At 38.6% G+C, this 216157-nt stretch overlaps 5 protein-coding genes across 5 annotated transcripts; 2 read left to right on the plus strand and 3 right to left on the minus strand.

Moving 5' to 3' along the window:
• Positions 1-6784: 6784 nt before the first annotated feature.
• On the minus strand, positions 6785-18944 carry rab38b (RAB38b, member of RAS oncogene family). The gene is made up of 3 exons (XM_041802163.1): positions 18568-18944; positions 15742-16019; positions 6785-11816 (listed from the first exon to the last, which is right to left on the minus strand). Exons 1-3 carry the CDS (start codon positions 18794-18796, stop codon positions 11667-11669), a joined length of 657 nt encoding a protein of 218 aa, XP_041658097.1. The 5' UTR covers positions 18797-18944; the 3' UTR covers positions 6785-11666.
• Positions 18945-24334: 5390 nt separating this feature from the next.
• grm5a (glutamate receptor, metabotropic 5a) lies at positions 24335-62456 on the minus strand. The gene is made up of 18 exons (XM_041802158.1): positions 62329-62456; positions 61123-61422; positions 60910-61043; positions 57639-57900; positions 54494-54608; positions 48909-49158; positions 38522-38757; positions 36919-37040; positions 36708-36832; positions 36459-36627; positions 34968-35094; positions 33377-33494; positions 32628-32814; positions 30739-30897; positions 30519-30644; positions 30208-30390; positions 29893-30062; positions 24335-27415 (listed from the first exon to the last, which is right to left on the minus strand). The coding sequence occupies exons 2-18, from the start codon at positions 61336-61338 to the stop codon at positions 26587-26589; spliced, it is 3528 nt and encodes a 1175-aa protein (XP_041658092.1). The 5' UTR covers positions 61339-61422; positions 62329-62456; the 3' UTR covers positions 24335-26586.
• Positions 62457-64788: 2332 nt separating this feature from the next.
• Positions 64789-75124, plus strand: LOC121518828 (tyrosinase-like). The gene is made up of 5 exons (XM_041801468.1): positions 64789-65613; positions 66340-66556; positions 72959-73106; positions 73195-73376; positions 73674-75124. The coding sequence occupies exons 1-5, from the start codon at positions 64789-64791 to the stop codon at positions 74003-74005; spliced, it is 1704 nt and encodes a 567-aa protein (XP_041657402.1). The 3' UTR covers positions 74006-75124.
• chordc1b (cysteine and histidine-rich domain (CHORD) containing 1b) lies at positions 74834-83241 on the minus strand. The gene is made up of 11 exons (XM_041801469.1): positions 83065-83241; positions 79735-79784; positions 79600-79656; positions 79277-79437; positions 78571-78671; positions 78204-78262; positions 77402-77472; positions 77052-77157; positions 76780-76899; positions 76622-76684; positions 74834-76429 (listed from the first exon to the last, which is right to left on the minus strand). The coding sequence occupies exons 1-11, from the start codon at positions 83126-83128 to the stop codon at positions 76259-76261; spliced, it is 1023 nt and encodes a 340-aa protein (XP_041657403.1). The 5' UTR covers positions 83129-83241; the 3' UTR covers positions 74834-76258.
• Positions 83242-83245: 4 nt separating this feature from the next.
• Positions 83246-202800, plus strand: LOC121518519 (protocadherin Fat 3). The gene is made up of 55 exons (XM_041800868.1): positions 83246-83439; positions 83692-83743; positions 84875-87739; positions 87839-87973; positions 88455-88656; positions 100399-100517; positions 104911-105109; positions 121595-121656; positions 122737-123051; positions 127015-127225; positions 128647-128718; positions 130962-131098; positions 131686-131961; positions 135046-135256; positions 135425-135639; positions 135748-135906; positions 136075-136196; positions 136331-136513; positions 136633-136747; positions 137544-137825; positions 139530-139880; positions 140488-140661; positions 143599-144129; positions 146237-146601; positions 146869-147022; positions 147566-147673; positions 147785-147968; positions 148754-148974; positions 149572-150024; positions 151042-151176; positions 152655-153054; positions 153891-154087; positions 159163-159316; positions 159431-159664; positions 159907-160085; positions 162854-163067; positions 163155-163369; positions 163455-163592; positions 163795-163938; positions 164016-164213; positions 167940-168217; positions 168304-168866; positions 171116-171247; positions 171412-171569; positions 171686-171932; positions 171981-172217; positions 174606-174759; positions 176179-176335; positions 178565-178969; positions 183778-184033; positions 194766-194864; positions 195465-195524; positions 195785-195823; positions 199187-199252; positions 202073-202800. The coding sequence occupies exons 1-55, from the start codon at positions 83246-83248 to the stop codon at positions 202798-202800; spliced, it is 14454 nt and encodes a 4817-aa protein (XP_041656802.1).
• The last annotated feature ends 13357 nt before the right edge of the window (positions 202801-216157 follow it).

Genomic DNA, 216157 nt, shown 5'->3' on the forward strand with positions numbered 1-216157 from the left:
CACGTTTGTAATTTTGTTGTTGTTTTGGTGTTGTTGTTTATTATTGTTGTTATAAGTGACCAACCATGCAGCATTTAGGAACCGAATAAACTTGACCCACCTGGTGATGGTGACCTACCTGCTGCAGAATGGTGTAGCTGAAGGCTTCGGAAACCTCTCTGGAGTGAAGGTGGACTTGCCATTCAAGGAAACCTCCTGAGGGTGAAGGTGGACCCGCAGGTCAAGGTACCCTCTCTAGGATGAAAGTGGGACAACAGACCAAGGAACTTCTATAGGGAAGAGCGGACCAACAAGCCAAAGAACGCTCTGAAGGGTGGAAGTAGACCCACAAGTCAAGGAAACCTCTGAAGAGAAGTAGTGGACCAACAGGCCAAGAAACCCTCTGAAGGGTTGAAGTGGACCCACAGGTCAGATGAACCATCCACTTAGACAGCAGCACAAGGCTGGCCAGTGGGGGCCCTCCGATCGTGGATCAAATTAACAATCAGGTTGTGGAATTTAATGCACAGGAAAATACGATTAAACCTTAGCATTAGCAGAGTAAACAAAGGCCCATTTGTAGCATGGATGCTTGTTTTGTATTAGCATTAGCAGTGAAATGAAAAAGGCCCATTTCCAGCTTGAATGCATGTTTTGTATTAGTATTAGCGGTGAAATAAAAAAAGGGCCCATTTCCAGCAGGAATTCTCATTTTGTATTAGCATTAGTGGTGAAATAAAAAAAGGCCCGTTTCCAGCATGAATGCTCATTTTGTATTACCATTAGCAGTGAAATAAAAAAGAGACATTGCCAGCATGAATGCTCATTTTGTATTATCATTAGCAGTGAAATAAAAAAAGAGCCATTGTCAGCATGAATGCTCATTTTGTATTAGCATTAGCAGTGAAATAAAAAAGAGCCATTGCCAGCATGAATGCTTGTTTTGCATTAGCATTAGCAGTGAAATAAAAAAGAGCCATTGCCAGCATGAATGCTTGTTTTGTATTAACATTAGCAGAGTAAAATAAAAGGCCCATCTGCAAATAGAATAAAACTGACAAATTCAACACTGGGGTTTAAAATCACCAACCTCCAATACCTGGTCACTGGATATCTTAGTGTTCAGTGTTGATGGTCAGGGCAGGTGTGGGCAGGGTTCGCTGATAGGAAAACAGTCCCAGGATGATTGCTTGTTTTGTATTAACATTAGCAGTGTAAAATAAAAGGGCAAATTTTCAGCATGAAGGCTTGTTTTGTATTAGCATTAGCAGAGTGAAATAAAAAGGGCCCATGTCCAGCATGAATGCTTGTTTTGTATTAGCATTAGCAGAGTGAAATAAAAAAGCCTGTTTCCATCATATATACTCGTTTTGTATTAGCATTAGCAGAGTGAAATAAAAAGGGCCCATTGCCAGCATGAACGCTTGTTTTGCTATTACCATTAGCAGAGCAAAATAAAAAGGCCCTTTTCCATCATGAAAGCTTGTTTTGTATTACCATTAGCAGAGTGAAATAAAAAGGCCAATGTCCAGCACGAATGCTTGTTTTGTTTTACCATCAACAAGAAGAAAAAAGGGAAAGCTCCAGCTGGGGTCAGGGATGGTTGCCTTGGTTTTACAGATGGAAGTGTGTGAACTTCTGGTTTTAAACGGTGAAGGTTTTTCCAAATTTGCGTTGCAGAAATGACATTTTTGAACATTTATCCCATCTTAGTGTAAAATATAGAACTTTACGGTATACAGTTTTTTGTTTTAGCATTTTTTTTCATTGCAAAATCATTTTTTCATGTTTAAGAAGTGTTTAATCATTTGATTTAGCAGTATTTATTTGTTTTAGCAGTGTTTTACAATTTGTTTTGTTCCTTTTTGCATTCTGTTTTATTGTTTTAATGTACTTTTTAATGTAAAGTATGAACACACTGTTAGAAAGTTTCACTTGTTTTTTTAACATTGCTGTAATGAACACATCTGTTAAATTCATTTACATGGTGTTTCTTTTTTTTAATAGAACAGTTTGTTGATGTATTAAAGCCATTTTTTTTAACCTTTTCAGTGATATGACTGCTCCAGCGTGTTTCATAGCCAATAAATAAATGGGACTTACTTGAAGTAGGGTAAGGACACTGATGAAGACAGGTGGCACATACCTTTGAATCTTGGTGTAGCAGCAGATACCTTCCAAGTGATAAAGTCTCCGTCCATGGTCAAGATGTTGGTGTTGAGAATAACTTTGAAGACTAATGCTTTGACTTTGATGACTGGAGGTCCTGAGAAAAGAATAGAGGTGTCAACAAACCACTAAAATTAATTTTAAAGTTTGGAATAAATACAACACAAAACTAGGCACAATCATGTATTTTGATTTGATCTTGTTATTTCCAGCTCAGCTCCTACAGTAAGTGTAAAATACACTATTTACAAACAAGAGTTACATTCAAACTGATAAGGGCAAATAAATAAATAAATAAATAAATGCACAATTGAAACCTGTTCAAAATGCCATTTTTGACCTCACATCCATTAAAGCATAATGCATGCATTTTATTAGAGCTGGGTATCAATCTGGGCCTTTGCCTTGTAGTTGATCATTTCTACTATTATCCACTAGATGGCGTCATATTGACCATATTTGGCATATTTGGGGAGAAAAACATGCTAAACAGGAAAAAAAATGCATAAAAATCAATGTTGCTGCCACTAATTGACATATCTCAGGCTGTAATTATTGAACACAAAAAGCACTAAATGTTAGAAATTGAAAATAATTCATTTTTCTGTTTTGTTTTTTCATTAAAAAACATGATGGCATCATGACAAATAAATGTCAAAGGTTTTAAATCTATAAAAAAAACTAATGATATTTGATATCAATAATTAGGTTAGTTGTAGGTGAAAAAAAATGCTAGATGAAAGTAGAATAAAATATTGTGTTTTTTCATAGCTACCATATGAAAAGCACTTTTTTTGCACTTTGCAGCTTGAGATGGAGTATGTAAAATTGCAAAATATCAATAAATAATGCATAGAAATCAGTGTTGCTGCAAATCATTGACATATCCAAGTCTGTAACAAATTCAATACACAAAAAATACTTTGCACGTTGTATATTGAAAATTATTTGTTTAAAAAAAAAAAGTTTTCCTCTTTACACCCCCACATGGGTGGCCTTGCATAGAAAAATGACATATGGATTTTGATATTCAGTGATTCATTGCATCAAAAACACATACAAGTGAAGGATTTTATAGACATAAACAATTAGTTGAGCTTATGTTTATCTTTTTATCTCCATTTTCCTTTCAAGTTCCTGTGCATTGTATGGCAATGACCCTCATTTGAAAAAGTATTTTGAAAAGGGTTAAATACATTTGTTTCTTGCAAAAAAAAAAATCTACATTTTTAATCAAATATGATTAAAATTAAACTATATTAAATTGTATGCTCTTGAGTTCTTATGATGTTTAGTATTAGCAAAATTTATCATGGATTCCCTTTTGTTGTTGTTGTTGCTGTTATATGCTGGTGCTTTGTTTTGTTTGTGCCAAGTCAAAGAAATAATGTTTAAAAATGCTATACAAATAAGTTATAAAACAGCTTCTGTAAGTTCACTGTGCCACCACATGTCACGGCTGTTCCTTCGACTAAAATTTAAAAGCTTTGAATCTTTCAAAATAAAGTCCTACATCTATGAGGCTCTAGTCATCACTAAACAACTAAGGACATTTCTATTCAAAGAATTTAAACTGACAGATAAAGGATACAAAAGCTCTGAAGTCTCTTCTGACTGTTGCCTCTGAAATATCAGCCATAAAAGAAAATTACAGCAACACCAAAACCAATTGGAAAATAAAACACTCTTACCTGTAGAGTAGCATGACCCAGACTGACTGAGCAAGTCGGAGCAGCCGTTTTTTATATCCTGTTGCTCCTCCCACCGGAAGTTGTTAATCATAATTTTTTTGTAAAAAACGGATTTTCTCATAATTTAAACGTTATTTAAACTTTTAAACCCCCAACAATTTTACAGCATAATTTACTACATTTTGTCTTTTATTCTAAGTCGACAACAAAGTCATACTTGCCGAGAAAATGCATGAAACATACAAAGGAGTATTTTTTTTCAAACCCGGAAGCTATCATTTCGCGCCTTCCCGCCTATTTACAATGCGGAAATGCCTTACCTCGGGTTTCCCAGATTCACCTGCAGACGGGACATGGCGGGGTGAAAATGCAGCGTACCTGAACGTTGAGATAAACCTGTGTTAAAGTACGAAAATAGAGCATCGAGTTGAGCGACTTTGTTCTTGCGTTCTAAAACGGAGACGAAGGGAAGGATAGCGGCGAATTTTACCGGATGTTTATTAAACAAGTTTGGCGCGTGTCTGTGCGGAGGTGTGGACGTTTCCCTCGCAGCCCGCTGGACGCCACACAGGTGTGCAACAAAGATAGTTTGAGTTTGATAAATAAAATAGTAATTGTGAAGCCGCTTTGACTTCCTTATCTTCACTTCTCTAAGAATGCATTCAGAGTCAGTTAAAGGTAAGTTCTTATTAATCCCAGAGGAATGGAAGGCACCTGGCCTAAATTTCAAGTTTTATTTGCAAAGGGTCTGAATACTTCTGTCATTGTGATGTTTTAGTTTTGATTTTTCATTAATTTAAAAACAAAAACTAAAATCCTGTGTTCACTTTGTCTGTGTGTAGATTAATGAGACTATTTTTTTACTGCAGCACCAGGCAGCAATGTAACAAAATTTGAAAAGTGTAGGGGTTCTGTATACTTTCTGAATGCACTGTATTTTCAGTCACATTCACCTGATAATCCCACATGAACGTACGGATGTAGAACATAAAAAATGAGGCCAGCATTACTTGTTAAAAGTAAAAACCTGCCTATGTGGCAAGCCAATTTTGCTTAAGTTAGATTCAGTAACCCGTTTGCTTGGATTTGAGATTTTGCAGGGAAATCTGATTTAAAGGTACACTAGATACAGTCATGGTCAAAAGTATTGGCACCCCTGGAATTTTTTCAGAAATTACACCATTTCTCCCAGAAATTGTTGCCGTTAAAAAAATGTTTTTGGTATACACGTTTATTTTCTTTATGTGCATTGGAACGAACAACACAAAAAAGCAAAAGAAAAGAAGCCAAAATTGACATAATCTTACACAAAACTTAAAAAAATGGGCCGGACAAAATTGTTGGCAACCTCAACTTAGTATCTGGTTGCAGACCCTTGGGAAAAAATAACAGAAACCAATTGCTTCCTATAACCACCAACAAGCTTCTTACACCTCTCAACTGGAATTTAGGACCACTCTTCTTTTGCAAACTGCTCCAGGTCTCTTAGATTTGAAGAGTGCCTTCTTACAACAGCAATTCTGAGATCTCTCATAGGTGTTCAATGGGATTTAGATCTGGACTCATTGCTGGCCACTTCAGAACTCTCCAGCTTTGTCTACAACCATTTCTTGGTGCTTTTTGATGTTTCAGGTCATTGTCCTGCTGAACACCCATGACCTCTGACGCAGACCCAGCTTTCTGACACTAGGCCCTACATTGTGGCCCAAAATCTTTGGATAGTCTCCAGATTTCATGATTCCTTGCACACAGTCAAGGCACCCAGTGCCAGAGGCAGCAAAACAACCCCAAAACATCCTTGAACCTCCACCACGTTTGACTGTAGGTACTGTGTTCTTTTCTTTGTAGGCCTCATTCCGTTTTCCGTAAACAATAGAATGACGTGCTTTTCCATAAAGCTCTACCTTAGTCTCATCTGTCCACAAAATGTTCTCCCAGAAGGATTGAGGTTTACTCAGGTACATTTTTGCAAACTCCACTCTGGTTATTTTGTGTGTCTTTGTCAGCAGTGGGGTTCTCCTCGGTCTCCTGCCATAGCGCTTCATCTCATTCAGATTATGACGTATGGTCCGAGCTGATACTTTTGCACCCTGATTCTGCAGGACAGCCTGAATTTGTGTGGAAGTTGACTGAGGATGTTAATCCACCATTCCAGCTATCCTACATTTAATTTTTTTGTCAATTTTTCTCTTCTCTCCGCATCCAGGGAGATTAGCCACAGTTCCATGGGTTACAAACTTCTTGATTTTATTACGCACAGTGGACAAAGGAATTTCAAGATCTCTGAAGATGGTCTTGTAACCTTGAGATTGTTCATATTTTTCCACAATTTTGCTTCCTAAGTCCTCAGACAATCTCGGCTCTTTTTTCTCTCCTCCATGCTTGGTGTGACACACACAGGCACACAACACAAAGGTTGAGTCAACTATTATACATTCTAACTGGCTTCAGGTGTGATTTCTATATTGCCAGCACCTGTTACTGCCACAGGTGAGTTTAAATGAGCATCACATGCTTGAGATAAAATGATTTATCCACAGTTTTAAAAGGGTGCCAGTAATTTTGTCTGACCCATTTTTTGAGTTTTGTGTAAAATTATGTAAATGTTGGCATTTTCCTTCAGTCTTTTTTTTTGTGTTGTTCCAATTCACACGAATGAAATAAACAGGTGTATACCCAAAACATTTGTAATTGCAGGAATTTCTGGGAGAAATGGTGTTATTTTCTGGAAAAATTCCAAGGGTGCCAATACTTTTGTCCATGACCGTAGATGTGTTTTCGCACTAAAATGACTCATATATATATATATACTGTATATTTAGTTGAATTCTTAATTACTCTAAATATTTCCGACACTTGTGAAGGAAAATAAGGTGATGTAGTTTTGATATTTTTAAGTTTTTATTTGATATACTGAATGTAAAGTTTATAATGCTTTTAACCGGCTGTAATCTAATAACATGTATCAATAGTGCTGCACATGGGCCCCTGTCACATAAAAAAAAAACAATTACAGAAACATATGAAACAGTTAGAGACATTTCCATGCACTTACGGCTATCAGTGGAAATCAGAACGGACATAATGCGATGATATTTGACCTAGCTTTGGCACATTTTTAAGTAAATATCCGCTTATACCAGGACATAAAACCATATCTGCCCTTAAGTTTCAGAGACTAAAAGAGGACTCCCTGAGAACAAGGGTTAAGATGGCTTTCCTATAAAGACTTACAGATGCACCAAAAAAAGGAAAAAACAGAGTCACATCAATGCAACCAGAGTCAATTTGTTGTGAATTTAACTGCTTATGTGGGTGTGCTGTGGGGCCTGTTCAGGTTTGTGAAATGTGCAGTTTGGCTGAATCAGAGAAGCAGAGGAAGAGGGAGGTAGGTGACATTTAAAAGGAAGACATCCACGCTGAGCGAAGATGAACACTCAGATAAAAGAAGAAACAGTTACATGTAATGAAGGTAAAAGAGTAAAGGTGCAAAGAGGGCATGGAGAATTAAAAACTCGAGCATACATGTTTGTTTGATCACTGTGTGTACATTTATCTCTGTATGGCTGTCAGTAAAGCAAGAAATAGCTTCTCACATGTTTGAGGCTACCCATAAAAAAAGACTTGATCCAGTTACCATGGAAACCGAGGGTTCGACTCTGGCAGGCAAACTCACAAGAAAGTCCGGTTTACATCCAGACAATCAGCGCTCCTTTCCTTCAGATACAGAAAAAAATAACACCCACTCTCCTCCATTACCAAACAAACCACCAAACGTGTGACAAACCTTTCATCACCAAAAACCGGACTTCTCCAGCAGCTGCCCACAGGCTGAGGACGAGTTTTAACCACGCACACTCCAGGCTGTTTGTGTGTCTATACGTGTTAGTTTCATTTCCTTTGCAGCTGCTAGCCCTGCAACAAGTCGTTGCTATTAATAGTGATGCATTGTTACTTAATTTTCCTGCTTTAATAAGGCTAACACTGCTGTGAGGAATACTTCAGCAGACTGACATAACAAACTAACCAGCATTACATAAAAGTGTTTCATAAACATTCACTGTAAATAAATTAATCATAGAAATAAGTAATGCATGTGCAAATTCACATAATGGCACTGAAGCCATCTGTACAGGGTCCACTCAAAGTCATCAACACTGCTTTCATTTGCTCCTGAAAGAGAGCAGCCACAGCAACACTATCAGATGTACGGAAGCCCAAAAAGGACATGCATCCCTACATTTGATTTATTCTGTTTTTGAGAGATTTCATTTGTCTCATAATCACAGGATAACAAGGCTGGTTTCCCATTCATTAAGATCAGAAAAAAGTAAGGCTGGATAAATATCAGACAGTTTTTTTCAAATCTTAACCAATTAACTCAGACACAAGATCTCACAGAAACTTTTTATCAAACGTGACTTCAGAAAATCAAAAAGATCATCATGAAGAAGATCATCCTTAGCTGGCTGTCTTGGTTGACTTTGCAGCAATAAAAAAAAAAAAAATGAAAAGAAATATGGATGAATCCAGGCTGAGATGATGCTTTCCCTGTATTTACGTTGGTGAGCTGCGAAAGTACTTATCTGATTATTCTACCCAGCCTGGCACCCTCAAGGGATATGGAGAGGTATTCCTACAATTTCCAATTCCCAATCAGGTAGACTCTGACTCAATCATATTACGCCACACACATAAAGATAATTTTGACAAATAATTGTGACAAGCCTTTACCCCCCCCCCCCCAAAAAAAAAGTGTGGGCAAATTTGACCCAAAATTGGGCCTGAAATCATCCCAATGTGACACATCATGAGAAAAACAGCATGCTATCTTAAGAAAATGAGACAAATAAGTGGCATTCTTGAGCCAGTGACCAAAATGTACTCACTTTCAGAGGGAAAACGAGTTAAAATGAAAAAATTTACAAATATTTGTACACTTTGGGCTTCTGTACTTCTGTGCCAGAAATAGCAAAGAACAGAATTAACAGTTGAATCAGACTTTTTATTTTAAGTCTGGTATGGTCAGGCCAGACAAACTATTTCAACACTAGAACCGCTGGGGATCTCTACATATCCTGAACAGCCGGCAGGTCAAACTGACCCGTTATTAAAGCGCACTGATCAAGAGCATTTATTTAAATGCAGACAATGAACAGCTTGTTGACCACAAAAAGCGCCCTAGATCACTGACGGATGATGATGTCTCGCAAATAAAATTGTCTTAGGACTGATTGCTCAGTCCTAACACTTCCCAACATCAGATTTTTTTTTCATTTAAAGCACTGAGCATTTCTTTTGCCATTTCACATAATTAATCTCTTTTTTTAGCTTGTGGTATCCATGCTGAAGTTTGATCCATAACTTCTGATTAGGTAGTGCAGCAACAGAGAGTATTCCCATTGCAGCATCTATTGCTGATCTGGTGTGAAATTAAACAGGGAAAATCAATGGTTTCTTATGGGGTAAATTTAACCGGCTTGGTGGTTCTAGGTATAACTGACCATTTATCAAATTTAGATTATGCATACATTTTTATGACATGCGACAGAAAGAACTTTAAGGAAAAGTCAACGACTGACAGACTTTAAAATTTTATCAATATAAAGCCTTCGGTAAATGTGACCCCATGGCCGTTCTAGTGTTAAAAGGACCAAGTAAGCTTACAGTGATAAAAGGAACACCCCCAAAATGATGCTTTGATACATTAAAGCTCCTGTGAGGAGTTTTTAGATGGTTATGAAACAGACAAAATTCAATGATGATACCTCTTTATGACCTACAAAAGAATACATAGCCATAAATAACAAGACTGATCATTTCAACATAGTAATTTCAAAGCTTGTAATCACCTCCATGTGGTAGGTGTCAGAGAAAGAGGCACAACACTGAGTCGGGATGCACAATTGCGTCTGTATTAGCCAACATTTGGGGCTTTTCCATTACAAGGCTCGACTTGGTTTGACCCGACACGGCAGCCCATCACTGCAGGGGATTTGCTTTTTCACCATAACTGTGCTACCCGTTTTAGGGCGCATCTAGAGCTGATGACGTGGTGTTTTGAGCCCATCTTCATCTCATCCACAGTCTGATCTCTACAATGTCAGGTCTGATTGACTTTACATCATTTTAAGCAAAACTCAAACTGTATGCCAACAGCGCCGCATGCCGCTCTTTTCCCATTCTCTTTCTTTCTGCAATCAATGGATGAACAATACTTATGCTTATCAAAAAAGGATGTTCCTGCATAGAAGTTAAATAACAGTCTTCTGATGATTGATTTATGGGTCTCAGGATATTACAGAAAGAACACAATCATATTTTAGGATTGGGCAAAGGGAACGGCATGCTTAACTAGCACCAGTTAACACGTTAAAGACTGTCTTTATCATGGGCTAAATGTGTCGAACATGTACAGCATTTTATTCTTAAAGTCAGGAACTTGTCTATAAGAAGGGGAAAAGGTTTAACTTTTGCTATTAGTGGGTACGGAAAAAGTTGTAATACTGGATGTGCACTTTGTCCTTCTTGATTTCACTTGTCAGTGTGAGAACTCAGGCGGTGCGCAACTATCGGACCACAGCATAAGCACATGAATCTTGAGTTTTGGTCGTTTTCATAAACATTTCAGTTATACAGCAAATGCTGACATTAGACAACCACTGTTAAGGAGTTGCAGCCCCAGCAGAGGCACGTAACACATATCTCCCAGTGGGCTGAAAGCAGAAGGGTGTAAATCAACCCCCACAAATCACACCCTGTGATGTCGCCAGGCTACGCTTGGAGTCGGGGCAGGCTCACTTTGAGCAAAACCATTATCGGCATGGCCTGGCACAGCCAAACCAGTGAATGAAAAGTAAATTAGCATGGCTGGGTCTGGCTTGGCTTAGTGGAAAAAGCCCCAATAGACCTTTTTGACAAAGCAAATAATGTGGGCATGAACTAATGCTATAAGCAGATGTTTATCTGTTATATTGTAACAGTGTAATTCAGTGCACTTAGCACTTCTAACAGCCGATTTAGTGAAAGAATGTATCATGGGGCAGAAAATGTGACCTGTCTGAATTCTGTTGTTGTGGTTAAACATAAGAGAAAAGAACAGCATGTGGGAATGCTGCACCAAAAGAAGTAAAGAAAAAAAATATCTGTATCACTATCAGCCCTGATTTTTACTATCAGTGCATCTCTACAGCAGAGACGATCTTTGTTTATGTTTTCCATGGCAAAGATTTAAATTCAGAGATACACCTGGTTGCACTTTCACTTTTTCCACAGGAGGGCGCTACAGTCAACGTGAAACAAAAAGTTCCTCACAGGAGCTTTAAGTAATGATGTCAAAAACAGTGTTAGGGCTGTCTGATGCTATACTTTGCTGCCATTGGGCCAAAACTTCCAGTCTCCAAAAATCACCATTTTCAGGGATGTAAATTAATCAGTCAATTAATTTTAACACTTTAAACATATTGTCGACACTTCTTAATGTTTAAAACTTGTAAAACTAACTGGCAGATGTAAACCAACAGCACTGAAAAAATAACTAAAATAAAGAAAAATGGAGATAGGAGGTTTTGGCCTGACACCAGCTGCTTGTTTGAAGGCTAAAAACATAAAAGCTCACAGTATTTTAAGTTACAAAAGTCTGTAAAATTGATGTTCAGCATCGAGTCCACCAGAAAATGCAGCAAACTAAAATATTCATCTCCTTTATGGAACAAAGAAGCCAAACTCCTTCCCATGTACACTTCCTTGAAAGTCCTTTTGACATGCCTGTCTGTCTTTGCCCATTGTTGTCCATCTAGGTCTATATTCTCTCCAGAGACTGATTGATTATTTGAGACAGCCAGAGCAGCTGGACTGCTTGTTGTAGTCAAAGTGTGGTGAAATAGTATCTGGTATTACACTTTTCAGGATTTCATTCTCTGTGGCCATGATGTGCTTGACTAGGAAGTTTGCAGCTTCACTGATGTTGAGATTGTCCTAAAAAGACAGAAAATTACAATTAATGATTTCAGAGTAATGTTTTTTTCCCCAATATGTAGGAAAGACTGTGAAACACTCATATGAACAACAACAACAAAAAAAGTTTAAAGTAAACCACATAGACATGGACCTTTAAGACCTTTAAGATTTTACAGGACCACTCTGTAGAGTTTAACTTTATATATTTGGCTGATTGAAGAAAGCAGTACAGATATCTCCAAAGTTATCCAAAAGAAAGCAAGATAAGTTTAAAACTCTCTGTTGTCCACTCTCTGCTAATTGCCATGTTTTATTTGCCCTAAACTCATTTCTTCCTATCAAAACAATTTCAATTTGTAGTTAGTATGAAAGGAAATATACTGATCCACCTGCTATTAATCAAACTTTAATGACCAAACTTTATTTGCATAGCACATTTGAAGCTACAAAATGTAGCACAAAGTGTTCCACATGGACAGAAAATCAATTATAGCCATTACTATTCATGTAAACTAAAGGTTTCAACATAAGACATTAATTAAGGAGGGAATAAGTAAGTTAATAAATCAGTAAATGAGAGATAGAGGTTAAGATGATCAGAAAACAAGTAAAAAAACAAGCTGAAATGTTAGATGAATGATAATTAGAAAAAGAAAGTTCAAGAGACAAAATAGATGCAATCAAAAGTGATTCAAGTGTCTTTAAATATTTTGATCTGATGTGAGCATGACACAGTTACATGTAGATTCGCATGTGAAAATTCATATCTTTGCAATAAAAATCTGTCAAAAGTGCTTCAATTTGTCACAAACTTAGACCTCCATACATGTCCCCAAATATATTAATTTATCAATACATATAAAGTTGTTTTTTTCTTTCTATTAAAGATGCTGTCTTGTAAGCCTTGTTTACGGCTCAGCTTATTGTTTCTGCATGACGCTGAGATTCAGTTATATCTAAATTAAATCAAATCAGTCTTCATTTAGATCATTTAATTGTCACTTTTGTTCTTTTTTATTGTCCAGCTTTATAAGGTATCATGGAAGGTGGGAAAATGACAGCAAAGTATGCATTTCTGAGTATGTTTACGTATGTTTTATGACCAAAAAATTGCTATTTCAAACTTTAAAATGATCAGAGTAGATCAAATTTATTGTGAATCAATGCTTATGTTGCTGAATTGGCTACTTTAAATATGAACTGTAAATAAACCAGATGGCAAACTTTGTATTTATGATGTAAATATTTTTCCAAAAACTTGTTTCTAAGTTCTCATTTAAACACTCACCTTACATATAAATATAAGTAATTGGACACTGACCTGATGAACATCATGATATGCATTTAGGCTCTGGTCAGTGAAAGGATTGAGCTTGGGTTTGTTTGGATGTTTAAAGCAAAAGGTAACCAGTAAGCTAACAGCTTCATGTGAACAGTGCAGTGTGTGCACGCTGCACCTTAATGTGTTTGCCACCACTTCATATGGGTGCTGTAAACACTGTTTTCTAATTGCTTTAAAAGAAAGACGTGTATGTCTGTTTGCACACCAGCCTCTGACACCTCTCACCGAACCTGCACCCTATGACCTCTGACCTTCAGAATGTCGAGTCTCGATGTCACCTGAACATCGGCACACTTCTGCTGCTGTGACATGTTACTGTCAACAGGTCATAAGTGAATGGGGACAACATTTCAACACCTTATCGATCCAAAAGTGCTGATAAAATAAAGAATTTGATAACAGGTTAATTCAAACTGCAATGCATCATTCAGACTCACAGACAGATTCAGATGTCCATCCCTGTAAATGTTCAACACAAAATTGTTTTTTCAAATTTCTATAATATTTTCAATGGCAGCCAAAACCTTGTGTTTCAGACCAAATATTTTTATTTTGGGGAAATATTGGATGAACTCTGTGTTGACTTTTATTCCACAGCACAGAACTAAAAAGAGCATGGCAGTTTGAAATAAATATCTTAATCAGCACTAGTTTGATAAAGCATCAAAATGTCAAGCCAATTAAAAAGAATAGTGTGACTCTATTCAATTTATCAAATAACTTATATTAAAGCAAAATTAACTTTAGGATGTTGTTTGTGAACACAAATATGAAAAAGACAAACTTTTACTTAACACCTTTCTTTCCAACAAGTTGTTCTGTCATGCTCAGAAACTTTATCTCGCTGAGCCACTTTCCATGAGCATATGAAATTCCATTTGGCTCTGTGGGGATGTGTTTCACGGACTGAAGTGACCTGAGTGGGAGAAGATCTCCACTGACTGTATCAGCCACTTTCTGCAGAGGCCTACTTTGCACATTCATTATCAGGTTGATAATTAAGGCATAACTGGAGTACATTAAGGACCTATGCACTTACTCATGTCTTGGCTGACAGTTACATAAGACGATTAAAACCACTTGTGTCTTTTAGTTAAATAAGAGACTACAGCCAGGAGGCTGTTAGCTTAACTTACCAGAAAGACTGGAAGCTAGATGAGCTCTGCTTGAAAATTGAAAGATAGTCAGTCAGGCAGTCTGTCCATCTGAGGCCAAAAAGTTGATTTAGTTTATAGTATATCTGTATTTCAATTAAAGGCCTATTTGTGAAGAAATACAATATTCTATATATCTTACAGGGGCATAGGTAGCCTCTTAGCTCAGTACAAGACTCCTGAAGACTTGTCACCCTTCATCTCTCTAGATGACGTTAGCAGGTCTGCAGGACTGAGTAAATTCTAATAAGGATTACTTTATGCCTGGTAAAGCTGTTCAACTTTAGGAAAAAAGCACTGTTCTGTAAAGTAAGGGGATTGTACTCAGTGTATGTAGGAATTTTCTGATGATAAATGCAGTGCACAGGTGCATTTAGAGCTTTAAAATGCCGACTTTTCTCTATTCTGATTCATTCCTTATGGCTACCCCCCCACTTCCTCCAACATACATTTGGGATCAGGTGATTGCAAACAACCAATTGGAATACACACTTTTTTTAACCAGCAGATGGCGGTATCAAAGTTTGCCTTCTCCTGTTCAATGCCAGTAGCTGAAACATTAGCTCTTCTCCTGGTCACTTAAAGGAAAATTACGCATTGTTTTATTTACTATTGAACTTGAAAAAGAAATTATATATTACTTATGTCAACAGAAGTCAATAAAAGAATATCCTGCATATTTATTTCCAGAGAACAGAAATAAAATAATTTTATTTCAGGAGTTCACTTTAATTTCATATCTCTGTAGAAAATAAACATTAGTTATACTAGTACTAGTACATTAGTATTATTGTGAGCTGAATGTACTGTTACAGGCTTACTATCTAGACAGTTAACTAGTGAGATAGCAAGATAGCTAGTGAGTAAGCGAGATAGCTAATGAGTCAGCCAGACAGCAAATGAGTTCGCATGATAGCTTGTGAGATAGCTAGAGAGTAAGCCAGATAGCAAGTGAGTTTTCTTGATGGCTATTGAGTAAGTGAGATATATCATGAGTTAGCAAGACAGCTAATAAATTAGCCACACAGCAAATGAGAAAATGAGTGTTAGCAAGATAGCATGTGAGTTAGCAAGATAATTAGCTTTAGATTACTAGCCAGCTATATATGCTAAGAAATAAGATAAAGAGAAAGGACATGATTAAATAATGACTAAATAATGATTGAATTCGTCATGTTTTTGCAGAGTCCATTATTTCTCCCAATTACTCCTCATTATGCTAAGCCATGCTACACTTCCCTCAGCTCCTGGAGTATAAGTATCTGGCAAATGGAAAAGTGGGATTAGTTTTCTTATGAAACTCTCAACTTTACATTACTGAAACAATTTCTTTTTCCAGAATCAGCTAACTTTTTGTTCACTACAAAGTCCCCATGACAGTCAGGAATAAATTTCACACCCTATTGTTCACACTTGAACATTGATTACAACTGTATTGTTTTCTCACCTTAGCCGAAGTCTCGAACCAGCCAACAAAGCCGTGGTCTTTGCAGAACTGATCCATTTTGGCGCTGTTGTTGGTCATCTCTCGGCCTTGGTCACATTTGTTAGCTAGCAGCACAGTGGCGATGCTCTGTCCATCAGCTAATGTTAACTTGGAGTCTAGATCTTCTTTCCACTTGACCACAGCCTCGAAGGTAGTGTGTCGTGTCACATCGAATACTATGAAGGCTCCCATGGCTTCTCTGTAGTACACTCTTGTCATGTTTCCAAAGCGTTCTTGACCTGGGTTGAACCACCAAACACACAAAAATACACACTTTAATGGAGGTCATTGTTTTTTTTTAACTGTGGTTCCCAGGCATGAGTATGATGAGAGATTCATTGTTTTCTTGCCTTTTGCAGCAAAACAACTTATGCAGCTGGTATTGCATGCCTGCTATTCCATGAAACAGCACATTCCTGAGGTCTTGATGTCACGTTGCACTTAACGAGATGGTCAATGCAACTGGTTGTTCCTGCTGATAATAGGCCTACTGAAATTAAAACCTGCACTTTGCCCGAACTGCACTGAAATAAACACTGACCCAAGCTTTAACTATGCAAAAAAAAACATATGAAAATATACCCGTATAAAATACCAGTTAGCAGGTATGCATGAAAATAAGTACATTTATGGTTGTGTATTTTTAGGGAATTGTGAATTAGGCCCTTGAGGAGTGTGCTAGAACAGCTGTTGACATGACATTTCTTGAGGGTGTGTGCTTCTGTCTCGTGTATTAGCATCAGCAAGTCCAAAACCTTACATTAATGTGTATATATCCAGCTCTTTGTACATATCACACCCACCAAAATGAAAGGTTGATAAATATTAATGCTCAAAACTTCCCCTTTTCCGACCTTACCAAGGATAAAATACAGTCATCTCCTCCTGGGTAAGAGGAAGTGGAAAGTTTGACAACACATGGATGGAGAACTTCCCCCTTTCAAATCCGAGGGACAATCATGTGCGGTTTTGTGACAGCAGTGTGAGACAGACACAAATGTCATACACGTCACCTGACAAGCTGTCCTTCAAGTAAAGTCCCAGTGCAATTAAAAACCTCTGAACAATATAGTACAGCATGTAAAATTTACTGCTGTCGTGTGGTTTCTCTCTACTTCAAGCAGGTAGGTAAGACGCAATCAGACTGTAATTTAATTTACTAGTCTAAATTAAGCTCTTAAGGGCACGTGCCTGCATGTGTGCATGCTATAATGATGTTTGTTTTTATTTAGATTACAATGACACTCCTGTGACTGGCCTTTAAATGTTGCTCACATGGTTTATATTCACATGATGTGCTACCATACCTTGAATGAATGACTTAAGGACTTCTTGTTGGTCATCCCTTATCAACATTAAGTGTGTGTGAGAGGAAGAGAGACAGACAGAGAGTGTGGGTATCAGATACTAGCTCTCCACAGTGACAGTGCATCTTTTAAGTGTGCATATTTCATAATTCTACAACAGTCATGCCTTGCTGTCAATTTCACAAAGAGGTTGTCTCCTTTGTGAAATGTATTAAGCCTGACAACCAGCCTTGCAGTACCTTATTTAAGGGACATTTGCAGGGTATATACAGAACATATGACATTAAATTAAATATTTTTAATACCTTTTTCACAAGTCTCTTCATACATTTCTTACAGTTTTCAAAAGTGACATAGTCATGTACTTTATCTGTGTTGTGCTGATTATAAGATAAAAACAGAGAAGGAAATGCCAGTAGTATTTCTTGTTGTAGCATGCAAATTAAGCTTTTGGAGCATTTTGAGACCAAACAATGAGAAAAAAAAACAACTTAGTTTGATACCATTAAATAGCTGGCAATGTAAGTTCTTATTTTGTACTCAAGCAGCCTAAAAGTAGTTACGGTAATGGTATAATAGTAGTAGTCACTTTGCTGTTGCAGCTGATAAGCTATATCTCCCTATGGTTGAATAATATCAATTTTAAAATTGTATTTCCATAAGTCTAGATTGGCTGTGAATTCTCCCAGCACACAATAAGGAAATACTGGCAAATCTAACTCCATTAATCACGTGTCTTAAGTATGAATTCATAAAAATAAAAACAGGAAAACTAGCCTGCAATTTTGTGTGAATACTGTATATTTGAATGCTCCAAAATTAAGACCTTACAGACTTGTGTGTAAAACTTTGTCAGACTTTTTGAAAGCCTTAATTATATGTAAATTGATTATCAAATATAAATATTTTTAAAACCCTGCAGAAACCCTGACTAAATAATTCCTGCTGTACATTTCGACACAAAAACATCTAATTTTAAGTGATCTAAGGTGCATTGTGCAAGTTATGAAAATGTTGACAGTTTAATATTCCTAATCTGCAATATTATATGATATAACACAATCTTTTTTATATAACTGACAAAATATATCAAAAAGTAAGGCTTTAAATTAACTAAACTAGAACAAATGCTGCAGAGAATCAAGAGAGCATGGTCTAAATTGCACAAAAATGTTCAATGCCCCAATGTTAAATGTGATTTATGCATGTTGCGGTTGTTTGGCTGCATTTTTCGTAAATAAAGCAAGAAAAAATCAATATGCCTGGGACTTGAATTGTTATGTCACAGCAGGCGTCATTAAGGTTCATTTTCACCAGTATCCACGTTAAAATTCTGATATCGTGACAGCCATACGCACCGCATTAGTAAAGATATTAAGCCCTGGGCTATGAAACCATGCAGCTGATTTACCGTGAGTTTCAGTGTGACTGACAGCACATAAAGATAACGGTACCCAGGACTTAAAAACAACTTCTTCACCTGCAATGTCCCACAGCTGAAGCCGGATAGTCTTTGAGTTCCAGTTGAGCACCTTCAGGGCGAAGTCCACCCCGATGGTAGCTCTGTAGTTGGTGGAGTAGGTCTGATGCACGTACCGCCTGATGATGGAGGTCTTCCCGACCCCCAGGTCTCCGATAACCAGCACCTTGTACAGGTGCTCCCTCCGCGAGTTCTGCATGCCGTTACAGTATGAGGAGTGGTTGGTCATTCTCCACCTTTCCACCAAACTTTCAGCAACTTTGACGCGCAGTGAGTGAGAGCTCAGGCTTCACCCCTCAGTCCTAAACTCGGTATCTCCCTCTTTGTTTAGGACCCGCCCTCCATGGTGTGGACTGCGCTGAGGAACGTGTGACCTAGCTCGCCTCGTCACCCTGAGGAGCTGAGAGCCAAAGTAGTTCCTGTTTAGAGGGCTCTGGTGTCTTTACTGCAATACACTCTCCATATTATGCAACTGTTGTTATGTGTTAACCTTTTGTGTGCTTTGAAACTTCCTGGTCAGCACTTGGCCTTTTTAGACGTGTGCTTTCAAAATGCCCAATTTAATCTCCTCACATTTTGGCTCCATTATCTGACTAAAGAGGCAGAGAGATTCCTCGCATGCAACTTGAAAATAGATCCATGACGCAGTTTAGGAAGCAATGTGAGTTTAAAATGTTAACTGTGTGAATGAATGAAAGGCATATATGAATCCTCACTAGATTCAGCAACACATAGAGTCCAACTTCTGTGACAATAAATCAAAAAAATATTCTCTGCATCACAAATACTGCTGGTTCATAGTGATGCACTGTTTGTGAATGAGCTGGTTCAAAAAGCCAGAATGATGGACCTAGATTCTGCTTGAGAACCTTTTTGGTTCAAAGGATAGGGATGATCTTTTTTCTTGATGGTGTAGCATTAATACTTTACACCAGGGGTGTCATATGGCCCATTAAGTGCAGGTTTCATCTAACTTGCAAGGTCTATTGGGAAGATGGGATTTTTCAGAAAATAATTACAGGAGATCTGCATGAATTAAAAAAAGAGCACAATTGGAGAACAAATATCAAACATTTGTAAATTTAGATTAAGCAGGGTTTTAATTTACCAACTGACTCCACTGATATGATGATGATGATGATGATAACAGCTGCCTGTCATTTCCTGGGGTTGCACATGCCTAGCATATCATATGCTCTGTTGCTCTGATTGGCCTGTAATGAATGCAGTGGAGAGAAAGTTAGACAAGTCACCCTTCAAAGCTTTTTTGAAAGGTTCTGACATTCCCAAACACGGTGCATCGGCTGTTGCCCAGACAGATGTGAAATCTATCCCATGACACAGATATGTGAAACAGCCTATCTGGCATGTACAGTTAGAGCAGCCCTTTTGGTACACTGTAAACCCTGGTAAGTTAAAAGAACTGAAAATAGTTAAAAAATAAATTAATTTCTCAGTGAAAAATATAATTTGTTAAGTAGCAGATACTTCGACATTTTAAGTTATAAAGAAGATCAGGAGAGGAGGGAAGGGCCAACCGAAGCTGAGGGTGGTGCTAACTCCCCACATGACATCATGAGAGGAAAATCTGAACGGCTTGTTTCAGCACACATTTTCTGAAAGGTGGAGGGGGGCCGTGTTCTTTCCACAGGCTGTATTTGTCTAACTGGTTGGGTAACTTTATAACCTGGCATGCCAGATGGATGTGTGAATTACTCATACACAGCATTTGGGAAAGGGCAGAGCCTTGCAAAAAAAAAAAAAAAAAAAAAAAATGGAGGGTGATTGGATGAATGTTCTGTCTGTCACATCTTTACATGCCAATCAAAGCAACAAAACACGTGACGTAGCCGCTACCGAGCTGCGCCCCTACCGAGGAGTAAACTCCATATAGAACTGCATAACGCGAACCATGGCGACTGTAGACATGTCAGTACACAACTTTAGTCATTTTTGAAAAGAAAACAACTCACTGCTGTTCTTTGTTCTTTTAACGAAGAAATGTCAAGTTCTGATAAAACTGGTGCTTTAGCAGCATCCACACTAACGTCTTCCGCCATAATTGTACCGGCCTCTTGTCGCTGCTTGCATATGTCACAACTCCGCAACACCTGAAAGTACTGTCCCATGTCGCTGATTGGTCCTGTCACTTTCTAACCAGGCCAAAACGGTTCATACGGGAGCTTTGCACGATGGATTCGCCAGTGAGAAACACATCTGCTTTGCAAGGTTAGTGACTTTACTCATGTTGCAAAAATGTCTCATGCCCAAATGTTTCATTCTGGGAATGACTGTCAAATGTAAGGGTTGATTGTCAAGTAATTTGAGTGCAATGACAAAAAAGTAGCAACAGAGTGCTGTTTACTTCAGACTAAAAATGTGTTCAATCAACTCAGAAAAATAGAGCTGAAACAGTTATTTTGGATTTTTAAGGTAACACAATTTAATTTCTTATCCTTTCACTGTTTAGTCTTACAGTGGAAGTGAAGTTTTGTTTGTGCCTGTGCCTAGCATCTGTCTGAAATGTACATGTTTAGAGAAAGGGCATGTGTTGGTATGAATGAATCAGATTAGGGAAGTATAATTTCACGGGACCTTTATGGGGGTTTCCCTCTATTACCTCCTTTGTTAAACCATCATTGAAATTTTTTTCCATTGACAAAATACCAACCATAATTACATTTGAAAAGCCAAATAAACCAATTCCCTGATTTTTTTGTTTTGAGAAGCATCACAATGATTATATTAATATGCCTGTTTTTTTTACTGATTGCTTGCAATGAATACACAGACTTTCTGCCTCTTTCCTCTGCAGCACCCGCTGATGAACAGACTGTAGTAGCTGAGATGTTGGAGAAGATATTTTCTGCTGCTTTCAACACATAAATGCAAGCCAAGTCAGAGATGGGTAAAGCTGTGATTAAACATATGTTCCTAAAACACACACGCTGAAGGCACATACATCACCAGGCTTGTATGAGTTTTATTTACATCCATCTAAACTGGTCTGTAAGAGTGAGAGAGAAAATCATGAAAACTCTCCAGGTCCAAAACGGCAACTTCCTAGTTTAGTTGACTCTTGACAATGTTCAACTACAAATCTGTAACACCATTAAGATTATAATGGTGAGTGTTTGCTGAAGGAGTTGCTTCAACTTTATGGTCATTTTGAGGCTGGAGGTTGTTATGCTGCTGTATTTCTATCCGTGTGGGGGCAGATATTACCATCATCAGCTCTCAGGATAAACAATAACTTTGTCCATTAGTGTTCATCTCTGTCCCTCAACTCATCACAGCTAGTGTGCTCAAAACAACACCCACCATCTTCTGAATATTAATTTTCCAGTTCAGTTTTCAGCATAGGAAATTATTTTACACTATTAATGTGGAATACCCTATTAATACTATTATTTGTGAATTGACACGATTTCTTATTTAGAAAAGGTTCATGAGTGACATAAGCTAAGGAAGTGTAAAAATACCCCTGCATGGGGTTGTGAACAGGAAACATGACTCCTTAAAACATGATAGATGTAAAACCTTTAAGTGTGACACAAACTAAATCATAAGACAGGAAAGTATATGATTATTACAAGTCATTTCAGTTCTTTTTTCCACTTACAGTACTAATTCCTTTACAAAAAACCCCTCTACCAATATTTGTATAGTACCATTTAAAACAAATGCAACCGAAAGACTTTTTACAAATAGAGCAGGTCTTGATTATACTCTTAAATTATTTCAAAGGCCCAACATTAAACCATTATAAGTCCAGCACTAACATTTAAGAAAGTTACACTGGCAATGAAAAAACTTTTAAACAGGCAGAAACCTCAAGCAGGACTACAGTCATGTTGAGCAGAAACTGTGCTGGGTATGTGAGGATGTTAACATCTTCTATATGGCTAAATTGGCAGAAGTGATAGTAACAATGTGTGTAGTATTAGCACTTAAAACCATGCATAACAAGGCTGACAATTGAAATACTGACACTGGCAGTTATAATGATGCTTAACAAAAGGTGATTCTAGCAGTTTAAGTTGAGCAGCTCTTAAATTCACTTTTACATTGTAATGATAATAGATGTAAGACTGATAAAGTTGCAGGTCTACAGAAGCAGGTCCTCCAAAGTGTCATGAAGTATCTAATTCTTTAATTGCAAAAAGTACTTCGTCTATTGTGATTAAAGCTCCTGCGAGAAGTTTTAAATTGGTCATGACACACACTGATATTATTACTGATCCCTCTTTATAACCTGAGGCAGCAAACAAGACCACACTGAGCTAGACTGGCTATTCCTATGTAAATAGTTGTAATGCCTGAAACAATAATGGAGACTAGGTGTCAGACAGACTGATAAACAGCAAACTGCAGAAACAGCCTTTTTTTATGACCAGTGATAGCCAGGGCCAGAGGCATTATGTTCTTGGGTTGTCCATCCATCTGGGTCATTCTTGTAAACATATCTAGAGAATGCTTTAAGGGATTTTCTTTCAACTTTGCACAAACGTCCACTCTGACCCAAGGATGAGCTGAAAAGATTTTGAAGGGCAGAGACCAAAAGTCAAAGGGTATTAGTCCCTATTTTCATCCATTACTTGGGAGCACAATATCTCCAGGATGCTTTGAGGCACTGTATTTAAACTTTGACAAGAGTGGACAAGAAATGTCACTCTGACACAAGGATTAATCAAATGGCTTTTGGAGGTCATAGGTCAAAGTCTTTAAGCCTCATTTTCATTCCCTTGCTTGTGAACAAGATTTCTAAGAACATTTTGAAGCATTTTCTTTAAACTCTGCACATATGCCCACTATGACACAAGGATGAGCCGATTTCGTTTACAGGTAAAAGGTCACTGAGAGAAAATCTTGTGCACACAATAACTCAAGAATGGTTTGATCGATTCCTGAAAAATCTAGAGTAAATCTACACTAGAGTTTGAGGAAAGAGTGATTCAACTTCTTAAGTCAAAGGTCACTGTGGCCTTACATATTGAGGTCACAGCAACCTTGTACCTAACTGAAGAGCTATACCTTCTTTATGTATGTGAGCAGATACAGGTGATTTCAGTCTGTCTCTTACTGCTCAAGACCACAGATGATTCCTTTAGTTACTAATTCAGATACTGCTTTTAAGACAACTGATTTAACAGAAGGAACAAATACATATTTAATCAGAATTTAGCCAATTACACTGACATATTTTGTAAACTTATCAGTAGTGCTAAATTTAAGGACCTCAACACTCAATTACACATTTGCTTTGTTCATGTACAGTACGTAAACGTGCTTGGTTTTTGTGCATGGCCTTGTATTGGCAGCTCACTTTTACACACGTCATATTTTGTCATGGTTTCTTCTTGTTCAAAATTTGTTATTTCATAGTGACTCAGGCCAGAGTGAGTGAGGAGGAGGTCTGCATTTGGCCCCTGTTTCCCATCCCTGCCCCGGACTAATGCAAACATGAAGACACATAAAACAGAACACCTGGGAGGCGTGTAACTACAGTCATGTACATAAGTCTTAGGCATGCAGGGTGCTAAAGTTTCATCACAGGCCTGATGTGCCACAACCTGGGGCTAGAGGTAAGTGGCGATAGCAAGAGTCAAGCTCAACACATGCCGACACACCTGTGTTGCTCGGCAGCCAAAGTCAAGCTTAATCATTTCCCTTTTGTCTGGGCCTTGTACACATCTAGTTATACCCCTGGAGACCACTGGTAGTTTTAGGGTCCTTAAAACATCTACAGGGAATCCCTACTACCTTCACAGACAGTACCCTAAGCTGTGCTCACTCACCATATCCACTCTTTACTCCACCCTAAAGGTATGAGCTTTTTTCAACAGATTATTTTCCCATGCCTCTGGTAATATTTAAGGACATCCAGAGCACAACCAGGGATTTGTCAATCCTCATTCACCCCTGATGGTGCCCTCAGGCAGCTTACATGCCACATCTATGCCAAATTTTTTAGCCCAAACACGTTTAAAGTTCTGCACAGTACTGTGCCTGGCAGTAGTTCTGTTTTTTTTTTTTTCTTTTCAAACTTATTTCATGGCAAAGAGTCTCAATGAGAGACAATTAGTGCAGGGACCGATAAAAAAAAAAACTTACACGTGTTCAGGAAAAAAACGGCAGATTAGAGACACTGTTTAGTCCAGTGGGGCTGCAAAAACACAAGCCAAACATTTCTTACATGAACTTTGAGATGTTCTCATAACAGTATAATTTTGATGAATTGCATATGATTGTAAAAATGAAGGTTTTCCATTCAGGATATAGGTAAAACTTTAATGTAGCACAAGTCTAAATACTAATTCTGGCACCCTGAAAGGCAGATGAAGACACAGACCAGGACAAATGTCTTCTGTAAATAGCCACCAAAGTGTTGGCATAAAATGTTGTATATACACCTGATACTGATTTCAGGAGGCACTAACCTGCATGCAAATATGGCAATAGTCCATGATGAATTAAAAAGCCAGTAAAAAATACAGAATAAAACACATTCCTGCCTGTGTAAATGAACAAAGAAAAAAAGACTGTAGAAAGACTGATAAACAAACAGACGCCTCCACATGTACACCATCAGCTGCATCTGCTAGCCTGTGAATCCACACAATTATTAATGTACATAAGCTGAAAGGCCAAAGTGCAGACACAAAAACAATCAAACAGGAAGAAAATATTTAGTGAATATGTCCATGCATACCAAAAATGTAGTGAAATATAAAAACTAATGCCTGAAATGTTTGAGAGAAATGGCTCCCAGTAGGATTTTTAAAGTGAGTCCAATAAAACAGAGCGCAACTTAGAGCAGGGAGATACTGGCACATACAGTACGTATGTAGGTAAAAAGCCAGGCTGGAAGCAAGCATTTTTTGCAATAAATTTAACACAAACCCCGTTTTCCTCTCTCCTTCTAAAACTAATCTTAAAAACACAAAAATACCAATCATATATCATAACATTGCTACTGTATCTATTAATCTTAATAGGCCTGACATATAAGATATTGAAAGATATTTCTTTAAAGAGTGCAAACAAATCTTGACATCATGCAAAGTGGAAACAGGAAGCGGCGCTTGTTTGGCAGGTCAAAGCTGACATTAGAGAGTTTTTTGGTTCAGACACATCCTGAGGTGGAAGATCAGTTTGGTCCACTTCAAAAGACAGCTTATTGTACATTCAATTCAGTCACATCATAAAGATTTAAAGAAGACATCCATAAGGTCTTTGTGGGTTAAACACCTGATTAAGTTGTTTCCATTAAGACAAAGTTTAAGTTCCCTTGAGATGTCCGCTATGGATAGAAGTGATTTTATTTTCTGTAAAAACATTTCAGGTAAGGGCGAGGGAGTCCTCCTCTGCTTCTGCCTCCTGCTTTGAAAAACGCAGCATGTGTACACTTTCTCTACAAAATGCTCGCCTGAAGGGAAAGAAAAGTGAACAGGCAAAGTTACTTGAAGGTTTTTCTTCCTGGACAGACGTCGATACAGAGTGAATACCATCTGCATACATCTTTTTGTCTTAAAACAAATCACAATAAAACAACAAATCATGGAAAAGACTGTAAAAAATGGCACTAAACTTTGCCAAATATTCAGATACCTTACCAAAATCCTAGGAAAACTTGTCATAAATGCTTGGTCAACTACCTTTCCTTTTGACTGATAATATTTTTTTTTAATGGCATGAACTAATCAGAATTTCTCTGGAGCTTGAAAAGTTTACACTCTCCTTAAAATATCAAAAAATGCTCAAAGGATGTTCCAGTCTCAGAGACAAAATATGAAGCAGTGGCTTTAAAGAGAATAAGTTCAACATTTTCCTTTGCAGAATTGGTCCTCTATATTGGAGGCATGTGTAGGTGTATTAGGTCAGAAAAAATGCTTAAATATTCAGATTATCCACACATAGAAAGGCATCCAAGAGTCTGGTGGAGTCTGAAGCTTTCTTGTTTTTATTAATAAATCCAAATGAAGGACAAACAAAGAGAGGAAAAAGCAGAGAGGTGATTTACAGAGAGGATGAGCTCTGGCTGTAGTGTCTCAGCAGCAGTTGGTCATATTCAGCCTCAGAGGCCGGTGACATCGAGTGGGTTGAGCTGCCGTCAGAGCTCAGTGATGAGTCTCTAAATGGTGATGGAGGCGTCAAAGCCACCAGCTCCTCCATATCCTTTGCTCTCTTGCTACTAAGGTGCTCATAAATCTTACCCGCCTGTCTGTTCTCGCAGTAATTGGAGACGGCGGCGACCTCGGCATATGTGGTGACGGTGGAGGGAGCCCCTCTGCCCCTGGATGCAAGATACTGAGGTGGGCAGTTAGTGGCGTCTGTAGGTGAAGGGAGAGCAGTGGTGGAGGTGGTGCTGACGGTGACCCCCCCTGGCAGCATCATGGTGTTCAGCTCGCTGATGTTGGCGGTGAAACGGTTAACCACGCAGCTGATTTGGTCCATGATGGTGGTGCCCTGAGGTTGCCCGCCGATCATACCTAGGCTGCCAATGTCGCCCACGCCGATGACGCTAATGTCCCCACCGTCCGCCATAGCGACGCCCTGGCCGTTGTCCCCACCTCTTCTCCTCACTGCTGCAGGCTGCTCGGACACGTACGTTTCCTCTCCATCCTCTCCTGCCTGGAAGGGGGGCTGAGACGGTTGTGGGTCTTCATACTGCTCATTGACACCTGACTCTGCAGGTGTATCTCCGCCTTTAGAGAAAGGCTTGATGATGGCTGTCTGATTCACCTCAACTGATTCTTTTTTCTTCACGTGGAACGACATCCTCTTCCAAAGGTTGGGTCTGTAGCTGCGCTCATTCTGGGTCCACTGCACTGATTTCCCATTGGAGCTGTAAAACATATAAAATAGATACAATTATTACATTGGTTGAAAACAAGCAGTAGAAAACTGCTTGATCTACTTTTGAAATACTTTCCTGTTGCAACACAGTAACTAGACTATGCTAGTAGGGTCTTAAGAACCCAATGGAAGGGACTGAATCCCCCTGAATATCTAACACCTCCAGTAAATTTGCAATGAAAATATTACTGTCATAAAACTTTATTAATCCTTAAAGAGTAGCTGATCTGGCTATATTCACCCTGTTACTGGGGATTCTCCTGGAGATATGGTTAAAGATGAAACTTCCACCGATTAGCTGAGGTAGAATCTGGTAGGATCTGTTTCCTCCTGTGGTTAACTGTAATGGCTATCTAAATTAACACTCAGGGTCTAAAAGACTGAGATTAATGCTGATGTCTCTATGGGACCTGCAACAGCAAACAAGATCGTCAAAATAACACCCATTATCCATGTAGCCGCCCAAGTATCATTTGTTTTCAGGAGTCACCTAAACTAATAAAAATAAAAAATAAATTATATCTATATATGTGTATATATATATATATATATATATATATATTTTTTTTTTTTTTTCTAACTAATTAATTTTTTCCAGATTTTTTGGGGCATTTTTGCCAACAGAAGAGAAAGGAAAAACAGGGAGAGAGAACAGGAGAAGATATGCACCAAACATGCACTGAGACCGGGAATCGACCCTGTGACCAGTGCACTGATGACTACAGCCTCTGTATAAGGGTTCCTGCTCTACCCACTGAGCTACACCTGCACCCATGACACTTAGCTCCAATTTTTAGTATAATTGCAGTTAAACTCGAGAGAGAATCTCAGTTTTCACTTTGAAAAATCTTGATTCTCCAATAATCTGATTTATTGATAAAACCGATAAATGCCCTAAAAAAAAGAAAAAACAAAGAGAAAGAAATCTGGGGTACAGATGGCCTAGCGGTTAGGTTGCACCCCATGTAAGCTGACGGCCCGGTCTCAGGTGCAGCTTCTTTCCCACATGACTCTCCCCCGCTCTTTTATCCCTGTTTTCAACTCTATCCACTGTCCTCCTCTATGAATAAAGGCATAAAAAGCCAAAAAATATAAAAAATAAGAAAACTGAAACTAAATCTAATCAGATCTTTAAATACACAATGATGTTCTATCAATGCAAACAACAGTTGTCTTTCACCATTGTTGCCTTTTGTAGAATTTAACTGGTGAGTTGGTATTGCTGCAGGGTGGACTATGTGAAAAGAAAAACATAAAATAACTTCAATAGTTTCCAGGCAGTACTTTACTTGAAGATGGTGTCTAAATTAAAGGTCATTATCATTTGCCAAGTGCTGTGCCTCAGATTGATGTTAGCTAAAGCTGAATGCAGCTGATGCCATTGAAAAGGGCAGATGAATCCACAGTCCAATATTTAACCCCAGGGAGAGCTGAAGGCATTATTTCTCATAGTCAATTGGACGTAGCAACCATGACTAGACCAGTATGGTGTGATCAAAACTACCGTTTACATTTAGGAAAATACATTTTTATTAAATACAATTCATTTTTTATTCCAAGTGGTAATACTACATGCAACTGCATGTTGTACTAAAATCTATCTATATGTAGGTACATGTTCTTGCTCACTGAGACCCCCCCCCCTTACTATGAGGTTCTTGTTCTACTTCTTATTGTCAGTGTTTCTGCCATCCCCCTCCCAGCTTCTGCTTTTTGTGTAATTTTCATCTCCCTACTTTTTTCTTTTATCTTTCCTGAAAAGAGAAATCCTTAAAGGCAGCAGGGTCTCCACTGGGAGTACTTAACCCAAATGAGATAGCCTTTTCTCAGCTCATGGAGCAGTTTTTCACAGCGACTCAAGCTGCTGCGGTGGATTCAGCTCATTTATGGTTTAAGGGGTAACAAGGAACATTCTTGGCGATATCTCAGCTGAATTGTTTTTTCCCATTTGTGAGAGCTTGTTGACAAAAAACAATGACTGTAGAGGCAGTAAGGAGATTAATTGAGATTACATATAAATGAGAAAAGTAAGTAGTTTCCATGTATTAAGACTATTTGACCTGCTATTTCCTGGTCTGACTGAAAATTCTCTTTTAGCCAGTTTGAGCTGGACTTGATCATTTTGTCCTCAAGAAAACCTTTACCAAAAGTAACATGGTGAGTGATTTTAATGCAAACTAGTATCGTACTTGTAGTGATATTTATAAACTAGAGAGACAAAAAACATCATGCAATGAGGAACTGTATGAAGTAAAAATGTAAAGTCTGCACAGGGTTTTGACTGGGGCAAAACACCCCTAGTTAGGTCTTTAGACCTTAATTTACTTTAAAACTTCCACATTTTTATTGCAAAGGGCTTCAAAATGCTCTTATATAATTTGATTCATGGCAACCAGGGAAAGGTGTTACAGATAATTAGGCATTTAATTTATTTTTAGCATCATACCCACTCAGTTCTCTATGTACCTGATATCTTCCTGTGCTGATCCACGGCGTCTAAAGAGGTTGGCCATGCTGCTGGAAGATTTGCCAGACTTGGCCGCTTTTTTGGCATCTCCTACGTGCATGCGCACCACTGTGGATGTTGTGAAAGCACTCCGGACGTTTTTCTCAGGTTTGGCAAGCATGATGTATACCTGATTAAGATAACAAGGTAGAGGAAGTAAGAAACAGCATAAAGCTGCAGGGGTCCAAAAATGAAACCAAAAAACTAAGAGAATCCTCAGGGTTAAGAGATTTGATTCACTGTAACTTTACTGGTGTAAAATGTTCATTTCTTACCTTGGGAACAAACATGCAGCAGAGAGCCACAGTGGCACTGAGGCTGACACTAAAGCACATGGTTATGATCTTGTAGTTGGAGCCAAAGTAAATAGGAACAAAGGCCAGCCAGATGATACAAGTGGTGTACATGGTGAAGGCAATATACTTGGCCTCGTTAAAGTTAGCCGGAACATTACGAGTCTGCAGTAGAAAAGTAAAGATAAAACTTTTAAGGCAGTAAAAGTTGAAGTAGAGAAAAAAACCCAGAATATATAGAAAAGTATAACAGGGCGACCTGGGTATTATTCACAACTGTCATGTTGAAGTACCTTGAAGGCATAGAAGGTGCAGCTGAGGATAAGCAGGCCATTATATCCCAGAGGTGCCACCACCCCCAGTGTGGTCAGATTGCAGATCAAGTGTACCTCTCGGATACTTGGGTAGTCATAGATCACCTAAGAGAGGGGAGACAGGCAGAGGTCACTCTATCTGTCAAAGTAAATGCAAATCAGCATCCCCCACATTTGAAAAAAACACATACGCACAAACCTGCGGTGGCTCTATGATGAGAAGTGCCACAATAATCCCAAGCTGCAGCAGTATGAGTAGGAAGGCGATGACCAATTGTGCGCAGGCGGACATAAAGCGCGGTTTCTTGGTGCAGATCTTCTTCTTGCTGCCTGCCAGGATCCGTGCAATTCGGTTGGTCTGGAATCGAAAATAGATCAAATGGTTTTGCAGGCTTCACTTGCATCGACTATGGATAATACAGCTTGCACTGATTCATAAGAATAATCCCCTTTACAGTTCCCAGATCTCAAACAGCAACCTCAGCCCACACTAGAATATCTCCCTGACAACTGGCCATCATCCAAACTCTGGAGGTAGCTTTTTCCACTCTTTTCTTCATGTCAGATGGCCTAAAAAGTCCAAAACATTGATCTGTGGTAGTAGATAAGATGTCTGATCAGGTGTGGTTAAACAAAATAAAAATTAGAAAGATAACATTGAATCACTTCTCCTATGACGGTAAAGCATTCACGCACTTAGAGACCATCCCACATCATCACAAAATATTTAAAATTCTCATCTAACATTTCTTAAAGGCTGACTCCTCTCCTCTGCAAATGCTTTTATATATGCTTTAGTGAATGCTACATGGTCCTCACGTCCATCCTTCACCTTTGCTGTAAAGTGTGTGTGATATAAAAGCAGTGAGGGCTGTTCAACAGCTACTTTCAGGGTGAATTTTGCAGATTTATTCTGCAGACTTCTGAACTTTCCATTTGAATTCATCTTGATCCCAATCATATTTAAGATAAAACTGATGATTTAAACTAAAGCAAAGGAAGTATCCACCTTATTCCAAGTCCCAATGATTCTTTGCGTGAAATATGGGCGCAACCTCCGGTCCCTTCTATCTTAATAGGACTTTGCATTGAATACGAGATGTGAAATGTGATTTTTAGAGCAATTGACATTAAAATATGTAACTTCAATTGCTTCACCTCAGTCGGGACAATATTATTATTTCTCTGCCCTCTACTAGAGTACAAAAGGGACGACATTACCTCGGATAACCTAGACAAGCATATTTAGCTAACTTTATTAACTTCATATCAGTATAGTAATAAACGATCACGTTTTGTTAAATGAGTTTGGACACCACCTTCAGATAACATTTCTAGTTTGTGGGGTTGCTGAAATCCTTATTCCACCAACTAATCCCTCTTAAAATGTGGGAATTATATTAAATAAAATTATCCATGACTGAAGTTGTCAGCTCTTCAGTTTGGTAAATGTCAAGTTTTGAATTAATGATGAATTAATATTGAAAGAATAACATCCCAAATGCATTTAAACAGTGAACAGCAAATTTAAAACACTGTTGTTAAAGACATACGTAACTTTGTCACGTTTTTAGTACCACAACCGAAGCAACAAGTAGTGAGCATTACAGAAAATATTATTTAAACATTCAACTCATTTAATTTTATTGAGTTAACAAAAATGAAGCAGTATTTATTTCATCAAATATTTATTTCAGAACAACCACTGTTGACGCTAAATCACTTTAGTAGTCCCTTGGAAGAATCGTGTTTTGGTATTATTGCTACTGTACGGGAAGTTCCAACCACATTTATAGCAGTAGACCTCCCCAGGAATAATGTAGTATCCACCTTATTTACTTACAGCTTACAAAACAATGTCAACATGTGATTTCAAAAATATATCAGTATTTACAGATTTGTGGTGAATTTCTATTGAACAACTGTCATTCGTAGTTAGCATCTATTGTTAGCTACTGTATTAAATTACATGTAATTATATACTTCCGCCTTAGCACCGGAAGTTTTGCCCATATTCAGATTTACAGTAGCGACCCCAGGAATAAGGTGGATATTTGTGATGAAAAACTATAGAGAATATTACAGTACCTTGGTGACCAAGGCAGAGTAGCTCATGGCAGGTGACAGGCCGATTCCCAAGCGCTGGAGGTAGCAGTGGATTATGTGTGGCTTGGCGATAAGGCTGAAGGTGCACAGGTAGCTCAAACATATTCCAGCCAGGATAATGTAGCAAAGCTCACGACTGGAGGACTTTACCACAGGGGTGTCCCAAAACCTGCACAGAAATCAAATTATATTGGTACGTAATAATTAACAGTAAAAGGAAAGCTTTTGAATCAGAATATACCTCACTCCTACTACAGTAAAAGAAAGGTAGAAACACCTAATATCAGTGTACGGTTTTGAAACAAAAAGTCTTATTTTTACTCTTGTGTCATTTACCCTTCTTAAAAAAAGGACTTCATCATCAAGATTCAAAATAACAGGCATAAATCAGGATCTTATCAAGACCTTAACACAGGGTCATGTATTCATGTAACATTAATGCTGTATCTATCCATCGTGACTTTAGCTGTACCGTGTTTTACTATTACATAGTAATTGTTCTTGTTGATGGTGTTCTAAATGTCCTTATTATCATCACTATTATTCTTTGTCTACAGTTGAATGTAAATGTGTTATATTAAGATGCCAAAGAACATCTGGTAAATGGACTGCTGAAAATAAACCTTTTGGCTAACTAACTGAATTTACATTTGCCTGAATTTTGATTAATGCACACTTTCAAATAAATACTTGAAATGAAATGAACTATAACAGCTGTATGGATTAATTACTTGATAAAGACAGAAGTAACAAAGAGCGTAGACAGGAGGCCCAGACAGGCAAAGACCACAGCAGCAATTGGCTCTGGATCCCCCCAAAGCACATACTGCACCGGGATTGGGTCACAACCTGGGGGGTAAAAAGAGTCACAGCAAAGTTTGAGCTTATAGTTGATCTGCTGAAAGAGCAACAGTGAAGCGCATTGTGTGTTTGCATTAAGCTTGGCGAAGCTTGACTTCAGTCTGAATTTTTGGCCCAAACATGCCTAAAAGTTCTGTCCAGTACTGAAAAAGGAGTTCATCATAACATTGTGATGAACTCATGCTTCTCCTGTGCCTACTCAAAGAATTAAATTTAGTTTTTAAAAGCTTCTGTACTTACTTTCATTCATTAAAATAATGGGGATTGCACTTTGTTTAAACTAGGCTGTCAGCATTAATGAATTTAATGCAATCTTTTATAAGTAAGATCCACAATAAGTGCATTGATTTTTTAAAAAACTGCATTAATCACAAGCTTTATTGCCCTTTTAGCATACTTGGGTTTAGCCACTACAATGTCTCCCTGAAGCCAAAGTGGTGTAAAATAAGTACAGTTACAGTGGACGTCAAAGATCATCTGCACTTTGTTATCAAAATTTTACTGTTCAATCCATAACAAATTCCTTTTGCTGTAGTTAAGCTCCTGGCATTATCTATTTTGTTCTTCTAAATAAATGCAAGTCTGTATCTAAGCAGCAAGTCATTTACTTTTAGCATAAGATGGGAAAAAATCCAAAATGAAACAAAAAAGGGTTTAAATGCAAAATGGTGGCATTTAATAATGTGACACAAAGGGGAGATGATTACAGTTAGCTGCTAAAATTTTGAGATTGATTGCAATTACAAATTTTGAATGGGGAGCAGATGGTCAAGTGGTTAGGTTTTGTCCCATGTACACAAGCGGCCCGGCCATGGTCTCATTTCTCCAATAAAGGCAAAAAGGCCCAAAATAAAATTAAAAAAAAAAAAAAAAAAAAAAAATTCACAGCCCTACTTTAATCACACGGTGCCAAAAATATCAATATATTGACAACATTAGTTTAGATGCAGGAAAAAAAGATGCATATTTTTATGATATGTAATTTCTAAAATATAAATGGTTCTGTGAGGCTAGTTTTTGTAAAGCATTGATGGAATCTGTAAGATAGAAAATTTAGTTAAGTGAGACAAACAGAGTGCCAGTATGATCAACATCGCTGTTGAATACTAATAAACATGCTTCATTTGTTTTTTTTAAGTAAAAAGTGACAGAATTATCATAGGGCACTACAAGTGTTTACAAAAAGGCAGTGAAGTTGTTTGTAAGTGTTTTTAGACAGTGCTTCATCCTGCCAAGGATCTAATATCTCTTGGTTTGTGTAAACGAAATAAGTGTTTTCTTCAGCAGCAAGAAAGTCAAAGCCAGGAGTGGTTTCCAGTTTGTGGAGTGTGCGTGTGTGTTTAAGTAACACGTCAGGGGATTTTGACTGCACAATGAGTGCATGACCCAGATCCTCTGGCTTCTCTGATTTTTCTTTTTTTTCATTAAGGAGTAAGAGGCACAAGAATAAAGAGCGTTTACCAGTGAGGTCCTCTGTGGGCCAGGAGCCGAGGACACACGCTCGACATGTGTACTCATCAAACACAAACTCGTTCTCCTTGCAGGGAGTGCAGGTCCAACAGCAGCTCACCTCTCCTTTACGGATCACCTGGAGACACACACAAAGCAGTGTGAAAGGGCAGACAGGTCTCAAAGCTCCAATGGCACTCTTCTGTAGCTAATCTTACACTCTAACTGCCCTGTAGGCCAGGGAAATGAGGATTTCTTCATCAGGGGATCAAGAAGGAAAAAAGAAAGATGTTTTGAATACATTTGATCCTTAAGCATGGATATTAAAAACATTATACAGAGATGAGAAACAGTGAAGATTAACCTCTTTAAATGAGCTGTTGTGTCTTTTTTTAAGGTAAGCCTGGGTTTTTACTGAGTGCTAGTGTTTAAGACATGAATGTCTGGAGATCTGGACGCTGTAAGGCGCCTTTGACTGTGAATAATTTCTTTTATTTAAGCTTTATTTCCAGGCTGTTTTTCCTTTATTTACATAGGACGGTGGGTAGAGATGGAAACTGGGTGGAGACAATGTTTGAGCCTCAGTCTGGACTTGAACCCAGGCAACCCACTCTGTACATAATTGGCTTATGGCATCTCCACTTGAACAGGGGTTCCCAAACTTTTCAGCCCCAAAATAACAGTGCCAGAAAACAGGGACCTCCATTGTACCTAAGGGTGGTTGAGACATAGTTTAACGTGTTCATGAATAGTCATGTGCAGACCTATGTTTAAGGATTTTTAAAAATTTACTCTGATTTCAGCCTAAATCTCACCAAATGACCATGTGTTTTTTAATATCTAATTTAATGCATATATTTTACAAAAATTTAGCAGAATGTGACAGGCCTTTCACAAAAGCATGCGGAAATGCTCTTCTCTGTTTATTGCAGATCTAGGACCAGAAAAATGGGCCTTAAAACATGTGCATTCGTTTGACATGTTGAAACAAGCTTCCTTGTTACAACAATTCTACAGTGTAAACTGTGTAGGAAGGGTTTAATATTGGAGATTTCTGGGATGATAAAGAGAAGGCAGACAGCAGTGTTTTTCCTTGATTTGGAAGGGATGCAGCAAGTTACAACAGCCCAGATGGGACATGATTAAAGCTTGAACAAAGAGCTTTACTGTGTCCCTGGTCGGGGACTCAAGGATCTGATTGGACCAATTTTTTTTAGATTGCAAACTTGTGGGCCCAAATCAAGCTGGCTGTGTGGGTCTGGCTTCACAGGTTTTTTTTCTACCAAGCTGTGAAATGTTCTCTGGTCTTTAGCAAAGCATGACTGTATGAAACCATGTCTTTTGGTTGGGGATTCTAACAAAATTAGCTGCAAATGTAACAGAACTAAATGTTGCTGAAGTTACAGTGTTGATATTGCAAAGAGGATTGCTTAAGCTCTGCAGAATGCATGTATGCATATCTAAGGGTAGGAGTACATTTAGCTTTCAGGCATTTGTGCGTACCTTTATCTGTGCCTTCTGGCATGGCTCAGAGCAGACTGATGCGATGACTTCACTTTCATTACTCCAGATTTCCTCATCGTTCATTTTTAGGCCACCCTGATCCCAGCTTCCCACATGGATGTAAGCATACTCCTCCTCACCAGTGTGTTTGAAGTTCATGATTTCATACCTGAAGCACATACAGTATCTATTATGAAACATTTATGGTCTATTTAGTTTTCGGTTCTTCTCTCCCAGCATGCTCCATACCTGCCAGGTGAGTCTCCATTCTGGTCAAAGAGGATGGCCTCACCAGACACACCAGTGAAGTTGGTTTTCATCAGGAATTCTAGCAGTGTTCGGCCATCAATGGGCCTCATGGCTTCACACAAACCCTACACCAGGGTAAGAAGCAAACATAGTCAATGCTGTCATACTTAATGAGAGCGCATATGAATGAACTAACTCTTCATTATCACACCTTATATCCTGGACAAAGGGTTAGCTGCATGGCATGCAGGCCGTAAGCCATGGAATAAATGGCATTAATGACGAAACCCATCTTAGTGTCTTGGGCGTACTGATGGCGCAGGGACTCCCTCCCTGTGGAGAACACGTAAATGATAGACAAAAGAAAGTTACTTAGGATTACAGGAAACAGATGTGCATTCATATTTGCAAGTCTTAAGAGAGCATACGTCTATACATTTAATTTTAATCAGTTAATAAGAAGTAAAGTGCAGTTGTGTTTGAGAGATCCTTACTTATGTATCTTGTGTTAGGATACAAAAACAAATTCTCAATAATTTCTAGGGTTCTTGAAAATAACTAGGGCTGAAACGATTCCATGAATTATCTGAGTGATTTAATTAAAAAAATTCCTTGAGGCTTCGCTTAAATCACTTATGTATCCATATACGCCCACACTGTAAGCTTGGACATCGTGCCGTGTGTTGCACGGTGTGCTGTGTTTCGCATGGACAGCTATTTAAGTGGCACAGTGCACTTGTGTTCACTGTTACTATAATGTAACATGCATGATCTGAGGCGTGAAAAGAGAAGATAATGCTGTGAAGTTTACAGGTACTTGTCCTGCGTTTTTACGCATCCACTGCCTGTGCGGAAGTTTACACGCTGCCTGCATGATTCGCTGGTCAGTTTTGTTTTGTAGCAGCCTGATACTACAGTCAAAAAAAAAAAACAAAAAACAAAAAACATTTGTATCCTTTCCATCCATCACTGTATCCCTCCACTGATCTGGTCTTATGTTAGAGTAGCAAGACAGAAGTCTCCGTCTAACCACTCTGCTATGAGCCCAGATCAGTGGAGGGCTCCAGTGATGTCTGTCCTCCTGGAACTTTGTCCCATCTCAGCAAAGAATCTTTGCAGGTCAGTTAGAGTGACCATCAGGTTCTTGGTCTCCTCTCTTACTAAGGCCTTCTCCTATGATTGCTCAGTTTGGCCAAGCGACCAACTCTTGGAAGAATCCTGGTCATACAAAACTTTTTCCAGTTGAGAATCCTGGAGGCCACTGTGCTCTTGGGAACCTTCAGTGCAGCATATTTTTTTCGTAGCCTTCTCGAGATCTGTGCCTTTCAACAAACCTGTCTCTGAGCTCTGGTTTTTGCTGTGATATGCACTGTCAGCTGTGAGGCCTTCTATAGAGAGGTGTGTGCATTATCAAATCATGTCTAATCAATTTAATTAACAACAGATGGACTCCAATCTAGGTGTAGAAACATCTCAGCAAAGACTGACAGAAATTGGAGGTACCTGAGCTAAATTTCAAACGTTTTTGCAAATGGTCAGATTACTTATGTTATATCATTTTTTTTCATTTTTAATTGATTTGGAATATATATATATATATATATATATAATTCTGCTTTCACTTTATCATGATGAGGTGAATTTTTTGACTGTAGAATCAGGCTGCAAAATAACAAAACTGAAATGAGTGAATGGGGTCTGAATACTATCTAAATGCACTTTAAACCTGAACTAATGGAGGAACTTCAATGTTGAAAGTACAGACACCAGAAGATCTTTAATGAGCTGTGTAAACTTGATCCCTGTGATCTTACAGGTGCAGGTGCGGTTGTACTGATTGCTCTCCTGTGGGTGTCCCCTCAGCCGGCACTGGAAGCGATGCTGCCAGAACTCTGGGAACCAGGGGTTCCTCAGGTTGGAGTCAGGCTTCAGGTTCAGGTAATAATCATCAAACCAGGTCACGTACGCTGACTTTAGCTTGATAGTGATTCCTCCTAATGCCTCCTTCTCAAAGCCGTCAGTGACGTCGTACCTGTCTGCCCAGCCGTCACTGCACACGAGAACAGACAAAGGTACAGCACATGATAAGCTAGAGTAACAATGGCTCAAAATAAGCTTCATATGTTTCTGAGCTTGTGTTCTAATTAATTTTTAATGTTTGCTGGCATATAGACTCTGTTTTATCTACAGCTGTTGATTAAATCAGCATTTCAATTAAAGTTAAAGAACATGTACAGGCAAACATCCAAATAACTCATGGCTTTCTTATTCTGACAAAGAAACCACTCAGTAATTACTAGAGTATTGGTAAACTATTGGTCTAAATTGCAATTGACACCAGGGTTTGATGTTTTACACAACTCTGCTGCCATGGAAAGATTTGTTGAATGAGACTTATTGCTTTAAATTCATAAGAAGCATTCTGTAAACATTACATAATATGATAGACGCAAATGATTCAAAAGCATAGCTTTTATAGGTCCATTTCTCTGATACCAGAGAAATGTTTATGTAGAGGTGTAGGTTTGACAAGGTGTAGGCTGAGGCTAATGCTTATTATACATAATCAATATAACATAAACAAAGCAACCCAAGTCCATAAACACACATTATGTAAATTCCATCACCGGAGGACTTCAAATCAAAACAACAAAGGATGTTGAGTGGAGCTCCACACATCTTTGTTGCTCACTTATTGTTTTGACTTAAGGACTATGATCAATAAAAACTAGGTTTATTCACTTAACAGTAAGCCACCATTTTTGCTTCATGGATGAATTTCACACAATAAGGAGAAAACGGAGTTCACTTTCACAAGCTGCACCCGGAGCTGATTAATGCCAGGCCTGTTGAAACAAGAACTCCCTTAAATAGAACCTGTCTGACAAAGTGAAGCAGACTAAAAGATCTCAAAGCAACACATCATGCTGAGATCTGAAGAAATTCAATAACAGATGTAAAAACTCCGGTAAGATTCATTATCCATAAATAGAGAAAACTTGGAACAGTGGTGACCCTTTCCAGGAGTGGCCAGCCCACCAAAATTACTCAAGAGTGCAGCGATGTGTCATCCAGGAGATCACAAAAGAACCCACAACAACATCCGAAAAATGGCATCATGGGAAGGTTCCAAGGTGAAAACCACTGCTGACCAAAAACAACACAAAGGCTCATCTCGCATTTGCCAGAAAACATCTTGATGATCCCCAAGACTTTTGGGAAAATATTCTGTAGACTGATGACACAAAAGTTTAATTTTTTTGAGTCCTGTTACATTTGGTGTCAAACAAATACAGCATTTCATCGAAAGAACACCATACCAACAGTCAAACATGGTGGTGGTAGTGTGATGAAGCTGCTTTGCTGCTTCAGGACCTGGCAACTGCTGCAACTGATGGACTCATGAATTCTGCTCTCTACCAAAAAAATCCTGACATCAAGATCAAGCGCACCTGGGTTATGCAGCAGGCCTTTTTTTTTTTTTTACAAATTTTTTTACCCAGGAGTAGGAACTCACTGAGATTAAAAATCTATTTTTTAAGAATGTCCTGGTTAAGACAGGCAGCAACACAGAGTTACAAAGTTACAGACAAACAACTAGCAGTCATACAAAAAATGTCAATTAACACATTAAAGGACAAGAAATAAGAGAAACAAAGAGTATCAAGACACATCATTCATAACATCTGCAGTCAGATGTCTCTGCCTCCAAGTCAACCAACCTCCTCTTAAAGCATCCAATGAGTCCATCTCACTGAGTTTTAGGTCTTTCTTTAAATCATTCCAGGCAAAAGAAGCAGCAAATTTAACTGCCTTTTTCCCAAGTTCCGTTCTGACCCTTGGGACAGACAGTAAGAAAAGATCCTGTGATCAGAGATTTTAAGTCCTAGAGTTCTTCTCACTGATGCAGGTCAGAAGGTAAGAAAGAAGTAGACCAAGAGTAGGCTTGTACATGAACATATGCCAGTGTTTTAGTCTACATGAAGAAAAGAAGTCCATGTATCATGTAAACTCTGAGACAAAGCATGCATGTACAACACATCACCAGAGTCCAATAATGACATCAAAGTGGCAGGAACCAGTCTCTTTTTAGACTCATAAAAAAGGCGGGATCTAATTCTGAAATAAAAACCCAGTTTCAGTTTTAGCCTTTTTGCTAGCTGCTGACTATAGGGAGTAAAAGAAAAAGATTCATCAATCAAAATACCAAGACATCTGTAACATGGAACAAGTTCGATCTGTGATTCCTGAGAAGTGCAGATCAATGGCAGGCTCAGTGACTCACATTGAGCATTTGACAAAATTATGACTTTTGTTTTGTCAGTGTTTAAAAAGAGCATCAGGATGTAAAAGTTTTGTTGCACAGTATTGGAAGAAAGTTGTAACTGGGAGAAAGTTTGGTCTGGGGTTGGGGATGAGCAGTAAGTCTGCCTCTGAATAGCTCAATAAAACCAAAATGGTTTTGAAGTGGCCTAGTCAAAGTCTGGACTTAAATCCAATTGTGTTGCTGTAGCATGACCTTAAACAAGCTGTTCATGCTTAAAACCCTACGCAGTAGCTGAATTAAAACAATTCTGCAAAGAAGAGTGGGCCAAAATTCCTCCACAGCAATGTGAAAGACTCAATGCCAGTTATCACAAACACTGTGGCACAACCAATTGCTAGGTTTAGAGGGAAATGGCTCAACATCAGCAGGTAAACTATAACTGAAAAGGTTAGGCTAGGATGTGAACTTTTTCTTCTATATATTCTTCAGAGTAACACCCCAGTGTACTTGTAAGGCCTCTAATTAAACCTGGGTCACTATTTTACTCAGTGAAACAGGTTTTTACCAAAAGAGGGCTAATAGTTTGTTTGAAATCTTTGAATAGCACAGCTTTGTGTTTAATACAAGATTAAGGCACAACAGATTAATGTATTATGTAAGTACTTTATCATGTTTGTATTAAGATGAAATGGACCTAGTTCAGGGTAGCGGGTTTTGAAAGCTGTAGGTCTGATGTAAAAAAAGTGTAATCCAGTGCTTATGAGCACACTTTAGAGCACCGATTAAAGGAGACAGGTGGTGCAGAGAGTTACAGCCTGATGAAATATTTATTACAATGACTCAGATGTGCTAACATGAAACCAAGTGGGTGATGGAAATAGTAAGTATTTGCTCACATATCCAAGTTGAAAAATTTTGACTGGACTTTTTTGTCATTAATTTTTATCCATGGTGTCAACATTTATATCCATCCACATAAAGCCTGTAAATAAGGCTGTAGAAAAACAAGAAACACATAGATCTATCTAAGTACTGTAGAGAACTACTACAGTAAAATAAAGCTGTTGTTTGGAAGTTAAATTTCCAGTAGGCTGAATCATTTGTGTTTTATATAATCCCCATTGCTGCACCAAGTCCTGAACAATGTCCATTTCTCCTACTTGTTTTCAGTCTAATCACAAACAATGTGCCAGTTTGTCTATTATTAAGTCCTCCTCTACTGTCTTTAGCCGTTGTTGCTGGGTAGGGGATCCAGCCTACCAGTGAATTTTATGCTCTTCTTTTTTATCCTGCATTTAAACTCTCCTATCAGGAATCATTAAACTCTGTATTTCCACCGTCTATAAAGCTGCATGTAAACTGAGCAGACCAGGCCACATGGTTAAACTTAGCAAAAATAAAAGCTGGAAAGAGACAAAAGGATATGGCAGGGGCCAGCCAAGAGTTTTGAGTTAAACCTTTGAATCTAGTGACATTTAACCAACTGGTTCATCTTCATTGTTGCTCCCTTTGTGGTATAAACTCTGTGTTTGGAATAGGTGAGGTTTATATGCTGTCAGCTATATTAAGACCTATCTGAAGAGCATTTTGAAGTCAACACGGGTTAGGCAGGATGCCTTTCTGTAATGATGAATAAAATGCCCTTTTCAATAAAGTCAGTCTCCTCAGCCTCCACTGATTGACTGTTTCCATGACGATGCCTTCATGATGAGGAATCAAGATCAACCGTCTCCACCTACCACCACCCCACATCCTTGTTATGGATTTTTACCAGCTGTCAACAGTAAGTACTCCTTATACAAACATGTGCTGTTCTGCTTAATACTTTCCAATGTAGGCATGTGGAAGGGCAGGGGGATCCAAAAACAGCCACACCGCCGAACATAAACAAAAACAATAAGTGCTAATTAATAATTGCTAATAAAGCAATATTTGTAGCTATAAATCATGTGTTTCTTGACAGAGTGGTCCTGACTGAACTGTGCTTTAGAACAGGGGTTCTCAAACTTTCCAGCCCATGACCCCCAAAATAAAGGTGCCAGAGACCAGGGACCCCCATTGTACCTGGGTGGTTGAACACAGCCATTAGGGAGCTGTGGTATTTTATATTTAACCTGAATAATAACCACTCTTATCTAAGAAAAAAATTATGTTTTAATTCATTTGTGTAGTAAGTAGCCTTCTTGAAATGTAAATTGTTTTGACAAAAACAGAATTAAATTATGTTAAACAAAGCTAAAAGGGGTTAATAATGGCAAAAGATGGTGGAAAAGGTGGTGAAATTAGATTTTAAAAGTACCAGAAATGGGTTAGAAGTGCCAAATATTAGATAAAAGTGGCAAAAAAAGGCAAAAATGGGTTAAAGTGGCAAAAAAAGGCATAAAAGGGGATTAAAAAGTGGCTGAAATGGTGTTAAAGTGGCAAAAATAGGTGAAAATTTGGTGAAGTGGAATGAAAAATAGATATAAACTGGCAAAAAGGGTTAGGTGAGGCAGAAATAGGCAGAAATAGGTTAACATGGCAAAAATGGGCATGTCAAATTGTGACGTGGCGTAAAAAGTGGTAAAGAGGGGTCAATATTTGCAATAATGGGTCAACAGAGCCAACAATAGTGTGGCAAAAACAGGCAGAAAAAAATGGTGAAAAGGGTTTAAAACTGACAAGAGTTTTAAGTGGCAATAATGTGTTAACATTGGCAAAATTGGTGGAAAAAGTGGTGAAAATAATTTAAAATTTGAAAAAAAAATTGGTGTAAAGTGGCAACAGTGTAATTTGAAAATATACTTTTGTTTAAGGCATCTGGAGACCCCCTCTCAGTGTCCCACGACACCCAATGGGGTCCTGATCCCAGCGTTGAGAATCCCTGCTTTAGTGCAGTGTTTCCCAATCATTTTTCCTTGGAGCTCCCTCTGCATGTACATAAGAAAAACAGAGCTCCCCAGGACCCAAGAGAGAAGAAAAGGTGTCCCACTGCTGCCAAAAAATCAACATCGATTTTAATTGTTTCACTAATAAAACCCTAAAAAGGCCCATGCATGCTTTCTTATCAAAACACCTTTGTCTTAACTACTTTATAACTGCTTTTTCATGGTTTTAGTCAAAATTTGCAAATCTAATTTTTGCAGCTTCAGAGCAGACAAAGTCTCACGCCCCCCCTTAGATCATTGAGCTGATTAATTACATCTCTGAAGGCTCATTTCTCTGAAGTCCACTGAAACACCTTTGTAATGAAGAGGTTATTGATAAACTTGACTATAACAATTTAGAAACAGATTTCTCAGTGCACACAAAGCGTCTCATTACAGAAATATGCTTTTCCTAGGAACTATTTTGTAAATGTTTTTATAATTCTAAAAACATTGATTTCTCTAAAAATGTAAAGCCAATTATATTCCTATTTTGCTTTGTTTAACATAAAGTCAATAGGATGCATCGTCTGCTGTGCACAGCTACAAAAACATACCTTATGCTTGAATAAACATTAAACAGCTGACAAACACCACCAGACTGCAGCGTCTGCAGACACATCTGTTCTGATGTTTATTCAAAAACATTGTGGGCTTTGACTCAATAAGCTATTTCATCAGTGAGCTCTTTGAGAAGGTTTTCTTCCTACATCTATTATTATCTCTCCCTCTGGACGCTCGTCTACAATCAACAACAGAAGGCTGATTACACCTCCACACATGTGCATGCATGTAAACATGCACACCTCCCTGACACAAAGAAAACGCACTCCTCTGGATGTAGCTGACAAAAATAAGTCATTTTTTTTGCAAACTTCGCTAACAGAGCTGCAGTTATACAACAGCAGTGTGGGTGGTTTTTGTGTGATGCCTGGTTCTCTGGGTGAGGTAGGAGATCATTTCATAACTCATCCTTAGAGAAGCAGCCACAGAAATTGTACACTGGCATAAAAAAGGACAGGAATGGATCTGAAAAGCTTGGAGAGCTTTGACTCTGGTTAGTTTGAATCACACTTGAACGAGAGCTTTGAAACCCACACAAAGACCTGGTAGGTCAATATGCTGTTTGCAGCGTGCTGCTGCAACACCTACAAGCCTGAAGACATGCACAAGTGTGTGTGTGCATGCTCTTTCTCTCTCATGCAATAATGATCAACTTCCAGCCAGATCTTTTCTGAGAGCACACTAGAACTCTGGAGTGGCAGGAACTTCAGGCTGGAAATATTTCAGTCTCTACAATGAAACTAAACAAGAAGTGAAGATTTAAAAAAAACAAAAAAATGAAACAGCTGCCAAAAATCAGCCGCTGTGTTTGGTGAGGTGCTTCAACAAGCAAATGGCAGTACCTGCTGGTGGGAAGCCAAATGGGAATCAGGAGGCTTTACTAGCACTAGCAACATAAGTGGGTCAGTATAAGTTTGGTGAAAAAGACTCTTCATACCAAAATTAACTAACAAATAGAAGGGTAACAAAGTAACTTTACAAAGTGTCGCTGAATGTTTGAAAATACATAGCCTATGGTAGCTATTTTTAAGGGTGAGTGAATATGTAAGCCACATGCTTACATTCTTTGAATGACAATGCTAATATGTTTGCCAGATGATGTCTGGTATTTCAAACATGTGAACCAGATATGGTCATCAAATAGGCTGGGTGCACCAGCTTTTTTTTGCATTTTTCATATAGGATGTAAATAAAGTACTGTTGGTTCAGCATGTCAATCAAAGGTTCATTGGCATAGAGCAAAAACTACTCCACAAGAAGGACCAGGGTTTTCCCCACTTTGAGGCTATTTAGTGTGACCTCACTGACCTGTATGTATTTGAGCATGCAACCACTTGCAAACTGACACAAAGTACAAAATACAGTTGAGGCTGGGACCTGAATGTATATGTAAAAAAAACAAAAAACATTGTTTTACTAGGGGTCAGTTTTATGATTATTTATACTGCTACATGCTCTCATGATGCTCCAAAAATTTCAGTGAGCATTGCTCCTTTAAGAAGGCCTGGCAAGGAAGCTAGGCTATACAGCGTAACAGATGGGTACAGTTTCTCCCAAGAATTCAGTGAGTTTTGGTGAAAAATGGACTATAAAACAATGTTGGCCCAAAAGTACACATTATCAAAAAGTCATAGAGTATTTTATTTTATATTCTTAGCCTCTGTGTTTTTGCCACCATCTTGTACTGCAAGAGCCTGTAACCAGTAGCCAAAGCCTGCATTGCAAAATAGTAATGAAAACACAGAGGCTCTCTGGGTAAAGAAATAAAATGCTTCAAAGTTTTCAACAGTGCCTACACTTGAGCAAACATTGTTTTGTGGCCCATCTTTACCAAGAACTTTATAAATTCAATTCAGAGAAACTTAGCCATCTGTTATGCTTTATAACCAAAATTCCGGTCCGGTACAACGTCAAGGCCTTCTTCAAGGAGCAATACTCACTGAAATCACAGGAGGCTAATGCCACTTCTACTGCTAGGTACTGCACAGCCCAACTTCAAAAATACTGAAATATCCCTTTAGGGCACTTGTGATCACAAAAAGGGTAAAATGAAAAGCAATATATGTTTCAAAATAAGAACTTCCTTAGGTGTCTCCATGAGGTCTCAGACAGTGAAAAGTATAGGCCAAGGTGGTTTCTGTGGTGGTGATTAGTCGAAGTCTCATCAGCAAGGGATGACAATGAGTTCAAATGACCTTGATCTTTGACCTCCAACCTCTAACAGTTTTTTCCATGAGGCAGCGTGAGCATGCATGCAAAGTCAGGAGAAAATCACTTTAAGTGTTTTTGAGATATTATGCTCACAAGAATGGCACGGAAAGCATACGTATAGACAGACACTCTACATGAAATGATAATGCCGCTGGCCTTGGCTATTGCCAGCTAGAAGGCATATAAACAACAGTCCACAGCCACATGCTGTCAAACTCAGAATCCCACTGCTAACATGTTTACTATGTTCACAGTCATAATTATGAGTGTTAGCATGCTAAAATTTGAAAATAAGCACACAAAATCAGTCACGCTACAGGAACTTTTAGTAACAAAGTAGTAACAAAAAGTGTTAAACTGGGCCTTGGTAACAGCAAACTAACAAAATATAGCTGAGGCTAGGTATTTATGCTTATGGTATTTTAGCTACATTCTTTCATACAGATTCATTTAATAAACATTTTTATTATGATCCTTATCTCAGTTAAGTGTGATGACAAGCTAACATTTGCAAATTAGCACAATACATATATAGGAGAGGCTGCGACTGGTATTTATCAGCAGATATTTGGAAAGAAATGTAGGCTTTCAGTAGATTTACAGAAAAACTACATCACACATCTTAAACATGAACCAAACATCGTGAAATATCATTATACTTGGATCAAATTACCTGCCTTAGCAGCAGAGCTCCAATCTTTCTAAGTGGTCTAATATAGCTATACTGAGTTATTTTCAGATAAACAAAAACACTGTATGCAAAGTAATCAAAACACCTTCACTTTTACAAATGATAACCACAAAACTTGAATGTAAGTGCCAAATAAAGAGGAGAACTTTCCGACTGATGTGCAGCTTTTCATCTCAAAATGTGTCAACATATGTCTCTTTCCTCTTGGTTCTTTAAATATCTATTTTTACCTGCAAAACATCCTGTTGTTTGGAAAAAAGAGAGAGTGGAAATGTTCTGAACTTCTAAGAAAAGTGAGTGAAATATCATATAAGCATGTACTTTAGAGTATCTTACTCCATGTTCATGTGGAGTAAAGATTTTATCTCTCCATCTATTTTTACACAGCCAAGCTGAGTGCCGACATTGGCCTGTAAAGAGCAGTTCAAAGCCAGCTAAGGCAACACTGGCAATCAAACAGAAAAATCTGCTGCTCCAGTCTCTCCTCTAAAAATGTAACATACAGTAAGCATGTATCCACTTCCCACGTAGTGTTCACAAACCACGGTGTACAAAGGTAAATTACTAAGTGATTAAAAACACAGCATAGCCATAAACACCAGGTATAAGCAGGACAAGATTCTTTGTAAGACATTCAGATTCCCACGCATGCTCATATATAAATGCCATAATGCATCAAGCCACAAAGATGACTAACCTCAAACAAAAAGCTAAGAAAATCATCTGAGCAAATACATTTTTGTTCTAACTATCAAAGCAAAGAGCAGCACAGCTTAATGAAAACCCTGTTGGCACTATGGTATATAGAGCCTGGTGTTTTGCAATATGTAGTTCAAGGTTATTTAATTTTTCCTGCCGTCAGATTTGAGCGACAGCCTACATATGTGGGTCTTAATGAGGAGAGGCATTTATAGAACACCAAGGACGAGAGACAGCTAGAGAGCTAAACCTTAAAATAAGACATGTTATTCTCAGACTAAGAGAGACACGGTGAAAACTGCAGCTTGTCTAACATCCTTTCCAGCAATTTTTAGATTTTTAGTATTTCGATAAAATGCCTCACGCATCTGGTGCTTATTTTCATGTTAACATTCATTTTGTGTTTTTTAAAGATAAGATGTGTTTCTCTGGCAAAGACACTCTTACAAAGAGAAATCCTGCTATTTCAAAATTATATCTGCATGAATAAACCATAAACAGCTGGCTACGCATTTGTAAGCAAAAGAGATGAGGCACTGATTGAGAATGAATGTAAAATTGGTGTAATCTAATCTGAAGATAACAAAAAGTTTGTGTAAATGCTCATTAAAATACCTTGATTTTCCTTCATGAAGTGGATGTATATGATGAGGATGAGAACAGGGATGATGATGACAGGACAACAAACACATCTTGTCTGCTGATGGTGGATATCTGTAGATACTCTGGACTGGAAATTAATGCAAAACACACAAAAACACCTGAAGCACAAGTTTGTTAGTCATTTTTTCAAATAAAAATGCAAAGAACCCATGGGTGAGAATTGCTGTCTTGAATTTCCACTAACACAATCCTTAGCTCACCTGCCAACCAGCAGAAACTCTCCCACGAGGCGCTGTCGTCTCATTGCCATCAGAATACCTCTGACTGTCATTCCCTCGCAGAAGCAGGCCACCACCCTGGCTTTGGGCAGATGAGCTCGTAACTTCTGCAGCAGCTTATCAAAGCTTTGTTCACCCGCGTTGCTGTATATCTTATCAGAGTGGGCAATACAGATCCCCTCCTTTGCTGCCATGTCTTTGAATGCCTCCATACCACTCTCCCCATAATTACCTGCAGAATGGAAAACATAAAGAGAATGGTGAGGCACACAGAACATCTGGGGTTTGTTGCAACATTTTTAAACTCAACTGTCCGGGATTCCTTAAAAGAGCAACTGACATACAAACACACTGGGGTAATGCCAGCTCACACTAGAGAGAATTAGGTAATTCTGTTCCCATTGTGAGAGTTATCAGAGGTCTGACCCCCCTGTTTTCACTAGAAATTAGGTCACCTACTTTCTGCTGCATGGTATGACACTGTTTGAGATGTCCTTTTCATTACTATGTGTGAGTTTTATTCCCACATGTGGCATGTCTACATGAGTGGTAACACAGTTGTGAATTTTTTAAACTGTAATTTTACCTCAAAGCAACTTACTGTTAAAGCTGCTGCTGATGGTTAGGTAGGCAAAAGGAGGCATTAAAATATTCAGCGCTTTTTCAACACTGAGAGTGCTGCAGTAATGAGTCCTAAAATCTGAGATTTGTTAACATTTTAGCACTTGCTGTTCCATTACCTTAAATTTTTGAATGAGCTTTTGGTTAGATGCCCGAAATAAGGTCTGTGGTAAACACAAGCTTAAATGATTTAAATGTATTGTACCATGACACAAAATAAATCTAGGAGTGTCCCACTTATGAATTTTGAAGTATTTTCACATATTACAAAAGTTCTCAAACTACCTAGACTGAAACACAGAGAACGAATCTTTATAGACCTCTGCCTTTTAAACACCCACAAAAAATTACAAATTGTTTAATGAAATGTAGACTTAGAAAAAATACATTTACACTTTAGGGCCCAAAGGTAAAAAGTATTTTACAGCATCTGGGATTTATTTAACAAGTTTCATCCAGAGATAGGCATCTATCTCATATTGGTTGAAACTGGAGACGATTTTTATTTAAGGTCAATCTGATGAAAGCTTTAAATGTGATGAATCATAAAAGTAAGAAACATACTGTACTCCCTTTGGTCTATTTTTTTCAATAAACAGTATTAATAATCCTGTTGTTTCCTTTTTTATTAAGAGCATTTTTCCATTTTTTTTTTGTTTTCATTTACTTCTAACTGCAATTAATTTTATTCAGTTCAGATCATTTAAGGTTGATGAATCGCTACCTCTTGGTGGGTGCATGTAAAACTCAAAAGTTGTCATCATTTTACCACCAATGTTCTCTTTTTGTCCTTTTTTTTTCCTTTTCATTGTTTTTTGTGTTGATGTTGTAATTTCAATCTGAACTAGAATGGCCGTCTGAGGTGGCAGACCCACGTCTAAGCAGTGGCACCGAGGAACTCACGCTCCCATTGATTACTATGGTGTTCAAAATTCGAAGTGCAAGAAAAACCGAATGGGTGCGCGGATCATCACCAAAATCTAATCGATTCTTCCCTGTCACTATCCCAATATTCCCTAAAAGTTTGGTGAAGATCCAACTTACTGTTCTCGAGTTATCTTGTACACTAGAAACAAACAAACAAACAAAAAAAACGAACAAAGATACGGAACCCTTTACATAACCCCCTGCCGATTTCATCGGCGTGGGTAATAATGTGCCACAAAGAAAGCATACTGTTAAAAAATACTCAGACTTTACAATTGTTTGTCACACAAAGAAAAGATTCTTTCAAAGACGAGGTAAGAGCCTGGAATAAAAGATGGAAGCTGTGTGGTGTTGACAAAGTCAGTCGATCGTCGTGTAATTCCTTCACACCCTAACATTAGCTTTTACTTTTGTCATTGTGTTTATGCTTCAAAAGTTATGAAAGTAGTGTTTATTTGTGAAGATCATCCTTTTTTGCACAGAGTTTATTATCAGCAGTTCACTCAGACCACTCTGTCAAGAAACACATGATTTGAGGCTATAAATATTTTTTTTCTTCACAGCTATTAATTAAAACTTATTGATGTTATTTATAATTGGCATTGTGGCTGTTCTGGCAAGCGCGATGCCAACTTCTGGGCTGTTCAACAAAAAATCGTCATCCCTTCAGCTCTCTCTGTGCAACAGCAAATATGAAACCTTTGTATCTCTACTGAGGTCAGATTAAAAAAACACAATGATATAGAAACAGAGCACAGAAAGCCTTTTGCTGTCATTGTATCAAAAATATAAAACATCAAGAGCACTACTCAAGTGTACAAAAAGACAAAAAGGCACTCTTTCATACAGTATAAAGAAGTATTCGAACAGACAACAAGAAAACCATATCTCACAAGATATATGAATAAACTAATTCAATTGAAATTTGTTTCAATCATGTAAAAAAGAAAGCAAAACAGTTACATAGAAAATAAGAATATTACAAAGAATAGAAAGCATGAAGAGATACAAGATTGGTTTGCATATGCCAAAATAGTGTGAAGAAGTACACACTTATTTATTCCTGACCTTTCTCAAGTCATTGTTAATTATCCAGATTCCAAATAAATTCAAAGATAAAGGGCCAGAAAAATGTGCTCTAGTACAAGGAAAATGCTTTGTAGCCGTCAAAAAAGGTAAAAACGATGGGTTTTAAATCTGTCATTGTTATATGCAAATGCAGAACACAGGGTATCTGCACTTGTTAAAGGCTTCAGCACATTAGAGTTCTTGGTCATTTTTCACTAAAATGGGAAATGGATTTGAGCTTCTATAACACTTTTCCAGTCATCTGACTACACATAGAGCTTTTACACCACAGGTCACACCTTCCCATTCACAGCCTTTCACTCCATTCACACACTGATGGCAGAGAATTGGCCATCAGTATTAGCTAATTCCATTCAAATGCATTTACATGCATCCAGTGAAGCTGTGGGAGCAAACTGGGGTTAAGTGTCTTGCCCAAGGACACATCAGCATGTGAGTGCAGGAGCTGGGGATTGAACCCACATTTTTCCCAGTGCAGTACAACTAACTCTGGCGACTGAGCCACAGTCACCCCAACTCAATGCTTTGTCTGATTAGAAGGTTTGCACAGAAGTATCTTTGTTTTATTAGGTAGGTTAGAAAATTAATCAATTCAATTTTATGCATACAATTAGAGACAAACAGACAGAGCAGTCATTATAACATTTCTACAGCTTACTGGAGCAGAGAAGCACTGGTCTGATCATTTCCAACATAAATATTTAAAGGCTTTTCTTGTAGTAAGAGACACATGTTTTAAAGCTACAGCTGCAACTTTGGCATGCCAAAGATCATTTGTAAATGTTTCTCTTTAACACTATTGTATTCTATGGAATTAACAGGAGTATTAACGTTAGAATTTCAATCATATCTTTATAAAGAGGGATTAAACTAAAACATATGGCTAAGTCCCTAAAATATTTAAAGAATGATAGAAATTGAAGGCATTGTTTTGGGTATTGAGGTTAATTTAGACAGCTATGGTGAAATCCTGTGTTTTGCTTCTAAGTAGATTTAGGATTCAGGGATGGAAATTTTTGCAACTGTGGTAATCCATGTGTGGTAATTACATACCTATTATCAGGTCTTTGACCTCAAAGTTGGCGATAAGTCTTAAATTGGCATTTTTAACTCTGATGGAGTCACTCAAAGCAAAACAAACAATAAACACACTGGAATCAATGTTGTAGTCAAATTCTGCTGTGAGTGTTCAGTGTTTTTTTAAAAATTGAAGTTTTACTAGGATAAACTTCTGAATCACAGCCAGGCCCGCCTACAGAAATGACTGGGCCACTAAATGTTCCCGTGAATTGCCCCTCCTTTAATCTGATTATTCATGTAAATGCTTGTGTCCACTATTTCATTAACAAATTCATGTCCAGCTACAGAGAAACAGGCATTGACACATGCACCACCTACTAGTTTACCTTGCAAAGCAGATGGGTTGGCCAGAGTCCATGACTGTCATCAGGCAAATCCATCTTGCACAACTCCAATCTACAATGACTGCGCCTTGTCTAACAACGGACAGGACCAAGCAGTGTCATTTAAAAAGAAAGACGGGGTAGCAACGAGTTAGTTGTACTGGAAGTTGAGAGCAATGGCTGCCACTGGTAAAGCATTTAGCTTGAATGTAGTTGTAGTATTGCATTATCAGAACTGAGCCATATTTCTTTATCAAAACAAGAGCAAAGAGCCACAATGAAAGCTTCTCTTGGCAGAGAAGATGATTTGCACTCCTCCCTACCAGCCTGGGCAAGTGCTTTATCCACCGATAAGCTCCACTGTTCATATACTACTACAGGGCCAGCCTGTTGAGCTGAGGTTACTACTGGAGCTGCGCATGCCTACTAACTCATTTTGTCTTGTCACTTTGAATGTGACAGACAGAACATTCATCCAATCACCTTCCAAGATTTTTTGAAGAGTCCAGCCCTTCCCTAATTCCTTTTATGGGAGGTTTCCCAGATGAATTTGAAATATATCCATGCAATGGATATACAGTAGCCTTTCTGGCAGGTAACCTGCTAGTGCTTTTACTGTGTAAAATTTCCTCATAATAAAGGTCATCAGTGGCAAGTCCATGATTTAGTTGTTATTGGCAATACCTAAAACAAAAGAGAAAATTTGTACCCTTGACAATAACAAGCAATAAAAATGCAATTTTTCAATAGCTGTCTTAGAGCTATATTGACATGATCAAAGTGTCAATACAGATATATTTCATTACTTTCATATACAGTACATATTAATAAATGTGATTCTGATAATGATAAGCTGCTATTAAAATATTACCAGTGTCTGAGCAGTGAACAGAGCTTCGTGACATTGAGATTTCAGAGCCAACAGATGTTTCCTGTGAGGCTTTGCCAAAGATGACAAACATTACAGAGAATTGCTAATCAGAGCTGATTTAAAACATTTTATATTCATGTCATCAATGTAACAGCCTTATTAGTATTGTTACAACTAAAATCTGAGATTTTAAAAAGGAGTGACTCCATTCATTTGAGTGTATTTCTGTATTTTTCTGTAAAAAGACTTCTTTTTGCAGCAGGGAGCTTTTTTACAAAAAATCCACACAGTTTGTGTTCTGGCCGAGTTTACACTAATGCAAGGCCAAATGTCAGGGTGTAACAGTATATTGTGCTTCTCTTTGCTCAGTTAGCCAGAGAACTATGACAACAGTTAATGAAATATTCAGGCTAGCCCATCTGGCACCAAAAACCATGAAATGGTCACCTTTCTTATGCTGCTCAGATATTGGCTTTAATGAGCAGTTGTACAGGTGTACCTAATAAACTGACTGGTATATTAAAGCTACTGATAAACTATATCTTATAAAGATGTAAGTGTTTTAAATGTTGCTCAAATTATGTCTGAGTAGAACAGATAGGGAGAAAGAAAAGGACATATGTAAAGGCAGACACATACATCGTACGTGGTCTTACCCTCTGTGTGTATAGCAGACACGTAGCTCCAGTTGTATCTCTTGACGATGTCCACCATTGCTCTGGCCTGTTGCATATCTGATGGCACCACCCTCATGAAATATTTATAAAGGCTCTGTGGAAATTAATTCACATGTTCACCAGTCGCCCACTTTATGTTTTTCATGTGACAGCCTGTCTGTGAGTTAGACATACATCCACGGCAGCATTAATTATGATACCCACTCCATAAAGCCAAGGTTGTTTAAAGAACAAAAAACAACACTGTTGCCTTGGCAGCTTAAGACAATTTACAGCAGTGGTTCTCAAACTGGGGTCCGGGGACCCCTGGGGGTCCGCGAGCTAAAGCAAATGAATACATTTAGGGACCACAGCGCCATACAACAACCATACTAAACCAATGACTCCCGCATAAGTCAGCTTTGGGCCAATAAAAACTCAGATGTTGATGATGATTGTGTCATATCATGTAAATCTATCAGTCATCATACATCACTCACTTTGCTCAGGACGCATTTGGTGTGCAGGTCCAGCTAGCAACAACTAAATATACAAAGCGCTTCCACTTCATCAAGTGATGCTAGGCCCAAACCAGCTAAACTGATAAAATATGGTGACAGCTCTTGAGTTTGGTTTTATTGAAAACAGTGACAGAAGACCAAAATGTGGTGTGGACCTGTACTTGCAAATGAAAACATGAAGCCCGCCAAGCTAAAGCCTTACCTGGTAACAAAGCATGCAGAGTTAAAGGACGAAACAAAATATTTTTTCCAGACGAAAGGGCAACAAAAATGGCGATTAACATCTGTTTTATCAGCGTGAGGGTTATGTGGGGGCCATTGGAAAATGTTATGCCCTGTAAGGGGTCCCTAGCACCGAAAAGTTTGAGAACCCCTGATTTACAATACACCAGGAATATGCATTAAAAGCACAATTAACATGGAGTAACATGCTCTGCCGTCATTCCTTTTTCTACTAACAGTATTCAGAATCAAATATCTTCACTCTCTCTTTCTAAAATTTCAAAAGCATATTGAACATCAAATTATCACAATAATTTAGAGCCATTATGATCCAATTTCACCCAAAGTTGCTGTTCTTAATGGTGTTTTTTAACCTTTAAATCTCCAAATTATGAAGTCATATTAAGTTTGATTTTAAAGGAAAGAGCTTTTTTGGGTTCATTTAAGAGGGCTTCTTTAAAACATACACCATGAGCACATTTTTATAGTACAGTACCCATAGTACTCCTTTTTTACCTGTACTTAAATAACGGTGTTTCAACAGTATGTTAGTTAGTTTATTTCGTTTTGGGCTTACTTGCCTTAATTAGAGAGACAAAACAGTGAAAAGAGTAAGGGTGAATAATTAGGACTTATATATTAATCATCAGTGGATTCTAATAACATTCAGATCTAGAAAAATATATTTGTCATATATTACAAGGGCAGCATAATATCATTGTCTGATTGTTCAGATTCCTTGCAGCAAACCCTTTGCTTTGGTAGCTACTTTACATTTTTTTGTGTGTACACATACAATACTCAATGATTGGTGCATGTATCTAACACTGAAGAATTTAAAGTAATAAATAAGCCTACGTATCTGTGTTTAGTCATATTGATTTTACTTAAATTTTTCCAGCTAACAGGACATCTCCTTGGAGCAAGTCTGGTCCCAGCCTAATACAAGGTTGACACCCCTGCTCTAGGCCAACTGGCACTGTTACCAAGACCCTGCTACTTATGTAAAATGTGTAGTAAAGAAAGTGATTACTTTGGACCACTCTTGGTTTATACTGTACATTATATAGAATTTAGAATTTCTTTTAACTGTGTTTTACAGGCCGAAAATGTGTTTTTGTCTATTTCACAATAGAAGAATACCAGACAAAAAAACAAAAAAACAAAAAACAATTCATCATGTTGGCTTTCATTCATTAGTGTGAGTAACCTCAGTCATGGCACCACCTACAGGTTTCCAGACTTTAGAGAGTTAGATGCTGGTTTTAGACACTGAATGATGTTAATGATGTTCTTTATTTTCTCTAGTAGTCTCCGCTGTTCTCCTTCATTTGAATTGTTGGCACCAGGATTAGCAGTCTTGTGTGTGGTGACAATTAGGGTCCATGCCATAGCTTAGGGTAGGTAGCATCAGCATCTACCTGGAGCTTGTATGTATGGAGCCTGGATCTGTTTAAGGTGGTGATGTTGTTTGTATTATGATAACCACGTAGAGAAGCTAAGATAAGAACACCCCCATGATGGTATGGTGGGTGGTGTGTGCTAGCATAGAGGGGGTGGCTCTGGGACACCAGAGCTCGTTGTTCAGCCTTCCTGAGGTGCTGTGAAATTAACTTGATGAAATGTCAGTGAAGGGAGCTTCTTTCTTGACAGCCCTGGTGAAGTGCTGGCTTTTTGCTGCCCACTGGTCTATTCTCCAATATTCAGGGCATATGGGTACAGGGACTTCTTGTCTGCAGGCTTATCTTATTGAGGGACATGGAAATAATGTGAGGGTGAACTTCCAAAAGTGCTTTCATTCTGTTATCTGAATGCCCAAAACAGATTATTAATCACTGATAATATATTGTCTGAACAACTCTTATTCTAATGAGTTTTATTTTGGTCAAATTAAGTTTAAATTAAAAAAAGATCTGCTTTTAACTTCAATGCACCAAATACTTGAAACATTCTAAAAAAATCACTAATATAATTTCTGATCCTATCAATTTGAATATAGTAGATTTATATATTCTTTTGAACTAATTATTGTAATAGTTTTAAGTTTTTTTTGCCCTATTGCATCTTTCTATCATGTGTTTATTGTTTTAAATCTATATTTTATTTTTTCTTATTGTTACCCCTGTCATTCTCTGAAAATTTTATTTGTGTTTGCTCTGTTATTATCTACACCTTAGCACCAATAAGGGTTTTCTTTCAGAATGCATCCTAAGGGTTTGAATGTAAACATAATAATGGAATTTTATTTGTAGCTGCATTATTTGAGAAAATATAACAGTTACAAATTAAGTAACTGTGTAAAGTCTGCACTGATTTGTTGTAATGATAAAAGACAGTACTATCAGGTAAAGATATGGAAGTAAAAAGCCTCAGATTGACATAATTTTTGTAAAATATGTTACCTTGTCACTGAGGTCCATGCTTGTGGCTGAGTAAGCAATCTGCGGGATGTTGAAGAGCTGCAGAAGATTCTGCACCTGTATAGCCACAGAGCTGGATCCTGGTCCAATCAGTCCCACAATGGGCTTCTTTCCCTGCATTAGCATGCTCCCTTGCTCTGCAGTGCACTTGCCCTGGTTCTCCTCCTCTTCGTTCGACACCAGTGTGTCCCGAATGAACTCGATGCTCTGCTCCAGTGCCACCGCAGAGTGCCAGCATGAGTCCCTGGTGAGGAGAGGTTAGGTTCTTGTTGTTATGTAGAAAACAGTTGGAGAATAAGTGGATGATAGCTTGGCCATTTGAAGAGCCAATTTTGAAGAACCTCTTAACTCTTTTGGAAGCAGAGAGAAGTATTAATCAAAAGTTTAACTAAAGCTAATTTGAGGTTTGAGCAGTCTGATATCTCCCAAGTGTTCCCAAGTACCCTTTTAATGTCTGCATTTAGCTACTTTTGACAGTGCTTCTTTTATGAACTTATAATTATGATAATAGTAAAAATAATTAATGGTACTCAACCTTGTTCAACCCAAGAGCCACACTGTCTTAAAACACTTTTGTGAGAGCCACAATCCAAAACCAGGGATGTAAAGGTAGATCCAGAGATCAACTGATCCACAGCTGAATGAAACAATGAATTTGTGGATTATTGTGGGGTTAAATGGGATGCAATAGGCTACATATAAATGTCTGTATAGGGTCAGAAGAAATGATGTCACTAATACTGAGCAGATTTTTTTATTTATGTAATTTCCACCTGGCCTAAAGGTTGGTTAAAATATCAGGATGTGCCAAGTTTAAGCAATTAGATGCTTTTGAAAGAGCTAATGAATTATGGTTGGCTTTGTGGGTATTTATATTTCCCATTTGGACATTTACTCTAGTTCTGTGGCTCTGCTGCAATAAAGAGATGCTTTCAATTTATTTCCATTCATTATTAAAGCTTTTAGCTTAAGGGGGAGGGGCCTTAAATTTGTCTTTGCCCTGGGCCTAAATGACTAAAACCGGCCCTGCCTCACATCTGCAGCATTCCTAGACACATTATTCTGCCCTGCCTCACTCTGTTGCTTTTGTTTTATGTTTCTGCTCTTTTTACAATATTTATTATCAGTAGTAAAATACATCGTAGTATAAAAATGTTGGAGAGCATTTGAAGCAAGTGAGTGAAGAAATTTTTTTGAATGAGGGCATAAGAAGCTTCAATTTGAACACAAGACAGCACCCCTTGAATGCACTTACTGAAGAGACTCAATCAGTGGACTTCCTCTATTCTCTTTCTCTTATGCACGTTCCTCTGCCACACGCACCCGTCAGTAAAAATATATGGCTTACAAAGAACAAAAGTTTTCATTTAAATTTAGTAATTAAAGCATGTCTTCTTTGTGTGGGAAATATATGTATTGACTTGCAATGATTCTTTACTGATGGCAGTGTTTACCTTTATAAAAGATTTTTGAAGGATTTTTTTTTCCAAGTAAGCCTTAAAGTCCCTGTAAAGTGAAATCCAAACTTCCTGTCTTAACACTAGATGTGTTGGAATAAGGCTGCTGTAAACATGTGAAAACCCCATCTACATGTGACAGAATTTTTGATTTAGACCATTAGAAAGTGTTCACCTCTTTCCTGACTTGGTTTAATTTGAGCAGGGCAAATATATGAGTCCACGACATCACCAGTCTCGATGCAGTCTTAATGAGGAATTACCCTGCCCTCCTAACGCTACAATGATATAAATTCACTGAGCAGTTCATCTTAGTAGTCTGTTGTTAGCTGATGTTACTGCCGTCATTGAAAGTTAACAGTCAGCTACATGCTATGTTTTTATTCACTGCAAGGAAAATTTCCCAAATCTATCAGCTACGGTGGCCTACAGGTCATTAAAAATATTATAACAGAGATATGTGCCAAAAAATTGTAAATTTTATCCCCAACTTCCCACTTTCTGCTCAAGTACAGAACCAGGCAGCTGTACTCTGATTAGAAGCATTTTGAAAAATGTGAGAGGATTGTATTTCTCCTGAGTGGGCGTGGCTTCAGCTCATTCAACCAACATACCCACACCATCCTAGAGCAGATTTTACTGCCTCATTTTTCATGTCTTTGTAGCTTAATGTTGTAAATTTAGAGATGTTTTTCATGACTAAAATTTGGCCTGGTGGTTCAAACACAGTGGCTTGTCACACTACAAAGCTAAAACAAAGATCTTCGAAATCACTTTACAGGGACTTTAAAAGAGCTACAACTGGTCAACAAAGCAGCTCCGGAGCTGCAGATTGGATATCAGTGAATTAATAATGTTTGGGACCCCCTTGAAAATCAGTACAGGCAAACTTAAAATGGATCACAAACCACTGACAGTGGGAAGAAATGATAGCAGCAACCAAATCTCTGGATATTTTGTACGGCATTTCTAGAGCTGTAGTAGCTTTTGTTTCAGGAAATGTTGCTTGCAAAGCTTTGTCATTGGTTTAAAATCCCAAAATGTTTAAGTCTCGAATGCTGATTAACAGCAGGTTGTTTGTGGACTTCTGCCTCTGTGTGATTTACCTCATTAACTGCACCATTAAAAAACCTGCTAGTCCTCTCTCAGGGCTTAACTTCTCCTGCCAAAGGCCCTATATGAGAGCCATTTTCAGCCTCCCCTTCTTGACTTTGGCTTCACCTTTCAATTAAGCTCTCAACATTTATCAATGACATTTTTTCAAATGCAATTATGCCTACCTTACTTATCCATTGTATTAAATGTAACAAGTATATAAACTGCCATTTTAATACTTTTTAGCAACTAGTGAAGCTGTTGCTTTCTCTAAATGCTGGTAAATGAAAGTATACTACCATTACCGGGTTCATGTATGAGGCTCTCCCTTGTCTAGCTTTTGATAAAAGCTGAATTCATTAAAATGTTCCTCTACTTGTGATGACTGTCTAACTGATGATGACCTTTAACATCTTCTGGCACAAATTCTGCTTTTTTGTGAGTCTGCTTTAAATTTGAATCCTTTCCTATCTGAAATTACTGTATAGAATTCAGAGGAACCTGTATATCCCAACATGTTTGAATATTTCACTAAAAAACTTAAACACACATGCTTCTTAATGTATCATATTTTGCTAGATCACAGGACTATCCCTCAGACTAACAGAGCAGCAAGAACTGTTGCAGGCTAACATTTAAACGCAAAAATGATAAAAGAAGTCATAGTAAAACATGAGATAGTTTGGTGCTTGGTTTCTTACCTTATCTCACAGCCCAAGGTAATATTCGGGAGGATAAGGGGGTCTGCATTGATTCGATCCAGAGTGTGCATCATGGCCTCCACTCTCTGAATCCCATACTGCTCTCGCACTGCACCACACTTTCGCTCATGAACCTTGAATACAGCATGAGTAGATTAATGCCACTCTTATGTATGAAGAAAAAAACTCAGACATGAACACACAACAGCTTACCTTATCAGCAGGTGGCTGGTGGTGGACAGAGAAAAGAGCCCCTATGATGATATCCCCAGGGATATGAGCCAATACCCTTCTCTCATTGTTTTGGGCATTGACCCCCAACTGGTCCCTCAGGCCAAGCCAGCTCAGCAACACATACACTGCCAGCAGCTTTATGTGTAACCCTTGTGGATTTCCCATCCCTGCGTTCATCTGTACACATCCTGCCATCCTCTGTCCTCTTAGATCTCAGGGACGGATGACTGTGTTTGTTTTCGGGTAGCTTGTGTAGTGTCAAGGGTGAAGGCTAAATTCCTAAAAGAAAGGGAAGAATGAGGATAAGGTTTATGTCAAGTAGAAGTGCATATACCGGAATTTCAAACTTCTAACAACAGTGAGACCTGTTTCAATAATGCAGTATCAAAAAGAAGTCCTAGGCACCGAACATCGATACATTTCTTTTTTAAAATGATAAAAATTTTTGCCAAACTTCTGTACACAGTTTTAATAGTTCAACAATATTGGCAGCTTTATGATAATAAAATATTGTCAATGTTCTTGTAACATTTAAATGGATCAAATCCTCTTATGTACACCATTCTTGTGAAACAGATGTTTGTTTTACAAGTGTCAATACTTTTCAGTGTTATTGCTCACTGAAATAACAGAGACTGTGTAGTTTCAAAACATATGGTATCAAAGATTAGGAAAAATATTGTTAACATTGACACATGTAGCAATGTGTGATGGCATTTTGATGCAAAACAATGAACATAGATGTGAAATAAAGAGCAATTAAGCAGGTAGCAATTTACAGTTGTACTACTTTTAAAAAACACTGCAAAAAATCATGAACATCTTTTGAAAAAGGAAATTTACAATGCACTTGGGGAGATTTAGAGGCATTAAGTTTATGTGAGGCACTAATTACAATGAAAGGTAGTGATGAACAGTTGGAAAGCAGGTGTTTCTTTCATATAGATACACTCAAGAATAAATTAGCTATTGTATTTCAGGTCCAGAGTTGGGATATTTGAGGGGAAAGAAAAATATGGTATGGGCATTGGGTATATATTGTATAACAATCCCTTTTACTACTGCCCATGGTACACAAAGTATGGAGGCTGGTTCTTCAATTATGCATCAACAACCTATGTGAGGCTATTTATCTCTACTTAACTGATTTCAAATATATCCAAAGTAACACAAACTTTAACCTACCTCTTACTTGTTTGCAGCCTTGCAGATGCCATCCCTTTAGACACCGTTTCCATCACAGAAGAAGAGGAGGAAGAAAAAGCGCTGCAGGTTTCTGCTCAGGCTCACTCTGACGCCTGGCTACAGCAAACTGCAAATAGCAGCAGATAATATGGCCCGTTATTGGAACATGTTTGACTTACTGACGCACGCGGAGGGGCCCCCTCCTTCCCATTCTCCACCACCTCCTCCTCTTCCTCCTCCTCATCCTCCTCCTACTCCAAACCAGTGGAAAGCATGGAGGATCACCGGTGACTAATTTGGTACAACTATAGAAGACTGCGGTAAAGGTTCCAGAGGGAAAATTAGAGAAATATTAGAACTGAGGGAGGAAAAGATATGGGCGTTAAGGAGCTAGCTTCCCAGCAAACAATTAATGGTGCGGATGTTTTTCTAGCACTCTTCCTCCATTCCTCATCTTTCACCTCTTAAAGTAGGAATGACTGTTAGTAATTATTAAGTCAAAGTTTAATAAGACACATACCAACTTTAAACAGCCCAGTTTGACACCAGTTGACCGCCTTCGCCTGGTGTATCGGGTAAACGAGCGACTGTGTTAACTGGTGGATTCGAACGGTGGTTGTCGTAGTTACTACAACGTAAGAGGAACACAGCTATGATACATAGCCGCCCTAGAGAACGCCTCTTTTTTAGATTTTCATAAAGCCATGACAACCGTTGTGTGACATTATAATAAAAAAAACTAAATAAAATTATATTTGCGAGGACAGTAACGGTTTATTCAGTTTTCAACAGTTGAAACTTCGACAACCACAGACACACTCAGCTGGAAGTCATCAGTTGACACGGTAGCTCTTTTCTTCCTCACACCGGAAGAAACACCGTTAACGTCCAACTTCAAACTGGCCACTTTGAACGCATCATGTTTTGTTTTGTTTGATTCGCTATTTTTTGGTTTTGGTGGACTGTTGACAAAGGTGAGTGACCAAGGTAAGCTAATGTGATAGGTCTTCACACTAATAGCTTAGTGGCCTACGTATTAAGCCAGGTTACTAATTGTTCAGTGTTAAATATGGATGTTTTCTGCTTGGTAAAATGTGTCACAACAACAACAATACTTCTCAGTAGATGTTTGGAAAGTCAAAGCAATTTAATGTAAATCATTGGAGATGTTTTTTTTTCTTTGGTGAACACTTAATTTGGAGCCAAATAGAAGATATAATCCATGTTTTTAGTGAAAAGTGATTTGCCTGTTGCCTTGAGAGACAAGAGGAGGCGTCTACGGTGAATTACTGGAGGGAGAAGGTCTTGGAAATAGTCGTACTGCGCCATCTACTGGTTTTTTATTTGCTATGCTACACAGAGGTTTATTTTCTTGCCTTAGGAATATCACATGCAAACAGTCCCACAATCATGAGACTTAAAGTCAGAAGTCGAAATATGATGCAGTCTCAGGTGTAGACAGTCATATGAGACAGTGATACGGACAGAGCAGGACAAAACTTATTCACAGGGGTCAAGACAAATTGATGCCCTCTGGCCTTTCTAAAAGAGCATTGTATACAAGTATGTACACATCAAACAGTTTTACCCAAGGCAATGGTTGGGCTTAGTATGGTTTCCTTATCAGTTTGTCAATTCATCCTTTGTTTTTAGTTCCGGTGTCAGCTGAAGGCTTGGTGATGGTATGTTTGTGAAATCATATGAGCCTGAGTCAAAAATGTCAGTGTCTGCTAATAGAAAAAAAAAGACAAAGTAAAGACATTTGTCTTTAGTTCAAACCTGACAAAAATTGTTTCTGTTGAATCTCTGACTTTTCTTAATTCATGAATGGAGGACAAATTCAACTGTAATAATGCTCTGTCTTTGGTCCCAGGATTTTCATGGGGGTTTTCATGCCATAATGTCAGGAAAAACTGTGTACTTAAGCCCTGTTAGTGGTTGTGTGTGTCAGTGCGAGTGTGTGTGAAGACAGATCATGAGGTATGCGCCTGTTTTAATCTGTTGATCCTTGGAGGAAAGTAGGCCACATTCCTTGCAAAAAGATCACCATAAAATCAGGAAGACTTAAAAATATGGGTAGAATATTTTTTTGAATATCAGTTGTGTTATTATTTGTTGACTGAAAATGGTAATAATCATATGAAACTGCTATTAGGCGCACATTTGGCGGCAAAGATAACCTTCAAATTCCCTTGTAATGGAATTGCTTTGATGAGCTTCATAATAATAACTTTTTTCTCTATGAAAAGAGCCTGGCTGCAGTTTCGGGTTGTGTGCACTGAGGGTGCACACAACCCGAACCTCCCCCTGAGGTTAAGCAGCATGTGACTAGCTCAACAAAGAGGAGGGGGTGCCCATTAAAAAAGAAAAAAAAAAAACTGAAGAATTTAAGCCAGTGTGACTCATGTACTCTCCGACTTTGTGTGTTTGGTTTGTTTGTCAGGGACAGCTTGTCCTGCTATGATGTGGCCCCTGATTCTTATAAGTTTTATAGTATTTTTTACACCTTCCCATCAACAGTTTCCTCGTCCGTGTGCCAGTCAAGAGTCGCTGCTCTCCAAGGAGTGCTGCCCAGCTTGGGAAGGAGACGGTTCTCCCTGTGGAGTCAGCTCAGGCCGGGGCTCCTGTCAGGATGTGGAGGTGCCAGATGTACCCGATGGGCCACAGTATCCCTTCTCCGGGTTGGATGACAGGGAGAAGTGGCCCTTGGTTTTCTACAACCGGACTTGCCAGTGTGAGGGGAACTTCATGGGTTTCAACTGTGCGGACTGTAAGTTTGGCTACTATGGAGAGAACTGTACTCAGTGGAGGGCGTCTCTGAGAAGGAATGTTTTTCACCTATCCCATGATGAGAAAATCAAACTTGTTTCTTATTTGAACTTGGCAAAGCAGTCAGTCAGCAGGGACTATGTTGTGGCCACAGGAACCTACCAGGAGATGGAGAATGGCTCTAACCCCATGTTTGCTAATGTATCTGTGTATGATGTGTTTGTGTGGTTACATTACTATGTATCTCGAGAGGCTCTGCTAGGTGGGCCTGGAAATGTATGGAGTAATGTGGACTTTGCTCACTGGGCCCCTGCATTCCTCCCGTGGCATCGCCTTTACCTGCTGCTGTGGGAGCATGAGATAAGGAAGCTGACTGGGGATATGACCTTTACGATCCCATACTGGGACTGGAGAGATGCCGAGGCATGTGACGTGTGTACAGATGAACTGATGGGAGCAGGGAGCCCACAGGATCCCACTTTGCTCAGCCCAGGCTCGGTCTTCTCTTCTTGGCAGGTAAACATAAAATAAATACTTTACAGCTTCTCAAGTTTCCAAAACATTTCCTTTCTACCCTTCTGATCTGTTTTTCATCTCTGGCCTACAGTAGGCCTATTATGTAACTGAACTGACTTTCTGGCTGAAAATTGAAATAGGATTTAGTTCTAAAATATTGTCTAAAGCTTAGTTTTTGAGCCCACACATTCAAACAATTGTTCTTAAAAAGATTGTTAACTTTTGTTTGGAATGGAAAAATTAGATTTAAATTGTTCTTACTCTGTCTTCTGGAGGAAACAAGTACAGATGTGACCCTAAAATTGTTTTTAAAATATCTGGTGTTTACACTTGCCTCGATGACTCTATTGGTTGTCAACTCTTAAAGTACTTTTAAACAAATTGACTTATCTGTATGAAGAAAAATTTAGTTAAACCAGACAAAATCTATGTTCTTTTAATCTCCTTCAGATTGTTGACAATAAAAGACATTTAAATTTGACCTGAAAAACACCTGTCAGAACTTTTATGTATCAAACAACTCAAATATTTGAGAAAATGACCAAATCAGTGATTGAATAGTGAAAGTTTTTTCAAACGTAATAAAGATGAGTTAACAAGCCTTCTTTGAAGAACTGTCACTTATTGTCATATCAAACTAGACCAGGGCGATAATCTCCAAATTTGTTGCACACCACAAATGCCTGGCATACATTTCATTGTCTTGATTTGTGTCTCCATTAACAGGTACTGTGCTCCAGAGCAGAAGAGTACAGTCTCAGAGGTGTTTTATGTGATGTCACTGAAGAAGGCCCGTTACGTCGAAGCCCTGGAAACCACAACCGTAACATTGTTCAGCGCTTACCGACTTCAGCAGAAGTGGCATTTACGCTCAGTCTGAGCAACTATGACACTGGAGCCATGGACCGAAGTGCAAACATGAGCTTCAGGAACACTCTGGAGGGTAAGACAAGTGTAATCATGAACACACAGACATACACAGAGTCACACAAACACACACACAAAATGTCCTGCTTCTCACTTGGCTGCTCATACATCTTTGCACTGGTTCTTGTCATTCTCACTGAGAGATAAAGGGGCGATCACAATTGTCAGTATGTCTCATTTTCAGAAAACTCATATTGGTTTAAATAATGCACGTTTATATATTATTTATAGTAGAAAAATGATGAAATGCCTCAAGGCAGAATCAACTTTTGTGTACTTGTTAAGATTAAAAATTGATATGTCCTTGACTTGTTTAAACTGAAACAATTCTCAAGCAAGTGCATTTGTCTCATTTCTAGTCAAAAATATATAATAGTACTTAGGGCAAACAGTATTGGCATTTTAAGGCATTTGAATTAAGTTGTACTTATCCAGATGGTGCATCTCATTTCAAGACTCTCAAGTACATTTTTTTCCAAATTACAAGCTATAAAACCTGACTTCTGTGATTTATATCATTTAGTAAGATGAGTATCTTGATTTGTCAGCTAAATGTGGTTTAAAATAAGCATAATTATAACTCAAAAATAGACAAATAAACATACTTATGTTCAAGATTTTACCAATTTCTGGATTACTGTCAATACAAAGGTTTGACTGATGAATTGGTATGTTGCTGTCATAAAAAATCACTTAAATTACCTTGTAATGTAAATTAGACAGTAATGTTATATTCAATTACATGTGCAAAATACAACACCAAATCCAAGAGCAATTTAACCATTGTTACATTGTTCAAATGAAAACCAACAGTACAATACTACAATAAAATATTGGCTGGTTTGGGTCAGTGGTTAGAGCAGGCGCCCCCATACAGAGGCTATAGCCCTTACACTGGTCAGGGGATCAATTCTTGGTCTCAGCACTGTTTGGTGCACATCCCCCATTTTTCCTGTCTCTCTTCAGCTGTCCTGTCATAATATCAGGGTTCCTGCAGATCCTGAAAAAAGTCTGAAATAGTCTTAAATTGCACGTTTGAAATTTAAGACCACTAAAAGTCTTAACCAAGCCTTACCAGTGAGAGGTCTGAAATTTTCTAGCAAGCCTTGTACGATTTCAATCATCTTCTTTCACAAATTGTTGCATAAATGTTCTCCATATTCCAGGGAATTCGGTGTTGGATGTTCTAAATTTCCTGGGGGTGGACACAAGACCCTTCTCTGATTTTATCTGACTCAGTGTGATTTAATAAACTCTGTACTGTTGTGAAACACTGGTCCAGTTCTCTAACATCTGGGGTACCAGGTTACCCACTTAAAACTGGGACAGGTCCTCCTTGACAAAAAAACATTGCTCTGTTTTTTGATAGTTAAACTATTTAGAGTCAGCTCTGCACACCTGCAAAAATGTGTTATGATAAATATCACCATACAACATATTGATAGAAGAGGCACTGAAAGTGCCAAAAATCAATAAATGTTTATGACAACAAAAAAAAAACCATTTTGTCCTATACCATTTGAAGTTTCATTAACACACTAGGAAATCCCATGTCTTTCCTTTTGAAAAAAGTGTTGTTCATTTTTCTCAGATCTGGTCTTAAGAAAGATCTAAAAAAGTCTTAAATTTGATTGTGTAAAAGTGTGTAGGAACCCTGTAACGTAGCCCCCCCAGAAAAAAAACAATGAAATACAATACCCATATATCAGTAAACAGCCTTTTATTAAAAACAGAAAATTAAACAAAACACATCAGTCATATCACTTTGTATATGCATCCACAGCAGATGGTTTCTGGTTTCGTTCAGATTTCCTGTAAGTGATGTTTAACTAAATAGTGTCTTCACATAAGCAATACAGCAGCAGGATGATAATATCAAAAACAACTGATCTTTCACAGTTTTTTAAAAACTCCATTCAAACTAACTCACTTATGTTGCAAATGATGTGCACAGAGCATACCCAGCATGCACACTGTATAACCTCACCTTCTTTTAACTCTTCCTCCCTAATCCACCCCTGACAGTGCGTCCCTCCACCCACTCCTGTTCTCAAAAAAGCTTCAAATATGAGACACTTCAACAGTAATCCCTTTTAAAAATTCATTGAATTTGACATTTAGTGAAAAAGAAGGCACTCGTAAAAAGAACTATTGTACAGTGCTGTTTTTTTTTTTACTGATGGCCTGCTGTGCATCACAAACATGTCTGCTGAGCCTCATGTTATTTCTGCATATATATATATATTTCTGGGTTGCATTCATATTGAGGTTTGGCTTCAACAGTATTTTAATGTTTTTTCAATCCAGCATTAAGAAAGGTTAGACATTTCAATGCTTAGCATTTTTTTCCTGTCAAAAAGATAAAGCAGACTCTTAAAGCTTTGTAGGCTTTGATTTCCCCAGGTTCCCTGTATCAGAGCCGAGTATATTCGTACACTTTATGCAGAAGAAGGCAGTGCATTTGGGAGATGAAATACCAAAATGCATTATTATCAATGTTTGACTTATTTGTTTATCTAAAGTGTAATACTCATTTATTCATTTAATTTTATTTTGCTATTAAAAGATGTCTTTGATAGTGGCAAAAACTCAGCTGTCACTACCGATTCCCTCATGCTACCCATTTGCCCTTTCTGTTTCTGTCAGGAAATCTGCCCTATAATGCTTAAATGCATCACTATGGTTTTTCAAAGCCTTAATACTAATCACAGCTCCCTTCCATCAATATTTTTATTAATTGAAATTAGACTTGCTACGTGCCCTCCTCAAGTGATTGAGACAGATTTCAAAGAACCAAAGATTGAGCCTACTGTTCAAAATGCAAATCCAATTTATTTATGATAAACAACTGCAGTGAATGCTCAACAATATCTTAAATCTTGATGAAATAAAGCATCTGAAAAAAATTTAATCAGGAGACACGAGTTTAACAATAATTCATTTTACACAATTTAATGAAAGAGAAATATGCAATGTGCGATTAGACTCCGTAACGGTGATGTCATGTACTAGAAAGGGTAGTGAAGCAAACGGCATGAATATGATACACCCTATTGAGTCTAAACACTGGTGGGTGGTGTTGATGAGATATGCAGGATCAGAGGAGTAGGCTTATGAGCAGCTGGACTAGGAACAAACGAGGTGGCTTCAAGGAGGAGACTGAGATATGCAGGATGAGTAGACGACCTGTGAGGATCTGGAATAGATGCTGATGCACTGAATGGAGGTGGCTGAGTTGGAGGAGGGTTGCAGTATCCACACTGAAATGACAGGCTGACTTTGAAAGAGGGAATGAGAGATTTAAAATATGGCTGGTGCATGATGATTGGTCTAAAAAGGTTGTGGCTGAATCTGATTAGCTTAGTACTTTAGAGAATGAATGTCCATAATCAGCTGATCAGCAGAGCGGGAAGAGAAAATAAAAAGAAGGGAGAGATATGAACGAGTGGTGACTAATGAGTCACCAGAAACAGTCTTCCTGCTTGAACTTTAGCTGAGCTCCACTATCACTTATGGAACTGTTAGTCCTTACAGAAATAAACCACAACCATCTTTTACTTAAAACAAGCTCACATATTCTCTGATTTTTAATTTTGTTGCTCAGTGACTGAATACCACAAGCATGAATCTGTCCAAAAAAGATTCCCCACAGTGTTGCATATTCCTCTGTGTGCCTCAGGACAGTGAGAATGTGACATTAGTGGCCAGGAATGTAAGTCTAAGTTCCAGGTGATGCAAGATAAGTATCGATAAGTAGGTGCATTGGTTGCAGCCATGTGGCTAGCTGATTAAATGTTTGCACTGGTGAGCAGTTTAGCAGATATGCCTGGTGGGGTGGCTGCTGAGTGCATATAAAAGTGCAACACTTGCCTTAGTTAAATGTATACAACTTCACATTGTGGAGCTCAAGAAATAATTAAAAAAAAACCACAAGGAATACTAAAATGAGTACTATAGAAATCTGACAGTCCTTAAAAGATGCATGTATCAGAATTATGCTGACATTTAAAAGTCAAGCTAACATTTTTTTTAAGACCTTTCAAAGCCCAAACAAAAAATATTGCTACTGCTGCACCACAAAGCATTTGCACTTTTCAGATTTCATGTGAAATGAATTCCCCAACATCCCAAGCTTGAAGATTTTTCTGCAAGCTACAGCACAGTTGTGGTTTTCCCCTGGTATTCAGTCCTTATATTTTTATCTTGAGGCCAATTTTCCTTAAACTTGGATTTCCCATCTACTTCTTCTTTTCTCTGAATGTGGCAGTAACCGATTCTGTAAGGGCTTGGGTAAGGAACTGGAGAGGCTCCCAATTGGAAAATTTCTTGAAAATTGGTCTGGTGTCAGTTGACTCCCCTAAGAACTACCACAATGCCCTTGAGAAAGCACTGAACCCCCAACAGATGGGGGGGGATCTTTCATATCTACATCACTGCATGTCCATAGGGCCTGTTTGTGCAGAGGCATATATTTCAGCATGTGTAGGATGTTCAATAACGGAAGTTAACAGAGTTAAAAAGACCAGCAAAGACTACACCATTAGCAGGATGCAATTTCATAATCATTTATTAACCTTTAGATCCACAAGTGGGTCAAAAATTAACTGGTGAGGTTTTTTTTTTGCAATATTCCTGTGATTATAAGTTGCTATAAATTAAAATTCCATGTGTTCCTTAGAACACATTTCTGATAATATGTTTTTTTAGATAGTTAAGATTTTTGTAGCTTTTGTTTTACTTTCCAAGCTTACATGGGTGAATTAAAAATGACTTGCAACTATCAAAGACAAATTCAGCGTCAACCTTCAAAACACAATATCCAAAAGTGTCAACCCTAATGAAAATACTTGTGCACTGAAGGGTCAGATGCACTTAAGAGTTATTTTAATGTTTTACCTCTGACAGTATTTGAAATAAATAGATAAATAACATTACAACATTCATGTGTGTATCAATATTCATTGTGTACACAAGTATTCCTCATCATCTATCAACAACTGAAACTGCCATGAGCACCACCATAAGTATAAGAATATATAGAATGTGTGTATAATGTAAAAATATATGAAAATGAGTTCATTTTTTTCATACCTTTCCTAAAATATGACATGATTCCATAAAATAACCTAAAGTTAAAAACTTTTGAGAGTACAAAAAATAATACATTGAAATGTAAAAGGGTCAATGACATATAAGGCCTCATTTATTTGTGGCTGTGCCAGCTAACATTTGCAACTCATTACAAATGAAACAGACAAATGCTCTGACACCTTTTGTTACTTTTATTCTCGTCAGAAAGTGGGCACATATACTTAAAAAATAAAATCAAGTTTTATGTTAAAAATGTACCTTGTTTGTTCCACCTGGAAAGTGTACCTGCTCACCTAGGAAAAACTGTAATTAATTACATTTTTTAAAAACTATGACATACCTCATTTACCTTATTAGAAGTAAAATACTTTTTAGAGCTTTAAATAATATTTAAAAAAGTCAACAAAATCAAGAGTTTTATGGTAAAATAAACTTTTTATGGTAAAATTAATTTTTTATGGTAAAATAAACTTTTAGCAGTCTTATGTTGGTTGTACCATCTGACAGTGAAAAGTGTACCCACCCACCTCTAAACCATTTTTGCTCTGCCATGAGTGTTAGCTGGAGTTAATTGGATGTTTTTTATCACTTCATTTAAAAAAAATACCTGTGATTACATTGCTCCACCATGACTTTTAAGAACTTGCAAATTCCAGGACAAACCTTTTGCAATGATCATACTAACTTTATTTTGATACATTTTAATAAAATTGGTTTATTTCAAAGATTTTAACCATAAAATAATTCCCAAGTATTCTAATTTGAGTGTCTCACAATTAAAATGGAATTTTTAATAGCATGAACAATCCCAGATAGTTGAGTCACCTGACATTTTTATGGTTCAAGATGCCAAAATATGTAATTACTTATATTACTTGCTTGATTGCTCTTACTTGTTTTTTATTTCAGTGTCTTGTAAGCCCGTGAGGGCTGGGCACCTTTTTTTTTTTTTTTTTGGTGTATGGCACGATGAAATAATAATAAATAAAACTAAAACTAAATCTGTATTATTCAGTTATACTGAAAACCTATTCAAACGAAGAAGATTTCGTACAACAAATTGATAAATGCCATGATCTGATAATTTCTTTTTCTTAAAGAAATAATAGATTCAGACACAAAATATACGCATCATGTCACCTACACAAAATCATGTTTTTAAAAAGTTTAGAAGAAACCTTTTTTTTTGTTGAGAATAAGAATTTAAATATAAGGTAGAAGACACCCTACATAGATACATGTCACTTTTTCTAATTTTATTTAAAATGACTCATACAACTAAAGAAGTACATGCTGCAATGCTGATTTAACACTGTTCATCTTTCAGGATTCGGGGATCCTCAGACAGGGTTAGGGAACAGTCCTCGTTTGAACATGCATGCTGCTCTTCATATTTTTATGAATGGATCCATGTCATCAGTGCAGGGCTCAGCAAATGACCCCATATTCCTCCTCCATCATGCATATGTTGACAGGTAAGACACGCACAGCTCACATTATTTTAAGGTTTACCTACACAATTCCCATAATAATTCACCTCTACTTTGTTTGTTTGTCTGACAGCGTTTTTGAGGAGTGGCTCAGGAGGCATAACCCATCTCCATCACAGTACCCAGAGTCCAATGCTCCCATAGGACACAACGCTAGATACCACATGGTGCCCTTCCTGCCGCTCCGCAGAAACAGGGACTACTTTATTTCAACCAAAGAGCTGGGATATGAATATTCAAATCTGCTCAATACTAGTAAGTGGAGCTTGGTTAGTTTTATACTTAAATTACTGACTTTTGTTATAGCTCAAATGCATTTTTCTCTTTCCTGTGCTATCAACAACTCATCAATTGAATCTTTTAATCCTGAAAGACTAAAAGACTTGCCTCTGTCTTTGAAACGCTTCTCCTGCAGTAAAATGTAAGGAGGAGAGGGTTGGATTTGAAATAGGAATGCCAGAGGAGGTGCAGTTTAGGTGTGGTGCTGCTCCTGAAACTTTAATCACTACAATTAATTAATACATTTCTATGACTGCTTCTATCTTTCCCCAGACCAGTGGATAGCAGAAGCAATGCGCCCCTACTTGGATGAACTGAAGAATGTGTGGCCCTGGCTGATATTTGCAGGGCTTATTGGAGGAATCTTAGCGGTGTCCTTTGTTGCTGCTTTCCTCAAAGTAAGACAGCGATACCAAGACTGGCCTGGGCAACAATATGGGAGCAAGAAGACCCCCTTTTCAAGCCTTACTGCATACTTATCTCAAGTTTTCCGGGTCCCAGAGAAAAAGCCCATTATCTTGGACAGCATGCCAGAAAGACAGCCACTTATCCTGGGCAACGTAACAGAGGAAAACAGCACCCGTAACTACCAAACAACTATATGAAGGCACAGACAACCCTGCATAAAGCACATATATATGAATATTAATATCCCGAGCACTGTGAATTATACATTATATTGAATGATTGTTATGACCCTATTATCTTTGTTAATGGCACTGTATTTAAACTGTATTAAAAGTGTAAAGAAACCTGCATGTAGCAACTTTCTAAATGGGTTAAAGAAACATTCCACCCACAACTTGTTACACATCAAAATCAACCAATTAGGTGGTATCAGACATGGTCTGTGCTTTCTATCATTATGACTTTTCACATTTATTTTTATAGGGTTAGTCGATTTAGCTGTGGCGCTTCAAAATCAGGCTCTGCAGTGTTGCATCATCCATGTGTGCAAGAAAATGATATCTTGCATGCACCCAACTGCCAGAATAAGTAACATTAAGTCTTTCATACATTTTTCAGACGACCTGAGGGACTTTTCTTTCATTATCTTTGAGTGGGAGTCGAACGAACCTCACTATTTGGCTACCACCAAATTGATTTGTGCTTATGCTGGGAGACATGCTTATGGACAGAAAAAACAGTGACTATGTCTACATAGATGTCAAGGTCTGAGAGACCTCTCCACACTTCAATTTTCTAAACTTGAAAGTTGTGCAATAGTTTGAAAAACTTTGTGACATTTAAAAAAAGTCACAGCTACTTCCAAAGTTTCTCGAGGCCCGAAACCTTTGCTTGAAAGGTTGCACCTAGTTGAAAAAAAGAGGGGAGTTTACACTTAAAGTTATAATTATGGGATGACTTTGGCTTTCAATGCAACATGAACAAAACTTTGTCTGCACACCATCACAAACACAGCAGCAGCGCAGTTTTAAAAGTTCAACGCAAAGTTTATTTTTGGTAAGATAAATTGCTCCCATATTTTCTCCTTACATCATGGCCTTGTTCAGCCAAATATCATTTATACATTCTAAGCCTTGAGACATGCTGCCTGGCATTGCATTTTACTCCTACAGTACTTGGCTTAAGATACCTTGTGTTCAAATGGCATTCTCAGATATACAGTACATTCTCATGATTAAAACTACTCTTTGTGTTGACAAGAAATTAGATAAATACAACATGGATGCATGTTTGATGCATAACTTGTACAAAATATACATCAGATAAAATGTAGAAAAAAACTGGTATAATTCAAAGATAATTTCTGCAACAAAGGGTAGCGTAGGTATGAAGCTGTAAAACCTAAATTCTAACAGGCTGGAGGGAATCTTATAATTTTGTATGACAGTTTAGTCAGAATAAAATTCATATTTTTACAATAGGAGACACTTTGGAGATCCAAATTTTGCACTCAAACTATGTGAAGCACCTCTGAAATTGGAATATATCAGTGACAACAGCATGTATGCCAGCAGTGCAAAAACTATGAAACTAAAAGGTGGAATAAACCTTGAGTCAAACATTTTTGAAATAGGGGACAGTAACAGCTGTGGGCTACAAGAATGACTTGATATGGATAGTCAATATGAAAGCTTTAATGAGCCTGAGATCAAGCATAGCCACACTGGATTCTGATTTGAATGTAGTTATTTTTTCATATGAATTTCAGTGCAATTCAACTCATCTGACTTGATTTAAAGGTATAGTGTGTAATATTTCGACTAAAAGCATTTTAGTGGGACAACATTGGTGAAATATGGGACATTATATTTAGAAGTAGGCCTGTCTAAATAAGTGTTTGACCAGAATATATGTGTTTTACTCTCATTAATTTAAATAAGCTCTCTTTTACATGGGAAGGGTTCCTTGAAGGACTCACATCATCTTGGATTTCTACAGCACCAAAGAGACCTATGAACAGTTACACATTTGTTTTATTTCAGTGGCTGCCTCAGCTACCACCAGAGGTGATAGAAATCTAGGAATCTAGGATTTGACTGTAAGGTGTCACTAATATTCCCAGTTTTCCCACTGCACCTTTAAGTTGAACTAGGAGTCACTGTTCTTAACGTCATTTGATAATTGAGTGATAAACCTTTTTCGAAAATACTTTTGAGTTGTCAGTTTTCCAACCTTCACAACAAACTATAAAAAGGGCAAAATTTTGAAGAAAAATGTGAACAAAATCAAATGGGATGACTTGAATGAAGGTAAAAGCAGTGTAACTATAAAGAGCATAGGCCAAAGTTCTGTGACAGCAAGAGAGGCGACTCTTTAAAGAGGTTAGGAATGGATTGCACTGCCTTGGATTCAGCTAAATGCCAACTCTATGATTGCATTTGAAGTCCTCATCATTCATCTTCATCTTCACTTTCAGCCTCCTCTTTCTTCTCACTCTCCTTGGGTGGGGGGATGGGGGGAGGGAGGTCCAGTCGAGCCCATGACATGGCCTCTGACTTCTTCATGGCTACCTCAATCTTAGCAGCCATCATGTTCACTGTGCTTTTACTCACATCTATCACCTGCAAGAAGAGGAGGGGGTATGACTAAGAATGGCTTCACAAACAGGTGGTGAAAAGATTGCTTTTAAATCAAATATGCCTGCATTCTTTACATTTGGTCAATTACAGCTTAATTTATATCTAAATATTTTTGGGGTGGCATTAAAACTGGCATATGTAATGAGATTGTTTACAATAGATCGCCCTACTTACTCCCCACAAGCTGATTTGCTGCTGAAATTCCTTCTCTCCTTCAAAAACAATATGGATGTTGAGCTGAGAGACAAAGAGAAAAGTCAGTAAGTTTAAGAAGAACAAAAATCACTTTGGACATGGACAGATATCATCCGACAGACCACTGTCTTCCTCACCGTGGTACTGTTTGCATCCACATAGCTGAGCTCTGGAACAGCGTTTTTGGCGTATATGGAAATGATGACCTGTGCCCCGGTCTGGTGCCAGTCAAACCGACATGGAACTACTTTCTTACCCTGCAAGGTTTAGAAAATAAACAAACTATATGATTTACTTATTCAGTCTACAGTGGACATGTTTGCCTCAAACCACTAGATGGAGTCACAGCTGAGGCTCTCTCATGTGGTCACACATGAATGAGCTCGTGCTGTCAAATGGTCAAACCTACCGCATCTTTTTTCCTCCATAAATGTGTCCCCTTGGTGCAGCCCTCTTGAGAGAGGAAGGTGTTAAAGTCAGAGGTTTTCCTCTTACAGCAGCTCCAGTATTTCATCCTAGAGAGACAGGAAGGAGATACAACTGTTGGATTTTTGTAGCAGTCAATAACTTTTACACAAAGGAGGTAGTAAACAAGAGAACAGGGAGGCTAACAAGAAAACAGTAGTGTTGTCCCTCACAATTCTTTCAGTTTTCTATATTCATTTTCCTTTAATACTCTTAAAATGAAACAGAAACGGAAAGCACAAGCTTGAATTTAAATATCCTTAAAAAGAATAAATGAAGATGAGAAATACTGACCCTTCATGAAAGATAGGACATCCAGGGTGGAAAGAGCAGACATCTGAATCACTTGCAGGTCCATCAAAGCTCTGAAGTTAACAATAAAAGTGAAGGGTGTCATTTTGAGAAAAATATCTAAACATAAAGCTGAATTGCATACATAAGGTGCTTTTGTTCATCACATTCTGTTAAAACTTTCATTTAATATCTACAACTAACAGCTCATCTCATTGTAGTAGTGGAAGAGTGCTGCAGTGGTATCACTGCTTAGGATATAAATGCAAAAGAGGTGAAAGGATATTTTTCTGGGAATTAGTTAAGACAAAAGAAAAGCACAAGTTTTGTCTTCAACAACCTCAACTGTTTAATCACCTAAAGCAAGCAGCCTCAGAGAGGAAATCTTGTGGCTTTAAATAAAATCAGCTCCAGAGTAATTATGTAAACCATCAAGTCCAACTTCAAGCTTTGTCAAATTCCAAGTCTGTACAAACTTAAAAATTACTCTCTAATTGTGCGGTTTCTGCTCACAGGCTGGATTTACTTGGATTTTTTTCTTGCTATGCATTTCTCTCGAAGCAAATATGGGGGAGGATGAGGAAAGCAAGCTGGAGTACAACATCTCACACTTTAATTTCTTAGTCAGGATTAGCATGGATCGTCATTACTTGCTTTGTATTTTTCAATGACCCCCATTTACAGAACCTGATTTGACTCACACATTTAAAGAATATGAAAAGTTTTCCTTCATCATAGATGAGCATAATTTAGAAGCCAAATGAGTTAAAAAATAAAGACAGTTTATAGAAACACATGCACCTACTTTAGTACATCCTCCGTTTTTACAAGATGTTCCGATCTTGATCTCATCACTTTCCTCCTCTAGAAAGACAGAGAAATGAATAGAAAGGGACAGATAATTGACACCGACACTCTGAAGAGCATCTTAAAAAAATGCATCTGCAGTTATGATGAGTTGTCTTGTCAGCTTTGAATCAAAGCCATGATGTGAATGACGGGGGTGAGGGCTAATCCCTTGAGGCTGTCCGTTAACTTCCACTGTCAACATGACCTTCCTGTCCACTTTAACAAGAAGCTGATTGTAGTCCATGTACAGTAGTACAGACCAAAAACACGAAAAATCAAAGTGTAAAGAGGGTGTCAACACTTGAGTCAGATTATGTGCTTACCTTTCTTTTCAGCTGCATTTTCAGACACTTTTAGTTTCTCCAGAGCTTGCTTCAGAGAGGCAGAAACTTTATGCTGCATTCTAACCATTGGCTCATCAGGACTAGAACAGGGAAGACAAGAAGTATTTTATTTCATTTCATAATCTATTTAAAGGGACTTTTTTTGCAATGAAAATTGCCAACATTTGTTTAAATGATTCTAAAGCAAACTAAGTCAAAGACTATTACACAGCTTTGAAGGAGTGCCACTGCCTGAATAATTATGGCCTCACCAGACCTATTGTCTTTTTGAAGTCAAGTGGGAAATGTTCCAGGTCGACGTCTGGAAAAATGCTCAGGACTAAATTGCCTGAATGAACATCTTTGATAGTGAATATCTTTGACTTGATGTTACACAAGAATAATAAGGAGCAGATGTAGTCCATGAAAAAAAGGCAGGGATGAAAAATTTTAAAGTAGTACCTCTAGTTGATTTAAAACTCAGGGGCGAAAGAAAGTCTTTTTGGCCTACTTCCAGCCTAAAAACCATTTTCAAGACAATTTCTTAAAGAAAATGTGATCATAACTTGAAAAAAAGGTTGAAATTAAGTGTTTCTAAAAGACTCTGGTTTTTAAGCATTCTCCCCCACAAACATTAACAGTGAAGGGTATGTTAAATTTAAAGATTAAAGATTTTAACAGAAACTGTAAAAGCCTGCTGTGCAACCTTGGTCTGCTTATCGCCTCCTGAGGCTTTGGTGCTGAGATGATGTACTCGTTAAACTTTGGTTTTTGTTCTTCTATATCTTTCTTTTCTCCTGATGATTTCACATCTGGTTTCACCGGCTCCGGGGGCTTCTCCTTGTTATGAGGACCTTTTGTACAGCCCTGCACACAAGACAAATTTACTGTCAGACCCAAAGAAAATGAGAGCTTTTGCCAATAAGGACACAAAAAAGGTGGCATACAACAAGTAGGAAAACAATAAACAGAAGAAAATGACCCTGCAGGGCTGAAAGCATAGATTGAAAAATTGTAGCAAATACTCACAGCAATGCTGAGAAAGTCTGAGAAGTCAGTAGTTCTTCTCTTGCAGCAGGACCATCCCTGGAGAAAGTCACACAAAAAATAAGTCTGACCAGCCAACAAATCACAAAACTACTTCTTCATTGTCAGGCTTCTTACCTTTAATGCATCGTGAAATACTGGGACTCCAGGATGATAGATGCAGCCATCTGTGAAAATAAATAAAGCCAGATTTTAAATTCACTAAGAAGAAATACATGTAGTGATATCAGAGACAGTGGAAAAAACAACAAACCTTTTTTAAACTGAAAAAATCTCAGAGAATGGGAAAAATAACAGTAGCAAAAGCTATCAAATAAAGTTTTAAAGTGTTTCTGAACTCTTTATAGGAGAGAAATTCAACATGAGCGATTTCCGATGTTTCCTTGCTTCCCCTTTAATGTGTGCAATACTCCGAAAGGATGTGGTCCAACACTGTTTGATGTTGCCTTTGTGTGTTGCCTGTCAAAATGACTTGTGTAGATTGAGGTGCAAGCTAGAAAGTGAAACAGACACTCTGAAAGCATCTAAGAAACTGCTCAGCAGAAGTTGCACTTGTTTGCCTTGAAACTGCCAGTGTAACATCACTTTAAAAAGATTCATATACCCAGAGTTTTCCCTGAAGATAAATTAATGTGACATAAAGAATAAAACTGGCTGAATGACACCATCAATTAAGCATGTTTTTAAAGACTAGCCTGAACTTTGCCCCTACTATGCTATTGCCTAAGATACACCTCTTAGACAGCCCTAAAGGTAATGCTAATGCACTCTTCTGTTATGAAATGACACATCTGATTAAAATGGAAATTAAACTTGACTTTTTGTGCATTGCCAGACTCAATGTTATATTATTTGAAAACAAAGGCAGACATTTCAAACGGAGGGGAAATAAAAGACTCACTGAGGTTTTACCGTGGGGGAACAATACCACTTTGAATGCTCAATTTTGAAAAGATCAGTAGCTCCATACACAACAGTGCCATGAACAAACTTTACAAGTAAGGCAACTTAAGTCTAAGAGGTGAACTATCATGACAATGATCCGTCCTTGTATCACCTCAAATAAGAGAATGGACTTGTTGAGGTAATTGCTTCTGTGAGTATTCAAGCTTTCCTGAGGTAAAAATCTCAATAATTTGGTCTGCTTACTGATCCACTGCATGCAAGTTATCTTTTTTTTTTTTTCAATTGAGCTTAATCAAGAATCAAGAAATAAAAGAATGCACAGTGTAAACATAACCATGAACTTGTTAAGTGAGGCCTACGCTGGCCCTGGGCAATTAATCAACTTTATTCACAATTTAAGCTCATTCAAAAATGAAAACAAGACGACAGTGATTAAAGAATTACCTTGCCATATGCTGTTATGCTCGTTTTGTCCATTGGTTTTGCCATGTGGTAAATGTTTTAGTGTTTGGAGTGATATTTTGGCCATTAAAGTAATTTTAAAGCTGGGTTTTTATTTCAGAAATAAGTCTTGTTTTCTGTTTACTGGTAAGAAAAGTTTCTGCCACTTCCATGACACTGATTGATTTTGGGGATGTTTGATAAATAGCATCTTCTCAATGCCTTAAATCTTTGGATACTGTATACCATGGGGCACTGACTTAATCATAATTGTATTCTGTATGGTGAAGACAGGTGGCCTTCGCTGACCACTTGTAGGCTAAATAATGGACATGATCTTGCTTATAAGGCTATAATCAATATGCTTTCATCATACTGGTGTGATTTTATTATGTGAAAAATGCTGGGAACTACAGTCTTCAAACTGTGACTCAGTCACAAAATTTACTTTTGCTATCTGTTCCCAATGTTGATCTTAAGATTGATAAAGCCAGGAATCTGCTGCACGAGACTTTGTGTTTTGGGGAGCTGGTCTCTTCAAATGTTTCTAAAAGTAGATTAAAATCGTTGGAGGAAGATGCATCAGGTTGTAGATGTTTTGACTAATGACTGTGCTCTGTGACTCAGGATTGGTTGATCTATGTTTTTGTTACTGCTGGTCATGTGTACAACTCGGTTGCTTGTGCTGCTGCCTGTCTTGGACAGGACACTCTTGTAATTGAGTTTCTTGATCTCAGTAAGGATTTCCTGGTAAATAAATAATCATTTTGTTTATCCATTTTAATTGTAAATCATAATTTTACATTTCTATGTGTTTTCAGTTATTTCTACTTATTTATTGCCACTTTCACACTTTCACAGTGTTTAACGTCAATAAATACATGTAATGCAGACATTGTAACACAATGATGTTTTTTTTGCCATAACTGAGATGCTGTTTTTGTTTATTAGAGAGGCTTTTCAATTTTGTTTTGTAGGAGTAGAAAGAAAGTGCGGGTTCAACAAGACTTTCATCAAGCCTTTTAGGTCTACAGGAAGGTAATAGAAAATTTTACAGTGTTTTTGTTATTTTAATTTAGGCTTTTCAAAAGAATTTTGTTAATTGCCTAGTATATTTATAAACACAAGGGAAAATGCTTGGTGTTTTGGTGCAGAAACAATAACAGGTGTAGAACAAAGAAGTTCAACAATATAAACAGCAATGCACCTGCTGTTAAGGAACATAGGTAGAGTAGTCTAATAATACGAAAAGCAATGTTAGCACAATAAATGAATAAAACATACAAAGCAGGAATAGTACAGATGTAAAGGTTGTGGGCAAATGTCTTACAATATAAAGTGCAGTTTATATGTACATGCTAAAGCAGGCAAAAAACAATAGACTATACTAACATTAGACTGTACTTGAACTATTATTCTAAGTCTAAGAAGTTCAACTGTGCCAATGAAGTAGTCCAGGCTGTCCTTCAAGAGTATTCATCCGCTCAAGTCTAACTTCATTCGGGGTCTCAGCTAATTTAGTGATGTAACTGTGTATTTGTGTGTCCCTTTTGTGCTAACATCGATTAAATCTTGTGGCTACCTGTCAACTCATAAGTGACCATTTAAAAAGCTTTACTCGTGATTTCCCGTTATTTATTTTTGCCAGTTGTTGCTGTCAATGTCGAGATGCATTGACTCCAGCTGTTTGTGGAAAGTGAAAAGCGTCCTGAAATGTGTGAGAATGTTCAAAAAAATAGTCCTCATTTTCCTCCAGTTGTAACTATCTTTGACGGACTTACAACGTGCTGGGACAATGGCTCTGTTAAGTCTAACGTTACCCCCTTACCTGCTAATGCTAATAACAGAGCTTAACGTGCTAACAACAACGTGCTCCTTCATCGTAGGCCCACGTGTTGATAACTTCGAGATATATAAGCCATAACAATATTTAGGATTCAAATTATAACTGTGATAAGTTTCTCCTTGTTTGCTATCAGGTTAGCTAACTTACGTGGGCTTACCAGGCCTACTCGCCGTAGAAATTTCCAGAGCATCAAAGGTTAACGTTAGCTTGCTAACAGACACATACGGGACACAGCAGCATGTAAAAACACTCACCTTCTGGGTTATTTTCAGGATCAAATCGCTCTCCACACCCTTTGTTATAACACAGAACAGACATAGCGGCAGATGAAATAAGTTAAATTTCTATCTAACTACTCTAAAGCTTCTGAATGGGGGACACTGATCCACGAGCGTTGCCTTCAAGTACTGTACATCATACTAGTCTCATTTCCGGATGTTGTCGGCTAAACTCGGCAAACCTCGGGGCATGCCCAGCCCGCCACCTCCATCCTGCGAGCGCACAGTGGTCCCACGCAAGCGACAACTGATGCTGACCGCTTTCAAACTTGGCACTGAGCGACATATTCTTAAAACCACATTTATTTCGGACCTGAACCTTCCAGCAAATGACCACCTAACTATTTTCACGTCAGTTTTGCGTTAACTATTTTAGATGGAGCCGAAGTAAGCCCCTGCACTCAGGGCTACAGTAGTCAGGTGCATGAAACTGGGGCAATAGCTATTTAGTTTTATACGAGGATGGCTGCAGCCTAGTAGACAACTGCCTCTCGGGATATGTTCACATGAATTTTCCATTTCGGGCATCACCATCGACTTCTGCGCGGCTGCTTGTGCGTTTTCCCTCCTTCTTTCTTTCTTTTTTCCTAAATTGCTGTTGAGGAAAGGATGGGGACGGATTCGCTTTTACTGGTTACAGCTGTTTCGTCCGAAGGTAGGACACGCCACGATGTGTGAGTGGAGTCTGTGTGATATAGGTTACAGTCTTGCTAATTAATGCCCAGACAGTAGCTCCAGGCTTAAGCTCGAAAACTCGTAGATTTTGCACGGAGGCGAGCTCCACTGGATGTGCATCAGCATGGGAGATGGACCCACTATCTGCCGGGACAGTCTCCCTCTGGGGAATGCTGAATTGAGTTGTTAAATTGTGACAGCCTTTTTGGTGCTGATGTAAATCTATAGAAAAGGTCCTGCAGACAGTGGGCTAAAGGTTGCCTTCATTTTCAGGAGCAGTCCCATTGTAGCCTATTTCGTAAAAATCATTTCACTTTTCCTCGAAGTTTTACGATTATTAAAAGGTGTTGCATGAAATTTATTCTAAAGGCTTGTATTTGAATGCACTGACAATCAAATAATACGTTAGTTTGATTAGGCCAACTCAATGTTCCTTTCCTTTTCTGTCACTTCTCTTATTATACCTGGTTGAAACTTTGGCTGTACCTGATGATAACTTCTTGAAACTGCTTCAGAAAGTGTTTATGTATTAATGACTTAGAAAGTGTAATATTCCCAAGTGCTCACTAATGTTTTGGACTACATAATTTCTTTGTCCTGGTTACTTTGCCTCTTGAGAAGATTTTTCAACCTTGGAGGTCACCAGCTAAAGAATTATGTGTGGATGTTTATAAAGTATGTTTATGATTTTCCCTGCCTCCTTCTGCTCAGAGGAGTTTTAATACACTTGCAGTTTGCATTGATGTTGCATGTTTTAAGGTTTGTCATTCTTTTCTCCTGTCCCTTACAGGCTACAATAATCAGAGTTTAATGCAACCTGTTTGAACTCATCACTGAATATGCTATCATGCCCCTGATAGGGACTCCATAATAATCTTCAGAGCTTTGTCATTTTTCCATGTCGTTTTTTAAGCATGCAGAGCACGCTAATCGAACAACTTACTGACTGAATTCAGATCTGTCTGTCTTTATTCTTCCATTTATAGGGTGACTGGGTGATGGAATAGTGATGAAGCCTGATCGGTGGGGAAATATGTTTCCTCTACCAAGCTTCTCTCTTCTTTTCCATTTTATTTGCTTTTTCCTCCTCCTATGCCTCCCTCTGTGCCAGGCCCAATTTCTGCCAGAACCGAGGGCAGGACAGGGTCTGCTTCTCTTCACCCAGCCGGCCTATAATGCTACCATCTTTGAAAACTCTGCTGCCAGAACATATGCCAGGAGCCTAATCAAAATGGGCATCGTTCTTGGGCCGCCTCGGTCTTTAGACATAAAATACTCCATTGAGTATGGAGACAACGAGGGAATCTTCCAGGCTGAGGCGTATGTCATGGGAGATTTTTGTTTCCTCCGTATACGAACTAACGGGGGCAGCGGGGCCATTTTGAATCGGGAGGTACAGGACAATTATACGCTAACTGTCAAGGCATCCGCCCAGGGAGGCCTAGAGGCGTTAGTGACTGTCTATATCAAGGTCTTGGATACCAATGATCTCAGACCTCTCTTTTCCCCAACCTCTTATTCGTTTGTTGTCCCTGAAAGTGCCCCTCTGGGTGCCAGCATTGGACGTGTAACAGCCACAGATGCTGACTTGGGTTCCAATGGAGAGTTTTACTACTTCTTCAAGAACAGAGTTGAACTCTTTGCTGTACACCCGACCAGTGGGATCATAACGCTGACAGGTACGCCCAGGATCGACAAACAAAACATATTTGAGCTGGAGGTGCAGGTGGTTGACAGAGGAATGAAACTCTATGGGAACAATGGTATCAGCAGTACTGCTAAGCTGGTCCTCACTGTCGGCCGGGTGAATGAATTTTCACCAGTTATCAGTGCAGTTGCTGTCATGCCATCATGGCTGGATAAGGACCCAGTCTATGCCATAGTGACTGTGGAGGACAAAGACGACGGGATGGCAGGGGATATAGAGTGGGTGTCAATCATTGAGGGGGATCCCTTTGAACAGTTTGTAGTAGATCGATCCCCCGTCGGCAGTGAATACAGGGTTAAATCATCAGAAATGGTCAACTGGGATTCATTCCCTTATGGCTGTAATTTAACTTTGCAGGCTAAAGACAGGGGTACGCCTCCTAAGTTTTCTAATACACAAGTTGTTCAGTTGCTAGTCACAAAGCCAGAGCCAGTGTTGGTGAATTTTGAGAAGGATGTTTATGTAGTCAAGCTGAGTGAAATAGCTCCCCCAGGCACTATTGTAGAGGTGTTGAAAATCTCCCCAGCTCCTCTGAGTGTCAATTACAGCTTCAGCAGCCTCTCAGATCCAATGTACTTTGATATAAACCCTTTGACTGGAGTTATTATGACCACGAGGCAGCTGACAAGGATATCACAGGATTTCATGGAGATGGAGGTGGTTGATATTTATAGTCAGAAGAAAGCAAGGGTCCAGATCATTATAGAGGATGCTAATGATAACTCTCCTGTTTTTAACAGGCCTTTCTATGATGTTTCGATCAACGAGAGCTTGCCTGTAGGAACTGTAGTTCTTATAGTGTCTGCAGTGGATGATGACAAGGGTGAGAATGGGTACATAACGCTCACAGTAAATGGAGAACAGTCTCTTCCATTTAGCATAGATCAGGACACAGGGGAGATTAGGATAACAAGAGATCTTGACTTTGAGTCAGCAGAGGATATCTACACGTTTGCAGTACGGGCCTCTGATTGGGGTTCACCCTATAGAAGGGAGAGTGAAGTTAATGTCACGATTCGTCTGATAAACATAAACGACAACCAACCTCTTTTTGAGAGGGTTTCTTGCAGGGGGATGATAAGCCAAGATTTCTCAGTCAGGGAGACCATCGTCACACTGTCAGCTGTAGACGTGGATGAGCTAGGAATGGTGAAGTACAAAATACTTTCAGGGAACGAGTTAGATTATTTTGATTTGAACCCAGACTCAGGGGCCTTGTCATTAAAAAGATCTTTAGCAGCAGATAATTTAAAAAGTGGAGTATTCAACTTGAAAATAGTTGCAACAGATGGAGAGCTGTTCTCTGATCCTACTTATGTGAATGTATCTGTGGTGAGGGGCAGGATGCCATCCAAGGGGTTCAACTGCAGAGAGACTAGGGTAGCCCAGTTACTGGCGGAAAAAATGCTCTTAAAAGTTTCTGCAATGTCCAGGCCAAGAACAGATGAGAGATATACAGGAGTTTTCTCTATGAATAAACAGGCTCCACAGTTTGAGGCTTTGCCCACAAGTATTTTAGTGAGGGAAGACCTTTCTGTTGGTGCCAGTGTGTTTCAGGTGAGAGCCCGAGATGGTGACACTGGTTTCAACGGTCGGGTTCTCTTTTCCATATCTGAGGGTAACAAAGATAACTGCTTCAATATCGACATGGAGAATGGACTGATTACTGTATTTCGTCCACTAGACCGTGAGAGAGTGGATCGTTACTTTCTTAATATCACTATCTACGATCAGGGCGTTCCCCAAATGTCCAGTTGGAGATTACTGACCGTGATCATCGAGGACGCTAATGATAATAACCCCCAGTTCTATGAGGAAAACCCCTCTGCTGTAGTTTTAGAAAGCTCAGCTGTTGGCATGGAAGTCATAACAATAGCTGCATTTGACAGAGACACTGGTCAAAATGGACAGCTCTCCTACGTCATGCTGACCAGCGTCCCTCAGTTTGGCATTGACAGTGAAACAGGAAGTGTATTTGTAGCGAGCCATCTGGACAGAGAAACTGTCCCAATGTTCGTATTGAAGATTGAAGTGAGAGACAAGGCTGAGAGAGGCACTCGAAGGTCATCAGTGGCTACCCTGACTGTAATAGTGGAGGATGTCAATGATTGCGCCCCCACTTTCATCCCTAGCAGCTTTAGTGCTCGGGTGCTGGAAGACCTCCCGCCAGGAGCAGCGATTATGTGGGTGCAGGCTCTAGACCCAGACATAGGCCCCGGGGGACAGGTCCGGTACTCCTTGATGAATGACTTCAACGGCACTTTTGAGGTAGGTGATGTAACTGCCTTTATTGTCGTTACTGTTGAAAATCTTGATCCTCTTTGTATCGACACTTGATGATGAATGAGAGTGTAATGCTTTGTGCAGGTCGATCCTGTGAGTGGAGTGTTGAGGATTAGGAGGGAGCTGGACTTTGAGAAACAACAGTTTTTCAATCTGACAATGCTCGCTGAAGACCGGGGAGTACCCAGCCTCATCAGTCAGACTTTTGTGGAGGTGGAGGTGAGTAAAAAACACTCCTACATATGCACACTCAGATATAAAGTTTTATTTTATCAGGGACAACTCTTTCATCTGTTTAATCTATTAAGAAATTTAAATAATTTCCCCATTCAAAGGTTAAACAACTAAAAAAGTTAATAGTGGTTCATTTCCACTCTATAGACCAGCCCTTAGTAATCAAATGTGACTGTAAACAGTTGCAAGATGTCCTATTTTCCAGAACTTAATTCTTTCTTTCATCTTATTGGTAGGGTATTAGCAATGTTAATAATTAATTGAGCAAAATTAACATCTTAAGAGAGAATAGTGTTGTGAACATTTAAAGCTGCTCGTTACAGAACAGATGTAATGATGAAGCATCAGAGTTTGTGCAATTGTTTTCTGTTCTTACATTCATGCAGTTTGATAATAAAAACATCTGCCCTCACTAGTGCTACATTTTTTGAGATGGAAATGAACGTGAATCATTACATTTCCTCAGGTGGTGGATGTCAATGAGAATTTGTATGCACCCTACTTCTCTGACTTTGCTGTGAGAGGCTCAGTGAAGGAGAACTCTCGTGCAGGCACAAGCGTCCTGACAGTCAGCGCAAAGGACGATGACAAGGGGCGAGACGGCGTGGTGAGGTACTCTATCAGAGGAGGCAGCGGACTGGGGACCTTCACCATCGACGAAGACACAGGTGTGACACAAGATCAATTTTCAAGTCTGTTTATGTAAAGGGAAAATCCACTCCATGCATACATATCAAAACCCCAATGCATCACTAATCTTTAGATAAAATAGATGGAGTCACAGTTTCTTTGCCTTGTACTAATTACTGCACATATTCTAGTTCAACCCAGCATAGGAGGTTGATTTGGCAGACTGTCATCAGGCAAATTCGTCTTATAAAGCTCCAGTACACACTATTTGTACCACAACAAACACGGTTCTGACCACCCAGTGTCATTTCAGTAGGAAAAAGATGGTAGCGACGGGGGAGGTTTAGTTGTATTGAAGCTGATTGCAATGGCTGCCGCTAGTGTGTAGCAATTAGCTCAGATGTAGTGGCAGTTTTATCAGAATTGCACAACATTTCTTTATGGATTAAAGAGCAAAGAGCCAAATGGAAAGCTTGGAATGATGGAAAAGGTATTTTTCATTCTTCTCTTGACCTTTTGGCATGAATTTGTGAGATTTGGCCATTAACCAAGGCAGCAGTTATTTTTAAAGATTTATTTTTGGGCTTATTTGCCTTTATTGCTAGTGGAGGACAGTGGATAGAATCGGAAACAGGGATGAGAGAGCTGGAGAGAGACATGCGGGATAGTGCCACAGGCCAGATTCAAACCCGGGTCGACCTCCTACGTGGGGTGCGACTTAAACCACTAGAGCGACTGCTCCCCAAGGCAGCAGTTTTATCAGAATTAGACAACATTTTTCAATGAAAACAAGACCATAGAACCCCACCAAAATCTCCCAACCTCCTTTAGCATGGGTTTGCAATTGTTGCAGTGAGGATGAGTTCCACTGTATGCCATTGTATACAATAGCTACTACCCCTGAAGGGAATGGAAGTTGAAAAGCAGCAGTTTTATCAGAATTGTGCCACTTTTTAAAATTAAAACAACAGAGCTATACCATAAGGTCTTCTTGGTGGGGAAGATGTTTTCACTCTTCCCCTGACCGTCCTCTGCATAACTTTTATCCACGTCATGTTTCTGCACTACAGCAGAGTTTGCCTATCAAGCTGACATTACTTCTGGAGCTGAGCATGCATACAACCTAATTTTGTCTTGTCACCATGGTTGGACTATTATGAATGTGACAAACATAGTGTTTGTCTAATCACCTTCTGAGAATTAAAAAAAAAAGTCCTACCCTTTCCAAACGTTCTCTATGGAAGCTTTCCCACATGAGAGTGAAATATATCCATGCAATTGATATATAAAACAGTCTATCTGGCATGTCAGGTTAGTTTTGATTTGCCAATTGGTACCTCTTCCCTTCATGGCTTTGCACTGGAAATGTTTCACAGAAAACATCACAGCTTCACATGATTTTTGTTATTGAATATGTATGTGTATATAAGTAAGAGAGAGGAGGAGAGACTGTGATGTACAGACAGAGTTAGAGTTTTGATGGGGCCTCACGTGGGAGCTGTGTACTGGGACATCATTACTGTAATGAGGGCAGCATGGCAGCTACACTGGCTGGGCCTCAGGCCACTCAGTACAACTGATCCAGTGCTGTGCAGATAACATTGATCAAGGCACTCCTGCACAGCTCCACCATCCTTTCCAAGAGAAGTGAATCACAGTGACTTATTCAAAAAGGCCTGACCCAAAATAAAAAGACCGCCGTTGTCTCCAACTGTCCTGCAGTCTCTTACTTGAGCTGCAAACATGTTGCACTCAAACAAGACTCACTCACCCAGAGATAAAATGAATCAAATAGAGAGTACCAAAATAGGGCAGTTCATATAAGTTCATGGTGGCTTTATATAGAATGAAATGCCAACTACACTTGTGCATGTATTTATCTGCCTGCCTTTCTATTTATCTGTCGATCATTATAGAGATTTATACATATATTTCAGTAATGTATACATACATGTAAAATAAATCCATAATTATTGTTAAAAAACTAAATACACAGCTTTGTCCAAATTATGAAATTGTAATTGTAAGTCATACGGTTAAAATTTGCAGGGTGTAAGGCAGATATGTCTTTTGTTTACAAAGCTTTTGATACTTTGCAGATAGTTGCCAATTACATTTGGTCACTTTAAAAGAAATTTCCATTTCACCAAATGTAAAAAAAGAAAAGTTTCTTCAGTATGATACCAGGGACAGCAGGATAAAATCCATGAATTCACTCTATACCCACTGGTGAAAAGGGCTTATATTAGCACTGGTATGTTGTCCATATGACATCTCCCCATTCACATCCAAAGTAAAGTTTGTATTCTTCAGTTCCTCTGGAAGACAGCAGCTTTAAGTGCGGAACTTTGGCCCCCCCGTCCCCCATCCCCACTGAAGCTCATTGCAGTCCCTGTCGCTATCCATGGTGCTGAAGCCTTTAAACCTTATCTCCCCCTGTGTCTCTCTCCATGGTGCTGAAACTCCTTACTCTAAACCCCGTCCCCCATTCACTCATTCTTTCTTCTCTGCACGATGCTGTCCTCCATAGTGAGTAGAGTTTCATAATCAGCCCCTGATGCAGTGAGGTGTTAGCACTGACAGGTCCTGTATTTCAAAGGTGAGATTTAATGGGGTTTTGAAAGGCTTAAGATGGAAATCACTATTTTACTGTTCCAAAGAAAGCAGTCAGTAGTATATCACTTTTCTTCCTGACAGTTTTTACTGATATTAAAGCCAATTAACTGCTTATAGCAACTTCACAAGAGGAAGTGATGATTTGATTAGTGCTGATCAGCATATATCCAAAATGTTTGATTTTCATTTTCTCCACTCATACACACACTAGTTTCAACAGATCTGGTCCAGTTAGAATTATTTTTGATCATTTCTCCTTTTCACTCTTGAATAGGGTTGCAACAGTACCAGAATTTGAACTTTGATAGGATACTAGTAAGAATCAAATGATATTGATGCCTATTTTGATACTACAGCAATAATAATAGACATGGAGGCAACCAATATTTAGTAATGTCTTGCTCTTCTTGTTTACAGGCAAACATCTACTCACTGTCAATTATACAAAAACACTGGCACGAGTTTAGAACTGCACACCATCTAAAGTGCTCAAATACATCGGTACACTTTTGAACACCGTAAAAGTTTGACAATGTAGATCAGGGTTGCTCAACTCTGCTCAACCAAATAGCCAAATGGTTTAAAAAAAAAAAAAAAAATTCTGCAAGTGCCACAATCCACACCAGGTGGTGTGACTAAAAAATCCTCTGTTCATTGTATTCTGCCTGGTAAAATACAAAGTAATCTATATAAAATTATTGAAAAAATATTTTAAAAAGACTTGTCTAATATGTTTAATATTAAAGATAAAGTTAGAAAATCATGAAATTCTGAGATGAGGTACTTTAGATTACGGGTAATTGATGCAGAAATTGGGCATTTAGCTGATTATTGGTATCAACAGTTTATTGTACCAATAATTGGCTTAAATTACTTAAAAAGATGTTCACTTGGCTCCACAGCAAGGTGTGTCTTCTCCTCTGGATTTGTTTCACTCTCTACAGTCTCGTCAACACTAAGGACTGAGTTGCACTGATACTGATGGAGTGTATAGCAGTACTTTCTGTTTCCTGCTGCTACAGTGTTGCTTGTGCTGTTTTTACATGCAGTTTTACTTTTGTCAAATTAAGTACATTTTGTTTGTTGTGACAAATGCATGTAGATATCAAATATTGGTAATCAGTTACATGCACTATTATTATATCGATATTGACCCTTAAAAAAAACAGTATCAGTCAACCCTTACTTCAGATGAGTCAAAAAATAAAATATATATGAAAATAATGCATTTTATCATTGAATATCATAACTGAATACCAGTATTACAGTGGTTCTCAACCTTTTTCACCTGGAGCCCACCCTACTTGTATCTAAGAAAAGCAGAGCCTGTCAGGTTGCTGTAAAAAATCAACATTAGTTTTATTGTTTATTGGCAAAACATCAAGAGAATAGTTTTACATATGTTTACCGTAGCAAAATACGCCTGTAAAAACTATTTGAGTAAAGTTTTGCCATTGTCTTAGTTAATATATGCCAATCTAATCTTTGATACCTCAGGGCAGACAGAGCCTCCTGAACCTCCTGAGATCTTTGCACAAAACAGTGATATTTATCTTGCATGTTCTTTCTTGCACACATCCAGTGAACAGACAAAAAATAAAGGTTGACAATTGAATTTGACAGTTAAAGCCGACAGACAAACCTTGATGTGACTTGCAATGGTTTATTTTGAGGTCAAATATCCCTTTTTCAAAGTTTTCTGAGTGGGTTCTTTTTCGAAGTAAGACTAATAAGAGCCACAAGTCATCAACAAAGAGCCACATGTTGAGTATCACTGATGTAGATCCAGCTCTGTAGGGATTCATTTCTTTTCTATGCACCTATTTTATGAATCAATGTATTTTTTTAAGCTTCAATACTTTTTGATACATTCATCATTTTAACAAGAGACTGCATCACTTTAAAACACATTGTAAAGTATGGAAATATCAAATGCATTGACAAAGTTACTCTTGAAATTAACTTTAAATTCCATGCATCTCTATTTAATCAAAGAGGAAACAAATGAAACATTTATTTATAGCCACAAGCTACTTATATAATTAGAACAGTAATCAGCACATCACCCAAAATCAATTTTCATTAGGAATCTGGGATGTAGAAACCTGTGAAGCTAACAAAGTAATCTGTTGTGATTATTCTAGCAGGGTGTTAATTTAGCATTTAGTTTTATGGAGGTAAACATGTGACAGTGTTCCTCTTTTGGCCTCTTTCTTCACCTTTTGGCACACTGCTCCCCACTGTACATGACTTGCACTAGAGGCCTGTGTTGACCTTTAACTAGGCTAATTAGTATTGACTGCAGTCGAGAGAGGAACTGATGAACAAATTGAGGGAACCTCTCTCGCCCTCTCTCTGCCTGTATCTCCTTATGCAGAGAACTTTGTACACACAATTATGCACCGTTTGCACAGTGTATCTACTGTACTTGTAGATAAAACAGTGTTACAGAACTTCAACAGATCCCTACGGTCTTCAGTGTTAAAGCCTCAGTAAAGGAGCATCACAGGCAGCGCGAACGTTTATTGAGTGCAGATTTTCCAGGGGAAATCAGGGTGCTTGTTAGAGCAGAAAGTGAAGTGAAAGGGGAGTGAATGTGTAGCGAAGAGAGGAAAGGAAGAGGATGCAGGGGAGTTTGGATTACAGAAAGAGGTGTCAAAAGAAAATATAGCTTTCTTCTTCCCAGGTCCTTTAACATTTAATTTTTCTTTAGAAGTTTTTTCCTAAAAGTTCAGCTTTTCTTATTTTTCTCTCTAATATGAATTGTATTGTCTATTGACCAGTGCTTTTTTTTTTCGAACCACAGTTAAAGACACAGTATGCACATCAGGGTAGGCCCATTAAATGCTTCATTTTTATCTTGTTCCTTAGAAGTCAGTTTTGTCAGGCGTGGACAGAGAAGCCCCACACTGTCCTCCCACCATGCATTTAGATGCCATGTTGAGTGGCTCAGCTTTGACTGCTTGTCAATCTGTGGCTCTTAGTGCCAAAGTCAGTATGCGAAGATCGGGTGTGACAGACAGTGAAGAGGAATAAAAGAGACAGATAAAATGAGAAAAGGGTGAAAAATCCACTTTCTAAAGCCATTTAGAGCATACAAATACAATTACATATTTTAAAATGACATTATGATGCATCTTGTTTGAACTGTTACACCCCCAAAGACTGATTTACCTGCTTATAAATGTGCCCTTTTACACCATGAAATGTTAAAGATGACTCACTCCAATATGGATGGAAAATAAAGGGGTTATCTATCAGGACAAAAAAAATACGTGGGGTCTTCTCTGGCTTAAATTCTTACCACTGCTGTACTTTGAACAAAAATTGGTATTCTTGTCATCGGTATGGTTGAAAGCAAGCACTGCAATTTCTCATTGGGTAGCTGTCAGAAGCCACCGCTCTTCTATTAGTGCATTTGTGAGACCCAGGATTTGTCACAGTCAAGATAGAGCAGTCTAGGTTTGGGAAAACACACTTTAAAATGCAATATATGCTGCATTTGTTGGAAATTAAGAGGCTATATTTCTTGATTCTGTTTTGGCCACACAGTGAGCTATTCAGTTTTTTCTTAAGTTGCAGGAAAATGCAGACAGTATTCTCTCATCAGTCTTTGAATTGATTATTGAATATGGTGGCATTTATTCAATAGAGGGACCCTAAAAAGCTGCTCCTCAGGACAGGAGAAATTGAATTGACATGACAGATAGATGTAAACCCAAGTGAACTGCAAACTTCTAAATGAGAAAATATGCCATGACCCTTCAAATTTTTTGTTCCCTCTTTGAAGTGTGTTATTTATGGTGAGAATGGATGCTGTCAAGTTAGATTTATATTGAATCCACTGAATAGTGCCTGTCGGTCTTAAAGTTCAAAGAGCTTTTGAAACAGCCAGATCTGTTTTCCTCGTCTCTCTCTGTCGAGTACTCTGACAGAGATGAGATGTGGTTTGAAAAGGACATGGCCAAGGACGACGGAGCAGGGAGGTGTTTCAGCAAACACTTTTACTATGCATTGTGTGCACCGTGGGCAGCTGCTTAGTCATAATCTGACATGTACACACACTTCCCGTGTGATAAGGTAACACCTTCGCCTGGCAGCTGAGGAAGCTGCAACAAGATTGACTCGAGTACATTTAAGAAAGGCCACACAGTCACACTCCTGGTCACTGATTTGTGTTCTTGGATTGCTGTAACCGCTGCATGTAGGGTGTAAGACGGAGTGGACAGCCAGGCAAACAGCAGACATCTGGGGTAATATAGTGAACTACAGGTCCTGTAAAAAGTTTTAACAGGTTATGAAACATAATAAAAATTTTACTGATGCCTCTTTGTGACCTTCCAAGGTAAACAAGACTATCAGGGACAAGATTTATTCTTTCTGTGCAATTATTTTTAATGCCTGAAATAGCTGCTGAAGGGTAGGTGTCAGAATAAGTGATTTACAGCACACAGCAGAGACAGCCTTTAATGAGTGCTATAGTTGATTGTTATGGAAAGCAGGATGATTATTTTTGTCAAAAATACTATTTATGCATGTTAAAGTAGTGATGTTCCTAGGTGACATTTCAAATCTGGTTTAATGCCAGTATGTCCAGCTGAGTAGCCTAATTTAATTAATACTCTGAAACCAAAATTGAGCACTGTTTATTTAACACAAGATCAGAGGTAACAACTAAACAACAGGCAGTTTCTTTGCAGAGTGTGGCTAACATGTCAGTCTTCCATTCATGTTTACATCCACATTTCTGCACTGAATGTGGCCAATAGTTGCTTTAATTGTGTGTGAGTAACCTGATAGTCTACATTTAACTTAATCCCCATTGTTGAGATCAGCCCTTCCCAATTTAAGTATGCCATGGCCTGGAGCCCACCAAAACCCTCTTACAACCATAATATAAGACTAAGATTCTTTACGTTTACTGTATATTGTATAACAGAAAATTTGAATTCTTAGTTTCCAGAGACAGTAAGAATTGCAAAACTATCCCATACGAAGTACGGTATAGTTGAGAAGCCACCACTGCATATTTTGCTTTTATCAGGCTTTTGCAAAGTCACTTATATTTTCTTTTCTGATACTCGTCTTTTTTTTTCTCCTTACATATATATTTTTGTTTTTTTACACCTTTATTCATAGAGGAGGACAGTAACCTTGCAAAGCAGATGGACTCGCCCGTATCCGTGTTTCTCACTGGCAAGTCCATCTTGCAAAGCTCCCATCTGAACCATTTGGGCCTATGAGAAAGTGACAGGACCAATCAGGAGTAAGAGGCAGTACTCCTGGGTGCAGCAGAGTCGTGAAGCAAGCAGCGAGAACAGGCCGGTGCAATTATAGAGGAAGAGATTAGCGTGGATGCTACTGTAATGATAGCATACTATAGCATTCTTTTCTTTTCAAAAATGATGTCTTTGCCCTACTCCCGGATTCGGCAAGAGTCCAATCGTTCCGTGTTTTGTTGCTCTGATTGGCCTGTAAAGAGGTGACAGAACGTTCATCCAATCACCTTGAGTTTTTTTTTCAAAGGCCCTGCCTTTTCCCAAAAACCATCTATGAGAGGTTTTCCAGATGGATGTGTGAAACACATCCATCTGGCATTTCAGGTTAGGAGGACAGTGGATAGAGTCAGAAACAGGTATGAGAGAGTGGGGAGACATGTGAGAAAGTAGCATCAGGCCAGACTTGAACCCTGGTCACGTGTGTACATGGGGCATGCCTTAAACCACTAGGCCATCTGCTTTTTTTAACATTTTTTATCAGGTCATACTGATCCCAAACAAGTGAGAGGAACAAAAATTGCATTCCAAACAAAAGCTCTGGTTTCAGGAGGTTATAGCTATTCTTATGTATTCTTAGTATAGGGCACAATCAACAGATAAAGCACAGGATACCACTTTGTCCAAAGGAGGCACCAAAACCAAACCAAACCTGAAAGCTGTTCAGAGGAGCACGACATTCATAAAAAATGTGCATTTATTTTAGTTATTTCTCCCGTTATTATTATTATTATTATTATTGTTATTATTATAAATGGTCTTCTCCTAAAAAGAAATATGTTGTGTTTAAGCTCATTGGCCCAAGGATTTCCACCAGAAACATTTTTTTATGATAGACTAGATGATATCTCCCAAAAAGGCATTATAGTGGGAAAAAGAAGGCAGCGAAAAAAGCAAGAGTGGCATTAAGCATGTTTATCCTAAGGGTCTGGAGACTTGGCTGCACTGTCCAAGCTTTCTTTGCCTCTCTGGAGTCACAAACATCAGTGACATTTATTTTGGTCAAATTAAAGGAATCCTTAGTTCACTCTTCTCTTTTTTCTATGTAGCTAGAGGTAAAATATGTGGTTTCAGATTCACTTCTATCTGTCTATCCGTCTTGAGGCTCTCAGTTGTTATTTGGAGCACGTACTGATGTTTACTTACTTTACAGCTTTGTTATTTGTAAAAATGTTGCCATGGTAACGATGTTAAAAGGTAAAACACATATGGGATTTATTTTCATTGACTTGAATTCATGCCGTTCAAACAACACCAAATACTGTTTATGGTGCTGCATCTTAAAATATTTATTCAGGTGTACTAAAACACTTTCAGGTTTTTTAAAGACATGAACTCAACACAGAGGCTGATGCACTCTTCAAATTGAGAGATATCAATCAGTATTTAATCTACAAAAACATGAAAGCAACATGAAGATTTGCACAAACAGGGATGAACAAAAGGTATTACATCTGTGCGCCGGCATATTTTGGGGGTTAATTGTTTGTGCACTCAGGCAAAGATGCCTGCACAGACTTTGCAAGCAGGACTGGTGTTTGTTAGGTCTTATTTTCTCTCTTTCTCGTAGTCAAAATGACAAACTCATGCTGGCTTTTTTAAAGGTGCATTAACCTAGTGTAAACAGCAGGTTTTGTTTGCACTAAACAGATATGCATCTATTGCTTGCGCTGCTCTTTTGAAAAGTTTTGTCTTTTTATTCCTAGCTGACTTTTGTTATTTGTAGTTGGTGGAGATAATGCATATAAACACAAAGTGTGTTTTTGACCCTGATGATAGGTTTCTTTAACCTGACACACCAGATGGATGTGTTTCACACATCCATCTGCTAAGCCTTTGATATACAGCGTTTGGGAAAGGGCAGAGCCTTTAAAAAAACTCGGAGGGTGATTGGATGAATGTTCTGTCTGTCACATCTTTACGGGGCATCAGATCAACAAAACATGACGTCGTCACTGCTACCGAGAAGTAAACTCCATATTGAACTGCATAACGCGAACCATGGCGACTATAGACGTCATACATGACTTTTGTCGTTTTTGAAAAGAAAACAACTCACTGCTGTTCTTTATTCTTCTCTTAATGAGGAAATTTGGTCAAGTTCTGATAAAACTGGCTTTTTGCAGCATCCACGCTAATGTCTTCTGCCATAACGGCACAGGCCTCTTGTTGCTGCTTGCTTACATCATGACTCCGCTGCGCCCGAAAGTACTGCCCCTTGTCACTGATTGGTCCTGTCACTTTCTAACCGGGCCCTTATGTCTCACTTTGTTCATTCATGTCTGAAACTGCTACTCCATCCTGTGGTATACCTCATGGATCTGCTCTGGGTCCTTTTTATTTCCCTGTTTATTCGTGTGTGTTCTTCTATATAATTTCAGAATTCACTTCTATGCTAATGATATGAGGCTGCTTTCATCTAACCACTCTGCCATAAAGCCCAGATCAGTGGGGGGCTGCAGTGATGTTTGTTCTCCTGGAACTTTATCCCATCTCCAGACAGGATCTCTGGATCTCAGTCAGTGACCATTGGGTTCTTGGTCACTTCTCTTACTGAGGCCCTTCCTTCTCGATCAGTCAGTTTGGCCAGCTGACCAGCTCTTGGATGAGTCCTTGTTGTGCCAAACTTCTTTCATTTGAGAATAATGGCGGCAACTCTGCTCTTAGGGAATGTCAGTGCGGCTTTTTTTATTTTGTAGCCTTCCCCAGATCTGTGCCATTCAATAATCATGTCTCTGAGCAATGTAGGCATGTTATGGCTTGGTTTTTGTTTTAATATGCATTGTCTGCTGTGAGGCCCTCTAAGGAGAGTTCTGTGCTTTTCCAAATCATGTCAGATTAATTTAATTTATCACAGATGGATTCTAGTCAAGATGTAGAAACATCTCAAGGCAAATATCAAGAGAAATGGGAGGAACCTGGCTGAAATTCAAATGTTTTTACAAACAGTCTGAATACTTCTTTCAGTGGGATATATATATATATATATATATATTTTTTTTTATTTTTTTTTTTAATTATTATTTATTTATTTTTTCTTTTTTTTTTTTACTGTAGCAACAGACTGCAACCTGGTTGACTTTTATTAGAGGGACTTTCTCTAAGTATGCTTTTTTGTACTTCTTGTAAATATTAACAACATTGATTATTATAATATTAATGATAATAATTTAAAAGCCCTTTTAGACACTGCTTTGTGGAAGCAGCAATATCACATGAACCAAACAGAAACATACTTTAAGTATAAACTGACATTCACGACCTTGCGCCTTTGTGTTGTAGTGCTTTTGGCATTGTCACTTAAGAGATAATATAAATAAACTTGGAGTGTTGTCCAGCGCATGTGTGTCATTTTCCTGTCATATTATGGGTTCTGCATGGAGGACTTAAAAACAAAAAGTTGCCCATGTGACATCCATTGTAAATGTTCTCTTTGTCCCCTGAGAGGTCACCAAAGCTGTCAGCTACTCATCTTCCTTAGGGCCACTAAACCGCCGCCAGTCTGAGTAGCCAAGTGTCTGTGTCTGCGTCTTTGTCGGTGCAGGGCAGTTCAGGGTACGTTTCGCACTAACCGAATTGCAGCGGGAGCAGTTTGGTCAGCTGTGATTAGCTGTAGAGGAGCTGAAACATTGAAGGTGACTACAGCCGAGCCACTAATGCCTGTGAATGTCACTGAAGCCAGGACACAAAGTTTACTCCAAATTTGTGTGTCTTTGCCTCGAGAAAACTTGGTATTCAAAGACGTTCCTTATGAGATCTTTTAGGGATGTATTCTGCTGATGACTCTCATACTGCCTCTTCACACACATACACACTTAGACACCTAATATATATGTATTCTCAAGCCTCGGTAACAACTACATTAATCTCTGTCCTCTGCTTCAACAGGGGTGATTTACACTGCTGGGATCCTGGACTGTGAGACCAAAGACTCCTATTGGCTTACAGTATATGCCACGGACAAAGGGGTCGTACCCCTGTCAGCTTCTGTTGAAGTCTTCATACAGGTACCCACAGCAAATACCCATTGCATACTACCAGGACTTTAGAAGAGGGTTTTTCTTGTAATTTATGCACTAAAAGACGAGCATTAGAGCTTCTGTGAGGTGTTTTGAACTCTGGAATAACAGTTTTCCCTCATGATGATCACAGATATGACACCATCATCAAATAAATGAAATGTGGCATGAAAATATGTAGATATATTTTGCTTGAAACTCACAGAACATTTTATTTACCTATTTTTTTGCTAAATATGTTGGGTATAGTTGTAGATATCAGGGATATTCCACTTTTTCGCCGATCCCTAGACGTTGCTGTATGTTTTAATTATGTGACAGCAATGACGTCATTGTCATGGTCAGTATAGTGTCCATAAATGTTTTCTTATTGTGCCGATTAAAGCATGATATAGTCTGCTATAGGCAACTCACTATAGAGGGAATAGGAAATGGGTTTTGGATTTCAGAAACATAATATGATGTTTGTGATGTCTGCCACAGTAAACTGGCCAAAGACCTGCTAGCTGAGAGTGATGGACTGGGAATCATTATCAGCCAATCACATTATGTTTGAATCACATACTGTATATGTGGAAGTACATGTATGTGACCATTGACTACGGAATCAGATGTCTTTGTCCAATGACATGAATGCTGCATGTAAGGACATTACTGATGATCGATGCAGGGGATGATTCTGTCACACTAGGAGAGTTTTCCCTTTGGTCATTACAAGGGGAACATTCGATCTGGCCGGACCAACAAGATTAACAGGATATCCACAAAGATCAGAACTTATGGTGTCATACAGCCTACTTTTTAAACTAAATTTCCACAGGTTCTGAGCTCTTCAGAATGACCTATTTTGTATCAGAAAATGTTTTAAAATGGAGACTGCATGGTAAGGTACTTGATTTTATACACCAGTGGCAACAGTGATTGAAACACCTGAGTTAAATAATTAACGTGGTCAAATACTTTTGTCTATATTGTGTAGCTGTTGTGTTGAATCAATTTAATGCCTACATTTAGCATACCTAACAGTTAATTCAGAGAAGAGGTTTGTTATTGGTCAGAAGATTTGTGGTCAAACATGAGAGAAAATTTTCTCATTACAGACAGACATACGTATTTGCATCGTCCCTGATTTTCTCTGAAAATTGGCTTGTGGTTGAGGAGTGGGCCTATACATGCTTCTGTCATGCTATTTGCATATTTGCAAACAAACAATTTTCTGTTCCAAGATTAATGGCAATCTAAAGGGATATATCTGTATTTTTGAAGGTGGGTTGTTTAAGGTACCTGGACATAGTAATGACATTAGCTTCCACTGATTTCAGTGGACATTGCCACTTCAAACAGGAAGTGGCTATACAGCGTAGCAGACTGGTACAGTTTCTCCAGGTTATTTAGTGAGTTTAAGGTAAAAATGGGCCAAAACACAATGCTGCCTCACTTGTACGCTACAACGAACATTTTTGAGGCGCCTTATTTTTCACCTAGAAAGTAGGGGTGGGAATCAATGGTGGCCCCATGATATGACATTATCATGATACTTTTGCCACGTTTCTATATTATTTCGATTCAAACATTTTGTGATACACAGAGTATTATGATACTATATATTGTGATATATTGCATATATCTATACCATTTTTTCAACAGTTTAGTGGATTTAGCATTAGCCTTGCCTTCATTTTTATCGTATTACCGCAGTATTTTGTTTTCATGTGGCACTCCTTGCAAACCCTATTTGTCATGTCCATGTTGTTCTTGTTTTGCCTGCATTCCTAATGCCCTTTCCCTGGTGCTGCCATATTGGTTGTACTAACTTTCTCCTGCTGTATGACTGTCACCTCTGCCGAACTCACTGGACAAGGGGCGCAACAGCATCACCAAGTGGACAGAAAAGCAACTGATGCTATTTATCCAGTATGATAGACTTCAGATCATGTTAGCAATTAATTTGAAAAAAATCGATACTTGGCAGAGGATATGCCGTCACGCAAAATATCAGGAAACCATGCTGTATCGAATTTTCACTCACCCCTACCAGAAAGCCTCTGTGTTTGTGCACTATTTGGCTATGTGAGCTTCAGCTACAGGCTTTGTCGTCTTCTGCCTTTTACATATTGGAGCTAGAACTTGTCGTTTCACCTCAGTTTTCCACTTCAACAGCTGACACATTGTTTTCAGAAGGCAGACATATTGTGCCCACTGTAACTTCTCCAATTATCAGACAATAGAGGAATAAAATGACAGCGGTAAACTTACTTGGATGACAAATTTCCTTTCAGTACTTCTAGGTGGGGGTGGTTTGTCAAATTCATCCCTGGAAAGTTAAAAGATTCTGTAAAACACCAGTGGTCAGTAAGGAAGGCAACTCTGGATGGGGAGTGATGCAGGCTGCAAGCATGAGCCACTTGTAGCCTTACAAGTGGCTCATGCTGTCTTACTCATGACAGCAGCAGCTCTCATGGACATTGGCTCACAGTTTCCACACCTACAGTGCTCAACAAATTTATTATACCTCCCTAACCCTAACCAAAATAAGGTTTATGCCACAGCTGCCCTAAATTAACAGCATTGGTAATTACCAGAATCAATTTTTATGTTTCTGCAATGGTTAATACACCAATATGTAGAAGCTCTTTAACCCAAATGATATTTTCTATACTCATCTGCTATGCTGTATAGCCTAGCTTCTTCAAGCGTGTCCTGTTTGATGGGGCAATGCTCACTGAAATCACTTGAGGCTAAGGCCACTACATTCACCAAGTACCTTATGCAACCAGCCTTCAAAGATACAGACATACTCCTTTAAGAAGGGTTCCAGCAAAAATAGCTTATTTGTCTGCATATATCCCTAATTCACTCTTAATTTTGAAAACATGTAAGTGCAGCATAGTTTTCCCACTTTCAGGCAACCTTCTTCAGCTGTGAAAACTCAAAATACAACACCAGAGGCCACAGTATATAGAGAATTACATCATTAAGTTTTTTTAACTGGAAGGCAAGCAGAGGAACCTTAGGAGGGCTTGCATTCATAACAAAATACATAAAATATACATTTCTTAATATTGAAATCTATTCATTTAATATTTTGCTGCATTTCAGATTTGTTGGTTACGGATGGTATGCCTTGTATTTGAAATGTGTTAATATTTATGAACATGTAGAGTAGAAATTGGCCTACCAACAAAGCAACAGACAGGCAGAAAAGGTCACATTTATAAACAATGAAAGGAAAATTTAGAAAAAATGAAAAAGGAGTAGAGAAAAGAAATATCAGTTGTTTACTGATTTTCACCTAGTCAGCTAGACCTACTATATAAATTAGACTGTCTTAGTAAATAATATGTATTACCAGTAATCTATGCCTTACCCTATAAAAACATGTCCAAGTAGGACTATAGGGTTGAAAACAAAGTTTTTCTGTTGGAATTTTATTCACAAAAATGAAACATCTATTTTGAAAATCCCACATTTTTGAAAGGATACTGCATCCAGATCAGCTCCTTAGTCAGCATCTATCAGTTAAACATTCATACATTTTGTATTTTACATTTAACTGCAGGCTTGTTTTCATGCTTTTAGTGTCACGCCCCCCCCCCCCCAAAAAAAAAAACAGTGCGGAGCTAAGCTATCACAGTGTTATTTTCTGAAATAATAATGGTGCTTAGTGATGTGGATAACCGTAGAAATCCTCTGTCTGTAAGAGAGTGATACACACTGGAGGGAATTCTCTGCTTCAGTTTCTGTTGTGTTTGGCAGTAACTAATCCACTGTCTAAATACTGGAGTGCACACATCACTGCTACAACAGTGCTCGCCCTTTGGGGGGAGAGTTCAGCAGTGTATAAAAAAACAAACAGCCTTTTCTGGCTTTAGGATATCCAGGTGTGGGGATGTGATCGGGTGCTTTCCTCTCAGCCTCTTCATCACAGAGAAAAATAGGGAGATTAATCAGGCACAGGTGCTCTTCATACGGCTGAACCGCCGTGGCTCTGCGTGCCTCCCAGCAAACACTCAATCAACTCTCTGTTTGCTATAAATATTCTAGATCTATGCTGTAAGAAGAGAAATTAATCTGCAGTGCATTTTATGTGTGACATATATGACTTTTCAGGTGAATACTTTTGGTGATTTATAACCCAGATTCAGTGTATGCTGCTTTTTATACAGTCTTGATTAAAAATACACTACAATCTGCAGAGTTTCCTTCCAACAACGTTTCAAAATGTAGGCAGATTTTATTAATTTGTCAACTCAAATTTAGACCACATTAACAGTTAAGCTGCATACTTCTTATCCCTCTAATTTGGCCAATTTTTGTTTAGTATTTTGTCCCTCTTTCTCTCTCTATCTTTCTCCTCTATATCACCGTTTTTCTCTCTCAGATAGAAGACGTAAACGACAACGCTCCCCTCACCTCAGATCCAATCTACCACCCGGTGGTCATGGAGAACTCTCCGAAGGATGTGTCAGTCATCCGTATCCAGGCACAGGACCCTGACCTCACCGCCACGCCCAGCCGGCTGAGTTATCGCATCAGTGCTGGCAACCCACAGAATTTCTTTTCTATCAACCCCAAAACAGGTGAGACTCAGACAGACACACAATATAAAAAAACTCATCTATCTTTGGAACTTTCTCAGTGTTATGTTGAGCTTTAGCAGCATACTTTGAGGTACATTCTTGTAAACATCTATGATTTAGCTAATGTCCATATAAATTAAGCTGGAATTTTCCATCACACACCTCTGAGTCTTTGTTCATTTAGTAAAGGCTTTAGTTCCCACACAGCAAATTAACTTTTGGGCCTACATAATTACACATCTTGATGCAATTTACAAACAGTGGATTCAAATACAAGACACAAAACCAAGAAGAGTAAAGAGACAGGTTATTTAATCTAATAAAAAAAACACGGAATCAGAGTGCCATTTTGGCTCAGTGGGTAGACCAGGCGCTCATCAACAGAGGCTTTAATCCAAGAAGCACTGGTAGCAGGATCGATCCCTGGTCTCAGTGCTATTAGGTGCATGTCTTTCCCCTACTCTCTCTCCCCATCCTGTCTCTGTTCAGCTGTCCTACCATAATAAAGGATGAGAAAGAACCGACTGGGGCTGTGTCTGAAACCACATACTTTAACACTATTAATATGTAAGTTACAGAAGGCAATTTTGTTAATGAAAGAAACCCTCTTATATTTACTAAAATAGGCAAAATTTTAACTGTAAGTATGGAATGACAGCAGTTTAGTCATACCAACTTGCTCTACAGATGCTACATCTCTCAGTGGAGCTTGCCAACCAGCGGCATTGTGTATTTCCCTCTTAAATGTTGTCACATTTGTAAGGATCCTACATTTGTGGGATGAGCAGCAGAGCTGAGTATGAGGGCTGCACTCATGCAAATTTGCCAAATCTTCTCTGCCAACACCAAACAGCTTATTCTGCCATTGGCTCTTGTTTGGTGTTGAAGTCTGAAGAAACACAACATATTGGAAATCTAAGAATTTGTTCGTTTAACAAACAGAAGCCTCAGTAACATGTGGAAGAACCACAACAGCCACAACAGCCTGGCACCTCCTCCTCATGCTGGTCACCAGCCTGGTCGCACACTGCTGTGGGATGGCGTCCCATTCTTCAACCAGCATTTGTTGCAAGTCAGCCAATGTGGTTGAGTTGATCACTCCGGCATGAACAACACGCCCAAGCTGATCCCACTGATTCTGCTGGCAGACCATTCCACCTTCTTCACTTCCAAATTCTGGAGGTAGTCTCTGATAAACCCCACTCTGTGGGGGTGAGTGCTGTCATCTTGGAGGGTAGAGTCACAGACTGAGTAGATATGGGCTTGCCACTGGTTGCAGAATCTCATCTCAATATCTCCCTTCACTGAGATTGCCTCCAATGATGACAAGCCTCAATTACCAGTGAGGGAGATGTTGCCCCAAACCATCACAACGCCACTACCAAACAATGTTAGTCTATTTGTGCAGCAATCAGCGTAGTGTCCTCGCGTCTTCTCCACACTTTGACCCTACGATCCAACTGCTGTCGGTAAAATCTGGACTCATCACTGGTAATAACAGTTGCCAATCAGGCCCCTGATTGTCAGAACCTGGGAGTACCAGAAGCTGAAAACAAGAGTCAATGGCAGAAGAAACTGTTTGGCATTGGCAGAAAAGATCTGGCAAATTTTCATGGGTTAATCCATCATACTGAACTCTGCTGCTCATCCCATAAATGCATGTTCCTTAGAAATGTGGCACCATTTAAAAGAGAAATAAACAGGCTTTCCAATGGTAAAAGATTTAATGCCAAGAAGCATTGTTATAATAAAGAAATTATCTTGTTGATACGAAATATTTATCTCTATTCAGCACATCATGGTTTATGACTAGATGACTTAAATGACACTCAGCATACTGTAATTTCTCTGCACTCTTATCCACTCCTGGCTGTAACTCCAGCTTCATGGCATAAGGGTGTCTTAGGGAGAAACTGGCTATATACTGTAGCCAATAGGCTAAGAGCTCATTCTGACACTTTTTATCGGTTTAAAATTTTTAAAACCCACTGACAGACTTAAAGGGTGACCAGTAGCACTGTTTATGAAAAATATTCAAATCATGAAAAATGGAGGGGGTATAGTCATGGCCTGACTGGGTTGATGCGTTCTTAGTGTGACAGTAATATATAGTATGTGGTCAGGAGATAGCACAAATGTGGAAAACTAGGACGGATGAAGACATAATAGGCAGGCTCTTAAAGATAGTGACAAGGGTAAGTAAATTTGAAATAAAAATAGAAATGATAGTAAAGATGTGCAAGAAACAAAAACACAAAACCTCAGTAACTTGACAGATCATGTTACACCTTTGACACTATTGAGCTGCTCAAACAATCTTTCCCCTGTACTGAACAGAAAATTGCTGCCAGTCTTTTTTTATGGGAGATAGCTCTTCAATGTACTTGAGAAAATGAGTGTAGTTAGTTTTTATTAAGCCATTGTGTGGGTGAAGTTGGCAAAAGGTTTCAGGGGGAATATCCCATGATCCGCGATGAGGATTTTTACTTAAGATGTGTTGCCAACCACCTTATAGGCTCTCCAGAGCCTTATGGGATCAGGAAAAAGTCTTAAAAAGAGCCTTTCCTTGTGAAGAGATGTACACATAGCCTGTGGTTATATTTTAAAATGCCATTTGAAAACAAATGTGAAAAATGCTTGCACAAAAGATAAAGTTTACATCCACTTCTGGTCTTGACCCATTTTACCTTCATGTGTTTCTGCCGATGTCGCCTCCTTTTGTGCTGAAACAAAACTTTCTGTATTTGTTCAGTAGTTCTGTATTTGTGTTGTTGGATTGGGCTTTAAAATTGAAATAGGAAATTTTAGTATGAGGGTAAAAGAATAGGGAAAATAGATGGAAAGTACCAAAATCTCTTTGTTGTACCAAGCATTCATCTTACTTGTCAAACATGGGCCTTATACTGCCAACAGTGCAACTGGGATCTGACTTTGGGAGGTTTGAGATTTCTGTGTTTTATGCTCATTAAGATAAGATATGATAATATGAACCTTTATACATCCCACAGTGGGGACATCTTTAGTTTTTACATCAGCCAAGAGCAAAGAGAGACAAAAATGAGCTCAAGAATCACAGATAACCAGAGTTCAGTATCAGTCCCAGAGCTGCAGTTGTTGCACATGCAGTTTGTACATAAAAAAATAATAACTACCAGGAACACAGTCCATATAAAAACAGAATTTGTTTTTGCACATTGTAGTCAGGGGCGTAGCTTGGGTTTTTGGGGCTCCCAGAAAGAAAGTTACACAGGGCACACTTTGGCTTGCCAGCAATGCAACAAAAGGTTTGTAAACCATAATTTCCCAATATTTTTACTAGGGTTAAAAAGTTATTTGTATCATTTCCTTCACATTAGTTTATGTGTTCATTAGCCCATTCCCAAATTATAAAACAATATTTACCATTTTAGTGTTTTAACCCCCTCATTTGGAAAATGTGTACAATACTGCATATGTGTTTCTTCATCTCTCTATTTGATACACATTACAGTTTATTGACCAATTCATTTAGTTGGGTTTGATTCAATAATGACACTAATTATAATAAGTAAAGTAACCCCCACTCCCCTCCACTGCTGGCTGGGTAATCAGTACCCTTCTTCACCCCCAGTGATAGGCCCATGATTTTAGTTTTCCTTTTGTTATTACATGTCTCTATCAGAGGATTTTATGCTAAGGTTTGGCTATTGTAGCCTTGAACCACCAGCCTCAGAGATGCTGAGCAGGCTAAAATGGACTGCTCAGCACACTTGTAACAAATGATCTTTTAAAGTTTGTTGTCTTATTCTCCAAATGATATCACTTGAGGTGGATGTTTGATTTTTAAAGACTTTATACAGCTTTTTCCAGATAAAAAGTCAGTAATGTGACCTAGGAGCAGACTTTGACATGTAAGAATCACTGGATCTCTTAAAATTTGAGTTCCAACTTTGGTTTAAATCTTACACAAGGCCTCCTGATACTAGTCTGAGCTTACACGTTCAAAAATACTTCTATGTTATGTAATTGTTGTGTAACCTTTCAGTTGAGACGATTTGTGTGCATAATTTATTCATACATCTGAAAAGTGTTTACACAACCAGCAACCTTTTCTACTTATATGTGAAATTTATGTGCTTTTAATGTGCAGACTTTCCTTTTTAAATATTCCAGCATTAAATTCTCAGGAGCTTATGAAAAACTGAAACTAAAAAAGATGTTTTACAAGAGCAGCCTGTGAACTGAATATCATATCTCATCTTGATATCTTAACAAATCTTCAAATCTCTGCCTAAAAGCCATGCCTCAGTCTTGATCTTTGACATTTCACTGTGAAGATTCTCGTTCTTCTTCTAGTTATCTGAATTATTGGAAATATGTCCATATTTGAAATGTGAAAGACTTACCACATATGTGCATGAAATATAAATGCTCAAAAAAGAAAAATCAATCCACACGTGTGTCTGTTTTTGCTGCTGAGATTGAAGTCAAGGGAGGTCCCTGTGCATTCTCAGAGCAAGCTTTCCTTGAAGCCTCCATTAAAGAATTATTGAAGAGGTGAAATGTTTTATTCAAATGCTGGGAAAAAAAGTTGTGAAGTCTATTTCTTCTCTGCCCCAGATTAAGTTATGAGTGTTTAAGTAAACAACAAAGGATCTGTATTCTGATTGAAAGAAATGTCAAGGTAGTGATCAAAAACATATGCAACATTCAGCATCTGGGCTTTTTAATCTTATGTCAGAAGGAAGTCCTTCAAGGTGAGTTATTGCAGGTTAACTCTGCAGTTTTTTTCTCTAATTATCCCTTAATGTTCTTTTTGAAATCACAAATATGCAGATGAAAGATGTAAACTGATTCCACACACTCATTAACCTGACTAATTACACACTTACTCTGACTTGTCTTGAATCTTTGCTTGAAAATGCTTGAGAACAAAAAAGAGTCTAAACTCTAAATATTTGACTGAAAATCACTATCTTTGTCTGAATTCAATCACCCAATAAGAGTTTACATCAGTCAGTTTTACTGGGCATATTTTGCCCATAGCTGAATCATCGCCAACCATTGCTAAATAAACCTTTAAGTAAGAAACAGTTTTACCCATGCCTCAGATTTTAATCCCTTTAAGTTAGTGTGAATCCCTTGCTACTGTGATCAAAGGAAATGAGAGTACAACATAATGATTTTAGGCAGTTGCTCTCTACTGGTTTAGTTTTCAGACTAACAACCAACTTCTCATTAGAAGTGAAAATTTGAAACCACTCAAATACATACCTAGCACAAATAGTAAGGACATTTATGTTTGATAGATTAATACTTTGCTGTAACAATGCTTCTTGGCAATACATCTTGTACTGTTGGAAAGCCTTTTTATTTCCCTTTTAAATGGTGCCACATTTCTAAGGAACATGCATGTGTGGGATGAGCAGCGGTCTGATGTGACAGTCCATCCTTGAGACATCATAAAAGCTGGGATGTTGTCATCAGAGCGGGGCAAACTTTTCCTTTGTCTCATAATCACATCTCACACTATCAACTACATTACGTTTCTTTCGCTTTGCCATTTGGTTTGTTCTCATGACAGGACAAATTCAACATTCAAACATGCTAGAGGTCGCCAGGAGGTTGTGATGTCTGTCAGATGTGTTCCCGAATCACTATGGCTGATCAGGTCAGGCTGGGCTCTAATCTTGGTGAAATGTGACCTTGGCTTTAGGGCTTCAAAGCATCAAAGACTATTTGCCTTGTTTTTTAGACACCCATGTACAAACCACTGAAAACAGCTCTGCAAAACTCTTTTGGGTCTCAAACCACCAGCTGGGAGCCACTGATTAAAGGCATTCTTTCACACTAACATGAGTTAAGCTTTGCCATGAAATACAGAGCAGTGTCAAGCTACTTGGAATATCACTTTGGACTTATAAAAAAATACACCATGCTACTTTATGACAACAACAAAAATAAAATAACTGCAGGGAGAGTATATTAGTTTAATAGGTTTTATAATTCTGTATTGCTTATGCTGCAAACAAGATGATTAAAAGTTTATTTTTACAACTGCATTAATAAGTTGACATTTCTACTAAGTTAGGCTATGAGTCATGGTTCATTTGGCGAAAAAGGGCACATTTATGTAAAATTAGACATTTACCACCTCCATGTAGAATGTAATGATCTTGCTTCCTAAGCAAGTGTTGGATCATGAGATTGGCAGTTGCATGAGGCTCTTTTACATGTATCGTTGAACACTGGACTCTTTGGGGTCAGCTCTAATTAAAAACATGAGTAAATAATTCTAATGAGGTCATAACAAGCGCTGTTTAAATATCCATCTATGGGTATGCGTGCCTTTGTGTGTGTTTAAAGGAGGAAAAGCAAGTTAGTGTGTCAGTTTAATCAATTAATGAATTGGTCACAGCAGTGTGTTAGAGAGGCCGGCTCTGTTGCAAAGAGTCGATGACGATGATTCCACCTCATACAGTGTGAAACTCACATGACTGAGTCCACATGTGCCGCTACATGAGCCAGGAAACAGACATAGCAGCTGCATAAGAGCATTTTTGTGTGTCATTGACTGCATTTGTATGTATGTGTGTGTGTATTTGTTTGTGCCACAGGGGAGTGTTTTTAGCCATCTGAGCCCGGCTGTCTGTCTCTGTCAAACAGCCACAGCTTTTTGTTATGTGTTATTCATTAATTTTATACAAGGGGACTCATATTGATGAGCATTTTTCAAACTGTGATCAATGAACTTTTAGTGCAATACTGAAAAAATGGTTTTAAAGTTTTGTGCAAGTTTTTTTCTCAGGCATCAGTGTGGCCTCCACCAGCATATTGAAGCCTAATGAACGGCATATGAAAATCAAAGCTGTTCAAATAGCATTAATTTCTGCAGAGACCAATTCAGCTTCTAATTCTGAGACTTGAATTAGCTAATTAAGCTTTTTTAGCTATTGCGATGATTAAAACATGTAATAATCATTATTAGACATGTAACAATGCCGTCAACTCAAAATACAGTACGTATCATGATTTTCTTTGATTTTTTCATGTTAAAGAAGAAGTGAAATTGAAGCTAAAAATGAATAAACATTATATTATTAGCATAATCACGTTGATCCCAGGGAAAATTAGGTAACGGCAATAATCAGATCAGGCAATTTTTCATGCACTTTCATAATGCACCATCAGAAAAACCCTTGGTTAAACGATATGATTCCTCAATAGCGTGATTTCTTTTCACAAGTGCATGCTGTAAAACAGCCAAACTGCTGCTGTTGTTTTTTTCTTTTCCAATGCAGCCTCTCTCCTTTTTGGCACACTGATGCATTAGGGGATGTGTCAGCCCAACTCATTTGCTGTGCTGCTAACATAGGCATTGCTAGCTCTCAGCATTTATAGTACAGCTTGTGTTGTATGTTTCCTTGCTGTGTTGTAAGCTTGTATTTCCTTCCATCCTGGAGGTGAACAATATTCATATCCTTCAGTCCTTTGAGCATGAATTTGTTTCAGCTTCACCATACTTGCACTGAATGAAACAGATTAGTGAGCAGAAAGCGAGGTGTGTTCATCCGATTTTACATAATCTCATAATGGCATTTATCTGGTAAAGGCTATCGGATTGTGTTATTTATATGACTAACTCCAGACATTTCGAGGTTGGACAGCAAAGAAGCAGATATCTCCAGCAACACTTGTAGTTTAGAGAACCACTTCATTAGACTCTATATTGGTCTAATAATGTGGTTCTCTAAACTAAAAGTGCTGCTAGAGGTCTTTGTTTCCTTTAAGACTTTCTTCATCCTCCTTGCAGCTTTGAAGATGGTGAGGTTCGTCAAGAATTACCTACTTCTTCTGCAAGGTTATTTTAGCAGTGAATAAAACAATGCATGATTTCTCTTAAGAAAAAGTGGCACATCTTACACAATAACCGTTTTTATCTTTATTTTTAAAAACAAAATATTGTAAGACAAGAGAAGTCAAAATCAGATAGTGCTTGCTGGTTAATGGAGAGCATTTCAAAATATTTTGCGACCTTTATATTGTACATTTTTGTATTGATTTAAATTGAATTGTGAGTTATTCTTTCATCTTAAATCTTTTTTTTTTTTTTAATTTACTGATTTATACTGTAGCTAACACTGTGTGGATATAGTATGACTGTTGTCATTATAGGGATCTTTATGTACACTAATGACTAGACTGAAAACAAGCTGAACATCCTGAAACAAAGTAGCTGCAGCAACACTGGATTTCTTCAGAGTTACAAAAATATCCCGGGCCGCCCGTGTACTCATTTGCAATGAGTCAAAGTAATTGAAATTAGATATTTTCTCAAAATTGTTGGTTTAATCTATTAAGTATTGTGTTTGTTTGATTATTGAATTATTTATTGCTTGTTTGTTGGGGATAAGATGAGGAACTAAAACATAATCTTATATCAAATTGTACCTGCAATATTGGGGGACAAAACATAACATAATTAGATACTATTTTCCAAAATGTTCAGCTCTATCATATCGTATCTTTTCATTTCATTTTGTTTTGTTTTGTATCACTCTTTCCAAGTTAATGTGGTGGTAAGGAGTTTGGTTTGCTGTTAGTTGGGTTTTAATGTAGGGTGACGGCGTTTCCCTAATTTTGAGACGGCCCCACTTTAAGAATCCTGTCCCCAGCTTGCCGTCCCCTGAAATGTCCACAGTTTTCCCTGTGAATTTTTAAATTACCTCCCATAAAGTGAAAAAGATGCTGGAGCTATGATTGTGGTTGCACACAGGCTTACAGCTTCTTCCTGTTTCATTAAAGACTGAATAAAACTTCCTCCTGACAGATTTCAAACTGATCTGCTGTCAAAAAAATTAAGAAAATGTTGTCTAGTTTGTCCGTATCCTGGATGCATTTTGGTAACTGTGGTTAAGAGCTAATGCTAAACTCAGGCATTTCCTGTAAGTAGACTAATGTTCCTTCAAAGTAAAAGTCAGTTTGTGTTTTAAATGCTAAGGTTGCAAGTACTGGAAATATTCGATTTTCATAAGAAATACATTAACACAGCGCCAAGGCAGCTCCTTGTGAACGAAGAGAAGAGTTTACAGTTATGTAGTGGAGTTATGTTGATATATTTCATTTCATTCTTTGGTCTTTAATTCCAGTCTTTGTTCCAGTATGTCAACTGCCAGACTGGAAAAATCTTGTCCCCTTACTTTAATGAAAATCCTTCTCTACAGTTAACACTAATGTCTGAATGTCAAAGAACACAGATGATTAGTTGAAAAGAGGATATTATGAGGTACTGAACTGAAGGATTAGTGGCAATTAGCAAATCAAAAGTAACATAACATTACATATATAATCACCTTTCAGGTTTGCTGAAAGGTGATGCTATACATAATGTTGGTTTCATAATGAACGAGGATATATACTTGGCGTCTTGCAGAAAACTTATCTTAGAACAAACAAAAACATCTTTGTTGATCTTCTTTCCACTGAGTCGCCTGTGTGGTCTGTCCAACTTCATCTGAAGGAGACACTTGGCTGTGTTTATCTGAGGTTTAGAGAAGGGAATTAAATACTTGTCATTCTCCAGCCTCTCAGGATACCTCGTACCAGTGTTGCCTTTACCTCATGTACACTGTTTGACTGTTTCCTCGGTTATAACTGCACAGATTCGACAAAAAAAAAAATTCTAATTTCTAATGCTTTTCTTTGGAAGTCATGAGCCAGATCTCGGAGTGCTTTGTCCAGCTGTAAGAAATGTGATTGGATGATTGGTTTCTCTATGTTCAAGTCACAGACTTTGAATGTTATTCCTTAGATATCACAATAATATGACTGACAGAGCAAGTCTATTAATGTCAGTAATGAGAAATGCATGAGTGAGAACTGCTTTTACTCTAAATCACTCCTCATTGTTTACCAAGCCAAAAATGTTTCATGTGTTCGACTTCATTGGAGATGAATAAACAAACCCCAGCCATTGATTTGCTTTCATAAAGCAGCTGTCATCCACACTAAGACCTGCGCTGCTGGCAAATCTCACCCTTCAAGTTTCAGATTGTTTGTCAAAACTTAGTTTCTTTGGTGGTTCAAAGTAATACATTTTTCAGGTTCACTCTGGAAGTGTCAGTGTGATGGGTTTGAGGTTCTGCAACAATTCCCAGACTGTTTTCTAGCAGAACTTTGAATGAGCACAAAGTGTGTAAATGTGCTGTGACAGCTTACAGTGCCATCTGTTTATCAGAGGGTGTGGGGTGCAGCCTTCTTCCTTTGGGGGTAAAACCAGAGCAAGAAGAAGTGTTGACACAAGGTGTTGGGCTGGGTGTTTCTCATTAAGGCATGCATGTTTGCTTGGTGTGAAGTCATAAAAGCTCTCTGTGACATTTTATAGACCACAACTGGATGCCATAGGCTTTGTTTGCCAGTCTATAAACAAACCCGTTGTATGTTAATAATTAATATTGAGGAAGTGTGTGAAGTCTAAGATCTCGAGAGTGTATTTCTATTGTTCTCCAGTTAGAAATGCTTCACAGTTATTCCCTCAGTACTTTGTTTTGTTTGAAGAATAAGGACTTAAATATTTGTAACACTCCACTGGACCATAATGAATATTTGTGTGACTGTGTGTGAAGGTGTGGGTGGAGACTTAATACATCATTTTTCTAGACTTCAATTAAAGCAGGATTGTCCATCCGCAGATTTGCAGCGAGGTGTAGATCATTGATTATTATCTGAGTTGTTACTCGCACTTTGTTCGAGCCCCCCTCACCCAGTCTCTCTCCTGCAGCTTGTGACCGCTGCTCTACATTCACTCCTAATTTGCTTAATTGAAGTTAGCCAGCGTAGCGAGCTCAAGGTGACTCTGTGATATGTGCAAGCACAAGCGTGCATGAGCCCGAGTGTGTGACTGTGTGTGTGTGCACCCTGGTTTTCAGTCTATCCTTGAGCACAAATAGTTTAAGCACTCAAAATAATCTCACCTCACTGAGACGCTTCATTGCACTAAAACAAACACATCATCACAACTCAATCAATCATTCTGCACAACAAACCACACAGAGTTAATATCACAATATATATTTATGTATGTGGTTACTTGTGCATTGACCCAGGTGTGTGTTGAAGTCTTTATTTGGACAAGTATGTTGTAACTCTGCCCAGAGAACTGTTACAATAATGGAACAGTACCAAAGAAAATAAACAGTTTTGCAAGAGAAATTACCTATTTAAAAGCTTTTATTCATGCATTTTTATGTTGTTTATTTGCAGTTACTCCCCTACAAACTCAGTTTAGATTTGGGTTTGCCTGTGCAGACTGCATTTTTATAGTTAGAGGTGTAACCAATGTGAAAACCAGAGAGCTGTCTATGGGTGAAAAACAAGCAGTTGTGACTCTGAGAAAAGATGGAGAATCAATCAGAGCCATTGCACAAACACTGGCCATAGCTAGTACAACCATTTGTAAAGCCCTGAAGAAGAAAGAAACCACTGGTGTACTAACAGATGTTGAACAGGTAGACCAAGGAAAACAATATAGTTGACGACAGAAACATTGTGAGAGCCGTAAAGAAAGAACCTAAAGCAACTGTTAGTGACATCAGCAACAGCCTACAGAGGGCAGGAGTGAAGGTATCACCATCTACTGTTGGCAGGAGACTTAATGAACAAAAGTACAGATTCTACACCAGAAGATCCAAACCACTCATTAGCAAGAAGAACAGGGAGGCCAGGCTGGAATTTGCTGAAAAGTACAGAGACAAGCCTAAAAAATTATGGGACATGGTAGTATTAATAACAGAACACCAAATTTTCATGTGAGCAAAAGATCAGAACAGATAGACTTAAAACAGGTTAATGTGAATAAGACTAAATATTTAGTTGCAGATCCTTTGCTTGCAACAACTGCATCAAGTCTGTGACCCACTGACATCACCAAACTTTTACATTCTTCTTATGTGATGCTTTTCCAGGCTTTTACCGCAGCCTCTTTCAATTGTTGTTGATTTTGGGGAGTTACTCCCTTTAGTCTCCTCTTTATCAGGTTAAATGCATGCTCTATAGTGTTTAAGTCTGAAGAATGACTTGGCCAGTCGAAATTCTTCCACTTCTTGCCCCTGATGAACTCCTGTGTTGTTTTGGCTCATTTTCTTGCTGCATGATGAAATATCTCCCAATCAGTTTGGTTACATCTTTCTTTAAATTGGCAGACAAAATGTTTCTGTGGACTTCTGAGTTCATTTTGCTGCTGCCATCATGTGTTACATCATCAATGAAGATTAATGAGCCCGTCCTAGAAAAAGCCACAGTAGCCCAAGCCATGACCTTTCCTCCACTGTGTTTCACAGATGAGCTTGTATGTTTGGGATTATGAGCAGATACTTTCTGTCTCCAAACTTTTTCCATCACTTTAGTAAAGGTTCATCATTGTATCATCAGTCCATAAAACTTTGTCTCAGAATGTTTGAGGCTTGTCTCTGTACTTTTCAGCAAATCCCAGCCTGGCCTCCCTGTTCTTCTTGCTAATGAGTGGTTTGCATCTTCTGGTGTAGCCTCTGTACTTTTGTTCATGAAGTCTTCTGTGAACAGTAGATGGTGAAACCTTCACTCCTGCCCTCTGGAGGTTGTTGCTGATGTGGCTGACAGCTGTTTTAGTGACTTTTTTCTTACAGCTCTCACAATGTTTCTGTCGTCAACTGCTGCTGTTTTTCTTGGTCTACCCATTTGACGTGTTTTACTGAGTACACCAGTGGTTTCTTTCTTCTTCAGGATGGTCCAAACAGTTGCACTAGCTATGGCCAATGTTTGTGCGATGGCTCTGATTGATTTCCCATCTTTTCTCAGATTCACAACTGTTTGTTTTTCACCCATAGACAGCTCTCTGGTTCATGTCGGGTACACCTCTAGCTATAAATGCCGTCTGCACAGGCAAACCCAAGTCAAAACTGAGTGTAGACATTCAGCACTTTTTATTGCTTGAATAATCAATGTAATGGGACACACCTGGGCAACAAAACACACCTGTCAGTCGCATGTTCCAATACTTTTGCTCACATGAAAAATGGAAAGGTTCAAACAGAAGGTGCTATGTTGATCTCTTGTCTCATATTCATCTTTTGATATCAAAACCAAATTTTTGGAGTCTACAGTTACAGTAAAGGAGCTGGCCTCACTGTTCCAATACTTTTGGAGGGGTGTGTATGTGCTATTCCCTTATTAAATGCTCAGTATTCAAGATTTTGTTTATTTGTAATTTTCCTTATGTATCTGCACATATAAAGAAGATGCAACTTTGTTTCTTCCATCTCAAGGCAGTGAGACAGAAAAACAAAACATAAAAAATATAAATATAAGTAAAAACCCACCTAGAAAAACAACCCGTTCTAAAAACCAAAACAAAATCCCTATTACAAATCAAAATGGTTTTCATAAAAACAGCTTAGGAAGGAACAGCATACATTGTTGACTAGTATAAACACATTCTGATTAATTTTGCTTATATCTGCTGGAAAACTTGACTGAATATTGTATAAGTGTCTGATATCTGCCTGGATCTTCGTATAGATTAATGCCTTTTCTATTTCATTGTTTTCCTGCTAGCCACAATAATGTTTGGGGAACCTTTGATTCGTCTAACCCACAAAGTTTTTACTGCCTAAACCAATTACTGATCGATGACACAAACAGGGCCTGTAATTGTTTAGTGTGTTTGTGTGTGGGGTACCTTTGTAGTCGTACAATGACAGTGAGCTGGAAAGCAAGTGACAAAATAAGAAAACACTGAAATGAAAAGAGGGAACGGGGAGTGTCAGGGAGGAAATGGAGCTGTCGTCGCCTGTGAGCGGCCCGCTCATGATTGTTGAGCCATGGAACCATCGTCTGAATAAACTGGTTCGATCATGGCTTTTATCAATAATATTCACTCGTTTCCCTCCTGTCCTGGTGGCATGCTGGCCAACTGAATGACCCTCAACTATACAGCGCCATATGAATATGTGCCAAATGCTATTGTCCTTGCCAAGGCTGCGGGCTATGTTGTTTGAGTGTGTGTGTGAATGAATACACACATTTGTCCATTCTTAAAGCTCCTGTGAGCAGTTTTTGGCTGCCATTGAAACAGGCAGAAATTAACGCTGTTGGCTCTGTTTGACCTACTAAAGCAAAAAAGATGATCAGCATAAAGACTATCCATTTCTCTAAATTTTTTTTTTTTAACACCTGTAACCACTGCTGCAGGGTAGGTGTCAAATAAGCAGACCAAAGTAGTGGTTCATTTTGTAAGGGGAATTGTTTGCACCCATCCCCATCCAAACAAAATTGTGACTTAATAGGCCACTTATTTCCTTTGTTAGGGGTCAAAAGTCGTATCAGTGCTGCTGTGCAGACACATGCATAAATGGCTGCAGTTATCAGCAGTCTTACTTTTACCAGTGAGAGGTCTTAAATTCCAGAGGCTCTGTGGCTAAGACATGCATCTTCATTTTCTTGCAAAATGTATTTGATTTTAATTGTTCTTTTTGTGTTACTTCATATTATCTTAGCAAACCCACTAAATTATTTTATCATGATAAATATGGCATTGCTGTAAATTGATTGAATAGATGCATTAAATGTGCAAAAAGTCATCAAATTTGGCTGTTTATGACCAAAATGTTATTTGCCTGATAACATCTGACATTTCATAAACAGTGTATTAAATGAGCAAACTTACCTCTGGTCCAGTGTACTGAAAAAATCTTACATGTCTTTCATTTTTGCGGCAGTAAGTGTTATTAATTTCTTAATTCAGGTTCCAAAAGGTCTTAGAAAGTCTTTAATTTTATGTTTTAACTTAACCCTTTACAATAGTTATACTGCATTTGCACTTTGTAGAAGTACCTTTATTTTCAAAAAAGGAAACTATTTTTTTAAATAATATTTTAAAAGCAGTACTGGAAAAACTTAAGTCTTTTTTAATTCTTCCTAATACTTGTATGTTTTGAGTTGAGAAATACACACTTCAAAGTTATTGCTATCCTCTGCATTTTCTACAGTATCCAGGCAAGTGGACTTATGATACCATTTATGTATTGAAATGTCATTATAATCACAAATCTAGAATTCAAAAGAGAAAATGTGCCACATTGACAAGTAGTTTTAAAATGATGATTTCATTCGTTTAGGGGAGAAAAGCCATCCAAGCCTACCTGGCCCATACCCTGTGAAAAAATAATTGCCCTCTAAACTTAACATAAAATAACCAATTATGGCACCCTTGGCAGCAACAACTGCAAGCAAGCGTTAACTGGAAATGAGTATTTTTAATCCATATAGAGTAATTTTGGCCCAACTTTTTTTGCAGAATAGTTTTAATTCAGCAACATTTGAGGGTTTCAAGCAGGAGCAGCCTGTTTAAGTCATGCCACAGCACCTAAATTGGATTGAAGTCCAGACTTTAACCAGAACACTCCAAAACCCTTATTTTTTATTCATTTATTTACTTTTTAAGCCATTCAGTGGTGGACTTGCTGGTGTGTTTCAGGTCATTGTCCTGCTGCAAGTGCTTTCTCCTGCAGCAGCAAAGTAATCCCAGACCATCACACTACTACCACCATGTTTTACCGTTGGCAGGATGTTCTTTTTATAAAATGCTGTGTTAAATTTACACCAGATGTAACAGAACGCACACCTTCCAAAAACAAAAAAAATTGTCCCAAAAGTCTTGGGGATTTAAATTGTATAGTTGTAGTAATAACGCACCGTTGTACAAATCCCCATGGCACACCAAGACTTGCCTCAAGGCACATCAGTGTGCCTTGCCACACCATTTGAGAACCACAGTATTAGCTCATATACTTTAAAACAATATATAACTGAGTCAAGATTCAAATGCATTTGAGGATGGATCTCTGTATTTTCTTTTCTTGAAATGTTTTGCTTCAGTCTACATATTTGTCAAGAGAATAAAGTCACTAGTCAAAAAAAGGTTTCTGGTAGATTTTCAATCCCCAAATCACAGGTAGGTGGACAAATAATAGTCAGTTTTCTACCCTAATACAAGCTATGTGTTTATATTAGAAAACTGCTTTGAAATAACAAAGTGGGCCCAGCATTCATTGCAATTGCAGATTTTTCTGTGCTATCAGTTTTAATAATGTGAAGTCTGGCAGTTACAATGGGTTGTGATGAATTCTTAATGTCATCTTAAGATCACCTTCATTCAACTCCATAAAAACAAGCTGAAATATGTAGAAGCTAGATAAAGAGCTGATGAAAAAAGTGGTCTGGTTTCCATCGTTGTGGTTTCATGGTCACTAGATTCATTCAAAGCTGGTAACCCTCCAACACTGAGCTGTATTTTTTTTAGCTATTTTTGTGGGTATGACTTGGGGACAGAAAAATTGATGGTCTGTATGGTTCAGGGATGTGGTAGTAGAAGTAAGTCTGCAGCCCTGGTTGTATGTGTTCAATCATTCATTGTAAAATCTGCAAATCTTGTTTTTAAGCAATCTAAAGCTTCTCTTTTCTGATTTGTAGGCCTGATAACGACAACGGCGAGAAAACTGGACCGGGAACAACAGGCAGAGCACTTTTTAGAGGTACAGAAAAAAAGCTGAGCAGTTTTTATTGGTTCATAGTGTTATTATTTATCCAGCTCTGCCACTTGCCACAGCCCACTATTAACAGAGACAGGCTGGAGGACAACCCTGGCAGGCCCTCAAGGCTCCATAAACTGTGATGAATGGCTATAGTTTTGGGCCCCAGGTTTAGGATTTTCTAAATGTAATCATTCATCATTGGTTATCTACTCCACTCAGGACGGGAACAGGGAGGAGAGGAGTTGCTCTGCCCGGCGTTTGATAAGCGCAGACACTGGGCATACAGATAGCTCTGTGATTACCATTCCTTTAGCTCCTGCTGCTCTGCATGCAGATGAACCTGATAATCATAGATTCTCAAGCAAACTTCCACTTCCCTGGACTTTTCTTACAACGTATTAAATTAATCCAAATCTACAAACCTTTTGTCTGCTAAGAAGAATGAAATAACCCAAACGTGACCCCCAGTGTTATGGTCCGGCGTTCTGCTTCTGTATTACTTCTTGACTTGTCAAGACTCAATTACTCTTCATGCAGCTTTGTTCTCCGTAAATACTTAATAGGAATGACAACGCACTACAAAAAAAGCAGCAGGAGATGTTGAGGGAGGCTGGCATCTAACAGCATCACATAGTTAACACCTGAAAGGAGTTTAAAATTGGGGGCAGAGAGGTCTTTGTTGCTGCTTCCCTCTGTCATGTCCTTTTCAATAGGAATGCCAGTCCACACATGCCACCCACCTCTCCCCCTGCCAGTCTCTGCTGCCTGTTTGTAATTAATAGTCAAGTGAGCAGTCAGGCTGGCAGCAGTGGTGTCCACCCCGATCTGATCCGATTGATCAGTGATCAGACCTCTGCCTCTGCCCCCAGGGGATCAATAATACAAAGCGATTTCCTGGGAAAGCAGCTCCACGTGGTGCTGAATTCCACATTCACAACCACACGCAGACCAACACTGGTGATGTTAATAAATGCTTGACCCGGCAAACGAAAGCTTAAATACTCATAAAAAATTATTCAACAGACGATTAGGCAGCTATTTTTATCATATATGCTCTAATGGTGTGCATGTTTGGCTTAGGTTACAGTTATTGACGGCCCAGTGACTACCCGCCAGTCCACCGTATGGGTCATAGTTCACATCGAGGATGAGAACGACAACCAGCCCACCTTCCCCGAGGTCACATATCGCATCAGCCTGCCAGAGCGAGATCGCAACAAGCGTGGGGAACCGGTCTATCGTGTCTTCGCCTATGACCGGGACCTCGGTGCAAATGGCAACATCACCTACAGCATCATCGATGGTAATGAGGATGAAAAGTTCAGTATTGACCCCAGGACAGCTATGGTGTCATCAAAGAAGATAGTGACGGCAGGAAGTTCCGACATCCTCACTGTAAGTGTCATTTAACAGGCTTTCAAACCTGTTATTTGGCTTTTTTTTAAGTGTTCTGACTTTTATATAAGTGCTGGCTGGTTTTTAGCTTGGCGACTGAGAGCTTTCCAATGAGATGCTGCTAAGGAGATTACAGCACTCATTAGCAACAAGGCGAACGTGACAATAAATCCATAGTGTGAATTATACACTACAGATGCTCTTACTTTGGATAAGGGCACAGCACTCTTGTATTTCCACTTTGTAGTTGCTGCTTTTCCCATTTCTGTTTCTTATTACAACTTAATTTAGAGATTCTTTGGCTCCATTAGTTCATTTTTCAAGCAGATATTTGTATGTTTTTCATTATTTCCATGGCCAACAGACTTATAAATGCCAAAATGATAGGAGTGGCACAGTTGAAGTTGTTTTCATTCACATCAGGGTGGCCGGGTGCATTTTTGATAACTGCTGCATTTTTATTCCCCCTGTCAGTCCTGGTGTTATCTAAAAAACAAGAGTAAATTGCCATTTGTGTGGCTTCCTTTTCTTCATCCTAACAATGTATTCACTCTTCTCTAGTCCCTCTTACATATGCACTGCAGACACTTGATTTTTCTTATGCATATCATTCTCTGATTAGCTTGTCATACCTGTGTGCCCTTGGAGTCTATCCCTGTGCCTGTGCTCAGCTGAAGTGGTAAAAAGCTCCCATTTGAAGTGTGGAAGCAGCAGACACGGACGACAAACACACCAATTCTCTCCCCCCCTGCAACCATCTTTCTTTATTTCAGGGGTAACGTTGTTCTTGAAGCAAATAATGGTGGGAATAATGTATTTGGCTCACAGGTTCAGCTCTTCAGTGAGCACCACTTATAACACCATTTTTTATAATTACCTCTCATATAGGTTCCTCCAAAGATTTCACTGATTTATTCTGCTTAATGCTTTTCCTATTTGGTGTTAGAGAAGGAGAGCAAGATATTCAGAGTCAGCTAGAGACTGGGCATACCATTAAACTGTAATAGCTAAGATCATTTTTTAGGTTAGTAAAAGTATTATTTATAGATAGGATATTGAGGTGTGGATATAAGCAGATGTAGAGTAGATGATTCAAACCCTCATCCATATATTCTTTTAGATATGTATGAAGTAGAGAGGGCAGAAACCTCTGATTTTCTTGTTTACCTACGCTGGATTCATGTTTGCTAACACCAGATCTGCGTGTAGAAATAAAGTCGATATGCTTCGCTGTTGAAATCCAACAGGGTTTAGACTGATTTATTTATTTTACCCATTTGTTCAAAAACCTTATGTAAGGAATTTTTGTTTGGGTTAATTTTGGTGCCCCCTCTGGACAAAACAACACTTCTTATCTCTTTAATATTCTTTGCATTTCCACGTATAATCCGTGTTTTCTAATTCCAAATCTCACCATGATTTTTTTTAACATTTCAGTGTTTATTTACCCAGGGCTAAGCTATATTGGGAAAACTGAAAATATTTGTTCTTTCTGTAGTTTGTTAAGCATTTTTTGATTAAAAAAAGAAATTAACCAGATAAATGTATGGCCTTTTTATGTTCATTAATTGAATTTAATGCAAATATTATGTTTTTTTTTTTTTGTTTTTATTTGGGGATTTTAAATCATGTTCAGATTTCACACATTGTGCAGTCCTCTGACACAGACTGTAACAAAGGTACACAAACAAAGAAGGGAGTCTGGCTGCAGACCGTTTATCGCTGATGGTCACTCTCACCGAGTGTTAGTCTGAGGGTTAGGATAAGGGTTAAGGCAGTGGCGAGGACACCAAAAATTACAATGAAAGGTCACGTTTTATTCAAAATACACTTTATCAGGCTTTTCTAACAAAAAATTGTGCCCCTGGCCTGTCCATAATCACCTAAAGAATTAGTAAAAATCACCCCCCCCCCCCCCCCTTTCAGAAAATGTGTGCTGAAACAAGCCCTTCTCAGATTTTCCCCTCATGATGTCATGTGGGGAGTTAGCACTGCCCCCAGGTTCGGTTGGCCCTCCTCTCCTGATCCTCCTCTCAGCTGGCAGCTGAGATGAGCTACATCCATTAAGCCACATCCATTTCCTGAGAGGGGTGGGGTCAGGGGCGGAGTCAGAAAGTGCATTAACTATTAAAGCCACAGACACAGAAACAGTTGGTTCTGAGCAGGGCTGAAACAGAGGGGTTTTAGACATGCAAAAATCCTATACTGGTGTGTTTTTCAGGAACAAACTTCACAGGAATGATTTGGGGTCCTCTGAGACCAATGCAAACTTGTCTTTAAGGGGTAAAATATGCGACCTTTAAAGACCTAACCTGCAGAGCCTAATTACAAAACATTTAATAAGGCCAAATTAACAGTCTGCTTACAAAAAAATTCCATCCATGACGAAATTGTAACACAACAAGCGTAGCTTATGTAGCTCCATTCGCTACATATGTTACATAGATAATATAGCTTTGTAGTTAACATAGCTGAAGCTAAGCTCGCAAAGAAGCTACGTAACTCACATGGCTTTTTTGTCTACATAGCTTTGTTAGCTTTAGTTATTCTTGCTAAAGTTCACGTTTCTAAAGATAAATAAGCTACATCGGCTTATGTAGTAATCCTAATTACATAGCTAGCATAGCAATGTCAGCTTTAGCTAAAGCTATTGAAGCTAAAGTGAGCCACTATTCATGTATCTACTTATAAAACGGGTCTATACATAATTTAATCCCAGATAAAACCTCTAACCTTTGTCTCTGTTTTCAATTATGAAATGTTTCTTAATCCGAGTTACATGAATATAACTGCCAGACTTTGTTTGTGAAAAATTGAGTACATTGTACCGGCAAATTATTAGGACTTCTGTTCTGAAAGAGACAGTATCTCAGATAAATGATATGTGAGAGTGGCTGCAGGGGTGTAAGGTCTGCAGCCAGACTGTCTTGAGAGACTCGAGGAGAACGAGGAAAAGAGGAGAGAGAGAACAGGTGCTGGAATTGCTTTTTCCTTATAAACTTTACATTTCACTGTGTTCTGAGAATGTCACCTACCATTCCTAGTAACATCCAAGTTGAGCTGACCTAACCAGACCTATGAGTGCAACTACTGGTTAACAAAAGCACACAGTGTCGATATGGTGGCATTGCCAAACACTGCAGTGCACACCAAATGAAATTGGCATGTCTGTTCTGTTAAAGGACCATACATCAACTAGCACTGGAATCAGGTGCTGCTGATAGGGAAGATACACTTGATTAAATACACTCACATAATTGAGCGTCTGCCTTTACTGTCATACAGGTGTATCTGTGATGGCAGTAGTGTCACCTGCAGCCTAATTGTGTGTGCCTGTTTTTGCGACTTTGCACACAAAGTGCTCAGTGATAAAAGAGAGCCTTTGATGTAGATTAGTCTTGAACACAACAAGGCTAGCAGTTTGGGTTTTCATCCAGAAGTGGAATCATGATATGCTTTAGGTCACATGAATAACATTGCACCTCCTGGGATGTGACAATTGCGTATGTGCACATGGTTGTTAAACAATACAGCATATTAGGGATCATACTGTCTGCCCTCGGGCCACATCAGGCCCCCCACATCTTTTCATACAGCCCCCAGAACATTTTTAGATTCAGAAAAAAGGAAAAATATGCTACAGAATTCTCTGATGGTCTGGCTTGCTACTGTATGTCATACAGAGGTGTCAGTTTTGATTTAAGTTGGCTTTAAAACCAACTTAAAATGTCTTACGGGGATGGCCTAGTGGCTAAAGGTGCTCCCCATGTAGGTTCGAATCCAGCCTGAGGCCCTTTACCGCATGTCTCTCCCCACTCTCTTGTCCCTGTTTCCGACTCTATCCACTGTCCTCCCCTAGCTAATAAAGGCACAAAAATGCCCAAAAATAAATCTTAAAAAAAAAAACTCTTACAAAAACTTCAATGTGTGATTTATTCTTAGTCCTTCTTTTTCTTTTCTTAGATAAAAGCAGAGGATAGTGGTGATCCCCCATTATGGTCAACTGTCAAACTTCACGTGGAGTGGATTCGCAAACCTGTTCCTTCCCCCGTGCCCCTACAGTTCACCCAGAGATACTACAACTTCTCTATTATCGAGACAGCAGCTGTGGCTCAGCCTGTGGGAGTGGTTGCTGTCAGCCAGTCTAGTACGCCTCTTTGGTTCAACATTATTGGTAAGTACTTTCAGTCAACACAGAGGGTATCAAATTTTCAACTTTTGCTTGATACATGTGCTGGAAGACTGACACATCTTGATTTTTTTTCCACTAATACAATATGAAAGTAAAAAAAAATTTGATCTTTGTCATATTTTGTGTACATTAGCTTGCCTGCAAAGTTTGCTTGTATCAAAGTTTAAAAATCTGCTATTATGATAAACCCAGTCAACACTTAAGTGACAGAGATGTGCAATATTTAAGTGTTCAGGGCGTCAGGGTGGCACCTCTTAATCCCAGCTAGAAAAAGATGGTATCCATTTACTTTGAATTGCCATCAAGGGTTTTGAATAAACTGTATTAATACATTATCCTGCATGGTGCAGTTTCACAATGTTGCTTAGGAGAGATGTTGTTTGGCTTTCTGGGTCAGGTTGGTTGCACATGAAGCCCTGGAAGCTGTGTATTTCACACCATGCAATGTAAAAGTTAACATAGTGTTAAATCTCTCAATTCAAGCTTCAGCCTTCCTCAAAGACTTCCACAACAACTTTGCTGTAAGATGGGAGATATTTTAGGATTTCTTATTTCTTTCTAGCACTGCTGTCACTCTCTGCAACCTGCCTGCAGTAAGTATTTCTTGCTGCTAACATTAGGTTGTTAAAATAAAAGAGCTCTGCCATGTGTAGATGAGATTTAATATGCACAGGCAAAACATATGTTGTCTGTATTAAACATCAAATTTTATGTTTTATTCCTGTGAACTTAAAATGGCAAACCAAGAACACTTAAAAGCAAGATTTGCTGCAGCATCTTTAGCTCTGATTGAGACAATGAATCCTCTTAGGAGTGTAATGGTTCTGTGTCTGTCTGGCTTTTTTTTCTAAATTGGAGCTGTCTTGCCCCCTTGATACAAATCTTTGATAGAATAATCAGTGAAGAGCTCATTATTGATTGCTACTTACCAGTTCTGATTGCTGAAGTCTTTGCAGAGACCCTCCCAGCTCCCTTACTTGGATGTTAAAAGAAGAAGAAGCTCTTCTTCTTGTTCACATCAAATGCAGAAATTGCGAATGTGGTTTGTTTTCACTGTTCCACTTTCACTTTTCATATCAGCGGAGAATTTGTGCAGCAAAAGTTCATTAATATTTTACATATTTTTTACGCAAATTAACATCATGCTTATTATTCTCTCCCTGAAACTTTAAGAACTGGATTTTCATATCATCCTTGATTGAATTACATTTACCAAAGTATTCTGGAGAAGTTCAGGAACATTACTTAATAATACATATAAATGTGAAACACGTCAAGTAGTCGACTTTGCAGAGTGCCGGATATGCTGTGGATGATACAGACCTTTTGAAGAATATCCTTGACTTCCTAAATATTAATCACCTCTTCCTCTTTCCCTCTCTCTCTCCCTCTGCTTGGTCAAGGCGGACGGCTTGCCAGAGAAATGTTCTACATCCCCCAGAATGCATGTGGAAGGAACTGCTCACTGGACACAGGTCTGGTCAAAATTAATTTTGCTTAATGTTTTAATCTTTTATATTCTCAAGCTGGAGAGTTTCAGAAAAGTAGCATTCAGTATTAGTAGCTTGTTTGGCCAGAAGCTGCATTGATTGATCTGAAAAGCTTTAAAGGGATTCTCATCTATCTTCCCACAAACAGCAAAAGTTTACCATCTCTGCCCAGGCTAGATGGTTCATAGTTTTAGTTCAACTTTAAGACGTTCCTCTGGAAAGTAAACAGCTCTTCGAACTTGCTGTAGTGTTTCTTTTTCAGAGACCTGAGAAAATCTAACTTGAAATATCAAATATTTTTAAATGATTTTGATTTTTCTGCAATTACAGATAAACCCAAGAATACTTACCGACGTTATCACTGCATCAATCAAATTATTATTATTATGATTATGATTATTATTATTATTATTATTATTATTGTTGTTGTTGTTGTTGTTGTTGTTATTATTATTAATATTATTATTGTTATATTATTATTAATGGAAATGACCTAAACTCAGTTAAAGTGTACTTTCTAGATCAAAGTGCACCTTTCAGTTTTTTCACTATAAGACTGATTTTTCCCACAATGCCTTTAGGCATTAGACACTTTTATACCTTGAGTATGGTTACTGACTCAGGTAGAGAATTCCTGCCTCTGGGGCTCAACCTAAATACATAATGGATGGTCTACTGAACATGATAGAGGAGGACTTCCTGGTTCAGTGTGCACCTTTTAGTTATTGTCACTTAAGTTGGCCTACCTTGAGATGTATAAATGTATAGGATTAAAGAGTGTCATAGAATTAAGGGACAATTGCAGTAGATGAAGAACATGTAGATTTATGAAGAGTACTTAAACATGCTGTTTTGAGATGGATTTAAACAGAATTTTAAAGTGTAGGAAAGTTTCCAGAGTGCAATTTAGCTTAAAAAAGTTATGTCAACTAAACTGAAATCTATGAGTAAAACTGAGCTAATGTAACTTAAAATAAATGAGTACCTGCATATAAACAAATACTGTTTTTTTCAGTGAGCATGGCTGAAAATGTAATCAGTTGTCTCATCAGGGGTTATAAATTTTTTATACTCTGTGAGTCAGTACACCACTCTTGGCCACCCAGTCAAAAAACCCTGCCTCTGTCACCTTTGCTTCATGGGGAAACACAAAGGCATACAACAGTAAGGTGGTTTTGTAGTTTTTTTTTCCAACTGTCATGTCTCTGCTTTTATATCGAGTCTTTTTCTAATAAAATGTGTTTTACAAACAACTCTGGGGCTCAGTCATTGTAAAGCTCTGCAGCACTATTGATGAAAACCTCCACAAGGGAGCTTTAACTATTAGTCATGGCTGTCAATTATAGTCTAATGGCAATCAAGCCTGCTGTTTTGATACAGGTGAGTAAGCAAACTAGGTGAGTAGTATTCAAGGGTAACACTATTGGATATCTGACACAGCAGTGATTAAAACATTCAATTACATACATTTGCAAATCTAAGGCATAAATTATTGACTTCTTCATACAGCTTCTGCTGGTGTACACTGATAGTATTATTTCTTTATGCAGAAGTGCCACCAATTTCACTAGAAATAGGCCCAGAGCATAAGACCCCCCAAGAAGCACCCACCTCAGAGACACAGTGTTTTCTTTTTTAAGAGACTGATTTCTATGAGATTGTCCTGTAATATTGACCAGCCTCTCCTTCAAAAAAGAAAAAACAACAACAACTAAAAAAATGAATCCCTGCGGTGTGCTTTGACTCAACATGCCTCAGTGGTCCTGTGAAAAATGCCCAATCAGTATTCATATGCTGAGCGGAGCTCAAGCACCCAGATATCTCGAGAGAGACGCTGGAATGAGACGAAGGATGGCACAGAATACCTAACACGCATCAATCCTCTCTACCTCACTCTAATCAAACATTAAGCCTCTAAACTGTACACTCACCACCAGCGGAAAACACCCAGCTGCAGGTTTTTTGATCTCTGAGATGGGTTGTGTTTTGGAGTGATAAGACAGATGTTTGTGTGGCTCTTAACAGCTCTTAGGCTGCCAAGTAGGTTGGATGCTACATTGCATTGCATTGCAGTTCATTTTATTTCACAGGCCCTCCAGCTCCAGACGAAGGCACCTGGCCAAAACAATTACACAGTAATAACTTAGAGCACCTGAGTTTAGGACGTGGACTGAATACCAAATGACTGAAACTCCCTGTGATATATAAATCTCTGTGTGTGATCCCAGGGAGCTTTGACATGCAGTTTGACCTTCAAGTCGGGGTAGGGACTCTAGTTGTGGCCAAGCCTTTGGATGCAGAAGTGCAGTCCGTCTACAATATGACCATACAGGTGACAGATGGGACCAACTTTGCCACCGCACAGGTACAAACACTTTTGATTTGTTATGTACTGGCACTGACTCTTACACACTCAATTCCCACATCGAATTAAATTATTGTTACCTCTTCCTAGGGGAGCTGTTTACTTCCAGCTTTCCTCCCTCCCAAGCATGCACTCTGTTTTGCTGAAATTATCTCTTGCTGACTATGTAATTCGCTTTTTGTTGCTCCCCATTTGACATTTTGGGTGCCACTGCTTTCTTGGCTGGCTTACTAGGTCTACTTTGTAATGGAAATCCTTGATAGAGCGGATTAATTGGATTAGTCTTGGCGAATAAAGGGCAAATGTTTGTTTGAATTAAAAAAAGCCTGTATCTTGTTAGAAAAACACTGTCCGGCTTAAAAAAAAAACCCACCACAAACATGGATTTAACTACATGAATTTAAAGTAAATAGTGATATCTTTCCCTTGCAAATAAAAGATCCCAGGTAACTTCACCCTTCAAGTGTGTCTCGAACATTATCATTCAGAAAGCTTTCTCTACACAAGGGCTCTTACCTTTGAGGATAATACACTGTGTATATTTCAATTCTGTCCCTACTTTTGACTTCTTTCTTTTTATCTCTTAGGTGTTCATCCGAATACAAGATAGCAATGACAACCCTCCCATCTTCTCCCAGCCGGCGTATGATGTCAGTGTGTCTGAGGATGTACCAGTTGACATGGAGTTAGTGCGAGTCAGAGCTACAGACATGGACGAGCGTTCTCGTCTGAGTTTCTCCATCTATGGCAGCGTGGATCCAGCCAGCATGAGACTGTTCCGGGTCAATCCGGGAACAGGAGTCGTCTACACTGCAGACAGGCTGGACTATGAGGCCAGAACACAGCACATCCTCACTATAATGGTGAATATGGAGGCACTGGAGTAATGTGTCTTTTTTTTTTTCATTTTAATAGGTGTGTTTTAATCAAGCAGCAGTCTCCATGGTGGAGAGATTAAGTTGATGAGTAAGTGCCAGAAACTGCTGCTCCTTAAGTGGCTGCTTGAGGCTAGCTCCAAAACAAACAAACAAACAAATAAATAGTTTGGTCCTGTGTAAAATACCAAACTGCACTGCAAAATGAAACATATTTAAAGCCTTTTAAACTATTGTTTTGGTATAGTTTGATCTTTATTGTACATTCACGAGAATTTATTAGACAAAAGGTCAGTATTTATAAATAACCCTTTAAAACTATATTATGGCTAAAACCATTATAGTCGCTGGAAAAAAATCCAAAATGCCCCAAAAAGGATATTTCTACACATGCTTTTCCACCTTTAATACAGCAGCCAGTTTATGCACTTCTGCTTCTTTTTTCCTTCATGGACTGTCTCCAACTTCCCCACTACACACAGTTGCTGCAGGGGTCTGTGACTCGTTCCCTGTACTGCCAACATTAGCAGCTCTCAGCATTTGTAATGCTTATATGGCTGTGTCTGACATACTGACATACTGCCTTTGCTGTGGAGCTATGAGACATTGACCCTGTCCTGTTTCCCAAGAAAAGTGTTCAGATGAGCTTTGGATTCTACAATCCCTTAGGTAAGAGGAAGCAAGACCTGATATGTTTAATATGCCAAGATTGCTAAATGAAAGTGTATGACTTTGAGAACAATACAGACGCCCAAGCTTACATCATACCTCACCACCTGGAGCTCCATAACTAAAACAACAGCAAACAACTGATGGCTATTATCTTAATAATCTGCCATCCAATTCTTAATAGACATTCAGAATAAGATACATTATCCATTTCCCCATAAAAATCTGTGTTCCTATTGCTTCATTAATTGAGAAGGGTTTAGTTTTATAATCATTTCCTTTTTTCTAAATATTTTCCTTAGTTACCTGGCTTTAGTTCACAAATTTGATTAGTTTTTTTTGCTATTCAAGCCTAATAAAATTGTATTGTTGTTTACAAATGTAGTCTAAAAGCTGCTTTATATTTAACACATTTTATTATCCTCTACTCTTTGATGTCAATAATAACTTGTGGTTTCTTAGTGCACAGCAAACTGGAGCAGATCCTGAAATAATACCTTCCTTGTAACAAATATGGAATATATTGTGACGTGTGACTCAAGTTGGATTGAAAAACGATTCTGGATTTATTCCTGACCCACAGAGTCATAATCAATTTATCAGAACCAGAGTCAGCTTTATTTGCCAGGGAGTTTAACTCTGGTTAGCTTTACTCTCAATGCTCAGAAATATTAGCTTAAAAATAGATTAAAACTGAAAAAGTTTTGTAAAATACTCAAAGATACACACCCTTATGAACCATGGTGGTCACCTTACTCGAAATGCAATCTACACCTAAGTTTTGATCAATGTATTAACTGGCAAAGAGTTAGAATGAGGGTAGATAAAGAATAGAGCAATAGACAACAAACCCTTTTTTAACCAGACTGTGTTCATGTTTACTTCTATTTAGGACTCTCAAATGATTACGGCTGTAAATCATCATTAATCCCAGAATTTCTGTGGTTAATCACGATTAATATTCCTATTTGGAAATTCCATATTTTTTTTCTAAAGCTGTTTTTGTTTAAAAACATATCCTGTCTTAAACTTATGCTAATGGACTGTCGTTTAGATAAGAAAATGTGGAAATTTGTGTTCTCCCATAAGATTATGATGTGGACTTAACGACAGAAAAGAGAACTTGTAATGGATTGAAAGCAAAGAGGGAACAGTAAAAGATAAATATTTGATGAAAAAAAGTGTGCTTGAAGGGACAAAAACATCTGGTTAATTGCAACTTTGAAAAAAATATGCACTTATTATGGACCTTAATAAATCATGATAAATCAACATCAACCTTTATTCCCAACGCAAAAGACACAAACAAACAGTAACAAAATATGTCAATTCATACTCCATTCATTCATCTTGCACAAACCATCTCACTCATACCACCCGCCATCATGCACAGACACACCTAACATAAGTCCTTGTCCTGTTTTCTCCACTGCAGCTGTGTCTTGAATGTTTTAATCTTTCAGATTTCCTTTAGCTTTTTAAATGTGTGTCAACAGGTCATTAAATTGTTTCAATTTGTTATCTTTAGCCAGATTCTTCTCTTTTGTCAAGTAATATTCCATCAATCCATTTCAAGTTTGTAGAGAAGAAGCCTCTGTTTTTTCCACTGTTTTGAAATTAACTTCTTATAAACCAAGGCGGAGAACAAGACTTGCCATCCCAATGGATAGTGAATTACATCACACTTTAATCTATTTTGTGGCCTAGCACACAAGTGTCTGGATCGTTTTTGATTTTTTTTTTTTTTTTTTTTGTCATATACAGACATATAGATGTGTGGTAATTACAGCAGATGTTGAGAACCTAAAAAATTCCTTCCTTGAAAACGTCTTTCTGTTTTATTTTAGTGTCACATGACATGTACGATACATTTTGAATGAAAAACAACCCAAAACAGCAAGGCCATATTTGTTGTAACTATAACAATCACAGTTGCATTGGTCTGGAAATGATATAGGGCTCTGTGAGTGACCATGTCCTGCACACCCTTGCAGGCCCTTCAGTCTGATAAACAATCTGGTCAAATCTCTCATAATGTTGGTACAAAGCCAGTTGACTTGTTTATTTGCCAGACTGGGCACAGACTATGAAGTGTTCAAGTTCACCCATCCCTCGCTCCTCTTCTGTGCTCTCTCTTTGTCAAAGCCTGGTAGCATGCAATCTCAACAAAGCCAACATGGCAGCAGACAAATACTGAACTCAAGACAAAAGTAGTCAACAAACCAGTGGGCGAAGTCACGGTGGCTATTTCCATTATGCAATTCTGATTAATGCATGTACCAGTGCTCTCTTTCAAGTGCTTCTCTTCTTGGCAGCAGTGCCCAACTTTTTTTATTCAATCTGATTTCTTTCATCAATCACCTGCTTCAATGTTATCCATATTCATCTCTAATTTCACTCTAGGTCAAGGATCAAGAGTTTCCATTTAACCGTGACTTGGCTCGCATCCTGGTGGCAGTGGAGGACTCCAATGACAACATCCCCTACTTCACCAGCACCGTTTATGATGCTGTGGCATATGAGTCTTCTCCTATAGACACTTCTGTACTACAAGTGACAGCCTTGGACAAAGACAACGGCATTAACGGGCAACTCACCTATAGTATCGAAGCAGGTGGGATGCAATCAGATAATAAAGAAGCTTGTATTAATTATGTTGTTTTTCTGCAGTTTTAAACATTTGTTTGAACCGTGAATGGCTTTTTAATGCTTTCTCAGAGGAGAGCTAATTGGGATTGGTATTTGCCAGTAATGATGTCTGTAACCTTTCTGCTTCTTTCAGGTAACAGCGGTGGTGTGTTTGGCATTGATAATGCCACAGGGCTTATCTACATTGCCAGGGACTTAGACGCCAACTCTCTGGGCTTTTACACACTTACCGTGCGTGTCACAGACAGCGGATTTCCTCCGCTAATGGCCACAGCTACAGCCCGCATATCCTTGATCCTCTCTGACTTCTCCAAACCCAAATTTTCTCAGAAGGAGTATCAGGCGGAGGTAAAGAGAGACGTTGATGACTGACAGGATACACAAGAGGCTGCAGTGGCTGAGTGCATTTGTTAACAGTCGCAAAAGTGCTTAAAATGTTGTCACTTCTTTCTACAGATAATGGAGAACAGCACTATAGGAACACATGTGACCACTGTTAGTGCTCTCAGCCGCTCTGCACTCTTTTATGATATCACCAGGGGCAACGAGCAGCACTGCTTCTTCATCAACCATCACACTGGTGTAATCAGTACCCGCAAGCCACTTGACTTTGAGGTTTGTAAAAGCTTGTGTTTAGAGTGTATGAATGTAAATTAAAATTATCTGCTGAAGCATGGCTAGGCATGGTTGTTTGAGAATTAGTCGCTTAATATGTATACTTGAACATGTGCATGTGAAATCACTGAAAGCACTTTAACTCATTGGACTTCTGTGTTCTGGCAGCAAACAACCTCCTACCTTCTTGTGGTGCATGCTCTCAACATGGCTGGAGTGGAGGCCAGCACCACTGTTATCATCCAGGTGGGGGATGTCAATGATTGCCCACCTGTCTTCCTACAAATCAGGTATCAGTCGAAAGAGAAACTATTTCATGCTTCTGTAGTGTTTGCTGAGCCGTGAGGAGTGCTGACAACATGTAATTTTTATGAGTGTTTTTCACTCTTCTCTTTTATAGCAGTTTGTGTTTTTCCTTTAACAGATATTTGGGCACGATCAGCGAGGCCGCTCCGGTGAACAGCGTGGTCACAGGAGAGGATGGTAACCCTCTTGTCATCCAGGCAGCTGATAGGGATCGCAATCACAACGCCCTGCTAGAGTTCCAGATCTTAGATGAGACAGCTCGTATGTTTTTTAGCGTGGACTCTGGGACAGGATCAATCAGGTAGGTGGCATGAAAAATTTTAGACTTAGATTACTTTGAGAATTTATGATGAAAGTGATACATATCAAACCTTGAACAAAAACTGAAATCCCCTCATTTGAACTTTTAATACATTTTAGAACAATTGCCAGTCTGGACTATGAGACCTTTTCTGAGTTTGTCTTCCGGGTTCATGTTCGAGACAGCGGTACCCCTCCAAAGAGTGCTGACAGCCCAGCGGAGGTGTTTATAAAGGTAAACTTAGCACAAAACATAAGGAAATTTGTCCTTGGTAGACTTTTTCTTTGTTGTAACAATTCTTCTTGGCAATAAATCTTATACTGTTGGAAAGTCTGTTTATTAGCCTTTTAAATGGTGCCACATTTGTAAGGAACATGCATTTGTGGGATGAGCAGCAGGGCTGAGTATGTGGGCTGGCCTCATGAAAAAATGTCAAAATCTTCTCTGCCAATGCCAAACAGCTTATTCTGCTGTTGCTGTTGACTCTTGTTTTGAGCTTCTGGTACCCCGTGGTGCTGACAATCAGTGTGGGCTGCAACCTGAACGTGTGGAGAGACGTTACGTCAAGCTATGCTGGTTGCTGTGCAGCATGTCATCATACTGAGGCTCCTGTTTGTTAAATAAATAAATTGATAAATTGCCAATATGTCTTGTTTCTTCAGACTTCAATTATCCAATCCACCAAACAACACCAAACAAGAGTCAAAGGCAGAATAAGCTGTTTGGCATTGGCAGAGAAGATTTGTCAAATTTCTCATGGGCACAACCCACACACTCTGCTCTTGTGCTCATCCCACAAATGCATGATCCTTACAATTGTGGCACAATTTAAAAGGGATATAAACGGTCCAACAGTACAAGATTTATTGCCAAGAAGCATTTTCACAGCAAAGAAATAGTCCACCAAACATAAATTTCCTCACTTTTTATGATGCGTTCATGTATATGTCATACAAGTCAGAATGTAGCACTTTGTAAATGTGAGCTTGCATCTTCAGAGATTTCCCCCCTTGTATTTCCTCTTTTATAGGTGATCAACGTCAATGACTCACCTCCAAAGTTATCACAGGACACCTACGAGACAATTCTCCTCCTGCCAACCTATGTGGGAGTGGAGATCCTTAAAGTTGAGGCTTTTGACCCCGACTTGACCACTGACCTCACTCTGAACCCCGACACGTCCATCACCCCCCAGCTGGTCTACACTCTTGTGGACACCAATATGGAGTACTTCTCTGTGGAGCGCTACACTGGAGTTGTGACTGTTGTTAATGAGAATCTCAGTAAAGACCGGTACCGTTTCAATGTGAAGGTAATGTTTACTGATATATTTCATTTTACATTCAGTGTATTAATTTAGAATTTTTCTGTACTTGAGCTTTTTCTGGTGGTATTTCCTATGACCCAAGAAATCTGTCAGGCTAAATATGCAAACTTGTTGAGCTGTGCATTAGTATTGCATCAGAATGAATCAGTGCGGTTGCAAAAGCAGGAAAGTGTTTGCATTACTCTGCAGTTTTTAGGCCACAGAAACTCTGTAAAGCAGCCCTCCTTTTCTCATTTTGCTTATTTGCTTCATGTAATATTAACACTTTAAATTTAGAACAGCAGGTCATCCATATATGAATGATGATGTAGGATGATGGCACAGCAGTTACAAACCACTTTAACTACTGCTTTTATGCTTCCTTCTAAATCTTGCAAAGTTGATCTTATTCTGCTGGTATTACAGTCTAAATAAGAATAGCGAGTACTGCTTATTAGAAAACAGATCTCTCCACTGGTTTCTACCAATGATTATAGTCTTTCAAGAGAACTTAACATGGCGTTATGGGGCATTGTAATCAAATCATCTTTACTATGTCAAATGTTGAAGAGCTCCATGTGTAGTTGTGACCTCAGATATAAAGAAAAAGAAAACCTAAGAAAACTCTGTTCTTTATAGCGACCTTATTGCCTCATCTTCTGCCCCCTTTGTGGAGAGAAAAATCCTGGGTTAGCACATACAATTTATAAAAAAAAAAAACCCTTTCTGATCAAATATTCCTGTTTAGGACTTCAGTTTAATTAATTAATTAATTATATGTGAAGTGAGAGCACAACTAGGAAGCATACAGAACCCAAGGAAGAGTGAAGTGTACGCAGCAGAAAGATGTCTTCATAGTTTAAATTATTGCTGTTAATTTATTAAAAAACATAATGAAGTTAATTACACAAATATATTGTGATAAAACATGAATAATCATGCATTTTAAATACCATTTACTTTCATTTTGGTTTAAGATTAAAGAAGAATAATGTTTGAATAAAGAAATATTTAACAAAATGGAGTTTTTAACCTTATTTACAGTGCTGTGAAAAAAATATTTGCCCCCTTTATGATTCCTAATTTTTTGCATATATATCACTTAAATGTTTCAGATCATCAAAGCTATTTTAATATCTCAAAAAGACAACCCAAGTAAATACAAAATGCAGTGCATGATGATTTTATTTATTAAGGGGGAAAAAAAATCTAAATTCAATCTGTCTGGCCCTATGTGAAAAAGTAATTGCCCCCTGAACCTAATAACTGGTTGTGCCACCCTGGACACACACTGTAAATAATGTCGTGGTGTTTTTGTTGCAAGAGAGAAGAGCAGTTCATCCACACTCTTAATAAATACTTATTTAAACTAACATTTAGGTCAATTTCTTCTCCACATGCCTATCATGTCTACCGTATTTTGATTTAGCTGCCATATCTCAAGTGGACTTTTACTTTTACATCCATATACAAGGTATACAGTGGAAAAAATGTTGTTTCTCATAGACCAGTTACTGAGAAAAATATTGCATATAACAAAACAATAAATAAACAAAACAAGAAACACCAGACAAAGAAAACTAAAAGAGCCAGAGGAGCCAATGCGTCCATCATCACTGCCATTATTTATATTTATATGCAAACAACACTCCACTTTTTGCTGAGTGCCCAACAATACACTCTTGACCTTCTGCTTCTGTTTGTTTTAAGGTGTGGGATGGTCGTTTCTCCAGCATGGCATCGGTCATAGTGCTCGTACGAGAAGCTATTGACAGCGGCCTTCTCTTCACCTTCCCTGTCTACTCCGCCTCCATCCCAGAGAACGTACCAAATGTCACCCTAGTGACTGTTGTAAACACAGTCGGCCACCGCCTCAACGAGCCGCTCAAGTACACTTTGCTAAATCCTGGTGGGCGTTTCACAATCCGGCCGACCTGCGGAGTGGTGCTCACCACCGGTGTGCCTTTTGACCGAGAGGAGAAGCAGAGTTATGAGTTGGTGGTGGAGGTCAGCAGAGAGGATGAGATACTGAGGGTGGCCAGGGTGACGATACAAGTTCAGGTGGGTGAGGAATCAGTGCATGATGATATTTAGTAAGTAAAGATGATTTTAAGTAGACTCAAATGTTCTGTTATTTACTGTTGGTTTCCTTTTTGTTGTTGTTGGTTTTATTTTCTACACAATATTTATTCATTTTCACTGATTTATTGGTCTTAACAGCGTTACTTACTGATTGTCTTACACATTTTTGTTTAGAGCACTACTTTAAAGTCTTGCTGAGCTCTTAAATTATCCAGCTGCTGTGCAGAATTTGTTTTGAAAATATTTTGTGTTATGTTTAATATATAAGTTTTTGTAATGGAGCAGCTCTCACAAAAATGTTTAAGTTTTAAATATTTTATTCTGTGTGATTCACAGTGGGGTCAATATGGTCTTAAAAAGAGAAGATACTCAAGATAACTGGAGTCAATTCTGCAGAAAAATATATGCTAGGAGGTCTAATCTAATGGGACATTTCCTGTTAAGTGATAGATGATTTTGAACACCACTGATCCAGTTTCCATTTCATTGATTTTTTACACATTTTTGTCTGTTTTTGCTCTTTTCACAATAATTCCATTGGATTTTCTCACATTTTACTATTTTACTACTGTTTTATTCTCTTTAGGTGGAAGATGCAAACGACAATGCTCCAGAGTTTGTGAACCTCCCATACTACGCCATAGTGCAGGTGGAAGCAGAGCCAGGATCAGCAATTTTCACAGCCTCAGCCATTGACCGAGACTCTAGCATGAATGGTGAGGTGACTTACAGTCTGAAGGAGCAGCATAGAAACTTTCAGGTAAGAAATGCATTCACTGTAAAGGTTGGTGTGAAACTGTGATACCTTTTTTCCATGTAAAAGTGAACTGCTTCCTTACATTGGCTAACTGCTGTACCTATATAAACTGTGGTTTTCAATTGCTTTGTCGTCTCCATGTGCCATCATGAAAAAGTTATCATGAAAAAACTACAAATGAAATTACTCAAAACAAGTTTTACCTTTATTTTATTAAAAACATTCAACAAAAGTAAACTGAATTTCCCTTAGAGCGGGGCTGTAAACCTGCCTTTTAAAGTGTTCTGTATACAGTGCCTATAAAAGTATTCACCTCCTTGGATATTTACCCTTTTTTCATTTTTTTAAATCTCCAATGGTCAATATAATTTAGCTTTCCTTAAAACAGATTAAAAACAGATTTCTACAAAGTAATGTCAATTGAAAAAAATATATAAGATAAAATGAGTGACTGCATAAATATTCACCCCCTTTAAGTCAGTATTTAGTAGATGCACCTTTGACTGTAAACACAGCATTTAGTCTGTGTGGATAGGTTTCAAACAGGTTTGCACTGATGGAAACTGCGATCTTACTCCATTCTTTTTTGCAAAACTGCTCAAGCTTGGTCAGGTTGCACAGGAATCAGGAAGGAACAGCCCTTTTCAAGTTGTGCCACAAATTCTCTATTGAATTGAGGTCTGAACTTTATATGTAAAACAGCAGATAACCCCCCCCCCAAAAAAAAAAAAGATAAAAACACACATAAAAACATAAAACGTTTTCTGTGAGTTTCTTTGAGTGTTCTTTTGTCTTCATAGTGTAATGGTAGCCAGGAATGCTGATTAACCAGTGACTGGATCTTCCAGACATGGGTGTCTTTATGCAGAAATCCTTTGAGACACATTCACTGCACTCAGGTGATCTCCATTTCAGTAACTGTGTAACTTTACAGGTGGTGAACATTTATGCAGTCACTTAATTTGTAAATTAAATGTTTTTGTTTAATTGACATTACTTTGTAGAAATCTGTTTTCACTTTGACGTTAAAGAGGTTCTTGTAAATCTTTGTCAAAAAAGCCAAATATATATTGATAATGATTGATTTATAAAATCAATTACAGGGTAAGACATCCAAGGGGATGAATTCTTTTCATAGGCACTGTAGTTTCATGGAGGGAGTTATTAATATGAACACTCAGGGACTGAACAATTTTTATCTATTAAAGAAACAGCCTGAAATTGATTATGATGTCTCTTTGTGGTCTAAAAGCAAAAAGAGACAAGCATGCCTAACTATTTGTTAGGCATGCTTGATAGTGGAATTTTGCCAATATCTGATATGCCGGTATTTACAGATTCATTTTAGCTGGTACAGATATCGATAGAATATTAAAATATGTATTTCAGGCCTGAAACTTTGGTGCTTTGAACACACTTTCATGTAAAAGGATGAACAAAGAAATGCACCTGAATCCTTATAACACACTTTAAAGTTTGAAGAATGAGGATGAACAAAGAAAAGGCCTTAAATGATGAAGATCTGTTGGTCCAGCTTGAGTTGTAAATATTGTGAGAACTTTAGATATCTGCTGATACCAATAACGGGCCGATGATATTGTGCAACCCTTTATGGATTATTTCTGTGTTTCCAAATACTTGTTTTCTCTACTCTTGGATCAATGCAAGATGAGAATCTTATAGCCTGCTTATATGGTTGATTATCTAAAAGTTTACTCTTTGGGCTTTTCATCTTTCTTTTGAGAGGACAGGGCAGTGGATTGTTGGAGAGAGAGAGAGTAGGGAATGACATGCTGAAAAGAAGCCACTAGTCAGAATCAAATTAGCACTCCTGGTTTGGAAAACTAGCTTTCACAGAGGGGTTGCACCCTAGCTGCTTGGCTATCTGTGCCTCATATGGTTGATTATTTAAAGTCAATAGGGCTTTAGGATGATTTTTTATAGTGTGAGGGTAAAAGCGCATCATTTTGGCAGTAGTTTCACATTTTTTCATGTTAATTGGTCCTTTGACTGTGCTTTTCTTCTCCAAACTAGCAAAATCATACATTACATCATCGTAACTTAATGTTAATTCTTTTCTGATCCAGTCGGCCTGATAATGTCCTTTCACTACTTAAATGTAAAATGTTTCAAATATCTTATTGACATGCTGACATTTATTATTCATAGAAATTGAAGCAGAATCATCCTATATTTATTGTCATTATACAGTATTAATAATTGCACATTGCTCAAATATGTGTGTGTACCTAACCTTTTTCTGAGGAGAAGGAGAAAAAGTAAGCTTTGTGCAGCTGATCCAAATGTGGCTCATTCTTGTACTGCATTTCCAACAGTCTATCCTGTATTCAGCAGGGCAAAACAATGAAGGAAGTTCAAGAGAATATTTAGATTTTTAATTTCCAAAATCTATTTTTTTTCACAAATAGGATCAAATGATTTAATCGATTTATTGCCCAAGCCTATGTGACACATAGTGAAATGGTCCAGGCTGGCAGCACCACTTTTAAACAGCTTTTCTCCCTCATTAGCTCATAAATGATATTCTGGTAAACCTTGTAGAGTGCTGACATGATCAGCTGGGGTGGGCAGAGTGGCTCTAGGTAGTTAGATCGTGGGCTGTAGTTACCACAAGCTAAGAGCTCAACTACTGTATCCGTATCTAGTAAGAGTGCAAACTCCACATAGTGAAAGCAGAGGGTACTAAAAGAGCAACACTGCTGCACAGATGTTGCACATTGTGAAATTAGATGAAAGCACCAAAAACTGTAAATAATGCAGTCTAACCTTTGATGGGGGGCACAACAAAATGTGTCTTACACACTAGGACAGCTAAATTCCCATTGTGTGAAATTCTACTTTACATGATCTTATGTTTTTCAAGGGCTGGTTGTTGGTATTGTTTTATGGTAACAAGGAGTCCTTGTATATTCCCTGCAGGTAAATCCAATAACAGGAGAGCTGTCCTTAAAGAGGGCCTTTGAGGTGGACTTATCCAACGCAGAGTACAAGGTGGTCCTCGTGGCTACTGATGGAGGCTTCCCCCCTCTATCCAGCGAGGTGGAGCTGCCTGTCACTGTCGTAAATAAAGCCATGCCCGTGTTTGACAAGCCTTTCTATGGAGTCACTGTTAGAGAAGATGTGGCCATCGCCACCTCTGTTCTGAGCATAAATGCCACCAGCCCCGAAGGCCAGAGCATCATCTTCACCATCGCGGAGGGAGACCCTTCCCTGCAGTTTGACATTGGCTTTGACTCGGGAGTCATCAGTGTGATTTACCCATTAGACTACGAGACCACACAGTATTACCGCTTAACAGTGAGGGCTACGGACACACTGACTGGTGCTAAGTCTGAGGTTGATGTGGACATTGTGGTGCTGGATGTGAATGATAACCCGCCACTGTTTCAAAACACTTCATACTCCTCTGTGGTCGCTGAGAACTCCATGATTGGAACCACTGTGTTACAGGTGTGTGTGTGTAGCTTCTTTATTTTTTAAGTCACTCAGCTGTGTACTCTAACTGAATGATTGTTTACACTTAGGACTCACTTCGGCAGTATTCTGTATGAATATTAGATGGCAAATAATTTATTTATGAGAGGATGATGTGATATTTCCTAGAAAAATTTCCCAGTGGAAGCTCTTGACCTTTAGTGCATAATAGAGCAGAGCTGCTGTTGCATTGTGACGCATGCTTGCAAAAAAACAATTTGAAGACACTATTTAATTCAGCCTTTACTGTTACATATTCTCTTATGGGTTAACCAGTTCTGAAATAGGTTAATGGTGTTAGCTGACTGTTTTATTGAATTCAGCTAAAGTCAGCAGGGAAAACTTAGACCATTTAGGAAGAAATGAACATCTTTATTCCCACTAAAGGGAAATGTCACTGCTAAGCTGCAACAAGGAGCAAAGAAACAACAACAGAAAAAGCAAGACAAGAGCACACAGCTTTAACGATGCACAATGGATCTATTAAAGTGCAGTTACAGACATCAAGTTGTTGCACCTGTAATTTCCTTAAAGGAATACCATGCACCCAAAGCACATAACAGTTAAACATGGTCCTCAAATGACTGAACATCAGTGTCACAAGAATATGTGACATAAATACTTAAACTTCATAGCTATGGCACCTAAATAACTTACATAGCTACGTTAACATCAGCAACACTTGCTAAAGCACATGTTGCTCAAACTAATGTTGCTGCACTGGCTCCGATAGTACCATTAACTACATATCTAGCATAGCTATGTTAGCTTTAGCTAAAGCTAAAAAAGCTAAAGTAAGCTACTCTCTACTTATTACATTGATCATGTAATCTGATGCAAATAATTTCTTCAAAAACATTAACAATTTTTTACATGATTGACATAGATATTGATTACCTAACAGGCTGCACGGTGGTGCAGGGGTTAGTGCTGTTGCCTCACAGCAAAAAGGTTCCTGGTTTGCTTCTGTGTGGCGTTTGCATGTTCGCACGTGTATGCATGAGTTCCTCCCTACACCAAAGACATGCTTAATTGGTGGCTCTTAATTGGCAGCAGGTGAGCATGCCGGGTTGTCTGTCTCTATATGTCAGCCCTGCAATTGACTGGCGACTTGTGTAGGGTGTACCCTGCCTCTTGCCCAATGACAACTTGGATAGGCTCCAGACCCTTGCAGCCCCCCTGTGGGATAAGTGGTATAGAAAATGGATGGATGGATGATTACTTAACACACTGACAGATAAACAAACAAACTTACAAGAAAAAAGATGAACCCAGAAAATAGAAACCCCCTGAGCATTTCTTAGTCTCATCAATGTATGTTTAAACAATTTTGGATTGGCTGTGAGTTATTAAAGTAGTTAGAATACCGTTAACGTATCCTGGCAAAAAATGCACACAAGAAAAAGCTCAAAACTGTTGTTTTCTGAGACATTTACTTTTTTCAGAAAGAATCCCTTGCTTTGTTTCAATCCTGTGACCTTTTAATAGACTTTAACAACACTGTTAAGACTTTTCCTGTCTGTAAGGCTTTTAAACCAGCAGATAAAAGAAAAACTGAAGAGACTGTTAAAAAGAGATTGATAAAAATGGCAGAGGATTATGAGACTGACAGGAAAAGATTTAAGTTTTCAGAGAAGGTGAATGAGTCTCACTGTTCAAGTTATATCATAGATGAACAATGAAAAAACAGAACCGCAAATATTTAACTGATGTAACAGTTTCCTTGCCCTTCTTGTGTTTGTGTGTATGCCCTCAAAGACTAACTTAACACTGAGATTGTTACTTATCAGCATGAAACAGAAGCTTTGGTTAGTGTCATAATAGTAATAGATTTCCCATACTGTCAATGCAGTGTAATCACAAGCATTGAGCTTGAAGCGAATACTGACTTGGGTGTTTGATGTTTTGATGAAGTTTAAGAATCTAATGTGAAATCACTTCGTATCTTAGCAAAAAGACTTTCTGTTTTCATTTGCACCGGGAGTTTGTTGCTGTAGCTAGAAAGGGTGAAGGTACATAAATCAGCCTCATTCATGAATAATGCATGAAGAGGAGCAGAGTTTAATGTTACCATCTTTTCTAGGTGTTCGCCCAGGACCAAGACTCAGAGAAGAACGCCATAGTGAGGTACCAGATCCTGTCTGACATCTACAACAGCACCGACTACTTCCTCATCGACACCAGCAGCGGGCTGGTGTTCACTGCCCGTCTGCTTGACTATGAGCTCACACAGCGCTACAACTTCATTGTCAGAGCAACGGACAGCGGAGACCCGGCCCTCAGCAGCGATGTCAGCGTGACTGTCTTTGTCACCGACATGAACGACAACCCACCCAATTTCAGCCAAATGCTGTACGAGGCCTTTGTGAGTGAGCTGGCTCCCAGAGGACACTTTGTGACTTGTGTTCAGGCGTCGGATGCTGACATCTGTGATGCTCAGAGGCTGAGGTGAGATAAAGATGTTGTAGGAGGTTCTGTGTCTGCTGTTTTTTCTCTCTTGTACTGGTGATGATCAAAGTTTGGTTCCTAGTTGAACTCCTTTTGTGTAAACTTTCTGTTAAAATATGTGTAGAAAAAAACAGGCAACCTCGAATGCAAAGTAAGCTAATTTCTCTGTTTTATTCAGGTGATTTAGGCTCATATGTGTGATATTTGTGCTTGCAGCAGTTTCTGAACAAAGTAACTTCATCAACATGATTTTTTTTTTGCTTCCAGGTACAGTCTCGTCTCTGGAAATGACAGAATGACTTTTATGTTGGAGCCAGATACAGGGGTGCTAAGCTTGTCTAACAAGAGGAGACAAGGCATGAAACTCTCCTATCAGCTCAACGTGTCTGTGTCAGATGGAGTCTTCACCAACACTGCTCAGGTGAGACAACTTCCCGGCGGTCGCAATTTAGTTCTGTCAACTGATTTGCTCTTTTTGAACCTCTGCTGTTTATGCGCTTCAAGCCGACTGACCTCCTTTAGCAACCCCTCGCTTTAGATTTGTTACAGACATTTGAAGCTGTCCAGTACAGGGCGGCAGCTGGTTTCTAATGTGTGGTCATGTCATATCAGATTTATGATGAGGATGAGCTGCCAGCTGGAAAAAAATTGTTCACATCTGTCTCTTAGTGGTAATTACATGAGGGACTATAATATACCCTCATCTCTAGTTCAGACTATGCGTTGAGGCAATAACATGTCATTCAGTTCTTTCCCTTCTTCTTCTGACATGATTCGAACAGTGTTTTTTTTGTCTGCATCAATTGCCATTATGTGACAGCCTTGCTGCTCTTACTGCATACTGATGTGATCATGTTTGACAATTCAGCCAGTGATGATTACTGCGATGGCATCAAGAAAATGTCAGCAGATGTGAGGATGGTGATGATAGGATGAGGATTATAATGATGATGGTGGTGTTCAGGTGATTGTACGTGTCCTGGGAGCTAACCTGTACAGCCCAGTGTTCAGTCAGAGGTTCTACCTGGCGGAAGTGAGGGAAAATTCCCCTCCAGGGACCAGAGTCATTCAGGTAAATGAGCTCTCTCTATCTGTTTCTATCAGACCTGAACTTCATACATGAATGGTGTTGTTGAACCTTTTTTGACTGACATGTTTTTGGTTTTTGTTGTTGTACCTCCAGGTTCGAGCGACAGATGAGGACTCCGGGCTGTTTGGTCAGATCACCTACTCTTTCATCAACGATCTTGGCAAATCTCAGTTCTCCATCGATGCAGATGGAGTGATATCCACTCTCCAGAAGCTAGACAGAGAGAATCCAGTGAACAAGGACATGGTGCTGACAATTATGGCCTTGGATGGTGGAGGTAGTCATTTCAGAGCTGACCAGATTGATCATAAACTTGTCTTTGAGCAAATCAATTGCCGATGGAATACTTTCAACGACCTTTAAAATCTGACAAGCCAAACATTTTGCTGACAGGCTGGTCATTAATAATGTTAAAGCACCATAGAGTTTCCTGTAAGAATATAACTTGTATATTTTTAGTAGGACTGTCAACATTAATGCATTGATAGCATATTTTATTGTCCCTTTCAGCTCACTTTGGTTGAGCCACTACATCTCCCTGCAGGTTTCTGTCACTCATAACCCATCTGTTTAGATTATATTGAAGGTCAGATAAGCAGCATGGCTGATTTGACTGACAGGTTAGCATTGTAGCTGTTTGTCAAGAGGTTTAGATTAACATTTGCCTTATCCTATTAATGCTTTACTCTTGTTTTTGGAAAATTTAAGCTAGATGAAGAACTACGGGAGCAAGATGAACGAGTTTTCGGGGCCAAGATATTTATTCAGTTTGTCTTGACAACTTTCTTGATTAGCTAGTTGGAGTCAGTATTTCAAACATAGTTAGAGCCATCGTTTGGCTTCATAATGCTTTGTCAGAAACCAATGTGTGACAGCAGAGACTTCATTCATTTTTTTTCACATCCATTTTATTTAGGCACAAGCACATCCCTGCTACATTTTCTATAGTTTCTAACAGACTTTGTTAATGTAAGTGCATCAGTGCATTAGGGCAGATTGTGTCTGCATGTAAACAAATTACATGTGATAAATCTGTACATTTATGCTTTGTTGGTCTTCCAGGTCGTGCATCGTTTTGCACGGTGCGAGTGGTTCTTGCTGATGAGAATGACAACGCCCCTCGGTTCAGAGCTGTGGAGTACCGCATGAGCATCAAAGCAAATGTGGCCAAAGGTTCCCTGGTCACACAGATCCAAGCCACTGACCCTGACGCTGGGTCTAATGGGAGGATCACCTACTCCCTCTACAGCGAGGCTCGCCTGTCTCTGGTTGACGTGCTGGAGGTCAGTGTGTTCTGCTCTGTGACTCTGCCTCAGGCTGTTGCACTTTCTTAAAATGTGTTGGCAGGACACAGCAGTATGCTTTGAAGGCTTTATACAGCTGCAAATGTCTGCTTGGTCCCCTCAAGAAAAGATGCAGAGAGCCAACCAAACCTCGACGCATTTATTTAATGAGTGTAAAGCATATTAAAACTCATAATGTATGCTACGGATTCAGTTTTCAATTAAGGGATATTCTCAACTGATCCCCCTTCCCCACATCGCTGGATTAACAGCCATCTGTTAAGTGTAATTATGAATTTTTGCTCATCAAATTGAAATTATTACACATCGAGATTGATGTTACAGTAATTTTTATCTCATCATATTAGAGGCTCAATAAGAAAAAAAAAGAAATTTGGCAGTAAATGAAAGTAAAAGCTGCTGTAAAAATGTTGATTTAACATGATCAAAAACAAAAGAGTAGGTGTTGCATATATATGAGGTGGAAATCATACTAATGAAATTTGCAAAGCTCTATTTTCCAAATACAGCAACTACTTATCTAGGACTTTTGTCTCCTAACTTCATTTAAATGGTATTATTTTGTTGATCACTCAGGTGGAACCAGACAGTGGCTGGATGATGACTAAAAGCACTGTGGACCACCTCCAGGGGACCGTTCTGTCCTTCTTTGTCAAAGCAACAGACAGCGGCTCTCCAGCGAAACACTCGCTGGTGTCCGCCTTCATCCACGTTGTTCCACCAGACGCATTCGTTCCCTCCTTCAGCCAGCCTCAGTACTCCTTTACCATCCCTGAGGACACAGCAGTAGGCACAGCCCTGGGGTCTGTGTACATGGGCCCCGGGCAAAGCGGCTTTTTTAACACCGTCCCCGGCGAGACTGTCGACAGCAACCTGGGAGGGACATTCCTTGTGGAGAGGGATTCTGGTCTGATACGCCTGATAAAACCACTAGACTACGAACAGGCCAGCATCTTCCGCTTCAAAGTGGCCGCCACAACAAGAAGAGACCTGATTGAGTCAGTGTCCACGGTGGATGTGGAGGTCAAGGTTGGTCATATGGTTTGAATTAAATCCTGGTTAAGCTTTGTGATGTTAATTTCATTTAATGTGAGTTACATTTCTATTCACAGCTTGCATAGATTGATGATAAGGAAATTAATCACTTATAAAGGCATTTATTTCCAGAAAGTAAGTGAATAAGTTGCAGATTTAGTAATGACTAACAGGTTTCCATTTTAAAATACAGACTCTAAGAAAAAAGCATGTTTCTGTGCAAATAATATCTTTGAAATTCCAGAAAAATCATGTTTGTTGAAGATAGATAATAACTAGTCCTCTAGCTCAGTTAGTAATTTTGCAGAAACTCAGGAAATCATAAAAGTCAATACAGTTAAAATCACTATTTTCTCTCGTATTGTCTTTTAGACCTCATCGTGCTGGTGTTAAGCTCCACAATAGGCAGTCCTGTGGCGTTTTCAACAGTCCACAAACTGACCAAAACATATTACAACCATACTTGAAAAAAGTCAAATCCAGCAGATATATTGAAAAACATGCAAAAACAAAATAAGAGCCAGTGTAAAGTTTAAAACTGGTTATGTATCAGGCTGAAGTTAATACTGGTACTCACTGAGACCTACAAAAGCAAACAAGACCATCTGCAAAAAGTCTGATTAACTCTATACTTAAGTTATTGCTCCTTACTGATGATGTATCAAATGTGATTATTAACCACATTCTGTACACATTAAAGATTTTCAATAAGTGATACCTTTAATTGTTAAAAGACAGGAGGATATCAGTTATATCTCAGGACAGTCTTGTACATGATAGGACAATATCAGCAAATTGAAAGAAGGTAATATGTTGTAATCTAGGGGCGCAAATTAATGTAAATCAAAAGTTTCCCATATGAGCTTTAAATAAAGATCATCTAAAGACAAAACTATAACTGATGTCAAGACTTGAGTTTGTAACCTGCAGAGCAACAAACCAAAGAACAAACAGTGTTGGGATTAAATGGAGCCACAACTCTGGTTAACTGATGATTTCTTTTTCTTTCAGGTCCTAGATGTGAATGACAACAAGCCTGCGTTTGAGACAAACAACTATGTTGCCACAGTGATGGAGGGCATGCCTGTGGGGACAAGAGTGGTCCAAGTCCGTGCACTTGATCCAGATTGGGGCTCTAATGGACAGGTGTGTGTCAGCCAAGCTCAGCTTTAGGGTTGTCATAATACCAGAGTCTTTAACTTCAGTGTGAATGCAAATAAAATAAATCAAAGATACTGATACCTCTTGAAACACAGTGGCATCAAAATTTCCCCATCAATTGTCAAAGTCAGTGGTTCTCAACTGGTGGGTCAGGACCCAAAAGTGGGTCATGAAGCTCTTTCCAGTAGGTCTTGAATGTATAAGAAAAAGTGTCAAAAAAGCCTATTTAAGAAGTGGACACACTATAAATTCTTTCTTTATTTTTTAAAGTTTTCTTAAGATGACAAGTAGCTTTCAGCATTTGTCTCAAGATTTCTACTTATTTATCTCCTTTTCTTTGGATAACAAAGCTGGTTTTCCCAAAGTAATGAGAAAATTCCTGCAGAAATGTCCGACTTTCCATGCAGGCTCAGGAAATTAGAGTAAAATAAGATGTGTGCACACATCCCCTTCTGTAATCACATGCATATAAATGTAATTGTTTTATTTATTTATCATTTATTTGACATGGACACACAGTAACATTGCTACTGTGACATTTAATCATATGCAGGCCCCAAATGCACTGCTGTGAGTGTTTATAGGAAAGTGCTAATTTTCAGCACCTGTCCATTTTGTCCTGTCTCTTTGTTTTGCTCAACTTAGGGTCCAAACTGCAATGGTTTACTTTAGATACATTAGAGTGACTGGATTTTTTTTTATATATAAACCTGGGTCATGATCTTTCTAAAAGTAGCTAGTGGTGGGTCCTGATGGCTGACAAGTTGAGAACCACTGGTCTAAGTCACCATATAAGGTCATTTATTTGCAATGTTTCAGTAATAGACCTTCATTAGGCAAACAGAAGTTTTAAACGAAAGAACTGTTCCAGAATATCTAGTACCAAAATGTAGCAAATTAATGACATTTTTTATTGCAAGTTTGTATGTGGGAGTTTTTGCACCTGCTGTATGAAATAAATGTGCATTGATGTGCAAAGCCTTTTCTATAATTTAAAATACCATAAGTCTGAGGCAACCCAGTTTGAGAGAATTATTTTTTACTATTTTTACTTTTTTATTTTTTTGCTGACAAAACTTTAAGTAACTGCTGCACATAATGGTAATGTTTAGTTACAAATATGATAATTTGTGCAGATTAAACAGTGTCACCTCCTCTGCTCTCAGGCTATTTGTTAGAGGTATAAAATAGTTTTTGCATATTTTTGATGCACCTAAATGACAGGAATATCAGGAATTGCTGACCTGGGAATTTGAATAGACTATGGGTGCCCTCTCTCTTTTAAACACAGTAGCTTTTGGCTAAAATGAATCAAAAGGTATCAAAGTGTCAACATTTTTGACAACCTGACTCAGTTGTGTACCTTGTTCTTCCTGCATTTTTTCTAGTCCTTTATTTGGCTGCACTTGGTTTGAAAAGATACTGTTTTTTTTCCTTTTTCTTTTTTTTTTTTTTTACTGCAGGTTACATACAGTCTCAAGCCTATGCTCACTTATAACATGGACTTGACTAAAGATACCCGCTCCTTCCCCATCACCGGCCCCATCACTACTGGTTCATTCTTCGCCATCGACAGTAAAACAGGCTGGATCACCACCGTGAATCCGATGGACCATGAGTCCTGCTCCAGCTTCAGCTTTGAAGTAGTGGCCTCTGATCTGGGGGAGTCACGCTCTCTCTCCTCCACAGCTGTGGTGACTGTCACAGTATCAGACGTTAACGACAACCCTCCCAGGTTTGAGAGGGACCTGTACCGAGGTGCTGTGAAGGAGAGCGATCCCCTGGGTGAGGTGGTAGCCGTGCTGAAAACCACGGATCAAGACGGCACTGATCAAAACCGGCTCATCAGTTTTTACATCACCGGTGAGGAGGAGAACAGAGCACCAACATAATGTAGCTGAACAGATTCTGAGCTGCAGTGATTGTCCCTTGTGCAATGCAGTGAGCGTTGCATAACAATTATTCATTAAGCCTAATGGGGGTGCCATTATTAAAGGTCATATTTTAAATGAGTTTGAACTCAAATGTCAAACATGACTTACCTTTTATTTTTCATATTAACTTTTAATTCTTTTATGTCACGATGCATGCATTATACAACAAAACATTTAAAACAAGGAAGAGAAGCCCTTTTTATGCCAATTGTGTTTTAAATTTGAATATATAATGAAGGAAAGAAGGCTGTTTGGTAGCATGTACTAAATTTACTGTAGAATCAGTCACCCTGGGAGCATCTTGACTATCACAGACTAACACGTGACTATGTGTTGTCGCCTCTTTTTTATGGGTGTCATAAAAAATCTTTGAGAGGACTCTCCAGCAGAACTCTCACCTTCACACTCAGCCTAATGCTTTTAATTCATGTAGCAGTGTCTGATAATCACTTACGATGATATATTTTGGCCTCATGTTCTGGCATTTTAAAATACTGATTGGCCTAATGGAAGTGCTGTAATAAAAGGTCAGATTTTTAAACTCTCAAAGGCCAGTGGTGCAACACATCAGCTCGGTTTGCTGTGTTGATAGATGTGTATTGATTGTGCCAAAGGGTACCTTCATCATTTGTGTGTAAGTGTGATGCTTATTCATCCTGTGAATGAATAACAATTCCTGTTTATTCACATGTCTGTTGTAATCCATCTTCACCTCGCTCTCTGCTGCAGTGTCAGGGTTTTAATCCTCTGCCATGTAATTTGCAGGGGGAAACCCGCGGGGCGTGTTCGGCCTGGCCCTCGTTCAGGGAGAGTGGAAGGTTTATGTGAGCGGACTCCTGGATCGTGAGCAGCAGGACTGGTATTTGCTTAACATCACAGCAAGCGATGGCCTGTATGTCGCCCGTACGGCAGTGGAGGTTACCGTCATGGATGCCAATGACAACAGCCCCATCTGCAACCAGGTCAGGGATATGGATGAATGGAAGTAGGTGAAAGAAAAACATACAAAGCAAACTAACAGTGGGGACTGGGAAACAGGGTTATGGACCTCTGACATTTTACAGAGACTTCATTCTGTTTCTCTCCAATCTAAAATCACTGATATGTCACTAATAGGAATTCTTTAAATAAAATAGTCAGTAAACGTATATACATTTTGACATCTAAAAATGGGCTGCGGCCTATATACCGGGGCAACTTTTGTACCAGTATGTACCAGACAATTGAAAATGTATCCCCTTTCATTGTGTACTGCAAGCCTTCACTACTCAGAACATTCTTAAATAGGTCTACATTAAAACACAAACCACACCAGTTGGGGTTGGTGCCACTTTTTAACTGCTTTTCCCCCTCGCAAGGTTATACGTAACTGTACATTTTAAGAAAACAGGGAGTATACTGTTAAGTTAAACTGTTGAGCACTGTTTTGAATGACAACACTACTCATAAGGACAACAAATGACAGGTGGAGAAGGGCAGAGTGAGTCATCAGATATGAGTCTATTTCAAAACAATCACCAGAGGCTGAGAGTGCACCTACTTAATTGTAAAAGTGGGAGCTCTGTTATAGAACTACCACCACAGATTTTTTTTGTTTTGTTTTGTTTTGACCGTGTTTGTTTGTTGGTTGATGTTGTATTGTGTGTTGATGTATATGACCTTATGTGTTAGACCCCAGCCAAGGTATTTGCTAGTGCTAATGGGATCCTAATAAAGGAAAGGAAAGAAAAGGCATAATCTGACCAACAGATTTGAATATATAAGTCCTTAGTCGTAGTTCAGACGCGGGTTCAAACTAAGTTTACCTTTATTGCTGGACAGGTCTTAAAGGCAAATAAAATTGAATTAATAATAACTGAAAATTGAATGGTTGAACTATTTATTGATTCGTTGTGACCTATTTAATAAACCATTATCATGCTGTACTTTTATCATCCAATCACACAATAGGTCATGACCACACACACTGCCATACAAAGTCCAATTACTTCAAAACACCTAAAACCTCCTCCTGAGTAAATAAAGGCTGGTTTAGCAGGATTTGTTCTGTTCAAATATTAATTCTCTGTTGAACAATAAAGTAATCTAATTGGAAATAGCATAAAAAATTGACTTGTTCTATTTTTCGGGGAATTAAACATAATCTGCAAACAAAACTGACTGATTTCTTGTATAATTTAAAATAATAATTTTTGCTGTAGCATCTTTTTAATTGTTCACTGAATTACTCAAGACAGCATTTATCCAAACAACAGAGCAGAATCAGTGATTAAACCAATCAGCTTTAGCTCAGAGTGCTCATGCCCCTCCAGAATCTCCCCAACATAAGTATATATAATGGAGCAAAGGCTGATAAATGACAGGAAATCACTGCAAAAAGCTAAGACAAATGGGCTGTGCAATCTTCCGGGAATATCCCTTTACATTTAGTCCTATTCTGCAGTTCTTCGATTTAAGATAATTACTTGAGAAACTTTCACTTTCCTTCCAAACTCATACTAATTCCTTTTGAAATCAATTCTTCCAGTTTCTCTGTTAGCCTCCTATACTTGTCTTCATAGACTGTTCCAAGCCTTTGTTTCTCACACAGTAGTGCAGCAGCTTCAAGTGGATTAAAAGGCAAAGGACTGCAGATGAAAATATAGCTTGAGGCTTGCTCTGGTAGAATATATCAAATGGTAACATTTATTTTTAATACTGTACTTGGTCCCTATGCTGGAAAAAAAACAATGTGAAAACATTCAGAAGTACAGCATGTTTTACTTGGTAGTAACTTTTAGTGCAGAGGGATCGTAGCATCTGTCAGCTGAGGGGTAACAAGAAAATCTAAAGTATTTCAGCCTCTAAACATGGGAGTTATACACTGCCTGGCTAAAAAAAGGTTGCCACCAAGAAAAGGTCACTCACTCATATATTTCGTTGGGCCGCCTTTAGCTTTGATTACAGCACATATTTGCTGTGGCATTGTTTCGATAAGCTTCTGCAATGTCACAAGATTTATTTCCATCCAGTGTTGCATTAATTTTAATATTGTTGATGGGAGAGTCTGACCACTGTGCAAAGCCTTCTCCAGCACATCCCAAAGATTCTTAATGGGGTTAAGGTCTGGACTCTGTGGTGGCCAATCCATGTGTGAAAATGATGTCTCATGCTCCCTGAACCACTCTTTCACAATTTGAGCCTGATGAATCCTGGCATTGTCATCTTGGAATATGCCCGTGCCATTAGGGAAGAAAAAATCCATTGTTTAAGAAATGAGAAGTTACTCATTGCATCAGCTGGGGTTAAATAACTTGTTGCCAGCTGAAAGATAATCGCCCATGCAGTAATTATCCAATAGGAGGCTCATACCTATTTGCTTAGTTAAATCCAGGTGGCAACTTTTTTTTTGGCCAGGCAGTATAGATGCCTTTTTAAAAGGGGTAATAGCAGTAACTGTAGTAAAATGATATGTACTTGCAGCAGGGATCACCGACTACATTTGCACGAGGGCCAGATTTTTTTCTTGGCAGATATTGTGCGGGCCAGACTGTTGATCAAGCAAATAAGATCTATTGAGATGTTTTGATCTCCTTTGTATGGCACCCTTTTTTTAGGCATTAGCAGTAAATTCAGTCCCTGTCGCCTATACTGCAGCCAGCCACAAGGGGGCGATTGAGATATTTTTGCCACATATTTCTAGGGCTGTAATGCAGTGCATTACTGGATTTGAGTCAAATATGTGTAATTCTGATTGGTGAAAAATATGTGCAGTAAAAAGGTATTTTCTCTTTGATTTCCAGGCAGGCAAATTGATAGGTTGATACTCTAACAGGTAGTTCTCACCAAGAATGGACTGATGAGTGTGTGTTTATCATGTATCTTATTATGGCTGACAGGTGGATTTTTGTGAAATGCAAAAAAAAAAAAATGTTTTTTTATCGATTTTGGGGTTCCTTTAAGGACTTTTAAAAATGAAAAGACACTGTAAATACCATAACATATTTTCCTCACATTTTCTGAATTTAATAATCTTCTGGGGCCCGGATGGGAAGCTATTGGGGGCCTGATCTGGCCCCCAGGCCTCCAGTTGCTGATCACTGACTTACATTATAATTTTAAGCTCACATAGTATAGCAGTAGTTTAAGTCTAGTTTTAGTGGTGTATAGTTATAATGTACAGTTCTTTTTCTAACAATACTGGTGACACTTGGGGACAATAGAAGGAAACTACTTGTAGCGCTTTCAGTGGCATCATTCTGAATTGGAAAGAAAAAAGTAAATAAAATATCATCAAATATTTTCAGAAAGATTAATGATACAATTCTAAAACCACTAAGTGTTAATGAATAGATTAAAGACCAGACAGTCATCTTAAGAAATAAAAAAAATGATACTATGAATAATAAGTTAAGGATTAAATTATGAATTTAAATGTAAAACTGAGTGCCAATAGTGTTATTAAAGTAAGTAGATAAATTATCACTATTAAAATAAATAAAAACAAATAGATGAAGTATTATGTAAGAGTCGGACTGAATAAAAGAGTTTTTAGATTGCTTGCTTCGTATTTTCAGTTGAGGACTCTATTCTCTAAGAAACGTGACGCCATAGGTGTTTTACTAAACAGTAAACCAGTATTAGATGAAATTCATTTATTTAACAAAAAAAGTGGTTTACTGTTTACTAAAGGTACCTATGGAGTGCAGTTTTTTGTTGAACAGATTCATGGTTTTGAATTATTAAGTCTGCAGGAGAAGAGCTGAACAGCATATCTCTATCTCTGTGGTCTCTAATTAACATATTATTCTATGAGTATTTGCATTTCCTTCAATTTTTATGCATTAACAATGAAAACAGAAACTACTGCCAATACTACAGCCAGCCACAAGGAAGCTATTGAGATATTTTAGCTCCATATTTCTGGGGTTTCTGTATCGTCCATCACTGGGTTCGACACTACTATACTGTGTCCTGATTGGTAGGAAATATCAGCAAGAAATAAGTATTTTCTTTTCAGTCTTATGCGAGGAAAACTGTACTCTCCAAGAGCCTAAAGTAGAAATTTGACACAAAAAAACTGCAGATGTAATTAGGACTTCAATGAAAAGTATGTGTTATCATGTTCATATTTACTAATGATGGCTGACACGGGGATTTCTGTAAACACGGGTCAAAAATAAGCCATTCCTGATGCAACTTTTTCATTAATGATCATATATATAGTTGATTAAATCGCTCTAGGGACATAGAGACAACAGATTCCCTAAAAAACTACATTTTTCTGAATTTAATAGTCTTTTGAGGGCTTGATGGGAAGCTCTGGGGGATCAGATATGGCCCCTGGGTCACCAGCTGATAACTGGTCAAGGGGCTGGGGTTCCAGAAGTGCTTGAGTAACAGGATGAGTAGCCAATGATAGAAAATAATCCTGGTCTATCACAAGTAAGTAGCACCAAACATGGCTGACATACAGCAACTTTTAGTAGCAGTTCAAGCTTCCTTCTGTTGCAGTCTTTGAAGTAACACCCAAACTTTCAACTGCGACAACGATCGTCATGTCTGTCATAGTTTCTCTGTCATTGCAGCTGATATGACAAGACAAGGACCTTCAAAATTTAGAATTCGGCTTTGAAAACTGCTGGGAATATTTTTTGGTTATAAGTACAAATCTGAAAATGTATATGACAAAGGAGTAGGAAGGGTTTTTTTTTTTTTTAATGTTGTCATTTCAGTGTGAAACTTCTATAATTTGACCCTTTAAGCTTACTACATATGTCTCCTATAAGAATAAAGTTTGATGTCTATGAGATGAAACTAAAGTACAGCTATGTACTATTTTTTTTGCTGCTATGTGTTCAATGAAAAGTCCATTTCTACTGTTGGTCAATGGCCGGAGTGGGGGCAGGGTCAGAAAAGGACATCATACTTTGTGCTTGTACTATCAGCAGAGCTAATGGATGAAGGCCTAACAGTTCACTGTGTTTTTAGGTGAGCAGGACAAATTTCTTTTTTTCAGCAGTGTGGATTCACTTTGTACTTTCTGTCTGTGTGCCAGGCGGTGTACAGTGCCTCTTTCCCTGAGGACATCCCCATTAACAAGGGCATCCTGACAGTGGGCGCTACAGATGCTGACTCAGGCTCCAGCGCTGAAATCCAATATTCACTCTTTGGGATTGGGGTCGAAGATTTCTACATGGATGCAAACACTGGTACATTCAATTATTTTTCTATAAAGTTTTGTACGATCAAAATATAAATACGCAGCCCAAGCTAAAGGTCTTCTCTGCAGATTCATTCATCCTGCTATTACTTTGTGTTTCAAGGTGAGCTGCGAACGGCCACAGCCATGGACCGAGAAATGACACCCACCTACAAACTCATTGCCCAGGCGACTGATGGAGGAGGGCTGTTCTGCCGCTCTGACATTTCTCTCAAAGTGTTGGATGTGAATGATAATGCACCCACTTTCTCCTCGCCTTATTACCTGGCTAGTGTGTATGAAAACGCTGCCCCCAAGGCTTTGCTTACTCGGCTGCAGGCCAGCGACCCTGATGAAGGTATGCTGTTTTATGTTGTTGGTCTAAAATTCACACCAACATTAGACACTGAATGAAAATTTAACTTACCGTTTGATAAAGCATTCAGAGAGCTTACCTTTTTAAGAGAAATATATATGAATATCATAGGATCATGTAATAAAATGAAGGCTCTTAGAAAAAGAAGAATTTTCTGACATATAGACATTTTTTGTGTTTTCTGCCAAAGTCTCGCTGTTTAATTTTATCCTCTGTTCTCTCAGGTCTGAACCGTACAGTTGTCTATTCTATTATGGATTCAGTCGGTGGATTTTTCTCCATCGATCCAGTGACTGGGATGGTTATTCTGGAGAAATCTTTGGACAGAGAGATTCAAGACTCTTATCGTGTCCGTGTTAAGGCAATGGACCAAGCTGGCCAAAGGGGAGCGCTGTCCTCACAGGTTGGTTGGTTTGTTCTAGTAATTGTTTCCACACTTTAATTTAAAGGAGACATATCATGAAAAAAACACTTTTGAGTATATTTGCGCATAGATTCAGGTGTTCGGAGTATCAAGCAACCCACAAAATTGAAATAAGCCAACCCAGTCCTTAGCTTGTGGTCCTTCTTTAAGAAAGGTTGTTTAGGGCTGGTTTATACCCTTCTGTGGTGCTTGATCTTTATTAAATTATTAATAATTTACTAATAATTATTAGTTATTAACCAAACCGTTGAAAAGATGTTTATTTAAAGCACAGGGGACTGTATTAGAAGATGAAAACAGGCATGGTATATCCCCTTTAAAGTGATATAATTATGGCTTCCTGAGTAATTTATTAGACTAGAAGATTTTTTAGACGAATCAAAGATGGTGTGTGTATTTTAAGCTTTTCTTAATCACAACACTGTTTATAAAGTTTATACTAAATATGATTAATGCCAGATATGTCACTTACACAGCATTGCTTGGTATGTAATCTGTATTTATGTCCATACCCTGGATAAGAAAACCAATGAATAAAAACATGATGTTTACTGAACAGATCAGATAAAGAGCCTAGAAGATTTAATCGGGATAAATCTTCATTGAATTGTGATGAGGATGGTGTAGGATGAAGGGGAAGGTGACAGTTACAGTGAGAAAGAGAAAACATATAACTAAGTGTGAAAATGTTGACTCTCATACCCAGTAGTTTTCTCTCTTGGGGTCTTTTTGAGTGTGCTGGAACAAACCATAAGCAAAACTTGAAACAAGCCCCAGGCAGTAGTGAGGCCAGCAGTGGCCATTTGGGGCTGTTATCAGTTTCAGTTTATGTTTAGAGGTCACTGACCATGGTTCTGAAAGTTAAGATTATTACTTGCAGCAGTTAGACAAGTTGCAGCAGTTATGATACCATAACACTGGTAGTAAAAATGTACTTCCAAACCTTTAGGCAAGATATGAAGTAGAAACATTAAAACACTGGGTAAAAGTGTCAGTAACAGTAAAATGAATGGCATCCAGCTTGCTGTGAGTGAATCTATGATCAAGGGTGCCTGCAAGGTGACTCCATTTGTTTTTGTTCATGTCAGGAAAGCCCCAGTGGGACAAATATGTCGAAGTCTTGCAGACCAGCAGCCCAAACAACATCATTAACTGATTTATATTGACAGGAAAAGAAAGAAATATGTAGAATTATTATTAGGAATCATTAAAAGATGCATGAGAATCAATAAATTAAATAATGTGTAAACTTTTAACTAAAACGTCAGTTAAAAATAGGTCTGTAATTTCTGTTTGAAATATTCTTTCAAATTAAAACATGCAGCGTTCTTGAAATTTAAAGGAGCACACGCAAACATGTTTCCTGACAAGGTGTCAAGGTTAACTGTTTGCCTCTTATACCTCAAAGTTTCATAATAAGCTTTGTGTAAAGCTTTCATCCAGGAAAATTTAATTACTAGAAAGGTAAATGTTTTCCTTAAGACTACATAGAGCAAAAACAGTCCTTTAAAGGGTTGGTAATGCCAAAAATGTGCTACATTTATCAAGCAGCCAAGAATTTCTCCCTTGGGCGTGTTTGGACACAGATTTCAATTGATTTTTGCCTCAGTCCTCTTTCTTGTTAGTAAATCCTTAAGTATCTTTTCTGGCATTACTGTTTGTGGCAGCTGTCCATGGTGCTGAAACGCACAGGGACCAGGCAAGGCAAGGCCGCCTTTTTTTTTAGAGCACCACTCTTGTGTACAGCAATTCAAAGTGCCTAACAGTGTCAAAAAACATAACACTAAGAGCATAAAAAGACATTATCTTAACAAAACAATAAATAAAGGTTGATATCATTTATTAATAACATTTGTCGAGCTTTGTTAAAATAACTCATCAGAATAATTATTTATATGATTAATGATAGAAAAATAATTATTCCACTTGCAAACTAGAATAAAATTTTTGGATCAACTTCAAAATGCTCTAAATAAAATTAATTTTAAAGAAATAAGTAAAAGAAGAGAAGAAGTGATTTTCATGGGAAGGCAGCAGTAAAAAAAAAATGAGTTTTTAGACCTGTTATTAAAAACAACATACAAGGATGGCTAATAAATAATGAGACTAAACCCGCATGGTTCACACTCACACTGAGTGTTTATTATTAAAGGTTGGGTATTCATGCACAACTACTGTAAGTTTCAATAAAGTGACATCTTTCTGAAAATATTTAACAAACTAAACAAATAATTCAAAATGATCGTCGTCTTACTATAGGAATGATAGCAGAAATGGTCTCTTTTGATGAAGAGACAGTTTAGCAAATTTTTCATGAATTTTAAACATGGAAAAAGTGTGTTCCAAAGTTGTCCTAAAACTTCTGACCCCTGATCAAAAGGGAAAGCAAATTTGGAAACTCTTTGACAGTAAGGGTATAGTTCTAGGGTCAATGGTGAATCAACTATTTCAAACAGGTTCTAAAAAAAACTGCGAGAAAAAGTCTAAAGAAAGACCACAATTGTTCTGAGACAACTGTCTGAAGTAGACCCACTGCACTGCTTTGATCAGTGGAAGACCTGAGTGCAGCGCTGTGTTGGTGCAGAGGGGGAGTATATTGAAGGAGAAAGACATTGAAAAATGTTAAAGTTCATTAGAATTGTATTACAGCATTAGTCTAGTTTTTTAATAGCCACACCTTGCATGCCAGGAGCATAAAGGACACATGGATGGGGTTATTTTGCTTACAAACACTTGTGTTCCCCCAGGTTGATTTAACCATTTTGGTGCTGGATGTGAATGACAACGCTCCAGTCTTTCAAAGAAGGGATTACAGCGTTACTGTCCCTGAGGACGTAGCTGTGGGAACAGAGGTGCTGCGAGTGTTGGCGACGAGCGCTGACATTGGACCTAATGCTGACATCACATACAGCTTTCGGTCTGGCAACGAGTTAGGGAAGTTTTCTATAGACGTAAACCAGGGTGAGCAGAAAACTTTGTATTACTGTGTTAGTTTAAGAAACTGATTATATCATTAGAAAACTAATAGTTTTCTTTTTCATGCTTTAGGTTCTATTACTGTGGCTGATGATTTGGACTTTGAAGTGTGTAAGGACTACTACCTCACGGTTGAAGCCTGGGACAATGGGGATCCTCCTCTTAGCACTGCCACTATGGTTACCATTGAACTCATGGATGTCAACGACAATGCCCCAGCCTTCAATCAGGACATTTACAACGTTCTGGTCAGCGAGGATGCGGCTGTAGGGCAGTCCATTACAAGGGTAACATACAGTCTTGTTAAATATATCTGCATATACTCTTTTTCTTTCATTAACTTTCCTTTCAATCTGAACGTGTTTTTTCAAGGTTTTGGCAGAGGACTTGGACAGCCAGGTGAATGGGCGAATCACCTACTCTATTTTGAAGGGTGACCGCAGCAACCACTTCTGGATTGACCCTGTAACAGGGGTGCTCAAAGTCAATAAGCGTCTCGACAGAGAACTAGTAAGGATGCATCTTAAAGTAAAATATCTCATACACAATCAATAGTAATTTTCTGGTTCATGAGCACAGCCTAGACAGAAAATACCCTCTGTGCTCAAGGTCAACACCCAATGAAGTCTCATAATATGCAAACATTACAGTGCTTGCTGTATTGCCTAATAAATACAGATGATATGGCACTTTGTCCCTATGCTACATGCAGGTATCCAGGTACTCTCTTTCAGTGCAGGCATTTGACAGTGGCTCTCCTGCCATGTCCTCCACTGTCACCCTAAACATTGACATCTCTGATGTTAACGACAGCCCCCCAGTCTTCACTCCTCCTAACTCCACAGCCATCATCCAGGTAACTGTGCATTCAAGCTTCTGTTTGCAGATTTTTGTGCTTCCATCACTTCAAGTCCTCTCTCTCCTTTCTCCCAGCTAAACCAAGCAGCTGACGTCACCCTGCTGAAGCTGTCTGTCAGCGACAAAGACTCGCCTAGAAACGGCCCACCCTTTGAGTTTCGTATTGTATCAGGAAATGAGGGGAATTTCTTCTCCCTGGATCAGACTGGAACTCTGAAGTCCAACCGTGCATTTGGCCCCGATTCCCCCAGAGAGTTCACACTTGAAATCCAGGTTTATTTAAACTCTGTTTATTCAAGAAAAGTTGGGTGTTAGGATAGTTTTACACAATCAGCATAAGTAGCTGCTCATTTGTTACTGTTAGCCGCTACATCAGGGTACTAGGGACTAGAATTAGTCTGTGGCCCTATACCTACAAAGATTTCACTAATGGAGAAGCTTTTAGTGGTGCCTCTTTTTATTGCTCTATATCATCAATATGGTTAAACTAGGGTTTAACCATACAAGACATCACTGTACATACCTCAGTTTTGGGGTTAGAAAAAAGTTTGGTACAAGTAAAAAGCAACAAAGTCTTGTAGCCTGTTGCACCAGTTATGTGTAAGTTTTGTCTTAAGTTATGGTGTTAAGTCCACTCTAAATCCCAGGTTAAAACTTGTTAAATTGTATCATTGTTTAGTTGCACCAGGAAGATGTAAGGTTTATCTTAACTTGTAGAGCACAACATCCAAACTAATCAAAATATTGTTGCAGATGTGACATTTTCAATTCATTTGTCAAATAAGTGAAAAGCCTTTTTTTATGGAGTATTTGTTACAATGCTGGATTGTCTCTGAACAAACCAACGGCTGAAAATAACTTTGGCTAAATGCTGTTTTTAGGGGGATTGTAGACAGACCAGGGGCACATATTTTTGCTAAAAAAGCATGAAAGAGTGTATTTTGCATAATATGTGACCTTTAAGTTATAACTTAGGCCTACATTGTTGCTGTTTCAACTGGTGCAACACTAACAAATGTTAGAAGACTGTATACTCCAACAAAAGATAAAACTTGAATTCAAACTAGGCTATGTTTTATCGACTACATAGCCCAATGCATTTTCTAGGTTTTTATCATTTATCTTGAATTAAAGTAGTGTGATTTAGTTTGTTTCATATGGTGTCCTTTGGTGCATTAAACATAAAGAAAGTAAAACACAACGAATTTGTGAAAAATTAAATGTATTGCAGACATAAATAGCATCTGGTTGTTTAAAAATATAAGAGGAATACAATGTAAAACTTCTAAAATTCAGTTTTCACTTTGTCTTTATGGGCTACTGGGAGTAGAATAATGAGAATAAAAGGTTTTTTACTGTAGTGTCAGGCAGCAACATAACAAGATTTAAGAAGTGAATGGGGTCTGAATACTTTCTGAATGCAATGTATAAAGCATGATGAAATGTGTGCTTTGAGGAGCAATATACCTTATTTATGAGTAACTGTTGAGTACAGGTGATTATTTAGCACCTCTTAAAGGTGCATATAATCACTTTAAGTTGATGAAATGTGCTGTGTACCGTGAGATAGCTTCAAGTGGCACTGGAGGTCATCCATCTGTGTTTAGTGCAGTGGACACCTCGAGCTCAATCTCTGCTTATGCACTGCAATAATGGACTGGCTTATGTGTGCACAGGACGGGAACTTTTTAATAAGTTTGGCATGCGATAAATGTTCAAACATCTAATGCCCAGACATTGTTAATAGGTTTGGACACTTTCAAAGCTGTGGTCCTCTACTACTGCATATAAGTACATAGCTTTAGAAATATATGAACTCTAATAATGCTGTTGACCCTCTGCTTTTGCATTCAGAGGCTTTTTGAAAACAGCGGGGTTAATGTGTAGGACGCCCTATTCTTTTTGTCTAGTTCTGGAGACTGTCTTGGATTCATGAGCATGGGTAAAGCACTGTGAGCGGCAGACAAAATTGTGAACTCCATTCTTCCAACACAGCTGGTCATGTAACTCTGCTCTGTCATCTAAATGACTCTTCTGTTCTTAGTTGCATCTCCTTCTTCCTCCTTCATCTACTTTAGTAACGTTTAACCAGAGTAGCTGTACTTTTACTTGAGTACAATACTCTCAAACTTTTCCACCTCATTTGAATACACAGTAGCACAAAACAAGAGAATTAGTCCACATCACTGCAAAGCTGGAGTGTTGATATCTCATGGATAACCATTTCAGAGTTGATTTGAGCTCACAAAGTGTAAATTTAACTCCATTCTGAGTGAAGTCGTCTTTAATGTTGGAGTTACTTGACAGTGTTGATCCAATAGTGTTAGTTCAACTCTGTAGCATCAATTGATCTTAGCTCCTCCCACTGTGATTTCAAATCTGGGGGAATTGTTTTATGTGTGTTTACTTTAGTATTGATGTGGCCTGTAGTTCAGTTATATCTGCCAGGATTCTTCGAGTTAGCACTCCTGCCTGTGACTTTTGGTGTTCCTATATGACGCATAGTGCATATTCTTCATCAGTATGAATTGCCCTCCTATGATGTTGACTCATTGTCTGATTTTCAAGAGTTACTGCAGCTCTGTCATCTTGTAAAAAAATAAAATGTATAAGTGTAGTTTAACTTTATGTAGTGTAGACCAATATAAACACTTAAAGTTTTAAAGTCCCTGTAAAGTGAAATCCAAACGTTGCATCTTAACACACTAATAAGGTTGCTGTAAGGTTGCTGTAAACATGTGAAAACACTGAGGTCTACAGTGCTTAACAAATTTATTAGACCACCTGTCATATTTATCTCAGAGACTATCCAGCATCATGAAATGCTTTAATGCGGACTCTTTCATTTTCAGTGAGCTCTCCAGGTTTTACCATTTCGAACAGGGATGAGGAATTTCAAACTGAATTCACCTTTTTATACCCAAATTTCACTCACTGCGCTTCTCTGAGAAGTCAGAAATGAATCAAGCATAACATTCAAGCACTAAAACTCATTTTTCTGTACAGGAATGCAAGTAAATAACCATAATTTGAAATATTAATCAAGAAATAATAATGTGCTTTACTATTCTTTCAGTTTTTTGTAAATCAGTAAATTTGAAAGAGCTTAAAGAGCTTCTACATATTGGTGTATTAACCATTGCAGAAACATAAAAAAAACGATTTTGGTAATTACCAATGCTTTGGGGCAGCTGTGGCATAAACTTTACTTTGGGTGGTGGTCTAATACATTTGTTAAGCACTGTACGTGTGACTGATTTTTTCAATTTGGACCATTAGGGAGTTGTTCACCTCTTTTCTGCTCAAGTCAGAAGCTTTTTTTTTTTTTTTTTTTTTTTTTGAGAGGTTTGAGTTTTTCATGAGTGGGTAGGGCCCACACCATCCTAGAGCAGATTTGACTGCGCCATATTTCTTTATTCTGAAGCTCACTTTTATAAACTAAAAAATGTTTTTCATGACTGAAACTTGGCCTGGTGGTTCATAACACAGTGGCCTGTCATACAAGAAACCTAAAATACCAAATTTTTTAATCACTTTACAGGGACTTTAAATGTAACTGTTCACGAGTTTAATCAATACTGTCAGTTTGCTGTGTGTTTGACTGTATTATAGAGGTGAGACTTTACCTGAGTAACCTGGTTGGAGATCTGTTCTCTTTCTATCCTTGCCAGTAAGGGAAGACTGATTTTACCGTATAACTCCTCAGGAGCTACTTAGAACTTACTTTAGTCAATTTCAACCAAAGTAAATGTACTTGAACTTAAGTAAGATAGTTTTGTACTTTTTCAACCTGTTTGTCATATGACTGCATACACAGAAAATTTAAGACTAAACAGTGATGATCAGGCATAAATATAATGTTTCACCCTGATGTAAACACAATCTTATTCTGTCACTTTCTTTTAAACATCTCTATGAAATAATCTTTATTCATCTTTCCTGTAACAGCTATACTTTAATACTTCTATCTTCCTATAACTTCTTTTTTTTTAATTTTAGGCAAGTGACTCTGGAAAACCTCGCTTGACCTCCTCTTCCTGGATATTTCTGAGGGTCATTGGTAACAGTCAGTATAAGCCTGTTGTCTCCCCTTTGGAAATCTTTATTGTCATGGTAACAGATACCTTCCCTGGTGGCCCAATTGGTCGGATTTATGCAACCGACCGTGACCCAAATGACGTGCTGTCGTTTACCCAGAAGCCTCAGCCTAAGAGCATGTTTAAGATAAACAGACAGGACGGCAGCATCGTCGCTCTACCAGGCCTGGAACCTGGCAGGTACACACTAAAGCATGCAAACACCCTCTCTGGCACACATACAAAGTCAGAAAAGTGGTTTTAATACTTTCCCCTGTCCTCTTCAGGTACCAGATGAACGCCACTGTGAGTGACGGACGCTTTGCTGTGATAGCTGATGTCTCAGTCCAGGTGGAACAGGTGACAGATGTGCTGCTGCGTAGCGTTCTGAACTTACGCTTCAGCTCCCTGTCCCCAGAGGACCTGTTGGGGCGCTACCTCAACCAAATCAAACTCTTGTTACGGGGGCTAGCTGGCTGGAAATGGTCGCCAGGACAACAGGATCCCCTCCACATACTCAGTGTGCAGCCGGCGGCAGAGGCATCAGGTGTGGACTTGCTGCTGGCCATGGAGAGGCCGGAGACTTCAGGGAGCAGACGCATGGGTGGGTTCTACACCAGGAAAGAGCTGTCTACAAAGCTGGAGGAAGCCGGGGATCGGGGTCAGATTAGAGGCGTCTTAGCTGGAGCGGTGGTGGTGAGCAATATTTGCACTGGGCAACTGGATTGTGGGGAGAAGGTGTGTGAACAGACGCTGGTGATGGAGAGAGGCTCAAGTGTCACCTACAGCACAGAGAGGGTCAGCATGGTGACACCAAGGTTCAGCCGGATAGAGACCTGCACCTGCCCTGGTGAGCACTCACACAATCATGCTTACATATTAAAAAATTGATTGAATGACACATGTAATCTACGTTCAGGTCACTAGAAAGTACTGACATATCAAACAAAGATGCAGACAGCTGGAAACGAGACATGAGTCAAGTATTTTCCTGCTAAGGAAGCTTATTTTACTGGCATTCAGTTTGCTCTATAAACATTTGAGGAAATTACTAAAACAGTACAGAACAACCTGAATTGTTTTGAACTGATTAGGCATTATACGAGGAATGGCTTTTAAATAATGAGAAAGCACTTATGAGGATAAAACCAAATGTTTCACAGTCACACTGAGTGTTATATTTAAAGGTTGGGTTTTCAGGCACAACTGCTGTAAGTTTCAAATAAGTGATTTTGATTGAAGTGCACACGTTTTTGCAAAAGTGTCAGATAATCATTAGCTTAAAAGTTGAGCAAATAGAACCAAACAGCAGCTGAATCTTTTTGTACATTAACTGAGGTGTACAGGGAACATTGCACATCACATGCACGTGTTTGAATGGCACAAAAGATTTTGTGAAGGCCGAGTGGATGTTCTAGGCATTCATACACATCAAAAACTTCTGAAAACATTTACAAAATTGAACAAATCACTCAAAATGATCATCGACTCAATATAACAATTATAGCCGAAATGGTCTCCATTGATAAAGAGGCAGATCGGCAAACTTGCATGAAAATTTGAACATGACCTAAGTGTGTGCCAAAGTTGTCCGAAAACTTCTGACTTCTGATCAAAAGGAAAAATACAAGCATATTTGTGAAATCATTTTGGAACAAATTGAAGAAAACAATTTTTTTTTACCAGTGATTACATGCGATGAAACCTAGATCTTCCAAAATGATCCTGAGACAAAATGGCAGTCAATGCATTGGAAAACACCACTGGATTAAAAAAGCACAACAAAGCAAGTCCAAATTCAAGGCCATGTTGATTGTTTTCTTTAACATTAAGGGTATCATTTTAGAGGAGTGGGTTCCAGAAGGTTCAATGGTGAGTCAACACTATTACAAACAGATTATGGAACAACTGTGAGAAGAAGTCTAAAGAAAAAATGGAAAAATGGTTTCAGTCTTCATCTAGACAACACACCAGCTCACACTGTGCTGTCAGTAAAGCAGTTTCTAACCCAAAAACAAATCACAGTGTTTGATCACCTTCTCTATTCACCTGATCTAACACTGTGTGACTTTTTACTGAGATGAAATCTGAGCTCAAGGGAACACATTTTGAGTCTGTGTCAGAAGTTAAGGAAAGAATAGCAGAGGTTTTGAGACAACTGTCTGAAGAAGACCAATTGCATTGCTTTGATCAGTGGAAGACCTGAATGCAGCAGAGGGGGAGTATATTGAAAGAGAAAGACACTAAAAAATGTTTGTTTAATTAAATTGGATCACTGCATAAGTCTTGTTTTTTAAAAGCTCATGTACTCACTCAGGTCGCCAATGTGTTTATGCACTCTGATATCTCATATTATGTGACGGCATGGGCTCTACCGTCTGTGATTTTTTTCCTCAAATTAGATTATAAATGTATCTGTTGGAGCAAAGGTGGCCTAATGGTTTACGGTGCGCCCCATGTATGCAGTTGGCCCGGGTTTGAATTCGGCCTGTGGAACTGTCCCGCGTGTCTCTCCCCAGCTCTCTCATCCCTGTTTCCGATTCTGTCCACTGTCCTCCGCTATGAATAAAAGCATAAAATGCTTGACACTTTGTCCAAATCAATTGTAAGACAGGACAGTAGCAGAGTGGCAAATGGAAATTGCAAAATACAAAAAGTGCAGATCAACATTTGGACAGCAAGCTTTCTCCGTTAAAGGCTGTAAAATCAGCAATCCATTACCAGCTGTAATAGAATTAATCACAGATCCAAAATCTTTCACATCAAAGGTCAAGTGCTGGCTGAAAGTGAACCAGAGCTGCTGTGTTTTTAAACTTTGTAATTGCTCTGGTTGTACTGTTTATATTACAGTCATGTATTTATGGAATCTGTATGTTCTAAAGCACTGTGCTGTTTCATGTTGCAGAATGTTGTACATGTTAATTAAAGTTGGAGACCTAACTAGAGACAAGAGTTGGAAATAAGCTATAAACTCTCTTTGCAGCACATCAGCTTTGTGCTCTGTAATGAAGCTGTGTTAAACTGCATAGTTCCTATTAAATAGAAAACATTTCAGTTAAATTATTCTGTATTAATCTATGCGTGCCCCTTTACACACAGGGGGGACATGCCCCACTCCTGTGGAGCCCTGTGAGGGTCAGTCCTGTCCAGCAGACATGCAGTGTGTCCGTTCTGGTCCAACAGCGCCATCTGTCTGCCAGTGTAGGACGGAGAAACTAGACGAGTGTGCAGGTATAATATGATCCCTTTTTGTGTTAAAGTTTTGAACACTTCCTTGCATCTGAGTTGAACAACAGTGTTGATCACCATGCTGCAAGATTAGCTAATGTTAGCTGTTCAGCATATTCTGCTTTAATTTTAACTCTGAACTATCTCTTTGTTTCATGACTGTTTAGGCCAGACTTCTCTTAGTTTCTCTGGGAACAGTTACATAAAGTATAGAGTGACAGAGAGTGGTCAGAGCGGAGAGATGAGGCTTGGCCTGAGGATCAGAACACTTCAGAGAAGAGGAGTCATCATGTTCACTCGTGTTAACCCCTGTACCATGCTCAAGGTAGAGACATTGTCATTTCACTTTAGTACATTGTTGTTTAATGCATAATCTGTTCGTGTAAGTGTGTTCTTTTTGATTTGTTTATTTTTAAAAATGCCTTTCTTTCCCATCCACAGATTGAAAGTGGACGACTCTGGTTCCAGCTGGACTGTGACAACACCCTTGGCATTATGGGTATCTCTGGCAGACCAATAAATGATGGTCGCTGGCATGCTGTTGCCTTGGAGCTGACTAGGAACTACACCCTCCTGTCACTCGATGACAGCTATGTGGAGCGCCGCCGAGCAGCTAGAGCCCCTGTAAGACTTTGGCCTCTGGCTCCTGATTCATCCTTCTTCTTTGGCGCCCAAGTGAGGCCACTCAGTGGGCAAATCGAGAAGCCGAGCCCAGGGCCAGGGCGGAACCAGGGAGGGCCGACGCTTGGGGACCGCGGAGCAAGGGGCCAGCCAAGAGCCCAGGACGGCTTCCAGGGCTGCCTGGGCTCGCTGATGCTGAACGGCAACGAGCTGCCACTTCAGAATAAGAGGAGCCGATATGCTGAGATAGCTGGGCTGAACGAGGTCAAGCTAGGCTGCGTGCTTTATCCAGATCCATGTGTCAGTCAGCCGTGCCTCAACGGAGCCATCTGCAGCAGTGTGCCCTCTGGAGGTCTGTTTGGATGACTGTGTGAATGTGTGTGGCTGTTAGTCATCCCGTTGTCTAAATAAATGGCAACAACAACTGCTGATGCATGAACCACATTACTCAGTTTTTAAAGCTTGAGCATCATTTTTAAATCATTTTTACTTATGCATTCAAGAGTGGCCATAACTGTTCTTTACTGCAGAGACAAAGTAAAGAGTCTTGGTCAGACCCTGTAGTTTGTCTTTCATATAAAGGTGACTAGAGTAGCCTTTTTCACTTCAGAAATACTGCCATTATTAGACCAATCCTGTTTTTTAAGAACCCTGAGGCCCTTATTCATGCTTTTGTTTCATTTTGTTTGGATTATTGTACTGTCTCTCTGGCAGGTTTGCCACAGAGGAGTTTTTAAAGTCTGCAGATTTAGAATGCAGCAGCCTGGGCTCTGGCCAGAGCAAGTAAATATGAGCACATAACTCTGGTGCTGGCCTCTCTCTGCATTAGCTTCCTGATCAGGTTAGAGCAGACCTTTGTACTCGGAAGTGTAGTAGAACCTGGAGAGATGGGTATACTCTCAATTTATCCCCTACTTTTGTTAAATGGTCCATCTGGCAAATGATAACTTATCAAGTGTCATAAACAGAAACATGTAAGACCACCTTGTATGTTTTAGTTCACCTAAAACGGACCTTTAGTATTTACATTTTATTACTTAACCTCTGCTAGTTTGGGAATAAGGATAATTTTTTGATCAATAGGTAAAGAAGAGCAGGTTTTTTAATCACCACAGGTACACAGACAACTACATCATTACACATTTTGAGTTAACTCTTCTATACTTCTCAGCAGTGCTAAGGTAAAGCAAGGCACCAGTGTGATCAGATTATTTTTTTGTAACCTTTGCAGTCCTAGGAGAGGGGATATTGAAGTGGGTGCACTCCATATACCTGTGCATACCCTGCACTACACCATTGATCATACTTGTCAGACTTGGTCAACCCTCATGTTCTCCTGAGACCCTGCATGTATGAGAAAATTACATTTTGGCTTCCCTACAATATAGTAATACATTCTGCTGTCATACTTTCAAATAATTTTCAGGAATTTCCAAGGAAATGAAAGTAATTTACTTAGAATGATTGGGGAATTGGCTTTGAAATTATCAAACTTTTGGGGGATATGTTTGTATATTTGTGATAGCTTAATTTTATATTATGGGGGAATTTGAGGAATTAATTTGCATATTTTTAGGAATGCGATTGGAGATTTTAGGGGACATACCCTTTTAAAGTTTCCTAAATTTTCATGGAAATATAAGGGAATTTAAATGTTGGGGGACATAAGCTGTGAAATAGAAGCTCGGGTCTCAGGAGGATATACCTGCTTGTGCTCTGTGCTCCAAAGGAACTGGGCTGAGTCCGTTAAAGATGGTTGGCGAGCAGGTTTCTTCTATTCCTGCACCAGCATTGTAGAATAGTTGACCTGTAGGCATCAGGCTTATGTGTTCAGTCCATGTATTTGAAGCAAAGCTAAAGACCCACTTGTTTACTGATGCATGTGAGTCTTTAGTTGTTTGTTCATTGCGCTGATGTCCTGTCAGAGTTTTGGTATAATTTTAAATGTTTATAAATTTCTAATTGCTCTTACTTGTCAGTTGTTTTTATTTTTAGTATTTAAATTCTTCATTAATTTTAATTTTGTCGACTGAGACTTAAAATGTTTAGCTGCACCATGAGGAAAATGAGACTAAGGCTAGCTAAAGATCAATCTTAGGTGTTGAAAATTGAGAAAAAATGAGGGTTTTTTTTTTTTTGGTCAAAGAGACTAAATCGGGCAAAAATGTTAGTGCTGGACTGTAGGACATGATATATAAGTCATCATTCTCTTTTTAAGTGTTGCTGCTTTCTTTATAATATTGTCAATTAAAGTATGTTTTATTTCACTTTTATAATATGCTGTTGAGTTCAGATAATTTCTCATTTGTAGATATCAATAGAAGTGTGTAGAAGATGAAACTTCCTGTAATTGCTGAAAGGACTTTGAGGTATTACCCAAATATAAGGCAGAGATAGTCAGAATGCCAGCAGCCTTCCAATCATACAAGAACTTTCAAAGTCAGGATTACTGGTAAAAACTGCTGAAAAGGTAACCTGACATGCCAGATGGATTTGTTCACACATTCGCCAGTAGAAAATAAGGAAACGGGCATATCCATCTGCTTTACAAGGTTACTGAAAAGGAGTATTGGCTTAGTCCAGAGTGTTTTTGTTTACAACTCAAAGTTTGTGATACCTATTCTTAATTTTTTGCTGCAGTTTCTAGAAACATACAAAAGGAGGATCAACAAATTATGCATATATTGTTTTTTGATAAAATACTTTTTCATGAGACAAATTTCAAATCTTTCTCCAACAGGCTTCACTTGCAGTTGCAGTGCTGGCTTCACTGGGGGGCGCTGTGAAATTGAAATGACATCCTGCATGCCAAACCCATGCCAGAACGGAGGGGACTGTAAGCCTGTAGGCAGCGCTTTTCTCTGTGGCTGTCCCAGAGGACTCGGTGGACTTATGTAAGATGAAATAGACCACAACACACACTCATACACTCACACACACGCTCGTAAGCCTTAATTACTGATTGTGATGCAGTGTTGATAAATGCTGTGCCCTGTTAACAACGTATGTACACAATAACAGTTAGATAAGCGATGATTCAGGCATATTAACATCTGCCTCTCCGCTTTCACACGCATTAATTCATGAAAGAACCTGTAGGATGCAGAAAACACTTCCACACACATCCAGTTATTAGCCTGCATTAACACCACAGCAGGCAGTGTGTGGTTTTAGTTGTTATTGTGTGAAATAAATGAGTGTTTCTAATTTAATTCGGTATAATTTCTGTTGAAAGCCTATAATCATTCTCCTTGCTTCCTTCTTAATTACAGCTTGGTAATTGCCTTTGAAATAACCTCTGCCTGTGTTGTTGGACTGCAGAGCTGCCACTAGAGGGCAGCTTTTCCTTAGAGAGCAAAGGGTTCAGCTTCTTATGATTCTGATAAAGATGTGCAGTTGGCTTTTGACAAGGATGGATTGAACTAGGTTTTGTTGTTTAAATAGTAAATGAAAAAAACTGATTCAAAGCCAAGCAATAATACAAACAGATTAAAATGATTTCTACAGTAAATGCTTTATTTTTGCCACAAAACTTTTAAATTCTACTTTACTTTAATGAGGATAATTAGCTTGTTTTTCCCTTCTACATAGAATAATTAGTACTATAGCATTACAAATTTATATTGAAGCAATGACACACTAGTAAAAATAGTTAGAAAATTCTATTCCATTTTAAACTGTGTCTTTTAAATCTGATTATAGTGTAATTATGGTAAGCAGTATACACTTCTAAAAGTGTTAATGGCTATTGATCTGCAAACTACACATTTAATGACACATTAAACTTTTGTGGTTTATAACAGAACTTTGTTAGATATGGAACTTCCTGCATGACTCCTTCTCTTGCTTTTTTTTCTTACACTGTGCTAGCTGGTGTGTTGTCAAGTGTTTTGAAATCCCATCAACAAAAAATGATAGAAAACAGAAATAAAGTGTTTTCCATTTCCGTCACAGCAGGGCACCATGTGTACAATGCAGGCTAAGAGCATGTATGTGTCACAAAATTATGTTGGTGATTCATTCCTTCATCTAGAGCGGTTTTGCGCCTGCATGTGTAAGAGTCAGTTCCGGTACGGAGGCACATTTTTTAACACAGGGGCATGTAAATGAAGCTGATAGAGAAATCCGTGAAGATAATCCCTTGATTTAGCAGAAGAAAGGCTCCCTGAAAAGATGATCTCCAAAGTATTTATTTTCCTTCTGTCTTTAAACTCACTATCACCTCTTTCATCTCTTATTCCTCCCTTTCACTTTGATACAATTCATCTCTGCCACTCTCATGCATAGCAATGTATTTTCCTGTGCCTCTGCAGATGTGACGAGGATGTAAATGAGTGCGAGCAGAACGGCTGCAGGAACGGGGGAGAGTGTGTCAACACCTTCGGGTCGTTCTATTGTAACTGCTCCGAGGGCTACGAGGGTCAGAATTGTGATGATGCTACGCCTGGTAATCTGGGAGATGACATGCAGGTAAAGTATGATCAGCACTTGAAAGTGAATTCATGCAGGAGCTAATCTCACAGGATGTACCAAAGTATAATCCAAAAAGTCCTAGTTTTTCAGATTGCTCTTAATAGGACTTGGCATATTCAGTGCAGCTGTTGAGGATTCTGAGTGTGCTCAGGCCTCCCAGGAACGTTTAGTCACCAGTCTGCTGTGTTTGTCTCTGCGTTAGATGAATGAAAGTGTGGTAATTGCTGAGGATGAGACATAATTTTTGAATATTAAAAGTCTTTAAATTATGAATATTCAAAGATATCATGCAGCTGTTATCTTATCTTTAAAAGTATATCTTAAATATATTTTTACTGGCACCTGGTTGCCTCGTAATACTACTATCAAATTTTTGCTGCAGCCCAGCTAAAAGCTGTTAGGTGACAAAACTGTTGCATTACACACTGGAGATGTTAAGTAACTTAATGAAGATCCTCTTGCCTTAGGGTACTTTCCTTAACATTGTTAAGCCAATGATCAATTAAATAACCTTGACATTGTAGGGTAAAATAGATTATTTCTTTGGTTAAAACGAACAGAATCCAGTGCTACATTTTTTAAGCCTGTTAATGGTAATTTTCATTATTTGTTAGCTTCAAGATAACGAACTAAGATTTATCTCCATCTTCATCTTTTCAGCCTGTAGTCATCCTCTGTATTACCTGTTCACTTAGGTGCATTCCTCCTCTCCCACTCTCTGCCACATTAGGGTCTTTTATCATCATTTAATGTTATTAGAAAGCTAATGCAGGTGAATGAGGCTCTGCATGTATTTGCATATGAAGTTAGAAAGTGAGGGGTTGGGGCGCGGTTATTTACATTTTATTTTTAAATAGTTGCTAAGTTTTAGCTTACATTAGAAGTAGTCATACTCTTGACTTTAGGTGCATGCTTTGTATTAAATTTACTGTCAATTGTATACATTGTTGAAAGACTGCTTTTATTCCTACTAAGACAAAAGTTAGATGAAATGTAAACACAAAGGAAAAAGCTTTTGGCTAATTTCATGTTAGCTTTGTCATTTTTGAAGGCATCAGATTCAAGGAGCAAAACTGATCTAGAGCTGCGAGCAGCACTGTAGGGCCCTCACACCCCGGTGTATGTTGGGATGTGTGGCAACCACAGGTGTGATGCCACCGCTGGGTGTATTTACAACCCTGCAGTGTGCTACAGCTCAACAGAGAGATAAGCACTTCGTATATGAGGCAGTACTGTCTGTCAACACCAGGTGGCAGTATGACAAAGCAAGATGCTAACATGTAGTTGTGATTTTGGGGGAACTGATATTTATCATGTGAAATTTAAAAAAGATTGGACATTCTATGTCAGAGGTGTTACTGTTCTCTTACAGTAGGTGGCGCTACAACAAAATGAAAAAATAACATGAATCTGTGTAGGGGCAGACTTTGATCATACATATAAAATATGAATGAAAGTGGATGTTTTATATGAGAGCTATACCAACTTTCTGCCAAATTGGCGAGATATTGGAATGCTTGCCATCGTCAGTGAGGTGTCCTTTAATGAAACGTGTCAGTGTTTGGGACAATTATTAATGGCTTAAATTCACAGTCTGAGCTTGATAGCTTCATTACAGTAAGGGGAAAAAACAAATGACCCAATTGTGTGACTTCTTGTTGCCAGTAGGGGGCTCTTTGATAAGATGTTTGCTTGTGTGATACTGTTATCTTGGCCAAAACTGTAACAAGCACAGAATAATGTTTACAAAGTTAGAACAGGTTATGTATGTTTCAGGGAGGTTTTAGGCATGTTAAGGCTCTTAATTTAGCTATTTATTTGCTGGAAGAATAAGAGAAATAATGATAATTCCTTCAAATTCAGTGGGTCCTTGCTCGAGGTCAGTGCTTTGGGCCCTGATTAAAGTTTGGCTTGACTAGCAGCAGGTAGCAGCACTGGATAACAGACGTTTAGAAAGCAAGAAACCTTATCATTTATTTAAGATTGATATGAGTAAATTACTTGGGGAGGTAGATTGGGATGTTTCCGTCTGGTTTGTAGAGCAGTTGAGGGTCTGGTGTGATATTTATCTAAGATGTTTTAATCATGCTAACAGTTGCAAGGTTATCTCCGAAATATGATGCCCTTTACCAAAATAGAAGTGAATTCTTAACCCGATCTCTTGAGTTTATGTTGCTGTCTCCTACTTTTTATACATATTTTTCTCCTCCTGTCGCCTAGGCGGAGCCGCTGTCTTACATCGGACCAGGAGAGATAATTGGCATTGGCGTCCTTGCCTTTGTCATCATCCTTCTACTGATCCTCTTTATGGCCTTTAGAAAGAAAATCAAATTTAGGAAGGATTCTGACCCGGGCCCAGGGACCATTATGGGTGTGTCAGCTATTTCTACAGAAACCAGCTACATGCTGCACAAAACTGGCGTAGGCGCTGAAGGGATCGAATTTAAAGCAGTGCGGGTGTCAGGGTCACCAGGGGCAACCAGCACTTATGGGGAGGTTGGAGGCTGCACTGGGGGCCCTCCTCAGGTCATGGTGCGCCCAACCACACACTCCCCTTTACCAGGAGGACTCATCAACCAGAGCCTGAGGAGTGGAGATGGCGATAAGACGACCTCCAGTGAGAGCAGTCAGGTATGTAAAGGTGTAAATGGACATTTATTAAAGATAAAAATGGGTCTCCATCTTTTCTGCATCATAAAAATTACCTCACAGTGCAGTGAGACTTTGTTTCAGTTTTAAAGTCATCACTAGAAAATAACTTAATATTGATATTCTCATCCAGTATTGCGCTCATAAAATGAAACAAGATGAAAACTTCAGCAGGTATCAGTTTTATATCTTATCACATCATGACATCAATATTTATTTCAGTACATCTCCAGACTCCTATTTTTGATGACACTGTGTTTCTGTAATTCTATCAGCCATTTTATTGTTTGAAAGAGACACAAGATTAAAGTACCACTTCTACCCGTATTTCATCTTATTCTTCTTTCAAACAGCCATAGGACAATCTGATCCTCTTCACGGACCATTTCCCTCTCTTCAGGGTCGAGCTAGGTTTAGGTGTTATGAAAGATGAGGCAATCAGATATTCCTTACATTAAAACCTTTTCTTTAGAACATGTAGACGAGGCTACATGATACATCTGATGAGCATACTGATTAAATTAATTTAAATATGAAGCCATCATGAGAAATCTTACAACTCTAGTGCACCCTAGTGGTGGTGGTTAAAGATTACTTTGTTAAAGATATCCAACATGGGTAGTCTGAATGAATGGACTTCAAACAATGAATGAATTGCACATTTTCTAGAGGTTAGACAGCATTCCTCTTGTTCATCTCTTCCCTCCCAAAAAGAAACAAAAATATGCTTTTAAGTTTTCCTGAAGAGGTTTAAGCTGGTTATGAATCAATCTGAAAATAATACTGATGACTTCTACTGCCAAAAAAAAAATATATATATATATATATATATATATATATATATGTATATATATATATATGTATATACTGTTTCTCTTTTAGTTACTTGAATTCTTGAAACCACCAAAGATAGGTGACACAGAGGGCAAAAAACAGTACACTGCAGAAGATAATTGTTCGCAGCAGAGATTCTTGATTAATGACACTTATGACTCATAAATACAGCAGGATGGGATTTTTTTTAAAAACACTAATTTCACATGTACAGGTCAACATCTGATGAGACTAAAAATTAGACATACCACTTTGTCCCAAAGGGTTCCAAAATGGAAAATGGACCCACACTAAACTTCTTACAGGGTTTTTTTTTTTTTTTTTTGGTATTGCTCACTCCATTGCAGGGTCAGAGCCAGCAGTGTAAGATAACCAGGGCTTAGCCCAAACTCAGGAGGGTTTGGGGGAATACTCCTCCAAAAAAACATGTTTGCTTTTAAGGCAGTTTTGAGAAGACATTCAAGGCTTAAGCCTTGTTATCCACCGCCTCCCTCCACTTATGCTGCACTAGTGTTTAACTAAAGCACCCAAGTGTATTGTAATAAAAGGGCCTGCCACCTAAAATGTGCTCCTTCAAGTCATTAATTAATTGTTATTTTTTAAGTTCACATGTTAAGTAGATATCTTAAGTCAGATGTAACTGTCTCAAAGTCATTTAGAATCGTGTTGAAGATAACTTATCTCTAGATATTAGTCTGAGGTGTATCAACCCTGGAATTTCATCAAAAGCCTTTACAATATCATGGAAACCTAGGAGAGAGGGAGTAAGACACCCCCTTTCTCCTCCCTACTGTCCCCTATAAGCCACAATATCATTCAGTTTATGCTGCTTTTTAGATTATAAGCTGTAATGTTATAACCGTTCAAAGCAGACTTACCATGAGCTACCGGAGAGTAAAACAATGCTATATAGTCCTGTAGAAATCACAAGTTTGTATGTTATCAACCTTGTTTAAAAAACAAAACAAAAAAAACAAACATGGTTTATTCATGATCGCAGCAAGGCTGCCCTTTAGGGGAGATAAATCGGATAGTTTTCTGGGTCCCAGCCAAAAGGGGCCCATGGAGGTGGGGAAAATCATGGTGCATGGTAATGTTAAACTGCGATTACCATCTTTTATATTTGTCCTGAATAATAACTACTCTTATTAAAAAAACAAAAACTGTATTTATGCTGTTGTAAAATAAAGCTTTTTTCAAAATTTAGATCCCGTGTGGATAGGCACATTGGCTAAAACATTTGAAAAGTAATGTCAGACTTCATTCCTAAGCCGTGATGTGCACAAAGGTCAGGATGGCAGAGAGTAAAGTAAAAGGAACCAAAATAACTTTAAGAGAAAAAAATAATAATTGTGAAAAGTGGCAAAAAATATATATCGTCAAAATGGGTTAAGAGTGGCAAAACCTTGTGAAAAAAGTGATGACAAGTAGTTACAGAGTGGAAAACACACTGGTTCCAAAGAGAAAAAAAATGGAATGAAAGTGGCAAAAATGGGTGGAAATATGGTGAAAAGTGGATAAAAAGTGGCAAGAATGAGTAAACTATGTCAAAAAAAGTGCCAAAAATGGGCAGCTTGAATAGTGAAAATGGGTTATAATGTAGCAAAATAGGTTAAAAGTGGCGAAAATGGGGCAACTGTTAGCCAGGACACTAGTATCAATGCTACTAATCCAACACACATGCATTGATATCGTCAGTAAACACAGACTGGGAAGGTACCATACACTGAGTTTTTCAAGGCCAAGCCAAATCTGTGGGCAGGCCTGATCTCAGTCAACAGCAGTACATTACCAACAATCCTAGAGTGTCACTGTAACAACTCTGATTGGTGGAGCAACGAATTTTGGCAGTCAGCCAGTACCACTAAATCCCTATACATAGGTTTTCATCTGAAAAAGTGTCTGAGGGTTTACTTACACTTTCAAATCACCTAATGACTAGTTCTCTACGTTTCTGATCTTTCTGTAATTTGTTCTGGATAAAGGACTTTAATACCTTTTCTCTCTAGTCCAGTTCTGACCTTTGCAACAGTCAGTAAACACTGGCCCTGAGACCCAAGATTGTAACAGACGTAGAAGAGACTTAGAAGTAATCATTCACTAGAGTTTCAGTTTACATATAGACAATGGACACCAACAACACATGAAAACAGTAATGAATGAATCTTTAAACTACTGATGAATTGTTAGATCATTGTTTTTTTGGCTGACCGCTGAGGTCAGCCCTACACATGGCAATGTCTTTGTCTGAGTAAATAAGTAAGGAAGGAAGGAAGTTACTGTCTGAGTGAGTGATGCTAATTAATAAGCCATAGAATACAGAGTTTGCTTGTACTGAATGCTGGCAGTGATGACTGCCTCCACTGTGGTAACTAGAGCCATACATACAGAGTTGCACTATGGGCATGGTTTACTTGTGCTGAAAGCCCTCTAATGGCTGCCTCCACTGCTCTAAATACCTCAGATATAGCTTTAGCATGGCCTCTGTTTAACCAGAAATGGGCCACGTTTATGTATGACAAAGAATTAAAAACAACCCTATTAGCTTTTCATGTTGGGAAAGATGTTTCACTCTTCTGCTGACCTGCTTTGGCATGACTCTGTGATAGTTGAGGGGAAAAGGTAACTTGTGTACAACTGCTGCTTGGAGCAATTAGCTCTGAATTGGCCACAGTAGCACTTTGTCAAAACTGCACATTTCTTTATTAAAACAAGCAAAGACAGCAACACTAAAAGCTTTCTGTAACAGAAAGGGTGTTTTTGCTCTTCTGTCAACCCGCTTCAGCGTGAGTGTGTGATAGTTAAGGGGGAAAGGGTTGCTTGTTGTGCTTGTATACAATGGCTGCTAGCTGAACGCTAGCTTGGCCTTATCCAGACCTACACATTTCCTCATCACAGTAAGCGCTGAGAGCAACACGGAAATCTTTCTGCAACAGAAAACGATGTTGTCGCTCTTCTGCTGCCCCGCTTTGGCATGATTATATGATAGCTACAGGAAATGGTTTGTTGTTGTATACAGCTAATGACTCTAGCAGGCCTGTCATTAGCTGGGACTGAGCCACAGCGGCACTTTTGTCTGAACCACACATTTACACTGAAATGCATGCTAATATGTTGGTAGTGTAGACATCAGGCTTCTATCTGTTGAGGGAAAAAGTTTCAGAATGCTGGAAAGTTCTGGAAAAACACCAGAACTTTCTCCCCTTAAAGCTCCTCTCTGACCACGGAGGACCAGTGCATCAGCGCTGTGTGTGTGTGGCTCAACCGCTTGAGCCAGGGGTGTGCACTATGTAAAAAAAAAAAAAAAAGGTAAATATTCCCTTAATAGCCAACTATATGTTTATTGGGAACAAATAAATGTTAAAATCTCTGCATTTGAATCGTTAACAGAATGCTACTTAACTGTTTAGCACATCTTTATTTGCAGGGAATATGAGAAATGTGCTGTTTATAGATAATTAACAGATACCAAAAACAATAGGAACACTGAAGTAGAAATTCAGCTTAATTTTATGCACATAAAAACCCTTACACACCTGTCTGAAGAGAATTACAAATGTTTATGAAATCTGCAGCAGTTTTTATTTTATTTAGAATAAGCAATTCATTAACAGTTAATGTTTCATTGTTAGTATAAACTTACTACCATGAAAGACTTATATCTGACAAAAAAAATTTAATCTCCAGTGACTCAGTGTCTGTCTCTATCAGTTAAGTATGACACATGTCTCTGTAGAGTTTCATATGATACAGAGAAGAGCTTTATTAAGAGGAGAGACAGAGAGAGAGGACAGCATGTAGCTATACATTTAAGTAGCCACAATAAGTTTGGCTCACAAAAAATAACAATAATGACAAAATCACTCTGACAGTCAGGCATTTCAACAGGCATCCCATATAGCTGCGGTAAGCCATAAACTAGGTTTTAACCTAGTCTTGTTCTTCTGTCTCTACAGTTCAGCAGCTTCCTCTCAGATTTATCTACGGTCCGAGGTATGGCCAATCGGAGGGGTGTCGCAGTGTGCAGTGTGGCACCAAATCTCCCTTTGGCAACGACCTGCCTCGCAGAGCACAGTCCGGCTCACAAAGTGTCCTGGGATGGCGAGGAGGCCAGGGACGAAGGGCTGGAGAGGGTGAGGGATGAGAGGGAGGACGAGTGGGGGCAACGAGCTTTTCAGTTGGAGAGAACGCAGAGGGGCAGCAGTCCACAGGGTAAGACTGTGATCATGTTCATGCCTGTACACAAAAATCATTTATGCAGTGCCAGTTAGGGATATCTCTAATTTCAAAGTCAATGAAACATAAATTTAAATTCAGACAATAAGTGTAAAGGTAATAAAAGGTAATAAAACTTTCAGAAAGAATCAATAATTGAACAAAATTTAAGTAACACCACTAAATACTGGATCACAACGTCTCATAAAAGGATGTCAGATTGATTGAGGCTAAAGTTAGCACCAGCCTTTGGCTCTATTTGGAGGGTTGATTGAATAGTTAATAATACATCCAAACTACACTGCAATAGGGAATAATATCTTTCAACTGTGTTTGTTTACATCCTGTTGCCTGGAAAGAAAGCACAATGAAAAGAGCTGTAGCCAGGCTACAGCCTTGGCTTGTAGCTTTTACATACTATTTACCAGTGTTGAGGGCCAGCATGTAAAATCAGTTGCAATTTGTTCAACCTTATTAGTAATTTTGGTGCCAACAGGGAAATTTCTTGTTTCTTTCTTGTTAAGTCATCTTTACAGACATTCCTAGTTCCAATCTACACTCTCACATATTATTTTGTTTATTTTATTCAACCTTTATTTAACCAGGAGAAAACCTTACTGAGATTGAAAATCTCTTTTTCAAGAGTGTCCTGGCCAAGACAGCAGCAGTGAACAGAGTCCCAGACAGACCAAAAAAACAAAAAACAACAACAACAAAAAAAAAAAAAACGAAACAACAATCGCCTAAAACAAGGCTGTGGTGGCATGGTGAACTCATGCATGTGCGTAACATTGCATGATATAGCAACTTTTTCTGTGTCCACTTCTTTGTAGATAAACCTGTAGTTTTGAGTTTAATTTCTGTCCCACTGAGGTGTGTGAGGCTGCTACTGACAACATCACAATTCCTAAAGGGGGCATTCGAAATAAAAAACACTGAAGCAAAATATTAGCTATGGACTTTTATTGTGAAGAACTTGCTGAAAACAACATATGTTTCATTGATTTAATTTGTCTTTAGCAGAGGTGCTGGCAAGCTTGTTGTCAGTTATAACACATCTTTTAACAGTTGTCTTAGCTGTTATTATACAGATCCCTGCAGGGCTGAGCTCCTGACAAACCAAGTCAATCTGTTACAGCCCACAACTTGTGCTGAAGCCCCAGACATGCTGACCAAGATGTTCCATTGCTGTATGTCACTATTATTATACACTAGGGCCTGATTAAAATATTGGATAATTCAGATAATCTACATATCTGGGAATCAAATTTTTTACATTTTTTACATTTTTGATTAATTCATGAAAAAATGAATAGCCTGACTGTCTAAAAGCTGATAATTTTTCTGTGTGCTTCCTAGTGAAGTGGTAGTGGGTGTTCACGCTAATTACACTGACACAAACAGGTGATCTTTGGCTTGTTACCTTGCAGCTATTTAGTGTCAGAGCAAAATATGCTCATGGCTGAACTCAGACTGAGCTGTTGTCTGAGTCACTCTGCTACACTAATTGTGGCAATACTTATGCCTTGTGTGTGCAATACAACACATCAGCGTGTTTAAACTGGTGTTGCAAAAACCCACTGAATGGCGGACCTTGACTTAGTCATACCTTTTTCCCCTTTTTTCACAAGACTTTTTATTGAATTTCAAATCTGTGGCTGAAGTGTAGTTATAGAAGGTCATAGGAATGAGACTCGGATGCATAATAGTGTTCCATCCTCTATCATCTTCTCTGATTAATTTAATTTACATTGATCCATGCCTTTTAATGAAACACATCAGGTAAAATGACCCAGGGTGATCAGGAGTTGGTAGGAAAGTATCTTTTCATTTGGTTTATCTTTTCATCCAAGCATTAGTTTCATGGAGCAAAAGATGATAATATGTATTTAAACTTCAAAAAGTGGTTGTCATGTTTTCTTCTATCAGAACAGTTCTCACATCTAATGTGCACTCCTGTTGAACCATCAAGGTGGCCGGCCGTAAATGAAGTCCTGTAATCCGTACATATTTTTGCTAAAAGAAATAATCAATCCAATCAAAGAAGCAAGAAACTCTTAATTATCTGTCTTATTTTCTTTTCTTTTAAGAAATTTGATGTGTTCCATTATGAACAGAAACAAAAAAAGTAGTGAAGGTGAGACATAGTTCATCCTGATATTCACCTGTCCGCAGAGAGCGTGGATACTTCACAGTTAATTTTCTGTCAATAAAATAACCACATTGCATCTCACTGCAAAGGTAGACGTCACATATTTCGATTCTCTGTCCAACCTGTTGTTTGAATAATCAAGCCTGAAGTCAGAACTTCCTGATAATTATTGATTTCTTCCTGTGGGAACAGGGAAGGGGATACTTTATTTACTTCTCCCCTGCTGTGTGATAAGAAACGATTGTGCCCCTTGGGTTTACATCCCAGTCCATTAATTAATGTGCGGACATGGACTAATTTTTAAATTACTGCTTTAAAGACTCCTGTTTAACTGCCACTTTAATTAATCAATTTGAAATACTTAATACCTAAACCACTTGAAATTGATTGATTATTTACACCATAAAGACAACAAACACTTATGAGACAGAATTAATTGCAATGCATTATCACAGGTCAATACATGAAGAAAACATATTGGTTGTCTTTCTGTCCCTTCCTGCTGCTCATGAATAAATAAATAGAATGAATAATGAAATACTCAATAATAAGGTCCCTGGGTGATCATTTTTGGTATGTAGGATGTCAGAGTTTGTTGTATTGTGCATTAAGCTGTTTTTGAAATAAGTTTAGTTTTGAATAAAGAATTGGGATTGAATCATAATGATGGATTTACAGCCTTTCAAACATAAACTTTATAGGAGTGGTTTCCAATAAAAATGCAGATGAAGTAGAGCATTAAAGTAGAACTTCAAAAGTGACAGCTATAAACTTTGCCTGGCTCGAAAAAAAGTTTGAAGTCTTTACGGTTACAACTGTTGTTATAGTAAGTTAATAAAGAATGAGTATTTCAATCAGGAGAGACCTCATACAAGTTAATAGGCATTTATTTTAAGAATTTTGATGAAAGAGAAATGTGCAATGTCTTTGGTGATTAGAAGTCATCGTGATGACTTCATGCACCTGAAGGGGTATTGAGGCTGATGGCAGGAAAAGGAGGCCCCCTATGGAGTCTAGACACTTGTGGTGGTGTTGATGAGGGATGCAGGATCAGATGAGGAGTAGACTTCTGAGAAGCTGGACCAGGACACCAATGAGGTGGCTTGGAGGAGGAGACTGAGATGTGCAGGATGAAAAGAGTAGAAGACCTGTGAGGATCTGGACTGGATGATGATGAGCTGAATGGAGGTGGCTGGGGTGGAGGAGGGTTGCAGCAGTCACACTGTAATGCCCTGCTGACCCTGAAAGAGAGGATGACAGATTTAAGATATGACAGGTGCATGATGATAGGGCAAACAAGGTTGTGGCAGAATATAATTTGGTTAGTACTTAAGAGAGTGAATGCTGATCAACAGAGCAGGAAGAGAGAGTGAAAGGAAGAAGAGAAAGATATGAACTGAGTGACTCTAAGTCGGATTGTGCATCATTTGTCAAGCTGTGCACAGGGGGATATGACGGCTGACCACAACCCAACTATGGGCCGACCAGTTGTTCCCGACTAGTAGGGTGGAATTTATGACATGTTTGATATATTGGTCATATGACTCCAGACACTCCCACAGTGAGAGCAGAACCACGAGCACAGTCCTCAACTTTGGGGTATTCTTTCCTTTTTAAACTGTCAGACGGCATCTTAAATCATCATGACAACAGCAGGAATGTCTTTCTAATGCCCCTACTGCCACTATGATAAAGAAAAAAATGAGCAGGCAGTATTCTTACCTGCAGATCTGCTGCAGATCTGTCAGTGTGAGCTGACCACGACTGTCACAGAGTCAGCTTGAAATTGCACGTGTATGCCTGGCTTTCTTACTTGAACTGAAGTTTTACCCTTTGCAGGTGTTCTGTGGAACCCTAGATAACTCAAAGACCTGTTTATTGCCCTTTGGAATACACAATAAAGTGTACATTTTAAACTGTTGTGGCCTGGTTTAGAATTAAGATGGACTGAGTGTTAGCCTTAGGATTAGAGCAGGGCAGGCATCCCTTAAAAGAGACAGATTTCCCTTCCCAATGAGCAAGGCTGGATGGACATCAGCTCAGGAAACACAGGCAAGATCATGGTTTGATGTGCTATTTGTTTAATGGACCATACACAAGTGTTGTGTGACACGGCTTGTCCAGGCTTTACAGACTTTTTTAAATGTTTAGATTTCTTCTTCTTTTTTTTCCTGTTTGCCTGAGCTTCAAGCTAACAAACTAAGATGTACATCCTGGTGCATATGTGAAAAACTGCCCCCTTCTGCAGAATAATACACCAGCTACAGGGTTTGGGCAATTGATGCACTCATTTTAACTTTAGCACACTGATGATTAGTTAATAATTGAAGATCAAATATTTATATGGACTGCACTGTAAAATAAAAGAACCATGTCTGTATGCTGAATTAAACCAGAAGCTGCTTGTTTCCCTTTCTTATTTATTTTGATTGATCATACTGACTTACTGCCCACATTCCCTCTGGAGCTTTTCACCTGTTCCTAACCCACTGATCCAAAACCACCCAGCCTGGGCTCAGAAAGCTACACTTGATGTCCAGACATCCAGGCCCTCATGGACAGAGCACAGCTTGGTTATAAGACGTGTCGAGCCCCGTCTGTCTGCTTGCTGCAGCCCTGTTTTCAGAGGAAAACACATTTCTTTAAGACAGACAAGGCAGAAAAATATACCTGCTGTGTTCAGTTATGAAATGCAAGCCACCAATCACACACTGACAAATTGTTTATTGCTTTGCCAAACAGGAGAAATATTTTTTTCCCAGTGATGTATTTTCTTACAAAGCAACAGTCAGAAACCACAGTGCTTCAAGATAATGCATTCTCTACAGTGACGTATTTGCACAGTTGTAATGAAAACAGCAGACAAGCACTGGGTTTGATTTGACATTCTTGGATGTTGTGATACAATAATATCATGCTTCAGATAGTACTTAGATTTTATCTGTGCATATTTTTCAGGAAAAAAAAACATGTTTTCCAAAAAGTTCTTTTGCCATTTATAAAGCTCCAACACAACAATGCTATTATTTTTTTTTTTTTTAAAAAGCAAGTTTAAAAAAACAAAGTTTTTAAGGAAGTGTTTCTCAACAGCTGGGTTGGGATCCAAAGTGCATTGCAAAGCAGTTTTCAGTGGGTCATGAATGCATACTTGGAAATGAAAAAAATGCCTGAAATGCAGAAACCCTAAGCAGACACATCTAGGGCTTGCAGGTGACGCCCACTAGCCACTTTGGCAGGTTGAATATATCAGTATCAGAACCTGGGCTTTACTCTCTCTTTAGTGACCACCTAAATGATAAAACCATAGCATATGAACTTGATATCAAAATGTCATGAAACTATTTGTATTTTCAAACACAGTGTCACATTGCAGGGAATATTATTTTCAATACACTGATAAACATCAGATAAAAAACATGGTAAAAACTCTGAGACTTTCATCTATCATTCACCAAGGCAGAGAGAGAATAAAGCAGGAGGAGTCTGTAATAGATGACTTCTTTGTGATTTAAAAAATACTTCAGCTAAAGAGAGTAAAGCAATGATCTCCTCGCTTCTTTGATTTGATTTTACTTCACTTCACTAATGTGAAGATTTTTCTCTGATTTTTATTACAGTAACATTAGACAACAGGGTAAAAAAACAGCTGTTTAAATATTTTCAGAATATGAAGTTAATGTAGCATATTCAACTAATCTGTTCATTTACAAAATAATTTCATTTTAGTGCAAAATGAAGTGTAAATCACAAGTATAACTTGGGTTTTCCTGTCAAATATGGAGCTCTAAAGAAAGAGAACATATTCCAGTCTGTGAATCACTCATTAATAACAGATAACAAGAACATGTAAAACCTGATGTCTCAGGGAATGTCTCTAGCAGTGATGTGTGTTGTATTTCTCAGAGAATGTATTAATGTGTTGTGTTTCTCAGAGCGTGTGTTTTGTCTCATCTCAGATGTGCTGGATATGTGCGTCTTTAATATGTCACTGCACATCTAGTCAAATTGTTTTTTCTCCAGGTTGGATGTGAAAAGATACCTGACAGTAAGCTGTTCTTTACCTTTCAAAGGTTTGCAAATCTAGTTCAAGGACATTTTAGCATGACATATTCAACCTTAATCATATTGCAAGTTATTACAAAAATTATTTACAAAAGTTTGGCTTTTAAAAATTCAGGGTGGATACTAACTTTGGAAACCACAAGGTCACAGTGGCTGGTGAGCAAAAACACTTTGTGGAAAGTCCTGCATCAAAACATTCTATTTTACACCGTTGCTGTGAATACAAGTCAATTTTGGTTGTTTCTCAAGCTCTTGGCTTATTTATCAGTTTAGTCTGGAATAATGAAGCTGGTTTTCCTTTGATAATGTGTTTATTTCTTGGAATCTCTAGAAAACAACCAAATGTACTTTTTTTTCCCTTTTTCACAGGAAACAGAGTTTAACAAAATCTCTGTACTATGAATGCCCCCTCCAGGGTTTTTTTTATTTTTTATTTTTTTTACTGTGTTAGTTTTTTTCGGGGGCCCAGAATTGCTACTACTATTAGGTCTGATGTTGAAATTATTAAATCTTGCCACTTTCTAACCCATTTACACCACTTTCTTCGACCCATCTTCACCTATTGTAACCCGTTTGTGCCAATTTCTGCCACTTCTAATGATTTTTTGGCAAATTTTGACAGTCTTAACCTGTTTTAGACACTTTTTTGACCAGTTTTAACAAATTTTCACCACTTTTTTGCCACTTTTAACTTATTGTTGATACTTAATGCCTCTTTAAACACACTTAAGCCACTTTTTTACCCCTTTTAGCCTGTATTTCCACCACTTATACTTTATTTCCAGGCATCCTGAGGTCTGACATTACTTTCCACATTTCCACATTTTTGTCCTCACCTAAAGAATGGTAAAGTGGTTTTAAGAAAAGGGGTATACATTTTGAGAAAGGCTATACTGTAGTACAGCATTAATAGATCAAATTCATTTTTCTTGCTCTGATCATTTCTCAGTAAGAAGGTGTTGGTAGGTCTCAAGGCTAGACCAGCTGAGAAACACTATTTTTAAGTACTAGAATAAGAGTTATATCTAAGAAGTCATAGCAGACAGCACCAATCAATTATCTAAAATGTTTTTTAGATAATGTTTTAGATAATGTTTTTTTTAAATTAAATACGATTTTTGTCTTTCTGCTGATTATCTGTCCAACCAAGCATAAACTCTAGTTTTGCCACCGCTAACTTTTGATCACATCAGTAAAGCTCTCCAGCTTTTATTTTCAAACAATTTCTATTTTCCAGTAGAGCTGTTGGATAATGCTTAGAGCCCATATGAACATTTTCTGCTCTGCTGGTTATCAATGGCTCTTTCCCAGTGTGATCACTAATGCCAAACCAGGCGTTTTATTGCTGTTAGACTGGAGCACCTGGTCGATTAATGCAGCTAAATGACTTAACCAAACAGTGCTATTCTCAGTCCTTACAACAGTATGCCTTACCTGAAGTCCTATAAACCTACAAGCACCTCTGAAAAGTCACTCAGTAGCAACTGTGACCCACCAAATAACAGCTCAGCTGTTAAAACTGTGTCAGGAATCTCAGTGACTTGTACGCATCTATTTGGAAAAAATGTCCTTTAAGAAATGCAGGTTAGACTTAGCAGAGTCCATAATCTTCTCTAAATGAAATCTCCTCTGGTTCTTTGGTGCAGACAGAATGTGCAATGGACTGGAATAAGTTTCATTTTCTGCCATGTAAGCAGGAGGGCCAAAAGCATATTTTGAAGTTTTTCATTTGATTATTGGCTTTTTTCATTTTGCCAATACACCTGCCATTTTGAGCAGTTTGTGTTTCACATCTGCCTCTAATACATATCACTGGAACATTTACTCCTCCAGCTGGTGCAGTCCGCATCAAATGAGCACACCTGGGAGACACAGTTGTTTTACTGGGGTGTGCTGAAAACTCTGCTCCAAAGTTTGTTTGCCTTCTGGATCAGACCAAAGCTCATTTTAAGTTTGCTGCAGCCTTGTATGCCTTGCAATGTATTTTTCCCCTTATGTGTTTCTGTATTAAGGATTTTTTCTTTTTTTTTTTAGCCTGGAGCATGGCAAGAGTATTTGGACTGAGGTGGCCTACATGGGTCACTGGCTAAAGAGGGGATGGCATGATTTATTTGTGCACACAATCAAATGGATAGCATATATTTACCCTTTCTAATCGTGTCTGCTTTAACTCAAACATTAAGTAGACATTTGCGTACACATTTGGCCTATTCACACAGCCATTTTAAGGTGTGATATTTTCATCCTGTGACATTTTTCCGTCAATGTAAATGTCATGGAGGAGTAATAGGGGGATGAAGTGATCCTCCCTATGTGATGCCTTTGGAGGTAGTAACAGAAGAGTTATGGAGCCAGGCAGTGTATATGTGCTAAAAATGTCCCTATTTCCTCATTCGGCTAAATGCTTATTTAAATTTTGTTTAATGACTAGTTTAAGGAGGAGAAAATCCTTAGAAAACAGTCAGATTCCTCTCAGGGTTAAGCTTAGCTATTGCTGAGCTTCTCATATTTAAATCCAGTGAAGCACTGTTGGAAAGCTCAGACGGGAAGGCAGCAGCCATTAACTAAAGCTACAGCAGCCTCTAGCGGCGGGACGTTCATCAAAGTTTTAAAAAGCATTATAGACCGAGATTTTAAGCCAGTGTTTAGGAAAATTATAGGTAATTAGTTTAACTCGTATATCTCTTGCTGGCTAATTTGATAAACAAATTTAACCATTTAACTGTTTAATGTATGCTCTCTCACGCTTTTGCAATGCAGTAACAAATTAAAAGACAGGAACACCAGAGTATAAATGTCTTAAGACAAAATAACAACGGAGCTTCATTACACTGCTGTAGAAATCCACTGCAGAAAGGGCCAAAATAGAGAGTTCATCATCAAGCAACTCAACAATCCACTAACCTTGTAAAGCAGATGGATACGCCCATTTCTGTATTTCTCACTGGCGAGTCCATCTTGCAAAGCTCCCGTCTGAACTTTTTGGGCCCGGTTAGACAGTGACAGGACCAATCAGGGTTGAGGGGCAGTACTTTTGGGCCCAGCAGAGTCGTGACGTATGCAAGCAGAAAGAAGAGGCCGGTGCAGTAATGGTGGAACACATTAGCATGGATGCTGCTACAGCGCCAGTTTTTTCAGACCTTGCCGACATTTCTTCATTAAAAGAGAACAAAGAACAGCATTGAGTTGTTTTCTTTTCAAAAAAAATGTTGTACTGACATGTCTGCAGTTGCCATGGTTCGCGTTATGAAGTTCTCTATGGAGCGCTCTGTAGCGGCTACATCACGTGTTTTGTTGCTCTGATTTGCCCGTAAAGATGTGACAGAACATTCGTCTAATCACCTTCCAAATGTTTTTAAAGCCTCTGCCCTTTCCCAGATGCTGTCTATGAGAGGTTTTTAATATGGGTGTGTGAAACAAATCCATCTGGTGTGTCAGGTTACAGTCTTTCAGTATCATGTAAAGATCTACTGAAAACAGTCTGTTAGTGTGTACTCCGAGTCTTCTCAAAAATTTTCAAAATATCTTTGTGTAGCTTTTAATTTCTGTATTATGACATTAATCTCATTAATCCCACACATTTTAGATGTTTCTGCTCTATCCTAGCTGTTTAGGTTTCTGTTACCTTCTATCTCTTCCTAACATTTTAAATACTTTTACATTTCTGTTCCTTAGGTCCCTTTTATATAGTTGGGTTCCTGTGTTGCCTGGATTGGTCTAGGTTATTCTCTGTTTTTGTTCTAAATTTTTATTCTGAAATCTTATATATCTGGGTTTTTATGACGTCTTCCTAACGACATGTTTTTTATTTTTTATAATGTTCTGCTTTTTATGATGTTGGGGTTACAATGCTGGCTGAGTTTTTCTGGGGTTCCTCTGTTATGAATAAGCTTTGATGCAACACTCATGAGTGAACTTATGTGGCTTACCCTCTTTGTGAAGGGTGTCAGTGATTGTCTTCTGGACATTTATCAAGTCAGCAGTCTACCCCATGACTGCAGTTGTGCTTGCCGAACCATAGTTAGAGAATGAAGGCTCAGGAAACATTTGGAAACAGGACTTTTTTCTAATATTTTGAGATAGTGTTTTTTATTTTTATTTTTTTGAAGCTGCAGTCATCAAGATTAAAATAGAAAAGTCTTGAAATGATTCACTATGTCTGAGATGAATCTATAATTTATGGAAATGTAACTTTCATGGGAAAAAATGAACTTTCATTCTTCTTATTCTAATATTTTGAGATGCACCTGTGTAAATACTAACCATAGTCAAAAGGAAGCAAACAGACAGGCAAGTGTAATTATAAGTCATTGCTTGTAAATATTGTTTAAAATCTTTACATCTGAATCCATGTATTCATTCAGAAACTCCTCATCAGTACAAGGAATCAATTTTCCTTCAGCTTTAAATCTTAACGTTGCCTCTTTTTGAGTGGAAGATTTTGATGTAGTAGTTATCAGAAAATGCTAAAAAAAAGAGTCTAAAATAAAGGATTTGTTTTTCTGTTTTTGTTAGAGATGTCGCAGCTTGTGGACGAGGTGGCTTGCCTGTCAGACTCTAATTCTGAGGAGCGCTCCATCAGCTCCTACACCTCTGAGTCCTTTGATGACAACGGTAAGACACTGTGCACACCATAATCTTTCTGTTCTTATGTGTTAGTGTAGTTAATTTTAAACAAGTACACATGTAGAGCATCTAAAAGTTCAGTAAATTAATTTTAAAAATTGATGCTAGTTCTTTTGCAATGCATTGTTCCTGTCAAGGGTTGTGTGATGTATCAAAGAGAGCAAAAGTCAGATGTAAATCTGTACATAAACTCAGAAAAAGCTTAAATCGAAGACTCTTGTCTAAAGCCTTTTTCTTGAAATTCTTCAGCGTCACTCTTTCCCAGATAGATCGATACCCCTCACATATATTCTTGGATTGTTTTTGTCTCTTTTTCCAGATAACTCTATACCATTGATCTTAAAGAGGTTGGAAGCCAAACAGCCTAATGATCATGTGTTTGTCCATGTGCGTGGGTGTGTTTTAATTGCTGGGGCTGTGAAGAAAAGACTCCCCTTGTCTATTACACTCCTTTATTCAACACATACTCACACGTACAACCACATGTCCTCTCTGTATTCCAGGTCACACCCACATGAAACCTTACCATTTTCATAAAAGCACTGTTGTTGTTTCTCTTCTTCTTCTCTCTTTCTGTATTCTGCACAGCCTCCATAGTGACGGTCATACGTCTAGTCAATGACACTGTGGATAATATTGAGAGTGAAGGTATGAAATACTATCTCATGTCTCTTTTGTGTCTCTCTTTTCATGCCAGTGTGTTTGTAAAGAGCTGTAGCACTAAGGTATAATGTAATGAATGCAGCCCGCTGCCCTTTCCCTTCAGAATAACACATCCTGCTTAGGTTTCCAATATTTTTTGTCCATCTCTAGCACAGGATCACTGCATGTTTCAATTTCTCCCCTTTAGTTTCTGTGTTGTTTGTCTCAGTCTCTCTCTGACATTCACTTTCTCTCTCCCTTTGTAGTGTCGAACATGGACAAAGAACAGCGGCTGAGCAGCCCTGGTGAGTGAGCTGCAAAAGCAACTGAAAAACATCTTATTAACTTGCCATCCCTCTGGCTTTATTTCCTAAGCTGTGATCCCCAAACCATACCTTTTGTGTTTTTTACATTTTCCTCCCTGAATATTTTATAAAACTCCATACAGCTTAGATTTCTTTTTCACTTTTTTTGTTTGTTTCTGAAACTGAGACTTTTAATGTAAATAGAGGCTCCTACAATCTAGTTTTACATCCTGAACTCCAACTAAGTCTTAATACTGAGTGGTTGTTTTGAATATATCAAAAAGTGATCAAAATACTGAGATGGAGACCTTTCATCCTTGTTGCTTTGGGATGATGCCATTGGATGCCGTTAAAAAATATTACTGTTTTATACTGCACAGCATATATAGTACATTCTGCCACTAGGGGCTCTCAGTCAAAACAACAACAAAACAAGACAAGTAGAGGTGTGCTGTTAGGCTCCGCCCACCTCTGCTGCATACTTCTTGTTTTGGATTGAGGGCTCTTTTCAATCAAAATTACACTTCATAAGGTGCACAGGTTGTTTCCAGGTGTATGGGGAGCAGCTGGGTGTAATTCTGGTTAGTCTTATCTCCTATATCTGACGTAGCTACAACAAACGTCCAGGCTCAACTTACAACATTAAGTGCACCAATTGTAGCATAGACAGGTTGTAGCTACACCCGGTCTTAGCATGTGGGTTCACATGAACGTTCTCCAAGAAAAACAATCCCCTCTCGTTCTAACTTTTTTCAAACTATTTTCAAAAGATTTAAACAACTTTAAAAAAGCAGACTTTCTATATTAACTTACAGGTTTATGGTCAAATCACAAATGATTCTCAGCCTCCCTTGTCTCCATGGGTTTTCATTGATAAATCTCTTAAAGTTCCTGTGAAGTAATACAAAATCTGTATTTGAGGTTTGTTTTATGAAAGGCCACTGTGTTATGAACCACCAGGCCAAACTTCAGTCATGACAAACATCTCTGAGTATTTAAAATCAAGCTTCAAAATCATGTAAAATGAAGCACTGTCTGCTCTAGGATGGTGTGGGTGTGTCAGCTGAATGAGCCACACCAGTGAACAGGAAATACGATCCTCTCAAATTTGACATGAGTACATGAGGGACTAAACTGTTTCTGCTTGGAGAGAAACAAAGCCACTACTCACTAGGGATCAAAACATCCCTTCAGAAGGTAAGATGTTTGTTCCTGCTGCAGCTGGTTCAACTGAAAAAATAATAAGCACTCTAGCAATTAGCCTATCCCCTGACCTTAAGGTGAACTCTGGTAAGAGTGCAGCTGTCTGGCTCTGTGCCAGAGCAGAGAGACAGAAGTTGATGGTTAAATACAGGCTTTGGCTACCTCAGCACCTTCCTGGATTTAAAATAAAATGCTTCAAAAGTTTTCAACGGTGCGTATATTTGAGCAGACATTGTTTTGTAGCTTAACCTTGCAAAGCACATGGATTCGCCTGTTTTTCGTTTTTCTTACTGGCAAATCCATCTTGCAAAGCTCGCACCTGAACCATTTTGGCCCAGTTAGAAAGTGACAGGACCAGGCATGGATGCTGCTAAAGCGCCAGTTTTATCAGAACTTGATGACATTTCTTTAAAGAAGAACAAAGAACAGCATTGAGTTGTTTTCTTTTCAAAAACGACAAAAGTCGTGTACTAACATGTCTACAGTCGCCATGTTTTGCGTTAAGTAGCTATGTATGGAGTTTACTCTAGATAGCAACGCACCTCAGTTAGGGACTACGACGGCACATTTTGTTGCTCTGATTGGCCCGTAAAGATGTGACTGACAGAATGTCCATCCAATCACCCTCCGAGTTTTTTTTTTTTTTTCAAAGGCTCTGTCCTTTCCCAAATGCTGTGTATGAGAGGTTTGTCAGGTTATTTGTAGTCCATTTTTTGACCAAAAACTGGCTAAATTCAGTAGGGAAATTCTATCCATCTGTTTCACTGTATAGCTTAGCTTCCTGGCTAGTACAACCAGTGAGTCCTTCTTAAAGGAGCAATGCTCACTGAAATACTGAAAGCTAATGCCACTACTACTGCTGCGTACCTCATACAACTCAACTTCAAAAAGTGTGAAATATCCCTTTAATGTACTAACTTTCCTCCATTCCCACTGATTCCTAACTGTTCCTAAACATTCTTCACTTACAATTTCATAACTGACTTTCACACATCAACAGGATCATGTGACTGCAAACAACCTGTTTACAGTAAACCACTATTTTGGTTTCATGGATGATTTTCACATAATGAGGGAGAGTCAAAAGTGGCCTTCCTGGTTTGCAGCTTTAAGTTCCTCAGATAAGCTTTAAATCACTTCAAATACATATAAAACTATTACATTAAATGATCAAAAATAGTAGGTACAAACATTCTGTGTATGAGTAATACTGACATTAAATGTTCTGCAGAGTTGGTTGTAGTGTCCCTCCCGCCGCATAGCAAAGCCTTCACTTCAGCCTTGTAGAAGGTCTCAGTGGGTTTTAGTGGCACTTTGAGCCAAGCCTCACATCTTCATGGAAAAGGCAGGGGAGATGGCAGCTTCAAACACTTCCTTTTTTTCTCATAAAATGAAGCACTATCTAAAGACTAAACACTGATCATCCCCTCTCACTGAATGTTAAAACAATTATCAGATCCAGTTGCACCTCTTCGATAAGATTCCTGTGTTGTTTGCTGCCCTGTTTTGAAACTAGCATTAATTGGCTCATGGTTACCAAGTCTGTTAGTTCTCAGTTGCATGTAATTTTCTGGATCCACAAAGCATTTCATTACAAACCCAGAGCAAGACTGCGTTTGTGCCTCAGTCAGTGGCAGCCTGCTGAAGCATAAGCAGCTTTATTCCAGACAGGGAGAATCAAATGATGAATGAAATTGTTGTATGCTAAGTTTGCTCCAAATAAGCCATTGGATTTGGTGAATTTGTGTTCATATCACACATGAGCAAACATACAGTTCTTAATGTGAAAAATAGGAGAAGAAATTTGATTTATTAGGAGGTAAACAGCATTCATGTTTGTTACGTTGTAAATGATATGCAAAATTGTCAGCCTCCACTTGACATATCATTAATGCCTCTTGCACAAGAAACAAATGTTTGTTGTATATGTGTATGATTGTGTGTATTATACGTCGTGAGTTGTGTTTGTGTGTGAATTTGTCTGCTTACATACACAGCTAAATGGCGCCCAGCCAGCCCCCCCTCTCTTGTTGTCGAGTGTGTTTTCTTGCATGCTGTAATTCTCCATGTTGTTCCTCATTCAGTTGTGACTATGAGAAGAGCTTTTCATCATCAAAGGCTTCCTGTCCCATGAGTTTTTTTCTCTCACCTTACTAACAGCCAGTCGACACCTGCAGAGCAAAGATGAGATTTGTGTAGAGTTCATCAAAGAGTACATTGTGGATTGTAAGAACATTTCTTTTTTATTTTCACCCCTTTTAACCTCTCATTTAAAAACATTGGAACAGTATTGATAATTCAGATGCATGGCATGCAGAGAGAACTCACTTTTTCTTTGTGGCTTGTTTCCACTGCAGTCTATTGGAAATGTCTTTCTGCACGTGATACGAATCATAAAGCAGAAGTTGGCATTGCTAATGAAGGGAACTCTACATCCCACATCGAGAATGACCCCTCTGGCTTCCCCTGCTTCATCAATATGATATTTCATTTCACTCACAGCTCATTAACCCTAACCATAAATTTTCCACCCTGCATGCTGTAGTTTGTGGGAAATAGTGGATTAGCAGGGCGGTAACAGCATGAAATCAAATGTTAAAAAGGGGGGATTTTGTTGTCTTATTTTATTTGCACATAAATTAATTCTAAATGAGAGCTGGGAGCAATTAAAGAATGCAAACAAATGGTCCCACTGAGCGAATTGTAAACCCCATAGTGCAACAGTAAGAAACAAAGAAGCTCATAAACCCCCCACTCACACAAATATATAAACACAAGCTCTCTAATGTGCCTTCACACAAACACATTCTCACACACACAACTGAGAAGGAGAATATTTCTTTAAAACTAAAAAGAGATCAAAGACGCTGTGAAGCACAGGAAAGAATGAAAAAATACTAGTTTAAACACAAAAAGCCAATTCTGTTGACTGTCTAAAAGAAGGAGTCTTAGTAAATTGGTGACTATCTAAATAAGGGAAGCACAATGTTTGATTTAACTGAGATGTCCAGAGACACAAAACTGAACTGAGAAACTAACTCCACTCATTTTTACTTTGGAAATGATCAATTATTTATTCAAAGTTGTTTTACAAAGTTGGGGAACCTTACATTGTCTTACACACTGATGATTCCCACTGTCATTCTCATGGAGAAGAATAAATAAGTTATAAATTTAACACTGTTATCAGTTTGGTTTAGTAACTGCAAAGACCAAAGCCCTTGTATCAGATCAGTATGAGAGCTCAAAAAGTTGGATTTGTGCATTACTGATGTTGGTTGGAGCCAGACTCTACTTGGGACTAACAGCTGTTTCAGACAGGGTGCCTGGTTGCTATGTAAGATCTGTGTGACAATTTCGCTTTAATTTTGATGTGCATGTTTACAAGTGAGGGCTTTCAGGCTGCCAGTGTTCGCACCATGTCTCAACAAAATAGACAGTGAAATTACAGAGAGCCATATTTACCTTGTTTCAGCAGATATGTATGTTCACATGAGTTGAAAATGTCACAAGAGAGATAAACAGAGTACATTTTCTCTTCTGGTTGGTACTTTCAAGGTGAAAGCATGGCACTTCTGTGGAGAAGCCCACCTCTATGTACAAAATTATTTTATTCTGACAGTTCGGCACAGTTAGGCTACGCAATAAACCAAATTCTTTGTATGGCACTTTATTAAGGTAAAACTTATGAAGATAAGATGGATATGTGATAGATGGAAGAAAAACATGCATCAGCTATGCACCAGGTATGAAAGCTATGACGGTGCACACTTGAACTGACACACACCACGGCTATCACGCAGATTTGACAGACTTCATACTCTTGCCTAATACACAACCCATTCATAACTGAAAATATTTTTTTAGACAGCATTTTGTGTAAAAGGAGACTGGGTTCAACATCTGGAACATTACACCTGTCACTCAAAAGAAGGTGGTTAGATAGGACTTTATTTTAGTGGGCCCTAATTACCTAGTAATTTTATATTAATAAGTGTAATTATCCAGTAATTTAGCAATAATAAATTGGTTATTTCAAAATAAGGTGGTAATTACATAGTAATAAGTTGGCATTTTACTTAGTAATAACAAAGATATATAAGGAAAGGGGGGTAATTAAGACACTTCCTTGAAATTACATTCAAAATATTTAGGAAGGAGTCAAAATAAACAAACTGCCTGGGAATTATCAAGCCTCTTACACAGAAAATTATCATCTTCTTAATTCTAAGAAATTGCTTTGAAAAATACCACCTTATTATAGAGAACTGCCATTTATACTTTTAATACAGTATTACTATGTAAATACTTCCTTTATATCACCAAAAATGAGTTATTACTTGATAAAATGCCAACTTATTACTAGGTATTTAACCACCTTAGTCTTGTAATTACTGCCTTATTTGTGATAAACCACTGGATACTTACACTTCTTACTATAAAATTACTACATAATGAGGGCCCACTAAAATAAAATGTTATCAGTGGTTATATGCCCATCACATAGGTGCAGGGCAACAAAAACAGCAGCAAGGGGGAAAAAAGCCTGGACATTCATTCAATGTCCCAAAAAGTTTGATAATCAGAACATGTCAGTCAAATGGTTTTCATCTTGAGAGTTGAAGGCTTTCTCTACACTGGTGACATGGACCATATTTTACTGCTGTCACCTCCTTCCACTCTGGAATATAAGGTTGCCATGATACTGCCGTTTTAAATGTGAAATGATCTTGTGATACTGCACCTTTTGCAGGCTGATCCTATTAAATAGATAATCTTATTGCTTGCTCCAACTGTGAAATGCAGAAAGGCTGTTTGTAATCTAACACACACACACATATTCCAGAGAGGGCAACACACTTCCAGTGATTCAGAAGCGTTAGTTTGTCAAGGGAATAAAGCCTGGGGCTACTCGCACAGTATGATAACTTAAATCCCTTTAACTCCCTAAAGTAGGTCATATCTCTTCCTGTTGCTCCAGTTAAACACATTCTTGGTCAATTAAACAATTTTAAACCAAAATAAGATATTCATTCTGTTTTACAGCCTACCGTTGGGAGTCTTCCAGTCAGACTACAAGCTGGTTGTCACCATCACGTTTGCGTCCACAAGAGTCCGGATCAAACTTCAACCTGAGTGACTCTCAGCAGAACATCCGACGAGGTGGCAGCACGCGCTCCCTGCAGCTGGACTACAAAGTGTTGGGCTTCAGCGGGGACCGGGGCCAAGAGCGGGTACGGGAGAAAGAAAAGAAGGCCTTCCAGTGGGAGAGGAATCAGTCGGGCGAGTGGGAGAGGAGACGTTTCCTGGACAAAGAAGAAACGAGAAAGCCCAAAGAGGAAGGTAAGAGAGGGGTGAGCCAGGACCACAGAGACCATCAGCAGTTGCACAGCCACGACAGCTGTGAGGACTCGCCTGTTTATGAGGAATACCAAGAGTCCAGCCACAAACAGGAAGAAGGTGAAGACTCAGAGAGCCTTTATGACACTCTACCCCCAGCCAGAGCAGCCTACGAAGGTTACCCGTCCAGCCCCCCAGGCGTCAACCTGCACCCGGCTCAGCTCCTGCCACCCCTCAGGGCGTGGGACCTACAGGGAGGGGAGTGGAGGGGATCGCAGGAGGGCCACAGGGAGCTGAGCTCCAACACTCTGACAGGCTCAGGGGACGAGCTGGAGAGACTACTGAACCTGGTGTCTCTTAGAGCCAGGAGAGCCACAAGAGTGAGCCGATCATCGACTAGATCTGAACCTACGGACTGGGAGGGATTTCAATAAGCACACAAGACTGTTATAAACCAATAGATTTAATATTTCTTCATTACCAGAGAGAGACAGCAGTCCTCTGGGATTGAACCAGACATTTAAAATGCCACACTGCTTGTCCACCACCTTCAAAATAATTAACGGAAAATATTACCATATATACTTTTATTATCCTGCATTATTATCCGGCTGTAAGAAAACACTAATCCCCCACCAATCCCCCGGCTCATTTATAAGCAGGAGGAATGAGAGGAAATGTGCGATTTCTCCTGACACCTCTACCTGTGCTGCATGAGAGTTAGCAGAGATTGGCTGAGAATCAATGCTTTCACATTTAATATTTATAGAACCACTGGAGCGCAGCATTTATTAACACCAAATATGAAATGAACCGGCCTGTCTTTTGTTTAAGACAATGTATGTACATATGTTATAATGCATTTCATACCTCATTCTGTTGACGCACACAATCATTTTGTTAGCTCAACCATGTAATGCATTTCATATTTTTATCGACAGGCTCAAGGCTGCTTTGAAGAGAACATAAGTCTCAGACATAACCTCAGAGATGCTATTAAGAATAGCATTTGTTTATACTTGGAGTTCTTGTCATTATTTAATTATTTTATGATCATTTATTTGATTATGAAAGCATTTTATTGCAGGTGGCTACATAAAAGCATCAGGAGAATCTGCCTCATATAACTTTAATAGAACACAGCCCTTAGGTTCTGCTCTGTATTTTTATGGTAGTATAACTCATGCAGCCACTTAGGAACATAGGTTTTGATATTCCCCTCTATGGACGTTTTTTACCTTGTATATAAGTCACAAAAGCAGTGCTACAAACAGAATTAAACCCACTTTACCCCCTGGTATTTACATGTGATATGAATTTCAGACTTTATGTGCTAAAAGGCTTAGAGAATTATGTGGAAATGGAGCCGTGAAGTACATAACCACTCACCCGAGACGTGTACACACATGGTCGCCACACTGATAACGCCGTGTAAATTCTGCTGTGTTTCCACTTCACACACAACACAGCAGACTTTATCATCAAACAGCTTTGAAACAGGCCAAACAGATGATGAGTAACTTGGACCATTTATGTTTAATTTTTTGAAAAATAGCATTACAGAAGAGTTATGTCAGACTTATCAAGTATCCTTTTTGTGGTTCATTTATAAAGGACTAAAATACTGACATAACTGCTTACAGTGCAATAAAGAGAAAAACATTCCAGTCTTACTCAAGGACATAAACAGCAAACAATGAACACAGCAAACTGCTATGTACTGCTGAAGGACAGAGGTGATATAAAATGTGTTAATGCAAACAGTATTTGTTTCTTAATGAAGATGTAACACTGAAAAGAAAGGCAGCACTTAAGGAAATTCAAGGACAAAGTGTTCAAATATTCAAAAACCAATAAAGACTTTTTTTTATGGCGTGAGTGGCTTTCTTGTGAAAGTTTCTGTCAGCTTGAACACAAAAGGCAAAGTATGGTTTTATCATAGACTGTATAAAATATGGATGTAGTCTCTGTGATGTCAACCATTGGTTTCTGAAGTGAAATTTTTATAACCCACCATGGAAATGCTGTCTTAAACTAGCCACCATAAAATCCATTGTTCAAGACACTTTTAGTGCCTATTTTTCTCTTAAAGGCAACATATTAATCAAATTACTATATATATTATATGCACCTAGACAAAAATCTGATCAACAGAGTAACCCAACAGCATTGTAAGAAATAAACTGGTCAGTTCAGACCTTTTTTTCTCCTCAGGTATATCCCTAAACTGGCTGTTTTATAAACATGTGAAACATATTCTGAATTTTATGTTGACTTTCAGTCAACCTTTCAGGTAAAGCGTTGAAGCAAGCCTGAAGGCTCCTGGTTAACAGCTGTTTACCAGGAGGTAAACGCATGCATACATTACTCCCTGACTTGATTTAATTAAAAAAGGACTAGTATGTAAAAAAACACACCTCATACAGTGTGTAACAATGAAGAAATTAGCTACTGATGTTATCTATTTCTGCTGTAATAGTGGGTCTTTTAACACGGATTTGTGGAGCTAATATTGTGAGTTCTGTCCACAAGAATATGACATACAAGTATGACACACTACTAAGGCTGCTGTTTGTTGAATGAATAAATGGTTGAATTGCCAATATGTCTTGATTCTTCAGACTTCAACCATCCAATCCACCAAACAGGAGTCAATGGCAGAATAAGCTGTTTGGCAATGGCAGAGAAGAAGCATTGGCAAATTTTCATGGGTGCAAACCACATATTCAGCTCTGCTACTCATCCCACAAATACACGATCCTTACAAATGTGGCACCATTTAAAAATGGAAAATAAGCATGCTTTATTTCCCTTGCTATTGCCATTGTTACAACAACAAAAAAAATCTACCATTGCAAATTTCATTTCTGTGTGTGTTTGTTTTTGTGCTAAGTTTATGCATTGCCTTTATGTGTAGAGGGGGACAGTGGATAGAGTCAAAAGGGGTGAGAGAGTGGGGGAGAGGAATGCAGCAAAAGAGCCACAGGCCAGAATTGAACCAAGGCTGACGCGTACATTGGCACACTATAACCAGTGTGCAACCTGCGCCCCATCTCCTGTGTATTTAATCTGTCTCTTGTGCAAGACCTGTTCGTAAAAAAGAGTAATCCAATGTCAGAATTTATGTTGAAACTTGCAGGTTAGAAGTTACAGAATCAAGCCAACTAAACCAGGTTACTTACTGTAACATTGGGATGTGTTCAAGGACACAAAGTAAAACGACTGCTAGGCAAGGTTAATAAAAAATAAATCTTGATATGTTCAGACGTTACACAGAGAAAATGAAGATAAAGGTTTTAGCAACAAACTTAAGGAGAAATACCATATTTTTCAGCAACATAACACAGAAAAGACTTCTTTTAAAAATGTGTTTCTCTCATCGTCTGAGTGGCCATCATACAAGCCAAATAAATGTTCATTTTCTAACCTCAGCTTAATGTGGACACTTGAGGAACTGCATTTTTTCGCTTTTGTATTGGCCTCCTTTTTCATATAAATTCTTTAACAGTGATTGAAAAACACTATCTGCAGCGTGGTTATGATCACTCTTGTCTGATGCATCTTCCTTCACAGTGTGAGGCTCGCTCATCCATTTACCCTGTTTTGTAAGTCCTATTCAGGCCTACCCTGTAAGTGAGTCTGATACAGGTCAGACTAACCCAGGATAAAAAGAAACACCCACTCAATTAGGCGCTAAAGAAGTATTGGTTCACCTAGCTGACATAATGGGACTGTGAAAAGAAAATCAGATGAATATTGTGAGAAATTCAACACAAAGAAGCAGCTTTCAAAAGGCTGAGATTCAACCTAGAACATCCATATTGTGCATCTGCACAGCTTTTATCTTTGCACTCATATATAACTACTTTATTTCCATCTTTTAGGGTTGAACTATCTCACAAGTACCTTTAAATCTGCCAGATTTCTGTTTATACAGGTGGCTGACACGCTGTGTGGCTGCAAATTGCGAGGACTTGATGAATTTGTTTCCAGTCAAGTGGATTCATACTTCATTGGAAGAAATTTGTATTTGACTTAGGTTTGAAAAAGTAGGCCACCTGGAGTGCTGCAGTAGGTGAGTGATATCCCAACACCAGCTACATGACATGAATAATACCCATGACATAATAAATCCTATCATGTCAGTCTTGTCACACCTCTTATATGTTTCCTTTCTGACTTGGATGTGGCAGATTTGTTTCGCAGAGCTTACGCTGATTGTAGTTTGTGGGTGACGAGAAGGCGTGAAAAAAGCCTCCTGGGTTGTCAAATGCATAAACTGTAAGATCATGCAAACAATACATTTTATTTTGAGATTATCTGAAATGCTTTTTATGATCCTGGCTTAGATTACTCTGGCTGTATATGCTGTCAACAGCTGTGCAGATTTCATCCTAATCTTCTCATTATGCCCTTTTGTTTTCCTCTGGAGCTGATGTCTTTGCTGACTTGAATGGGCGCATCCGGCTTATTGGTTTGATTTCCTTTTGTCCTGTGAGTTTATTTCCATTCTGACCAGGTGCAATGATCACATTTTTACGGTCCTGCATCTTGAAAAAGAATGCATCTGTGATTGAAAAACACATTTGCTGTCTATGCAGAAATTGGTTTTGAGCCTTCATACAGCAGCTATCCGCCTGCATGACAAATGAAAACCCCGTCCCTCAGCCTTGTGTGAGTTTGATTAATAGAACATGCTCCTCTGAACATAATCCAAATTAGAGCCACTTTAATTACTCATTCTTACAAGGCCTGCGACTGATGAGTAACGTGACATTTCCTAATGGCTCTATCTTCATATTTAAAGGTGACCACTCATTAGTTCCTCTTAGGGAGCCGCCGGTCAGCTGTGTGCTTCATGACTACACACTCCTTTTGCTAACAAGGAGACGCACCCAGGAACTTTTTGTAGTTTTGATTATCTAATACCCCACCCCCACCCCCTCTGTGGAGTTGACCCACAAACTTTGTCCTCATTATAATCCAACCTTCCCCATAAAAAGAAAAAAAAAAAAAAAAAAAAAAACACCACAGGGCTGACTGTGTGCCAAAACAACATTCCCATGGCAACAAGACAGACCCCCTGATCATGTTTGTGTTTCATTCTCCCGCTGGCACACAACACTTTTTGGTCAAACTGGGTTTGGTTATGTGTGACTTTGCTGTTGTGCAGATGCATAATGTTTGCCCTGTATGCTGCCTGACATCCCCAACACTTAACAGCTGACACAGAGCTACACTGACAAAAGGTTTTTGACATGAGGACCAGCACTGCACTCATTTATATACAAAGGTCCTGGGCAACACTTTACAATAATAACATAGTAGGTAAATATGAGTAGCCAACTACTAGTTAACCATAACTTAACCAACAGATAAAGTTAGTATTGGTTATAAATGTAGTTTGTTGACTTGTGGTTGACAAATGATTAACTAGAAGTTAGTTATACATTAGTAATTATTTACTAGTAGTTTGTTTATTATTTTTTATCTTTTAATTGTTCAATATTTGTTCATTGTTTGTTAGTCTTAACCAGAAGTTAATTTCTAATTTGTTAATGTTAAGAAGAAGACACTTATTCTTTCCTTAATGATAGCTAGTAGTTAGTTAATCATTTATTAATGGATAACTAGTAGTTACTCATTTGTCAATGGCTAACTAAACTTGGCACAAAAACTAAGGAAATTAGTGTTTGGTTAATTATTTCTTTGTTGTAAAAATACTTGGTAATAAATCTTATACCATTGGAAAGCCTGTTTATTTCTCATTTAAATGGTGCCAAATTTTTAAGGAACATACATTTGTGGGATGAGCAGCAGAGCTGAGTATGTGGGTTGCGCCCATGAAAAGTTTGCTAAATCTTCTCTACCAATGCCAAACAGCTGATTCTGCCATTGACTCTTGTTTGGTGTTTGGTGGATTGGATGACTGAAGTTTGAAGAAACAAGACATATTAGCAATTTAACAATTTATTCATTCAACAAACAGGAGCCTCAGTAGCATGTGGAAAAACCACACATGGTCACAACAGCCTGGCTCCTCATTTTCATGCTCGTCACCAGCCTGGTTGCACACTGCTGTGGGATGGCATCCCATTCTTCAACCAGCTTTTGTCGCAAGTCAGCCAACATGGTTGTGTTGGTCACTCTGGCATGAACAGTACGCCCAAGCTGATCCCACAAGTGTTCAATGGGGTTGAGGTCAGGACTGCTGGCAGGCCATTTCATCCTCTCCACTCCCAAATTCTGGAGGCAGTCTCTGATAAATCCTGCTCTGTGGGGGGCGAGCATTGTCATCTTGGAGGATAGAGTTCGGTCCCAGACTGTGGAGATATGGGATTGCCACTGGTTGCAGAATCTCATCTCGATATCTCTCTGCATTGAGATTGCTTCCAATGATGACAAGCCCCATTTTTTCAGTGAGGGAAATGCCACAGCAGGGGCAGTCTGTTCCGGATCGTCTGGGCAGAGAGCCGTCGGCCATATCGTCCTGCAAACCTTGACTGCAAATCTGTAGAAGACAGCCTACAGTACCTAAGTTATGAGAGGGTAAGGAAACAGTCTTCTTGGGGTGTCGTCTTCTTGGGACTCCCACTTCTGTCTCTGACATCCCCGTTATAAGGAACGTGGCCTTCAGTTTGGAGATGGAACTAGGACTCACTCCAAACAATGCTGCAACCTGGTTTTGCGGAACACAAGCGTAAAGTTGCCTTATTGCACGGGACCTATCCAGATCAGTCAAACGTGGCATGCTGATTCTTGGAGCAGACACCTACTGACCACTGTAGCACCCGGGGTACCAGAAGCTCAAAACAAAAGTCAATAGCAACAGCAAAATAAGCTGTTTGGCATTGGTAGAGAAGATTTGGCAAATTTTTCATGGGTGCAACCCCCATACTCAGCTCTGCTGCTCATCCTACAAATGCATATTCCTTACAAATGTGGCACCATTTAAAAGGGAAATAAACAGACTTTCCAATGGTATAAGATTTATTGCCAAGAAGCATTGTTACAACAAAGAAATAATCAGCCAAACACAAATTTCCTCACTTTTGTGCTAAGTTTAGAAGTTATTGACAATAGTTGACTGGTAGTGAGTAGCTTATTTGTTGATTTCATTGGCTACCAAGTAGTTCTTAATTCATAATGGTTAACTCTTAGTTAGTTACTCATTCCTTGTATTTAACTAGTAGTTACTTACTCATTTCTTAATAACTGACTAGTAGCTAGTTACTCACTCTTTATTGTTAGCTATTAGTAAGTCATTAATTTGCTCATATTTAACTAGTAGTTAGTTACTCATTTGTTTATGTTGACTAGTAGTAAGCTACTCATTTTTTAATGTCTACTAGTAGTAAGTTACTCATTTGTTTATGTCGACTAATAGTAGGTTACTCATTTGTTAATGTCGACTAGTAGTTACTCATTCTTTATTGTTAATTTGAAATCAGTCATTAATTTGTTTATGGTTAACTAGTTTTAGATCACAATTGGAATAGCAATTTAAATGGAAACAGTTTTATCTGGATTGGCTTCATGTTTGATTTATTTAACAGAAACCCGACTTTCAGCCATTATAAGCAAATACATTTTTTGTTAGACACATTGTCCTCAGTTGATTCTTGATGAAATCTGCAGTTTTTGTGCTAACTTACCACTTCATAATCTTTGAGAGTGTAATTTCCCTGGCTGAGAATCAAATAAACAAAACACCTGTTTCTTGCCTGTACTTTCTACCAATCAGGATGCAATAACTATTAGCAATAAACTCAGTGATGGGCATCACAGCAGCCCCAGATATTTGTGGCCAGAATATCTCAGTTGTCCTTTTGTGGCTAGCAGCCAAGGCCACCCATAAGGGGGGATAGAAAGAAAAGCTTTTTGGGGCCCAGCAAATGGGGGCCCACAGAGGTCAGGAAAAATCATGGTCCACTGAAAAGCTTATCTGTAATAACCATATTTAACATTTAATCTAAATAATAACCAGTCTTATCAAAGCAACAATATCAATTTATGCTGTTTTACTGTAAAGTCTTTTTTCAATGTAAACTCCTTTTATTCAAAACAGAACTGTTTTTTTTTTTGGTAATGTTAACAATGTGGATAGGCACACTGATAAAACATTTTTTAGAAAGTTATGTCAGACTTCCTGGCTAAGCAGATGTGCACAAACATCAGGAAAGGTTGACTGAGAAAGTAGTGGAAAGTAGGTATAGAGTGGGAATAATGGGTTAAAAGTAGAAAAATGGGCAGAAAGCCAAAAAAAAAAAAAAATTGGCTGGAGTGCCAAATGAAGTTGTAAAAATTGGCGTGAAGGGGTTAAAGCAATGAAAATAGGTCAAAATTAGCAAGAACTGGTCAAGGGGAAAAAATGTGTTAAAACGTTTAAACAAAAATTTTAACATAAGCAGATAAATGATGAGAAGGGGTCTAAAAGCGGCTTGAAAAAGTAATTTGAACAATAGTTTGACACACTTTTCAGCTCCAGAATGAGGTACAGTCATGGAAGAAAGTATTGGCAACCCTGGAATTTTTCCAGAAAATACACCATTTCTCCCAGAAATTGTTGCAATTTCAAATGTTTTTGGTATACATGTTTGTTTCCTTTATGTGCAATGGAAAAACACAAAAAAAGCAGAAGAAGAGAGCCAAAATTGACATAATTTTACACAAAACTCAAAAAATGGGCTGGACAAAATTACTGGCACCCTTTTAAAACTGTGGGTAAATCATTTTATCTCAACCATTGTGTTGTGTGCCTGTGTGTGTCACACCAAGCATGGAGAAGAGTAAGAAGAGCCCAGAATTGTCTGAGGACTTAAGAAACAAAATTGTGGAAAATATGAACAATCTCAAGGTTACAAGACCATCTCCAGATTATAATCAAGAAGTTTATAACCCATGGAACTGTGGATAATCTTCCTGGATGTGGACGGAAGAGAAAAATTGACAAAGGAATGCAACGTAGGATAGTTGGAATGGTGGATAAACATCCTCAGTCAACTTCCACACAAATTCAGGCTGTCCTGCAGACTCAGGGTGCAAAAGTGTCAGCTTGGACGATACGTTGTCATCTGAATGAGATGAAGCTCTATGGCAGGAGACCCAGGAGAACCCCACTGCTGACAAAGAGACATTAAAAAGCCAGACTGGAGTTTGTACCTGAGTAAGCCTCAATCCTTCTGGGAGAACATTTTGTGGACAGATGAGACTAAGGTAGTTCTACTGTTTACAGAAAACGGAACGAGGCCTACAAAGAAAAGAACACAGTACCTACAGTCAAACATGGTGGAGGTTCAAAGATGTTTTGGGGTTGTTTTGCTGCCTCTGGCACTGGGTGCCTTGACTGTGTGCAAGGAATCATGAAGTCTGGGGACTATCCAAAGATTTTGGGCCACAATGTAGGGCCTAGTGTCAGAAAGCTGGGTCTGCATCAGAGGCCAGAAGGACAATGACCCCAAACACACCTCAAAAAGCACCAAGAAATGGTTGGAGACAAAGCACTGGAGAGTTCTGAAGTGGCCAGCAATGAGTCCCTAAATCTCACTGAACACCTATGGAGAGATCTGAAATAGCTGTTGCAAGAAGGCATCCTTCAAATCTGAGAGACCTGGAGCAGTTTGCAAAAGAAGAGTGGTCCAAAATTCCAGGTGAGAGGTGTAAGAAGCTTGCTGATGGTTATAGGAAGCGATTGGTTTCTGTTATTTTTTCCCAAGGATGTGCAACCAAATACTAAGTTGAGGGTGCCAACAATTTTGTCCAGCCCACTTTTTGAGTTTTGTGTAAAATTATGTCAATTTTAGCTTTTTTCTTTTGCTTTTTTGTGTTGTTCCAATGCACATAAATGAAATAAACACGTGTATACCAAAAACATTTGTAACTGCAACAATTTCTGGGAGAAATGGTGTATTTTCTGGAAAAATTCCAGGGGTGCCAATACTTTCGTCCATGACTGTAACTGTTATCCAGGACGCCAGTACCAATGCTCCTGATCCAACACACATGTATTGATATAAATAAATCACAATTTGGGAGGACCCATTTACTGGGATTTTCAGGGGCCCAGACAATTCTGTGGGCTGTGGGCAAACTCTCCCGTGTCTGGTTTGATCTAAAGGTCATACATAGATGTTAGTATCAGTGCCTGTTTCATAACCAGTAAAAAAAAAACTCCTCACACACATTTGCTTTAAAAGTATTTGCAAACATCTCAGTGCTCTGTCATTAAACTCCTTTCAAGTAGACTGAAAGTATACATTTTAAGACAGCAGCAGCAGTAGCTGTAAATTCAAGATGGCAATCATTCTGTCAAAGGAAGTGTTACACTTTTTGAACAGTGCGTATGTTATTTTGACTGAAACGCTTCATATATCTTTTAGTAAATGCCAGTTTTTGTCAGTGCAATAGATGGAAATAGCTCATAGTCAAAATGTTGGCTGGCTTGTTCCCATTCTCTCCCTGCAGGAACCGTGAACCACAAAAGACACAAACAGGTACAAGGCAGAACTCAAGGGAGATGAATTTCTATTTTCCTCAGCCCAGGAAAGATACTCGCATTGCTTTGTGAAAGGCGCATAAAACTTGACGAAATTTGTCACTGCTGGGAGACGTTCCCAAACCTGATGTTACGGCCTAAAAACAATCGACTTGCTTTGCTTCACTCCTTATGTCTTTTGTTTATTACTCCTGTTTGTTACAGAAAATTAGAATGTATCAATTAGCATAATATGCTGAAGATGTCTCAAGTGATAACAGCCAGAGGTGCAGTTGGCATGCCTGCTTCCTCTAAAACCATTCTGTTTTGTGTTTTTTTTTTTTTTTATTATTATTATTTTGGGTCCTCAGAGGGACATGAAAAGTCATGCATCCTTTCAGGCTAAACCTTACGTAACATTACCTCTACCTTCAGCGGTACGTGCTGCACACACATAATCAACAACAAAAACATTAACAGCAAAGGTGAAAATAGTCTGGCCAAAGGGAGGGGGGAATTTTCACAAGCAAATTATTCCTCCAGATCCTCTGCTCATTAAATTATTCTGACAAGAATTACGCAACATGCCTCAATAACTTATGTACATTTTCTCTTTGGCACACTCTTTTGACAAGCATCCGGCTTGTTTTTGGCTGTCCTAGCGACAGGCACAGGGTCAAATCAAAGGCAAACACCAGGGCGTGTGAGCGAAGAGAGACAGAGGGAGAGAGCAATAAGCAAAGTGACTGTTGTGTTTATTCATCATGCATCAGAGGAAACTAATGAGGACCTGCCAGTCCCTGTAGCTCTGCTGGCTTTCATTGGACCATCTGGCATTTACACCACAGAGTCAACTAAGCCACTTAAAACCTCTTTCTACCCCTACAACCTCAATTTTTTCTTGCCTTCTCAGCCTTTTTCTCAATGACGTTGCTATACATCCGTAGCAGGGATTGTAAAGGATGGATGAGAAGATGTTACATAAGGGAAGGCAGGAGTAAGAGGTAGATCATGTAAGAAAGTCTAGAGATGAGGAGACGTGGGAAAAGAGAAGATTACCATTCCCCAGTTGCTGCTTATTGAGGGGTAGCTGTGTGGGTGATTGTAAATCCATGCTGTTCTCAGTAACACCAGGATTACACACCCAGCAGGACCTAATCTATGTGCTAAACATCTGCCTCTGATGACACACATGCATGCACGCACGCACACATGCATGTACAACCCTCTCATGACCACGGCTGTTACAGATGCAGTCAGTGTCTCAGGCAATTCCATTGCATGTATTATTCACGAATACTTTAATCTTGCAAGTATAATCAGACCCAATATGCCTACACTGCTAAAACAAGGCAACAGGGATATGGGAATTGTGTTGGATGGGGTCACGTCCATGTATGACAATATGAATTCACATCAGAGAGTGGCCCTCAGCAATGTGTGACGGCGTAGCTGGGGTTGTGCACCCTGCCTCCCCCATCACTCCCATCCCCCTGCTGTTGTTATAGATGATTACTGAGGCCGTCCTCTGGCATATGCCTGTATGATGGCGACGTGTGACAGGGTGACTGACTGCTCTGCTGCATCCGTCATGCCATTTATTGGATTTTTCAGTGTGTGATGAAAGTACATACATGTTATTGGATTTTGCCACAACTCCACTGGTATTGAACTGTATTATATAACATTAAAAAAAACAATCATTTATTATACTCACTTGAACACCATATTCTTTCAGTCTCATCGATGCTGTTTGAATGTTTAAATGCTGTGCTTCAGGTTTCAAATTGTCAAATAAACACAATATGACATGATCATTACTTTGGTGCCTCTCAGTTTATCAGTAACCGAGCTAAGATGAATGGGTGAAATTCATCTATCCATCAATTTTCTTCTGTTTATCCAGGGCTGGATCATGGTGGCAGCAGGCTAAGCAAGTCAACCAAGGCATCCCTGTCCCCAGGGATGTTTTTCAACTCCTCCTGGAGGATTCAGAGGTGTTCCCAAACCAGATCAGAAATCTTCTCCCAGTTGGACAAGCCCAGAAGACTTCCACAGAGATTCAACACAGTTATTCTGAAACTAAAACCAGGCCTTGGAGGAGTTACGTTGTTGATCCATTTTTGGCTGAACGCTGGGGTCAGCCGTACATATGGGGGGTGGCTGACTGACTGAGTGGGTGACTATACTTTCAGAGAGTTACGGAGGAAATGGTTAGTTGTGTGTGTGGTTTTATGCAATGGCTACTACTGGAGTGATTAGCATGGACTTAGCCACAGCAGCAGTTTTGCCAGAACTGGACAACCTAGTCTTTTTTTAAGTTTCTATAGAATTTGATTATTAAAAATGACTTCTTGTGGCCCACCTTTAGCACTGCACAGTTAGAAAAATGATGCCAAAGCTGGTCAAGAGACATGCAACAACATCTTCTCTGCCAAGACAAGCTTTCGGTGTGGCTCTATGCTCTGGTTATAAAAAGAAATGTGGTCCAGTTCTGATTGAACTGCTGCTTTCTTACAGCTACATCTAAGCTAATGGCTACTGTGGCAGCAGCCATTGGATACACCGGCAGACCCCACCCGTAACGATCCCAAACATATGCCGACTAGGCAGCAGACTAGGAGAAGAGTGAAAACTAGGGCTGTCAAAATTAAAGAGTTAATGCAGATTAATCCATCATCATGATTAATCTGCTTAAAAATTTTAACGCAATTAAACCATCTACAGCGCAGAATGACTCAAAATCTGTTGAGCATTCTGCCGCACATGTGCAAATGGGCCATTAATCCGGTGGTGACCAACCAACTCATTATGGGAGACGCTAAACAGCACGTTGGCCCTCTTGATGGGAAATGTGAGCACCAAAAAAACCAAGACAGAACCAAAATATGGCCTAGTTGAACTTGTAGTTGAATAGCCCTGGCATATTCCCTTCTTTCCTGAGTCTGTTTGCTTTTGCAAAATAAAACTTGATTAATATAGACTAAAAATTAATGATATTTAATCATGATTAATCTAAATTAACCCACAGCAACCCTGTGATTAATCTGATTAAAAATTTTAATCGTGTGACAGCACTAGTGAAAACATATTTTCTGTCACAGAAAGCTTTCAGTGTTTCTCTTTGCCATTGTTTTAATAAAGACATGTTGGCCAGCTCAGACAAAACTGCCTCTGTGGTTAAGTTCATGCTAATCATTCCACTAGAAACCACTGTTGACTACTCACACAACTAACATTTTCCCCAATAACTATCTCAAAATCATGGCGAAGCAGGTCGCCAGAAGAGCGAACACATCTTTCACATTATGGAAAGC

This window comes from Cheilinus undulatus, linkage group 12, assembly GCF_018320785.1.
Source record: "Cheilinus undulatus linkage group 12, ASM1832078v1, whole genome shotgun sequence".
NCBI lineage: Eukaryota > Metazoa > Chordata > Actinopteri > Labriformes > Labridae > Cheilinus > Cheilinus undulatus.

Coding starts and splice junctions, on each gene's coding strand:
- grm5a (XM_041802158.1), bottom strand. CDS start 61,338: ATGGCAGGATGTGTACAGATGAACGCAGGGATGGGAAATCCACAAGGG. Junction 30,391..30,518: donor GCACCTTCTATGCCTTCAAG/GTACTTCAACAT, acceptor TTTCTACTGCAG/ACTCGTAATGTTCCGGCTAA. Junction 30,063..30,207: donor GCTGCATGTTTGTTCCCAAG/GTAAGAAATGAA, acceptor TATCTTAATCAG/GTATACATCATGCTTGCCAA.
- rab38b (XM_041802163.1), bottom strand. CDS start 18,796: ATGACCAACCACTCCTCATACTGTAACGGCATGCAGAACTCGCGGAGG. Junction 16,020..18,567: donor TCAGCTGTGGGACATTGCAG/GTGAAGAAGTTG, acceptor GGTTCAACCCAG/GTCAAGAACGCTTTGGAAAC. Junction 11,817..15,741: donor GGTTCGAGACTTCGGCTAAG/GTGAGAAAACAA, acceptor CTGTCTTTTTAG/GACAATCTCAACATCAGTGA.
- chordc1b (XM_041801469.1), bottom strand. CDS start 83,128: ATGTCTGTTCTGTGTTATAACAAAGGGTGTGGAGAGCGATTTGATCCT. Junction 79,785..83,064: donor TCCTGAAAATAACCCAGAAG/GTGAGTGTTTTT, acceptor TTATTTTCACAG/ATGGCTGCATCTATCATCCT. Junction 78,263..78,570: donor AAATGCAGCTGAAAAGAAAG/GTAAGCACATAA, acceptor CTGTCTTTCTAG/AGGAGGAAAGTGATGAGATC.
- LOC121518828 (XM_041801468.1), top strand. CDS start 64,789: ATGATGTGGCCCCTGATTCTTATAAGTTTTATAGTATTTTTTACACCT. Junction 65,614..66,339: donor CGGTCTTCTCTTCTTGGCAG/GTAAACATAAAA, acceptor CTCCATTAACAG/GTACTGTGCTCCAGAGCAGA. Junction 66,557..72,958: donor CTTCAGGAACACTCTGGAGG/GTAAGACAAGTG, acceptor TTCATCTTTCAG/GATTCGGGGATCCTCAGACA.
- LOC121518519 (XM_041800868.1), top strand. CDS start 83,246: ATGTTGTCGGCTAAACTCGGCAAACCTCGGGGCATGCCCAGCCCGCCA. Junction 160,086..162,853: donor GGGGAGCGCTGTCCTCACAG/GTTGGTTGGTTT, acceptor GTGTTCCCCCAG/GTTGATTTAACCATTTTGGT. Junction 163,593..163,794: donor AGCGTCTCGACAGAGAACTA/GTAAGGATGCAT, acceptor TGCTACATGCAG/GTATCCAGGTACTCTCTTTC.